Source organism: Stenella coeruleoalba (genome assembly GCF_951394435.1).
Source record: "Stenella coeruleoalba genome assembly, chromosome: 1".
NCBI lineage: Eukaryota > Metazoa > Chordata > Mammalia > Artiodactyla > Delphinidae > Stenella > Stenella coeruleoalba.
In genome coordinates, this window is record NC_137169.1 from 105,453,099 (window position 1) to 105,702,633 (window position 249,535).

At 40.8% G+C, this 249,535-nt stretch overlaps 1 protein-coding gene across 20 annotated transcripts; it reads left to right on the forward strand.

Annotated features, from left to right (window-relative positions):
• The first annotated feature begins 11,573 nt into the window (after positions 1 to 11,573).
• Positions 11,574 to 235,498, forward strand: PDE4DIP (phosphodiesterase 4D interacting protein). Of its 20 annotated transcripts, none has more exons than XM_079925156.1 (48): positions 11,574 to 11,881; positions 63,872 to 63,927; positions 68,934 to 69,079; positions 90,800 to 90,910; positions 119,615 to 119,691; positions 122,257 to 122,380; positions 122,516 to 122,691; positions 126,320 to 126,437; positions 151,697 to 151,828; positions 152,551 to 152,670; positions 152,911 to 153,003; positions 153,139 to 153,351; positions 154,240 to 154,398; positions 155,263 to 155,376; positions 155,566 to 155,703; positions 156,417 to 156,596; positions 157,506 to 157,700; positions 160,102 to 160,269; positions 160,441 to 160,522; positions 164,080 to 164,171; positions 168,393 to 168,509; positions 168,903 to 169,040; positions 170,263 to 170,375; positions 171,513 to 171,640; positions 181,770 to 181,858; positions 187,353 to 187,585; positions 190,226 to 190,661; positions 192,774 to 192,966; positions 193,841 to 193,960; positions 194,800 to 195,328; positions 196,814 to 197,049; positions 198,075 to 198,126; positions 199,246 to 199,469; positions 200,087 to 200,239; positions 202,273 to 202,458; positions 206,251 to 206,502; positions 206,851 to 206,982; positions 207,668 to 207,787; positions 209,241 to 209,430; positions 210,045 to 210,169; positions 227,358 to 227,597; positions 228,957 to 229,073; positions 229,635 to 229,861; positions 231,021 to 231,164; positions 232,262 to 232,400; positions 232,692 to 232,738; positions 233,642 to 233,693; positions 234,368 to 235,498. In XM_079925156.1, the coding sequence occupies exons 1-48, from the start codon at positions 11,649 to 11,651 to the stop codon at positions 234,511 to 234,513; spliced, it is 7,605 nt and encodes a 2,534-aa protein (XP_079781282.1). In that variant the 5' UTR covers positions 11,574 to 11,648; the 3' UTR covers positions 234,514 to 235,498. The 20 variants fall into 20 exon arrangements, with proteins under 20 accessions (XP_079781282.1, XP_079781277.1, XP_079781280.1 ...); XM_079925147.1 differs by having other exon boundaries at positions 11,634 to 11,881; positions 193,844 to 193,960; positions 234,424 to 235,498; XM_079925151.1 differs by lacking the exon at positions 233,642 to 233,693 and having other exon boundaries at positions 234,368 to 234,546.
• Positions 235,499 to 249,535: the final 14,037 nt, after the last annotated feature.

Here is a 249,535-nt window from a genome sequence, read left to right on the forward strand (position 1 = left end):
AAAGAAAACATCCCATGTGCCTGGATCAGAAGATTTAATAGGGTTAAGATGACAATAATCCACAAACTGAACTACATATTCATTGCAATCCCTATCAAATCCCAGCTGGCTTTTTTTTTTTTTTTTGGTAGAAATTGCAAGCTTATCCTAGAATTTACATAGAAATGCAAAGGACCCAGAATAATAAAAACAATCTTGAAAAAGAATAGCAAAGTTAAAGGATTCACACTTCCCAATTTTAAAAATTACTGCAAGCAACAGTAATCAAGACAGTATGATACTAGAATAAGTATGATACTAGACATATAAATCAATGGAACATAACTGAGAGTCCAGAGTAAATTTATATAACTATGGTCAACTGATTTTTTAAAAAAATTTTTAACATCTTTAAATCATCTATACATATACATATATCACCATATCTCTTCCCTCTTGCGTCTCCCTCTCTCCCACCCTCCCTATCCCACCCCTCTAGGTGGTCACAAAGCACCGAGCTGATCTCCCTGTGCTATGCGGCTGCTTCCCACTAGCTATCGATTTTACATTTGATAGTGTATATATGTCCATGCCACTCTCTCACTTTGTCACAGCTTACCCTTCCCCCTCCCCATGTCCTCAAGTCCATTCTCTAGTAGGTCTGCATCTTTATTCCTATCCTGCCCCTAGGTTCTTCATAACCATTTTTTTTTATATTCCATACATGTGAGTTAGCATATGGTATTTGTTTTTCTCTTTCTGACTTAGTTCACTCTGTATGACAGACTCTAGGTCCATCCACCTCACTACAAATAACTCAATTTTGTTTCTTTTCATGGTTGAGTAATATTCCATTGTATATATGTGCCACATCTTCTTTATCCATTCATATGTCGATGGACACTTAGGTTGCTTCCATGTCCTGGCTATTGTAAATAGAGCTGCAGTGAACATTGTGGTACATGACTCGTTTTGAATTATGGTTTTCTCAGGGTATATGCTCAGTAGTGGGATTGCTGGGTTGTATAGCAGTTCTATTTGTAGTTTTTTAAGGAACCTCCATACTGTTCTTCATAGTGGCTATATCAATTTACATTCCCACCAACAGTGCAAGAGGGTTCCCTTTTCTCCACACCCTCTCCAGCATTTATTGTTTGTAGATTTTTTGATGATGGCCATTCTGACTGGTGTGAAGTGATTGTAGTTTTGATTTGCATTTCTCTAATGATTAGTGATGTTGAGCATCCTTTCATGTGTTTGTTGGCAATCTGTATATCTTCTTTGGAGAAATATCTATTTAGGTCTTCTGCCCAATTTTGGATTGGGTTGTTTGCTTTTTTGATATTGAGCTGTATGAGCCGCTTGTAAATTTTGGAGATTAATCCTTTGTCAGTTGCTTCATTTGCAAATATTTTCTCCCATTCTGAGGGTTGTCTTTTGCTTGTTTATGGTTTCTGTTGCTGTGCAAAAGCTTTGCAGTTTCATTAGGTCCCATTTGTTTATTTTTGGTTTTATTTCCATTTCTCTAGGAGGTGGATCAAAAAGGATCTTGCTGTGATTTATGTCATAGAGTGTTCTGCCTAGGTTTTCCTCTAAGAGTTTTATAGTGTCTGGGCTTACATTTAGGTCTTTAATCCATTTTGAGTTTATTTTTATGTATGGTGTTAGGGAGTGTTCTAATCTCACACTTTTGCGTGTACCTGTCCAGTTTTCCCAGCACCACTTATTGAAGAGGCTGTCTTTTCTCCATTGTATATTCTTGCCTCCTTTATCAAAGATAAGATGACCATATGTGCGTGGGTTTATCTCTGGGCTTTCTATCCTGTTCCATTGATCTATATTTCTGTTTTTGTGCCAGTACCATACTGTCTTGATTACTGTAGCTTTGTAGTATAGTCTGAAGTCAGGGAGACTGATTCCTCCAGCTCTGTTTTTCTTTGTCAAGATTGCTTTGGCTATTCGGAGTCTTTTGTGTTTCCATACAAATTGTGAAATTTTTTGTTCTAGTTCTGTGAAAAATGCCAGTGGCAGTTTTATAGGGATTGCACTGAATCTGTAGATTGCTTTGGGTAGTACAGTCATTTTCACAATGTTGATTCTTCCAATCCAAGAACATGGTATATCTCTCCATCTATTTGTATCATCCTTAATTTCTTTCATCAGTGTCTTATAGTTTTCTGCATACAGGTCTTTTGTCTCCTTGGGTAGGTTTATTCCTAGGTATTTTATTCTTTTTGTTGCATTGGTAAATGGGAGTTTTTCCTTAATATCTCTTTCAGATTTTTCATCATTAGTATATAGGAATGCAAGAGATTTCTGTGCATTAATTTTGTATCCTGCTACTTTATCAAATTCATTGATTAGCTCTAGTAGTTTTATGGTAGCATCTTTAGAATTCTCTATGTATAGTATCATGTCATCTGCAATCAACTGATTTTTAACAAGGGTGCCAAGAAAATTCAATGAGAAGGATAATCTCCTCAACAAATAATGTTGATGTAACTAAATATTCACATGCAAAAGAAAGAAGATGGACCACCTACCTCACACCATATATAAAAATTATCTCAAAATTGATATCAACCTAAATATATGACCTAAACTATGTATCTCTTTGGATAAAATATAAGAATGAATCTATGACCTTAGATTTAGCAATAATTTCTTAAGTATGACCTCAAAAGCACAGCCGGGGGAAAAAAATAAGATAAGTTGGACTTCATCAAAAGTAGAAACTGTTTTGCTTCAAAGGACATAATCAAGAAATTGAAAAGACAAACCCCAACATGTGAGAAAATATTTGCTAATCATATATCAGGTAAGGGAATTGTGTGTGTGTGTGTAATGTAAAATCATGCAGCCACTTTTGACAACAGTTTGGCAGTTCCTCGAAAAGTTAAACATAGAGTTACCATATGACCAGCAATTCCACTCCCAGGTATCCACCAAAAAGAGCTGAAAACATATGTCCACTCAAAAGTGTGTACATGGGGGCTTCCCTGGTGGTGCAGTGGTTGAGAGTCTGCCTGCTGATGCAGGGGACACAGGTTCGTGCCCCAGTCGGGGAAGATCCCATGTGCCGTGGAGCGGCTAGGCCTGTGAGCGATGGCCACTGAGCCTGCATGTCTGGAGCCTGTGCTCCCCAACAAGAGAGGCCACAACAGTGAGAGGCCTGCGTACCGCAAAAAAAAAAAAAAAAAAAAAAAAAAAAGTGTGTACATGAACCTTCATGGCAGCGGTTTTCATAATAGTCAAAAAATGCAAACAATCTGAAAGTGTATCAACTGGATAAACAAAATGTGGCATTTCCATACAATATGATATATTTTCAGCAATAAAAATGAATGGAGTCCTATGACATGGTACCTTGAAAATTTTATGCTAAGTGAAAAAAGCCAGACATGAAAGACTATATATTGTATGATTCTATTTATATGAAATGTCCAGGATAAGCACATCTATAAAGACAGAAAGTAGATTAGTGGTTGCCAGGGGCTGGGAGGAGGGAGAGCAGATGATAGGAATGGAAATGGTGAGTGATAATGGCATGGAGTTTCTTTGCGGGGGGGTGATAAAAATGTTCTGAAATTAGATAGCATTGATGGTTGCACAATTCTGGGGATATACTAAAAAAAAAAACTGTGAAATAAAAAAGAACTAAATAAATGGAGAGATATCTCATGTTCATGGATAGGAAGACTCAATATTTTCAAGATGCCATTTCTTCCCAACTTGATCTATAAACTCAATACAATCCCAATCAAAATATTGGCAAGTTATTTTGTAGATATCCACAAACTGATTCTAAAGTTTATATGCAGAGGCAGAAGACCCAGAATAGCCAACACAACATTGGCGGGGAAGAACAAAGTCACAGGATGACATTACCTTAGTAATCAAGACAGTGTAACATTGGTGAAAGAATAGATGAATACATCAATGGAACAGGATAGAGAGCCCAGAAATAGACCAACAAAATATAGTCAACTGACTTTTTACAAAGGAGCAAAGACAAATCATGGAGGAAGGATAGTGTTTTCAACAAAAGGTGCTAGAATGACTGGACATCCACATGCAAAATAATGAATCTAGATATAGGCCTTATACCTTTCACAAAAATTAACTCAAAATGGATCACAGGCCTAAATGCAAATGCAAAATTATAAAACTAGAAGATCACATAAAAGAAAATCTAGACGACCTTAGCTTTGGCAATGATTTTTTTTTTTTTTTTTTTTTTTTTTGCGGTACACGGGCCTCTCACTGCTGTGGCCTCTCCCGTTGCGGAGCACAGGCTCCGGATGCGCAGGCTCAGCGGCCGTGGCTCACAGGCCCAGCCGCTCCTCAGCATGTGGGATCTTCCCGGACTGGGGCATAAACCCATGTCCCCAGCATCAGCAGGCGGACTCTCATCCACTGCACCACCAGGGAAACCGTGCATTTAATTTTAATTAAAAAACTTCTGCTGGGTGAAAAGCACTGTCAAGAGAATGAGAAGACAAACTACAAACTGGGAGAAAGTATTTGCAAAGTACATATCTGATAAAAGATTGTTATCCAAAATATTCAAAGAACACTTAGAATTCAACAATCTTAAAAAACTATTAAAAATAAGAAGAAGATTTGGCCAGGCACAAAAGAAGATATACAGATGGCAAATAAGCATATAAAAAAGATATTCAGCATCATATGTCATTAGACAATTGCAAAATATAACAAAAATGAGATACAACTACACACCTACTAGAACGGCCATCTGCAAGCTGGAGATCCAGGAAAGCCAGTGGTATAGTCCAGTCTGAGATGGTCTGAGAACTGGAGTACTAATGGTGTATATTTCAGCTCAAGCAGTTAGGCAGAGGGAGAGGATTCAGCCTTCTGTCTTTTTGTTCTATTCAAGCTTCCCATTGAGGCCACAGGGTGCCTAGATATGTTTAAACATTTTATCTGGGTGTGTCCATGAGGGTCTTTCCGAAAGAGATTAGCATTTGAATTGGCAAACTGAGTAAAGTAGATTGGTCTCAATGTGAGTGGGTATCATATTGATTTACTACACTTTGTTTATCCATTCGTCCATTGATGGACACTTGGGTTGCTTCCACTTTTTGGCTATTGTGAATAATGCTGCTATGAACATGGGTGCAAAATATCTCTTTGAGACCCTGCTTTCAGTTCTTTTGGGTACTATATACCTGAGGTGGGATTGCTGGATATGGTAATTTTATTTTTAATTTTTTGAGGAACCACCTTACTGTTTTCCATCATGGCTGCACCATTTTACATTCCTACTAACAGTACACAAGTGTTCTGATTTCTCCACATCTTTGCCAACATGATATTTTCTGGGTTGTTTTTGATAGTAGCCATCCTAATGGGTGTGATTTTATGGGCTTTTTTTTTTAATCTCTGTCATTTTAGGGTTTTTAAAAATATACTTGATATCAAATATTGAAGTCTTGTTTTAAAACAAATTTATTACTAAAGCAAGCAAACAAAAAACTAAAACAAGTTCATTATTATTAAAACTTAAAGAAAAAATCATGATTCAGATAAATCACTCCTTCCTGGAGGAATGATAAGTGAAAGGGATGAGAAAGACTAAGGAGCATTCCCCTAAAAAGAGTCTAAATGGAAGTTTCTCTATTATGGAAAGATGAGCACTGTGGCAAAAGAACTTCCTCCTAATATTATTTAGCTTTTTGTTCTCTTAGCCGTTTGGGCTTTGCCATTAAGCCAAACCAGAGGTTGGCTTTCTTCCTTGGGGAGGGGATAGCAGTCTATTAGGACAAGTTCTCCCCCACCTTCATGTGGTCCCACTCTGAAAACCACAGGAGGATAGTTAAATTTTATGCTAAGAAAACTCTGAAATGGGTCAAGTTAGTCCATATTAACTTAATTCCAAAGCCTTACTGTAAGCAAGGCCAAAAAACATAATTCCTACTATTTCCTATTCCATTTGCTAGGTTAAACTACTAACCTGTTATGTTGTCTAATCTAGTACACTAAAAATTATGTAATGAAATAAAATGTCCGGAGAAAGACACTAAGATTGTACATTATCAGAAGATACTTCAAACTTGGATATTAACCTTTTTCATTATAAAATTTCCAGGAAAGAAATAAAGTTGGCAGATTAAATCTCCATCCCTTGTAAATTAAACCCCATAGAAAATCCAGACTCCTTTACTAAGTTCACAGAAATTAAAATGCAAAAAATCATTATTCTCCAATTACTTATGCTACTCAGTCTTTGCTAGCAGTGTTCTTAGACAGGTGCCTGGGTAGAATCAGAGTTGTTTCATCAGGTATAGCCTGAGCTGTTTTCACTGGAAATTTTATTTAGTATCCTAAATTTGAATTGATTCAGTCAAAATTTCTCATGTCTCTTACTTTCAAACAATCCAAAATGTAATAGGATACTTAATACTAAACTACTGAATTATTAAAAATATTAAATTAATATTAATTTAATTAAGCCAAAACATTAAAATAAAAACATCAACTCCAAGGCCATAGAGCCCAAACAAATGGTGTTATCAGAACACAGCATAGTACTTGGTGAGATATGTCAGAACCACATAGCTGTTTCTAAACATCATAGCAGAAACTCAGTGTCAAGAGTAGAGAAAGAAGAGAAAAATCTTTACAGAATTAGCTTCTCTGGCTTACTAATTGTTCTATGACAGTTATCTGCTTTATGCCAGTTATCTATGATTTGTAAACATAGTCTCATTGAGAGAAATGTTTCCCATGAAGCGGTTAATTATGGTATTGTGTTTAAAATGTGGCAGGTAGAGGCGGAACTCACCTACATAAATTCTTTCCTCTTTCAGGGAAGGACACTTGAGATCTTCCTGCCTTGTTATAAAATTTAGAAATTTACAGGTTGGCAGTCTCATTTTCAGGTTACTAACTATGGTATTGTTGATGAAAAAAATTGATCAGCAGTCGATCTAAGAAAGAAATGGAGAATTTTACTTGAGCCAACCTGAGGATTATAAGCTGGGAAACAGTCTTTCAGAAAGCTCTGAGGTCAAAGCACAGTTACACAAGTTTTTGAGACAATGAGGTACACGTCAAATGATGTATTATTGACAGTTTAACACAATCAGATCTACAGGTGCAAAGTGAGTTGTGGGTCATGGGTCATCGCAGCCCCTTACAAGATTAAGAAGGAAGGTTATCTCCTAAGGAATTGTAACCGTTTATAGTTTAAGAAGGAATGTATCTTCCTAAGGAGGTCTGGTTAATGCAGATGAACAAACACTAAGGGGGAGGGTGGAGGCCCAAACGGGCAGAGAAAAATTTTATGTTTAAATTTTTCTTGTCTTGCCATAAAATATGAATTTTATTTCATCAGTCTAATGAGCTTATTGGTTTTGATTTTACACGAGCATAATCAAAATTGATTAATTTTCATTTCTCCTTTTAGCCCCCTTTTCTTGTGGCACCCAAAGGCTGATTTGAATATAGGCTCTGTTTAGTGACATAATTTCCTATACTCTCTTGTGCGTGTTCATTTTCAGCCCTTGCACAATGACTCCTGCCACTGTATAAATGCTATGGAATTGACTAGGTCTGTGAAAACTGCCTCTTGGTCAAGATTTCCCCTTTGTTTTTTTTGTTTTTTGCGGTACGCGGGCCTCTCACTGTTGTGGCCTCTCCCGTTGCGGAGCACAGTCTCTGGACGCGCAGGCTCAGCGGCCATGGCTCACGGGCCCAGCCGCTCCGCGGCATGTGGGATCTTCCCAGACCAGGGCACGAACCCGTGTCCCCTGCATCGGCAGGCAGACTCTCAACCACTGCGCCACCAGGGAAGCCCTCCCCTTTGTTTTAATTGGAGAATTCTCTTTAGCAAATTTCAGAATTTTAGAAACTGCTTCTAATATCCTGAGGGATATTGGTCATTTATTCTACGTGGGGTTTGTGGAACTTCTGGAATCTGAGAAGTCAATGTCTTCTACCAGTTTTAGAAAATTCTTGGTCTTTATCTACTGGAACATTTCTTCTAGCCCTTACTCTTTCTCTTCTTTTTCAAGGACTGTAATTTCACATATATTATACTTTTTTACTGTATTCCACGTGTCTTTGATGCTGTGCTCTTTTTTTTTTTCTTTTTTTCTGTCGCTCATTTTGGAATCACCTATTGACCTATCTTCCGCTTCACTGATTCTGACTTCTGCTGCATTCAGACTGCTGTTACACATACCCAATGGGTTCTCATTTCCATTTATTGTATTTTTCATATTTAGAATGTCCATCTGATTTTTTATAGATGCCAACTCTATATTGAAGTAAATTATCCATCTTATCATCTTTGCCCATCTTTTCCTCTATTTACTTAAACCTACTAGTCATAGTTAATTTAAAGTCCTGTTAGCTCTAATATCTGGGTATGTTTCTGTTAACTTTTAGTGTTTAGTCATTTGAATTTCATTTTTACCATGCCTTATAATTTTATATTGGATCCTATACATTGTAGATGAAAAAATTGTAGAGGCTCTGGATAATGTTATCTAACTTCCGAAGAGTTAAGTTTTGTTCTGGTAGGCAGAAGGAATACTAGTGGATCACTTTGATCCTATAAAGACTGGGTCTTAAGCTTTGTTAGATCTATTCTGTTTCATTACTGTACTACCCTTACTCTAAGGGTATGGCCTTTTAAGGGGTCTTAACTGAAAGCTCTGGCTGTCTTTCTACCTTGGAGAGGCTTGAAGTCCAAATTGTGTTGGATGCTGAAATCTCTACTTAGCTCATTACCCTCCAAACTGCTGTTTCCTGGTATGCTTTTTGGCATCTTGTTTTGCGTATGCTGTGTTTAGAAACTGGCCACTATCTTGAGGGAAATTTGTACTGAGATTATTGAGCTACTACTTCTCTGCCATTCTTCCCCTCCCTGGGAGTCCTCCTTCAAGTCTCAGCCACTTTGGCAGCTCTGAACTTTATTTGAGTCTTCAGCCCAGTAACACTGCATCTTTTATTTGGACTTTATTCTATAGTGACTGATTTGGAAAATTCCCTCAGGAGAAAAATCCCAGGGTGAATATGGAGTTCATTTCATGTGCTTCTCTTCTCAAGGATCATAGATTCAAGTCCTGTCTGCTTAGGTTACTCGTCAGTGCCTTCAAAGAGTTGTTTTTATATTTTTCTATATTTATATATGCAATACTTACATATTTATAAATATTTATATATTCTATTCTATCCCACCCATCCCCACACCCAAGGTGGGGAAGAGTCAGTCTGATACATGCCCCTCCATCTTAACTGGAACTGGAAGTTTCAGCACTTCTTAGCTTTTGAGTTTGCAGTAACTTCACTGAACTGTTTATCTGCCTCAACTAATGAAGACGGCATATTCATTTTAAATTTGGGAACCCCATTTGTTTCAATTTGTGTATTAGATAAAATCTACCGCTAGCCTATGGACAAAGCCAAAGTCTGAGTCTGCTAGGAGAGCAACTTCAACTAATAGGATTAGAAGCCTGATTTCAGAGAATTAGGTGGCAAAGAATGTATGTAAAGTCAGGAAGTATAGACATCAAATGCATACAGTGCATATAAGCAAACTGGTTATGAACGGAAGTGAGAGATATGATGGTGGTTAGAGGGGGAAGGCTTTGTTTTAGTGATGAGGAAACTTGAGCATGTTTATAGCCTGGGCATGGAGCTAATGGAGAAAGGGAGGCCAAAGATACTAAGACAACAAAAGATAATTAAGAATTCCCTAGTAGAGATGAGAGTGATAGAGTAAGTTGCTTCAGTAAGATAGATTGGGGGAAAAAGAGAGGTAAAGATATAGATTAAGTTAGGAGGTTTGAAAGAAAGAATGAGATACCTGATAGTGTCATTTTCTGGAAGCAGTTGGAATCATGATGGGAGAGACTACTTAAAGATAAAGAAATAGTAAAGAAGCAGAATGAAAGACTGGATGAGTTTCACGAGTGAGATACGTCTCTGATGACTCCCAGTTTTGAGGCTTAGGCAACTCAGTGGATGGTAGTGTTGGGGTTAATAAAACAGAACTGAAGAGCAGATTTGGGAGGAAAAAATGAGTTATGAAGAGTTCATCTTTATTCACACTGAGTTGATCAATAATAGTGACTGGGCTTCTCTGGTGGCCCAGTGGTTGAGAGTCCGCCTGCCGATGCAGGGGACGTGGGTTTGTGCCCCGGTCCAGGAAGATCCCACATGCCGCGGAGCGGCTGGGCCCGTGAGCCATGGCCGCTCAGCCTGCGCGTCCGGAGCCTGTGCTCCGCAACGGGAGAGGCCACAGCAGTGAGAGGCCCGCGTACCGCAAAAAAAAAAAAATAATAATAGTGACTATTGCCTATGAACCTTGGGATCCATAGTACCCACTACAAAGATAAACCTTCTCCCTTGCAGGTCTTGCAGGTCACAATGGGGTTACCTCCCTATAAACCCATTGTAAGTTGAAAATACCTTAAGTCAAAATGCATTTTATATACCTAACGTACCAAACATCACAGCTTAGCCTAGCCTACCTTAAATGTGCTCAAAACACTTACATTAGCCTACAGTTAGGCAAAATCATCTAACACAAAGCCTATTTTATAATAAAAAAGTGTTGAATATTTCATGTAATTTATTGAATACTATACAGAAAGTGAAAAACAGACTGGTTGTATGGGTACAGAATGGTTATTAATGTATCTGACTGGGAGCCCAGCATCACCAGGGAGTATTACCCCATATCTCTAGCCCAGGAAAAGATCAAAATTCAAAGCTGTAAATCTGGTTTCTACTGAATGCATATCGCTTTCACACCATGGTAAAGTCGAAAAATTAAGTGGAACCAGTAAGCGGGGGCCTTCTATAGAATAGTGCAGCAGGAGCGTTCTGCTTTCCTGGAGACTCAGCTTCCATTCTTAGAGGACACTTGAATATAAGAAAAGGATTTTCAGAACAAACATTTAGTGGACGATTTATTTGACCTAGGAACTTTTTTTTAACCATGAAAACTCCCTCTGACTTGATGGTGGATACCAAGCTATATATACTTTACTATGAGTTCTTCATGAAAAATGACAATCAGAAAGTCTCAACAGAAAGGAAAATTGAGGTTGTTTAGGAGAAAGGTTTTTACAATAACTAAAAGAAAAATTGAAAGGAAAAGATTTTAAATGAGGGGATAAGAAGGGAAGAGAGAGAAAGGAGGCTAGACAACAACCTGGAGAAGTAATGATTCTGAGGAGAATAATATAAAATATAAGAGGATGACTGATTTGGAGGGTGGAGGACAAAAACCAGGAAAATATGGAGAGAGGGAATGAGAAAAGGCGAAACTTTTTGAGGTTGGAAATTGAGGACGGTGACAATGAAGCAGACAGGAAGAAAAAAGAAAGCAGGTCTGGAAATGAAAAGCTCTCCAGGTTGAGGTGGTGGGTGGAGAGAAAACAGGGAGATGACAGAGGGTTAAGAGGCAGCGGCGGGCGTTTGTGCAAGAGGGACCGAAGCAATCTGGGCGGAGCAGGTGGCCGAGGCAGCCGCGGAGGAGGCCTGGTCTTTCCAGGTCTCCACCACGACAGTGGCAACTGGAGTGGATGGTAATCCACGCCCAGAGGATGCGCCCTGGCAGTGCGGGAAGACCTTAGGAAAACCAAGCAAGGACGGTAACTAGGATTGGGCTGTCCAGGCCCGTGAAATTCATGAAGAGGACTGACAGCGGATCCTGCTGCCGCCGCCGCTGCGACTGCGGCCGCTGCTGCCGCGCGTCCAGCCGGGCGCGCCACGCGCCCTACTGGTCCAGGGACACGGCGCGAACCCCACAGTCCTCACGGCAGTCTCCCGGCCGGGAACGACGGCATCCCGAGCCGTCCGGGAGCTGGGCAGCCGCGGCCGAGGAGGAAGAGGCAGCCGCGGCAGCCGCACCCTGGATGAGGTGAGAGCGGCGCGGGAGACCCGGAGGCTGCAGACCGCACCGGGAGTGGCGGCGCCCTTTGCGCTGGTTAGGAGAACCGCTTTCGGTGCTGGGACCCACGGGCTGCAGCCCCGAGCGCTTGGGAGGGGTTGGCACAGGGTGACATTAGCTTGGAGCAAGTTGGAGGGCACGGCTGGGGACAGGGGGGTGATGGGGCTGGTGGCGGGGACAGGTCGGGGAGAGACAGTAGGGAGTTGCCTAGAAATACAGGTGTGGAGCTGGATTGTACCGGACTAAAGCTTAGGAAACCCAGTCTCTCCCCAAGGTCCTTGCTTAACGTGTAGTCAACGGCTTTGTTGGTAGAGGTGAGATGGAAGGCCATGCCGGTTGGGTCGAGTCAAAGGAGAGATGAACACATGATTCAGAAGGCCATGCCAGGTTGGAAGCGCTAAGAATGGTAAAGAAGATAAAGGACCAGGAAATGTGTGTGGGTGTACAGTTGAAAGAGTACCCACTGCCTTATCTTATCCTTTTTTCCCCTCCCAATCTTAGATGCAGACAGCAGGGTGGGGGTTGGTTCTTTCCTAGGCTACCTCTCTTCTCCTGCAGAGCTGGAGCCTTGCCTGTTGGCTGGATGACGCCCAGCAGGATGAGCCCCACCTAAACCCAGTCACTTCCGTTGCTCTGGCTTGGAAGACCAGACAAATTAGGCCCAAATTTTCTTCATGTAGCAGCAGCAGGATGAACGTCTGCCATACATACTATTTCTTTGGAGAAGAGACAGATTGTGCTGCTGACTTTTGGAAATAAACGTTTCCTTGTCAGAGCATCTTTAGCTTATTCTTTTCTGCGTAACTAGCACTCATAAATCAAACTACAAGGCAATAGTGGTTTCAGTATCTAAGCTGCCATTAACTAATTGGGATCTGAAAAAAGTTTCTTCATTTCTCTAGGCCTGTCTCCTATGCATAAAATCAGGAGTTGTGTCTTCTGAGTATTAATTACAGAACCAAATGTTAATGGGATCTGTATTTTGTGCTCAAGACTATGTTTTATTTGTGAATGAGGAAACTTAATTTATTCACAGGCAATTGTATTTATTCATCACACTGTCCACTGTTTATCTGAGAAAACTGAGTCAGACTATTCAGTTAACAGTACTTAAAGGAATCACATTTCTGTTAAGAAACTCATGATAAATTATTGCTTTTAAGAAGGAATGAAGCAAGAAGTATTCATTATTTGATTTTTTTATAAAGTGGAATTTTAGCCCAAACATAATTGCTTTTTTAAACATGTGTATCTATGGTGTGTTGAATATTTTTCACAGATTACTTTGAAATTTTTTTAAAGGCTGAAACAAAAAAAATTAATCTGAATATATATTTATAAGTTAAAGTTTCTTAACTACTTTATATATACTGGGGTGAACTCTTTTCATCAAAAGAAGCATTACCATTGCAAAATTTTAAATGTATCATGACTCCTTATCCTAAAGATGTGATTTTTCTTATTGTCTTTGGTAACAAAAAGTTTGTAGTGTTAGAATTAGTTCTCTAAATTGTGGTTTAATTGTTAAAATAGAAGGTATATGCTTTCATTATTGCCTTAATAATTATTCATCTGACATGTCTCTACATTCATCTTAGTTGATGTGATGAGGCTTGAAATGTTTTTAAACATTTCAGGAATACTTAAATGAAACAGTGTCAGAAACTTCACTGAGGTTGGTGCTACTCTGACCCTCATTTAAAAATCAGTTCTCTAGGAATGTGCAACATACTTTTACAAACATACCTGTCTTGGACTTCACTGGTGGCGCAGTGGTTAAGAATCTCCCTGCCGGGCTTCCCTGGTGGCGCAGTGGTTGAGAGTCCGCCTGCCGATGCAGGGGACGTGGGTTCGTGCCCCGGTCCGGGAAGATCCCACATGCCGCGGAGCGGCTGGGCCCGTGAGCCATGGCCGCTGAGCCTGCGCGTCTGGAGCCTGTGCTCCGCAACGGGAGAGGCCACAACAGTGAGAGGCCCATGTACCGCAAAAAAAAAAACCAAAAAAACAAAAAAGAATCTCCCTGCCAATGCACGCGACTTGGGTTCAAGCCCTGGTCCGGGAAGATCCCACATGCCGCGGAGCAACTGAGCCCATGTGCCACAAATACTGAGCCTGCGCTCTAGGGCCCGCGTGCTGCAACTACTGAAGCCCACCCACCTAGAGCCCTTGCTCCGCAACAAACAGAAGCCATCGCAATGAGAAGCCCGTGCGCCGCAACTAGAGAAAGCCCACACGCAGCAACGAAGACCCAAAAAACAAAATTAAAAAAAACCCCCAAAACCAAGCAAACAAACAAAAACTACTCCATATTAAAAACAACAACAAAAAACAACAACCTGTCTTAGCTGTAGTACTAGTACTAGAGGTTTATGAGTATTAGAGGCTTGCACTTGGGAAGGAGTGTCTTTGGTATCCAATTTTCTAACCCCTAATAAACTAAAAATGGAAATAAGCAGCTCATTTTAATTCAGTATTTTTTTTGTTTTGTTTTTTTTTTAATCAAGCAATGATGGTGGAGGCCAGTACAAAACTGGATGCAAAACTACCCTCAGGTAGTTGAGAATCTATAGTTCTAAACTCTGCTCACCTAACTACAGTATGGAAAAAGGGCTATAACAGTAAGATGGACTGTGGAAATAAAAAATAAATAAATACAAGACTACTATATAAACCTAGAATGGCAAATTACTAATTTATAATGAGGAGTCATCTTAGGGAACTAGACTCTCATTTTTAATTTAAGTGAGGTCTCTTGGCATACTTGCCACATTTGGAAGCCAAATTATAATCAAAAGGTTGTTTGTGAAACTTGAATTTAGAATAAGGAGAATTAATCAGGGAATTCTAAATTTTAAAAAAAAGTAATAGCTTCAAACAGAGTATCAAAGGATACAGATGGGTTCTTTCTTCCCTGGATGGTGAGTGGCATTAATGATCAACCTCTCTTCTCATGCGCACCTTCTTTTATTTGCTGACATGTTATTTCTTCAGGTAGTGGTCTGTTTGGCTTGGGAATCTTTATGTCTGTTTCAAGTGTCTGCATATTTCTTCTCTGAACCAGTTTGTCTTCATTGTAAAGTTTAAATTCCAAATGGCAAGCTTACTTTCCTTAGGCAAAATTCATGATGGGCGTATAGGGAAGTGGGGCTGGGGGACCTTGTTTTAGCCCCTACATGCTGGTAATATGAACCACGTGGTTAATGGTAACTGGATACGGCACTAAGAGGCAGAGGATCAGAGAGGGCTTCACACACACAGGAGATGAACTTTTTCTGGCCTAACAAGATAATGAAGCCAGGGTTGGATGGGAAGTAAGTTTTATTTTATTTATTTATTTATTTTAACATCTTTATTGGAGTATAATTGCTTTACAATGGCGAGTTAGCTTCTGCTGTATAACAAAGTGAATCAGCTATATATATACATACATCCCTATATCTCCTCCCTCTTGTGTCTCCGTCCCACCCTCCCTATCCCACCCACTAGGGGGTCACAAAGCACCGAGCTGATCTCCCTGTGCTATGTGGCTGCTTCCCACTAGCTATCCATTTTACATTTGGTAGTGTATCTATGTCCATGCCACTCTCTTAGGAAGTAAATTTTAGCAGAGGGATATGAGCAAAATGTATGGCCCTGGGAAAATGCCTTATTGAAATGAGACGCATGCTGTGATAGAACTTTTCTATGAGGATTTCATTCAAAGGTTTTCCTCTTTCAAGTATACAACTATTTAAAAAGAGGAATTAAGTGAGTTGCCAGATTATGGCAATGTGCCTCAATGGGCACTTGTGAAGCCTAGCAGATTGCACATTCCAGGTGGATAGCCTGGAACCAGCAGGCAACTATTGGAGGTTGGGGGTGGTGGGAAATCACGTCAAAGAAGGATCAGTATAGTTCTAACATCAAACTTCAACCATTGTGTCTCTTTAGCCATCTCTCTTTTTGTTATTTACTTTTTTCTTACTGCTTTATTGAGATGTAATTGACATACAGTAAACTGGGCAAATTTAAAATGTACAATTTGAAAAGTCTCAATATGTGTATCAATACATACCTGTGAAATCATCACACGTCCATCATCCTATAAAGTTTCCTTCTGCCCTTTTAAAATCCCTCCCTTCAGTCTCATCTTGCCCCAGTAACACAGGCAACCACTGGTCCTTTTGTCACTACATGATAGTTTGCTTTTTCTAGAATTTTATATAAATGGGATTATACAGCATGAACTCTTTGTTTTTGCCTCGCTTCTTTCACTCAGCTTAGTTATTTTAAGATTTATCCATACTGTTGTGGCTATCAATAGTTCATTTTCTTTCATTGCTGAGTAGTATTACATTGTATGGTTATACTACATTTAGTTTATTCATTCACCAGCTGTTGGGTTGCTTCCAGTTTTATGGCTATTACAGATAAATCTGCTGTGAATATTCGTGTACAGGTCTTTGTGTGTACATATGCTTTCATTTCTCTTGGGTGAATTTCTAGGAGCAGAACAGTAGGCATATGTTTAACTTCTTAGAAAATTGCCAAAATCTTGGTCAAAGGGATTTTACCTTTTACATTCCCAGCAGAGATGTATGAAGGTCCCTATTTCTCCACATCCTTGCTGACATTTGTTACTGTCTTTTTTTATGATAGCCATTCTAGTGAGTGTGAAATGGTATCTTATTATGATTTTGATTTGCAATTCCCATTGACTACATATATTGAACACCTTTTCATGTGCTTTATTAACATCTGTATATTTTTGGTGAAGTGTTTGTTGAAATTTTTGGCCCATTTTTTGTGGAGTTGTTTGCTTTTTTATTGTTAAATCTAAGAGTTCTTTATTCTAAATACAAGTTTTTATTATATATGTACTTTGTAACTATTTTCTCCCAATCTACAGTTTGTCCTTTCATTTTAGTAACAGTATCTTTTGAAGTCCAGAAGTTTTTAAAATTCTGTAAAATAAGTCCAAACTATCAAATTTTTTTTAAAGGATTTTGCTTCTAATGTTACATTTAAGACACTGTTACTTAACCCAAGGTCACAAAAATATTTTCCTATGTTTTCTTTTTCTTTTTTCTTTTTTTTTTTTTTACATCTTTATTCGAGTATAATTGCTTTACAATGCTGTGTTAGTTTCTGCTTTATAACAAACTGAATGAGTTATACATATACATATGTTCCCATATCTCTTCCCTCTTGTGTCTACCTCCCTCCCACCCTCCATATCCCACCCCTCTAGGTGGTCACAAAGCACCGAGCTGATCTCCCTATGCTATGCGGTTGCTTCCCACTAGGTATCTATTTTACGTTTGGTAGTGTATATATGTCCATGCCACTCTCCCACTTTGTCACAGCTTACCCTTCCCCCTCCCAATATCCTCAAGTCCATTCTCTAGTAGGTCTGTGTCTTTATTCCCGTCTTACCCCTACGTTCTTCATGACATTATTGTTTTCTTAAATTCCATATATATGTGTTAGCATATGGTATTTGTCTTTCTCTTTCTGACTTACTTCACTCTGTATGACAGACTCTAGGTCCATCCACCTCATTACAAATAGCTCAATTTCGTTTCTTTTTATGGCTGAGTAATATTCCATTGTATATGTGTGCCACATCTTCTTTATCCATTCATCCGATGATGGACACTTAGGTTGTTTCCATCTCCTGGCTATTGTAAATAGAGCTGCAGTGAATATTTTGGTACATGACTCTTTTTGAATTATGGTTTTCTCAGGGTATATGCCCAGTAGTGGGATTGCTAGGTCGTATGGTGGTTCTATTTGTAGTTTTTTAAGTAACCTCCATACTGTTCTCCATAGTGGCTGTATCAATTAACATTCCCACCAACAGTGCAAGAGGGTTCCCTTTTCTCCACACCCTCTCCAGCATTTGTTGTTTGTAGATTTTTTGATGATGGCCATTCTGAATGCTGTGAGATGATATCTGATGGTAGTTTTGATTTGCATTTCTCTAATTATTAGTGATGTTGAGCATTCTTTCATGTGTTTGTTGGCAGTCTGTATATCTTCTTTGGAGAAATGTCTATTTAGGTCTTCTGCCCATTTTTGGATTGGGTTGTTTGATTTTTTGTTATTGAGCTGCATGAGCTGGTTGTAACTTTTGGAGATTAATCCTTTGTCAGTTGCTTCATTTGCAATTATTTTCTCCCATTCTGAGGGTTGTCTTTTGGTCTTGTTTATAGTTTCCTTTGCTGTGCAAAAGCTTTGCAGTTTCATTAGGTCCCATTTGTTTATTTTTGTTTTTATTGCCATTACTCTAGGAGGTGGGTCAAAAAGGATCTTGCTGTGATTTATGTCATAGAGTGTTCTGCCTATGTTTTCCTCTAAGAGTTTTATAGTGTCTGGGCTTACATTTAGGTCTTTAATCCATTTTGAGTTTATTTTTATGTATGGTGTTAGGGAGTGTTCTAATTTCATTCTTTTACATGTACCTGTCCAGTTTTCCCAGCACCACTTATTGAAGAGGCTTTCTTTTCTCCATTGTATATTCTTGCCTCCTTTATCAAAGATAAGGTGACCATATGTGCGTGGGTTTATCTCTGGGCTTTCTCTCCTGTTCCATTGACCTATATTTCTGTTTTTGTGCCAGTACCATACTGTCTTGATAACTGTAGCTTTGTAGTATAGTTTGAAGTCAGGAGCCCTGATTCCTCCAGCTCTGTTTTTCGTTCTCAAGATTGCTTTGGCTATTCGGGGTCTTTTGTGTTTCCATACAAATTGTGAAATTTTTTGTTCTAGTTCTGTGAAAAATGCCCGTGGTAGTTTGATAGGGATTGCAGTGAATCTGTACATTGCTTTGGGTAGTAGAGTCATTTTCACAATGTTGATTCTTCCAATCCAAGAATATGGTATATCTCTCCATCTATTTGTATCATCCTTAATTTCTATCATCAGTGTCTTATAATTTTCTGCATACAGGTCTTTTGTCTCCTTAGGTAGGTTTATTCCTAGATATTTAATTCTTTTTGTTGCAGTGGTAAATGGGAGTGTTTTCTTGATTTCACTTTCAGATTTTTCATCATTAGTGTATAGGAATGCCAGAGATTTCTGTGCATTAATTTTGTATCCTGCTACTTTACCAAATTCATTGATTAGCTCTAGTAGTTTTCTAGTAGCATCTTTAGGATTCTCTATGTATAGTATCATGTCATCTGCAAACAGTGACAGCTTTACTTCTTCTTTTCCGATTTGGATTCCTTTTATTTCCTTTTCTTCTCTGATTTCTGTGGCTAAAACTTCCAAAACTATGTTGAATAAGAGTGATGAGAGTGGGCAAACTTGTGTTGTTCCTGATCTTAGTGGAAATGCTTTCAGTTTTTCACCATTGAGGACGATGTTGACTGTGGGTTTGTCATATATGGCCTTTATTATGTTGAGGAGAGTTCCCTCTATGCCTACTTTCTGCAGGGTTTTTATCATAAATGGGTGTTGAATTTTGTCAAAAGCTTTCTCTGCATCTATTGAGATGATCATATGGTTTTCTCCTTCAGTTTGTTAATATGGTGTGTCACACTGATCGATTTCTGTATATTGAAGAATCCTTGCATTCCTGGAATAACCCCCATTTGATCATGGTGTATGATCCTTTTAATGTGCTGTTGGATTTTGTTTGCTAGTATTTTGTTGAGGATTTTTGCATCTATGTTCATCAGTGATATTGGCCTGTAGTTTTCTTTCTTTGAGACATCCTTGTCTGGTTTTGGTAACGGGGTGATAGTGGCCTTGTAGAATGAGTTTGGGAGTTTTCCTCCCTCTGCTATATTTTGGAAGAGTTTGAGAAGGATAGGTGTTAGCGCTTCTCTACATGTTTGATAGAATTCGCCTGTGAAGCCATCTGGTCCTGGACTTTTGTTTGTTGGAAGACTTTCATCACAGTTTCAATTTCAGTGCTTGTGATTGGTCTGTTCATATTTTCTGTTTCTTCCTGATTCAGTCTTGGCAGTTGTGCATTTCTAAGAATATGTCCATTTCTTCCAGGTTGTCCATTTTATTGGCATAGAGTTGCTTGTAGTAATCTCTCGTGATCTTTTGTATTTCTGCAGTGTCAGTTGTTACTTCTCCTTTTTCATTTCTAATTCTATTGATTTGAGTCTTCTCCCTTTTTTTCTTGATGAGTCTGGCTAATGGTTTATCAATTTTGTTTATCTTCTCAAAGAACCAGCTTTTAGTTTTATTGATCTTTGCTTTCGTTTCCTTCATTTCTTTTTCATTTATTTCTGATCTGATCTTTATGATTTCTTTCCTTCTGCTAACTTTGGGGTATTTTTGTTCTTCTTTCTCTAATTGCTTTAGGTGCAAGGTTAGGTTGTTTCTTCAAGATGTTTCCTGTTTCTTTAGGTAGGATTGTATTGCTATAAACTTCCCTCTTAGAACTGCTTTAGCTGCATCCCATAGGTTTTTGGTCGTCGTGTCTCCATTGTCATTTGTTTCTAGGTATTTTTTGATTTCCTCTTTGATTTCTTCAGAGATCACTTCGTTATTAAGTAGTGTATTGTTTAGCCTCCATGTGTTTGTATTTTTTACAGATCTTTTCCTGTAATTGATATCTAGTCTCATAGCGTTGTGGTCGGAAAAGATACTTGATAGAATTTCAATTTTCTTAAATTTACCAAGGCTTGATTTGTGACCCAAGATATGATCTATCCTGGAGAATGTTCCAGGAGCACTTGAGAAAAATGTGTATTTTGTTGTTTTTGGATAGAATGTCTTATAAATATCAATTAAGTCCATCTTGTTTAATGTATCATTTAAAGCTTGTGTTTCCTTATTTATTTTCATTTTGGATGATCTGTCCATTGGTGAAAGTGGGGTGTTAAAGTCCCCTACTATGAACATGTTACTGTTGATTTCCCCTTTTATGGCTGTTAGTATTTGCCTTATGTATTGAGGTGCTCCTATGTTGGGTGCCTAAATATTTACAATTGTTATATCTTCTTCTTGGATCAATCCCTTGATCATTATGTAGTGTCCTTCTTTGCTCTTCTTTATTTTAAAGTCTCTTATGTCTGATATGAGAATTGCTACTCCAGCTTTCTTTTGTTTTCCATTTGCATGGAATAACTTTTTCCATCCCCTCACTTTCAGTCTGCATGTGTCTCTATGTTCGAAGTGGGTCTCTTGTAGACAGCATATATATGGGTCTTGTTTTTGTATCTATTCAGCAATCTGTGTCTTTTGGTGGGAGCATTTAATCCATTTACATTTAAGGTAATAATCGATATGTATGTTCCCATTCCCGTTTTCTTAATTGTTTTGTGTTTGTTATTATAGGTCTTTTCCTTCTCTTGTGTTTCTTGCCTAGAGAAGATCCTTTAGCATTTGTTGTAAAGCTGGTTTGGTAGTGCTGAACTCTCTCAACTTTTGCTTGTCTGTAAAGGTTTTAATTTCTCCATCAAATCTGAATGAGATCCTTGCTGGGTAGAGTAATCTTGGTTGTAGGTTTTTCTCCTTCATCACTTTAAATATGTCCTGCCAGTCCCTTCTGGCTTGCAGAGTTTCTGGTGAAAGATCAGCTGTTAACCTTACGGGGATTCCCTTGTGTGTTATTTTTCCCTTGTTGCTTTTAATATGTTTTCTTTGTATTTAATTTTTGACAGTTTGATTAATATGTGTCTTGGCGTGTTTCTCCTTAGATTTATCCTGTATGGGACTCTCTGTGCCTCCTGGACTTGATTAACTATTTCCTTTCCCATATTAGGGAAGTTTTCAAGTATAATGTCTTCAAATATTTTCTCAGTCCCTTTCTTTTTCTCTTCTTCTTCTGGGACCCCTATAATTCGAATGTTGGTGCATTTAATGTTGTCCCAGAGGTCTCTGAGACTGTCCTCAGTTCTTTTCATTCTTTTTTCTTTATTCTGTTCTGCAGTAGTTATTTCCACTATTTTGTCTTCCAGGTCACTTATCCGTTCTTCTGCCTCAGTTATTCTGGTATTGATCCCTTTTAGAGTATTTTAATTTCATTTATTGTGTTGTTCATCATTGCTTGTTTCATCTTTAGTTCTTCTAGGTCTTTGTTAAATGTTCCTTGTATTTTCTCTATTCTTTTTCCAAGATTTTGGATCATCTTTACTATCATTATTCTGAATTCTTTTTCAGGTAGACTGCCTATTTCCTCTTCATTTGTTAGGTCTGGTGGGTTTTTATCTTGCTCCTTCATCTGCTGTGTGTTTTTCTGTCTTCTCATTTTGCTTATCTTTCTGTGTTTGGGGTCTCCTTTTTGCAGGCTGCAGGTTCGCAGTTCCTGTTGTTTTTGGTGTCTTTCTCCAGTGGCTAAAGTTGCTTCAGTGTGTTGTGTAGGCTTCCTGGTGGAGGGGACTAGTGCCTGTGTTCTGGTGTATGAGGCTGGATCTTGTTTTTCTGGTGGGCAGGTCCTCGTCTGGTGGTGTGTTTTTGGGGTGTCTGTGGACTTATTATGATTTTAGGCAGCCTCTCTGCTAATGGGTTGGGTTGTGTTCCTGTCTTGCTAGTTGTTTGGCATAGGGTGTCCAGCACTGTAGCTTGCTGGTCATTTAGTGAAGCTGGGTGTTGGTGTTGAGATGGAGATCTCTGGGAGATTTTCGCCATTTGATATTATGTGGAGCTGGGAGGTCTCTTGTGGACCAGTGTCCTGAAGTTGGCTCTCCCACCTCAGAGGCACAGCACTGACTCCTGGCTGCAGCACCAAGAGCCTTTCATCCACACGGCTCAGAATAAAAGGGAGAAAAAGTAGAAAGAAAGAAAAGGATAAAAGAAAATAAAATAAAGGTAAAATAAAATAAATTTATTAAAATAAAAAAATAGTTATTATGAAAAAAAATTTTTTTAAGTAAAAAAAAAAAAAAAAAATGGACGGATAGAGCCCTAGGACTAATGGTGAAAGCAAAGCTATGCAGACAAAATCTCACACAGAAGCATACACATACACACTCACAAAAAGAGGAAACGGGGAAAAAATAATAAATCTTGCTCTCAAAGTCCACCTCCTCAATTTAGGATGAATCATTGTCTATTCAGGTATTCCACAGATGCAGAGTACATCAAGTTGATTGTGGAGATTTAATCCGCTGCTTCTGTGGCTGCTGGGAGAGATTTCCCTTTCTCTTCTTTGTTCGCACAGCTCCCGGGGTTCAGCTTTGGATTTGGCCCTGCCTCTGCGTGTAGGTCGCAGGAGGGCGTCTGTTCTTCGCTCAGACAGGACGGGGTTAAAGGAGCCGCTGATTTGGGGGCTCTGGCTCAGTCAGGCCGGGGGTAGGGATGGGTGTGGAGTGTGGGGCGAGCCTGCGGTGGCAGAGGCCAGCATGACGTTGCACCAGCCTGAGGCGCACCGTGCGTTCTCCCAGGGAAGTTGTCCCTGGATCCCGGGACCCTGGCAGTGGTGGGCTGCACAGACGCCCAGGAGGGAAGGTGTGGATGGTGACCTGTGCTTGCACACAGGCTTCTTGGTGGCGGCAGCAGCAGCCTTAACGTCTCACGCCCGTCTCTGGGGTCCGCACTGTTAGCCGCGGCTTGCGCCCGCCCGTCTCTGGAGCTCCTTTAAGCAGCGCTCTTAATCCCCTCTCCTCGTGCACCAGGAAACAAAGAGGGAAGAAAAAGTCTCTTGCCTCTTTGCCAGGTCCAGACTTTTCCCCGGACTCCCTCCCGGCTAGCCGTGGCGCACTAATCCCTTCAGGCTGTGTTTACGTCGCCAGTCCTCTCCCTGCGCTCCGACTGAAGCCCGAGCCTCAGCTCCCAGCCCCGCCCGCCCCAGCGGGTGAGCAGACAAGCCTCTCGGGCTGGTTAGTGCTGGTCGGCACCGATCCTCTGTGCGGGGAATCTCTCCGCTTTGCCCTCCACACCCTTGTGGCTGCTCTCTCCTCCGCGGCTCCGAAGCTTCCCGCCTCCGCCACCCGCAGTCTCCGCCCACGAAGGGGCTTCCTAGTGTGTGGAAACCTTTCCTCCTTCACGGCTCCCTCCCACTGGTGCAGGTTCCATCCCTATTCTTTTGTCTCTGTTTATTCTTTTTTCTTTTGCCCTACCCGGGTACGTGGGGAGTTTCTTGCCTTTTGGGAGGTCTGAGGTCTTCTGCCAGCGTTCAGTAGGTGTTCTGTAGGAGTTGTTCCACGTGTAGATGTATTTCTGATGTATCTGTGGGGAGGAAGGTGATCTCCGTGTCTTACTCTTCCGCCATCTTCCCCCTCTCTCCCTCTTATGTTTTCTTCTAGAAGTTTTATAGTTTCATGTTTTACATTTAGGTCTATTATCCATTTTGAGTTAACTTTTGTATCTAGTATATGGTATTGATCAAGGTTCTTTTTTTCGCATGTAGTGTTGTTCCAACACTGTTTGTTGAGAAATCTATCCTTTCTCCATTTAATTGCCTTAGCACTTTTATTGAAATCAATTGACCATATATATGTGAGTCTATGTCTGAATTTTCTATTCTGTTCCATTGATCTATTTGTCTATCTTTAGACCAATATCATACTATCTTGATTACTATAGCGTTGTAAATCTTGAAATAATGTAGTGCAAATCCTCCAATTTCATTCTTCTTATTCAAAATTGTTTGGGCTATACTAGGTTCTTTGCATTTCCATATAGATTTTAGAATCCACTGGTCAACACAGACAAAAGGCCTGCTGGGAATTTGAATGGGATTGTATTTAAGTCTATATATTTAATTTGGAGAGAATTTGATATTTTAACAATATTGAGTCTTCTGATCCATAAACATGGTATATCTCTTCATTTATTTAGGTCAGTGGCTCTCAGCTGGGGACAATTATGCCTCACAAAGGATGTTTGACAGTATCTGGACACATTTTTGATTATCCTAACTCACAGCAAGGGTGATACTGGCATTTAGTAAATAGAAGTCAGGAATACTGTCTAATAATCTACAATACATAGAACAGTTCTAACAATGAAGAACCATCCAGCCCAAAACATCAATAGTGAGTGAGGTTGAGAAACTGTCATTTAGTTCTCCTTTACTTTTTCTCAACACTGTTTTATGGTTTTAGCATATAGAATTTACATATCTTATGAGACACATGCTTAAACTCTTAATAACTTTAATTCTATTATAAATGATAATGTCTTTAAAATGTCAATTTCTGATTATTCATTGCTAGTTTATACAGTTTTTTGTATACTCATCTTATATCCTGTAGCTTTGCTAAATTCACTATTTAGTTCTAGTAGATTTTTTGTAGATTCCATAGAATTTTCTACATAATAATTATGTCATCCACACAAAGAGAGGAAGAGGGAGGGAAGGAAGAAGAGACAGAGAGAGACAGAGAGACAGTTTTACTTCTTTCTTTCCAATCTCTATGTCTTTATTTATTTATTTTGCCTTATTGCACTAGCTAGCACCTCTAGTACAAAGTTGAATTGAAATAGTAAAAGCAAACATACTTTGCCTTGTTACTGATCTTAAGAGGAAGGCATTCATTCTTTTACCATTAAGTTTATACCTGTAGGTTTTTCATAGGTACTTTTCATCAGATTGAGGAAGTTCTCTTCCAGTCATAATTTTCTGTGAGTTTTCATTAGGAATGGATGTTTGATTTTACCTCTGATGAGATGCCTATATCATTTTTCTTTTTTATTCTATTAATATGGTAAATTACATTGATTGACTTAAGAATATTAAAATTAGCATTGAGTTCCTGGAGTAAACCCCACTTAGTCATGATATACTATCCTTTCTATACTGTTGGATTAGAGCTGCTGAAATTTTGTTAAGAATTTTTGCATCTATGTTCAGGAGGGATATTGATTTGTATTCTTCACTTGTAATGTCTTTGTCTGGATTTGGTATAAGGGTAATGTTTTCCTCATAAAATGAGTTGGGAAATATTCCTTCCTCTTCAATTTTTGGGGGAGAGTTTGTGGAGAATTGGCACTATTTCTTCCTTAAATGTTTGATAGAATTCAAAGGAAAATTATTAGCATAATGTCTCCAAGGTTCATCCATGTTGTAACATGTGTCAGCATTCTGTTCTTTTCTAAAGGCTGAATAATATACCATTGTATGTATGTATCACATTCTATTTATCCATTCATTCACTGATGGACGTTTGGGTTGTTGCTGCCTTTTGGCTATTGTGAATCTTCTATGAACACTGGTGTACAAATACCTGCTTTCAATTCTTTTGAGTATTTACCCAGAAGGGGAATTGCTGATTTATGTGGCAATTCTATGTGGAACTCCCATACTATTTCCTATAGTGACTGCACCATTTTACATTACCAATAGTGCACAAAGGTTCTGATTTCTTCACATCCTCACCAACACTTGTTATTTTCTGTTTTTTGGGGCTTTTTTGTTTTAGTAATAGCCATCTTAATGAATGTGAAGTGGAATCTCATTGTGGTTTTGATTTTCATTTTCCGAATGATATTTTCTAAGGTCTCACATTTACTCACATATTTCCCATTTCCAGTTTTCTTTATTAGTTTGCTTAGATCTAGATTTCAATCTTGTATCATTTCCCTTCTGCTTGAAAGAATTTCTTTAACATTTCTTTTTTTTTTTTTTTTTTTTGCGGTACGCGGGCTTCTCACTGTTGTGGCCTCTCCCATTGTGGAGCACAGGCTCCAGACGCGCAGCCTCAGCGGCCATGGCTCACGGGCCCAGCTGCTCCACGGCATGTGGGATCTTCCCAGACCAGGGCACGAACCCATGTCCCCTGCATCGGCAGGTGGATTCTCAACCACTGCGCCACCAGGGAAGCCCTCTTTAACATTTCTTATTCTTATTGTGCAGATAAACTGTTGGGGAATCCTTTCAGATTTTGTGTGTCTGACAAAGTGTTTTTTCCACCTTCATGTTTAAAAGATATTTTTGCTAGTTATCAGGACTGACTACATAATTTGTGGGGCCCAAAGCAAAATGAAAATGTAGAGCCCTCTGTTCAGAATTATTAAGGATTTCAAGCCATCAACATCAGAATATTAGGGGAATTTCCTGGTGGTCCAGTGGTTAGGACTCAGCGCTTTTACTGCCAGGGCCTGGGTTCAATCCCTTGTTGGAGATCTAAGATCCAGAAAAAAACCAAAAAACAAAAAACAGCAGAATATTAAACCAAACACAGTCTTTTTGAGCATAGTACTGTGTGACTATACAAGTTGCACATGCAAGAAGACTACTCTGCTAGTTATAGAATTCTAGGTAACATTTTTTTTCAGTCCTTTAAAGATGTTGTTATTGCTATCTTTTAACCTGAAATTTTTCTGATGAGAATTCTGCTCTCATTCTTATCTTTTTTTCCTCTGTACATAATGGAGGTTTTTTTCCTCCTGAATGTTTTAAAATTTTTCTCCTTTATCACTGATCTTAAGCAATTTGATTACAATGTACCTTGGTGTAGTTATTTTCATGTTTCTTGTGCTTTGGCTTTGTGGAGCTTATAGTTTTCATTAAAATTGGACAATTTTTAGCCATTCTTTCTTTGAAAATTTTTTGTCACTCCTTCTAACATTTTTCCTTTGGGAACTCTAGTTACACATGTATTAGACCACTTGAATTTTTCCCACAGATCACTGATGCTTTGTTCTTTTTTAAAAGTCTTTCTTCTCTTTGTTTTATTTTGGATTATTTTTATTCGTATGTCTTCAAGTTCACTAATCTTTTCTTCTGCAGTGTCTAAATTGCTCTTAATCCCATGCAGTGTATTTTTCATCTCAGATACTATCTTTTCATCTCTAGAAGTTTGATTTGTGTCTTTTAAAAAAATAACTTCCATATATTTTACTTAACTTGGTCAATCTTTATTTTACCTTCTTGAATATATGGAATGTTATAAAAATGGTTTTAATTCTAACATCCATGTCAGCTCCTAGTATGTTTCTAATGATTGACATGATTGATTTTTCTCTTCATTTTGAATAGTGTTTTCCTGCTTCTTTGTATACCTGGTGATATTTGATCAGATGCCACATATTGAGCATTTTATTGTTGGATTCTAGATAATTTTTATTTCTGTAATTATTCTTGAGCTTTATTCTGGGACATAGTTAAGTTGCTTCAAAATAGTTTGACCCTTTTGGGTCTTGTTTTTAAGGTTTGTTAGGTGGAACCAAAGAAACATTTCATAACTTTCCCCTTTACTGGGCTGATACTTCTTTGAGTACACTACCCAATATTCCATGAATTATGGAAATTTTTTCTACGTCTGTTGCTGGAAAAACAAACTCTTCTCATCCTGTATGAGCCAAGAAGATTGTCCCTCTGATTCTCTTATGTGGTTCTTACCCCAGCCTTAGTTTCCTCATACAAATATGCTGATCAGTACACAGCTGAATACTCAAGGGGGTTGCTTTGCAGATCTCTGGAATTTTCTCTCTTTTTTGGTACTCTGCTCTATGAACTCTTGCTACCTTGGCCTTCCCAAGTTCCTAGCTTTATCTCAACCTAGGGAGATAACTAGGCTCTGCCTTGGCTCCCTCTCTTACCACTACCAGCTATAAACTCTCTCCAAGAAGTAAACTAGGGCAGTTGTGTGCCTCACTTTGTTTCTCTTTTCTCTGGGATCACTATCTGTTTTGCCTAATATCCAGTGTCTGAAAATCTTTCTTTCATATATTTTGTCCAGGTTTTTAGTTATTCCTATCAGCGGTGAGTGGTAATAAATATTGACCCTGTTACTTCATGCTGTTTGGAAGTAAATGTGGCTTTCTAGTTATCTTTTAAATTGCATTTTTAAACCCTGGCTATACATTTGAATTACTTAGGGAGAGTTTTAAAAACTTATGTACAGGCTCCACTGCAGACCAATTAAATCATATGCTTTCAGATTGAGGCCCTAGCCTCATGTACAAAAGCACTCATGTACAGCAAGTTTAGAGAACCACTGAATTAAAGAACTGTTGCATTCATAAATAGTTCTGAGAGACTTTTGTGTTCTGTCACTCCAACTAAGACACAAAGGTGGTTAGGTTTTTGTTTTTGATAAGCAGTGTGGAGCTATAGAAGGTTTTAAAGCAGGATAGTGATGTACTTAGATCTTTGTTTTAGAACCATAAGTGTGACAACTGTGTGGGAGATGGAATGAAGTGGGTTGAGTGAAAAGAAGGGATAACTAAGAAGCTGTTACAAGTGGTTTGGGGTCTGAGGTTACGAGGGCCTGAACTTAGGCAGTGGTAGCAGGAATGCTGAAGAAGGGATAGATTTGGGAATTTCTTTTTTTTTTTAATTTTAATTAATTAATTTTTCATTTTTGGCTGCATTGGGTCTTCGTTGCTGTGCACGGGCTTTCTCTAGTTGCAGTGAGTGGGGGCTAGTCTTCATTGTGGTGCTCAGGCTTCTTATTGTGGTGGTTTCTATTGTTGCAGAGCACAGGCTCTAGGCACATGGGCTTCAGTAGTTGTGGCATGTGGGCTCAGTAGTTGCGGCACAATCAGTAATTTCGGCACGCAGGATCTAGGGCATGTGGGCTTCAGTAGTTGTGGCTTGCAGGCTATAGAGTGGAGGCTCAGTAGTTGTGGCGCACGGGCTTAGTTGCTCCATGGCATGTGGGATCTTCCCGGACCAGGGCTCGAACCCATGTCCCCTGCATTGGCAGGCAGATTCTTAACCACTGTGTCACCAGGGAAGCCCCTAGATTTGAGAATTTCTGAGGTAGAATTGGTGGCACTTGTTGATCAATGAAGTATGGGAAATGAAGAAGAGGGAGGAAACAAGAATTACTCTTAAATTTCTAGGTCAACTATGGAATGATTACTAATGTCATCTACTGAGAGAAAATATGGTAGGAGAAGTAGATATCAGGGAAATGAATTACTTTCATGTGGGACATCCAAAAGGAGGTGTCTTGCAGAACTGTATCCTGACCGCTAAATCTTTCTGGGGCATAAAAGAGAGAAAACATTTAAGTGCATATCTTTTGAGTGTGTTGTATGGTTTTGAACAGATGTTCAAAAGATGTATCGTTCTGCTTTTATTTGATTTAGGTTAATATTAAAATCTGTTTGCATTTCTTAGGCATACATCAGTCTACATTAAAGTAAAGTAGATGGCTTCTGGATGACAAGATATTACGTCAGGGATTAGTGCAGACATTTGTTTCTCTGTCTTTTTTTTGGCTTTTTTTTTGGAGGGAGGAGCATTTACTCATTCCTCCTTTCTCTGGACAATAACTCTACATCTCCTTTGGAGAATTACCCTTTTTTTTTTTTTGTCATTGCTTTATAAAAGTCTTATGCGATGGTCTATTAAGGTACCCTGCCCTCTTCTAGATAGATGAGGGTAATGAGACCCACACTAGTATAACCTGACTCTCTGCATGGACATCGCATCTTCATGGAGCAACACAAGAGTAGAAAAAATGGTTGGGACCAATTGGTTTCTTCTTGCTACCTGAGTTCTTATTTCTTCCCCTGCTTCTGTCCCTTCTGAACCCTTTTTTTTTTTTTGAGTTTTCAACTCTTCTGTTGATTCTGTGGGTCTCCCCTTCCAGTATCCTCTTTTTAGAAACTAAATTTAGCCAAATTGAGTTCTGGTGAGGAGATAGACAGTAAACAAGTAAATAAATATACAAATAAAATGATTTCTAATGGTAATAAGGCTTACAAGGAAAATAAAGTAGAGTTATTGGTTAGAAAGGAATGGAGGCAGATGATGGGAGAGCCTCAATTGTAAAACCCTTAAGGTAGGAATAAGCTTGGTATGTTTGAGCAACACAAAGAAGACCAAGGCAGCTGGAACATGCTAAACAAAAGGAGAATGGCAAGAGATAAGGGGGATGAGGTTGGCTGAGCTAGGTCACCTGAGACCTTGTAGGCCATAGTAAAAAGTTGATTTTATTCTAAGGACATTGGGAAACCAAGGAAGGGTTTGAAGCAGGAGCATGATATGATCTGGAAAATGTTTTAAAATATCACCCTGCTATTGTAAAACAAACTTTAGGAGTGAAAGAGTGCTTCTAATAGCAGAAGCAGGGAGGCTGCTTTGAAGACTATTCCAGTAAGTAGTACAGATATAAGAAAATGGTGATTTAAATCTTGGTGCCAGCAGTGGGGCTGGTAAGAAGTGAACAGATTCAGAATGAGTTGGAGGTAGAGCCAACAGGATTCATTGGTGTATTGGATGAGGGGAATGAAGTTTAAAAAGGAGGTATCACAGGCCTTTTATAAAAGAGTAATTTAACTCTAAAATTGCTCTAAAAATTAAGTCTATAAACAGAAAATAATTTTAATGTCAGTTTAAAAAGAAAGAGAGTAATTTTTCCTCACAGTCTCAGGAATTAGTTCAGGGATGGGCACTGACTCAAGTTAGTGCAGACAGGATTCTTCAGGAACCTTCTGAAAGGGCAACGTTTCTTCTAATGGATGTGAACCTGAAGAAGAATGTAAGCCTGGGCCTGCTGGCAGATAACTTGCTACCTTGCAGACACTGAAAATAAAACCAGCACAGAAAATAATTGACAGAGGAAAGAGAAAACTCCATTTTTGGAGTCTCTGTATTAAGCCGTATTTGAAACCTCTGGTTGAGGTTTTTGCTTAACCTTAGTTGAAGTTTTATCCCCACTCAGTATGGGAGTGGTGGTGTTTAGGTGAAGGGACAAAAGAATGACAGTCACACCCATAGAGAAGACCCTGGATAATGTAAAAAATACCTTCACAGAGGGTTGTGTATGTTGACAAGATGGTGGTAGTGTTTATGGTGGGAAGGTATAGCAGGCAGGGAAATGTTTGCCTCAGGACACTGCAACCTCTTCTTCAAGTTACTTGTTCTCTCAGTCTTGTTTGCCAGAACATACTCATAAGTAGAGGGGATTTGTACTAGATCTCACAGGAGTTCCAAACAGAGTTCGTGATTTAGATTTTTGATCACTGACATCCATGGCAGCAACATTAATATTGTTATTACATGTATAATTTACATTATTAATAATATTTATTGAGTACTGGCTACATGCCAGCATTATACATATCTTAAGCAATGTATAAGCATAAGCTCATTTAATCCTCACTACAATTCTGTGAGAAAGATGCTATTATTATCCCTGCTTTTTTAGAAAGCTTAAATGATTTGACAAGATCACATAGTTATGAAGTGGTAGAGGTGGTACTCAATTGGCAGGTACTAAATTTTTGTTTCATGTGCATTGGAGTCATTATTTTTCTTCATCTTGTATGCTTTAAATTCTTTTTCCTTTTAATGGCCCTAGATCTGCTTTTCCTTAAAAAACAAATCAAAACAAACAAAAGCAACAAAAAGCCTTTGATAGAACTTAGACGAAAAATGACTTGGTCTCCAAATTAGCATAACAAGCGTGAAATGTCATCTGTTTTAAAATAATAAACGGCATTACTAAAATCTGACCTTGTGAGGATTTGCTTTCAATTCATATGGCAAAATGCCTGAAGGTCAACACAGAGAAATGAATGACCTGTTTAAAACAAAAGGAAGTGTACCTAGACATGAGTGAGAGTCTATCAAAAAAGCATCAGATAGCTCCATATTCAGGTTAATAAAATTGGGTGAATTGCACATTTCAAAAGAGAATCTGGGACACTGTGCAAATAACAAAGACTTAAAGCAAACTGGGCTCACTGCCCAGAACAGTGGGCACATGTGGGGGTCTTTTCTCCACTGTGTGTGTGCTCATGTACACCCACATTTAACCATACAACACTCGCCAGAGAAAATGGAACCAATAATAGAACTGTCAACATGAACAAGTATACAAACAGAAACAATACCATATTTTGGCATCCTTTTAGTCTCCGTAATATTCCAATCTATAACATCTTTTTGCCTCATTGCTATATAAATCTTGACTTTGGAATCTCCAACTAAATATTGAAACTAAAATGTACAGCTTTATTGTTGTTTCAATAAGAAGGCATTTCATGGATTTCACATATCTTCTAAAAGAAAAAAAAATGTTCTTGGTAGTAATTAAAAGCACATCTGGAAAGAGAATGCTTAGGCAGTATATTCTACAGAATGGTCCTACAAAAGTACTACTTATCATTCCCTTCATTTTCACCATAAATCTACTTTCCAGTTGTGCAGCCTTAAATAAATGCTCTGAATTCCTTGTCCTTCTTTACTGTAAAGAGAATAGCTTCTTTGTGAGTGGGAGGGCTGGATCTCTAACTCTACAGCATGACCTTGCATTGAGGGAAGGTTCAGGAATCTGTGTATCAGTTATCTATTGCTGCATAGAAAATTACCCCAAAACTTAGGGACTATGATGGTTAATTTTATGTGTCAACTTGACTGGATCACAAGGTACCCAGATGTCTGGCTAAACATTATTTCTAAGTGAATCTGTGAGGGTGTTTCCAGATGTAATTAGCATTTGAAATTAGTAGACTGAGTAAAGCAGATTGCCCTCCCCAATGTGGGTAGGCACCATCCAATCCACTGAGGACCTAAATAGAACAAAAAGATGGAGGAAGGGAGAATTTGTTCTCTCTCTCTGCCTAACTACTGAGCTGGGATATTAGTCTTTTGACCTCGGACTGGGACTTATACAGTGGACCCTCTTAGAACAACACCATTGAATTTCTGGGGTTTCCAGCTTCCAAAAGCAGATCATAGGATTTCTTAACCTCCATAATAACATGAGCCAATCACTTATAATAAATCTCTTTCCAATACCAAGAGTGTGATTACCAAGGATTATTGGGGGCCCTCTTAGAGACTGGCTACCACAGTCTGCATCCGTTACCTGAACTCCTAGAAATTAGAGGAACAACAGTATTTATTCCTTCCCTTCCTTCCTTCTAGAATGAGACTATTACAAATCAAGCACAAAAATCAAGGAGGAGTATAACCAGAGCTGAGGCTAAAGATTATGCCAAGCTATGTATGTCCTATTAAAGATTTTTGACCGTATCTTCAGAACAATAAAAACCTCAGACTCTGCTAGCTCAGTCAGCTCTCCAAGCATCCCTGGAAGGTATTGCTGGCAGTGACCGGCTCTGGCTGTCTTCTTGGATGCCTTAGGGTTGAGGGAATTGATTTCTGAGTAGACAGTGTAACTTGTTTGCAGCATAAGAGGGGGACTGGTTGGGGAGCTCTGCCTTAGATAACCTATTGGGAGACCACGCTGTACATGTAGTTTAGTTTCTAATATAAATTAGCAAAGCTGCTTTCAGATTAGTCAGGGCTTGGGAGAGCCAGAAACTGGGGGAATATATGCAGTTTAAATAATTATTAATAGTGATATTAATGTTATTAATAAAAGTAATAACTATTGATTTTTAAATTATTAACTTTCACAATCACTTTTCATTGTTGCATCATTTCACTCTTGAAGTAATAACTAAAATTTTATGTTTGAAGGATTACCAGAATTTCAACATGTAAATCATATAAGGAGATTTTCACTCCAAATAATACCTTGAATACTTACTTGTATCTGAGAGCGATTGTTCAGATATTAACAAAAATCTAGATGGCATACTTTATTTGTACTACCGGCATGTTATGCTGATTAGCTATTATGGGAACCCACATGAGCACAAGTTCAGAGATGTAAGAAACAATATGAAGTTAGCATTCAGTTGTTGGGTTTGCCAAAGCCAAAGCCAAATAGCAGATTTTGGCTCAATGGCAATGCCAAATTTTGATACATCTCTAAATTTCATACCCTCTTTTTACTCTTCTAGTTTGACACAGGGGCTAGTTTTTCTCAGCCTTCAACTTCAGCTCTGCAGTGGCTGCAGCTGTTTTCTCTTTTCCTTGCTTCAGTGAAACCTTAAAAGACTCTCACCTCCCTCCTTTTCAGCTGGCCTTCAAGACTTCCCTTCCCTTTACCCCATCCTCTCAGGACAGTTCCCTACTCGCTCTGTGGATGTCAAGGAGCACCAGAAGCAAGGCCCAATCCCTAAAAATAAAGCTATTGGAAACTGAGCTAAAACGTCAGGCCCTGCCTTCCGTGAAAGAAAACTGGAAGCAGAGTCTGGCCCTCGGTGAAGGAGCTGTCAAGAACCTGGCAAATGGTTCAGCTCTCCAGGTTAATGTTCAGAGCTATGACTCTAACATCCTGTCCAAAGAGTAGGTTTTTTTAAAAAAAATTTGTACAAGGGACCCAAGACTAGCAAGACAGGCTGTCCTTGTGAGGCTGATGTAGGTAGAGAGGAAGAAGGAAGGCCTGAGTGCCTCACCACTAGGAGCCAGGCAAGCCACATGAAGGAACATGCAAATGCCTGGTGCCTACAGAAGGCCTGACAGGTAACAGATGTTGAAGCAAGTCAGGTGTAGGATCATATGTAGGGGGAGTGTTAGTGACTGTGATTACCTGGACCTTTCATGTCCCAGCTAATGGCCAAACAAGATACATTGTAAGGCTGAGTCCGTAAGATAGGTTCTGCCAGCAGGGGCACCTGTAGGTGGTTTCGACTGTCACACCATCAGCTCTGGTACTCACGCGTGAGCAGCTCTTGCCAAAGGAGAGGCTCCAGTTTGATGAAGTTTCCTAAGCAGCTGGAATTCATTACAGCCTTTATGGAGGAGGTAGCGTGGCTACTTTGATTTCCAAAGCCAACTGCAGTTCATGTGACAGAAAGACTAAAGGTGAGGCAGATTTGGTTTTTGAGTTGAGTGAGCAGGTACCTCAAACTGAGAGTAAGGGCTCAGGGTTTTCTTAAAAAGGATAGGTGCTTGAAAATTCCATTCTAGTTATATTAGCAGCAACTCATGAAGTAAACTGTTCTTTTGTCCCTCTTCCACCATCTCCCCTTCTCATCTGTTCTATCATCTCCCTGATGCCCTGTAAAACCCAGAAACGTTCCCTTGAGCCTTAAAACTATTCGGGAAGGAGGTTGGAAGAGCTGGCCTTGGCTCATATAGTCACTTTTGCCCTGTGGTGTCTTAAAGGTACCACCTGATACCTGGCAGTTCATTACACACAGAGAGCTGTTGCCAACAAGGTCAGCAGAACACAGCATTAGAGAGTACCGGTTTGGCTCTTGTCACACCACCTGGGATGAACAACAGGGTGCCGACCAGAGTGGAGCAAGTAAGGCGCTCACTGCCAGGATTATGCACATGCAGATCCTGTCTTTATTTAAGATTTTGACATTTTGTTCATTATGGATTTTTTGCAATAATTTTATTTTTTAAAATATTGCATTTGAATATTGCATTTGTCTTGATTACCGAGCTTCTGACATCTTTTAAAATTTGTACCACAGGTGACTACCTCCCTCCCCTCACCTTAGGTCCAGCCCTGAACTCCTTCACGGTTGAATCAAAAGCTTGAACCAGTTGTCAGCCCATCAGTACCAGGAAACTTCTGGCCTTGATTTTTCCCTCCCTCTATCTCCTGAGAATTTACCAAAGCCAACAAATAGAAGATGCAATAATTCTTTTCTTTATATCACAACCTTTGATTTAGAGTCAGCTAGTATTTCTATACCTATTGGTATATCACAGACCTAGCCTAAAAATGGGAAATACTTTTTGTCTAATTTAAAGATTATTTTAGTTGAAAAGAATCATAGTGGTTAAAGTTGGGTGTGTTTGTCCTTTTACTGAACTGATATGATCTAGAATGGGATTAACTCTTATGGCCACTCTACTCACGTGAACTTTGCAAGGATAAAGGACTGTTGGGGTATGCTCAGTTTTTGTCTAGGATTGCCAGATGTTCGATATTGAACTCCACAGCTCAGTATTTTGGCTTCTTATATGCTAAGATGAAAATGAAAACAAAAGTGCATATACAAATGAGGGATTTTTCTCATTAAAATGTTTTCTTGATTGTATGAGTCTTTCTGAGGCTGTATCTCAATATTTCTGAACCCTTGCCAGCTGGAAGAAAGGACAAACAGCTGTTCTAAACTGCCAAGAAATTTACTTCCAGTAGTGCCAAGTGTAGAAGAGGGAATTTGTCTCTGTTGTATATTTCGCCTTTGTCCTTGGAGTGATTATTTTGATGAGCCCTCTTGGTTGTGCAGATTTAAGCCAAATAGCTACCAGGGAGAGCTCCTGATATTAATTAAGTAACAATGCAAATACATCAATCAGGTTCTGTTTAATAGTGACAAAAGCTGACCTAGGAGAGCTAGTATATTCTTTTACATAATCACAGTAATTTAATAATTTTAGTTATTCTTAGGAGATACACACTGAAATATTTAGGGGTGGAGTGCCTGCATCTTTCATATGGTTCATCAGTAATTGTGTGTGAGGGAGAGAGAGAAAACAAATGTGGCAAAATGTTAACAATTGGTGAATCAAGTGAAGGATTTGTAGAACTTCATTGTACTATTTTTGCAACTCTTCCATATGTTTAAAATTTTTTTAATTTTTCTCAAAATGGAAAGTTTTAAAAACGGATTCACGTTGTAGATAAATACAACTTGAAAATGGAAACAAAAGTGCACATACAAATGAGGGATTTTTCTCGTTAACATTTTTTTCTTGATTGTGTAAGTCTTTCTGAGGCTGTATCTCGATATTTCTGAACCCTTGCCAGCTGGGTCTATATACATGAAAATGTATATATAGATACATCTATATGAAACATAATATATATATAAAAATGTGTATATATATATATATATATATATATATATATACATATATAAAGCCTAATCTATCAAGGACACGGAACACCAGGGATTCTTACTGTCTGCCAGAATTTTAAAGCCAGAAAAATCCACCTTGATCAACTGGGGGACAAGCTAGTAGATCATATGACACGAGAAACAAAGACAGGGACCATAGCTGTATGGCTGCCTTGTCCTTAGCAATATGTTTCCTAATTCAGAATCCAATCTGAGCTCGAAACCAGGATCATCACTGCCTTTAGTTATAATCTCCATGGGTTTTTTAAGCGGCCTAGGTTGCCTGATAACATGCTTCTTAGCCTTGAACTGGAGCTGCTTGTCCTGTCCTGGAAAATGACTCGGGTTTTAGTGATGGTGAAATTGTCATGAATGCCTTGAAAGCTATTTGTTAATTTATTCTAGTATTGTTTCTGGTTCCAGAAATTTATTTATTAACCCTCACATCAGTCCCTTCAATTTTTAAGGCACAATATCTATGTTCAAAGCAAGGAGAATTATCCAGGTAATTCACACAAGTCTTTCTTCAGTGTTCTAACCCCTTTTTCCTAGAAATTTACATACCACATTTCTTGCATGATTCCCCCTCCTCCAACATCAGATACACATAAATAGTGGGTGTTGAAAGGAAGGGGATTGTATGAGTAAATTACCACCAGCTGTCTGAAAGCTTGGTCATAATTTCTTTCCTTGACGCTTTTGTTACAGCTGACAGACAAGGCTCGCTAGTGAAGTGTGAATAAACACACAGACACACACACACAAATACACACAGTCCTCAAGACAGGGGGAGAAGTTTTGAGATAAAGGGAGGAATACAAGACGGAGGAAGTCCACTTTTTTGTCCCTGGAACTCCATCCAGGAAGTGGGAGAACCAGCTTATTCAGCTTCCTTGCCAGTGCCTTGGTCTCATATGATAAATCAGAGAGCTGAGAAATGGAAAATCTGGGTCACTGGCCTAGCCCGAGAGAGCAGTTTGGAGCAGAACTGAAATTAAAATTCACAACTTCTATACAGGGTTGGAATCCTGCCTGGTTTGCGAACATTAACAAAAGAATAGCTATGATTTATTGAATGCTTAAAATGTGCTGGGCAATGAATTAAACACTTTTCTTGTATTATTTCATTTTGTTCTCACAACTACCCTATTAGGTAGTCATTATCATTACACTTATTCTACAAGTGAGGAAACTAAACCAGAGAGTTTAAGTAACTTGTCAAAATCATAAAGCTGCAAATTGACAGGGCTGATCTGAACCCAAGTCTCCCTTAGCCAGTGACATCAGCTTTGCTGCACAGTTCTTCCAAATGAATGGGACCCTAGGCAGTCACTCAGAGGAGACTGGGAACATTTCTCCTTCTACCAATGAAAATTTAAATTTTTAAATAAAACTACTGTCTTTTGAAATCCTAATATATGATAAAGTTTTTTATCCCTGGCATCCTTCAGGACCCTACTCAGACACTACCTTCTTTATGAAACCTTCTCTAATCAGATTCAATTAATCACTCCCTCCTTTATGTTCCTCTTTGTACCTTTATGGTAGCACTTACACAATTTCACTTGTATTTTGGTTTGATGAATACCTGCCTCACTTCCCACATTAGATTTTAAACATGTAGTACAATGCCTAGCACATGCTCTGTAAGCATTTGTTGAACTAATGTTGAATTGAGTGAACTAAGGTAACCAAACTGTCCCTGAGTTTTATCAGCTTGTGGGAATAAATGAAGTCTCATGAGCATTAGCTACCTTTGAACTCCCACCTTTGCATTTAGGAAATAAAGTATTTTACAAAGCCCCCTTCTCCATCACAAGGATTTCTGCTTATCCCAAGGGGTATTTCCCAATCTCTCATAAACTGTTCCTGGTTTTGATTTCTGTTGCTCTGAGGCACAGCTGCCACTTACTTTGTATAGTCCCCAGAGACACATCCCCCCAGCCCCTGCCCCACTCCAGCTACTGAAGGGCAGATCTTTCAATTCATATAGTACTTATAACCTTTTCTCTCCAGGTTACTTGCATGGCCTGGGTAACCAGGTACATCCATCCAAGCCTCAATTCTGCCAATTAGATTCCTCTGTTGCACTAATAATGCAGATAACAGATTTGAATTTATGAACTCTGTTGGACAGTTTTTCACCACACGAAGCTCCAGTTTTACTATACCTGGGAACCTGTTTCTCTTACTGACCTATCATTTAGTCTCTCTAAGGCCCCATTTCCTCATTTATAAAAGAGGGTTGCCTTGCTGGGATGCTCTCTTAACACTGCTGGGTTTCTCTTCATTGCACTTATCACCATCTGGCATATTGTAGTTATTTCTTTGTTTGTTGTCTGTCTATCCCAGTAGACTGTAAACCCCATGAAAACAGGGTCTTTGCTGGTTATTTTTTTAACTGCTGTGTCCCTAGTATATAGAATAGTGCCTGACACATAACTGTCCTCAGTAAGTATTTTTGAATGAATGAATGAAATAATGTATCAGAATTATTGTGTACATTTTAAGGCATTGCTCCAGTTGTCTATTTCTGCATAATGACGTACTTCAAACAACACCATTTTATTATATCATGTGATTTTTGTGGGTCAGGAATTTGGACAGGTCTCAGCTGAGCAATTTGTCTGCTTCATGTGGCATTCACTGGGCCACTCAGTAGTATTCAGCTGAAGGCTGCTCTGGAGGTCCCAAAACAACTTCACTCACATCAGGCATAGAATCCAAGTGATGCCTGGTGCCTTCATGTGGACTGCTGGGTAATATTGACTATTTCACAAGTTGTCTTGGGGCCTCTCCTCAGTGTCTCTACAGCAAGGTAATCAGTCTTCTTTCATGGCAGCTCAGTATATCAAGAGACCTAGGTGGAAGCTGACCCAACCTCAGAATTTATGACCTCACACCACATTCTATGGGTCAAGAAAGTCACTAAAACCAGCCCAGATTCAAAGGGAGGAGAATTAGACCCCATCTCTCAATGGGAGAAGTAGCGAAGAATTTTCAACCATCTTTAATCTATGATATTCTTGCACCTTTTGGCCATAAACATTACTATATGCATTGCTTACTTCCTCCCAAATCCTCCAGAAGTTTCATAACTTTTACTGGGTCGGTTCAAAAGTCCAGAATCTCATCATCTAAATCAAGTTCAGGTGAAGAGGAGGCTTCTGGGGTCTGTCCTCTGGGGTTTTTTCTTTGAGTCATTCTTTTTTCATAGGAAATGATCCTTTTCTGCAGTTGGGTAACTTTCTCAGCCTGCTTTCCCTCAGTAGCTGGTTGAAGGTCCAAAGGTATCTTTTCATGCCGTGTTCTCTTAACCCCTTTCAGTCCTTGCTGGTACAATTTGCTTAAAAACTTTGAGGGCATCTTTTGTACTGATTTATAATCAAGTCTCCTAGACAAAAGACATACCACTTTTTATTCTGAAACAAGGTCTTCTGTACCTTGGGCTGCCTGAGAGGCTGCTGTAAAATAATGGGCCCTTAAAATTTTAGAAGCTCTTTTGTCTAGTGGAAAGGCACACCCTTAAGATTCGTACTGGCCTCTTTGTTTAACTGAAATGGTATATGAGGTGCCACCTTAAACCTTCTTGAGGTCTTAACCATGTGTCTAATAGTTACATCTTGGATTTGATTTTTTTTTTTTCCCTGAGACTACTTATTTTGAAAGTGTTTGCTATTTGGAGAAACTGAAGATGAGAGAAGCAGTTTGATTTTTGAATCTAGCAACTCCTGGTTATATTTACTCTAAATTCTGCTTAAAAACTGAATGGTTCTTTTTTTTTTTTTTTAGCCCATCTTTTTCTATCCCTGTCTTATCATATGTGGTTAAAAGCAACTAGTTAGTACGCTTGAAATTCTGCCTAAAAATTTTCCTTGCCAGATCTACCAATTCATTAGGTGCATTTTCTATTTTCCACATTCCCACGGGGAACGGTTTTGCTAAATTTCTGCCAGTATATAACACAGGTCATTTTTTTTTCAGCCCCCAATAATATTTTCTTCACTGTCCTTCACAGTCTCTCTAGCAGTCTCCTCAGTGTCCTTCCAGCATTCACTAACCCTCTCCTAGAGGTCTTTCCAGCTTCTGCTGCATCCAGGTCCCAAAGACACTGCCACCTGTGTAGGTTTTTGTTATAGCAACAACCCACTTACAGGTACCCAATATGGCTCCGCTATCTATTGCTACTTAGTAAACTACTCCAAAACTTATGGCTCAACGCAAAAAACATTTTATTAAATCTCATGGTTTTAGGGATCAGTAATTCTAGCGTAACCCAGCAGGGCAAATTTACTCCATATAACCACAGCTGGAGCTGCTCGATTACATCCAGCTGATGGCTGAACTGATCTCGAAGGTCCCAGACTGCTTCACTCATATGCCAGACACCTTGGTGGGAACTGCTAGCTGGAGGGCTCAACTAGGCCCCTTCCTGTCTCCATGCAGTGTCAGGGCTTCTCCACATGGTTTCTCTAGCATGGGAGTTTGTTATATGGCAGCTCAGGGCTTCAAAAACAAGTACCTCCAAGAGTCTTGCATGAAGGCGCAAGGATTTTTTTTTTTTTGAATTAGCCCTGGCAGGCCCAGACATCCCTTCTGTTGTTTTCTATAGTCAGTTAAGTCTAAGGCCAACCAAGATTAAAGGGGAGGAGAATTAGATTCCACCTCTCAATGGGAGAAGAAGGAAAGAATTTGTGGCCATCTTTACCACAGACACTCTATTCTTGGCTGCAGAATGATTCCTCTCTGCAAAGGACATTTTTTAAACCCAGAGTTAGAGAGGTAGACATGAAGCTGTGAGGGACAAAGGAGACATCTGCTGACTAACCAAGTCAGCTGAGCCAACTGCAGTGGGCAGTGAAACGACAGACGCTGCAGACGTCGTCCTCCTATCTAAGTCTCAGTGACTGTTAGGGGTCAAAATCGGGGAAGCAGTGCACATAGTGAGTGGTTAAGCATGATGTTATGGAGCTAGACTGGTTTCAGATATCAGCTCTGTATACTTAGGCAACATACTTTACCTCCCTGTGTCCCAAAGTAGTCACTTACAAAACAGAGTTAACTAGAGCCTATCTCATCATGTTATTGTGAGGATGAAAGGAATCAGTACATATAACACTTTTAGAAGAGAATATGGCAAAAATATGTTAGACATGGTTATGTTTATTATTACCTTATAGTTCATGGAGTAATCTATATCAAGAGCAATAGTCCTGAGCTTCCCTGGTGGTGCAGTGGTTAAGAATCTGCCTGCCAATGCAGGGGACACAGGTTTGAGCCCTGGTCCAGGAAGATCCCACATGCTGCAGAGCAACTAAGCCCATGTGCCACAACTACTGAGCCCTCCTGCCACAACTACTGAAGCCCGCATGCCTAGAGCCCGTGCTGCACAACAAGAGAAGCCACCTCAATGAGAAGCCCACGCACTGCAATGAAGAGTAGCCCCCACTCAACACAACTAGAGAAAGTCCGCATGCAGCAGTGAAGACCCAATGCAGCCAAAAAATTAATAAGTACATAAATTTATTTAAAAAAAAGAATCTGCCTGCCAATGCAAGGGACACGGGTTTGAGCCCTGGTCCAGGAAGACCCCACATGCCACAGAGCAACTAAGCCCATATGTCACAACTACTGAGCCTGCGCTCTAGGGCCTGCAAGCCACACCTACTGAGCCCACGCACCACAACTACTGAAGCCCACGTGCCTAGAGCCCGTGCTCTGCAACAAGAGAAGCCACTGCAATGAGAAGCCCATGCACCGCAACAAAGAGTAGCCCCCACTCGCTGCAACTAGAGAAAGCCTGCACACAGCAACGAAGACACAACGCAGCCAAAAATAAATTAATTAAATTAAAAAAAAAAAGAGCAATAGTCCTTTTTACCCAGAGTCCAGCTGGGGAGAAGGAAGGGAAAGGAAATTCAAAAAACTAAATAAGTGGAAGGTAAAAGTACCACTGGAGTATTTGGAGCTGAGTATGAAGACAGAGATACTTTCCTATTTTTTGTCCCTTATCATCAATTTAGACATTTCCTGAAGCACAATCAATTGACCATTGCAAAAGCAGTGTACTCAGGAAAGAATAACGTTAACTGGTTTAATTTAACAACATTATCTATCCAGATTCTTTGAGTTCTAATCCAGAAAACTGGGAAAGATATGCAAAAAGGAAGATGTGTGACTTTTTACCATAATGATCCATGGGATCTATAGTCTTCTCTCTGCCTTGGTCTCAAAATGAGTTAAAAAAATAAAATAAAATGAAAAAAATTTTAAAAAGTGTGTCAGGATAGACCACATTATGCTGCAGTAATAAATAGTCTCCAAATCTCAGTAACTTAATACAACAAATTGTATACATTTTGAAATACAACAAAAATGTATTTCTTGCTCATTCCACATGTTCAGTTTGGGCCAGCAGGAACACTGATCATCAGAGTCACTCAGAGACCCCAGCTGATGAAAACTTCATCTTGACAAATATTGTCTTCAAGTATCAGTACAACAGTGGAAATTGACAGTAACTGGTAGATTTTATTGTTGTTCCAAAATACTCACCCCTTCTGTACTCTGTGGGCAGAGTGTACTTTTCTGCACCAAGGACTCTGGACTTGGCCATGTGACTTACTTTGGGGAATGGAATATGGCAGAAGGGACAATGTATGCATTCTGAGCAGAGATTTTAAGAGACATCACAGTCTCTGCCAACTCTCTTACACTCCTGTACTCTACCATGAGAAGAATATTCCCCAGGTATCCACTGCTTCTTCAGTGGGGGTCCTGGAATGAGAGCTACATGAAGCAGACTTGAACCCATGCCCAACCAAGCCATACCTGAACCACAGATCCTTGAGTCGAGCTGGATGTTTGTTGTGCAATGCTGATATTTGGGAGCTCTTTGTTAAGCAGCACTGTTTCAGCAAAAAGATGACTAATACAGTGACTCAACACAGCAGAATTTCATGACTAGCTACTACAGATAATGGTTTTCAAGTAAGCATATACAAGAGGAATACTACTTACTAGTTAGTATTCTGAGAAATATAAAGTAAAATGAGATGACATTAAATTATTTATATACTATATAGATAGATATAGACAGATATCTAAAATACCTTATTACTATTATTTGTTATCTATTAAATAAGGAAAAATTAAAATGATAAATCCTAGTGCTCTTGAAGCTGTGCAATATGTTAAAATTAGAAGGTCCTTTTATCCTAAAATTCCTATACCTTAAGAAGTTATACTAGGGAAATAATTCAAAAGACTAAAATAATGAAGGTAGGAAAACTTCATTAAGGCATTGTTTATGAGAGTCTAATATTAGAAACAGCATAACTATGCAGTAATAGAATATTATTAAGTAAACTATGGTTACATTGATTTATATAATATACAATCATTAGAATAATAAATATGAACATTCTCTAATAATATGGACAAATATCTAATAAATGAAAAAGAGGATATAAACATGTCTAAGCTGTACGTAATTGTAACTATACAAATAGGTATGTAATATATATGGATAATAATTGTAGGGAATATGGAGAAATTTAAACTGTTGTGCTAGAGGAGTAGATATGTGGGTGAATATTTTCTTTTAAAACATAAGACAAAAAGTTAGTTCTTTTGACAATGCATTTAATTTTAAAAACAAAAAAAATTTCTTTTTTCAATAATATACTCTTATATGTGTAAGAGAGAGTCAGCATTTGGGTTAAATGATATATTTTCAAAAGACTGGAAAGAAATTAAACTTTTAACATTGATTATCTCTGGGTATTATGAGTAATTTACTTTCTATATACTTTTCTGTAATTTTCAAGTCTTTTACAATGAATGTGTTATGAACTTAGTAAACAAGTTATTTTAAAAATGAATAAGCATATTTTCTAGCCTCGCTTCTGGGACTCCACAGTTTGTCTAGTTAGTGCTATAATTTCTTCAATGCAGCACATGTCTGGCTGTAGACAGAGTTCCTCTCCAAACTCAGTAGCCCATAATTTGATTTGAGACAAAACTAAATATAGTACCAACTTTGGTATGGAAGATGGAACTCTGACTCTCCCTGCTCCTCCTTTTTTTTCTTTCTTTCTTTTTTGGCTTCAGAGGCAGCAGGAGATTTTTTTCTAGAGAAGTGACCTGTGAGCCTTGTCAATCTGGACAGGCTTGACCCTGTCAATCAGGTCAATCTGGACCTTAAAACATTTCCTGGAAACGTTCTAAGCTCAGGAGCAGTGTGGTCTTAGGTACTAGTTGTGTTGAGGTTGGGGGGGTTCTAGCCTAGGGGCCTTTCAGACATTTCTTCTGAACTCTCAAATGTTTTAGCGTTACCCTGCCCTCCCAACCCTTATTCTGTACTGATAATTAGGGGAACTAACCCAAGAGATGGGAGGCAGAATAATAGTGTGCCCCAAGAATACAGGCTCCCCACAGTCTCAGCAATACTTAGGCATGCTAGGGTCCTTCCTGAGTTAACCTCTTAGGATACCTGAGAGAATCAATTCATTCTAGAGAAGGCTTGTTGGTCTTTTCTTCAGAGGACATGTCTCCGGAGCCACAGCGTGTAGAAGACGGCCTGTATCAGAGCCTTAACAGAGACCTTCAGCGTTTTTGTTCTCAAATTTATCATCTGTGAAACGAATACAACTATGTCAACATTGCCACATGTGGGCACTATAAAGCTTTCTGCAAATTAAAAAAAAAGGTCAGTGGTAATGCTAATAATAACAGTGATTATGTCACTTAATAAAAAGTTTTTATTTTAGAGCTAAAAAGGAGCTTGAAGGCTGTAAGCGCTTTAATTATAGAATGTCTGACATGTCTAAACTTTGTTACATAAATAGATGATACAGGGTCTCAGGCAGCACCATCCCCAAAGAGCCCTTTTCCATGATCTTAGAACAGTTATAGGGAAGATCCTAGGTCCTGATGGCTACTGTCTTGAAGCTTTTCTTGCATTCTGGGAAGTTCAGGAACCCTCTGCCCTCTTGAAGCTAGTGGAAGAGCCCAGTAGCCTCTGTGCTTGGGAAATTGAAACCCAGGGAGAGAGAATACCATAAAAGCAGGATGTCTGAGATGGAGGCAGCTAATAAGGCTGCAAGGTTTTGTAAGGATGCTTCCCTTACCGAGAAAGGTTCTTGGTCTCCCCATCAGTGGTGACACTAACATATCAGATCTCTAAGAAAATAACATCATGTCCTGTGATCATTTAGTGTCTGCATCTGCATTCACCCACGATTGCACCTAAAACCTTCCTAGACTCCAGCTCTGGCTCTGGGGTTACCTGTGGGTGGGGTGATGCAGGCACACAAAAGGACTTCCTCTCCAAATTTTCCCGACAGTTGGCTGGTTTTTTCCAAAGCCTCTCAGTGGGACAGGCGAGGGACAGAGGGCTGGGTAAGGAGGCCTCTAAGCTCTCTGCTCCTCTGCCAGCATCATCCAGGCAGGGAAGAAGGAAGGGTGTGTTCAGGCGGCGGCGTGCAACCTGGGCCGGCTCGGCCCCAGCACACTGGCTGTGGGGAGCCCCGCCTCCCCTCGCGGTTGACAGCTCAGCTGGTGCAGAGCAACTCGTGCCAGCCAGTCGTGTCTCAGCCTGGGAGTGTGTGCGCACACCGCGGGCTGCCTCTGGCCCCAGCTCCCAAAACAGCTCCGCGCACCGCTCCGCTCTACGTCCAGCTTCCTACTGAGAACAGTCCTTCCCTTGTGTCCGTAGCACCGTTAGCTGGATGTTTGGCCACGTCAAATCGGTTTTCTAAAGAAGCGGGGAGCAGAGCTCTCTCTTCTCCGACACAGAAAGAGGGAGCTGGGGAGGAAAGGTTCCTTGCGCTGGAGAATCGTGGGCCAGGCTTCTCATTTTCCCAGGCTCCTTCCACTCCCGGGTGAGGAGCGCCCCGCGAGTAAGGACAGCGCCTGGAAAATGGAGCAGACGTGGACAAGGTAGGTGAGCTGCTTCTTCCCCCCGACCCCCGCCGCGTTCCGGATTTAGTGTCCCTCCACCCCACCCCTGCCCTTGCGCCCTTTTGGAGAGGTCGCCCCTCGCCACTAGGGGCCTTTGAAAGCTTCTCTTTCGATTGCCTCCCCTCCCTAATTCCCGGCCTGCTTCTCTTGGTCCTGCTGTACATGTTCTGTTCTCTGGTGTTTTCCTGCTTAATGAATCTCCCTTCCACCTAGTCTTGATGTTAAGGATATCCAGTGAGGCTGCCTGGAAGTTTTTGTAGAAATGTTTCTCTGTCTTATAACTGTTCCACAGATGAGAGGGGATTCCCCCAGGTCTTTCTTTAGAGATACCTTTGATGTCAGCTATCTTGAAAAATATCAGATTCCTTCTCACCCTGACACGTTTTCCTACTCAACCTCTACTAGTCACACAAAGGCAATGGACTGAGTGAGCAGAGCCTGCAATGCTCATCTCCAGAGTTTCCAGTTGGAACTGATGCTGGGAGAGGAAAGGAGAAAGAAACAAACCAGGGTGCCCGTCATTGCTCAGGCTTTGTCGAGGTCGGGGTGACAGTTGCTTTTAGGTCAGATTTTGGAGATGCACAGTGGAATTGTGTTTCCTCCATGCCCCGTTGCTTCCCCCCACCCCCAATATACTTTAAAATGGGGCTTATTCAAGGATAAGAGATGATGTCTTGAGACAAAGACTTCATTTTTGTTTTTAAGGGGGAAGGGTGATGGAAAGGCTATTCAGAGGTGTTTCTGTAACAGGTAGGCCTCCATCTCCAAGATTTAGCTTTGGAGAACTGGAGCGGGGCCAGATACGTGTTCTGAGTCCTAACAGAGGGCAGACTGTACTAACACAGAAGGTAAATGTGGGGCTTAACAGTACTTTGGAAAAGACCTGGCGGATCTTAGCTGATTGTTCAACAGGAGAGAACCGTATAATGTGAACTTGGAAGAAAGGACATATTGAAGATTAGAGGGTATTGATAAGAAGTTCACTATCTAGATTTACTTTTTGCTCTTTTCTGCTCTTCACAGGCCTCTCCTAGAGGCTAGTGCTCTGTTCCGAGCATCACTAGATAAAAGGAGTGCAATCAAGAGACACGAGGGGACTGAGAACCGCACTTGAGGGGTGGCCAAAGGACCTGGGGCTTTTTAGTCTGGAGAAGTAAAGACTTGGGGTGGGGACATGGACATGGTAGCTCCCTTCAAATATTTGAAGAGCAGCTGGTGGTAGAGGGAATAGATCAATTAGATCGATTTGGAATCTCTTAGGAGGACAGTGCAACAAACTGGAGCAAGTTGTGAAGATGCAAGTTATGGCTTACTGTAAAGGAAAAGCTTTCTAACAAGTGACCTGCCTGGACAGCAAATAGGTTCCTGACCTTGCCTATAATTATTCAAGCAAACACTAGGTGACCACTTGATGGTAATGAGGGTGAGTGTATCAGGGATTCTTGCTCTCTATCCATGTTTTTCACACTTAAAACAAAGTATTATTTATTAACTTGTTTGAACTTTAGATATAGCCATTTCAGACAAATTCAGAAATAAGTTAGAAAAATCACAAATCATATGTGTATAGTTCAATTAATTTCACAAACTGAGCATACCCATGTAATGAGCACTAAGATCAAGAACCAGCACCCCTGAAGCCCTCATGATGCCAAGGATAACCATTATCCTAACTTTTAACACAATAGATTAGTTTTGTCTGGTTTTGAACTTTATGTAAGTGAAATTATCCACTGTGTACTTTTTCTTATCTGGCTTCTTTCATTCAATCTTATGTTGTGCAAATCTTCCACATTGTGTGTAGTTGTAGTTCATTCATTCTTGCTTCTATATAGGATTCTATCGTGTGTAGATATATCAAATGTATTTATCCATTCTGTTGTTAATGAGCATCTGGGGCTATTATGAATAGTATTGCTATGAACATTCCTGTACATGTCTTTTGGTGACCATATGCACACATTTCTTTTGGGTAAATACACAGAATTTCTAGGTAATAGGAAATGCATGTTCATCTTTTGTAGATACTTTCAAATAATTTTCTAAAGTGGTTATGAAGAGGATATTCAAAGGGCTGAGATAAAGCGTAAAGGTGCTCCACATCACTGGTCATTAGGGAAATGTAGATTAGGACCACAATGCTATTCCACTATGTACTTATCAGAATGGCTGAAATGGGGACCTCCCTGGTGGTGCAGTAGTTAAGAATCCACCTGCCAATGCAGGGGACAGGGTTCGAGCCCTGATCCAGGAGGATCCCACATGCCGTGGAGCAACTAAGCCCGTGTGCCACAACTACTGAGACCATGTGCTACAAGTACTGAAGCCCACGCGCCTAGAGCCCATGCTCCACAGCAAGAGAAGCCACCGCAATGAGAAGCCCGCGCACCTCAACGAAGAGTAGCCCCTGCTCACCGCAACTAGAGAAAGCCTGTACGCAGCAACGAAGACCCAACATGGCTAAAAATAAATTTTTAAAAAAGTGAATGGCTGAAGTGAAAAAGACAGAAAATAACAAATGTTGCTGAAGTAGAAGAGTCATTATGTTCACAATTTTTTTCTATCCCTACCCTCAATAAGAAATGTATTTACATTACAACCAAGTACACTCCCATATGTAACTGAAACAAATGTGTCATGTAACAATAGTTAACCTTACTATGTGTTTTGTACTCTGATCTTTCCCCACCCTATTCTTTTCCTTTAAAAAAAAAATGCTTGTATGACTCAATTATTTCACCACCCAGTGGGTCACAGATGGAAAAATCCTGTAATCATATATCGTAACTGATGTCTCAGATACTTCCTAACTGGAAGCTAAGATCAGTTCATAAACATTTATTTTAAATGTGAGCCCAATACAGGTGAGGCACTGTGCTGAATGCTAAGAGTAAAACAATGAATGAGAGAGATGGTTTCTGCCTTTGAGGGTTTGACTTTGTTGTCTATAATTCTAATAGAGGCTAAGGCAGACATATGCATTGGCAGTTCTGGGAGCACAGTGGAGAAGCACAACCTGGAGGATTCAAAGAATAAAAATTAACTCTAAAGCTACCACTTATATTAAGCTTGCATTTGTTAGCTTTTGTGTTAATCCCTTTGTGTACTTTATTTCACCTAATGCTCACAACCCTATGAGGTCTGAAGTAAATGTTATTATAGTCATTTTTAAGACAAGAAAATTGAAGTTTAGATTTAAAAGTTGACCAGGTAACACACACAGCTGAGGAAGAAAGATAGCCTGGAACTATCTAATTCCAAAACCTATTCTCTTAGCTGCTTCACTTGAATTGAGTCTTGTAGGTGACTTGGTTTCTGAGTTGCTTCTGAACCCAGCTACTTATCCTGACTGTGATTAAGCTTATGAATAAGTTTAAGACTATGATTCTATCCCCAAATTTCATTCTTGGCAGTTCTGGAAATTCCCCTCTCTGAGGGGTTCTTCACATGAGCCTCCATATCCTTTATCTTGCTCAGTCTACCCACAAAGGACAGGGTGCTGAGTATTTGAGTTCTCAAACTTAAATATCTCCTACTCCCAGCTGGATATCATCTGCCCTCTACAAGTCAATGGGAGTATTTTTTCCCAGGGATGTTGCCTGACTGTTGTCAGTCTCTTTGGTTAAATCATTTGGAGAGAGCGTGGTTTTTTCTGGAATAGCAAATTAATGAGCTAGTTTGGTCCTTAACTGAACTGATATCCATGAATCGGGAAAGAGTTGTCCAAGGAATATACTCATGGAGGTGATGAGGAACCTGGTGATGAAGGTGATTTGCTCGCTTCGTTAGTCTAGTATCAACAGGCAAACAGCTTCTGCTGCTCTAAATGTTTAGCATTCATGTATCTGGACTAGCAACTCCCTAGAGCAGTGTGAGTGTTTCAGAATCCCTGTTTGTATTAGTTTCCTTTTGCTGCTATGACAAATTACCACAAATTTAGTGGCTTAAAACAACACAAACTTATTATCTTGCAATGCTGGAGGTCAGAAGTCTGAAAATTGGTCTTCTAGGCAAAAATCAAGGTGTCAGCAGGACTGTGTTTCTCCTGGAGGCTCTAGGGAAGAATCCATTCCTTGCCTTTTTCTAGCTTAAAGAGGCTGTCCACATCCCTTGGTTCATGGTCCCTTTCCAGCAATGGCATCACTCCAGCCTCTGTTCCTTCATCCCACCTCCTCCTCTCTCATTCTGACTCTCCTCTCCATCACAAGGACCCTTGTGATGACATTGGGCCCAATGGGGTACTCCAGGATAATCTCACTGTCTCAAAATCCTTAATCACATCTGAAAGTCCCTTTTGCCATGAAAGTGGCAAAGTCACAGGTTCCAGAGATTAAGACTGTGGACTTCTTTGGAGAGCCCTTATTCAGCCTGCCACACTGTTAAATGCTGGAAAAGGCATTACTAATTCTCCTCCCCTTTTACATGGACATTTTCTTGTTTCTAGCATATAGGAAAGCTGAATAAAAGTCAGATAAATCATATATGAACCTTATACAACTTCCCTGAACAAACAAGTCAAGACAAAGAGAACTTGAACTATTTAGGGGCTACCTTTAAGACTGAAGGTTAGGAAAGGAAAGCAAATTAATTAGTCTGTTTTGTTTTGTTTTCCCTTACCCTGTAATTTGATTTAACAAAATGCAAGCATTGATTGTATTTGCCTGCCATGGCTGTGAACATTTGGAGAAGGGAAGTAGCATCCAAGAAAAATAGTGATTTGGTCTCAAAATTTTAAAATTCTTTATTTTGTTTCTCCTCTCCCACGTGGTTAAAGTGTAGCCTTCAAGTAGGACAAAACGCCCATTTACCCCAGTTATATTGCATTTAAAAGATACCCCTTTAAAGCTTATTTGCAATTATTCTGCTCAGTATTAACTCTCAGCCTAAAGGAAGCAAGGACATTTATTTCTCTTTGAATTTGTGGTGAGTTAGCAGAGAGGCCTGTTTACTAACGCATAGTTACAACCAGAGATGGCATTTCTCCCCATTTTATAGATGTGGGAGCTGAAGCTAGAGAGGTTAAGCAGGCGTTGGAGCATGAAGATCTGGTTGATTCTGGTATCTTTGCTTACAGCGCTTTTTATTAGGAAAATGCTACTTTTCATAATTCTATAATTGAAACATGTTTGGACATTGGATTTCCTATTTAACATTCAGCACTTCTAGCGATTAATTTTCTGCATTTGAGGTAGGAAAATCTCTGGCTTTGCAACTCTGATCTGCTTTTAAATAGGCCTATGCTTGGATTTAGGCTTGAGAAATTTATCTCCATCAGTGCTTTCACTCCCACTTTCTTATTTCCTATACACTAGATCAGACTGGACCCCCTTCTTCTTGCAGCTTACATGCTAAGGCTGGATGTAAAATACCAGAAGTCTGGGAAGTGGTTATTTCTGTCTCTGAAAGGATAAGTTGGCTGACCTTCATCACAGGGCCCTCTGCATTCTGGGTGGCTCAAGGGTAATTTATACAAGGCTGTGTGGAGTATCCATCCATTCAGTAGATGCACTGGGACACTGCTCCTATTGAAATGGGCAGAGAAACTGAAATTTTATTCTATAAATAAAATTCCAAACTGGGCTCAGAACATTCCACAAGTTGTCCCTGGCAAAAATTCAAATAGCATTTAAAGTTAGAAGAAAGTCCAGAATAAAAGAGATGTCATGGTGACCCAAGGTAGCTCTATCCAATTCTATTTTGAAACATTCAGAAGCACTGAGGACTTGTTTTCCTCTGTCTCAGGACATCTTCTGAGCTCTATGATCATCAAGACAAGCACGATCTGAATTTTCTTTTTTTTTCATGGCTGAAGCACTTCACTAGTCATAGACTATTATAACAACAACAACTTGTATTTTTCATAGCATTTTAGTAGTTTCTAATACATTTTCCCTTAATCTGTCTCATTATCTCCATTATCTCATTATCTCCTTTTCTTTCTGTGTGTTCCATTCTGCAGAAACGTCTTTCTCCCTTTGCTTTTCCAAGGCCAACTAGGGAAGAGGTAACCTGCACCTGGTGTCTACTTATCCTGGCCAAGGTAGAAGAGTGTAAAGAAGCAATAACTGCTGATATGTAGAAAGCATTGACTGACAAAGAAAACTGAGTCATTTCTAGCACTTCATACAATTTGAGAATATATTTTCCACTTCATAATGTGGAGCATTATTACTCATAATGTGGAATAACGTCATGTCATATTATAATACTTTACTTAATCAGTACCCTATAGTGAGTCCTTTAGGTTTCCAGTTTTTGACTATTATAAGTAATTCTTGATAAACTCTAGGTGCATAAAGCATCTTCTTCCATGGGATTATTTTTGAATGATAGATGTTCAGAAGTAGAATAACTGTGTCAAACACTTCTAGTTCTTGAAAATACATTGCAAATTGCTCAGGGTTTAGACTCATATAACTCATATTAAAATGAAGGATATTTCATTCCATTTAAATATCTTCTTCAAGACCTGAGTCCCTATATTGCAGAAGGGGAAGTGGAGGCACACTGACATAAAATGGCATATCCTAGGATAATCGCAGGTGAATCAGTAGCAACATTCTCAACTTTTAGCCTCTCCGGGGTAAAATGCTTCACTATTGCTATTAATCTCTGTTACCATCCTAAAGTGTTTCCTGAAATGATAAACAGAAAATTTCAATATAAGAAAGTAAAAGTGGATATAAATTACTTCAAAGTTCTGCAAACACATTAGGATGTCTATTGCAAGGAGAGAAAAAAAATAGTTGCTGTATTTGGTTATGGGATTATGGATAACACCCCTTCTATGCTGCTTTAAAGCTAAGTCAGTATATGTTTTTATAGCAGAAAGAAACTTACATTTATTCTACCAAGTGACAACATGTAAAGTTTGGAACTGAGTTGGTCTTAGAAAAGATTCTTCTGTGCATTATTTATAGATTTCCAGATTATTGGTGCCTTGGGGGGCAGAGTTATTGCCAGAAGACCTAGGGAGCTGGTGTCTCTTTACTCATCCTGAGCTAAAATTATTATGAGTGGGCCTTAATATACCAGTTGTTCCCGCCTACACACCTGGCGTTGCCTTTGCTAGGATAACTTTGTTTATTCTTTAGAGGTTAGTTTCAGCATTATCTCCTTTTGGAATTATTTTTGGAATCTACTTCTGGATGTTCTCTATAGCCAGAGCACACTCTGCCTTCTCTGTTACTGCATGTGGCTAGTTAGTTTACTTGGTATTTTACATACTCTATAAGTTTATTGGAAGAAGGCACTGTCTTTTGTCTCTAAATCTTCAATATCTTACAATATTTCTAGCACATAGCAGGTCCTCAGTTAAGAACTTTCTAGAGAACATTCCCTGCAAGGCTCATGTGAATATCTGTTTGGTAGGTGTCTCTTTACTCTGGAATGGATACAGCAGGTTATCAAATCTTGATGCCATTATACATTCAAATGGTATTTATTCGTTGTTTAAGAAATGTACATCAAATTCCTGTTACGATCTAGACTTCTTAAATGCTGGGTAGCTGACAGTGAATGATATAAAAACCCTGCCTTCAGGGTGCTGACATTCTAGACAGGTCACAATGCACAAGTGTATATTACTGCTGTAACTTGACCTCACAGTTCCTTAACTCTAAATCACTTCAGCACACCATGAACACAGCCATCCTTTGTAGCTCATCCTCACTCCAAGTTCTCTATCCTTAAGATCCTTAACACTGAAATTATATTCCCTGACCACAAGGTCAATTCCTCCATCTCTTCATGCTTTCTGAATATTCAGTTTACCTTATCACTTACTCCTTCATATCTTCCAGGCCATCGGCTCCTCATTCATCTCCCTACTGACCCGAGACCTCAGGGTCAGCTGTTCGAATCATTTTCAGCACTGCTTTAGAATCTCTTACTGCTTTAACAGTCCCCCACCCTTGGTAACCCTCAGTTAATTTTATTATCCTCTGGGATTCTATAAGTTTTGTTCCAGTACATTGTAAAACCACACTGAGAAGGAAGACTCTAGATTCATTCTTTCTAATATTGGGCAGGTTAATGGGCAGCTTTTCTCCTCCTCCCCTGACTCTTCCTCTTCCCCTAAAAGTACAATCCTCAAAACCTCTCATTTCAATAATAGGAATAAAATCAAGATGCTAAATTGCATGTTCGGTGTTATTTCTATTTTGTGGAATTCATACAGGTATATAAACTGAAGAACAGCTATAAAGAAATACATGAAAATCTTTCTCAATGTTGCCTTTAAGTGGTAGCATTTTGTATTTTTTATTTTTCCTGTACACATTTCTCCTTTCCAAAATTTCTGGAAAGAACACATAATTCTTTAAAAATCATTAAAATCAGGCACTATAAAGGAAGGAAAAAGTAAAAGATTATGCAAATAAAAGATCAGGTGAAAACAGAAAAAAAATCATCTATCTCTTGATGTTTGGTCAGGGGCTCTGAGATAGACCGAGCCACAGCCTCGGCATTCCCCAGTGCCTTGTGAACAGTGGTTGTTAATGAAAACTGCATTGCCAGGACCAAGAGTAAAAAGCACAAGCTAAGTTTCAGAAGTAGGTGGAGAGACCATATACCATCCCTGAGTGATGTGGCTGAATTCAGAGAAGATTATTTTCACATCTCTTTTGAAAGCGTGATGTCAGTGTCCTGGCTGATGCAGGGGACAGGGAAGAGAATTTATTAGATATTTGCATGTCTAATAAGCTCATAAGGCAAAGTGAGGAAAATAATTATTTGAACGGCCTTTTATCTGTTTAAGAGGTTTCTCTGAACCTTGAGGAATAGCAGCATGAAAAATGTTAGTTCCTTTTAGGATAAAGACAGTGCAGGAGGAAAATAAGTCATAAAACTCAAGTTGTTGCAGATGCACAGTGATGCACAGTGATGCTTGTAGCTCCTGGTAGCTATTGAGGACTTAGCACTACAGAAAACTGCCTCCCAGAGTTCCATCTGGCCACGGCCACACTCAGTGAATAGATCCTGTTGAGTGAAGGGTGTAATTGCAGCCTGTACTGGAGAAAAGTGGATGGTACTGTACCCATGCCAAGTCAGCTCACACTTAGTCAGCATGCAGAGGGAGACTCACAAGTGATGCTTTCTCTGTTCTGAGGGGCTTTGCCAGTTAAGCATTCTAGCTTGCAGAGGTTATAATGATAGGTCTTGAGATGAGAAAAAAAAATTATAATCTCGCTGTATTTATTATACAACAGTCTTGTGCTCTGCATCTGTGACTTCTACCCTATTTGCATTTGAATGTATGTTTTTGCAATTCTGTTGCCAAATGGGGGATATTGGCAATATTTGGAGCAGAGAAGATATACTCAGTGTCTCTCTTGGCAAGAGAAAAAAAGATCTGAGAAGTCTCAGAGCTTGTTCACTAAGGGCCTTCCCAATTTTGATTGTGTCTATTTCCATCGCCTCTCCTGGCTGTCAGCTTATTCCCTTTGTCTTTTAGGGACAATGCCAAGTGTTATTACAGAAAGGATTCAGGGGAGGCATGAATATTTGGAGGAATGTGGGTAGAGATAGGGAAGTATAAAATAGTGGATGACTCACTTTTCAGGATAGAACCTATGTAAAAAGTCATACTTGCCACTTCCTTTTTAGGATTTTAATTCATTTGTCACATGGCATCTGTTATACCAGTACTCAAATACTCCACTGTGAGCTCTGTATGCATTGGGGATGAGTTGGTGTCCCAAGAAACAAATTTGTGTCAGGATTTGAGTCTAAATTGCATCTCCTCCCCACAGCAGCACTGCCCACACTTCCCTTCACCTCACTTTCTCAAGGGTCATTTCCCTGGAGTCCAGGCGGGTACAAAGGAGGCCTCTGGCAAAAGTGTGGGTAGAAATAGGGCATACTGGACGAGTAAAAGTTTGGAGTCAGACAGATACAGCTTTCAAGTTCAGGCTTACCACAAACTAGCTGGATAATCTTGGGCAAATTACTTCATCATTCTAGGCCTCTTGTTTCCTCATCTGTAAAATAGGGGTAACAGTACCTACTGAATTTTGTGAGAATTGAATGAGATAATGCCCGGAAAGTATCAGTCAGTCAATAAATGGTGGTGGGTGGCAATGGTTGTCCACAATATAATGATAACGGTCGTTTAATTCAAGATTAGTGCTGAGGAAAATTCCAGTGTAAGAAAACACGTTGAACTGTAAAGTTACGCACAGGCAGTCTGAAGACTATTACCTGTAGATGTCTTTGTTTCTAAGTTGGCACTACTTGTGAAACCCTACCATTCAAAAATCCTCAGAGCTGAAGCATCACGTATTAAAGAAAGTAGGCCACAGTTCTCCTCGTCCTCCTGGCCCGTTTATATCTGCAAGGGTTGATTGTGGATATAAATTTAAAACATGAAAAAGAGATGCTTGAACATTAGAAAGATTTCTTTTATTTGAATCAGAATCTAGAAATTCATGTCAAACGAGCTTTAAAAATATGGAATTAGAACAGGGTGTGTGTTTGGGCCCCAGTAAACAGCAAACTTGGGCAATCTTCCTGTCGTACTACACATCCCCCACTATCTGAGACGGCCACACTGAGACTAATCCCTTACATATTTTATCTTTTATCAAGGGCCTTGAAAGAAGACCAGTGTAAATAGATCAGAACATGTTCCTTAACTTTTTAAAGAAGAATTAACCTTTTAGTATAAAAATAGTAAGAAATTTTTAAAAAGGAAGATATTCACTTGTATTTTCTACCGTCGTAACCCCCCAGCCTTTTTACTCCTCTGGATTCGCTGCTACTCTGTATAGCCAGTATCTGTACACATTTTTACTCTAGTATAAATCTTAGTCCTAATCCTTTCTTGCTGATGTTATTTTAAATCACCTTTAGGGATTCCAAGTAGTTAGATGAAGCTGTCGTGTTTCAGGAGGGAAGTGTAGATGAAAAACTGGTTTTCCCTTTGATTCCCCCTAATACTCCTGCCTCAGGGTTAGAGTTTGGGGGAGGAAGGCTTGAGGAGGGGAAAGGTAAAAAGGAAGTTGGAAGGGGTCCTGAGGAGCAGTTAATACTTACTCAGGTTGGGGGAAGCAAAATAAAGCCCTGAACACACCCTTTATTTTCCTATTTGGGGGCCTTTGTCATGTTTCTTTATGTATTCATACCTATCCTCCAAGGCCTGAATTCAGTGTTCTCTGTTTTCTGTAGATTTCCTAGACCCCCCACTTCTCATCGGGACAAAATAATTGCTGTCTCATTTACGTTCTGAGATTTCTGTTTTCAATCTCATCCTTCTACTCATTATCTCTTTGAATCCTGTCCACCTCCCCCAGTAGACAACTCTGGGCACCTTGATTTCAGGGCATTTCTTTTTCACCTTTATGTATGTTTTGAGAAGCAACTTCTCAATAAATGTTTATGAAATGGAACGAAAAACTCTAAAAAGAGCAACCAAGGCCCAGTTTTTTGCTCTAAGTGCTGGTATGGCAGATTGCTTTTCCTCCTCCTGAACTTTTGTTCATAATGAGAAAGGCATATAGGAAGGAGTTTGAGAGACAGAAAGTGCCTCTGGGAGATGGCCTCTGTTCCTCAGCCTCACCGTGAAGGAAGGGTGGTGGTGCTCGATAAAGTGGGGGGTGGGGGGCAGACGGTGTGGTGCCCCGACGGCCTGAGTGTATGTGATTGCCTTGGGGAGGCAGCCTGGAAAAGCAACCGCCACTTTGGGGGTTTGGACACTCTTACGGGAAGAAGTAGCCCTAGGTTAGTCATCTTAATAGGCTGACCAAGGAAAGGAAATTAATGGGGCCTCGACAGACAACAGCTCCTTAGATATAGTTTGGGGTGGTTTTGGTCTGCGATACTAGTATCTCGTAGTGTTGAAAGAATTGTTGCAGACCTGCTTTGTAATGTTGAAGCTGTATGGTTGCCATCTTGCCCTTGTTCATGAATAATATGGTCCATTAACACGATCCATTACTTTTCTCAGTCCACAAATTAAACAGACCAAAATACAAGGCAATAACACCAAATACGCAGTTTGCAAAGGATGGTCAATGGCTGCCTTATAGAAAATATCCCTCTGCAGACTCCATCCTGGTGTTACCCTTTGGTAAGGAAGGACCCAAGTTTCGACCCCTCCTCCCAATGTTATGAGAGACCAGACTAGTGGGACCAGTGAGCTGCTCACATCTTGGAAAGGAGCCATATGAATGGCCATTTTCAAGAAAAGCAAAATTGAGTGCTTGGCTAGTCCTAATGTAACTGAAACTACCATACTTAGAAAACTACTGGAAGAAATCACCAGAGCACAGTTTGACAGCATCAGAGTATCAGAATGTAGCAGACAGCTCTGAGAGGAGCAGTTATTTTCTGATCATCCTCAACCTAATCACCCTGGAAAATAGTAGGAAAAGCTAGTACTGTGGGCTATTGAATGTTGATGTATTGTTTGGGTCCAGTATCTTCAGAGCTCCTTACCAGCAAGTCAGGAAAATGCGGGTAATACACCAGGCAGAAAGTAAGTGGGTGAACAGCTGGTAGGTGGGTTGTACTTGGAAACTGTTTGGTTCTTCAAATTAAGCAGGAGAGTGTCTCAGCAAAAATTAGTAAGTATGGGGAATTCCCTGGCGGTTCAGTGGTTAAGACCCCGAGCTTCTACTACAGGGGGTGCAGGTTCAATCCCTGATTGGGGAACTAAGATCCCGCGTGCCGTGCAGTGCAGCCAAAAAAAAAAAAAATTAGTAAGTATGACTTTAGTGGAATTGGTATCAGTATTGACACATTGGTGAGGTAGCGAGCAAAAAGATAAGGCTCACTGAGGGAGAGTTTAGTTCATTTATACAAGAAAAGCATGTAAGGTAAAACATGCAGGTAACATGTATTGATAAGATAGAAGTATCTTTGGGGAAAGATTATATATGTACATCTATGCAGGAGAGCTGTAAGTGCCCTGGTGAACCACATGCTAGCTGAGCATCAGCCATTCATTGACTCATGTTTTTTTTTTTTTAAAAAAAAAACTAGAAACACTTGAATTTGAGAAACTAGGACAAGGGTATACCATTTTTTTCTGGGCTTGGGTAACAGAGAAAAATTTACCAACATATGTTACCGCTGTGTGTGTGTGTGTGTGTGTGTTTGTGTGTCTGTGTGGCCAGGCTTGGAGTCTGTCTCTAGCATACCCCAATTCTCTTTGCATTTCGGTTTATCAGATATTGTCACAAATTGCAATCCCCTAGACATAGACCCTGTGTTTCTTCACCATATGCCCCTTCTCTGGGGAAGCATCAAATTCCTTACCAACCTTTCGGAAGCAGCTGAGTGAGCCCCACTCTCTGGCAATATGAGAGGGAACTTGAGCTGGTAACAGAGTTAAAGTGATTTTTAAAAAATCTCCTGAGACTACAGAAAGCCCATTAACTCAGTATTCATCCAAAGTGACCTGTCTACCCTTCTGGTATTGCTTCATAGGCAGGCAGCCAGCTCAGGGTGAGTGTGGGGTTGGGGAGAAGGTGAAGTATCTTGTGGCATATGCATCGCCTTGTTGTAACTTGCTCCTGGTCTAGAATATGGACTCTTCGGAGCAAGGAGAATTGAATGAGATCATGTCTGGAAAGTTCCCCCATCCTTGGAAAGTATTAAAATGGGTTTTAATACTGTTCGCATCTAGGAGAATAGAATTGTGTAATTACTGCAAGGAACCTTAGAAATTCATGCATGTCTTTTACACATATTTAAGGAAGCGGAAGCCCAGTGGTAAAAGTGACTTAGTAGCTTAGCATCGCAAATTAATGAATTGTGTACTGAAGCCAATAGGTAACCCAAGACAGTGTCTTAAAGCAGAAATGAAAATTTTGTCTGCATTTGATCTATACCAGGGTGACAGCCTCAGAGACCTATAAGGAGCCAGGCTAGTATCATAAATGAGCGCACGAGCTGGGATTACAAAAAGAGGGAGTGACGGGAACTGTGGCAAACTGGAGAACATGTCTCTTCTGTTTAAAGGCAGCAGGTTATCCCCCTGTGTGGGAAGGCAGGCCCAGTATTGCCAGACCCATTCATTTTGCAAGAGAAGTTAGCAATGGATCAACCTTGTATTGACCAAATCAAGCTTGTTGGATGGGCTGAATTTGGCCTGAGGAATGGCTTTGCTCCTGACAGCAGATACACAGTTACCCAGGTCTGTGGGCTGAGCACAAAGGAATCCATCCAATGCATGAATAGCAGCAGCTAATTATAAGTTTTTTCCCCACAAATTTTTCAAGACATTGTTCTAGCTGATAGTTTCAAAATCCTTGCCCTACTTTTTCTCAACAGAGGGAAATCCATAAGTAGTACATTCATCTCTTTCCTTCTTCACTCTCAGGGAAAGTTTTTAATGAGAAGTGGAGAAGGGGAAGAGACAGAGGGCCTGGAAGAACCCCAAGCTGGTGATCTGCTTTTGAATAATAAAGAATCACCAGGTGGTGGGTATAGTCCAGCGTGCCCTGTCTGGTACTTTCATGTCCATCTGGAACTTAACAAAGTGAAGATTTATGCCAAGATCCAGCCCTGAGGCAGAGAAGAAAGAACACCAACAGTTTCTGAATAAATGCCAGGCTCTCTTCTGCCTCTCTGTGAATGTCTTCTGGATTTTAAAAAGAGAAGCCTTCTAAATCTCTGACAATATAATTATTTTTAGAACAACTAACTGGGAGTATCCAGGGGTTTAAGGAATAAGCTAAATGTTGAAAGCATCTCTCTGTGGGATTATTGCAATAACCTCCCTGTTTTGCAATAACCTCCCTGTTTCTGCCTTCCCCACCCAGAGAGTCTGTTGTCAAAACATTAGCCAGACCTTTCAAACCATTTGTCACTCCGTTCACCTCTTTTTTTTGACTCACAAGACTCCAGTGACTAAATTTCTGTCAATGTCCCAAAGGCTTTATACAATCTGCCCTCTGCCCAACTTTCTTATTATTTCCTTCAGCTCACCTCCTGCTACTCAGTCTGCCCAGCCACACTGGCCTCCTTGTTGTTCCAGAAATGCTCTGGCATGCTCCCTCCTAAGAGCCTTTGCATTTGATGTCCCCTGCTTAGAAGACTCTGCCCAAATACTCATATTATTGCTTCTCAGAGAAACTTTGCCTCCTGAAAATTGCAATCCCCTTCTCCTCCCCATAGCGCCAGGATTCCCTACCTCTATTCCCTACATTAATTTTTTTTTTTTTTTTTTAAGGATTAAGGATACGGTCTTTATTCTCAAAGCCTCTGCAGTTTTTTTTTGTTTTTTTTTTTTGCGGTACGCGGGCCTCTCACTGTTGTGGCCCCTCCCGCTGCAGAGCACAGGCTCTGGACGCGCAGGCCCAGCGGCCATGGCTCACGGGCCCAGCCGCTCCGCGGCATGTGGGATCTTCCCGGACCGGGGCACGAACCCGTGTCCCCTGCATCGGCAGGCGGACTCCCAACCACTGCGCCACCAGGGAAGCCCCCTACATTAATTTTTTATAGTATCTGTCCCCAATTGCTACTGTACGTTTTGCTTTTTTGTTTCCTTTTACTATAATATTAGGTCCATGAGTGCAGGCATTTTGGTCTGTTTTGTTCACTGCTACATTTGTGGAGCTTAAAACTGTTGCCTAAAAACATAGTAGGTGCTTAACAAGTATTTGTTAATACATTTTGAGACTTTTTTCCCCTTCTGTGCTAGGAATGGTGGCCTTCACTGTGCTGGACAGATACACCTCTGGCTACTGCATCATGGTGTTTTTAACATTTCCATTAATGGACTTTGTCTGTTTTCCAAGTTTTCTAGGTCAATTCTACTTCCTAAACACATCTAGATTTTTTTTTTTTTTTTTTTTTTGCTTCTCTCTATTTCTCCTATCCTATCCCTTAGTTAAAACTATCACAACTTCTTGCTTTCCCCAACTACTTTTGTTCCCTCTACACAGTGTCACTCAACAGCCAGAATGATCTAAAGTTTAAATCTGGTCACTTACCATTCATTCCCTCATTTAAAATCCTTCAGTGGTTTCCCATTGACCTGCACAAAAAACTCATATCCTTACTCCATCCCTCAGGGCCCTGCATGGTCTGCTTGCAAGATTGGCTTTCTCTGTTCCTCTAACAGGCCAAGTTCCTCCCTGACTCAGGGTCCTTGCTGTTCCCTCATGATGGAACACTCTTCTGTTCCCATTTTTCATCTGGCTGACATTCTCTTCCTCTCAGTTTAAATGCTCTTTTCTCTGAGTTCCTCTGAGTCTCTCTACTAGTTAAATTACTCTGCATATTCCTTCATAGCACTTGCTACAATAGTAATTCAGTGCTTGTGGAACTGTTTGTCCAATGGCTGTCTCTACAAATACCTATTGAGGATAGAAACCCTTCCTGTGGGGTTTGTCTTTGTCTTTCCAGCACTTAACACTGTCCCTGATACATAGTACTAGCTTAATGATTGTGGAGAAATAAAGAAAAATAGATGTCTTGCCACCCAGGGACTGGACACTGTGTGGGGTGGTGTCTCATTAATTAACGATGTGTTTCTCTCCACAGAGATTATTTTGCAGAAGATGATGGGGAGATGGTACCTAGAACAAGTCATGCAGCAGGTAAGGAGGTTGTGGGACTTGCTTTGCTAAATTCTTGGTCTCCTGCTGATCATAATTCCCTTAAATTATAGACCCTTTAATTTCACCATGGCATGTAGTATATAATTCCCCACCTTCCCAGAACAGTGCAGTAAATCATAACTGAAATACTTATGTGAACTCTTCATACTTTTTTAAAATTAATTTATTTATTTTTCGCTGCTTTGGGTCTTCATTGCTATGCGCAGGTTTTCTCTAGTTGCGTCAGGCGGGGGCTACTCTTTGTTGTGGTGCACGGGCTTCTCATTGCTGTGACTTCTCTTGTGGAGCATGGGCTCTAGGCGGATGAGCTTCAGTAGTTGTGGCTTGCGGGCTTAGTTGCTCCGTGGCATGTGGGATCTTCCCAAACCCGTGTCCCCTGCATTGGCAGGCAGATTCTTAACCACTGCACCACCAGGGAAGTCCCAGCTCTTCATACTTTTAACAGTTCTGTAATTGCAAGTTAAAGTCACTTGTAAAATGATTAAGATAGATTCTTCCACTGAAATGAAATCTCTAATATACCATTAAAATGAGTATAATAACAGTGTCAACCTCATAAATAATATTAGAAAAGCTCTTAGTCCAGAGCTTGTCAGGGAATAAACACCCAGTAAATATTATTATTAATGTATTCATAATAATATATCATTTCTGCACTAACATTAGCTAGGGGTCTACCTAAATTACAAAACCAAAGTGAAAATAACTCTTTCGGGAGCTATTTTTCACAAAAACTTTTAGTCACTTGGTGTTTTACTTACTTTGCTAAGTGAGTTGCCTTTTCACACCAGCCTTGAAGCACAGATTGATCATATGCACAAAGTAGAAAAAAAGTTTTTAATTTGAATGTGTTAAGGACTTTGGAGTCACTTAAAATTAGCCTTTGTAATTGTGTATGTGAAATCTATAAATTCTGTGGGCCTACCATACTCATTTTGAGCATTAAGAGTCTCCATTTTGAGGTAAAAATTGAAGGATTAGGGCAAAATAGAAGGGGAATGAAGAAAATGCCTATTATCAAAAAGATATTAGGTTGGGCACTTTCACTGATTATTTCATTTAATCCATATGAAAGCTCTGTGAGGTAAGCATTATTATACCCATTTTTACAGAGGCAGTGATGCTCAGCAAAATTAAGAGATTTGCCTAAATTCCCACAATTAGCAAGTGGTCAGGATTCATATCCAATTTTTTTTTTCTTTAACATTTTTGTTGTGTCCATATCCAATCTTCAAAGACTCTTACCTTTCTACCATATCCTATGAATCTAACTGTAATGTATGGTTGTTTTATCAAATTTTCTTCCATTTAATTGCCTATTTAATTTCACCTAAATGTGGAAAAAATCATTTTTTTCTAACTTATTTTAATTAAAACATTTGCATTTACTTAGAAATATCAAGTTAGCAACAAAACCATTCCGATTACTACTATTATTATTATTAATTTGCAATCACAGTGTGGTATACAATTAACAGAACAACAATTATTTTGAACAAGCTGAATCAAAGACAATTGAAAATGGGAAAAATCCCAACTCTATCTGTAAGTAATTTGTGCTGTGTACCAATAAAACCTGCTTTAAATTTCTGTGCTAATTTAAACCCCTGTACTCTATCAGGCAAGGTTAGTGGCTATTGAAAATACCATTAAGGATAGGACTATCTAAAGACACACTTGATAGTATGTTATTTTTACAAACATGAAAAGACACTGTACAGTGTCCAGTTTAAAGACAAATCATGTAAATCATATGGCCTTACATTCCCCCCACCGCCTTTTTTTTTCTTTAAAATTGGTTATGTAATGAGTAGTTAAATACTTCTAGACAAGAAAAAACCTGCCCCTGGAACCACACTGTTTATCATCATTATTTTTTTTAATCTTCATCTTCTTCATATTTCTCTTTGTCATCATCTTCTTGACCCTTTTGTCTTTCTTCTTTTTCTTTCTTTCTTTCTTTTTTTTTTTTTGGCTGTGCCCTGTGGCTTGTGGGATCTTACTTCCTTGACCAGGGATTGAACCCCGGCAATGAGCATTTAAAAAAAATTCTGAGAAGTTGATTGAAGCATCTGGGGACTTTTTCTTGCATTCCTTCTGGAAAGTTTGTAGAAAGAAAGAGAAAGAGGGAAGGAGGGAGGGAGGCATATATTCTCCCATCCCATAGGTTGCCCTTTCATTCTATTGATGGTTTCCTTTGCTGAACAGAAGCTTATTAGTTTGATGTAGTCCCACTTGTTTATTTTTGCTTTTGTTGCCTTTGCTTTTGGTGCCCTTGCATATATGGTCCATTAATTTTCGACAAAGGAGATAACAATATACAAGGGAGGAAGGAAGGAAAGAGAAAAGAAAAAGGGGGAAAAAAGAAAAGAAAAGGAAAGGACAGAAAAAGAGCATATTATGGTATTTTTCTTCTTGGCCCTTTCAGATCACCTTTGCCCATGTGTCTATGTCTAGTTAACTTTTCCTCAGTGAGGTACAGAGTCACCTAGAGCCCATTTCACTCTCACTTGCACTGACACTGTCTATGGATCTCAGTGTGTTGCTATGCCTGTCATTCTTTCTGATTTAAAAAAAAAAAATTGTTCAGTGTTCAGTAATAAAGGTGCATTGCTTCTTACTGTCTGCCAAGAAAGATGTATTTTTCTATGTCTTCTGCCTGAGTCTACAACCCCAAGCCCACCTCAATCGGAGGTCATTTGCATACCATGCTTGAAGGAAGCCCTGATTTCTTATTCTTTTACAGTGTAACTTCTCCAAGGCAGGCCTAGTGTGAGTAGCAGCTTAGCCTTCACTAGCTTCTCCCAGGGCAGTGCTTCCTTTAGTTGATGGAAAGACTGTGTCTCTTCCCCTTTGCCTGTTTTTCCCTGACTCTCAGGTCTGTTACAATCCCCTTCCCTACTAAAATAACACAGTATTGGCATACTGCTAGGAAGGTTGAACGGAAGGAATGTGGGATTGGTTCTGCTACTTTTTGCAATGTAACCTTGGGCAAGCAAACTTGCTGAACCTTTATTTACTCATTAGTTAAATGAGTGTACTAATCACATCAGTCTATTTCACTGGTTGCAGTAACTATAAATGAAATTATTCCTATACAATAACCTAAAAGATCCTCTGTAGAGAGATTATGTAGAAATACTTCTTAGCTAGTAGCTTGATTTTTTATTTCAAATAAAGCTATTTCAGTTATCTTTGGTCATGTCGACACACCACTCTAAAACTTAGTGGCTTAAATATGTATAGCTGATTCAGTTTGTTATACAGCACCAACTAACACAACAATATTAAACAATTATACCCCAATAAAGATGTTAAAAATAAATAAATAAATAAAACTTAGTGACTTAAAACAGGGGTCAGCAAACTGCAGCCCATAGGCCCAATTGCCAGTATTTGTAAACAAAGTTTTATAAAAGCACAGTCATGCTCATTCACTAACATATTTTCTGCATCTTCTTTGAGCTATCAGGTCAGAGTTGAGTAGCTGTGACAGAGTTGATGCCCATGAGCCTAAAATATTTACTCTCTGGCCCTTTAAGAAAAAGTTTGCCCACTCAAGGCTTAAAACAACAATGGTTTATTATTTCTCACAATCCTGGATGTTAGCAAACTGGGCATTTCTTCTGTTGGTCTCACTTGGGATCACTCAAATAATCTGACAGCTTTTTTTTTTAATGTCTTTATTGGAGTATAATTGCTTTACAATGGCATGTTAACTTCTGCTGTATAACAAAGTGAATCAGCTATACGTATACATATATCCCCATTTCTCCTCCCTCTTGCGTCTCCCTCCACCCTCCCTATCCCACCCCTCTAGGTCGTCACAAAGCATCGAGCTGATCTCCCTGTGCTATGCAGCAGCTTCCCAGTAGCCATCCATTTTACATTTGGTAGTGTATATATGTCCATGCCACTCTCTCACTTCATCCCAGCTTCCCCTTCCCACCCACCGTGTCCTCAAGTCCATTCTCTACGTCTGCGTCTTTATTCCTGCCCTGCCCCTAACTTCATCAGTACCGTTTTTTTTAGGATATTTGTTTTTCTCTTTCTGACTTACTTCAATCTGTATGACAGATTCTAGGTCCATCCACCTCATTACAAAAAACTCAGTTTTGTTCCTTTTTATGGCTGAGTAATATTCCATTGTATATATGTGCCACATCTTCTTTATCCATTCATCTGTCAATGGACATTTAGGTTGCTTCCATGTGCTGGCTATTGTAAATAGTGCTGCAATGAATATTGTGGTACATGTATCTTTTTGAATTATGGTTTTCTCAGGGTATATGCCCAGTAGTGGGTTTGCTGGGTCATATGGTAGTTCTATTTTTAGTTTTTTAAGGAACCTCCATACTGTTCTCCACAGTGGCTCTATCAATTTACATTCCCACCAACAGTGCAAGAGGGTTCCCTTTTCTCCACACCCTCTCCAAAGTTTATTGTTTCTACAATCTGACAGCTTGACTGGGAATGAGGGTCTGAGACAGCCTTTCTCAAGTGTCTGGCAGTGGTGACTAGCATCTTCATTCCCGCTGTACTTGGCCTTTCCTCCCCATGAAAGGTAGTCTGGGCTTCTTCACAACAAGGTGGTCTTGGGGTTTTAGGAAGGCAAGAACAGAAATGCAAGGCCTCTCAAGGCCTAGTCTCCTGAACGCATCCAACAGCAGCATTTTCATCACATTCTCTAGGTCAAAGCAAGTCACTAAGCCAACCCAGACTCAAGGGGTAGAGAAATAGACCCCACTTTTTGATGGCAGGAGAAGGAACATCACATGACAAAGGCGTGTGGACATAACCTAGTGTGCTGTGCTGGGGACCACTACTAATATGATCTACCACAGGCTATTGTATGTGAACTGCTTCTCTGTGGCCTAGAATTGGTTCATATTTTGCAGAAACCAAATTCTGCTGGAACATGCAGGTTGGGATGATCATAATGCCACTATTTTATAAAATTTTCTGTTGTTCTGTTTCACTGGCAGCTTTTCTTAGTGACACCAAAGATCGAGGCCCTCCAGCGCAGTCACAGACCTGGAGAAGTGGTGAGAAGGTCCCCTTTGGGCATTCCTTGAGAGCATTTGAAAGACCCCTTCAGGTGCAGACCCAAGCTCTTCGAGACTTTGAGAGGGTAAGTCACATGGGTGAATAATTGTTATCCCAGTTAGAAGGAGTATCAGGGGATAGTGGTGTCTTATAAAAGTATGACCCATAATTTAGCTTGGATTATGGGTATTCTTATCAAAATGTTGTCTCTTTCAATAGCATTTATCCCGATAAGCTTATGCACTGTTAGCTATATGCTGAGCACTGTGGTTAATGGGCAGTTGCCTGTACCACTATTTCTGTCTTAACATTTTTACGCCTGGTTTACTTCTCAGATAAATTTAGGAAGTTTAAATGGCACCCCGAGAATCTGTAGGTGGGCCATAGTGAGCCCAGGAGACCTAGTCAGTCGGCTGGCATTATATGCTCTGCTGCTGGCTTGGACCACTCTGGATATCTGGATACCGTCTGCAGCTTGAGGTGGCTCAGCCACAGCCATTTGCTTCTCAACAAGAATCTGGCATTGTTGCTTGAAACTCCTGATTTAACTCTTGAAGTGCTCTGCATCTTGATAGGTTTATCCTTAGATTTGGCCAAAAGCCAAATTACTGACAATGTAATACAGGCCCCCAGCTCCCTGTGCCCTGGTTTGATCCAAGGAGGTCTGCACAATAGAACCTATCTACTGGAACCTATCTACGGGCTGGAAAGAACACCCAGGATTTCTTACATCCCTGTGTGCTAAAAAAGGAAACAGCTCTTTGGTGCCCCCTGGGGGTTGCCCAGGAATCAGGACACACATATATACTGTGTAAAAATGCCCTGAGATGTGTGGGTTTCTTTCATTCTTGAATTGATAGCTTTTGTTATATATAATAAAAATTCCACTTTCAAAAAAAGGTTAATAAAGTAGTGTTGACATGCGTTTACCCTGTCTTCTTTCAATTTGTAAATAGAAATGTTTCACTAGGACCTAATGTACATCCTACCAGACATTCCTGTGGACAAAGAATGTGTTCCATATAATGTGTGCCTGAGAATCTAAACAGCCTACTCTTGGTTTTTGTGCTCAGAGTTGTCATGGCCACCGTTTTTTTTTTTTTTTAAAAAAAGACAGAGTTTGCAGGAATATTAAGTGGTTTTGAAGACTAACCCTCTGAACAGCTGTGGTGCTGGTGGTAGGAGTGGGGGCAGTACCACCCACCCCCTTCCTCTTTTCCGCCTTTTGCATCTACTGCAGTGCAGAAAGGGTGAGCAGAGCTGTGGCACTCCCCAAAGCTGTGAGGGTGCTCTCTGAAAGGCAGTCTGCCTGCGTGTTCCTTTTGGTGGAGAGGTGATTTGGATCATAGAAATGAAGGGTGTCACCTCTACTGATCAGATGAATGCCCAGGTGCTGTGGGAGAGGGAGAATAATGGGCTGAGCTGGGTGATGAGCAGAGGTCAGCTGACTTTCAACTGTGGAGTCCTAAGTCTTTTTCTCTGAGCAATAAGGTCTAATATCGCTGGTTAGTCCTTACTCCTCAATGCTGGGAACCACTGACAGAAACCAAGGTAAGATGCAGAGAAAAGGCCAATAAGAGATATTTTACATGTCTCTCCGCTGTGTCAAGCAATATATAAATAACAATGAGGCTACAGCACATGCATTTTTCAGAATGGTCATTGTCAGTAAACCAAGCTGTGACCTGCTCACAGGTCTGTTCATTCTTACATCCATTCATCCATCCATTCATTCTGTAGGCTTTGAATGATAGCACCTGCTGTATGAAGAATCTCCATGAAAGGATTTGAAAATTAGAGGAAACATTAGTTAGAAAAAAAAATGTAGGAGGGAGAGTGACACATTCCAATGTCCCACCCTAAAAACTGGTAAAACACTAAATAACATGATATTTTCTCTAAAGTTTAAATCATGCATTCAGTAGCCTGGGGATAAAGGATGAGATCTGTACTCGGAAAGGGGAAAGGGACATATTAACGGTTTGTGCCAGAGAAAGGTTAGCTCCTCCAGGGCATGAAGCAGATGTCAAAGAGATACAGGCCTGGCCTGGGCAGCCAGGAGTCCATCTGTCTTAGTCCATTCAGGCTACTATAACTCAGACTGGGTAGCTTATAAACAACAGAAATTTATTTCTGACAGTCTTGGAGGCTGGAAGTCCAAGATCAGGGCACCAGCATGGTTACCTTCTGGTGAAGGCCCTCTTACTGGTTCATAGCTGATGCCTTTTCACTATGTTCTTACATGGCAGAAGGGGCTAGGGATCTTTCTGAAGCTTCTTTTATAAGACATGAAACCCAAAGGCCCATCTCCTAATACAGGACCATCATCTTTGAGGTTTAAGATTTCAGCATACGAATGGGGGCAAGGGGGACACATTCAGACCATGGCACCATCCTTACTTCACTTATCCCTGCAACAAACACTTGATCACTTCAAATAAGATGCTATTCCTATCCTTAGTAATAGTCTATTGGGAAGTACGGACACTGCATTACTTACAATATAAGGTGTCCTTATGGTAAAGATAAGGACAGTGTACGCTGAAATCTTGAGAGAGAATATTTAATTTTATTAAAGGACAGAGAAGGGCCTCCTACAAGAGGACACCTCTCCTGGGGCTGCACATTTAGTGACGTCTTCAAAGTTCAGTTAGATTTTACCAGTTAGAGAAGGAGATTATAATATTCTGGACAAAGGGGAAATTTGGTGAAAGGAAGAGAAGTATGTTCATGTATAGATCTGATAAGAGACTGGGATAGAGGGATGCTATGGTCTGAATGTTTGTGTTCGCTCACAATTCATGTGTTGAGATACTAACCCCTAAAGGTGATGGCATTGGGAGGTGGGGCCTTTGGAAGGTGCTTAAGTCATGAGGGTGGAACCCCCATGGATGAGATTAGTGCCTTATGAAAGAGGATCCAGAGAGATTCCTAGCCCCTTCCACCATGGAGGATACAAGAATTCTGTGACCCAGAAGAGAACGCTCACATGACCAGGCTGGCACCATGATCTTTGACTTCCACCCTCCAGAACTGTGAGAAATAAACTTCAGTTGTTTATAAGCTACCCTGTCTGTGATATTTTCTTAAAGCAGCCTGAACAGACTTAGTCAAGGGAGGTATGGAGGGAGACTTAGAACAAGGAAAGAGGAAGTTTACAGCAATACAATCCTACCTAAAGAAACAGGAAACATCTTGAATAAACAACCTAACCTTGCACCTAAAGCAATTAGAGAAAGAAGAACAAAAAAACCCCAAAGTTAGCAGAAGGAAAGAAATCATAAAGATCAGATCAGAAATAAATGAAAAAGAAATGAAGGAAATGATAGCAAAGATCAATAAAACTAAAAGCTGGTTCTTTGAGAAGATAAACAAAATTGATAAACCATTAGCCAGACTCATCAAGAAAAAAAGGGAGAAGACTCAAATCAATACAATTAGAAATGAAAAAGGAGAAGTAACAACTGACACTGCAGAAATACAAAAGATCATGCAAGATTACTACAAGCAACTCTATGCCAATAAAATGGACAACCTGGAAGAAATGGACAAAGTCTTAGAAATGCACAACCTGCCAAGACTGAATCAGGAAGAAATAGAAAATATGAACAGACCAATCACAAGCACTGATATTGAAACTGTGATTAAAAATCTTCCAACAAACAAAAGTCCAGGACCAGATGGCTTCACAGGCGAATTCTATCAAACATTTAGAGAAGAGCTAACACCTATCCTTCTCAAACTCTTCCAAAATATAGCAGAGGGAGGAGCACTCCCAAACTCATTCTACGAGGCCAAAAACAGACAAGGATGTCACAAAGAAAGAAAGCTACAGGCCAATATCACTGATGAACATAGATGCAAAAATCCTCAACAAAATACTAGCAAACAGAATCCAACAGCACATTAAAAGGATCATACACCATGATCAAGTGGGGTTTATTCCAGGAATGCAAGGATTCTTCAATATATGCAAATCAGTTAACGTGATACACCATATTAACAAATTGAAGGAGAAAAACCATACGATCATCTCAATACATGCAGAGAAAGCTTTTGACAAAATTCAACACCCATTTATCATAAAAACCCTGCAGAAAGTAGGCATAGAGGGAACTTTCCTCAACATAATAAAGGCCATATATGACAAACCCACAGTCAACATCGTCCTCAGTGGTGAAAAACTGAAAGCATTTCCACTAAGATCAGGAACAAGACAAGGTTGCCCACTCTCACCACTCTTATTCAACATAGTTTTGGAAGTTTTAACCACAGCAATCAGAGAAGAAAAGAAATAAAAGGAATCCAAATCAGAAAAGAAGAAGTAAAGCTGTCACTGTTTGCAGATGACACGATACTATACATAGAGAATCCTAAAGATGCTACCAGAAAACTACTAGAGCTAATCAATGAATTTGGTAAAGTAGCAGGATACAAAATTAATGCACAGAAATCTCTGGCATTCCTATACACTAATGATGAAAAATCTGAAAGTGAAATAAAGAAAACACTCCCATTTACCATTGCAACATAAAGGATAAACTATCTAGGAATAAACCTACCTAAGGAGACAAAAGACCTGTATGCAGAAAATTGTAAGACACAGATGAAAGAAATTAAAGATGATACAAATAGATGGAGAGATATACCATGTTCTTGGATTGGAAGAATCAACATTGTGAAAATGACTCTACTCCCCAAAGCAATGTACAGATTCAATGCAATCCCTATCAAACTACCACGGGCATTTTTCACAGAACTAGAACAAAAAATTTCACAATTTGTATGGAAACACAAAAGACCTCGAATAGACAAAGCGATCTTGAGAATGAAAAACGGAGCTGGAGGAATCAGGCTCCCTGACTTCAGACTATATTACAAAGCTACAGTAATCAAGACAGTATGGTACTGGCACAAAAACAGAAATACAGATCAATGGAACAGGATAGAAAGCCCAGAGATAAACCCATGCACATATGGTCACCTTATCTTTGATAAAGGAGGCACGAATATACAGTGGAGAAAGGACAGCCTCTTCAATAAGTGGTGCTGGGAAAACTGGACAGGTACATGTAAAAGTATGAGATTAGCACACTCCCTAACACCATACACAAAAATAAGCAGAAAATGGATTAAAGACCTAAATGTAAGGCCAGAAACTATCAAACTCTTAGAGGAAAACATAGGCAGAACACTCTGTGACATAAATCACAGCAAGATCCTTTTTGACCCACCTCCTAGAGAAATGGAAATAAAAACAAAAATAAACAAATGGGACCTAATGAAACTTCAAAGCTTATGCACAGCAAAGGAAACCATAAGTAAGACCAAAAGACAACCCTCAGAATGGGAGAAAATATTTGCAAATGAAGCAACTGACAAAGGATTAATCTCCAAAATTTACAAGCAGCTCATGCAGCTCAATATCAAAAAAACAAACAACCCAATCCAAAAAATGGGCAGAAGGCCTAAATAGACATTTCTCCAAAGAAGATATACAGACTGCCAACAAACACATGAAAGAATGCTCAACATCATTAATCATTAGAGAAATGCAAATCAAAACTACAATGAGATATCATCTCACACCCATCAGAATGGCCATCATCAAAAAATCTAGAAACAATAAATGCTGGAGAGGGTGTGGAGAAAAGGGAACACTCTTGCACTGCTGGTGGGAATGTGGTACAGCCACTATGGAGAACAGTATGGAGGTTCCTTAAAAAACTACAAATAGAACTACCATGGTACCCAGCAATCCCACTACTGGGCATATACCCTGAGAAAACCGTAATTCAAAAAGAGTCATGTACCAAAACATTCATTGCAGCTCTAATTACAATAGCCAGGAGATGGAAACAACCTAAGTGTCCATCATCAGATGAATAGATAAAGAAGATGTGGCACATATATACAATGGAATATTACTCAGCCATAAAAAGAAACGAAATTGAGTTATTTGTAGTGAGGTGGATGGACCTAGAGTCTGTCATACAGAGTGAAGTAAGTCAGAAAGAGAAAGACAAATACCATATGCTAACACATATATATGGAATCTGAGAAAAAATAAATGTCATGAAGAACCTAGGGGTAAGACGGGAATAATGACACAGACCTACTAGAGAATGGACTTGAGGATATGGGGAGGGGGAAGGTTAAGCTGTGACAAGTGAGAGAGTGGCATGGACATATATACAGTACCAAACGTAAAATAGATAGCTAGTGGGAAGCAGCCGCATAGCACAGGGAGATCAGTTCGGTGCTTTGTGACCACCTGGATGGGTGGGATAGGGAGGGTGGGAGGGAGGGAGACGCAAGAGCGAGGACATATGGTAACATATGTATATGTAAAACTGGTTCACTTTGTTATATAGCAGAAACTAACACACCATTGTAAAGCAATTATACTCCAATAAAGATGTAAAAAAAAACCCAAAGACTTCCAAAAAAAAAGAACAAGGAAAGAAGTAATATTAAATATACTTAATCAGTAAAAATTAATTGATCAGTTAATATGATTATTTCTGAAATATTTGTTGATGGAGGAAATTCTAGGGAAAAGATCCTTTGATTTATGAGTAAGTGATAATAGACTAAAAATGTAAATACTGGCACATTATGGATGATACATCATTGGTCAATTATCAAGTGAAAGTGACAGCATCTTTCTTCACTATATTGGTGCAGGAGGAAGGGGCAAAGGGAACAGAGCTTTGAAGATATAGTTTTCTTTCTTTTCTTTTCTTGCATTCTGTATCCCCGACCCACAGTATGAGTGGGGTTAGAGAAGGATAGGCAGGGGGAAGGGGTCAGAAATAGTGGCACAGATAAGCCTACTCAACTTTACACTGGTAGAAGTAAATTAATAGGTATTGTTTCCCATGATAAAAGAGTTTTGCTTAGTATGTATGCTTCATTTGTACTTTTTGAATGAGTGAATGATTTAATTAATTTTTAAACCTTGTCAGCTTTGTTCTAAAGGCACTTCCCCCCACCACCCAAAGATACATTGATGGAATGATCTCTATTCTTTCCAGAACTATAGACTTGAGAAGTGGGTTAAGTGCTTCTCATAAATTGCCTTATTTTGTCTTTATAAACCTGCATGAAACAAGCGTCACTGTTCCTATTTTCAAGTGAGGGAACCCGAACTTATAGAGATTGTGACTTTTTCAGGATGATGGAGTTTAGGTACCATGATTACAAATCCTGACAGGTTGTTGGGTCATTTTACATAGTCATATGTCAAATGGCCATAGTCATATGTTGAGAAAAATTCTTTCCTATATGTTTTCTCACTGATCACAGCACCCACCCCACCTCCAGCATCTCTGGGGTGAGTGAGACTAGAGCAGCACATAGATAGCACTAGCTAGCGTGTGTTGATCACTTTGTGTGTCAAGTAGTGTGCTAAGTATGTGCAGTATCATCTCATTTAATGCTAATGGAAACCCTGTGAAGAAAGCATGATTATTACACCAGTTTACAAATCAGGAAATAAAGGCACAGAGTAACAAAGGAACTTACCAAGCAGCTCATGATGTGCTGAGAATACTCGTCATTTTTGTGACCTAAAATAGTACTTTCTATGTTGGTGGTAATAAGAGTACTGACTCATATAGGCCTAGAATCATGAGCTCCTCCTATTTAGATGGGCACAGAGTGCAGTTCTATCTTCCCTAGGTAAACTGTAAATCCACTTTTATCTCCCAGTATTCTCCATCACATGCTTTCTATTCCATTAATTCTGAACTGCTTGCAAGTCAAAGTTGTTTCATATTTGCAAGCCTTTTTTCTGGCTGTTCCTGCTGCCTAGAATAATTTTTCTCTCCTCTTCTTTACCTGGTTAAAGCCTACTCATCCTTCAAGTTTCAGTTCAGGTCCAGTTTTTTGTTTATTTGTTTTTCTTTTTAGGATGCCCCCCCTCATTCTCCAGTCTCAAAATGTATACCCAGACTCTAGGCAATTCAGAGGCAGAAAGCCTCTTGTTCACCTTTTTCTAGTCTCTAGAACCTAGCATAATGCTGGTACATAGTAAGTGCTCAGTAGATGTTCATCAGTTAAGCTAAATTTGTTGAAAAGCGTTGAAGATTAGGTGTTATATTGGATTTGTATTCCCCCGGCCTCTACTTCAGTATTCACTGAGTATATTCACAGTAAGTAAAATGATTCTAAAGAGGGTATTGGTATATTAATTAATTGGTTAGGATAGGAAACTGAGAAGTCAGGAAAAATACATTTATTTTTAGAAGTCCAATGTGCTATCCATTGTACTACAGAGGCAGGTGGGAAAAGTACATTTTTTTTTATTTTTTTTTATTTTTTGTGGTACGCAGGCCTCTCACCGCTGCGGCCTCTCCTGTTGCAGAGCACAGGCCCCGGATGCACAGGCTCAGCGGCCATGGCTCACGGGCCCAGCCGCTCCACGGCATGTGGGATCTTCCCGCACCGGGGCACCAACCCGTGTCCCCTGTATCGGCAGGGAGACTCCCAACCACTGCGCCACCAGGGAAGCCCAGCACATTTATTTTTAATGGTGAGGTTAAAGGGAGATAACTGTCTACCTAAACTGGGATCATAAAATTATAAATGTAAAGTAAGAGAAAGAAGCAGAGACCTTTTGAAATATTGGACAGGAGTTATTAAGAAGATCATAATAATAGCTAATAATAATATGTATTGAGTGTTTATTAAACACTAGGCACTTTTTCGACATTTAACACATTTTATTTCAGCTCTTTTTCAGTTCATTTTCCTAACTTATGAGATAGATATTAGATATTCTATTACATCCATTATATGAGTGAAGAGACCAAGACTCAAAGAACTTGATGAAAGCTATTACAGGTATAAAGTGGCAGAGCCAAGATAATTCCAAGAGTCAAGTTTCTTGGGGAAATGAGAGGACCATTCAGAGGAGAGGTTACATTAGTGCAATGTGTGCAATTTGGTTCTATGCAGAGAATCAAAATGGCAGATGCTATATATAGAAAAGCCATGGAAAGGGTAGGGGTCTGTGGCTTTACGGTCTAGAGGAGGCCTCCACTGCCCTCCCCTGTTTACACATTTTCTAATAATGCTGTCTTTAACATGAAAATGCCAACAAGACCAGCTGCAGTGTTTGCTTAATTACAGTCTGAAGCTAGCTTTTCTGGGCAGTCTGAATCCAACCACAGTGAGTCAGCCTGTTGAGGCCCCACCCATCCTGGCAAATTTTCCCACTTGGGTCTTGAAGCCTGGGTGGGGGGTGGGTGCGGGAAGTGAGTCCTAAAAGGGACTTTTCTACCCTTATGGAGATCTGAGTTATCACGGCCTGGGTTTCCTGTTCTAGTTTAGGTGAGTCTGGGTCATGTGACTTCTGCCTTTAGGTCCAGCCATTTCAAGTGCTTCTTGAGTTTCTCTTTAATTACAGCCTTGGCAAATGAAAGCTACTGGTGAAGTACATTTTCTTTCTTTCTTTTTTTTTGAAAATGGCATTTATGTTCCTCAAACCACAGTGCCCCAAGCATACTGGTTTTGGTTTCACTAGTGTCTTGAGACTTTCAAAAAGTTATTAGATGAGAAGGGAAGCGGGGATAAATCTGAAACTTTCTGCAATCATAAGCACAGGATTTTTTCTTTCTTGTTAAACATGACTTTTCAGAGGGATTCCACACAGTCATTCCACAGAACTTCGGCAACGTTTTCATTCCTAAGCAACACTGCCAAAAATAGGCATCAGATCAATCACCTTTTTCTTAAGAACTATGAATAAAAGCAATGATTCTGAGTGCTGTAGAGGATGCAGAGATGTATATGAGTTACCATTCTCGGAGAGCACACACTCTGATTAGGACATAAGAAATTTAAATTACACGAAATTTAATTTAAATAACATCTAAGGCACCAGTGGAAGAGATCACAAGATTAGAGTAATTGCCAATCAAATGTTTATCTTTAAAAACCAGTCGTTAGGGGCTTCCCTGGTGGCGCAGTGGTTGAGAGTCCACCTGCCGATGCGGGGGACACGGGTTCGTGCCCCGGTCCGGGAAGATCCCACAACCCACATGCCACAGAGCGTCTGTGCCCGTGAGCCATGGCCGCTGAGCCTGCGTGTCCGGAGCGGGAGAGGCTACAACAGTGAGAGGCCCACATACCTCGAAAAAAAAAAAAAACCTAGATGTTAGGACAAAACATTTTTTCTAATTTGTATTCATACATATCGGTAAACTTTACAAAGTTATAAATATTGGTTCACATTTGGTTACACAATTAACAAAGTGACTTTATCAAAAAGAATGAAATTACAAAAATTGAACAACCCTGAAAGTTCTGGAAGGTATGGTTACCAACACAGAAAAGAGCAATCACTTCCACAGAGAAAATGGCATTGAATGAGAATAATCCTTCTTATATTTTGTTATCTCCTCTCTGTGTCCTCATTAGAACTTGTTGCCTTCTCCTCTTCACTGTATGAAGAGAAGCTCTGTCTTTCTTCCTATGGACTTGAGGAATTTCCATTCCAATGATAAAATTTTAAAATAACAAAAATAATGTTATCAATTAATATTTATTGAGTACTACAGTGTGCAGACCTCTGTGAATGCACCTGACTTGCATTATCTTATTCAGTTCTGAAAACAGTCTTTTGAGGTTGGTACAACCATTATTTTCATTTGTACAGGGAGGGACACTGAAGCTAGGAAAAGACTAGTGATTGCTAGAAAGTGCTAGAGCTGGGATTTTAACAGAAATGTACCGATTCCAGAACCTGAACGCTTAGCCACAATTTCATTATGCCTCTCTATGTACAGCTGCTCCCTTATTCATTTGTTTGTTCATCTACACAGTATATGGGTACAATCTATGTGCCAGGCCTGTTCTAGTTTTTACATGCACAGTGATCAAGTATGAAAAGGTGTGTGTTGAAGGATGAATGTTTCAGTGTTTTTATACTAATAAAATATTAGAAACAATCTATTATTCATCAAGGCAAGGATTGATTATTTCAGCCATGGTACACATACAACAGAGCATCACAGAGCAATGTACTGACTTGGAAGGATGTGTGTAATAATAATAACAAATTTAAGATTAAACAACAGAACAACAACAACAGTTTGAATATTACATAAAATAAGATCTCTTTAAAAAAATTTTATTTTTACACGATTTTTAAAGGTTACTTTCCATTTCCATTGTTAAAAATATTGACTATTTGTTATACAGCACATCCTTGAGCCTATCTTACACCCAACAGTTTGTACCTTCACTCCCCCACCCCTATACTGCCCCTCCCTCCCCACTGGTAACCACTAGTTTGTTCTCTGTGTCTGTGAGTCTGCTTCTTTTATGTTATATTCACTAGTTTGTTGTATTTTTTAGATTCCACATATAAGTGATATCACAGTATTTATAAGATCTCATTTTTGAGGGAGAAAAACTAGAAATGTCTGGAAGGATATACACCAAAATATTTGAAGTGATTAGGTCTGGGTGATAGGATTAGCCATGATTTTTACCTTCTTTATAACTTTTTGTATTATCTGAATTTTTAATAATGTGCATTCCTTTTATTTATCTAATCATTCAACAAATATTTCTAAAGTGCTTACTGTATACAACATAATGTCTTAAGCACTGCACATACAATAATGGATAGGCAAACATGGTTCCTGCCCTCAGGGAGTTTACAGATTAGCCAATTACAACAGAATGTAATCATTACAATGCTGTGGAGGCACTCAGGAGGGACCCTTACCCAGACTTTAGGGTCAGATGGGCTTCCTTTAGTAGGTAATATCTAATTCAAATCCGTACAGGCTAGTTGGAGATAGTGAAGTCAGAGCTGAATGGAAATTGAAGAGGAATGACTTTCCAGGCTGACACTGCTACCCGTGAAAAGTCCTGGAGGCAGCAGAGCAAGTTCAGCAACAGGAGGCTTTTTGTCATGGCTGGAGCACTAGAGTATAGAATGGGGTTCAAGCTGGTTTTATCTCCTCCTACCACCTGCTACTCTCGGTCAAAGCCTTATTGTTACTGCCATGGTTATTCATGGTATCACTGCGAACTCAGCTCTCATGCCTGGACAAAGTCCTAATTGTGCCTTTGAAATCACCTTCTTTCCTAGAGAAGGGTGGAGAAAGAATTAATGAAAATCTAGAAAAATAGGTGAGGCCATAAATTGACACGTTCCATCTGAATACTAAAAGCTCAGCAAATAATCTTCCTGGGTCGAACCAGTTGTGAACAAACAACACCAAGTCCTGCTCTTGTTGGTCGGGCCAAACCGTAGGAGAATCTAGTTTGGAGCCTAGGAATCCTCGGGAGCTCCCAGCATCAGTGCAGCTCAACTGTCGTTTTGCCATGGAACTCATTTAACTGTCTCTGACAGTGCTATTTCTGGCTGGGCCATTTATTTTTGGTGACCAGGGAAGTTGTTATTTGTTTTGTTTTGTTTTTATATAGTTCGTAGCGCTCCAATATGACGATGACAACACCCTGCTATTCCAGGATCATTGTGGGTAGCGTGGGTGTGTATCTATGGTGGGGGAAGACAGCAGGAACATCACTGGAACCCCTGCCATTTATCTACACAATGATGCTGCCTAAGACAGGGTTTATTTATTGACCTGATATAATAGCTCTGTTGTTAGCTGTCTTGCCATCAGGCCACGTATTTCAAGAAAAGGCTGTGTAGAGGATGGGTATCAGTATGCTTCTGAGTTTAAGGGGAAAAAGTTGAATGGTATTGTTAATATTTTAGCATTTAAAAGACTGAAACTTCAGGGATTATGTTGAAATTTCAAAAACAGAGTTTCAGAAGAAAGATTTGTTTATTGTGCAACCCCAAAGAGAAAAAGCCAGATGTTTGTAGAGTTCTCAGTCTGCTTTGTGAGGCAGGCATCAACAGCTGGCTTCTGGAACACTGGACAGAAACCCTGTGTGGAAGTGAAAGGGTTGATGAGTGGAAGACCAAGTTGATTGACTTCGATTGACATTTTCCTTTTTAGAATGTTCTGCAGAAGTTATGCATATTCTTCAGGGCAGCCAAATGAGTCTGTTTTTCCTGTCAAAATATAGGGTGGATCATGTTTTCTTTCTGTTTTATTTAAGGATTGTAACAAAACTTTAACTTTTGATAGAACATAGTAATCCATGAGTATTTAATATTGAGGGCCACTTAAAGTGTACTTTCTCTAGCCTTTATGTTAGGGCCCCATAATCTAAGTAGGATTAATATACATTTAGAAATGGTCAGTTCTAAACCATTTGCTTTTAACTGAATTGAACTGAATTGAACTTGAATCTTTATCATAGAAAAATCCTTTGTAAAAGGCAAAGGACTGGATATGTTACTTCTCACAGCTTTAGTTTCTTTCTTCTTTTTTAAATAACAGCTTTTTTGAAATGTAATTTATATACCATAAAATTCACCCTTTTAAAGTGTACAATTCCATGTTTTTTGTATATTTAATGAGTTGTGCAACAATTACCACTATCTAGTTCCAGGACATTTTCATCACCCCCCAAAAACCCATCATACCCATTAGTAGTCATTTCCTGTTCCCTCTTCTCCCACGCCCTGGAAACCACTCATCTAATTTCCCTATGGATTTGTCTAGTCTGAAAATTTCATATAAATAGAATCATGTAATATGTGACTTTTTGTGCCTGGCTTATTTCACATTATATAATATTTTCAAGGTTCATTTGTGTTATAGCATGTGTCAGTACTTCATTCCTTTTTATGACAGAGTAGTATTCCATTATATGCATATGCTAAACTTTGTGTATTCAATCTTCTGTTTTTGGATGTTTGCGATGTTCTGCTTTTTGACTATGCAAATGATGCTTCTGTTTTGTGTGGACATATGTATCTCTTCTCTTGGGTGTATACCTAGGAGTGGAATTGCTAGGTCATATAGTAACCCTATGTTTAATCTTTTGAAGACTAGCTTTGGTTTAGTCACCTTGAAAATGGAGAAAACTATGTTTTATATAGGTTCAGGTGGTCAGATCCTCTGAGGTCACAAGCAATATTATTTATAATGAAGGATACTTTTTGAAAATATGCAGGGACCTAAGGTAGAATTGGAAGTACCTTATTAGTCACAGGGGAACCCTAGTTTCACAGGGGTCATCTAGTGTCATGAGTAAGGCCCTGATGAGTATGAAATATGGGTCAGACTGCTGGAAGCTGTAGTCTGTGCTCCTCCACTTTCTAGCTAAGCAAATCGGCTAACTTCCTGATGTCTTACTTTCCTGGAGTATAAAATGGGGATAATAATATCCAATCCACTTACTTCACAGTGTTGTAATGAAGATAAAATGAAATAATACATATATGGAAGTGCTTTGTATATTGTCAAATCCTATACAAGTGATTGTTGTTGTGAAGATAGTGTAATTATATCTAATTAATTTTGTAATACAAGTCAAAGTCATTCAAAACAGCCAGTAACTAAACTTTTGTATTTCTCCAACTTAGATTTTATCATAAAAACATAGGGACTCCCAGACACATACATGTATTACAAATAAAATATTTATGTGTGAAACAAACCATCCTCCTCCTTCTCCTTGCCCCATCCCTTCGTGTCTATCCCTGCCGTCTAATCCAAAACAAGTAGGGTTCCTGGGTGCTAAAGAGCAGGAAGTGCTCTCCAGCCATTGGTGTGACTTTCCCACAGGTCTGTTTTGAAAATGTAACTGTTAGCAAAGTCTGTTGAGAGTCATCCTTAGGTCCCTAGTCGTTGTTGCTGCTTTTGTCTTGGAATAACATGTCCTTTATGCTCACTTATCTCCTCTTCCTCTTCCTGTGCAAGGCAACCAGAGCACTCAGTCTGAACAGGTAGACTCCCACTACCTTTTAGGGCTCTACCATAAGAGAGCTGGTGGGGTGCTCTGAGATCTTTCAAAAAGTGACAGCTCTCTCATTGGTGCTGCCTTTGGTAATATTGTTTCTATGAGAAAATATGTTTCAAACATAGAATCTCAGGATGGCTAAAGACCTTAAAAGTTCTCCAGAACTAACCTAGTGGATGTGTGAAGATTCTTAACAATATCCCTGACAAGTGGTCCTTTAATTTCAGTTGATTCCTTTTTGTGGCAGGAAATTTACTCTCTCTCATAATGTAAGTGCTAAGTAAATATTTGATGTATGAATGTATGGATGCAGTGTGGCAATAAGTTCATTACATCCAGCTCTACTAGAGAATTTATTCTTATATTTAATTGAAAGCTGCCTTCCTGTAATTCCTAGTTTCATTCCATTTAAAATAGTTTTTTTAAAATAATAAACTATTTCACAGACAAGAACATACAAAGAACAATAAAACACTTGTCCATGTATCCAATATCTAAATTTTTTAAAGATTTTTTTATTTGAACCATTTTTTTAAAGTCCTTATTGAATTTGTTACAATATTGCTTCTGTTTTATGTTTTTTTTTGGGTTTTTGGCCACAAGGCATGTGGGATCTTTGCTCTCTGACCAGGAATTGAACCCACACCCCCTGCATTGGAAGGTGAAGTCTTAACCACTGGACGGCCAGGGAAGTCCCCCCAATATCTAAATTTTAACACATATTATTTTTGCTCTATTTGCCTCATATTGAAAACTAAAAGTTCACATTACAGATGCAATTGCAACACTCTTAATAGCCTACCCCAATCCGACCTCCTGACTCCTTTCCTACAGTTAATTACTATTAAGTATTTTTCCGAAAGTCACACAATTAGAAAATAGCAGAGCTGAGATTTGAACCCAGATCTCCTTGGTTCAAAAGCTATTGCCCTTTCCACAATTCTGTGCTATCCCACCTAGATAAATATGTATAATAGTGATAATATTTATTGCCAATTTGTAAGTGGGTAGTAAAATGTCAAGGGTTGCTTAAAACACTATTCTCCTGTTCCTCTGCTTACCATATTAAGTTATTTACGAATATTTTTATTTTCATGAAATGTAAAATTATGAATTATCACAGATATCAAATTGGTGAAGTTGAGTTGCAAAAGTTTGATTATATTTGAAAAGAATGTGTCAATTAAGATGATAATCATTTTTAGTGGAGTGGAACTGTATTTTTAGGAGAGGGATTGGTAAGAGATTAATATGTTTTCAAGCATTTCCATTGTAAGAACTATCTGGGGGGGTCTGAATATGATTAAGCAAATTGAGGCTGAGTTGTTTTTAAAGGCTGACTTGACAGTCGGTTATGTTAATGGGGCATGACATAAAACAGCTGGGTTGTAATCGCCTACTATTGTTGGCATTGATTGAGTTCTTATTAAAGTCTTGTTTCCAGTCTGGACTAATACATTAAGAAGCGGTGGGAAGAAGAAATTAAGCAAGGAGCAGGGGAGAACTGTTAATGTTTGGAAAAAATATTTTCAGAGAAGAGTAAAGATTTTCTATATACTACATTAAAAAGGAAGAACAAAGATAGAAGCACTGCCCCTTGCTCAAGAACCTGCAGTGTTTGTTTCCTAAGCAGTGCAGAGCTTATCCAAAGCTCTGAGAGGCCCTGATTTAGGAGGTCTAGTGAGCAGCCCAGGTTGTGTGTGGTTTTGTTTGATAAAGCTACAAAACACAAACAAATAAAACATAAGTAATAAGCAAATAAAGTAAGTAGTAGGTAGTTCCTCACCCTTTGTTCAAACTGAGAACCAGGATCTGCTAAAGGAACAAACTCAGGCTCCTCATCCTGACTTTCAAGATCTTTCTAAAATGGTTCTTCACTTCCTGTCCTCTCTGTTCACCCACTACAGGACAGCATGTGCCCTTTGTTTCAGTCCACTTGGTCCTCTGCACCTTTGCTTATGTTCTACCTGCCTAGATTGCCTTGCATTCTCCCTCCAGCCTATGCAAACTTGATTCATCCTTTAAGGAGAGCAAAAATGTCACTTCTCTCTGGAACCTTCTCTGGTAGCCTCTCTTTCCTAATTTCTATAGTTTTTATTATTTGTACAGTTCATAATGCCCTTTGATTGTTATTTATCATATATTATTCCCCATTTATTCAGAACTCTTGTACATAGTTCAGATTCTGCATTGTGCATTAAAATTAGTCTGTTAGAAGAATTAATTTCACTTATAAAATTACCTTTAGATATGCTCTTCCTCCTACAAGATCTGCATAATCTTGTATACAGATTGAATTCTATTAGGATTAAATCCAATGAAGTCAAAGTCAGCACGTTAGTTATTCATCCATACTTTTATTAAATATTTCTTGAGCACCTACTATGTGCCAGGCACCATTCTGGGTACAGGTGATATAGCAGTGAACAAAACAGGCCCATATCCTGGCTTTCTCATGGAGTTCACATGCTAGTAGGGAGAGACAGACAAGAAACAAAATAAATAAGTAAATATAATATTTTAGAAGGTGATAGTGCTATGGGATTAAAAAAAAACAATGAAGGGAGACATGGAGGGCTGGGGTGAGGCATAGGGTGAGTAACAGTTTTAAATAGGGTGGTCACCTCATAGAGGAAGTGACATTTGATCAAAGACTTGAAGAGGGTGAGGAGGAGAATGCAGATAACTAAAGAAAGAGCATAGTATTCAAAAGGATCAATAAGCTGAAAGGCCTTGAGGAGGGAGGGTGCTTGGTGTTTCTGAGAAACAGCAAAGAGAAACAGTGTGGCCGGGGCAGAGTACATAGGGGAAGAGTAGTAGGAAAAACGTAGAAGAGAGGGTAGGGGAGAGGCTCCAGATTATGCAGGGCCTTGGGACTTATGGGCTAACAAAACGACTGACTTAGCCTTTCACTCTCAATTAGATGGGAAGCCATTGGGGGTTTCCAGCAGAGGAGCAATCTGACATTTTGTAACCCTCATAGTGATATGGCTGCCACGCTAAGAATCGACTATAGGGGAGCAAGGGTGGGAGTGGGGAGACCAGTTAAGGGGCTATTCAAATAACTCAGAGGAGAGATCACAGTATCTTGGGCCAGAGTGGCAAAGGTACGAGTGGCAGTGGTGGTAGCTAGCTTCTCTATATGTGTTGAAAATAGAAATCTTGATAGACAGATTTACAGACAGATGAGACGATGTGCATGAGAAAGAAGGGTCAAGAATAATTCAAAAGTTTTGGCCCAAACAACTGCAAATATTGGTGGTTACAAACTGAAATGGGGTCCAAAGAGGAAGGAACATATGTCCTGGGAAAAATTAGGAATCCAGTTTTATGTATCACAAGTATGAGCTGTCCATATTCAAGTAGAGATTTCTACTAGGAAGTTAGGTGTAGATTGGAGTTCAGGAGAAAAGTCAAGATGGGCATATAAACTTAGAAATTTAAGTGAACAAAACATTATTTTTCTAGTCACCATTCTAGCAGATGTAGTTTCTTTGGAATCATTAAAACAAACTTTTCTATATCATTGGAAAGTTATGAGAATAATATTGGGTTGGCCAAAAAGTTTGTTTGGGTTTTTTCGTAAGATCCTAGCCGAACGAACTTTTTGGCCAACCTAACATAAGCAACCTAGCCCATATTTAACAGATCAAATCAGCAAAAAATGAAATATATATGCAATCATTATCTATTCATTAATTTAACACATATTTAGGGAGTGCGTCCTAAATATTCTGCAACGAGAATACAAAGACACAAAATATGCCTTGCCAGCCCTCAAAACACTCTAGTCTGACTGAGGTGATTGTATACCGCACAGCGGGAAGAATTAACTGGGGAGGTCTTCTTGGCAATTGTGGGAACTGAAGGAATATAGAGAGACAGATAAGTCATCGACCCTTGGGCAGCTTACAGACTAGTCGGAGAGGTAGACACATGAAAAAGTGAAAAGCTCTAAAATGTGTAAATAACCCTGCAGGACAACAGAAAAGCATTACCACGAGGCAGCGTACGAGCACTTGCCAAACGTTAGGAGTTGCCTTAGGAGCTCAAGAGGAAAGAGTTTTTCCAGTCTGGCGTAGCAGGGAAAGCTTTGTTTGGGTGGAATTCAAACTTGAGAAAGTGGCTTGAAAAAAGAGGCAGGGTGTCTTGAGAGGGTGTGATTTTTTTTTTTCTTTTATACTAAGAGAGATGAGATGCCTGTGAAGGATTTTTAAGTAAGGGAGATGACAGGATAAGATTTGAGTTTTGAAAATAATGCTTTGAAAATAATCGGTTTTCTTAGCTTTAATAAGGAGAAGAACTAGCTGGATGAATTCTGGCAGACATGACAGACACTGTTGCAAAAGTGTTTGCCATGAGGTTTGTCGTGAGAATGGCACATGCAAGTTGAACTATTTAGCCAACAGCTGGATATGTAGGGCTAGATCTTGGGTGAGACAACTCAGTTGGAGGTTTGGGGACTGTTTGGGAGGCAAAAGTCAAAGCCCTAAAAGTGGATAAAATCTCTAAGGGAGAAAGTGTGAAGAGAAAAAAATCAGAAGGCTAATGGCTAATCATCATTTAAGTAGTAGCTTTAAAGAGCCAGGAAAAAAGAAAAAAAAAAACAACACAGAGAAGAGGCTAGAGAGATAGGAAAAGAACAAGGGATCACAGGGCATAAGAGAAAATAGGCTTAATGTGAAGAAAGAAATATATAGGTTGGATAAGAGCACCTGCATTCATAGGCAATTTTACTTTCCATAAAGCTTCTATTAAATTATCTTACATGATGAAAGAATCCAAGTAGACATCAAAAGCATGATTAAACACCAATCTAGAATCTGGCACCTGGTTCCCCCTGTGCAAAATGGAGGTAATAATAATCAGGTTATTCCTCTAGGAGCTTAGACCAGGAACGGGCCTTAAAATCACCGTTTCCAACCACTTCATTTTATAAATGAGGACAGTTAGGCCCCTGGAGACGTGTACTCCCAAGGTCATACGTCTATTTAGTAACAAAGCTGGGACCAGAAAAGGATCGTCTTGAGTCTTACCTCAGACTTTTCTCTTCCTCACTGTCTCTAATTAAGCCTAGGTGAAATTCATTTATTCTAAGAGCACAGATTTAATGAAATTAGCTAAATGCATTTTAAATGTGTGCTTTTTTTAAAAAAATGAAGAATATATTGTCTTAAGTTACCAGTGGTCTCGGTAAGAAATGTGTTGCCTACTTATAATCCAGCTCTATTTGAGAGAATGCTCAGTTCTAATTATGCCCTCCTGAGGCCACTTTATTCACTCAAATTTTTTCTGTCTTTCAAAGCAAAGTGCAAGTGCAACTCCTAGTCAAAGCTTTCTTTCTCTCACCATCCTAATGAGAATGAATCACTCTTTCTTCTGGGTTCCCACAGATTCAGTATTTTTCAAACTTTAGGACAAAACATATTAGTGGGTCATGGAATCAATTCAGTGGGTCACTCCCAAAAAGAGAAACGGAATAGGAAATATCAGAGTGCATCCTACATAGTGATGGTTAACATTACTTTGGGGAACTTTTACTTCAGTTGTGTGTGTGTGTGCATGCACTGGATTGCAGTGTGAAATGTACAATGTTTGAATAACACAGGCCTGGAGGATTATAGTGTAAAACGTACGCACCTACATCTCTACGGCCACCTATCTCTTGGAGGGCTGGGACTGTCTTCATCTTTGTATTCCTCATGCCCAACATACTACCTGCAGTGTACAAAAAAGGGAGGTTGATTGGAATTATTATGAAGAGTGAAGAAAGAATTAGAAGAATGAAGAGCAGGTAGGTTGGGGAGGAAGCTTCTACGTGAATTAAGTATAAAGTTCTTGTTTCCTTTACTTTGGATGTTAATGTTAATTTGTTTTCAAGCTAGTATTACTGCAACCAAGAACCTGTGTGTGGTATCTGTGCTGTGGCGTTGTCTCCCAGTCACCTTCAATGTCCCGTGTGGTGTGGTATAAATAATACTTCCTGCCAGCGTTGCAGCTGTCATTCAAGGATCTTAGATTGCTTTAGGAGCAGGATCTGGTAATGAGTGCCTAGCTCCACTTGGCAGGTGCCGGAGTTAAGAACTAGTGACTGGGTAAAGTCTCTGGGCTCCAGCCTGACACCTCCCTCCATCGCCTCCCACCCTCTTTTCGCCCTCATCCCTTAGAGGGAGGAACCTTTGACCCTGCCTCTTGGAGCTTGTGTAACTGGTAAACAGATTTTTGCAAAGATTCCACTGAACTAGAAGATTGGCCCTTTCTTGGGAGGTGGCTCAGGTGTGTATGGGGGGAGGGGCACGGTAATAAAGGCTATTTCTTTAACTGCCTCAGGGCTGGAAAGGCCCAGGGAATAAAACTGGGAAGGAACTGTTGAGAGGTGAGCTTCTGGATCATTCAAGGAAATTAGAAACCCCTCTGATGAGTCGTTCTTTAAGATTTGCACCTGACAGAAGGGGGATATTTGATACGTGGTCACCATTTTGTGGGCCATTCTGTGTCCTTGCAACCCAACCATCACCTTGAATTACTCCCATTCCCCATTTCCTGGAAGCTTCTGAGGGTCAGCCCCCTCTCTTTTCTGAGAAACTGTTAACTGCCTACAGTTGGGCCTGAGAGGCTGAGGGAGGGTGAGAGCCGAGTCCTAGCTTGGAGTCGGGTTACACCACTTGTGTCTGAGTTCACGCAGCATGTTCCTCTGTCAGGGATTCCGCAAATATCTCCCGAGGTAAAAAAGGAAAGCGCGCTGCGCTCCGGCACCCAGAGCAGCGAGCCCAGGCCCAAGTGCGGGAGAGAGCGCCAGCCATCAGGGGCATGTCGCCGTAGCCTCGCAGCGTCGCCGCCGGCTCGCTTCATGCCGCGGTGCAGCTGCACCACGTTCCTGGGCTGAGGGGGCGATTGGGCATGTGCTCCTCCCCATGGGTTGCCCACCATGTCTAATGGATATCGCACTCTGTCCCAGCACCTCAATGACCTGAAGAAGGAGAACTTCAGCCTCAAGCTGCGCATCTACTTCCTGGAGGAGCGCATGCAGCAGAAGTATGAGGCCAGCAGGGAGGACATCTACAAGAGGGTGAGTGCGGGGGCCTGCGGCTCGTGGGGGGCAGGGGCTGGTGGTGGACACATCCAGATTCCGAGCTCTTCCTAGCTGGTGCTGTGCGAATCAGTGGGGTAGGCGGTCTCCCGGCCTGGCCTGGCCTGGTCACCTTAACGCCAGTGTGACCTTGGACAAGCCCATTTCACCTCATCGGTGCCTGTTTCCTACTTTCCTACTCTGTAAAGAGAGCGAGCTGGATTAAATCAGAGGCTCTCGACCTGTGGTTTGGAACTGTGTAGAACGATCACCTTGGGGGCTGGTTTAAAGTGTCGATTACTGCCTTACCCCCAGGGATTCTGATTTAGGAAGGGAGGGGGAGCTTAGAAATCTGCATTTTTAAACAAGCCCCGGAGGTGACTGAAGCTGGTAGTTTTCAAGTCACACGCTCTGCTTAGAGAAGGGACCCTTCTAGCTCTGGCACATGGGGGCAGGGAATGATGCCATGGGGAACGGGGCAGGGGCTGAGGACGTTTCTGTTCCTTGAGAAATTCGTGTTTGTCTTTGAAGATGATTATGCAGATGAGCTTTTAGGACGGGGTCTTAGGCATTTTCATCTTTAGGAATAGTTCACCTTAGAATGAAGAAAGGGTATTGATGGAATGAACAGCCGTTGGCCTTGGGTGGGGTGGGAGCGGGAATGGCGGCTTCCCTGAAAGGGAGGGCTGTCTTGATTGATGGGGGAGTGGGGCTGGGAAGGAAGACAGAGGGGATTGGCTGAGTTGAGGGTGAGATGAGACGGCACCTTGGTAAGAGGACATTAGGCTATGGTTTACAAGGATTAAGCTTCCTAACCGGTTGCCACAATGTTGGTTTCCTTAGCTTTCTTAGTGTCTGGGCTAGCAGGACCTGAAGCGGCCTGAGCGACCTGGAGCTGGTGGCCTCTGACTTTATCAGTTTCTAAATCTCCAGCTGTTTGCACCAGAGGACTCTACCAATATTATCATTATCTATGTGTGCCCTGTCCTGTCGAGAAGGAGTTTGGGAAGCATTACAGGCTGCTAGATAATACTCTAGATCAGAGGAATAACTGGTGTTTCAGACCCAAACCACTGTTTGGTGAATTCAACTAAGATGAACAGCTAAATCTGAGGGATTTAGCCCTATTTTCTGACTTTTCTGGATTTCCATGTTTTAATCTGAATTTTCCTGAAATTGATCCAGACTCATCTTTTGTCTTTTATGTGACTATATAGTGAATGTGCTTCAATGGAGCTGCCAGGGGTCGAGAGGGATATTGCCAAGTGAGGGTTGGTAACTCAGAGAGAGGGAGAAGGGGAGCGTGAGTGCAGTATTTGCCTCGGAGTAGGAATAGTGAATGAATTTGTTCACTGTGCAGAGGGAGGGACATTTTCCCATTAACTGTCTCCAAAGCAAGACAGAAGAAAGGGGCAATTTCGTAGATAATTTGAGGGAAAGGATTTTTTTAGCTTGAATCAAATGACCGCTTGAGTCAGTTGGTCTCACCCTCTGCTCTGCACTGGCTAAGGGGACACTCTGGGTGGGTGTGAGAGGGCACCGTCGCTGTCCTGGAGAAGTGTGACTGAGAGGATTATAGGAGCTGCACCGAGGTATGGTGGGGGTAAGTGGGCCACAGGACATTGTCACATGCAGAGGTGACAACCCTTTGTTAGACTCCTGTATTGCCACTAGTCCCACTCAGGAAGTAGAAATGGCCCTGTCTCTTCCTGGTCTAAGAGCAGAGTAGTCAGGCAGCTACAGGCATCCTATAATATGGGGAATCTCAAACTATTGTGTCCCCTCCTTTCCCTTCTCACCATACCTTTGTTCCATTCGCCTGTCACATTACTCATCCTGTTTGGCTGTGATTATTTGGGAAGCACCAACAGCCTAGGTTAAAATGCCCTTATTTGGGAAGCAGAATACATAAAGCCGTTATCAGTCATGAACATCGTAGTTGAAGTTAGTTTATCACACTATGTAGTGATGAGGAATTGATAGAAATCAGGACAGTTGCATTTTGATGGAAGGACAAGGGATTAGAAAACCACAGATCAAGAGCCTTGGACAATCAGAGACCTGGGCGAGTTACTTAGCATCTCTGAGCCTGTTCCAGTCCCTGTAGAACTGGCATTAAGAATAACGCACAGGGGCTTCCCTGGTGGCACAGTAGTTGAGCATCCGCCTGCCGATGCAGGGGACGCGGGTTCGTGCCCCGGTCCGGGAAGATCCCACGTGCCGCGGAGCGGCTGGGCCCGTGAGCCATGGCCGCTGAGCCTGCGCGTCCGGAGCCTGTGCTCCGCAACGGGAGAGGCCACAAGAGTGAGAGGCCCGCATACCGCAAAAAAAAAAAAAAAAAAAAAAAAAAAAAAGAATTATGCACAGCACCATAGGCCCTGAAAATTATTTGTTGAGAGTATGAATAAATAGCAGCCATAAAGATTAAATAAGAAGACATAATCAAAGCACTTTGTAAACTTCATAGCATCCTACAGGTATGAGAGGGTAGTAGTTGTATGCCTACTAGTAGTAATAGTTATTATGATATTTAAAAATGGTAAAGCAATTTGGTTCCTTTAATCTCACCCTCAGACGTTCCCATGAATGGGTTTTACGTTCATCCATGTTAGTCCCTTTGTGACTCGGCAAGGTTAGGACAATTAATTAGCAGCCATGTTGGCAGAGACAGGGAGAGTGATGTGCAGTGCATCACATGGTAAGTCAGGTAGTTCAGATAAGAATTTAGAGCCCTGTTCTGTGACTAAACTTAGCTTGATTTTTTTTTAGTGTTGGAAGGACTCTTTAAATATAGTAAAAGCATTAAATCATGCCCAACTAAGTGAGAATCTGCAATAATTTGGGTGCTGTATGCATGGATTCTCTTAAAGAAAACCAGTATTTGTGAAACATATGTAATAAAATTCTATTATGAATAGTAACTATTTTATCATTTCACATATTTTTACTACTGCAGACTTTTGTTGAGATATTTGTACTGAAGAGTAAAAAGTTACTGTCTTAGTGAGAGGCAGTCAAGCATTTCACCATAGTGACTACAGGGAAGGGAAATATGAGAAACTGCAGGAGAAAAGGACTGGAGAGTGGGTTCTGTCTTTTTCTTTCCAAGTGGCAAGTCCTCCTTTATGTAGTTGATTGAGGGAGAGACTAAAGTAGATATACATAATTCTTCATTGTAAAGGAAGCTACAAGGCTGTTTAATTGTAAGAGAAGTTGTAAGAGTTAGAGAGTTACATAAAAGCCTAAAAGTATCAACTTCAGAGCGAGTAAATAAAAAAGGAGTTAAGGGTTTCTCTCTTTCAAGATACTCAGAGAATTCAGAAATAAAATAATATTAAATTATACATAAGAGTTGTTTCTGCGAGACTGGCTATTTTTGGTTGAATGTTTAAGTTAAACTACCCTTTAAGCTTCAGCTTCTGTAAATATTTAAACACACAGGAGGAGGCTGCTTACCCTCAGCACAGAACAACTAGGGTATATACCTACATGATTAGGTACCACTGCCCCCTCTTGATAGCAAATATTAATTGTAGGTTCAGTTTTGGGGGAAGACAATATATAAAGCAAGGAAGGGAGAAACTGTTGCAGTACACAGAGCTCCTGATTCTGGAGCAAAGTAAAGTGAGAAAACACTGTGAGTGGTTTACAGCTGAGCATGGCCCACTCCCAGGAAGACTGGCTTGTTAGCATTTCTGAACAGCAGCTGCTCTGGTAAATAATTTCTGGGCGGCAACTTGGCTGACTTCCTCGTTGTTGTTGATTATCTAATCCTGCATCTTCTCATGATAGCTGAACGTGCCCCCACTAGAAATATGCCCAACCCTGGAATTTGTGAAATCCACTGCTGTGTGATAAACACCCAATCCCCAAACAGCATACAAAACCACCATCCACTGTGTTTTGCCACACGATGACTACTTACTTGCTAAGCTTGTGTGAATTTATTATTATATAAGGTTGCTTTGAAAAAGATTTAAGGTTGCATTCTAAGAATGGAATTTAAAATCTGACAGGGTCAGATCCAATAACAAAAGCGACAGGAGAAACTGAATGTTGTCCTCCTGGACCAGGTAGAGTCAATGTTTAAATATGACACAATTGGTGTTGGACGGTTAAAGTCGATTTGGCCTTTAGACAGGAGTTGAAAGAGTTGTGTTCCATTGTTTTGTGGTCTTTAAACTGCCTGACTTCTCTGAGCTGTGGTTTCTCATCTTTGAGTCTAGATATTTTTCCTGAGCAAACTTTGAAGTTTATATGTAGCTTATTTCTGCAGCTAGGTTTGTTTGGTTTTTGGTTTTATTCACACCTAGGTTTTTAAAATCATGATAAACAGCCCACTGACTTTACTTGCCTACCAAATTTTTATCATTTCTACTGTTCTGCTATCACTGGGCATAGTAGTTAAGAGTTAGGAATAAGACAGGCTTGAGATGGAATCTTGGTTCTACTACTTGCTACCTGGGTTAACTTGGGCAAATACTATAATTTCCCTGAGCTGAAGTAGGTCTTGTAATAATTTCTATCTTACAGGGTCTGGAGCAAAATCAAGTGAGCCAATCCATTGAAACCAGCACAATGCCTCTCACATGGTAGTAAGCCCTCAAACAATATTTGCCCCTGTTGTGACAAACTGGGAGATGGCAGAATTATCCAGATAAGTCCAGTTACTGGACACATCCAATTTGGGCCACTTTTGAATTCCAGATCAGTTTCTTCTTCTTCAGTAGTGGATTTGGGACAATTTGCCCTATTTGTCTCAATTCTCCATTTTAGTTTGCCCATGTGTAAATAACATAATATAATCGAAGTGTCCCTATTTCAGCACAATTACTGTCACCCTCACATACAAATGTTTCTTCAAAAAAAAAATAAACAAGAAAGGCTAGATTTGTTACATTTTTTAATAAAATATTTTATTTAGTAATAATACAAAGTCCTTTGCTTTCACAAAAATTATTATGACTATGCTTGGTTATGATTCAAAATTTTTTATCATCTTGGTTTAATACTTTGTAGCTTGGCCTGGTTCTATATTATTTAATTTTTAAGAACTAGCTTTCTTTTTAATGGAGATATAATTAACATATTGTACTAATTTCAGGTGTACAACATAATGACTCTATATGTATATGTCACAAGATGATCACCACAGTAAGTCTAGTTCACATCCATCACCACACATGGTTACAATTTTTTTTCCTTGTATGAGAACTTTCAAGATCTGCTCTCTTCATTGAATTTCTTTTTGTCTCAATGACTGATTTTCTTTAGTCCTAATCTGATTTCTTTAGGCTCTGGGAAATACGATGAGTAAGAGTATACGTGCAGACTTACAGTGCTAAGTACCCAAAAGTTCAGTGACGCCCCAAGGAACTCCATCAGGCCATATAATTTAGGAACCTTGACTTGAACCAATGGAGGCAATTACAGAAAAACAAGTATCTTTGAGGGATATCAAAATGTAGGGACACAAGTTTTGAACTCAGTCAGAAAACTTGAATTCTGTGTTCCTTTTTTTAAAAATATTTTGGCTGTGCCACATGGCTTGCGGGATCTTAGTTCTCCGACCAGGGATTGAACCTGGGCCACCGCGGTGAAAGCGTCAAGTCTTAACCACTGGACTGCCAGGGAATTCCCAGAAAACTTGAATTCTGAATTTACCTTTCCCTACTATATACCCTTGGCCTGGTCCTTAACTTCTTTGAACCTTAGTTTCCCGAAATGGAGGCATGAATTCCCACCCTGCCCTCCTCCCTATATGTAAACATGTTTAATGTGTTAGATGTTAAATAAATGTAAAGGATTATGACCATCCTGCATACCTGGAGACACATACTAGAGAGTGTGCACCTTCTCAGATTACTGTCTAAAGTAACTTGCAGCTGCTGTTGCAGAATAAGTGGTTTTCTTATATTTAACAGAGTTGACTGTTTTCTTTTTATAGTTGGATACCTTGTTTAGTCAGCTGCTAAGTTTTTTTCCCCTATGTTTTACTTATGTGAACTTTAAGAAATGTGTACAGTAAGGAAGGGGGAAATGTAAATAAAGAGAAAGGAATAAGGGTGAATTTGGCCAAACTATTTTTAAACATTTCTGTGGAACTCACAGAGTCTCTTGTGTCCATGTCTGTACATAGTGTGTGTGCTGACGCCTCATTCTCTGCTTTCTGAGGTTCTTGAGGCTTGCTTGTGCATTTCCTCTTCTTTGGGGGAGTAGAAGTAGGAAGAAAGTAGGGGGACTTCATTCATTAAATAGTTGTAACCAATAGTTGTGTTTTTGGTTAAAAAATTTTTTTTAAACTTCACACCCATTTGGATGGCTATGATAAAAACAAAACAAAAACAGAAAATAACATACGTTGGCCAGGATGTGGAGAAAGTGGGAACCCTGTGTATAGCTGGTTGAGAATGTAAAATGGTGTTGCCACTGTGGAAAACAGTATGACAATTCTTCAAAAAATTGAACATAGAATTATTATATGATCCAGCAATTCAAATTCTAGGTATATACCCCAAATAAGTGAAAGCAGGAACTCGAACAGATATTTGTACACCCACATTCACAGCAGTATTATTCACTTAGCCAAAAGGTAGAAGCAAACTAAGTGTCCACTGACAGATAAATGGATAAACAAAATGTGGTGTATACATACAATGGAATATTATTAAGCCTTAAAAAGGAAGGAAATTCTGACACATGTTACAGCATGGATGAACTTTAAGGATGTTATACTAAGTGAAATAAACCAGTCACAAAAGGACAAATATTATATGATTCCACTTACAGGAAGTACCTAGAGCAATCAAATTCATAAAGACAGAGAGTAGAATGGTGGTTGCCAGGGGCTGTGGGGAGGTAGGGAATGGGGAGTTATTGTTTAATGGATATAGACTCAATTGGGGAAAAAGTTCTGCAGGTGGATGGTTGCACAATGTTAATGTACTTAATGCCGCTGACCTGTATACTTAAAAATGGTTAAAATGGTAAACTTTATATTATGTATATTTTACCACTAAAATTTTTTTAAAGCAACTTTCCCATAACTGTCATAGTTACTTTAAAATTTTGTGAAATCCTTAACAAATACAACTTTTCGCTTTGTTTTGTTTTTGCCTAACACAACTCTTCTCATTTTTAAGAGCTCTTAATTAGATGTCATAATACTTACCTGTTCGGAAGAGGAAATTTTTTTCCTTTGAATACTTAAGACCTTTTCTTTCAATCACTAGGAAACAAATCTAAAACTAAATCCTGGAGCCTGATTTAATTTTAAACCACTTTCAACTATCTCCTTAACTATGTCTACATAATTTGTACTTCTGCATGGACTTATCAGAAAGCCACTTCTTCCTATTATGTACATCCAGGTTTACACACTGATAAAAGGAGCGTAATATAGTCGAAAGACTAGGCATCGTAAGTCCCTGTCTCAAGTGTTTACCTTATTTACATTATCACCTTGGCCATTCATTTACTCATGTCTCTACACATGCATTCGTTAATTCAAGCATCTGTTGACTACTGTATGCCAGCTACTGTTCTAGATGCTGGTGGAGAAAGTTATCAACAAATAAATAAAAATGGTGTAATAAGGGCTACTATAGAGGTATGTACAGATTGCTCTATAGTACTAAGGAGAACAGTAAAATGCACCAGAAAAGGCCTTGTCAAGCATGTGAAGTTTGAATTGAATCAAAAAAAAATAATAGAATAAGGAACAGGGTAAAGCATTTCAGGCAGAAGAAATAGTATTTACAAGGGCATAGAAACAGGCAAAAGCATTGCATGCTTGACACACTTCAAATCTTTCAGTATGACTGGAACACATGATATTGAGGACTTGTGGTGGTGGTTGGAAAGGTAAGCAGGGGACAAATCATGGAGAACTTTAGATTTCGCCATTCATGCATTAATAAACATTAATTGGGCACCTACTATATTCCAAGTACTATGCTGGGAAGTTGAGGCTTCAAAGATGCATGAGACACAAGTGATAGAGAGTATGGTAGGAGTCAGTAATAGAGATCGTATGAAGTATAAGGGAACTCAAATGAGGCATCTCTAACCCAACTGAATAGAGGAGATGGAAGGAAAATCCACGAAGGAGTCTTTGAGGAGATGACCCCTGAGCTTTGTCTTCAAAGGAGAGTAAGCATTGGTTAGTCAATGGTGCGGGTGGCGGGGGGGAGGGTTAAAAGAAAGAAGCAAAAGCTTAGAGACAGAAACCACATGGTATGTGTGGAGAATTGTAAGTGGTTTTGTGTTGCTAAATTTAAGTTCTAGGCATAGAATGAGGCTGAAGGGTCTGCAGGGCGTAATCCTTTGTGCCATTTTAAAGAGTGTAGACTTTATCCTAAGGAGGATAGGAAGCCACTGGTGGGCTTTAAGGAGCAGGGAACATGCCAGATCCTTCTGATGGGTGGGGAAGATGGATTCAAGGAAGATAAGACAGGAAGTCAGGAGAACAGATAGGCCAACCAAGAGATGATGAGGGCCTAAATGAGGCCCATGGCAATAGGAGTGGAGGAGAGGGAGCTGACTTGCGAAATATTTGGGAGGTCAACTATCTGTAGGACTTGGTGATTGATGGGATGGGAGGGTTGACGGAAAGGAATCAAGAAGACTGCCAGGATCCTGGCTAAGACAAGTCGCTTCTTCTGGGTCTCTGGTTCTTTAGGTATAAAACGTGTGGGCTGAACTGGGATTGACACTAACATCTCTCCCAGCTCTGAAGTTCCGTGATTCTGAGCAGCCTCTTTGGATACCCTCACCTTAACTAAGGTAGTCGCTTCCCTTCTCCCAGTCTCACAGCTCCTCTGATGCCTTCTCAGGAAGGCACGTGCCAGCAGAGCTGAGATGGCTTTAAAACTGCCAGTCAATGTTAGGAAACTCTAGTGCTGTTACCAGGTAGCTGGAGTTATAATTAGCCCAGTTGCTAGGGAAAAACTGAGATTCTGTGAGCATGGGCTGCCAGAAACAGCTTTTCCCAACTGGATGAATTTATTTGTTTACAAGAACAAAGAGGATATGGAGGGAATGATTTTAATGTGTTTTTGGAGAATGCAGCTTTTGCCCAGGGTATAGGCTATGTTAAAAGCAAAAAATAGGTTTGTTGCTTGGGCTACTCAACATCTCGTCTGCGGTAGGAGGAGTGGATCTGAAAATTCTGCTTTGATATATATTTGGATAGCTGGAAAATGACTTACTTTCACTTGAAAGGAGATAAATAAGAACACAGAATCAGTTTAGAGTTACAAAAGATCCTGGAGATAGTCTGTATGCCCCCTTCACTTTTTTAAAAAATAAATACATTTATTTATTTATTTTATTTTTGGCTGTGTTGGGTCTTCATTGCTGCGCGCAGGTTTTCTCTAGTTGCGGTGAGCAGGGGCTACTCTTCGTTGTAGTGCATGGGCTTCTCATTGCGGTGGCTTCTCTTGTTGCGGAGCACGGGCTCTAGGCGCGTGGGCTTCAGTAGTTGTGGCATGTGGGCTCAGTAGTTGTGGCTCGCGGGCTCAGTAGTTGCAGCACACGGGATTAGTTGCTCCAGGGCATGTGGGATCTTCCCAGACCAGGGCTTGAACCCGTGTCCCCTGCATTGGCAGGCAGATTCTTAACCACTGTGCCACCAGGGAAGTTCCCCTCACTTCACTTCTTAAGAAAGCTTTTTATTTTAAAGGAACTTTAGATATACAGAATAGTTGCAAAAATAGAGAGTTCCTATATACCATTCACTCAGCTTTCCCTAATGAGTAAAACATTTATTTTAAAGACAGAGACGGAGACCCAGAGTGGTAAAGTAACTCGCCTAAGGTCACATTGCAAATTAATGGTCATGTTGAAACTAGAATCCAGAAGGCCTTGCTTCCTGTCCAGGCACTTGCAGTGACTTCCTGGGTCTTCAAAAAAAGTTCAAGGAATTTATATGCTTGTCAGAAGTTTAGACTTTCTTCTTCTTTGTATTGATAATCCTGGGCTAAAATAGAGTATACACAGCAGAAGCTAGAGTACTTCACAGATAAATGATTCTGTACCCTGTGCCTGCTGCCAAGTATTTAGTTCCTCAGCCTACGTACCCCTTCCCTAGGAGTTTCTTCATTATATGTTTCCAAAAGCCATGGGGATATTTTTTTTGTGGGGAGGAGGCTGGGGGGTTTCTTCCTCCTCTGGCCTTTGCCATCTCATCTAAGCAAGTTCGACTTCCCAGAGAAATGAGGCTGTGTTATACATGGAGAAGGTACAGAGCAGGGGGCTGGTGCAAACTGGAAAGGGGCCCACCCTATCATGTTAAGTAGCAGCTAATCCACCCACACACCAAAAGACAGTGATCTGACTTGGTACATGCTGTTCTGTGGAGGGCTAAGTAATAGTCAGGTGGCTTTTTGCCAAGCAACTTTAGAACAGACTTTGGGCCGCACTGGGCAGTTATCATCCCTGTTATTTGGAAACTTGGCTCAAAGAGGTTGGGAGTGAATGAAAGGCACCGACTGCCTTGTCATGCCAGCTTTTTACCTCCCAACCTCACATACGGCCCCACTGGCGTGTCGGGCAGGAAGCCACCTCTTTATACACACAGAGCCTTAGCCCACATGGAGGCTTGAGGAGGAAGCCCTCCTCTGAGGCCCCTGGGTGGACAGAGGCTGCCAGCATGAAGGCCATGACCTAGAGCTGCAAAAGGAGAGTCTGGGCCCTGGCTGAGGGCCAGAAGTAAGCAAGTCCTTCCAGGTCACTTTTCCTTGGTAGGTTTCAGAGCTTCCTTCTGAGGCCACAGAGGTGGCTGCCCCTCCTAGAAATACTCCATCAGACCCCCCCCCCATCCAGATTCTCTCTAGTCAAGCGGAGCGTATGCTCAGTACAAACATAAACCTTGTCCTGCCCACCTAACACAACTCAGTTGATGACATGGTGTGTTGTCATCACTCTGCTGCAAAGTCAGGAGCTCCTGAGTCCAGAGCTGGATCCTAGGGTCTTCCTGGCACAGAAATCAGATGAAGGTAGTGGACCTCTGGGTCTCAGAGGAGGAGGTCCTTTAGAGGTGGGGAGCAGTCTCCATTTGAAGTCGTGTTCTTTCTCTCCGATCCCTTCCAGGCTTGTGGGATTATGGAGAAGCCCAGGTTGCTGCCAAACCATTTGAAGCCTCAGAGAACTCAGAGTCAGAATGGTCGTAACTGGTCCCTGCCAGTCTCTACAAAGCTGGGGGTGAGAGCAGAGAGGTCCCTTCAGCTGTGGAAAGCTTCAGGGGGCTTGCCTGAATTGCTGCAGGTGGAGGGTGGTGATGTCAGTTAGAACCGGAACTCTGCCTCAGGCTTTCTCTACCCTCCTTTGGCCCTCAATGCTAACTTCCTAATTTCTCTCTCCCCTCTTTCCTCTCCTATTCTCCCTACTTCTTCGAGGTGTCAAAGTATGTCACCAGTGCCTAAGGGTCTTGATATAAGATGGAGGGCAATTAACGGTCATGAGGAAAATAGCCTGAGGACTCCTTCTCTATCTATTTCTAGGCTACTTATCTCCAGGAGAGGTTTCTAGGCCCAGGTCTTGTCCCACCTTTTGGTATCAGTATCCTGTCCTTCTTTGTCTTGTATCCTCTCTCCTCTATTCCCAAATCTGTGCATACACATGGAAAATATATGCTAAATGCTTCACATTTAGACCCTATGGAGGAGGGGATCCATTTGGTGTTTACTACGTGCCAGGCACTATGCTATGCAGTTTACATATATTTAATCCCAACCACATAATAACCCTATGAAGTTGGTTGTCCCCATTTTTCACAGGACCAGATTTGCCATTAATAGCCTCAGGGTGTATACCTGGTATCCTAGCAGCTACATGGCCTAATTCTTCAGTTAATAAGCAAGGTCTTGGCACATTTCTTTAGAAACTAAAGTTAGTCACTGTTCAAATGCAAATGATGTTTTTTAGTGAATAACTCTACATTGTGTTAAGGTCAGACTAAAAAGAAAAGAAGGAGCTCTAGTAAAATGATATCCATTTTCATGGTGGTTTTTACCAAGATTGTGGCAGGAAGAGGTGGCATTGTCTCATTGATGTATCTGCCCTAAAAGGTGGCATTGACCTTATTTTTACTTGTGAAACAGGTGCAATTGCCTTGTGGAATGTAATAGAAACCAGGCTATCCTTATCCCCGTACATTGCCCTGTCAGACTAGTGCTGTCTGGTGTAGAACTCCAGAAATTCAGAGGAAATTGAGAAATATTCAGACTCAAAAATTAGAACTTAAAAATTAGAAAATGAGGCAAATGAGAAAAGGGCAATGGAATTGGGATTTTTAATTTGGGGAAGAACAAACTCAGAGGTGGCCTAATAGAAAATTTTAGAAGTCTCAGTATGTGACAGACAGTGATTAGCTATGCTCTGTCCCTGCAAGAATAAAATTAGGTTGATCCTAGTTGAAATCTAAGCATTAGGCCTCGTTCATTTAAAAATATTTATTGAATATTCAATAACACCTACTATGTTATATTCGTAGCACCTACTATATTCATTCACCTATATTGATAGTACCTACTATGTTCCAGGTGCTATTGGAGGTGATTATAATAATAATATAAATGAGCAAAACAGATGAACATTCCTACCCTCATGAAATTTATATTCTATTATGAGGGGGCAGACAATAAATAAATATTAAATAACATATTTAGAATGTTGGCAAGTGGTAAGTCCTAATGGGGAAAAAAATAGTAGAGTAGGGTAAGGGGGTCAAAAAGTATAAGAATGGAGGGCAGTTTGCAGCATTCAAGAGTGGTCAGGAGAGGCTACATTTAGAAAGTGGTTTTTAAAACACATTATCTCACAGTTTACATGAGTCAGCAGTCCAGGCACAGCTTAGCTGAGTTCTCTGCTTAGGGTTTTACTAGGCTACAACCAAAGTAATGGCCAGGCTGAATCCTTATCTGGAGGCTTGACTGGGGATGAATCTGCTTCTGAGCTCACTTGAGTTGTTGGCAGACTTTATTTCCTTGTAGGACTCAGGGCCCACACTTCTTGCTGAATGTTGGCTAGAGACTGCCCATAGTTCTCTGAAGCCACCTACTGTTGCTTGCCATGTGGACTTTCCCCACACATTCACATCATCAAGGCAGCAAGGAGAAGCTCTAGAGCAAGTCAGCTAGTAAGATATTCTTAATACTTAACGTAGTCACAGGAGTGACAGTATGTCGCCTTTGCCATAGACTATTGGTTGGAAGCAAGTTACACATCCTGCTGTACTCAAGGTGGGGATTACACAAAGACATGAACCCTGGAAGGCAGGGATCATGGGGAGCCCTGTTAGAGACTGTCCACCACATGATTTTCCTGTATCTTTTTGTAACTTTATTATACAGATATGAGATGGGAAGGGAAGTCAATAAACATGAGAATGACCAGTGGATGGAGGAAGATTTATTCATGGGTTTACCGTCACAACATTTATAGCCCCCATAAGGCTGACCTGAGGCAATGAAGCCAGCCCAGATTGGTGGTCTCTATGCTGAGCTCCTTACTCGCCCTTTGTACTTGGCTGTGTTGCCATTTCTGTTTTCCTCTCTCTCTCTTTTTTTTGTTTAAATTGACTGTATTAAGTGTACAGTTTGATGAATTTTAACAAATATATATATATCTACCTATGAAATAGCCACCCCACAACTGAGATATAAAACACTTCCATCGCCTCAAAAAATTGCTGTGTCCTACTGGTGCCAGTCCTTTTACATCTCTGACTGCTGGAAACCATTGATCTGCTTTCAGTCTATAGTTTAGTTCTGTCTATTCTAGAATTTCATATAAATGGAATCAGGGAGTATAGATTCTGGTGTTAGGCTTCTTTCACTTAGCACAATGATTTTGAGGTCATCTATGTTGTTTGTATCAGTAGTTTACTCTTTTTTCATTGCTGAGTAGTATTCCATTGTATGAATATAATGCAATTTGTTTATCCATTCACCTGTTGATGAACATATGGATTGTGTCCTGTGATTGGCTATTACGACTAAAGGTGCTGTGCATATTCATGTACAAGTCTTTGTTGTATTTCTCTTGGATAAATACCTAGTAGTAGAATTGTTAGATCATATAATAATCATGTATTTCAATTTATAAGATACTACCAAACTGTTTTCCAGAGTGGCTATGCAATAGAAAATAGTTTTTAAGCAATGACCTAAAGGAGATGAAGAAGTTAGCCAAACAGATAACTGGGAGGAGACCATTCCAGGTAGAGAAAGAGCAGGAGAGCCATGGAGACTGAAACAGCATAAGAATGGGCAAGGATGTTGGGAGATGAGGTCCCAGAGGTAATGGAGATTGTACACATCAGATAGGCCCTAGTAGATAATTTTAAAGACTTCAGCTTTTACTCTGAGTGACAAGATGACACTCAGCCAGTGACAGTCCTATCTGACGTTTGAAAGATCGTTGTAGTTACAGTACTGAGAATAGCCCATAGGAAGGCAAGGGTAGAAGCCAGAAGGGCTATTAGGAAGTCATTGTAGTTGTCCACATAAGAGATGGTGATCAGGCTAAGATAATAGCAGTTAATGTGGAGAGAAGTGGTGAAGGTAACACCAGCAAGATTGCTGATGGATTGGATATGGAATGTGAGAGAAAGAAAGGAATCAATGATGACATCAGGGGTTTTGGCCTAAGCAACTGGAAGGATGGAGTTGCCATAATTGAGATAGGGAAGATAGAGCAGGTTTGAGGGTAGAGAGTAGGAGTTCCGTTTTGGACATTTATGTTTGAGATATTTGTTGGACATTTCCAGTGGCAATATGTAAGTAGTTGAGTGTATAAATCTGAAATTTTGGAGAAAAGGTTGGGCTGGAGATATAAATTTGAGAGTCATCAGCATATAGATGGTATTTAAAGTCATGAGACGGGACTTCCCTGGTGGCGCAGTAGTTAAGAATCCGCCTGCCAAATAGAGACACAGATGTAGAGAACAAACGTATGGACACCAAGGGGGGAAGCAGCGGGGCAGGTGGTGGTGGGATGAATTGGGAGATTGGGATTGACATGTATACACTGATATGTATAAAATGGATGACTAATAAGAACCTGCTGTATAAAAAAATAGATAAAATTCAAAAAGTAAATTAAAACAACAAAAAAAAGAAGAATCCGCCTGCCAATGCAGGGGACACGGGTTCGAGCCCTGGTCTGGGAAGATCCCACATGCTGTGAAGCAACTAAGCCCGTGCACCACAAATACTGAGCCTGTGCTCTAGAGCCTGCAAGCCACAACTACTGAGTCCGTGCTCCACAACTACTGAAGCCCAGGCACATAGAGCCCATGCTCTGCTACAAGAGAAGCCATCACAATGAGAAGCCCGCACACCACAATGAAGAGTAGTCTCTGCTCGCTGCAACTAGAGAAAGCCCATGCACAGCAACGAAGACCCAATGCAGCCAAAAAAAAAAAAAAAAGCCATGAGACTGTACAGATCACCAAGGGAGTTAGTCCTACCAAGGTGGAAGATAAAAGGACCAAAGACTAAGCCCTGGGTCACTCTAACGTTAACAGTTTGGGGAAAGGAGGAAGAACCAGCAGAGGAGATGGAGAAAATGTAACCAGTGAAGTGGGAAGAAAACCAAGAGAATCTGGATTCTGGAAGCCAAGTAAAGAAAACATACAATGGAAGAGAGAGATCAACCTTTTGAAATGCTGCTGATTGCTCAAGTATATGATGACTAAGAATTGACCTTTGGATTTGACAACATGAATGTCATTAGTGATCTTGATTAGAGTAGTTTTGGTAGTGGTAGAGGCAAAAGTCTGATTGCAGTAGGTTTAACAAAAAATGGGAGGAGAGGAATTGGACTGATTACGTTGAGTTTTGTTGCAAAGGAGAGCAAAGAAATGGAACAGTAACTGGTAAAGGTAAGGAGTCCATAGAAGATTTTTTAAAAGGTAGATGAATAATAGTATGCTTGTGTACCAGTAGAATTTTCCAGTAGAAAATGAAATATTGATTAAGGAGACTTTCTGGTTGCTACTTTTGAGAAGTAGAGAGAATGGGACCTAATGCCTAAGTGGAAGGTTTGGCTTTAGATGGGAGCATGGGTAGTTATCTGTGGTCACACACGGAAAGACAGTTTGTGAGCACAGATGCTAGTAGATGATGGATAGATATGGTGATAGGAGACTGTAGGGGTTTTCTTCTAGTTACTTCAGTATTCTCCATGAAGTAGGAAGCAAGCTTTATTCTCTCACTATGTATTTTCAAATATATTCCTAAAGTGAGTCAGTCTCCCTCATGTGTGTTAATTCCTGCTGACACATCCTTGTTCACGCCTGGAATACCTGTATCCTTTATCTCTGCTTATTCCAAACCCTACTTAGGTGTCAAAGTCCAACTTAGATTCTACCTGCTCAGGTGGGCCTTTCATCATAATCAATCCCTGAAACCATCTTTTACTCTCTGGGCTCTTCCAGCAGTTATAGTTCAGATATATGATTTGGCACGTGTTTAATCCCTGGCTGGCAATTATCTTTCCAATGTGTACCTTGCTTATTTCTTCTTCTAGATTATAAGTACTTTGTGGGTTGGATTGATCTCAAACTTACTCTATTGCCTTCAACATTCTCTTCAACATTGTTGAGCCCATAATAGAAACTCAGAAAGTTGGTGTTGATTGATTGCAAACACCCTGGAAGTTGCAGGTGAGGCTCATCTGTACATGGGAAACAGGAGGCCACCTTTCCATCCTTTGATGTCTCCTCCACCTGAGAGCCCACAAGCTGGCTTTGGAGCATTCCAGGTGAACCTCCAACTCTTCCTGGAACTAAGAAGTCTCTCCATGAGAAGGGTTAGCAGAAGTAGGAAGCAAACAACTTGAGAAAAGAAACAGCATAGGAAGAGGAAATTCTTGACAGTGAGAATGGTTTAAGAGAGGGCTGTGTTTTTATTTTTAACAACACCCATTCATTGGATAAATAATCATCTTCCATGTGTGGGCACTTCTGTGTATGAGCACTGTGCTAGCAATAGGGATGCAAGGGTAAGGAGATAGAGGGGGTCCCTGCCCTCCTGACACTTGCAGTTTAGTGTCTGAACATAGTTTGAGTAGTACTGTGACCTGACTTCTTCAGTGTGGTGCCTATCACCCCCTAGATAATTTTGCTTCACTTATAATTAGCTGGAGTCACTTCTGTATTTTGTTGGTTGATGAATACCATAACCCCATAAAACTCTTACAGGTGCTCTTAGACCATGGGATTAATTGTGATGCAGGTCAGGACATGTCTTCATGTAGTGTACTTAAAACTAGTACATCTTTTTTCTAACATTTTGTAGAACAGCACTGTCCAGCAGAAATTTAATGTAAGCCACAGATGTAATCTATCTATCTATCTACCTACACGGGGTCTTAGTTGAGGCACGTGGGATCTTAGCTGTGGCATGCGGGGTCTGGTTCCCTGGAGCAAGGAGTCTTAATTGCTGGACCATCAGGGAAGTCCCCACAGATGTAATTTAAAATTTTCTAGTGGCCACATTAAAAGAAAAGTAAATTAATGTTAATAACGTATTTAAAATATCATTTCAACACGAAATCAGCATTAAAAAAATCATTAGGATTTTATGTTCTTTTGTTGTGGCTAGTCTTTTCAATCCAGTGTGTATTAAGTCTTTGAAATCCTTACAGCACATCTCATTTTGGACTAGTCATAGCTTAAGGGTTCAATAGCTTCGTGTGGCTCGTGGCTGCCATCCTGAATGATACAACTTAGAGTCTACAGTCTAAGTGCTGCCCCTGGTCTCAAGCACAGGTATTATTTCAGAGGAGTTGCCTGATCATAGGACCTGGCTTCAGGTCACGGATAGGCTTCCAAGGGAGGAGTGACTGCCGGGTGTTGGAACTTAGATTCCATTTTGTAGTGAAAGTTTCAATGCAAGAAAAACTGTCCTGGACTTTGCAGAATACCAATGAGTGGCTTTATTCTTTTTGGAGAGTAGATCAAAGCAAGTGCCGATCCAGAATGGAGAGCTGAATTTGGGGATAAATGTCAGATCATGTTAGATGCCACAGATAATTTAAAACTGTTTAGGGCTTCCCTGGTGGTGCAGTGGTTGAGAATCTGCCTGCTAATGCAGGGGACACGGGTTAGAGCCCTGGTCTGGGAGGATCCCACATGCCGCGGAGCAACTAGGCCCGTGAGCCACAACTACTTAGCCTGCGCATCTGAAGCCTGTGCTCCGCAATGAGAGGCCACGATAGTGAGAGGCCCGCGCGCCGCGATGAAGAGTGGCCCCCGCTTGCTGCAACTAGAGAAAGCCCTCGCACAGAAACAAAGACCCAACACAGAAAAAGTAAATAAATAAAATAATAATTACATCTGCAAACATCCTTTAAAAAAAATGTTTAGACAGGCTCAGGTTTCCTGTGTACTAATTTATCTGTAGAAAAATTAATATATATATATATATTTTTTTTTTTTTTTTTTTTGCGGTACATGGGCCTCTCACTGTTGTGGCCTCTCCCGTTGCGGAGCACAGACTCCGGACGCGCAGGCTCAGCGGCCATGGCTCACGGGCCCAGCCGCTCTGCAGCATGTGGGATCCTCCCGGACCGGGGCACGAACCTGCATCCCCTGCATCGGCAGGTGGACTCTCAACCGCTGCGCCACCAGGGAAGCCCCTAAAATTAATATAATTTTTATACTTTATAACTCCCAATTCTATCCCTGCTACCCAAAGGGAAGTTAAGGAAAGCACAGGATGGTTCCCCTGAACTCCAGTTTCTAAATAGCTGAGGAAAATAAATCATTCTGAGAGTCCCTTTTATAGTCCCTTCAGTGGGGCCGGGTTCCTGTCTCCACACAAGGTGTCCTGGGATTGTAGGGGCTCCAGCCTCACCCCTGACTTTCATAAGAGGCCTGCACTTTTCTAAATTAAGCCCAGCCAGTCCTATTTATGAACAGAGAGGCTCCAGCCAAGTGAGAGAGATTCGTCCTGCTAAGGAATGTGCTGGGGACAGGGAGAGAATCACTGAGATCACTGGTATTTATATGGATGTTTTCTCACTTGCCAGCTCAGTTGGGCCAGATCAACAGAGGCTTTTGGGACTCGACCAAGATTTTAACAGAGTGACTAAGAAGGGTTTAAGTTGATCATTGTGAACACCAAGGCAGTGCGTATATTGGGACCTCTGAGCTCAGAGTGTAAATAAAAAATGCCCAAGACAACTCATATTTTTCCCCATGTTTTTAAATGGACTTTATTTTTTAGTGCAGTTTTAGGTTTGCAGCAAAATTGAACAGAAGGTACAGAAAATTCTCGTATGTCCCCTTCCTCTGTCCCAAATCACAGCCTCCCACACCGTCAAAACCCAAAGCTTTTAGTTAATCGTTTTATCATTTAACCTCATTTTAATCTATCTTTCTTGGGTTCCTAAACTCAAGGTTGACCAGAAATACTGATCTCTGCTTGTGATTCATACATCTTACTACCTTTGGGGAAACTAATGTTTATTGAACGCCTACTACTATATGTCAGGTATTTTCATTTACATCCTTTCATTTAATTTTCACAGTATCCTTGAAAGGTAGTGATTATCAGCACCTGAAGGAACTACAACTTAGGTTAAGTGACTGACTTCTAGAATATAGAGGATGAATTATGTGGAACTGTGAAAAATGGTTGAATATCTGCACTTTCATATGATTCAGCCTAACAGAATGTGATAGTAAGTATTTGAACCCAGCCCAGTTTTGTTCTAAAGTCTATACTCTTCACCATATTGCTGCCCTAAGTACAAGATTCTTTGTTTTCCCTTGGCAGCTCTGTAATTTCAGATTTATATTCCTCCTCCCTTAAAAGATTAGAACCAGGGAGCTGAGAGGAAGGGCGACCCAAGGTATAACACATGTGGAGTTGGGTCTAGGAATGTTTCTTTGGAGGCTAAAGCCAGGAGTTATAGGGTGGACTTGCATTGATTTATGTATCTGCTACTATTTATATCTACCACCTGTGTGTATTTCCATGCAGCTATTTGATTCTGGGTCTCTTTTGTTTATCACATTCTACTATAATTATCTGTTTAATTGCCCCCATAGTCTGTAAATTCCCTGAGGACTGTGATTGTGTCTGCCTTGCTCTTTTTAATACTTATTCGAGTGCCTTACATATCCAAAGGAGATGCTCAATAAATATTTGATTTTAAAAAAGTGAATAAATAAATGCTGTCATTTCACAAGTTAGCTACCTGTCTTCTGCCCAGTGAGTACCCTTTCTGTCTGTCTGTCTGTCTGTCTGTCTCTCTCTCTCTCTCTCACACACACACACACACACACACACACACACACACACACACACACACGTGAGCCCTGGCTGTGTCTGTCCAAATACCTGGCCACCTTAGAACTCATCCACAGCCTCAGTGCTTACTCAGAGGTGGGTGTCTGTGTTTGTCTAATCAAGGTAAACTGCGCTGGGAAGGAATTGGTATTGTTTTCAGGCCTCTACTAAGAACTAACGTGGTTTGAAAGAGTGGCCTGAACAGAGGAGTTCTGCCATCCGGATGTAGATCCTTGTACTTGGTATTGTATAAACGGAAACTTTCCACTTGGTTTTTTTCCACTTCTTTGGGGAACTGGACACTAAAGCAGTCTCTGGCAGGAGAGTGCCTGGCCTTGTAGTCTTCTGCTTACGGAGGCTGGGGACACTGCCCTGCTATCCTTTCCCTGGCAATGAACTCTTCTTGTCACATGTTGGGGCAACCTATGTGTCTAATTTGGGGCTTGATTGTACTAGTGGATGACAGTGAACCTGGAATCTGTGGAAAGGCAGGGGCTGCACCTCTGAATAAGGTCTTTCCTCGACCTGAGGGTCTGAGGACTTTTATGATTTGCATTTGAACACCTTCTGGCTAGGTGTCTTACATCAACAGAGAAGATGAACAATGCAGGTGGTTTTATAATTCTTATGGGCAAGAGAGAGAGGCTCTGATTCAAATTAATTGACTGTATAAAAACATAAAGCTCTGGGAGTGACTAGTCTAAGGTCACACAGTTAATGACAGAGCCCAATAGTTAGACCCTCTAGGGTCTTAGTTTTGCTTTAAAACTAGGTGAATGAAAAGAAATCTCATCTACAAAACAACTCACTTGGAAGCTACTAAAATGTGTTTCCAGGGATTGTATAGTGACCAAACCCTTGCCCCCTGTTCAGGACAGATAGAAGAACCCCTTATGAAAATATTCAGTACTTTGCCCTGTTTTATAGAGCTAATGCTTTGCCCCAGTGGTTTCAGAGAAGTCTGGAAAAGAAATTCACTGTGAACAAAAGTATTTCTGAACTACACTTTTCCTAGAAAGGATATGGTTCTAAAAAGAAAAGAAAACATTTTAAAATAAAATCCATCCACTAGAGTGACTTTTCATTTTGGGTTAATAATCAGGAATTATAAGAGGATCTCCTCACAAGAGTTTGAGACTCTTCCTCCTATTAAACTATTTCTTTTTGAATTCCTTTGGTCTACAGAACTGATTCAGAGTAAGATCTGGCCATATTTATTTTTGTCCCAAGTAAAAACTCTTCCATGATAACCAACAGGGACCTACTCTATAGCACAGAGAACTCTGCTCAATGTTATATGGCAGCCTGGATGGGAGGGGAGTTTGGGGGAGAGTGGAGACATATATATGTATGACTGAGTCTCTTTGATATGCATCTGATACTATTACAACCTTGTTAATCAGCTATACTCCAATATAAAAAGAAAAGTTAAAAAAAAAAGAAAAACTCTTCCATGGAAGGCCTGCTTTTCTCTGGCTTGTTTCGTACTGTCTGACAAAGGTGCAGTACCCACTTCCTTCACTCACTGACCCTAATTCACGTCTTATCACACCGACAAGCGCTTTGGTTCTGGCAAGCTTTAATCTCCAGTGCATAGTTACTTGCTGATGTTATCAATGAATGTATGCTGGTATGCTGTCAAGGTTTTTTTTTTTTTGAGTACTCTTCCTCCAGCAGCAAACTATGAGATATAAAGTAAGACATAATCCTTGTCGTCAAAAGTGCTTGAAGATCAGTTGAAACACACACACACACACACACACACACACACACACACACACACGAAGTTAAATACCAAAACAAAAAAGTAAGTTAGCAATTCAAGACAAATGGTAAAGTGTTTATTCCATAAACATATATGGAGAGCTAATGAGGGCAAAGTACTTTTCCAGATATTAAAACCTAGAAGGGAAGCCAGACATTTTAAATAACTAATCGAAGCAGAGTGAGTCGAGTGCTATACTAGAGATAGGTGTCAGATGACCGAATCCTGGGTTTACTCAGGACAGTCCTGGTATAATTGTGATAGTGCCTCTTTTCACTTTCAGAAGAGTCCCAATATGGATGCTAAATTATAGTCATCTTAGTGATAAACAGTAGAAGTGAAGAGAAATGGATTATTAAGTTCTGACTAGGGGATTAGGGAAGGTTTCCTGGAAGGGGGAGTGGGGGGTGTTTGAACTGAACCCTAATGAAGAACAGTTTTAGAAAGAAAAGAGGGACTTCCCTGGTAGCGTAGTGGTTAAGAATCCGCCTGCCATTGCAGGGGACCCGGGTTCGATCTCTTGTCCGGGAGGATCCCACATACTGCAGAGCAACTAAGCCCGTGCGCCACAACTACTGAGCCTATGCTCTAGAGCCCGCGAGCCACAACTACTGAGCCCTCGTGCCACAACTACTGAAGCCAACTAGAGAAAACCTGCGCACAGCAACAAAGACCCAACGCAGCCAAAAAATAATAATGATAATAATAATAAAAAGAAAGAAGAGAGAAGACCTCACAGGCTAAGAGCAACTCAGGCAAAGCCTTGGTGGCATCCAAGGGTACTTACATGATTGATTTCTCAATCAGCAGTAGCCCTTAGTTTAGAGGTGAAGAGGGTGGCCCCACCAAAGGCCAGCGGTGTCTTGGAAACTGTCTTGCCATAAACTACTATCACTCAGAACTCTGGTTTTCAGAAAAGATAGCCATTGGATAATGACTGATGTCATCGCGGTGCAGTGTCAGACCAGAAGTGTGCAGTTCCAGCTGGGTAAAGTGAGGGGGGAGGGGAGGAAGAAGAAGAGGGAGTGTGAGGCAATGTGAGAGTTGAAGGAGACTGCAAGAGGGTAGGAGGTGAAGTGAGAGACTTGTGATTTTATTAGCTCCGACTGCCCAGTTAAAGAAATCGCAGATTCCTCTCTAAAAGAATCTTGTTTGTTGTTTATTTCTGCAGATCTTCCTTCCTCCCTATGACCCAGTTGTATTCTGAGTCCCCCAGGTTTAAGAGGCAGGTTTATTTTCTTTATCCCTCAGTATTGGGAAATGGACTCAGCACCACTGTTTTATGTAAGTCTGGTGGCTGAAAGGAGCTGCTGTAGGGAGCCAAACATTCTTTGCTATCTGTGACCATAGTTTAGGGAATTCCAGAGATGAAAAGGAAAAAATTAAAAAAGAATGTGGATATCTACCTTTTTGTGATGAAAATGCCCTTTCTAACTTTTCATTAGGAAATTTTTCAAAAGTAGACAAAGATAAAGAGAACAGTGCCTCCCATGTACCTGTCCCGAGTACTGGGGACCTGTGTACCTGTCACCCAGCTTCAACAGTTACCAACATTCTGCTGCCTCTGTCCTCCCTTCTCCTCACAGCAACTCTCAGACACCACAGACCTGCATCTGGACAGACATCAGAACGCACCTCTAACCAATAAGGTCTTTGTTTTTAACCATAACCATAATACCATTATTGTACCCAAAAACTTAAAGATAATTTATTTTTTTTAATGTAATAATAGTCTTTTTTTATTTAAAAAAATTTATATTTCATATTGGAGTATAGTTAATTTACAATGTTGTGTTAGTTTCAGGTGTACAGCAAAGTTATTTAGTCATACATATACATATACTTTTCCCATATAGGTTATTACAGAGTATTGAGTAGAGTTTCCTGTGCTATACAGTAGGTCCTTGTTGATTATCTATTTTATATATAGTAGTGTGTATATGTTAATCCCATTTCTATCATTTTTTATATTCCACATATAAGTGATATCATATCATATTTGTCTTTGTCTGACTACTTCACTTAGTATGATAATCTCTAGGTGCATCCATGTTGCTGCAAATGGCATTATTTCATTCTTTTTAATGGCTAAATAACATTCCATTGTATATAAGTACCACATCTTTATCCAATCCTCTGTTGATGGACATTTAGGTTGCTTCCATGTCTTGGTTATTGTAAATAGTGCTGCTGTGAACAATGGGGTGCGTGTTTCTTTTTGAAGTCTGGTTTTCTCCAGATATATGCCCAGGAGTGGGATTGCTGGGTCATATGGTAGCTCTATTTTTTGTTTTTTAAGGAACCTCCACACTGTTCTCCATAGTGGCTGTACCAATTTAAGATAATTTCTTAATACCATCTAATGCTTGGTCCGTGCTCACCTTTCTCTCTAAAATGTCCATTTTAAGGTCTGGAGATCTTAATTAGTAACTCTGAGTCTCAGAGTAGACTAGGCCCAAGAGTAGAATGGCCCTTTTATGGGGGAGGATGAAAGGTAGAAGAGGAGGCTGGAATTCTAAGCAGTGTTTGGAATTCTACTAGTGACTTGAGTTGTCCTGCGGCAAGTTATTTTTCCTTTTCCTGCCTCAGTTTCAGCGACCTTTTATCTTCAACGGGTTAATAATATACCTCTTAGGGATATTCACGATTTAAAACAGAGAAGGTCTTTTAAAGGCTTCAGATAAAAAGTTTTTCTGTATAATCACACAGCATTAGCCAATCCCTTTTTTCTTCAACAAACATATTGTCATTCCACTTCTGCCTGGGTGTATCTGTTCCTGTCGGTTGGTTGGTTCACTCATTCAGTGCATTTGCTACACACGAAGTTGCAAAACACTGAGGGCCTCAAGTTAGTCACAGCTGCTAGATATTTGAGGCAGGCATTATGCTGGGTACTCAGGTGATTTCATTTACCCCTCACTATACCGCTCAAGGTAATTTTTGTAACCCCTTTTTATTGATGAGGAAGTTATGTTCTAAGAGGTTAAATAACTTACACCAAAAAGGTCACCCAGTTAGTAAGTGGCAGAAGTGGATTTCTGCCTTTCTAGGTCTGCTGTCCTGAAACCCATGTCGCAACATCGCAAAGCCAAAAGGCACAAGCTGGCAACCAGCACACCTGGCTAGTTCCACCACACCGTCATTTTTCTCTGTCCCAAGGGAGTCTGTAATTCAAAAGTGTAAAAGGGCAGGTAGAAAGACATAGCATTATTTGTGTGTCAATATTGAAGTACAAAAAGAATGATAGTTATGAAAAATCAGAGGCATAAGAAATGACTTTTAGTGGGGGAGATTGGTGGAGTGTGATGGCAGATAAGGCCGGATAGGTAAGTTGAGGTCAAATTTTGAGTAGACTCCATTTTCAAGCTGAGTAGTGTAAAATTTAATTGCTGTGCAATTAAAAACCATGAAAAGCTTTCTGAGTAAACTAATCAGAAATATGCTTTAGGAAAAATTTAAATGGTGGAGAGACTGAGGTTGGGGAGATCAGTTTTGAGACTATTCACTCTGATCCCAGTGATAAGGAAGGACTACCTCATAGGGTGGTAACCATGCGGGCTGGAGAGGGGGGGCAAGATTGGAAAGAGATTTTGAAATACCCAGTGCTAACTTCTGTTAGAGATGCTTGAAGGCAATGTATAGTTTTGCTCTTTAGTTCAGATATAATAATGATGTTCCCTAGGTGCTGGACACTGTTCTAACTGCCTGTGTGATATGCAATATGTAATCATTGTTATCATTTAATTATAACCACTATAACTTCCTAGGGCTTTTAAAAACATTTTTTATAATTTAATTGAAATAAAATTCACATACCAATACAAACTCACTCATTTAAAGTGTACAATGTACACATCAGTGTTTCTAGAATATTCACAGAGTTGTGCAAATATCATAGCAATCAGTTTTAGAACGTTTTCATCACTCCACAAAGAAACCCCCAACCCAACCCATTAACCATCACTTCCCAATTCCCCTATCCCCCCAGCCCTAGTCAGCCACCTATCTACTTTGTTTCTCTGGCTTTGCCTATTCTGGCATATAAATGGCATCATACAATGTGTGGTTTCTGTGACTGACTTCTTTTACTTATCATAATGTTTTCAAGGTTCAGCCATGTTGTAGCATCTATCATTCCTTTTGATGGCCAAATAACATTCCATTTTGTTTATCTGTTTATCAATCCATGGATAAAATTTTAAAAATTATTCTAGAATTTTGCTGTATCAGATATCTGTGCTTGAAATAAGTGAGCTCCTGAATGCACTGTAGAGAAATTTCTAGCTTAATACCATATTTCCTTATCTACAGTGACCTTCTCTACCCTTGTATATCTCACACATTAAACCTTCCCTGGGTTAGGCTATATCCTAAACTTCCTCATCAGGGATCCCCTTTAGCATTTTAAATCCATACCTCAGAATTTTGCTCCTCTCAACTGGACTGCAGGCATACTGAGTATAAGAAACAAGTGTCAGACCTCTTCATTATTCCTCACAAGACCTGATAAGTCCCTTTCCACATTAAGAGTGCTGTTAACAGTGGAGGAGAGGGGTCTGCAAGAGTCAGAGCAGACCCTTTAACATTCCCTGGCTGTGACCACACTTCTTTAATTTAAACTTCTCCCTCTCCCATTCCTAGAAGTGTCTTGTGGAATACTGGTGGGACACAGTATGCAAACTATTGATCTAGTCAATATAATGGGTAATAATGCTTCTAATCTAATGATGAAAGGGCTGATACATTTTGCATTAAGATCTTTTTTTTTTCTTAAGGTGGTCAGGCAAAACCGTTTCTCTTTTGATTTTTTAAAAAAGCAGTTTTGTTTTGTTTCTTTTTTTATGATTCCCATTGTCGCAGCTTCTGCTGGGACAAAATTTTGAAAATCTCTATTTTTAAAAGGGATAGGCACATTGTGGATTATATGAGCAGTAGATCAATTTACAGAGTTACAATCGAAGACTTGGAAAAAAAATTTTTTTCTATTTCCTTCATGTTGTATTCATATGGGATGATGGATGTTCACTAAACTTATTATGGTAATCATTTCATGGTGTACATAAGTCAAATCATTATGCTGAACACTTTAAACTTATACAGTGCTGTGTGTCAGTTATATCCCAATAAAACTGGAAGGGAGGAAAGAAGTTATGGCATGTTAAATAAAAGGATAGAGTCTTAAAAAAAAAAGATGAATCCTTGGAAAGGAATCAGGTAATTGGTTACTGGTTTCTTTTAACCCAATTCTATATTGAACTTTGCAGTACACACCAGGGTGGAAATCAATTCAGGAGAATCCTGTGTTTAACATGGATTGGCGTTAAGACTGTTCAAGTGATGTGTCCTGAAACAAAACAAGCTACCAACACAGAGAAAATCTGATTAAACACAGTTAATCTATAACTCATTGTTAGCCCAGTCCTCTAGTTCTAGGTACTAGAATCATAATGAAAATTTATTGTATTGCTTATCATTTAAGTTCAGCTTCATCATTGGAACTTTTCCTTGGGTTGGGTGGGTGGATATTCTTCTGGAGAGTAAAAGGAGAGAAAGGTGCTCTCGCCCCGCCAGCCACCCTCTCTTGAGTACATGCATTTCCTTGGATATCTTGACAAAGAGCTGATAAGATAAGCAACTGCAGTTAATTTTGGATCCGCTTCAGCTATTCTTGGAATTTAACAATTTATATATTTACTAACAGAGAATGGAGAAACGTGATTAACTATGCGGTGATTTTTCTGCAGAAAGAGGGTAGAGAGGGTTAGAATTTAATGCTGTAAATTGGAATGTACTTGCATTTCCATGTGGTAGATTTTGTAATGCCCATGAAATTACCTTGATCCACCAGAATCACTGATCATAAGATTTAGGATCTAACCTTGTGGGATGAAACTGTTTTAGCAGTTCTGTGTGAGACTTGTAAACTTTATTGTCTATTTGCTTGAATAGACGTAGTGCCAAAGCCTAGAGAAGTAACTATATTTTTTCTCTTTTTTTTTCTTTCCGTCCTTTTCATTTCTCTTTTCTACTTATGTAGAAGAATAAAGCTAGCGTGAAGAATGTTCAGATCAGATTGCCTAGGATATCCCACCTTTGGTGTAATAATTTTCTTTCCTTTCTATGACATAGGATTAATGTAATATGTGATTATGACTGAGAACTTCAGCTATCCTAGTCAGGGAGGAAAAACTGTTGTTTTTATAAGTAATAACAGTGAACACTTAAAAAAATTGAACTGTTGATTTACAATATTGCATAAGTTTCAGGTATAAAGTGATTCAGGTGTGTATATATATATATAATATATATATTCTTTTTCAGATTCCTTTCCATTACAGGTTATTACAAGATATTGAATATAGTTCCCTGTGCTCTGCAGTAAATCCTTGTTGTTTATTTTATATACAGTGGTGTGTATTTGTTAATCCCATACTCATTTTTTCTCTCCCCGCCCCACCCCCCGCCTTTCCCCTTTGGTAACCATAAGTTTTCTACGTCTGTGAGTCTGCTTCTGTTTTGTAAATGATTTCATTTGTATCATATTTTAGAGTCTACATAAAAGTTATATCATATTTGTCTTTCTCTGATAGAGGGTCTGTGGCAGTTAATGACGATTAATGCCTGTGTACTTTTCAGAACATCGAGTTGAAGGTTGAAGTAGAGAGCCTGAAACGAGAACTCCAGGACAAGAAACAGCATCTGGATAAAACATGGTGAGTTGCAGTTTGAACTAGTTGAGCTCTTGGTCCTTTCCAGTCTGGCTCATTAACTGAGAGCAATAGATTTGGAACCAAATTCCTTAACTCTGGCGTTTGAATGCTGCATCCAGTTAAGAAACTGAAACAATGTGCTTTTCTTTCCTTGGGCTCCAATAAGTCTGAGAGATGTTGACATAGATTGGTAAATTCATCAGACCTAAGCTTATAACCTTCCCAGTCAGTAATCTACTAATAACATCCAGGGCTGACATAGAGTTTGGCGGAAATGGGCACTCTCATATAGTGCTGGTGAGAGTGTGAATTGTGATAACATTTTTGGAATGTGGTACTAACTATCAAAATAAAAAATTAGCACTTCCCTTGATCAAATAATTCCTAAAAGGAATCTATTCCTTATAAATAAAAGCAAGAGTATGAAAGGATAAATGTATAAGGATATTAACTGCATCATTATTTGCAATGGCAAAAAAAGAAACTAGGAACAACTATACATCAATAGGGCAATGGTTGAAAACATTTTGATATAAACATACTGTGGAATATTATGTAGTCATTAAAAGGAATGAGTTAGCTCTATATTATTATCCTGGTGGGAAGTCCCTGATAGACTAAGTAAGGGGGAAAAGTGCTGCATGATATTTAGCATATAAGCCCCTTTGGGTAAAGACAATCTATGTGTACATGTGTTTGCTTGAATATGAATAGAAAAAAACTGCAGGGTTACATACCAAGCTCTTTAACATTGCCTGTATCATGGGAGTGAGAGTGGAGTTTTTGATGGGGAGAAGACTTCAATTTTTTTTCTCTCTATACCTTCTGTATTGTTAAGATGGTTACTTTTATAATTTACAGTTTTTATAATTAAAAAACCCTTAGTTTTAAATGACAAGTACTATTGAAATCGTTACTAAAAATAATTTTCAGATTATATCCTAGAATCAGTATACATCCAATCTGATCTGGCGTTCCTTCTATCTCCACAGTATTTCTTGATGCTTAGAATGATAGTCCAGCAACATCAGAATACTCAAACCAGACTCAACCATATGCAGTATGCTGGAATTACTCAATACTTACTAAGGCATTAAGTGAACTAATAGATTTTAGGAAAATTTATAATAACAATTGAGCTACAAGTTTTGAGATTTGTGTAGTGCTTTTTAAAAAAATGATGTCGTTTCAGTTTTTAATTAGGAGGCATTATCCTATTTTTAGCAATGAGAAAACTAAGGTACAGAGTGTTAAAGTCTTCTCAAATGAGTGGCAAAGCCCACATCTTCTGGCATCATGTCCAAGGCTCTTCTGCCTTCACAACAGCTGTAGCCTATTAAATCAGGCATTCCTGGCTGACTTACTCAGAAAATGTATAACTTCCAATCTCAAGACATTGTAGTTAGCTGTTGTCTATTGCATTTATCAAAGAATATGGTGTCAAAGTTGATGATTCCTGAGGTCTATTTAAGGGTCTTAGGTTATTCTCTTGACTTGTGTCCCTTGTACAACAAAGACCCTTCTACCACCAAAAGGCTGCATAATGACATGGGAACTCAAGATAAATATAGTCTCTGGGACAGTGCTGAGTAGTGTCCAGTATCGAGCAAGGAATTCTATAATCTTTAGGGAAGTTCCATTTGGTCACCATGGGCACAACCTTCTGGGCCAAGTATTAAAATACTACTGGACTTGGATAGAGCAGTAGTATTTGATTTATCATGAGCCTATGAAGGCTCAATATCGTTCTCTGCCCTGAGAAAAAGAAGATTGTCCATGGTTCTTAACAAACGGCTTAAAACAAGAATAAAAACAAACCGGAATTAAGATCATTCAGCACCTGATACTGCCCCCAAATTTCTAATCCTCAGACATCCAAAGGCAGCTGTTGTTAGCTATAAATAAGCTGGTGACACCTTACCCGCTTCATGCTAGCGCCTGGGCATTCATTCCTAAGGACATTAGAGAAACAAAGCTGGGCCAGAACCCTGAGCTTCCATAGTTTAAACGTCTGCTTTCTGCATGGGACTGTGGGAAAACTGGATACAACTCTGGGTAGGTAGCCCAGATTCACGACAGTCTATGGGTTCCTGGCTGTAAAGGAGAAAAGCATTTCTGTGGCTATCCAAATAGATATTCTATTCCAGCAACCTAAATGGAAGGGACACTCTAAATTCAAATAGCAAGACAAGCAGGGAACTAGCAAAGCACTCTGGGAGAGCAGTCTTAATGGGAAAGTCCGGGGACAGATGATGGTGAACATGGATGCTGAGTTCTAAACCATTTGATGACCACCTGCCTTTCATGTGCAAGATTCTTCTCTTGAAGCTATAGCAGTAATGAAACCTCTAGGGAGTCAGGTATATTCTGATTGACAAGCAACACAAATCAGAGTTCCTAAAAGATTACCTGAAAAGTTGGAAAGAGAAGTTCCACAAATAATTGCAGAGAAAAAAAATACTTCATTTTTATTCTCATCAATGGGACTCTGAATTACTGAAACAGCCTTAATGGGTCCACTTGCTAAATTATATGACTGGCTCTGACTGGCCAATGCTCTGGTTTTAGCACTGATGTGGAGAATCTCAACAGCCATAATGAAGCTGAGCTCCGGCGCCAGTTTGAGGAGAGACAGCAGGAGACGGAGCATGTTTACGAGCTCCTGGAGAATAAGATCCAGCTTCTGCAGGAGGTGAGTATCCACGGCTAGGGGTCCCCTTTTCCCTCTTTTCCGACTGCTCTGCCTCCTGGCATTCACCTTTTCCCTCCCTAAAGTACCCATGTTTGTAGCCTTTCAGGTTTTGTTCTTTTCTCGCTCTTTTTGCAGGAATCCAGGCTAGCAAAAAATGAAGCCGCACGGATGGCGGCTCTGGTGGAAGCAGAGAAAGAGTGTAACCTGGAGCTCTCAGAGAAACTGAAGGGAGTCACCAAGGACAGGGAAGATGTACCAGGAAACCGGGTCAAGCCCAACCAATACACTGAGGCCCTGGCCCAAAGGGACAAGTAGGTGCTTTTGGTGCTCTATTTGCCATTTGTCTTTTGCCTGTTCTCGAGCCTGTGTGAGTATATAGCAGCTGCACTGTTCCCTTTGAATGCCTTACGGTGGACCTTCACCATTACCAAGACTTTATGGTTCCCGCAAGTAAAGAAATCTCTTTTTAGGGCTGTGTCTTTAGTGGTATCCATTAACAGAACTGACTAGTTGGCAATCAGGAGACTTAAGTAGGTATAAGTAGAACAGTGGTCAAATGGTAGCAAACAAGAGACATGGATTCACTTATTCACATTTACTGAGCACCAGCTATATGCCAGACACTGGGCTAAGCACTCAGGTTACAGAGATGAAAGACCCACTTCCTGTCATCAAGACACACGTTACACAATTTTAATAATTTCTCTGATAGAAGTAACATGGGATGCTCTGGGGCGTATAGAATTGTCATCTATTCCAGGCTAAAAGAGCAAGGTGCCATTGAAAGTGTCCTGAAGGAGGTGAAATCTGAGGTGAGTTTTGATGAGTGAATAGGAGTTAGAAGAAAGAGTGTAGGAGGTGAGTGGCGTGGGGGAATCTCCTGTACAGGAGGAGACACCACTGAGGGGAGATACAGGGAAGGGCATATTTCAAGACGTGTAATTAGTGCTATGTAACCAGAGCAGAGGGTCTGGGGAAGACTAATGAGAGATAAGCTGTATTGGGAATAGGGGGTCTGATGGTGCTGGCTTTGTATATAGTAAGGAACTTGAATTTTCTCATAAAGTAAGCGGGCATTTGTTGAGGCCACCACTGTGTCTTGGTTACTGCAGCAACTTCCTAACTGTTCCCTTTACTTCCGGTTCTACCCTCTGCATTCCATCCCAATCTAACAATTCAGAGCAGCTTTGAAGTGGGAAATTCAACAATATGAAACTGACAAATAATTTAGCCTCTTCAATGCATGATACTATGGTGGCATAAAAAGCCTTAAGCCGTTTTTAACTGAATGGGTGAAAAACACACAAGGTACGCACAGTGACCAATGTGATCTTTTTGAGACACAAATCTGATCATATTATTGCAGAGCAATTTAGAAAGTTCTCCAAAATCTTTAGGAGATAAAATCTGTTCTTAGTGTGGCCATCAAAGCCTGTTATGATTTTTTTTTTTTTTCGGTACACGGGCCTCTCACTGTTGTGGCCTCTCCCGTTGAGGAGCACAGGTTCTGGACGCACAGGCTCAGTGGCCATGGCTCATGGGCTCAGCCGCTCTGCGGCATGTGGGATCTTTCCAGACCAGGGCACGAACCCGTGTCCCCTGCATCGGCAGGCGGACTCTCAACCACTGCGCCACCAGGGAAGCCCATAAAGCCTGTTATGATTTGACCCCTGATTTCCCCCAGACTCATCCCCTACCATGACCCCTTCATATATCACTGATGCCAGACTAGTAATAATAATGACAACTAAGGTTTGTTGGGCTCTTGCTGTACAGCTGAGCTGAGTACTTTACATTCTTGTTTAATTCTCCCATAAAGTTTAATTCTCTCATAAAGTTAACAGTCCCATGAGATAGGGATTATTATACTTTATAAATGAAGAAATTGGCATTTAGAGAGTTATGTAACATGGCTTCAGGCATTGCTGGAATCAAAACCCTAAAGGCACAGCGCCTCCAGAAGCATACTGTGCTATGTCAGGTCCCCAGAATTTTGCTCATGCTCTTCCTTCTGTGGGAAACGTGTGTTTTCCCTTCCTGGTGAGCTCCTAATTCATTCTTCAGAACTCACTAAGGCATCAATGGTTACTTCTGTGAAGGCTTTTGTGACAGCAGAATTAAGTCTTTATATTGTTTTTTCTTTTTTTTTAAGGAATTTTGCCTTTTTTTTTTTTTTTTTATGGCTGTGTTGGCTCTTCATTTCTGTGCAAGGGCTTTCTCAGTTGTGGCAAGCGGGGGCCACTCCTCATCGCGATACGCGGGCCTCTCACTATCGCAGCGTCTCTTGTTGCGGAGCACAGGCTCCAGACGCGCAGGCTCAGAAATTGTGGCTCACGGGGCTAGTTGCTCCGCGGCATGTGGGATCTTCCCAGACCAGGGCTCGAACCCATGTCCCCTGCATTGGCAGGCAGATTCTCAACCACTGCACCACTGGGGAAGCCCTATTGTTTTGTTTTATATGCACATCCATTAGTGTACAGTTCTCTGTGTGGTGTTGTATTTTCTTCAGATCTTCCCTGCTAGGCTCCCTGAGACTGTCTCAGTCCAATAAATGCTTGTCAAACCAAAAACAGAAAAAAGAAACAAATGCATACTTGACAAGTAAATTGAGGGAGTTCATATCAGATGGCCTTGAATAGCTTTGTAAAGTAGGAGACTAGATTATCTGTAGAGACTGAGGGTCAAAGGGATGAATGAGATATGAACTTGAGAAAAGTAGAGACATTCTAGCACAGATACTGTGGGGAAGTTGATACGGAGTCCACATTCATCATCATAATTATCATTATAGCTTGCATTTGTATAAAGTTTTTAAAGTTCTTTCTGATCCCTACATCTTAGCTAATCCTTATACCTTAATTTAAGAGATTCCTACTTGACTTTCTGATACCCTTCACCTTCTGCCAAACTATTTTCCTGCCAAGGTGCTATCACTATCTTACATACACAGGAATCATAAGCACAATCGGAAACATTTCATCTAGTACCAGCACATTTCCTAGGACAGGTATCTCTAGTACTCAAAGACTTATACACAGAGAAACAGCAAGATAATGCCCTGCACGTAGTAGGTGATGAATGACTGTCGAGTTGAACCTGTGGTTTATAGACATCAGCACAGCATGCGTAGTCTTTGACAACTGAATTCTAGTCTGAATTTCCAGCCTCTTCTCCAGCCATTGTCTCTTCCCACCAGCCTTTCCCCCTTTTCCCTTCCAGTGACGCTTCCCCATATGTCTCATATCTTCATGCCTTCATTCCTTCATTTAAGCTCCTCCTTCTGAGCCTGGAAAGTAACCCAGTCTTCACAATCTCTTCTCCTGAGCTTCCCCACAGTCTCCTCCAAGTCAAATGAATTACTTCTTTATCTTTCCTCCTGTAGCTCCATGGCAACACTCAGTGTACTATTTGGTATATACCCCTGGTGTGGTAGCACTTATTATATTGTATCTGTTGATGTAGCTGTGCCTCCCCATTTCCCAAACTCTTGGCACATACACCAAAAGAACTTAAGTTTCTATACAGCAGAGGTTGTGTGTTTTCCAACTTTATATTCCCAGTACTTGGTAGTGTGCATTGAGTTATATACATAACAGTTACCTAATAATTGGGTTTTGAATGGAACAACAATAACAATTTAAAAAACTCTACAACTTATGGCCCCTATTCCAAGAATTTTATATCTATGGTCTATAGAACCATGGATTGGCTTCAAGAGGTCTCTGAACCTGTGACAATGTAAGCAAAAAATCGTTTGTGTATATATTTGGGGACGGGGGCAGAGAATACATGGCTTACTGAAGAAAAGTTTCAAAGAGTTCAATGACTCAAAAGGTAAAAACTTACTGTACTGGACCATGCTATCTTTGGAGTGGGCTGAAAAATAAAGGTAGCAATAGTACCATGGCTATAATTGTTCTTACTTTTTCTTTGCTCCAGAAGAATTGAAGAACTGAGTCAGAGCCTGGCTGCACAGGAGAAACTTGCAGAACAGCTATCTCAAGAGAAGCAACAACTGCTACATCTGTTGGAAGAGCCAGCTGACATGGAAGTACAGGTGAGATTTGGGCTGTACTTCCTGAGGCACAAAGCTTCATGCTTTCAGGAGCCCTACTTTACATTTATATGTATTAGTTTTCTATTGCTGTGTAAGAAATTACTACAAACTCAGTGGTTCAAAACAGCATGCATTTATTATTCCAGTTTCTGTGGGTCAAGAGTCCAGGCATGGTTTAGTTGGGTTTTCTGCTCAGGGTCTCACAAGTCTGAAATCAAGTTGTCAGCTGGACTGCTTTCTCAGCTAGAGGCTCGCTTAGGGAAGGTTCCACTTCTAAGCTCCCTCAGGTTGTTGGAAGAATATGTCTGTGTGACTGTAGAAGTTATGGCAGCTTGCTTCTTCACAGCCAGCCATGGAGAGAGACAGTCTCTTGCTTATCTCCCTTCTAGACACTCTTTTAAGAGGTTCACCTGATCAAGTTAAGCCCCTCAGTGTACTATCCCTTTTTGTTAACTTAAAGTCAACTGAGTAGGGACCTTAGTTACATCTGTTACTTAGTTACAACTTAGTTACAACTGAGTAGGGACCTTAGTTACTCTCAGCCTCCATATGTGTAAAATGGGAAAATTAGCCCAAACGATCTCCAAAGTGTCGTACAATTTTGACATTCTGTTCTAATGAGTCCAGCATCATTGGGGAAAGTGTATAGTCCCCAAGGTAAGGACTTCGAAAGAAAAATACGTAAATTCTGAAATAAAATCATTCTCATTGTTCTAGTTTTATATTTACAGACATATAGAAACATATTTAGGTACACATACTTATTTTCATTAGTATCTTTGGTAAGCACTGAAATGGGTATATGTAGTTCAATATTTGCAATGCTAATAAGGGGAAGTGGGTTGGTATCAGCTTTTTTTTTTTAACATCTTTATTGGAGTCTAATTGCTTTACAATGGTGTGTTAGTTTCTGCTTTATAACAAAGTGAATCAGTTATACATATACATATGTTCCCATATCTCTTCCCTCTTGCGTCTCCCTCCCTCCCACCCTCCCTGTCCCACCCCTCTAGGTGGTCACAAAGCACCAAGCTGATCTCCCTGTGCCATGCGGCTGCTTCCCACTAGCAATCTATTTTACGTTTGGTAGTGTATATATGTCCATGCCACTCTCTCACTTGGTATCAGTTTTTAAAACAGACTTGAAGAACAGAAAAATTATAATTTCAAAGAGACTAAATTATTTACAATCTATCCTAAAGGAAAGCTTAGAACAAGGTTAAGTACAGCGTCTAGAGGATAATAACATTGGGTGAGCAGAAGAAAGAAATACATCGCCACATAAATTGTGCTAAATTGATACGCTTCTTTAATGTTGCCGGTACCTATAAAAATTTATTATTCTTGTTATTGCCCAACTCTTTGTACATTTATAAACCTGATTACATCATGCTGTGAATTCTGTCAATCAGTGTTTCCCAACATTTTTCAGAGAAAGTTCCGTTTCATAGGAGCTGATTATGTGTCTATGTTACTCTGAAGTAAAGTGGCTGAGGCTGGTTGGAGGTGATTACCTGTGTCCACCTTCAGAGCCTCCACCACCTGAGAGCTGAGGGGCTGGCATCTCAGCACAGTGGTGGGCCATTTTGAGGCACACTGGCCAGAATACCCAAGCTGGAGAGCTCTGCCACAGGGGGCCTCTGACAGTAGGTCCTCTCAAATGTGGAGGACAGAAAGCCTCCCGCAGCTCATTTTCTAGTTTCTCCCTTTGGGTCTGTGCCTTATGAAGAAAAAAAACAAAAAACTAGGCACCAAGTACTGCTCAGTGTGCATAGAATTATTTTATATTATCATTTCTAAAACAGCCCAAAGAAGCCAGGCCAGAGAGTCAGCCTTCTAGTGAGTGTTCAGATAATCCTCTGAAAACTTCCTTCTCTCAATGTGTGTCCAGATTCCAAAAGAAAGGAAATGGTTTTGGTCACTGTGCGTCTATCTTATATTCTATGGCCTAGACAGAAAGAAAGATTGAAATGATTTCTGTAATACCGTGGGAATATTGAGCCATGCTCAAGTGGTTCAGATTGACTTAACGGAAGGAAACATTCAAGTCCCAGTTTAGCGAAAGGATCTTGGTCCTTCAATAACGGATTCTAGTATGAAGTCTCCTGGATTTTATCTGGGGAAGCAGAGTGGTATGAAAGAATGAGCTCAGGTTTTGGAATTTGATCTCAGTCAGCATCAACACTTTTTACATGTATGGCCTTGGACAAGTTATATAACCCTTCCAAGTACAATTTCCTCCTCTGTAATGTTCATCTATTTGTAAGGGTTAGAAATAATATATGTGAAGTGCCTAGCACAGTGCTCAAAACACGGTAACTACTGTTGTCCTCCTAACTACTGTTGTCCACGGTAAATACTGTTAACAACCTGAAAGAGAGTAAGGCTGTTCTGGGGTTTTTTTGGGGGTTTTTTTTGTTTTTTTTTTTGTTTTTTTTTTGTTTTTGCGGTACGCGGGCCTCTCACTGTTGTGGCCTCTCCCGTTGTGGAGCACAGGCTCCGGACGCGCAGGCTCAGCGGCCATGGCTCACAGGCCTAGCCGCTCTGCGGCATGTGGGATCTTCCCAGACCGGGGCACAAACCCGTGTCCCCTGCATCAGCAGGAGGACTCTCAACCACTGCGCCACCAGGGAAGCCCCTAAGGCTGTTCTTAAAATAAGTAGTGGCTAAAACAGACATAGTTAATGAGTCAGATATTGTAAACTTCATGCACATTGTAACTATCTTTGTCTTACAAAAGACAATGACAAAATTATTCAGTATAGCAGTATTAGTGAGATTAATGGTCACAGTTCTCCCTCCGGACCTGTTAGCCTTGCACATAGAAAAGCTGTTTTATAGGCAAAGACCAAACTCAAAGTTGTCTATTTGTGTTATTGCTCCCCAGGAAGACCACAACAGAGTGTGAATCATTCAGGGCAAATTGATCACAAAGAGAATTATATCTCACTTTAGTCCCCTAGACAAAAAGAAATATTGAAGCACATTCTATAACATCTTGGGATCATGTAGTCACACTCAAATGGTTCAGATTATTATAATATAAAACCTAGAAGTAAAGTCACAGGATTTCTTAAATACATATTCCAAATATAATTTAAAATATTTATCAATGAATATTCAACAACTTTTCTGTAATAATAACGTCAGCACAATATGGTAGCATTTTCTATGTACCAGGTGCTGCTCTACATACCTTATATAATTAACTCAAATTAGTTTAAGCCTCAAAGCAATCCAGTGAAGTAGATACTGAACTACATGAAACATAAAAAGAGATTCATTTATAATAAACGAATGTTTATTTTAATATGTAAATTCTTGGGCACAACTATATTAAAGGATATAAAGAAATAGGCAGGTGCTTGTATGGGAAGTCACAGCTTCAAATGCAGTCTGGTGCAGGCATGTTATATTGGCAATTCCAAAATGGCAAGGGGGCTTCCCTGGTGGCACAGTGGTTGAGAGTCCGCCTGCCGATGCAGGGGACACGGGTTCGTGCCCCGGTCCGGGAAGATCCCACATGCTGCGGAGCGGCTGGGCCCGTGAGCCATGGCCACTGAGCCTGCGCGTCCAGAGCCTGTGGTCCGCAATGGGAGAGGCCACAACAGTGAGAGGCCCGCGTGCCACCAAAAAAAAAAAAAAAAAAATGGCAAGGGACAGTGCCGTTAGTTATGATCCAGTGGCAGTGCCAAAGTGAAAAACTCTTGGTAAATTTCCAAATAAACAAATAAATTAAATAATATTCCTTTAATTTACGTAGCAGTTTAACTCATAGAAACGTCAGAGTATATTAACATTGTGTTCATATATACAACAGAATTAAGTCCTAGGTCCAGATGATTACATAAACAGTTTGATTACCTGCATCACTGCCCAGTGGAACATTTGAAAGTCATTCACATTTTGGAATAATGCTTTGTCCTGCCCATTGCAAGTTATGTAGCCCCCCTAGCCCCACTCATCACTGAAACAAGAAATGCCCCCGCAAACTTCCAAAATGCACTCTAGGATATGGCTGCTCGATAAGAACCACTGGTCTAGGGAGACCTGGCCTTCAAAGCGTTTAAAGCCCAATAAGAGATTGGCATGTAAACAAAGAACTAAAATGCAGTGTGATAAATGAAGAGAGAGAAGTATACTCATAGTGCTAAGAGGACCCAGAGATGAGAGGGATTAACCCTATCTTTGGAAGTCAGAGAAAGCCTCACTTGGAAGTCAGCCTTGACCTGGGGCCTTAAAGGCTGAGTACACCAGGCAGAAAGTAGGAGAAGGGCATTCTAGGTTAGGGGAACAATATATACAGTGGTGTGGAACACACTTAAGGAATTGGAAGTAATTGGTGTTTTCAAATATATGACAAGTGTTGGAGAATGCTGGAATACATAGCTGGAAAGTCCCATAAATGTCAAGCTAAGGACTTCATGTTGTAGGCAATGAAGAACTAAAAATTTAAAAATTAAGCAAAGGTAATAAAAGCTTATGAGTTGCACTATACAAAGGCAATCCTGATGGTTGTTTAGACAGAAGACTGAGCAGATAATTGATGTCACCTTTTGAGATAGCAAATCATGGTTTGATGCAGCTAGTAATTGTTTCAACTAGCCCATTCTGTGAATTAGATAAAGGTAAAGAATATTGTAAAGCCAATTATAAAGCACTTTGTCTAAACAGTGATGTGTGACAACTTACTATTTGTGACACCTGAAGTCCTTGCTGTGGGTGTTATCTTTGCTAACAGTAGCAGCATCTTAGTTCTACTGTATTATACTCAAACCTTAGTCTGCCATGCCACTTCTCACCACAGGCGCCATACCTCTACAATGCGGAAGGCACAGGTTCAATTTCTAAGCCCTGGGCCTGCTCCATAGAGGCTGAAGAATTCTCTCATCGCCAGCAAAGCCATCCCTGGAACCCCTTACAGATGTTAGGGAACAGAGGAGCTTGAGTTCTGAGGCCTGAACTCCACCCCCCCCCCAACCCCTCACAATTGGGGACACCACAGTTGGGCTTTAGAAGAAAGAGAGCCCACAAGTCATACGCTTCTAGGTGTGAGTTGTCCAGATGAAAAACACTCATCTTACTCCACCTCCCAGAGATAAATACTTCTCACGTGACGCCAGTATGAAAGTCTGGACTGGGAAATAGTCTCTGAGTACAGGAAGTTTTACTTCAGAGCCTTTCTTCCTCCAATGAGAGAGACAGTTTTGATAAAGATTATTTGGTTTAATTGATTTTATTATCCCTCTAGTTGTTTGCCTTTTCCATTCTACCAAAACGTTGTTCAGCATCCATTTTAGCTGGAGTGTACCTGTAGAATGCTCATGAACTTCTTTTATATAATTAATTTCATAGAACAACAAAAAGTGCCACAGGCTTGACATGCCGCGGATTGACAACACTCCGTGTATGCTCTCAGTCCTCCATGGCCGTTCGGATCGACGGCGTGTGGTGACCAGAGTGCTCAGCTTTGTGATGGCGCTGTCACGCTGCGGCAACTCAGGGAGTCAGAAAATCTAATAAAGTGCAGTTTACAAAGCGTTTTTCTCTTCCTTACTGAAGGTATCCACAGAATTGCAGGGAAAAGCTGGGAATCATTCCAGTTATTGATATTATTCCCTTCTACAGTATGGTGGAAGCTTTATCTCAAAGAACTTTTTAAATGAAACCAGACCTGGAGGGTAGGAAGGCGGGGGCGGGGCGGGGGGGATGGCGTGGGGGGCGGTGGCGTGGCGCGGAGGTAATGTACTTGCAAAGGAAATGTCTGGAGGAATTCTTGTTTTGTTTCCTCTTTTTTCTCTCCATCTTTCCCCCCAGTATTATATAAGCACTATTTATTAATGTGTAATTACACTGTGGTTGGCCTAAAAAATGAAACAGGGCAACAGAATTAGGGAGAAGCATCCATTAAGCCATCAGGACCTTCCTACTCACACAAAGCAGCAGACCGTCAGCCATTGCATTTATGCCTCGTCTGGAACCTAATGTAAATAGCACTGCATGCAGTGAGGCAGATTTCCTAAAATAGCAAACATTCCAGTGTTACCGTGGAGAGATCTGACGTAGAGGTTAAGGCAAGAATGCGCTCTAAATGCTCAAGGCAGAGACTGAAAACCTGGCAGGGATTAGCAGCTCAGGCAGCTTCAGCCAACGTCATGTAAGGAGAATGTTTTTTTAGAGCAGCTTTTCAATATCCCTTTCTTAAGCTGATGAATATTGAAGCTGGAGACTCCTTTACAAATCCTCATTCAACGTCACGGTCTCCCAGGCAAACCTTCATTGGTAACATGTCTCCGAAACAGACTTTATCAGATGGAGAAAAGAGGGGCTTCTTCATAGCTTTATTTATTGAGCATTTACAGTTGCACAGGTACTGTAAGGTGAAGGAAGAGGAAGACAAAGACATAAGGCTTAGTCTCTGACTTCTAGGGATTACAATCTAATTGGAAGGTAAGAAAGTCTCTGATGGAAACAAAATACAAGGCAGGAGAGAAAGGGAAAAATCAGGGGCTGGGGTGGGCCATGAAGACTCTGGTCTGTAAGGAATGAGTAGGATTTTAATAAGACATAAAAATATTAGGCATCAATTTATTTACTCATTCAATGATTATTTACTTAGATCTAGGAACATACTGATAAAAGTACCTCAGAAGATAACAAGATGAGTAAAGTGTGGTTCCTCTTCTTAAGGAGCTTACCAGCCCTTTAGGGAAGAAGGCAATATGGAAAAATGACACACATATTACTATAGGAATAAAAAGTGCTTTGGAAGGTCAAAGAAGAGAAAGATGTCTTTTGAGGGGATTAAGAGAGGCAGTTTAAAGAAAATACTTGAAGGTTGGTTAGGATTTTGACAAGAGGAGATGGTAGTAATGGGAAAGAACATTACAAGAAGATAAGAGAGCGGTAGGGAAGTTCCAGGTAAGGCAGCAGTAGTTGGAATAGTGAGGATATGCAGGGGGACAATGAGTTTAGGCTAGAAAGATAGGGTGATACTAGAGTCAGAGGGCCTTGGATGGCAGGTCAAGAAGTTTATGATTGTGGGTAAGTCATTAGGTCTCCAGGTTACTATGCCAGAAAGTGATATATCTGAGATCTGTTTTAGGAAGATTAGTCTGGAAGGAGGAGTGAGTAGAGGAGACAGAAGGTGAGAGGACTAACTATTATGGAACTCTATTAAGATATGAGGTCACTAGAGGGTAACCAAGAATGGAAGTTTTGTGCTAAGGCAAAAGAACGAAATAAAATTTTAAGATATAATAAGTCATTCATTCATTCATCCGTTCATGTAATCCAGTCCATGACTGTTTATTGAGTGCCTACCATGGCCAGACAGTGGTGAAATTAAGTGCTGGAGAAACAGTAAGAATAAGCATGGCAGAGTCTTTCCCCTCAGGGAGCTTACATTCTAATAAGGGAGCTAGTTAAATAACCACGTGATCAAACAAATAATTGCAAACTGTGATAAATACATTGGAAAAAAAAAAAGAGCAAGGATCAGCAAACTTTTTCTATAAAAGGCCAGAGAGTAAATAATTTAGACTTTGCAGGCCATAAGATTTCTGCTGTTGCAGCACAAAAACAACCACAGACAATACATGAAGGACTCGGCATGGCTGTGTTCCAATAAGGTTTATTTACAAAAATAGATGGGAGGCGGGTTGAGCCCACAATCCATAGTTCCCTGATCCTTAATAGAGAATTAGGAGGAAGGAGGGGGAGGCACTATAGTTAAGGGGAAGACGTCAATCAATCTTTCCTGGGGTAATTTTGAGATGTCCCTAACACGTACAGGTGCAGATACAAATAGGTAGTTGGCCATTTGAGAGTTGAACTCAGAGGAGAATTCTGGAATAAAGATATTCTTTTACTGGTTCTGAACACCAATTCCAACACATGTATTGAGAGCAGGGACACTTCCCACACAGCACCGAGCAATTCTTAGACACAGAGTGTCCAAGAATTCAACTCAATTCTGACACTGTCTACCTGGAGATAGCATCAGAGGCCACAGGTTAAGGATTCAGTCTTATAAGACTGCCTCCACACCCCTCCCACTGCTCCCTCCCTCCCCCTCCTCCCCACCCCTGGGCTTCAGACAACAGTTGCAATCCCAGTTTATCACCTGTGCTTCTGACCAGCAATAGGTTAGAGGTTCCAACAACCCCTCCTTGGACTTCAGACACCAGTCACAAGTCCAGATGTTACATGTACTACCGACTGTCTATAAATTTAGAGGTTCACATGACCCCTTCCTCGGGTTAGATTAGTTTGCTAGAGCAGGTCACAGAACTAAAAGAAACATTTTACTTACTGGATCACTGGTTTATTGTATCAGGATATAACCCAGGAACAGAGATGGGAGATATGCATACGGCAAGGTAATATGAGAAGGAGTGAGGAGCTCCCAAGCCCTCACCAGGCACCTCCCTGAATTTCCCCATGTTCACCAACCCAGAAGCTCTCTGAACCCAGTCCTCTTGGGATTTTATGGAGGCTTCATTACAAAAGCATGATTGACTCATTGGCCATTGTCGACTGACTCAGCCTCCAGCCCCTTTCCCTTCCCTGGAGATTGGGGTGTGGGACTGAAAGTTCCAACCCTCTAATCACATGGTTGGTTCCTCTGGCCACTACCGCCAAGCCCCGCCCCCCCCACTCCCCCAGTGTCCTAGTGACATTCCAAAAGTCACCTCATTAACAAAAGACCTTTATCACTCTCATCATTTAAGAAATTCCAAGGACTAGAGAATGGACTTGAGGATATGGGGAGGGGAAGGGTAAGCTGTGACAAAGCGAGAGAGGCATGAACATGTATACACGACCAGATGTAAGGTAGATAGCTAGTGGGAAGCAGCCGCATAGCACAGGGAGATCAGCTCGGTGCTTTGTGACCGCCTGGAGGGTGGGAGGGAGGGAGACGCAAGAGGGAAGAGATATGGGAACATATGTATATGTATAACTGATTCACTTTGTTATACAGCAGAAACTAACACACCATTGTAAAGCAATTATACTCTAATAAAGATGTAAAAAAAAAAAAAAAAAGGAAGAAATTCCAAGGGTTTTAGGATTCTATGCCAGAAAGGGGGACAAACCAAATATATATTATAAATCACAATATCACAAATACATATTGGAAGTTACTCATATAAAGGTGGAAAAGGATGAGATGATATTGAAAGAGAATAGAGGTGAAAAAGGCCTAGGACTGACCCTCATTGAACACCTACAAAAAGTTCATAGTGGGTATGACTTACTCTGAATTCACAAATTTAGTTTTGCAGGAAATATCACAGTTACTTTCTTTAAATCAATTTAATGTTACCCTGAGTCCCTATCCTAATCAGGCTGGTGGGAAATTAAATTCCGTTCATTCGGTTATTCCTCCTCCCCACTCTCTCAGTTATGTGAAGGTGAAGGTCCCTGGGCTTTATCAGGTGTCAAAGCATCAAGGAGACTACTCTGATCATTGGTCCACCACTGAAGCACCCCGCCCCAGCACATACAGTTCTACTAATCCTAACTGCTTGCTACATTGGACTCTTTATGGAGCCCCTTGACCTCGAGTCTAGCCTCTCCAAGTCACCCAGTGCCTTCTCCCTCACAGGTCCTGCTTCTTTTGCAGGGCACTGATAATGGAGGTGGGTCCTTGTTACTCATTCACCCCCTCCCCAGTCTCTTCCCATCTGGGGTGAAATCTCACCCTCTCCTCTCTTGTTGACCTCAAAGACACTACTCTCTTCTCTTTCCCACTGGGATACCTGGCTTAATCTTCAAAGTGCGTTTAGAATTTTATCCAAGTCAGGAAATGCATTTGACTTCAGGCGATCTCCGTTCTTTGCTCTGCAAAAACTCCCAAGTCAAGGGAATGCTGAGGGCCTTACCATCAGACTAGGAAAGAGGTAGGTAGGGGTACACAAGTAACATATCTATATCCAAAAATTTACCCTGTCACCATTTGGTTAGAGAAGAAATGTGAGGTGAGCTGACAGAGAAGTAGATTAGGATCTTTTTGTACAGATATCGAAATACCAAACTAAGAGTTTTGGACCTCGTGCTATAGGTAGTGGACAATTATGGATCTTTACTATGAATGTTCTAGAAATAGTATACAGGATGATTAGAGGGGTAAGCTTCTAAAGCTGTGTGACATGGTTCAGGTTTCAGGTTTTAAGAACCTGAAAAGGACAGTGTAGGGAAAATGCAAAACAACATTTCTGAACACAGTAGAGATGTTTGGAAATAGAGTCAAAAAGAATTTAGCATTTGTCTTGACAGGGAAGGATTCTGAGGAGTTAAAGGTAACAGCTCCTTAGTTTACAAGTTTACCCTATTGTAGAAAATGGCATGCCTGACCTCATCTCTCCTGATCTTTCTCTAGATGTTGACAATGTTAACTACCCCTCTCATTCCTGAAACTCTGTCCCCCTCTCACCTGTGTTTTGATTGTGGAAGAGTTCAACTTAGTTTTTTTCACTTAGTTTTTTCCTCAGTCCCCTAAATACAGCATGTCCCAAGTCAAATTTTGTATTATCGTTTTGCAAATGGACTCAACTCCCACATTTCTGTTTGTTTAGGCAATTTTTTTCTACCAGTCTTCCAGGCCAAAAACTTTATCTCTATTTTTAACCTTTTTTTCCCTTCATCCTCTCTGCATATATGTCATCAAGTCCTGCTGCTCATTCCTTCAAAATGACTCTCATATTTACCAGTTCCTTTCCATTTTTATACCAGACCTTTATTATCTCACATGTGAATAATGGCAATGGATTTTTTTTAAACTTTATTTTTGGCTGCGATGGGTCTTTGTTGCTGCGCGTGGGCTTTCTCTAGTTGCAGTGAGCAGGGGTTATTCTTCGATGAGGTGTGCAGGCTTCTCATTGTGGTGGCTTGTTGGGAAGCATGGTCTCTAGGCAATGGATTTTTTTTTTTTTTTTTTTTTTTTTTTTTTTTTTTGCGGTACGCGGGCCTCTCACTTTTGTGGCCTCTCCCGTTGCGGAGCACAGGCTCCGGATGCGCGGCCATGGCTCACGGGCCCAGCCGCTCCGCGGCATGTGGGATCTTCCCGGACCGGGGAACGAACCCGTGTCCCCTGCATCGGCAGGCGGACTCTCAACCACTGTGCCACCAGGGAAGCCCTAGGCAATGGATTTTTAACAGGTCTTCCTGTAACCATCCCAAAACCTGTCCCTGAAACTCCAAGCCATCCTGTTGTCTGACTAATTTTCCTAAAACAAACTTTTCATCATGCCATTCTTAGCTTAACTTCATAACAGAAAGTCCAAATTCTTTTGCCTGCAAATTCTAGTTGCCAGTTCCCTCCATAGCATAGTGTCTGGCTTTCAGTTGGCCCTTCATATATTTTCTTTGAATGAGTAATTATTGAGATGTACAGAGTGTATGTATAGATGTATAGAGTAGGATGCACCTGGCCACTCAGATATCCCACAAAATCTTTCCCTTTACTGACAGGCTAGCATCATATTTAACCCAACTTCCAAGACTTTTGAGGATGCTGTTTTCTTTTTCTGGAGTCCTTTCCTTGGCTTCCTCCATTCTAAGATCCATCTCAAGTCCCACTCTTGCCCCCTTCACCTGTATCAGCTCATACTTAACTTCTTCTGCACTTACATTGAAGTTGTCGGTACCATTTAGTTTACCAATCAGTTATTCTGATTGTAGCATGCACATTCTCTCCCCTTCAACTAAACTGAAAGCTCTCTGAAGACAGAGAAAAAAAACAAAACAAAAACTGAGTTTGCATAAATTCTTGCTCATCAGTTGATTAACAAATATTTTGAAGTTCACTTAAACAGCTGTGGATATTTAATAACTTGAAAGACTGCAGTGTTTACTATTTTAAAATCAATTCTGCTGATAACCATATTATACCAATCTGTAGTTGAACTGGAAATCTCCCAGTTTTAAAACAAGTGTTTTGAAACGCTGTGCTATTAATTAATGCAAAGCATGATTGTTTCTGGCTTCTTAAAGATTTCCAACCAACAGAGGGAAATCATGAACATGCTTGTGGTGTTACCATAAAGCCTAACTGGCTTTACTTTGATATTCTTGCATTTCCTCATCTGCTTTTGCTTCTCTGCCAGAATCACTCCCCCCACCCCCTGTGGCATAGTTTTTAGTAATTAGAACAGCTATTTCCAACATCATAACTAGGATAATGAAAGCTAATACAACTGGTTTGGGACATAGGGATTTTTCACCTCTTGGAAACTCCCTCCCAGCCCAGAATTAGGTCTTAGAAACACTACGACACAGGGAGTACAAAAGTACGGTTCGAAGAGAATCTTCCTGGGCCCTCAAATCTAGAGATCGAAATAGAGATAGTGCAAAAGATCCCTACCATAATAATACTTAGGAATCTTGTTCCAAATGGGCATATAGTTCTCTAAGTTCAACAATTTTGTACGTAGTTCTTCATTAATGGGTTTTTCCATTTATCTGCAGACCTTCTGATCGTTTGGCTGACATTTGTCTGAATACACTTTAAGAGAGTTCTAATTCAGTAGTTTTCAAAGTGTGGTTCTCAGCAGCATCTGCATGCTCTGGGAATTTCTTAGGAATGCAAATTCTTGGGCCCCTTCTCAGACCAACTGAATTAGAAACTTGTTAAATCTACCATTTAACAAGCCATCCAGGTGATTCTGATGCATGCCAAAGGTTGAAAACCACTGTTTAATTCAACATGTTTATTTTGTAGCTTAGGAAATTAAGGGCCAGATATAAGTGATTTGACTTAGGATAGACAGCAAATATGTGCTTGTGAATGCATTTATCAATCCATTTTGAGGGCAAACTGCTGATATATAAAATGAATCATTTGTTTAACTCATTATCGCTTATCATAATATGAAACCTGTTCTCAGTAAGATTTTCCTTTATTATGTAACTTTTGATAAGTTTTAGAAGTAATCATCCTATTCTAAATCATCACAAAAGCCCTAGGTCCCACCTTAACAACATGCTTTGCTTCAATCGTAAATGTATGGTGCGTAAATGTATATAAAATAATATTTTCCAACACTCATATGGATAGGAACTATGATGTTTTGAAGTTGCAGTTGGGCCTTTTATAGAATTTCTTCTGAGCTATATTTTCCCAATTTTCAAGCTGTTCCTATGATAAAGTTATAGGGGTTACTTTCCACGAAAGAAATCCCTCAGATTAAAACTTTATGGGTAATACATATTTTTATACTAATTTACTCCTTATCTTTTTTAATTGAACTATACTAACATATAAAATCTACAGATAAGCAGTCAGTTCAATGAGCTTTAAAACTGTACACATCCATATAATCATCACCCCAAACAAGATATAGAACATTTTCATCACCCCAGAAAATTCCTTTGTGCTCCCTTGCAATTAATCCTCACCCCCCATAAACACTTTCTGAATTTCTATCATTATAGAAATGGTTAGACTTTAAGTTGTTAGACAAAATAAATGAAATCACACAGGATATAGTTAAATGGCTTGTTTCACTTAACATGCTTTGGAGATTCATTCATATTGTGGGTATCAGAGTTCATTTTTTTTTTTTTTTTTTTGCGGTACGCGGGCCTCTCGCTGCTGTGGCTTCTCCCCTTGCGGAGCACAGGCTCCGGACGCGCAGGCTCAGCGGCCATGGCTCACGGGCCCAGCCGCTCCGCGGCATGTGGGATCTTCCCGCACCGGGGCACGAACCCGTGTCCCCTGCATCAGCAGGCGGACTCTCAACCACTGCGCCACCAGGGAAGCCCCCCATTCTTTTTTATTGATGGTTAATATTATATTATATGAACATATCAAAATGTGTTTATCCTATCTTCTTCTTAGTAACACATTTTTTTCTTATCACAAAATCAATACATGCTTATAGAAAATTTTAGAATACAAATGAGGAAAGAAGAAAATAAGTATCCATAGTTCTACTCTCCAGACATAATCACTAATAACTTGTATATCCCCTTGAACCTCTGTTTATATAAGTTGTCCACATATATATATTTATCACATATTATAAAAGTTTTCATTTTTTAGGGTTCAGGTTTTACCACTCAGACTCTGATATAAGTGCCTTAAATTGGCACAATTCTTAGTTTTAACTATAGAATATTTCCTAATTTTAAAACATTTTAAAAATAATATATGAATATACATTCATTGCCCCAAATTCAAATGATACATGGTATATAGAATAAAAGTAAATGTTGCAGGCTTCCCTGGTGGCGCAGTGGTTGGGAGTCTGTCTGCCGATGCAGGGGATGCGGGTTCGTGCCCCGGTCTGGGAGGATCCCACGTGCCGCGGAGTGGCTGGGCCCGTGAGCCATGGCTACTGAGCCTGCGCGTCCGGAGCCTGTGCTCCGCAACGGGAGAGGCCACAGCAGTGAGAGGCACACATACCGCAAAAAAAAAAAAAAAAAAGTAAATGTTGCTGTTTAGCTCCCCATTTTCTTGCCTTCCCATAGATAGCCAGTGTTGACTAAATACAAAATCTTGACCAAGGTGATATTGATAAACCATGAAGTGCTGAATTTATTATCACATAATTTTCCTTGTTTCACTTTTTAATTTTTATTTTCAATTGATCTGTACAAAAGTGATCTTTTAGTTTTATAATACCAAATGATCATGTTTAGGAGTGGTTCTAGTACTCTAGTTTACTATCTGTTTTGAGATACTGTCTTTAAATATGTTCTCTGGGAGTGAAGAGTGCTGTCTTCAAATTTTCTTTGATTGTTGAGTGATCTATTTCTATCTGTTGGAAGCCTAGATATGTATGTATAGCTCTTTCAGTATGTTGATCTTTACTTACATATTCTTTACAAACGTATTCTTCAATAGTAAGTTGCCTTTTCTCCATTTGTACTGACTTGCTCTTGTATACCAACTACCCATATGTTGTCATTAAAGTTTAGAGACTACAGTTCAGGTGCAAAATCTTACTAAGGAATACAGAATAATGCAAAGTATTATTTAGAGTTTGCTCCCCAGGAGCACTTTGTTTCATTAATTACTTTGTTTCATTAGCATTTTCCCCAATAGGAAAACGTGGCTCCCATCCACATTCAAAGATGAGGCCTTGATTAATGTCTTAATTTGCACTTTTTGCACTTTTGAGTCCTTGCTGTTCTTTAGGGTAGTGTCCTGGCAGGCCAGAAACTACTTGCCTCTCTATAGATCACTATGGATTCCAAAGATTGTTACGATTGTTACTTAATTTCTTCTAACTCTGAAGCTCATATACCTAGAGATAATACCTAGAGATAGGCAAAAATGCACCTGTAGTGAGTTGTTTTTTTTTTTTTCTTGCGGTTTGTGGGCCTCTCACTGCTGTGGCCTCTCCCCTTGCGGAGCACAGGCTCCGGACGCGCAGGCTCAGCGGCCATGGCTCACGGGCCCAGCCGCTCCGCGGCTTGTGGGATCTTCCCGGACCAGGGCACGAACCCATGTCCCCTGCATCGGCAGGCGGACTCCCAACCACTGCGCCACCAGGGAAGCCCTTGGAACTCTATTTTACATTCTTGGTTTTGGGACCAGAACATGCCTCTTTAGGTGAAATCACAGATGCAAAGTTCTGTAGCCTACTAAAGCCAAAGCTCTAAGGGCTGTTCTAATCTCTCACGATGGAGCTACTAAGATTTTGTTTTGATGATTAAATAAGAGAGTGATACAATTTTATGTGTGCAGAGCCCTGTAAAGCTTTAAAATTACTTTAAAATATTGCATTATATTAAAATAATAATATTAGCTATTATTATTGACATGATATGAGCCAAAATCTGTTAAAGCACTTCCCCCAAATCATCTCATTTAATGCTCAATAAGAAGTTGGGGGTTAATTATGGGCTTTCATCGAAGGCATCTGAATGTCTCCAGGTTCAGGAGTATGGGCTGTGCCCTGGAGATGAGGGTCAGAAATACTTTGACTGTTGCTGGCCTTATTATCTCACAAAGTCAAGTTAGTGAAATCTGGCATTATTGTAATTGGGAAACGTCCTGCTCTGGGAAAACTCCAGATGATTGTGTGGGACTGTTTTTCCTCCCATCTGGAGTTTGCATATCTCTCAAGCCAGGGAGAGAACTGTTTATTATAAACGGACGTTGACACCTCGATTCCACCTAGAGAGAGCTCCAGCTTCCCTCCACTCTTTGTGTGCAATCTAAGTTCTGTACCCAAGGCTGGGTGACTTACTACTAGATGATGCTGAATAAGACAAGATACTCACTGAAGTCAGTGAAATTCCCAGCTCCACTTCTGCAGACAGCAGCACTCTGATACTCTGGACTCTTGCTCAGATAAATAAGGCCTTTTGTTCTCGTGTTTGTCTTCCCTCCCCACCCCCAAAATAAGGCCTACAGTCTACCTGAACCTGAAAGAGGATTCGGTGATGGCAATCTACTCTCAGGTGTCTATATTCTTGAAAAAGCTCATTTTCTCTGTTATCATCAAAATCTTGGTTAACCAGCTGCATTCATGTGGCTTTTGTTGGACTCCTTCTCAGGTGACTGCTTTGTGCCCTCTCTCGATTTCTTTTCTAAAAAAGGGCAAATCATCCAGGACTGCTAAACTCAACCGCAACATCACGAGGAGAGAAACACTTGTCCTCTTTTCTAGGTGCTCCCAACAGTCGAGGGGGAGGTTGAACTGAGCCTCCTAAAATCCGCCCTACCTGCCACCTCCGGTTTATCAACCCATTCTCCCCGGCCGCTTGTGAAGACCCGGGGCCTTTTAATCCAGGCACCGGACTGGGTAGGGAGAGGAAGGGGGGTGCTGCAGGAGGGAGGGAGGCGGCGCGCAGCGGTACCTAGTGGCGCTGCCAGGCTGCTCCATCCAGAGTACGTGGCACTACCCGTGGAGAGAGGGGGAGGAGATTCGGCTTTCTCCTCCCCAAGCAGAGCCTTGGGACATCCCGCAAGGGCGGAAGGGAGGATCCGTGAGGGAACTAGTGCGCTTTGGGGGTGAAATTTTAGCAGATAAAAGTGGCCTAGCAGAGGTCGGCATCCGTCCTGCTCTCCACTCCGGTACTCACTGCTAGCCAGGTCTGTGCTCTACCGCGAGCAGCACTAAGTCGTTTGGGGGCGAGGGGACGCGCTCGCCACCCCGCATGCGCAGAACGAGGAGCCGGCCTCCTGGACTACGGCTCCCAGAGGAGTTTGCCGGAGGCCGCAGGCGCCGAGCCTCTGGCGCCATCTTGAAATCTGATCCTCAATCTCTGAGTTTTTGCGTCAGCCGCGGGCGGCCGCTTGTGGACCGCGAACCCAGCCAGCTGAAAGGGAGGACATTGAGGACACCACGGCTGGTGGGAGAGACAGCTGGAGGAGACATGGCAGGTTCTCAGCGCGGCCTGCGCTGATGTCACTCAGCATCCCGCCCCCGAAGTGTTTCCTCGCCCGCCCCCTCCCCGAGGGGCGGGGCTGACCACTCTGGTACCCAGAGCCCGCGCGCGGGTGGCAGCGAAGCGCCTCTGCAGAGTGGGGACCCCATCGGGCTGTGCCATGCCGATCGGAGGCCACCGGGGCGGGAGACGGAACGCAACCAAGCGCTAGTGAGTGATCAACGAGCAGCAGCCGCATCAGGGAAGCTCGGCAACCGCAGGAGGGAAGATGAAGGAGATTTGCAGGATCTGTGCCCGGGAGCTGTGCGGAAACCAGCGGCGCTGGATCTTCCACACGGCATCCAAGCTCAACCTCCAGGTTCTGCTGTCGCACGTCCTGGGCAAGGATGTCTCCCGGGATGGCAAAGCTGAGTTTGCTTGCAGCAAGTGTGCTTTCATGCTTGATCGGATCTATAGATTCGACACCGTCATTGCCCGGATCGAAGCCCTTTCTATCGAGCGCTTGCAGAAGCTGCTGCTGGAGAAGGACCGCCTCAAGTTCTGCATCGCTAGCATGTATCGGAAGAATAACGATGACACTGGCGCGGAGACCAAGGCAGGGAATGGAACGGTTGACATTTCCGGCTTACCCGATGTAAGATACTCTGCACTGCTCCAAGAGGATTTTGCCTATTCAGGGTTTGAGTGCTGGGTAGAAAATGAGGATCAGACTCAGGAGCTACACAGCTGTCATGCTTCGGAAGGCCCCGGAAACCGACCCAGGAGATGCCGTGGTTGTGCAGCTTTGCGGGTTGCTGATTCAGACTATGAAGCCATTTGTAAGGTGCCTCGAAAAGTGGCAAAAAGTATCTCGTATGGCCCTTCTACCAGGTGGTCCACCAGCATTTGCACTGAAGAACCAGCATTGTCTGAGGTTGGGCCACCGGATTTACCAAGTGTGAAGGTACCCCCAGATGGAGAAAGCATGGAAGAAGGGACACCGGGATCCTCTGTGGAATCTTTGGATGCAAGTGTCCAGGCTAGTCCTCCACAGCAAAAGGAAGAGGAACCTGAGAGAAGTGCAAAGGAACTTGTAAAATGTGACTGTTGTTCAGATGAACAGGCCCCACAGCATATGTGTAACCACAAGCTGGAGCTAGCTCTTAGCATGATTAAAGGTCTTGATTATAAGCCCATCCAGAGCCCCCGAGGGAGCAAGCTTCCTATTCCAGTGAAATCCAGCCCACCTGGAACCAGGCCTGGCCATATCATGACAGATGGAGTTAGTTCTGGTTTCCTTAACAGGTCTTTGAAACCCCTTTACAAGACATCCGTGAGTTATCCCTTGGAGATTTCAGACCTCCAGGAGCTGTGGGATGATCTCTGTGAAGATTATTTGCCACTTCGGGTCCAGGTATACAAAATGGCTGCATAGTGCCTTTCTGATTGAAGTTAGCTGGCCTCAGGCTTCACATGATTTCTGTCTAGGTGAAGGTTAATAATATTCTAGACTTGAGGAAATTAATCATTGAGCCCATTTGTGTCCCCTTTAGTAAATGTGATTCATTCAAATAATTTGTTTTTCACAATCCTCTTTATAAGATTATCTGTTGGCTGTCCCATTAATTATCAAAATTGCACACCTTTTAAGACAAAAAGAGAAAGATTTCTAATTCACCTTTACCCTATAAAAAGCATTTAATCTTATTTCTGGCACTAGAACTCTTTCCTCTTACTTCCTTGTTCTATCCCCTACCCCCTTCTTTTTTTATTTTCATTTTTAGATTTATGAATGTTTTTCCTATTCTGTAAGGGAGTTAGTTCTGCTACTTAGCCCTCCCTAGAGCATTAAGCCTTTCATCGCACGTGTGCCTCAAACTGATTAGAGCTTAGGGTAAAGGTTTGGGGAAAAACCTATTAATCCACCAAAGTATTGTAACATCTGGGCAATATTTAAAATAAATTAAGAGGTCATTTGAGGACTAACGATGACTCGCTCATAAAACAGACTTGGGCAGTCAAGTATCGTCATTTAAAATGTTAAGGCAAAAACTCTACAGCCAGTTTGTATACTGAGCTCTGTTTGAAGAAGTTTGATATTAAGTAGGGATTCATCCATTATCGGATGATAGGAGAGTTTTATCCATTGTACTCATGAATTTCTTAATGACTGGAAGATGACAGTTGATCTTAATCTGAGCTGTTCATGTCTGCCCAGTTGATTTCATACCAACCTTTTAAATTCAGCTACTAGTACAGGGACCTGACAGATGCTATTTTGTTTCTACAGCAACAGTAAATGCTAGGTTCAATTAATTTTGTGAAACATCTGGCATGTTCTACTTGGTACGGATTCTCTAGTGATACCATTACAAAGGTGGACAATCTAGAAGGCATTTTTGGAAAGCTTGCTACCAGTCAGCATCATCCGGGAAACTTAGAGTTTCTAAATGAAATTGTTGATTGTCACTCGAAATTTTTAAAAAATAGTTCTATTATGTATAATAGTTGCATCTCAATTAGAAAGAGGAAATGGGAGAAATATTTTTGAATTTGCACAAAATTGTCAGAAGTAGCATATATTAAAGTGTTACATAAAAATATGACTATCCAAAAGTTTAAAACGTGTTTTCGTTTGTATAAAATGTTTAGTATGCCTAACGCTTGTGTACTTTTCTTTTGCTTCCTTTTCTTTCATTGAGCTTCACAGCTAAATTTGGGCTTTACAATACAGTATTTCTGTGAGCAGACATAGATGTCACAAATTAAACATAGTGTTTTCATATTAGGATCTAAAAATAGTTTGGACAGGCTGGATGGGAAATAACCTTTTTTCCCCCCTTTCAAATATGGCCAATATTGTAGAAAGGTGAAGACTTAGAAAATTACAGGTAAAACAAGAGGAGTTTTTTCTCCATATTAAATTAAAAATACTCTCTTGGTGCCTGGGCTCAAAAAATTTTGGAGCTGGGAAGGAGCTTAAAGATCATCTCACGCAGTCTCTCAATTTAGAGGTATGGAAAGCTCATGGTTTAAATAACTTAGCCCAGGCAGAGCCAAAGATTGCTAACCATTCTCAGCCAAGACCTTTTTATTCTGTATATTAAACCACATTGTCTTATGTACATTGAATTAAATAAATACTTGTTTTAAGTGCAGGACCTTCTTTCTATACCCTAAGGATTGCAGGAGGATTCTTTAGGAATTCTGTGAAGAAATCTGGCATCCTAATGAGCATATTTAAAATATGGTAACTGTACCTTTAGGTCAAGTCCCTTTTCTTCACTAAATTTAGAATCAGAAAAATACAGACCTTTAACACAGCAGTGTTTGACCTTTCTGCTGTAACCTGGCTTACCGCCTTTACTGTTTGTAGAATAATAAAACATTGAGAGGAGGAAGAAAACATTCAGCTTGAAGAATCATGGCATTTGATTGTTGTGCTGTTTTCTCCAATAATTAAGAATGTGGAAGGAAATAGATTAATTGGGCTCAAAGTGTTTGTAGATAAAATGTATGTTTTGGATTCTGGATCTACTGTTTAAGTCTTGACTTTTAAGCACCTTAAGGCCTGTTGTGCTTTATGGCAAACGCAGATCTAAGTGGGACAAAGGCAGACTGATTTTTGTCTGTTTCTGAACAAATGTGGATAGAATAGAAATAAGTGTAAATTGTTTTTGATAGTTCTCTTTTTAGTTTGTAGAAAGAAAAAATTGAAAGAAAAAACAATTTCCTTTAGCTAAATTCTGCTACAAATGTGAAGAAAAGCTCTTATCCTAAGAGCGAGATTGTTCTGTAAGGTCATTTTGATTCCTTTGTTTAATCTGGTTACTGTTAAATATCACCATCAGAATGCCTCCTGGTTGCTTTTCTTCTTTTTCTTTCTCTCTTTCCTTCTTTCTTTCTTATATTAAAGAAAAACTGCAACAGTGTAGTTCTCCTGCTTACTAATTTTCTGACTTTATGCAAACTGATTTATTTGCCTCCTACAGAATTTATGTCTGAAGACCCAAGGTTGTCAAATATCTAAAGAAAGGTTTGAAGCTTTATTCTAGCTGATAATTTCCTTCTTTATTGTCTGGCCCTGAACTACAATAGAAAAGCTGTCATAGAAGGGGTGTGGTCCCTTGGTAAACATTAATTCAGCTCTGGTTCACGTGCAGTTTTCTTTTCTATCTAAATTCAGAGAGTAAGAGACCTTTGCTTCAAGCCTTGCAATGCCAGAGTCTGCTCTTGTATGGCTATGATAAATTTATCCCTCTCTATAGCTTAGCTATGTAACCCAGATCAGGCCCTTTGGAAGGGGTAAGCATTAGATGCTGGTGAAAGATTAGGCCTTTAATTTTATGCTAGTTGATAGTTCTTGTGTATCCCCTGTTGCTAACAATAGGATAGAAAATTATAGTAGTTTGAGCCCTGTGACTTTCTATTATGACTATGAAAGTGTCAAGAAAACTGCTGTTAATCCAGAAGATCTAAATAACTGCCTTTTAGCCTAAAGGTCTTATTTTATGCAACCTTAGGCCTGGAAGCAATTCTCTTTTCTGATGCTGAAAAGCATTTGTCCTGAGTCAAAAGCAACTGAATTTAAGATTATATTATGATTACAACATGATTTTAGTAACTGATAGCATGGAGATTAACACTGATTCAACCAAATCAAGTATTACTGATTTCAGGCTCTACAAAATCTTCATAGGAGTGGTTGGTTTATGTACTTGATATTTCACAAGATTCATTATGAGCTGTTTACTCAGTGGGACTTTGCTAGGTACTCTTTTGGCAGACTTATCTGAAAGGAAATTTTTTTTCCTGAGATTTAAAATAATAAAATATTATGAATAAAGAAGAAACAAACATCTTCTAGCCTTTAGGTCAATACATTACATTTACCAAATTAGGGGTTTCCTGTGATGATTCGTGCCAGGATGGGTTCAGATGAGATCCAGACTCATTATGTACTTTTCTGTGGCATCCTTTGGATTTAAAGTTGATGTTGAAATGCGTAAATTAAACATCTACCTTTTTATCTATTTATCTGGTCTTTTTCTAAGAGAACCACTGAGAGATTAGAGCAATGGTCTGGGAATTAGGAGACAGGCCTATTTTTGTTAATTTGCTTTTGTTTTTATTGTTCTGTTTACTTTATTAAACAAAAACTTTTGGTCCGTACAATATTCCAGGCATTATGGTAGGCAATGGGTTTATAAAGATGAAAAGGAAGTTACCAACTTAACTGCATTTGGTTTAATTGGATCCTTTTCCTGATTTCCAGTGTAACTTTGGACAAATTACTTATCTAAGTCTCCATTTCCTCAAATGTAAGATAGGATTGGACCAGATGGCTAATTTATAAAGTGTCCTTCACAGCTCTAAGATTCTTTGGTTTAAAGTGATTAAATATGACCATTTAAAACTTGAAGCTATTTAATTCTGCTTGTTACAGTTTAAATTTGAAAAATATCTTGTAATAGATGTTGTTGGAAATTTGTTTTACACCGAGGAAGTAAGAAGGCAAGTTTGGTAGAGAATGTTTTATCGTTAAATAAATGATAAAATTATTTATCAGTCAGAATTGTTGTAAATATCTATTAAAATAGTTACCTCTCCCATGGTGTGACATAATTCACATCGCTTCAGTGCAAGGCTCCCTGTTATACCCACAACAACAAATATCTCAATTTTTTCTAGGAGTCATTATCCTTGCTACTTTTCTCTTTCTCCCTGTCTCACCATCCAGTCCTGTTGACTCTACCTTCAAAACATATCCAAATCTATCCATTTCTCTCTCCCTCCATTACTACCACTATAATCCAAGCCACTATTATCTCTCCCCTGCAGCAGCCTCCTAGCTGGTCTTCCCATTCCTATTGGTGCTCCCAACAATCTATTCATCACAGAGCAGCTATTTAAAATTTAAATATGATTGATTACTTTTCCGTTAAAAACCCTGCAGTCCATTCTCATTTCAATGAGAATGAAATCCAGCTTCATTACCTCCGATGTAGGTTCTGTACACCAGATCTGGCCCCTCCCTGCCTTTCCACCTCATCGTGTATTACCATCCACTTTGCCCAGTATGCTCTAGCCCTGTGCTTTCCAGAAAGGCCGCCACTAGCCCTGTGTGCCTACTGAGCACTTGAAATGTGGCTAGTCCGAAATGAGATATGCTGTGAGTGTGAAGTATAACCTTAATTTTAAAGACTTCTTATGGAAAGAATGTAAAGTATCTTGATAATTTCTATATTGAATACATGCTTATGATAATATTTTAGGTATAATATATTGGGTCAAAGAAAATGTTTTATTAAAATTAAGTTTACCTATTTATTTTTACTTTAGTCAGTGAAGATACTAGAAAATTTTAAATTACATATGTGGCTCATATTATATTTCTCTTGGAAAGTGCTCCTCTAACCACGTAGGCTTTTCTCTTTCCCAGGGGCATATCTACCCGAGGTCTTTTCCGTTAGTTGATCCTCTGCCTGGATTATTCTTCTCAATAAGATTATTCTTATTTTGCAGAGCTGGTTCTTTGTCATGTAGATCTTAATTTAAACGCTGCCTGATAGAGACCTTCCACTCATCAACCACTTTAAAGTAACTTAACAACTTTGTCATGCTTTCCTATTTTATAGCATAGGGCTTGTCACTAGCTTATATTTAGTGTATTTCCTTGTTCTTTTATCATTTAGCTCCCCACTCCAAATCCCACAGTGCTTTGCATATTAGGGGGTACTTCATAGATGTTTTAAAAAATGATGAACAGCCCTGGAAGAATAGAAAAGATTTTTCTTCTGAAATCTTTATACTTCCAGTCAGTTGCTGTCAGGAAGGGGTTTAAGGTAAGCTGAAACCCCACTGCCTAGAAGGTGGTAATCAGAGCTTAAACATGTGAGGTAAAGAAAAAATGAATATAGCTGCCTTTTTTCTCTTCCTAATGGATTTGTATTTTCCCTAATGGGAGTGCAGGAGAAAGGGAGGGGGGATAGGCAGGGAGAGAAGAGATGGAATTTAATGCCATAGTGAATTGCTAAAGTTTTATTTTTGTATCTTAGCTCATAATGAATATTAGGTACAGTTCAGTAAGTTTATCTTAGTCTGATCATCCCAAATATAAATAGATTTTTTTTCACCTGAATCTTTTGGGTGAATCGATATTCCTATAAAACATACCTCCTTCCCAGACCCTATGGATTTTAAAATTTATTTTAATTTTTGTTACTTTTTATTTTGAAATAATTTCAAAGTTAGAGAAGTCATAAGAGAAGTACAAAGAACTCACAGATTCACCAGTTGCTATATGTTGCTACGTTTGCTTTATCACTCTCACTGTTTATAGACACATTTTTTTTTATTCCTGAGTTATTTGAGAATTAGTTGCAGATATTATGCATCTTTACGCTCAATAAGCATGTATTTCCTAAAGACAAGGACATCTCTTACATAACTACAGTACAATTACCAAAGTTAGGAAATTTAGTATTGATTAAATACTATTATCTAATATATGGTCCATATTTGAAATCTACCCATTTTTCCAATAATGTGAATAGGCATGTTGTAAGAAAGATAGTTGAACTATAACTTTTTCTCCCTTAGGGATGGTGTGAGTTTGACCTTTTGAATTCCCTGATTGAAAATAGGATAAAGCAAATATTTGGTCATCATAAGCATTTAAAAAAATCCTCTCTTCTTTTTAATCTCTGAATTACTTGCTTTAACTGAATAGAGAAAGAGAAAGGTGGGGAGGGGAGCTAGAGAGGAAGTGAATCAGTACTCAGAATGCGGAACAGGACTGGCTTCAGGAATTACTGATAAGCCATTCAGCAAGGCTGGTTTTCTAAGTCTCTGGCAAAAGATGCCAAAGACATTTGAAGATAAACTTTATTGTTGGCTACGCTTAACTTAATCGTCTCACTGCTTCTTCCTAGCCCACGACCGAAGAGTTACTCAGACAACCAAAGCTGGATTCAGGTGAGACCGGTACAACTCAGCAGGCTGTATCTGATTCCCATTTGACAGAACTCCAGGAAAAAATCCAGCAAACAGAGGCCACCAACAAGGTATCGGAGATCACAGGGTTTTTTGAGAACGTGACCGGCTCTAGCTGGGTCTGCGTTAACCTCTCCGAGTAGGACCTGGGAGATGGGTACTGTGTATGCCTGGTGCTCTGTGGAATATGTTCTTAAAAGTGTAGTTCTTTCCTGTATCTCTCATCAAGATTTTAGCCTGTTCTGCACAGATCAGAATTTCTGGTGCCTTTTAGGTCTGATAATAAAACATGAGTGCAGTTTTCAACTGTATAAGGCACTGAGACAAGAGGTTCATGCTTTTGATTTTGGTTTAACTTCTTACCCCTGTAGAGCCCATGGGTTTTAACATCTGCTTAGAAGAAAATTCCCACAATTTGGGATGCTGTGCTCCTGGCTTTGTGTACCCTTGTGTCCTGTCCTGTAGTAGATAGCAGAAGCTCCTTGGTCTTCGTGTAAAAGGTCCACAGTGACTCATGTGGACCAGTACCCCCAGTATGGCTGCCGTCATAGAGGAAGCACAGTGCATGAGAATTGAAGCAATTGAGTATTAAAAGAAGTATTTCACATGTCCTGCTACTTTCTCTTGCTGATTGACTTAGGACTTTAATGGTTATGCTATGTGGGGAAAAATTAATAAGGTAATATTCCCTAAGAAATCCTTTAAACCTAGATTTGAGGAAGGACTTCATGGTTGCATTTGAGGTTAAAAGAAATCATTGACCTACCAAACTGTTTTTCTTTGCTGAATTCAGATTCTTCAAGAAAAACTGAATGAAATGAGCTGTGAACTAAAGTCCGCCCAGGAGTCGTCTCAGAAGCAAGATGGTACAATTCAAAACCTCAAGGAAACTCTGAAAAGCAGGGAAAATGAGGTAAAATGTTTGGCAGTCAAGGACCCATGAGGAAACAATTTTTCCCATCAAAGTAGACAAGTATTCTATAATTTATTGAATTGGATATTGTCAGACTAACAGATCTTAGCCTAGAGAAACTGTAGTGTCATCTAAATTGGAATTTTGGAACAGTCCTGCTTCTAAAATCTGTACAGGCGAGATAACGGAATTTATATTTAGCTCGCTAACATTTTTGGTACTCCCTGTCTTTGTTTTCAGACCGAGGAGTTGTACCAGGTGATCGAAGGTCAAAACGACACAATGGTAAAGCTTCGAGAAATGCTGCACCAAAGTCAGCTTGGACAACTTCATGTATGTGAGGGTCACCTGGGACAGGAGGCATCACTTGAGCATGTGCCACTCGCAGCCACAGTGTTGATCTTGTTGTTCTTGTCAGCTGCTCAGTGCTTGCCCTCCTTGTGATGATGATTCTCACTCTGCTTTCAGAACTCAGAGGGTACTTCCCCAGCTCAGCAACAGGTGGCTCTGCTTGACCTTCAGAGCGCTTTATTCTGCAGCCAGCTTGAAATACAGAAGCTCCAGAGGGTGGTACGACAAAAAGAACGGCAGCTGGCTGATGCCAGACGATGTGTGCAATTTGTAGAGGCTGCAGCACAGGAGAGAGAACAGCAGAAAGAGGCTTCTTGGAAACATAACCAAGTAAATCATTAATCATTTTGTGGCACTGTGTAAATGCAGACTTTGCCCTGATAGTAACTTTTTATAAGGATAGCTTGTGTTGAACCCTTGAGTCACTTACTTAATCTAAGTAATTCAGCTCAACATTTGTTGCCCTTATACCATGTGCCAGGTATTGGGGCTGTGTTCTGGAAATACAAGGGTGAATATCACAGGCTCTATTCCTCTTAAGTTACTTGTAATATCGTATGAAAGACAGTCACGTAAACAGTATTTCAATGTGGTAAATACTGTAGAAGAGGCATATAGGGGTCCTGTAGGAATATATACAAGGGACCGGGGAAGGGAATCAGGAAAGCTTCACAAAGGAGGAGATATGTGAGATTATTCTTGAAGGGTGGGTAAGAGTCAGCGAGACAGAAAAGTGGGAAGAACAACCAAGTCAGAGGAATGGCGTGCACAATTAGTCATGTATGTTTTTTAAAATTAAAACACATAATTCTTAAATGGTTTCTTGTTCGCTTAGAGCAAATGCCATCTTTTTTTTTTTTTTTAAGATTTAAAAGGATAGGTAGGAATGTTGTATCCTTGAGCTTACTGTAAAGTAAAGGATCCAGGTTTATGGTAGAACAGAGTCTCACTTAGTACTTATATAGATGTATCATTTTTAAGCCAAAAATAAGTATTGAACTGTAATATCAAATTTACATCCTACGCCCATCCACGGTTCCCATGATTTCCGACATCATATCTGACTCATGTGTAGTAGTATCTCTAGAGTAATTTTAAGAATGGCACTTTTTGCTACTTTATTTTTTGTTCTCTGTGCTTTGAAAGTTTTAAGGCCTCCATATCTAATGACCATGTGAAAATTTTAGATTGTTTGAAAAGGGAATCTGTTTAATTCAGGAATTGCGAAAAGCCTTGCAGCAGCTACAAGGAGAATTGCAGAGTAAGGGCCAACAGCTTCATACCCTGGAGGCTGAAAAATACAATGAGATTCGCACCCAAGAGCAACACATCCAGCAGCTCAACCACAGTCTGAGTCACAAAGAGCAGCTGCTTCAGGTGAGTCCACAGAATGATTTCAAGTAAAACTGGGTTCCTAGAGCTCGGGAATTGATGTTCATATCATCTCAAAACATTAGTCCACCTGTGTTGAGTACCTGCTACATGTAGAACATTAAGAGGTGGGAATCAGGAGGATTCAGAAGAAATAGAAAGCACAATCAGTCAACCAAGATGCTAACCAGCAAGTGTAGGAAACAAGAAATATAGACCTGAAACAGTTAAGCAATAAATATTCAGCAAATAGTTATTAAGCACCTCTGTGAATTAGGTACTAGGCTAGGTATGAGGAAAATGAAGAGAAGATATGTCCACTGCTCCCACTGAAGACCTCTGTACAGAAATTTCCAGAGTTATATAGACGATAAAATGAAAGTTATAGGAAAAAATGGAGCACCAAAGAAGAGACTGATCAGTTCTACCACCTACTCTAAGCTTTAGTCACACCGGATCCCTTATATTTCGCTGAGCATACGATTTTTTCATGGTATACATATGTTGTGCCAGTTTTTTTCTCTGATAGAGATACCCCACAGCCTCTTGGGAAACTCCTAGTCCTTTAAGACTCAGAGCAAATGCAACCTCTTTTGTGAGAACTTTAGTGACACCTTCAGGCAGAGTTAGGCAATGCAGCCCATGTTCCCCTAGTAGCTTGCTGCATGCGTATATGTATACACCTGCGTATATGTGATGCAGAATAGTCGACATTCTGTATGTCTGTCATCTCTGCTAAACTGTGTTCCCCTTGAAAGTGATCACATTTTGTTTTTTATCCCGAATCACTAACAAATTCCTTGACAAAGTGTGGAAATTCAGTTAATACTGAATAAATGAATAAAGGAAAATATTTTTTGGTCTCATTAGGAATTTCGGGAGCTCCTGCAGTATCGAAATAACTCGGACAAAACCCTTGAAGCAAATGAAATGTTGCTTGAGAAGCTTCGGCAAAGAATACAAGATAGAGATGTTGCTCTAGAGGTATGTACCATAATTTTGCTTATGATGCTGTGGATTATTTCATCCACAGGGGGACTTCAGAAATGTATTTACTTAATTTGCTGCTTTTGGGAGTTGGTTTTCCATTCCTTTATATTTGGAATCTTATTGAATAAGAGTGATCAGAATAGTGACTCTTGTGGAGCTTTGGGATGCTGACTTTGCTTGCAGCGGGCTATAGACGAAAAGTTCTCCAGTCTAGAAGAAAAAGAAAAAGAACTGCGTCAACTTTGTCTTGCCGTGAGAGAGCGAGATCATGACTTAGAGAGATTGCGCGGTATCCTCTCCTCCAATGAAGCTACCATGCAGGTAAGAGCAAAAGCTGTCACGACTTGGTATCCCTCTCCCACTTGGATTCTAAACCTGAAATATCACCCCTTCCATCATTTTCTGAAAACCAGGATATTTGCTTTATTAAAAATATATATATACAAAAGCAAACAAAAGTAGCAGTCATTAGTTCTGTCGTTATACATAAGGGAGTGAGAAGTTTTAGCACTTCTACTGTGAACTTTGTGGGAGAGGGCAGTGAATATGGATTTTTATACATAGTTCTAATTTAGTTCTAATCCTTGCTAATATTTATATACTTTTATATAAATGTTGCTCAGATGCAGCTATTATATTGTATTTTTCTCATTAATATTATGTACATGTCTGTGTACAGCCACAATCAGAACACTTGTTTCTCTTATTAATATTTACTCTGGGCTATTTTTGTATATTTATTTTAGAGCTTAAATATCTAACCATCTGACACTTCTTGAAGTTCTTCACTTCCTCCAAAGTACTTCATTTAACACATACATTATACTTATCTCTCTACAGACTAGATGAGAGTTTCTAAAAGCAACAAATAGACTAGTATGGCATTGTTAGATTAGATACTACGTTTTTTCCTTTTGCAAAAGAAATTGATAGATAACTTAGGAGATAATGTAAAGGTGGATCAGGTTTCCTGTTTATGCTGAGGAGTGTGGGGTGGCCCTTTGACTTAGTGGCTGCTTTCTTTGTGACTGTAGTGTATGGAGAGTCTCCTGAGGGCCAAAGGCCTGGAAGTGGAACAGTTGTCTGCCAGCTGTCAAAACCTCCAATGGCTGAAAGAAGAAATGGAAACGAAATTTAGCCATTGGCAGAAGGAGCAAGAAAGTATCATTCAGCAGCTACAGACATCTCTGCATGACAGGAACAAAGAAGTGGAGGCAAGAATTTAGTTAACTTAAGGGCAGCTGGTTTAGTGATGACATAATCTCAGTCTTGCATTAGGACTCTTGAGGTCTGAGAGGCCGGCGACCCAAGTCTTTAATTCCATCCTGTCTCTGGGCAGGTCACTGGCTTTCACTGGGACTTCTTTTTCCTATACCTATAAACTCAAGGGGACAATTATCTTTCTCAAAGAAGTTATGTGAGAATTAATGAGATCTAGAAAATGTACCTACAGTACAATAGCTAACCTTTGTTATGGTGCTCATGCTGCGTCATGCACTTTCTTAAGAGCTTAATGGACGTCAATTCATTGAATCCTCGCAAATCTATGAGGTACATACTATTATTCCTCTTTGACAGACAAGGAAACAGACTTCTGAAGTGAAGCAACTTGTCCAAAGTGACATAGCTAATAAGTGGCAGAGCCAGTGTGCACCCCAGGCGATCTGGCTCCACAGTTTTAACCCCCATGTATTACCTCCAGTGTAGAACTAGCAGCTTCATCACCATGCTAATAAATACAGTGCTTGTTATTTTTTTCAGCTGATCATTTCGTGTTCCCCCATAAAGTCAAACGGGAGTAGATAAATGAGATAAATGAACCGAGTGCCCATTTATCCGCACCTAACGTTATTATGTGCCCAGAGCATTATAGGGCAAGGACTTATTTTAGAAAACAATATGTAAGTTGCCATTCTAAGTATTTTTTTCTGTATTGTTAGTGTTCATTCACTGAGCATGTATTGACAGTCTTTTATGTGCCAGGCCTATGCTGGATCTGCGGGAACAAAAATGAATAAAACATCATACTTGCTCTCTCTTCTATGATAGATTCTTTTAAGCCCTTTGATATACAGTAGATGGAATTCTTTCCTCCAAAACTTACACTGTCTCTCCTGTATTAGGATCTTAGTGCAACATTGCTCTGCAAACTTGGACCAGGACAGAGTGAGATAGCTGAGGAGCTGTGCCAGCGTCTACAGCGAAAGGAAAGGATGCTGCAGGACCTTCTAAGTGATCGAAACAAACAAGTGGTGGAATATGAAATGGAGATTCAGGGCCTGCTTCAGTCCATGAGCAGCAGGGAGCAGGAGAGCCAAGTAAGGACTAATGCCCAGTCCAGAAGAGTACCACTTAGTGCGTTTATAGTCTGCACTATAGGAAGCATTAGAACTTTATAAAGTGTAAAATTTACGTCATTTTACAGTCCATTCTGTTAGTTCTTCTCCTTCAGCCTATTAACTAGACTACAGTTTTACATCAGTCATCAGAGTATGAAATATTTCTAGAACACTTTGCATTTGGAGGGTACCTAAATAATACATGTCCCCACTCATTAAATTCATTATGTACATTTTCTTTTCCTTAATGTTCTGATAATTTTGACAGAAAGGAATATAGGGTTCTGGAGTGTTTTGATTTTGATTCTAACTGATCAAGACTTGAGTGATATTTTGTTTCTAGCCAGGGTATGGGAAAACTTATACTTTCCGTATTTTCTCTTAATTCATGTAAAATCTGAGTTATTTTAAGAGAGAAAAAAAAGTTTGTGTTTTTTCAAAGGCCATGATGAGAATAAACAATCTCATAGTAATACGGCATATAGTAATTTCAAAATAATGGTACACAAATATTTCAAAAGTAAATTCTTAACTTACCCTCCTTTTCACGTATCTTTCTCCTAAAGGCTAGAGAAAGTCTGGTATAGTTGACTTGTGCTGCATTTCAGGGACCAGTCACTCCGAATTCTCCCTAGTCAGTTCTCAGAGGGAACTAGATTCTTATCATTTGCCTATGTTATTTGACAATAATATTCTCTAATGCTTCCTTATATTATGGGATGGTTATATTCCACTCATCCAATTCTTAGGCCCACTGCAGTAAATACACATTTTGTTAGATACATGCTGCCATGTGCTGCAGAAATTGCTTCTGGAATAGACCTAACAAGATCATTGTGAATTATTTAAGTCTTTGGCAAGAGGCTAACAAGTCTTTGAGTTTTCTTTTTCACCCCTTTGTAATTTGAAAGAATTAGCCTTATAACACTTAATATACTGCTGGTAGTAAAATAATGGAATCTAGGAGATGCCTGAGATCACAAAAGATTTTCAACGCAAGAAAAAGTGTAATGATTGTATTCTTCTAAATCTGCTTCTCGAATTTTATATGCAGAAAAATCCCTTGAATAGCTTTTTAAAAGCGTAGCCTCAAGAATTTGCATTTCTTATAAGCTTCCAGGTGATGGTGATGCCGCTGGTCCATGAGCCACACTTGGAGGAGCAGCGCTAAAAGCAGCACTGCTAGAAAAAGAGTACCAAGCCAGATAGATCATATATAGGGCACAAGATGTCTTGTGTATTATTCACTCTGTTTCTTCTCATAACTTCACAGAGATTTTTATTAGGGCAAATTAATAATGTACTGTTACCTCTAAGATGGTTATGTCCAAATCCCTGAAGAGTCTGAATTTTACATACTAAAACTGGAAGGTTATTCTTTTATTTCCCTTAGAAGTTATGACAAGAGCTCAGCTTCTTATTTAAAATAGTAGTAATTCTCCCAGAGACAGTCGATGCTATAATATAGCTAATATATTCATCATCTTATACCCTCTTTTAGTCTTAGTTTATTATTTCTAGATTTTCTGATTAAATGCAGACTTTGGTAGCATTTGTTTGTTCTAAATTTTTTCCTTATTGTACCATCATGTGTCTTAGAAAACTGTGGGATTTGAAATGAAATAAACTGGGTTTGGTGATTCTGAGGTTCAGATTCTCCTGATCATGTGGTCTGATAAAAATGTTTCTGTGTAATTGATTCATTCAATAAATAGGTCTCGAGTACCTGTGAATTGAGTGCCTACCATGTGCCAGACATTGTTCTGGGTGCTTGGGATTCAGCACTGAACAAAACATAGTACTTGCCCTCAGAAAACTTACATCCAGTTGGGGCAGGGCGGGGGGCTGGGGAGAGAGAGAGAGACAATAAATAGATATATTGATTACTGGTAAGTGCATTGTAAAAAGAATTTAGCATGACGGGAGAATTAGGAGTAGAGATGAGATTGCTGTTTTAGATAGGAAACGCAGACTAGGCCAATCTGATAAAGTTGACATTTGGCAAAGACCTTAAGGGAGTGTACCAAACAAATGTTTGGGCAAAGACCATTCAGGCCAAAGGCACATGAGTAAAGAAAGACATATGTTACCCAATTCAAACCAGAATCTTAATACCTTAGCCTGATAGTTCTAGCAGAACAAGTTTAGATTATTTTATCTGTGACAGATGTGTTATATTCCGTTTTTCCAATATTGTGCCTACGAGAGACTTTCTTTCCGCTCATTGACTATGGTTTTTCCTATAAAATAAAAGCAAGGAAACTATTTCTTAGGGCCCCACTGGCTTTTCTTAAATGGTTGGCTTTTAACAATGACATCAGAACACAAATTTTTTTTTATTAGAATATCTCTCTAATGTTATGTGTGTTTTCCTTACTAGGCTGCTGCAGAAAAGATGGTACAGGCCCTAATGGAAAGAAATTCAGAATTACAGGCCCTGCGCCAGTATTTAGGAGGGAAAGATTTCATGACGTCCCAGGCACTCATCTCTAACCAACCAGCTGAAGTTACCTCTGTCAGTCCCCATCTTGCAGAGCAGACTGATCAAGTAAGAACCATAGACTTGTATAGATGTTTATGCCAACTGCATTTTCTTTTTATATCTGAGGCATAAGTGTGATAATTTTAATATCAAGTTGTGCAAGAATGTTCCAAGTCCTTGTCATTGTGATCATGGTTCCTGTATCTTCCTAAATCCCCCGACTCTTCCAATTTTTAGGGTTCAGTGCCTATACCCTCCAGAGATGATAGCACCTCACTGACTGACAAAGGGGATACTAGCATACCCAGGTCTGCGTTAGGTAAGTATCAAATTTCATTTCACTCAGGAACCTCTGTCTTTCCTTCCTGTAACTCTCTGTTAATAGGTTTGGCCAAGACTCTCTTTCTCTTCCTACCATAATGGAAAAAATAAGTTTGGATTCCACCGAAAGGCTGAAGACATGTGTCTTCTAGGGAGAACTACCCTTGCCTTATTTTGAATTAAAAGTATTGCTCTGGCCACACGATTTGACTCAGAGAAACTGCATCCTAATTCTCTTTTTCAGTTAGCTTTGCAGGGATTCAGGAAGGCAGGAGGCAGGGTTTCCAAACCTGCACAGCAGGACCACAGGGCTGACGCTGTCTCCTGGGTACCTTAAGCAGGCTGAGGCTGCTCACTGTAAATTGACATAACCCACATTACAGTGTTGGGAGGGGTAGGCAGTGCCAAGCTCCCCTCCATCCAAGGGATGGTTATAGGCTTTGAACTCCCTAAAAACAGCTGAGCAAAACTCAAATGGGTGCCTTAAAGTCTCTGACTTTCACAGACCAAAAGTTTGGGATCTAGGGAAGCATCAAAGAAACTATTATCCAGTGAGTTCCAAACATAGGGGCTCACCATGGTTAGTGACTTGGTGATTCTAGTGCTATGATAAGAAATGTGGACTTGGAGAATTAACTTACGATTTTTTTTAATGATTTTAAGAATGCATAAACTTTGTGTTATAGTGTAGGGTATTATGGAATTCATAGATAAGTTGTGCAAGTAGTCATTTTTTAGTGAGAAACTTTATGCTAGTTAAAGAGTAAAGGATGCTGGATTTGTTTAATTTACTCCGTAGTTACCTTTTTTTAAAAGCATCTTTCCCCAATTTTTTATTTTGCAAATTTCAAGCCTATAGAAAAGTGGCAAAAATAGTACAATGAATACCCATATACAGTTTTATTGAGATTCACCAATTGTTAACATTTTGCTACTTTTGCATTATTTCTTGCATGCACGCACACACAGATATAATGTTTTTTTCTGAACCATTTAAAAATTACAGAAATCATTGACACTTTATCCCTAAATACTTCATTATGTACTTCCTAAGAACAAGGGCATTCTCTTCCATAACTACAATATAATTATCACGCTCAGGAAATTTAGCTTTAATACAGTCCTAGTATCTAATGTACAGTCTATATTCAGAGTTCCCATTGTCCCAATAATATTCTTGATAGCTGGTTGTTCTCTTCCCTCAGGGATCATGCATTGCACCTACTTGTCATGGTTCTTTAGTCTCTTTTAATCTAGAACAGTTTTCTAGGCTTTTTTGTGTTTTTTGACATGGGCTTTCTTTGTCAATTGAAGTATAGTTGATTTACAATGTTGTGTTAATTTCTGATGTACAGCAAATTGATTCAGTTTTTTATATATATGTATATATTCTTTACCATATTCTTTTACATTATGGGTTATTACAGGATATTGAATATAGTTCCCTGTGCTGTACAGTGGGACCTTGTTGTTTATCCCTTCTATATATAATAGTTTGCATCTGCTAACCCCAGCCTCCCAATCCAACCCTTCCCCCCACCCCCCCACCCCCCAGCAACCACAAGTCTGTTCTCTGACATTGGCATTTTTTAAAACTCTGGGCCAGCTAATGGCCCTCAATTTGGCTCTGATTGTTTCCTCATGGTTAGATTCAAGTTAAACATCTTTGGCAAGAATACTACATGGATGATGTCTTTCTCAGTGCATCACATCAGGAGCACATGGTATCAGTTTGTGTTATGCTCGGTGATATTAAGTTTAGTTGTTTGGTTAAGGTTGTATCTGCCAGATGTCTCCACTCTGAAGGCTCATTTTCCCCTTTGTAATTAATAAATGATCTGCCAGCAAATGCCTTGAGATGTTGGTAGTTCTGCTTTCCCACAGTCATTCACCCAGTGGTTTTAGCATCCTTTGAGCTTGTTGGAACTCACTATTTGGTAGTTTAAAAAAGAGATTTTCTATTTCTAAAATTCCTTCTTTGTTTAGTAGTGTGTATTCTTTTATAAAGAAGAGATGCCCTTTCCCTATTCTTCCTACTCCGTTTGTTTATATCAGTATGGAGTAATGGGTTCTTTTTTTTAAAAAAATCATTGTATTATCCATTTCTGTCATTATTCCATTTGATAACCAAATTATCCCGGATTTGGCCAATTGGAGCCCCTTCAAGCTGTTCCTCTGTCCTTTCAGTATTTCCCCATCTGTTTTTGAGCACTTCCATACTTTCTGGCACAATAAGGTGTTCTGTGATTTTCTTTTACTTTGCCTACCTCCGCCCTGAAATTATCCATTACTTCAAGGAGCTCTGGTTCCTTTTAGTGGGTAATGGCATTTATATACTAGTATCTGGATATAAGATAGGTTCATAGCTGCAGGTATGTCATTTGCTTCTAGGCCCTTTTAAGTGAACAGAGCTAAGGATGTTTATATGTATATGTGTGAGCGTATGTGTGTGTGTGTGTGCGTGTGCACGCGTGTGTGTGTATATACACATATATATGTATGTGTATATACGTACACACACGCACACGCGCGCACACACACACGCACACACACACACACACACACATATATATCTCCATTTGATACTGATTCCTCTAATTCCAGTTAAACAATACAAGTTCTTTCTTTCCGTTATTTTGTATTTGTATCTGCCTTCTCCCAACATTGAGAAACCTGGTTACCTGTAACACCACTATATTTATACATTTGCACAGTACACAAAAATAGTTTCAGAATGGCTACATGAATACCACTATCAACACTAAATCTATTAAATAATGTTTAAAATTTCTTTATAATTCTTTTTATCCTTAGAATATTTCCCACCAAGGGTGTACAGTTAGAATACTGAGTGCAAAAATTATTTGGATTAATTTTTTTTATTATCTTCTGGGTGGTTATCTTATCAATTTGCTATTTAGTTTCATTTATTTATGTTAGTATTCAGTGTTTGGCTTTTGCTTCCTCATTGTGGAACTAACTTTACACGTTAATAATAAAACATTAACGTGCTTCAAAGCTCAAAAATATAGAAAAGTGTACTCCGAAGTCCCATCTACTTCCCTGTCCTTTCTCTCCTATTTTTACTCATCCCCTGAAGACAACCAGTTTCATTTCTGAGGTACCCTTCCTGTGTTTCTTTTTGCAAAAATAAGCAGATCAATTCTATGTGTATATGTGATGTGTATGTGTATGTTCTTATTTCCCGTTTTCCTAATATAAAACATACTTCACTAGATGTATTCTTCTGTGCTCAGCTTGTTGTACTTAATATCTTGGATATCACTCCATATAAGTTCATTAAAGATATTCCTCATTCTTTTTTACGGCTATATATAGTATTTCACTGTGTGGATATACTATGCTTTATTCATTCTTTTATAGGCTTGTAGGTTGATTGCAGTATTTTGCTATTACAAATAATGCTGCAAAGAACAACCTGTGCATATGTGTTTTGTTGTTGTTGGGTTGTATCTTAAATTCCTTAGAAACAAGGCAGCAAAGATCACATTATGTTGATACTGATTATAACTAGCATTATGTATTCATTTTTAGGAGACTTGGATACAGTTGCAGGGCTGGAAAAGGAACTGAGTAATGCCAAAGAGGAACTTGAGCTCATGGCTAAAAAAGAAAGAGAAAGTCGGGTGAGTTTTCTTGTTAAGCCTAATTTCTTAATTCCTGTTTTTTTCAAAATACTTCATATTTAAAAGAGTAAAATTCTCCAAGTATAATATCTGGGTCCAAATGCAGGTTGAGCCCTTTTGCTTTCTGGAGAAAAATAGAAATCCCTTTATATACACATTTCTCACCAAGATGCTCTTGTTATTTATAATGAGGATCATTAAAACTTTTTAAGTGCTGAAAAAACACAGCTTTCTCTGCCCATTGCTAACTGGAATAAAATAATTACAAAGGACTTGTGAAAAAATGAAGTGCTACATAATTGCTCCTTAGAATTATGACATTAGAGCCATGAAATTAGTTTTAGAAACATGAAACAGGAGAAATTTGAGAAGGACCCACTTTTATTGTGTACTTGCTATATGCAGTGCACTGTACTGGATACTTAAATTAGCACTAATACTTACAGCTCTGCTAAGTAAGTCATATTGGCCCTGTTTTATAGATGAAGAAGCTGAAACACTGTTTTAAAACCTGGAGGTGGGGAAGAGTTATATGGCTATAAAATGCTAAAGCTAAGATTTAAACTCAAGTCTTTTGTGACTCAGAACACTTCCTAAGAAGTCATTTCCTGGAGCAGATAATTTTTCCCATTCATATGTTCTATTTCTAGCATAGAGGTTTCATCAATTTTCTTAGAAGAGGCCTCTCAGCCTTACAGGATCCCTTCCACTTCTTCTTCCCTATACAGCTAGTTGTTTGTACTATGATGTAGAAGAAGCATTAGGTCCACAGTATAGAGTTATAGACTAAAACTGAAAGCCTTTATGTTACTATGACCTCTATTTTAGATCGGCCAGTGTCATGGGTTCCTAAATTAAGTTTACCTGGCTAGTCTGTATAGCTCCTCAGTTTTGTTCTACCTCTTTGTCATAGTTACATCTATAATATAAAACCTGCATTCATATTTGTGATGAAATTATCTTATTGTACCTCTAATTTCTCTTTTCATTACCATATTTCTCCTTACGGAGTTATATGAATCAAGTTTTGAGGATGTGAAATTGTGTGGCATTTAAAAAATACTAGTTTAAAAAATCCCCTAGTTCCCCTCCTTTTTCTTGGTTCTGCCCTAGCCACTATCATGTCAGATAATTTAGTTTCCACATGCTGTTCCTATTTATCTCACATATACTCAATTAAGAGTAATATTACTTTTGGTTTTGTCCTGTTTTCAGGATCATAAAATTATAATTACTATAAATGAGTATTTTGAAGAAAAATATTTAAAAGAAAAAAATCGGTATTTTGAGTGAGTTATATTTAGCTCTGTTGCTTACGTCTGTATGTTCTTAATCAACTACAACTTCTCAATTCAATGCTATGTATTTTCATTATCATATTTCCTCTAATATTAGGTATTTACCAAAGCCATATAGATTTTCCCAGATTTTTCAACATTCCCCCTACCCCCCTGAGATAATAGTAGTGGTGGTAATAATAGTTATCATTCACTGATTGCCTGCTATATGCCAAGCACTTTAATACATTTTCTCTATTCTCACATAACCCTGAAAAGTAGATATTATTCCCATTTTACAGTTGAAGAATCTGAAGCTCAGTTTAAATTGCCTTGTTCGGGAGATTATGCCAAGATGTAAGACCCGTGTCTATCTGACCGCAGACCTTTAGCTTGCTGCAATAATGTTTTTTCTTCATGTTTTCATGTTTCTTCAGTGGTGCAACTACCTCGGTATAAAATGGCAGAGCTCTCTGAAGAGAGCCTAATAATTAAGAGCACCCCTTTTTCCATACCCAAGATCTGAACAAAATGAGAAATGAAATAAAATAGTGGCAGGTAGTTTGGTACTTTATCAACTGTATTACTGATAAAGGTTTACCTAGAGAATTTAATGCAAGAACCAAGTGGGCCTGCTGGCCAATCCCCAGAATTAGGTAGACTTATCTGCCCAGACAGGCAACGCTGGGCCTCAGCAGACCATTCTGCATGGTGGGGAAGAGCTTACCTTTGGAGAAGCAGTGGCTTCCTACAGGCAGCTGTCTCCCAAGAAGAGGAAAGGTGGAACTAGGTCAAGCTTGCTTGGTTTATTCTTCCCCAGTCTACTGTTAAGTCCCTTTGCCTGCCCAGGGTTGAGTGAGTAAAGGGGTGGAGAGAGGTCAGGAGTTACAGTAACTGAGCTCCTTCAACAAGGAAGGAAATGTGAGGAGAAGCATTTCCTCCTAATCTGCTGCAGTAGCCCAGAATCATCAAATACCCTTGTATAGTTATAAACCATCATAAGCCCACACAGTGATTCTATAAGCATTGATGGAGTTAGAAGATACACAAGTAGGACTTCCCTGGTGGCGCAGTGGTTAAGAATCCATCTGCCAATGCAGGGGACACGGGTTCAAGCCCTGGTCCAGGAAGATCCCACATGCCGCAGAGCAACTAAGTCCGTGTGCCACAACTACTGAGCCTGTGCTCTAGAGCGCACGAGCCCAACTACTGAGCCCTCATGCCACAACTACTGAAGCCTGCGCACCTAGAGCCCATGCTCTGCAGCATGAGAAACCACCACAATGAGAAGCCTGCGCACCTCAGTGAAGAGTAGCCCCTGCTCACCACAACTAGAGAAAGTGCGCACGCAGCACTGAAGACCCAATGCAGCCAAAAATAAAATAAATAAGTAAATTTATTAAAGAAAAAAAAAGAAGATACACAAGTAAAATTTTTGTTGCTTATAACTTACGTTTTATATTACTTAAGGAAAAAGGTGCTGCTTCCTTTAGGAAGCTTGATTACACCTTAAACTAGCTGTGTGTCATCCATCTTCACTTGTCACAACTACTTTAAAAAAATTATCTCAAAATATTTCCTTGAAATGTTTACTTACAAATAACTTGCCATTACCATGAAGCATATAGGACATAGTCTGGTGGCTTTGACTCTACTTCCTTGAGTTTACATTCTGGATCTACCACTTACTGGCTTTTGAACAAGTTCCTTAATTTCTCTCAGCCTCAGTCACCTCATCTGTAAATTGAGGAGTAGAAGAGTAGTTATTCTGTAGGGTTGTTGGGAGGATTCACTCATTCTTTCATTCATCAGCTATATCGGCACCTTCTCTAAGCCAGGGCAAGTGGTGGGGATGAATAGGGAACAAAATCAACAAAGTCTCTGACCCTATGTAATTAATTCCTACTGGGGAGATTCAGACAACAAATAATACAATTACAGATAGTCATAAGCGATATGAGGGAAATAATAGAAAGTAACATGTATGGGACCGTTGGAGATAGAATGCTAGAGAATGCTTCTCTGAGCAGATGCCGTGTAAGCTGGGACTCGAGGATGAGAAGGAGGCAACTCAGGAAGATATTTCAAGCAGAGGGAATAGTAGGTGCAAAGGCTCTGAGTCAAGAGAAAGTCTGGCATTCCTAGAACAGAAAAAGTCCAGTGTGCCTAGAAAACCATGAATGAGGTAGAAAATGGTTCACACTGAGGTTGAAAACGTGGGCAGAAGCCAAGTCATTAGGTTTGTTAAAAGGATTAAATATCTACAAAGTATTTTTTATAAGGCCTGGAACACAGTAATAAGCACCTAGTAAATGTTAGCAGCTGTGGAAATTATCATGATTTTTAGTGAAATTTGTCATAATCGAATATTTGGCTGTCATTTTCTGGTGAGGAGAGATGAAAGATACAACATTAAACGTTTAGGGCCTACAGTGTTAACTTTTGGTAGGACTTCTTCATAGGTGGTGGTGTGTTCTTCCATCAGGAGGTGTGTAATGTTTGGTGATCTCTTGTGATATTGATGATCGATGCCTCTATTAATTCATTAAGGCTTGCAAAAATGGAGATATTCTGTCTTTTTTTAATCTTTTAGCTGAAATACTTATGTAAAGAAAAACATCTATTCTTGCATCTGCTAATGGTAACCCATTTTTTAAAGTAGTATAATAAACTCATTAATTAAACAAATTTGGTATGTTTTGTAGTGCTAATAACAAAGATGGAGGATATCATTAAAACCACATTACAACTTCCCATGAAACACCTTTTAGTACTGCACAGTGCAGTTTATTGATCTGATCCAGTAGCGCACTATTCACGTTCTAGTTTCTATTTGCACTACTGGCTGATAAGATATGGAAAAGCATTTGCTTCAACGTTGAAATGAAATTGTGACACGTATTGTTTCCTCTACCCACTGACTTCAGGATTTCTTTCTCCACAGATGGAACTCTCCGCCCTGCAGTCCATGATGGCTGTGCAGGAGGAAGAGCTGCAGGTGCAGGCCGCTGATATGGAGTCCCTGACCAGGACAATACAGATTAAAGAAGACCTCATAAAGGTCTCTCAAAGCTTTTTAAAGACTATTGGAAATGATTACAGCTCAGAATACCTGTAGGGCATCTTCAGACAACACTTGGATACATTGAGTCTTCTTATGCACTGTTAGTTTGAGCCTCTTGATATTGACATATTCTCTCTGGTTTATGTCAGAGTTGCTAAGATTTCATAAAGAAGCTATTGTTACCGTCATACGGCTTATTAATATCCCACTTAAAGTATAGCAGACTATTTCAAGAGATTTGTTACTTTGTTCCTGTGCTGAATAGTGTTTTTATGACTTATGGGGTTGGCCAAAAAGTTCGTTTGGGTTTTTCCATAAGATCTTATGGAAAAACCCAAACTTTTTGGGCAACCCAATATTTTTATTACTATACTTGTTTTTGACTTTTAGGACCTGCAAATGCAGCTGGTTGATCCTGAAGACATACCAGCTATGGAACGCCTGACCCAAGAAGTCTTACTTCTTCGGGAAAAAGTTGCTTCAGTAGAATCACAGGGTCAGGAAACTTCCGGAAACCGAAGACAACAAGTAAGTTATTGAATTACAAACCTTATTTTTTACTGTGAGATAAACAATGAACAAGCCGTCAATCTCAATTACTTATGAAGGTGTCTGTTGATGGAATTTCATAGAAAATCTGTGCTCTAAAGTTCCCTGCCTTGGTCAGTAGCAGCCACAGATGCTGTTTTCTCATACGTGTAGTTCCTTTGTAACTGCTGCCCCATATGTGACCTCTCTTTAATGCCAAGCTTCTTAAAATGACCTGTTTGCCTGTACTCCTCCCTGTCTTCACTATCATCTCTCTCACTAACTACTCATCTCATTCCAAGCTAGCTTTTAAACTCTACCAGTTCACTTAAATAGATCTCTGCGGTTATGCACTATCGTAGCTCATCTTTGCACTTACTGTAGCTCACAATGACATGTGTCTGTGACTCATGAATGTCTTTTCCCCCCACTAGATAGTAAGCTTCTCCTTAGAACAGAGTCTGGCACATAGAAGGTGCCCAATAAATGTTTAATGAATGAATGAAGAGTACTAGTAAGTCCTGTTGTATGTTTCCCTCTTGCCCTTCCTTGCTTTCTCTCCCACTCCTTCTTCTTGGCCTCTTGCCTGTCCTTCTGGCTTTGCTCTCCTCTTTCTTCTTCTTACTCCCATATTTGAATTCTGCCTGATAGAGGTTTTTTTTTTTAATTAATTTATTTTATTTTATTTATTTTTGGCTGCGTTGGGTCTTCATTGCTGCGCACGGGCTTTCCCTAGTTGTGGCGAGCGAGGGCTACTCTTTGTTGTGGTGTGCAGGCTTCTCATTGTGGTGGTTTCTCTTGTTGTGGAGCACGGGCTCTGGGCGTGCGGGCTTCAGTAGTTGTGGCACGTGGGCTCAGTAGTTGTGGCCCACGGGTTCTAGAGCGCAGGCTCAGTAGTTGTGGCTCACGGGCTTAGTTGCTCCACGGCAAGTGGGATCTTCCTGGACCAGGGCTTGAACCCGTGTCCCCTCCATTGGCAGGCGGATTCTTAACCACTGCACCCACCAGGGAAGCCCCCGATAGAGTTTTAAAGGTAAAAAAGGATAATATGGCATTGACTTGAAAACTGTAACATACTATATATAGAAAGGTTAAGTCAGTAATGAGATAGTGAGCTTTTTGAGTCATAGTTCATGCTAATACATTCTTTTGGTCTCTTTCTCAGGATTAACTGTGACTTCCTGTCTCTATTTGCATGTTGCTTCTATTCTTTTTCCCTCAGTTGCTGCTGATGCTAGAAGGACTGGTAGATGAACGGAGTCGGCTCAATGAGGCCTTACAAGCAGAGAGACAGCTCTACAGCAGTCTCGTGAGGTTCCATGCCCATCCAGAGAGGTAAGAGAGTGACTGCACTGTTTTTCCTTTTATTCCTCATTAAGTGCAGATGCTTACAGTATACAAGGAGGGAGAAAAAGAAAATCATAACTGGGACTACCCGACTTGTCACTAGTTGTAGGGATTGCTCTGAGCCTCAGTGTCTACATCTTAAGTCAGGAGTAGCATCCATTTCATGTAGCTATTGCAAAGATCCAATGAGGAGACGTGTCAGGTGTCTAAAATAATGCTTGCATATAGTAAGCACTCATTGTGTGCTTCTTTCCTCTCTCTAATCCATGTCCTATTAAAGGCTGCTTCATTATAAGACTATAAAGGGCACTGATAGTCACTGAATATAACTGAAGAAGATATAATTGTTGTTGTGGCTAATATTACCCCAGGATTTTACTCATAGCCATCATGATGAATCTATTTTCCTGTACCTCTTGATTTTTGGTCATGTATATTATATCCTTCTGGTTCATTTTATAGTCCCTTATTTTTTTTTTCTTATTCTGCCTTCCCTCCTAGCCCCTTTCTCTCTTTCCTAATTTTTATTCTTTTACTATTCAGTTTTTTCTAATTTATTTTTGAGTTAAAAATTTTTTTTTTCTTTCTCCTTCAAGAAAATGAAGGCAGAGGAAAGGTAAAATAGGACCATGTGTGTTACTTTATAAAGAATCTCTGCATCTTTGTGAACTGGATTCTTTTTCAGAGCACTGTCAGTTTTCGGTAACAAATGAGAAAACGAATATCTTCAGTAGCGACCCTACTTGGCTCGATATCGATTCAGTTTGCATTTAGTTTTTACTGGGTTTTGGCTTTTCAGAAACTCACGCTTTTAGTTAAAAAATGAAATTTCTCTTAGTGGGCTATAAGGGTGTGAGATAAATATTAGGAACTATAATTTTATGTCAAATTGGCCCAGAATCTAGGATAAAGGGACAAACTTTACAGAAAACAGGCCTTGCTAATCTACCAGCATTGAACACAAGGGCCACAACAAAGACCACATTCATTTACTGTGTCCTAGAGAACAATTACTCCAAAAGTCTCATGGCTCAGAGTGGCACTGATGGCTCTTTGGAAGCATCTATGGACTCATTACATTGATGGCTAATCCATTTTCCTTCCATGTATGGCATGTTTAATCAGCTCTGAGAGAGACCGAACTCTGCAGGTGGAACTAGAAGGGGCCCAGGTGATACGCAGTCGGCTAGAAGAAGTTCTTGGAAGAAGCCTGGAGCGCTTAAGCAGGCTGGAGACCCTGGCCGCCATTGGAGGTGGGGAACTGGAAAGTGTGCGAGTTCATCACGAGCATGCCTTCTGAGCACTGGCGGGTCAGACTGCAGCCCGGGATGGAGACCCTTGTTTGCACTAACCAGAGAGCCTTGTCTGACTTTGGCAGAATTAAACAGTGACTTACTAATGATAGAACTGGTACAAGTAGCATCAACTACAAAGTGAAACTCACTTTAGTCTACCTGTATTTCACTGTACATAGCTGTCTCCAAGTTGAATCGTGGAGGTTACAAAGTATATTTGCACACTATTAATCATTCCATTTTAGTTTTCCCACCTGTTTTCATTCTTTTCCCCAGCCCTTCCTTCTTTTCCCTCATCCCTTCTACAGGCCAATAAAGTTTATTCCTCCCCCACTTTCACAGTCCATTTCATATGTTCCATATCATGTCATAAATGCATGCGTGTGTATTATTTTTGCCATTCAATCAACTCCTGCTCTTTGAGTGAGAGCAATTTTTTAATCAAAGTTTCAAGATAAGAGAGAGAGAAGAGATTGAGACCCTATAAGAATGACTTTGCGAAAGTGGTATAATCCTTATCAGAAGGTAACCAAACCCAAGTCTTGCAATAGAAGACTGAAAGTATTCGGAAGGCCAAGTTAAAGAGCAGAGGCAAAGACTGTTAAAGTGTTTATAGTAAACCTTTACCTCTAATATTGTTTCAGAGTTGATTATTGAATAAAAGCGAAATTAGATGAGATGCAGATTAGAGTCCATTAAAATTTTTTTCTTTAAACTAAGGGTATAGTATTTAGTCAGAACACAACTTTAAGAAAGCTCCCAGGTCTTCGAGAGTCAGAATTCTCTATATAAAAAGATAATTTCAAACGTAATGTCCCCTTTTAAATTCAGTATTTCACCAAATAACTCATTATGACTAGAAGAAAATATTTCTTGTATTTTTTTCATTTGGTAATGGCACTAGATGGAGTCCTGTATTTTTTACTTTTTAGTGCTTTTGCATTTCTCCATATTACAATAAGTAATAGGCTTCTGGCTTTGACGTGTTTGAATAGTTTAGAAAGAAATGTCGCAGATCTTTCTAGGTTTTGGTCATTGTCTCAATGCTTTCTTATTTCAACATGACAGATGTAAGGAAGGGGGCCCTTGAGATTATACTTCTGGTATCTTAAATGTCAAGAGTATAAAAAGTAACCAAGGTTACTTTGTAACCTTGCTAACCCATGAGGTTTGTTATTTCTGCTGGAATTAATTTCCTAGATTAGAAGCTCAGGTTTCAGTTTTTAAACATGGAATTTGGTGAATAGGGATTGAGGCTCTTCAGCCCCATAGATATGACCGAGTACCCTTTCTAAACGAGGTGGAGCACAATGGTTTTTCTTTTTTCCCTCCATTTTTCATATGACACTTTTATTTCTTTTACATTCATGTGTTGACATGGCTTGCTTACCTTATAAATTCTGTCCAAGTTTCTGTAACCGTAGCCATGCCTGTAACAGAGCATCTGTCACTCTAAAATGGACAGGGAAGAAAATATTCTACTGGAGAAACACCATGGAATCCTCTGATTAAGAACTGATAGTTTGTAAAAGATGGGTAGCCATAAGCTTTCCTCTTAATGGAAAGCTTTTCAGTTTTAATAGGCTTTGGGTGGTACAGGGGTCATTTAAGAAAGGAGATTGGAAGTATAAGCAGAATCATCCATTTCTTCTTAGTCTTCCAATGTTTAGTGACCCTTCCCTGCATAAAGCTCTGTAACATTGTAGAAGTAAAGAGGAGGGTAATTGAGCTGTAGAAATATCACCCCACCAAAGGCTAGCCTGTCATATGATTACAAGGCATTTAAGAAATGCCTTTCCTTATTTTTACTAATAGACCAATGACACTTTCTACGTTTCCTATGAAGATTCAACCACGGGTGATATTTGGGTTCTAATGGCTCATAGTGATTACAGTAATTTATGTAAACTACTACTTCTGTCATTCTCCAACGAGAATAGGAATTTCCCTTGTTATCTTGAACAGTTGCTAAGTGTTAGAAATATTAAGGTAGTGGGGTGAATAATGAGAAACTCAACTTCCTACTGGACAATGAACAAAATACATAGATTGGGGGAGAAAGTGAGTGAATTGTAGTCCTGATTTGGATCTTGAAAAGATAGAGTAACTTGTGCTATAGCTACTTACCTTTGATATTGGTCCTTGGGAAACATTTTAGAAAATTAGGTGATTTAGTGGCACAAGAGAAATTAAAAGTTTGGTCTTGATAACGTAGATGTGACTAAAATCTGGTACTGACTTTCTGGTCTGTATAGCTGGAATGGGGCTTGCAAACAGTGCTAACTGGAGAGAGCTTGCTGGTCTAACAATTTTGTGTGGTAACTTGGCATCTTATTAGAGAACATGATTCTAATGAATTTTGTTCTGTATCCCACAGATAGATGATGCTTTGGCCACATCATTCATATAATCATATTTAGCATGCTATAATATGATTCCATTCTCTCTTCAGGGGCACAGACATTTTCTCTTACTGAATTATTCTACTTTTGCCAAGCATTTTTCAACCTTACAATAATTTTAGATAAAGCATTGTGTGCTTATAGAACCTTGTGCTTGAATAAAAAGCGTGAAAGAAAATGAAATGAAATTCTCACTCAGGCTATGCTTAATTGGAAGCATAGACCTTAAATTGAAAAAAATGCATATTGATGGATTTGGTCTTTCTCACATTTCCTTTTTGGTTGTAATGGTTGTAAGAGGTCAGGGTAGTTGAAGTCTATAGTTTTTAGAGCTAGAGAGTTGAAAAGGACCTCCAAAAAGATTTATTTAATGAGTGAAATGGAGTCCTTTTGACAGATATTTCCCCTGAACTCTTTTCTATTACAGGTTTAAACTATATCATTGAAGTCTGGTGATGGTTAGTGCCTAGTATAAATCGACATTTTTCTGGTGTTCTCTTTTTAGCTATTTAGCCAAGTTATAAGTTTTTCTGAAAAGGCCTGATGGGACTATTTTAACATTGTCAACCTCTTACTTTGATGGGGTGTACTTCTATCCTTATCCCCCCTGACCCAACCCTCTCCCACACCCACCTCTCTTCATTCAGTTGTGGATGGTAGCAACATTCTTGGTTCCTCCTTCATATTTTTAAAAGATTTGTCTTGGTCATTATGTATAGTGAGAGATCTGTTAAAGATCAAGAAAATCTTGCCCTGGATAGGATATTAGATCCAAGCCACGAGTTTCCTTAGGAGGTTCTTTCGTTTATTCTACTTGCACAGATTATACATAAATGGCAGATATATATATAAAAGACCTATCAGTTTTATGCTTACTTAGGCTTCTAATTCAGTGTCTGGTTGAGCGGTTTGGTTCATAGCTTCAAAACAGTTCAAGAAAGTTGATTTCAGTTCTCTCTGCTTCAGTCTTCTCGTTGGATCTAGAGTCTTCTGATTAGGGAAAGAAGGAATAGATCAGATTACACCCCAAATTGCTCCTTTCATTGAGGAATAAAGGTTGACTGACCTACCTAAAGTCACTTCCCTTTGGACTGTAAGCCCTAGAGGAAACTATAATTTAATACCTTTGCTTTCCTTGAGCTAGTATTGGAAAACTCTAGTTCCTGTTGTTAGGATAAATTACTGTTTTCTGGTTTCTTGGTCTTTTTATTTGAAAAAGTCACAGAGTCTTCATGTCCCTGAAAAACTCAAGTTGCCTCTTCAGCTAGGGTCTCAGTAGTAATTCTAGAGGCCTGCAGGCAGTGTGCAGGGATATATGACAAACTTCCTAGGGAGTCAGGAAGGAATACAGTGACCCACACACTTTAAAGTCCATTTTCCATCCTGCCTTACAGAAATGGCACTAGAGGTGGGATAAATGAAGTTAGCTTTCTTTTTCAGATACTAACATCCTCTGAGATACAATCATATAGAGTATTTTCTCATTTCTCTTTGGGGTAGAGCTCAGAGAGCTTTTCTTCTCCCTTTGGTAGTATAGAACCATTTGTACTGTAGAAAGAATAGCTGGGAATATGGAGCCGCATATAAGGCAACCCAATTAAAAAACAGAAGGAATGAGTCAGTGGGACAGTACATCAGAGTGATTTCTGTGGGGTAATAGTTTCTGCATCTTAATGCTTTTTGGACTATGGATTTAAGCCACCCTCCCACTAGACTTTTGGAGCAATAACTTTTTTAAGCCTTTTTTATTATGATTGAAAGACTACCATGTTGCTTTTAAGTAGTTTGAGTATTGACAGAAGGTAAGTTCTCAACTTCTTTCTATGTAATCACTGAGCCAGGATGAATTTCCCAAAGAAATTTCCCAAATAAGGCAAATTTATAATTTGCTTCCAGCAAAGGATGGGAAGTGGAAGGGACACATAAAACTGTAGAGCTGACAATACTAATTTTATCAGATTTCAAATAAGAATAATTAAACTTATAAAGTGACATACTAATTCTTTTTGCATTACTTTCCCTTTTTGTTGTTTAAAGTCAAATTCCAGAAATAAAAATCTTTATCATACTGTTTTCTTCTTGCTAAAGCTGGAAGGATAAAATAGAAAGTTCATCAACATCAGAAAATGTTTGATCTAAAGTAATATGAAGAGTAGAGTTGTTAATTAAGTACATGAACCAAATGGACTTCCTTGTTCCCTTTGAGAACTCATGGTTGTCTAGGAAATGCATGTAGGTTTGTTTTTGGTATATTACATGAGTATACAGTGCTTCCTTTTGCAATTATCAAAATCACTGCTCTGAAATACCAACCTGTCTCTCAATCTGTGAACTTTAGAGGCATGTATATATACAAGTATGTTTTATAAACCATGAATTTCTGTCTGTTTCCATGAAGTACTATCAGTTTGATAATAAAAGCAGGTTTACTTTTACCACTTAAAGTTTTGGCCTTAGGGCTGTTGAGAAAAATTAGAGTGATTCATAACAATTTAAATGAAGAAGGAAGTGATGTGTTAAATAATCCAGTAACGTGGTGGTGCTAGATTATTTCTAGGACTATTTCCCCACCAAAACAAGCTGTAAATAATTCATTTCTTCATGGCACTGTGTTGTGTTAAATTGTGTTAACATTTGTGCTGAAATGGAGCGTGTACTTTTTTATATATAAGTGTTAGAATTTCAGCTATAGTTGAGACACAGAAAATTGTCACTGATCCAATAAAATTATCAAAGGCCAAACAGTAACTATTTGGTTTCATTCTTAAAAGATTTATGAGAAAAGTAGAGAAAGCTCATATCTTTTTTTTTTCTTATAGGAGAATCAGTCTATTGATTATTGTACTAAAATTCCAAGTCAAATAAGGCTCAGGAAATTTAACTAAAGGATGAGGAAGAAACCTGAATTTTTCTACTCTCAAGGAAGTGAGACTAAAGAAACAGCGTTGTGCTTCCCCCAGAAATGTGAAATGGACTACTTTACCTTCAAAAAACATTTCTTGCTCTCCTTGCTGAAGGAGAGTAGTAGAAAGTGGGATGAAAATTTGAGGAGTCCATTGTTTTGGTGGGTGGTGCTGTCCCTGTGTATATTCCTGGAAAGGCCTGTTTCTTGTGTTCTTTGAGGAAAAAAGAGATCATAAGCAGGAAGAATTCCTTGACATTACAGACTTTTAAGTCACTGAAAACAGTTGCCTTCTGAATTGTAAGCTTGTAAGCTGGAAGGGTACCTAAGAGATATTGCAATTTAAAGACAAAGATATACCATGAAGGGGCTTGACTGCAGACAACAGATTTCTAGCTACTTCAGTTCCAATATCAGAATCTGTCTAGTTAAAGAATTTTATTTCTTGGCAGAAGCTTATGGAAGATTATATGAAATCTTAAAGTTTTCTTATGGTCCAGAAGGGAATGGATGCAGGTAATACTGCAGTTTGATAGGAGACCTTTTTTCTTTGATCCTCTCAGGTAGCATCATAATATTTAAGTCGTCAATAGTTGGTTCATGACGTGAACAGGTGAGAGTTCTTGTAATGAGCACATGGCAAAGTGCCTAGGAGTGAAAGTGAGGTGAGCCCAGGGGACATAAGAGCCTGGCACTGAGGGAAAAACAGCCGGGCGCTCGTCACTGCAAACTTGTTCGTGCTGTAAAGTTTAGCTCTTTGAATCCTCTTTCAAAATTAGTCAAATAGGACTCCTATGTTCTGAGTAACTTTATGGGAAAATATTACTCCTTTTCTGTTGGTTGCATATAAATGGCTTAAAAAGGAAACAATAATGATGGTAGAGTAGAATTTGGAGAATATGGTCTTGTTGCAGCCCAGTTGGGACTCATTACTGAGGATTAAAATAACACTTCATGACTTTCCCTCAAGGCTTATTTGTGCATGATGGAGTTTTAAGGCAGTTATGATTTAATGATGATGAATCCTATTTGTAAAACCTATTCAAAAGAGTTCATCTTAATCTACTGATAGATCTGTGTTTTTTCAACTGTCCTGCAAAGTAGGGAGAACATAAGAGTGTTACTTCAAACCTCCTGTTGGGGAAACATATTCAGCAGTGAAGAAGTACAGATAGACTCAGTTAAGATCATCCAGTAAAAACATTAGGTATAGAATTTTCTTCTGCTGAGTACTTTTAGGTTCTACGGTCTTTTTCTACCCTCAACTTTTCAGCCCATAGACCAGTTTACCAACAATAATTTAAAACAATAATAATAATGCAATATACTGAGTACACAGTATATGCCAACCACTATTCTAAGCCCTTCAAAAGCACCAAACCCTTGAAAGTTGACAGGTGTATGGAGTGGATATTACTATTAACCCTAATGAATAAGTGATGGAACTGAGTTACAGAAAGGTGGTGATTTGTCTAAAGTCACGTATCTAATGATGGGAGCAAAAATCTAACCTAGACAGTCTGGCTCCAGAGTCCATGTTCTCAATAATTATGCCATCCTCAATTTAGAAAGCACAGAAGTATGAATTTTTGCCTCAATGATGAAAAAAAAAGACCTTGTTTTTACATACCACTTAAATTTTTGCCCAAGGATTTTATAGTATTATAGAAGTTTATTTCTATACACTTTATAAAGTCAGGTAGTTGGTAGAAAATAATTTTCTAAATCTTAAGAAAGGGAAGTTTTGGTACCATCTCCATTATGTGTAGTTCAGAGCCTAGAAACTTGGAAGAACCACAACTTGAGAAACTACCATCAAAGCCTCAAATAAAAGGTTTTAATAAAATTTCCAGTCTAACATGTAAAACTTAATCCTGGAGATAAAACCTGGAGAAGCAAGTTAAATTTGAATAAACAGATTCTTAGCTTTCAGAAATTCTAAAGGTGGCAGACCATTTTATTTATTTATCAAACATAAGCACTCCATCAATATATAGTATCTTTAAATTAGAAATTTAAAGTACTATTCCAACTTAGTTCTGGAGACAGTGTTTTGTTGCTTTGTGAAAGCATAGAAAAGGGTATCCTCCACAAAAGAGAAGTCCTTTATTGTCATTTAAAAAAAAAACAGAAATGGTAAAAACAGAAAGAGGAACGGCTAATATAAACTTATAGATAGAACCTTGTGTGGGATAACTTATTCCAATGTTTTCTGTAATTTTTTTTTAACTTTACCCCTCAAACAAACACACACAAAAAAGGCTTTAGCATTTTAATTCAGATTGGTAAAGGGCTGAGCAACCCTTAAAGCTGCCCTGAAGGAAGTATGGCAGACTAAGCTAGATGAAAAAATGAATGAGGAAAACAAAACCCCTAGTAGTAGAATGTCAGGATGAAATGGGCATTTTTGCTTTGTCTCCACTTAACTCCTGATGAAGTCAAAATCATGGTATCCTGCCCCAGAGTGAATTAAAGAGAGAACATTATGTAGAGATGGAGATGTGGCATCAGAAAGGTTGACAAAGGTAAGTGGAGGGTAGAAAGGGTTAGCCAAAAGCCTTCAAGGCCAGGGACAATCACTCTTTCTAATCCCCACTTACCCTACTTCTGGAACCTAGTACAGGAATCATCATGGGATGTGGGCCCAGAGTGGTATGGGGGTGAGGATCCTGACCTCATAGAGCTGAACCTTCTTCAACCACAGGATCATTCTCTAGTCCAACACTCAGAAGGGAAACAATGTGAAAAGTGTGTTTTCTTAATCTATCACTGAGTGGGACAATTCATTTTCTTTGCAGGGAGAGAAAAACGTTCTGATCTCTATTGCTGTACAGGGAAAGATTTTCCAAAATGAGCGTAATATGATAGGGATGTCCTCAAGTGAATTAGCATCCTGGGTTCAGTGAGTTTCCAAAACAGCCACAGCTTAGGAAGTGTGTTCATTCACCTCTACACAACCAGTGTTCTGAATAAGATGGTTCTAGGGCTGGTTTGAAAAAGTAAGTATTGGAAATCGCTACTATACACAGCCTGCCAAGGATCTCTAAAGATGCTGAATGGTAAAGGTGCCTCCTTGTGAGTAGGGCTTTATTGAATAGGGTACTGCCTTAGTCCAAAGTTAACACAACATTCACAGTAAAGACCAGGGAATAAGTCAAAAGATTAAGCTGTTAGGACTTTAATGAGATTGGCCTGGGCCCTTGCAAATCCCTGGTATAAACTTGCAGATGCCAAGAGATGGAACGTAAGTGTGAACTGGCCCTGTTCACCTTACCTGTTGAGGGTAGTGAATGCTCATTATTCATGCAGAGCCTTTCATTCACAGACGTCTGAGTTCAGGAGCAGGTTCTTTGCTCTTGGAGGAAGAGACAAAGATCTGATTTGTCACCAGAGGGAACAGTGAGTTGCCTCTGCCTGAAAGCCCAGAGACATGCCATCTCCGCACAGCTCTTACCCAGAAGTAGCTACGTAACCTAGGTCAAGCCACCTAATCTCTTTGAGGCTCAGGTTTCCCAGCGGTCATAAGAGGAGTTTTAACAGGTTGGTTGCTGAGTCCAGGGTCAGAACTAGATCTCAAAATTCTCTAACTTGGGCAGATTCTGTAAGACCCGGGGAGTGTCACGGTAGATTTTCTTTGGTTTCCAAATGAATTAACCACTATAAATTCCTACACTTTCAGAAGAAATCAGTAATGTGGGCCACAGGTGTCAATCTAAAATTTGATGAATGGCCTTATTTTAACAGATGTGGAGAAGAAGAAATGCCCTAGATTTGTGCTGTCTGATATGGTAGCCACCAGCCATGTGTGGCTATTTGAATTAAATTAATTTAAATTAAATTAAAAAATCAGTTCCTCAGTCATGCTAGCCACATTTCAAGTCCTCAGTAGTCACATGTGACTACTGCCTACTGAATTCAACAGCAGAGACATAAAATCACAGAAAGTTCTATTGGTCAGCACTGCCCTAGACCTTTACCTGGACCATAAACTGCAACTACTTGTTCCTTAGTGCAGGGCATAGATGTTTGCACCCCAGGGTGACTGTGTTCATCTTTGGGGAATGGAAGAACGGATTAAATTCCATTTGGACAAAGCAGTGCAGGAAACCCTTCAGGCACAGGATGTTGGCATTGGACAAGAGTTTGAGGGAGGTGGGAGGAGGGGAGGTTAGAGGAAGGGGTTAGGAAACAGCTGAACTGTTCTCTGCCACGGGGCTGGACTAGACCTGAGCTTCTGTAGGACACAGGACCCTTAGAGGAGGGTTCCTCAGCGAGATTATCACCCCACTCATGACTGATCCCAGCAATGGAAAAGTGTGAGAGGAGCCGGGCTGTCCTAATCCCAAGGAAATCAGGAACCCTTTTAGCACTCGATGGTGGGAAAAAGTTGTCACGTTGGGCCCATGTCACAACAGGGAAAGTTATTACATAGACAGTCAGTGGCTGGAGGAGAATAATTCTGGCTTTCTGGAAATAAGTGAGGGGGGTAACCACTCTATCTAACAGTCTGCTTCTTAAGTACAGGTCTGTGCAGTGAAGCCAGCTTATGTTTTGAGGTTTAAGCTTGAGTGTTAGCAAGAAGGTATCAGTGATATGGTGAAGAAGCTTTTCTACAGAGTTGGTACCTCGGTGCTGCTTTGTGTGTCAGCCCTGCTGGCTAGGGGGCCATCCATGTGGGGAAGGGAAGAAATCAGAGGCGGATGGCAAAAAGAGTGTAATTTTAGCTGCTGTCTGGAAGGCATGTGTGAAGGGAGTCACCTTTGTCTTCTGGACCTACTTCTAGGTGCAGCTGCAGGGGACGACACAGAGGATGCGAGCACGGAGTTCACCGACAGTATCGAGGAGGAGGCTGCACACAATAGCCACCAGCAAGTAAGTCCAAGTCAGGTACTGGGGCCCCAGGGTGCAGAGCTCGTAGCCCTTTGCGGACTGGTGGTCTCCTGCAGCCCTTGTGGGCCTGGAGTGAGAAGCTATCTTTTTAGATAAACCACTTCCCAGTCTTCTTCCTGCCCTCCCATCCACCTTGCCAACCCTTATCCTCACTCCATTTTTCTTTCCAATCCACCCTTTTTACTCCTTGTATCTTGTGTTCCTGCTCCCTGCCCCCTCCTACCCTCCTTTGCTCCTATGTACCGTCTATAGCTATAGCTTCAGAAGAATTTTTACTTACAACAAGACCTGAACACTTACCCTCTTGGGCTTTTGTAACTGAAACACATCACAGAAGACAGGGAGTCATCGAAGGGCTGCTTGGGGAGGTGGCAGGCCTAGGACCTGCTTCAGGAGAGTGTTTTCTGAGGAACTCCAAGAGGAACGGAATGCTTCCAAAGCAGGGATCATTCTCAGTGAAGTCTCACTATATAAAAGAGAACCTTGTTGGGCAACCTGACAATCTACCCAGGTTGTGACACGTCAATGACCAGCAGATGACACTTCAAGAGCAAGCCCCTGTCAAACCTCAGAACTTGGTACCCAAGGCTAAAACATTGTTCCCACCAACCAGCATTGGAAGGTGTAACCAGCATTTTCTCAAGCTCAAGAGCAGAATGTCCTAGACCTCAGAGATTAAGTCACCAATAGTGATCCCATAGCACCCACTGGAACGCCTATGTGTCTTCACCTTGCCCAGTGACATTTAGCAATCACATGTCCTGGATGGACCAGGCCTGCGACTCTCTGAGGTTTTTTTTGTTTGTTTCGTTTTGTTTTGCCGTACGCGGGCCTCTCACTGTTGTGGCCTCTCCCGTTGCGGAGCACAGGCTCTGGACGCGCAGGCTCAGCGGCCATGGCTCACGGGCCCAGCCGCTCCGCGGCATGTGGGATCTTCCCGGACCGGGGCACGAACCCGTGTCCCCTGCATCGGCAGGGGGACTCTCAACCACTGCGCCACCAAGGAAGCCCGACTCTCTGAGTTTTTAAGGGGAAAGTGGATCATTGGTATCTGTCCTTCTGCAGAAGCAGCTGGCTGGGCTTTTCCAGTGATAGGCTCCTTGGAGCTATTAGGGAAACTATAGAGGACATGAGGCTTTCTGGGTCTGCCTCTTCATCTCCTGCATAAGAAAAAGAGGCGACGTCTAATAAACCAACAGAAAGACCCAAGTGAGCAGTCCCCAAATCTCACAGGATTTGGCACAGTCTTTGACTCTTGAGGACACAAGCAATTGTCTGGAATACCTCACATCCTCAGCACAGTTTCTTTACCTTCTACCAAGATTCCCTTTTTGCTGCTCTAGACACACCTGACCCTAACTTCTCCCTTGAGTTCCTGCATGAACTCCACTTCTCCTTTTGCTTGGACAGCTTATTCTGAGTCCTCCTAACCGGTGCTTGTAACTTTAATTATGTACACCACTGCCCCTCTGGACAGATCCCTTACCTCTCACTCCCTGATTTCACTGAGGATCTTGGGTGAGAGAGAAGGATCTGCAGGATGAGAAAATATCCACTCTAACACAGAGCTAGATTGAGATGTCAGCAGGTCACTGATGGTTATTGCTACTCTGGGTCAGGGTTAACTTCAGAATAAGTGAACAGGAGACACGGATATGGAGAGAGCCAGATTCCGACTGATGTGGTCCAAACTATGCCTGATAGCACGAGTTCTTCACTCTGCTTCTCAGTTATAGGGAAACTGGTGTGTAAAGTCACTTCTTCCTCAACCTTCTTTTCTATAGCCGAGCGTGGAGAAAATGATCAGACAACATTTTGAGGTCAGTCCAAGCCTGGAATAAACCTTTACATTGGGGCATTTGTACTTCCCTTGCAATGTCTTCCCTATCACCTGGCATAGGAGATACTTAATAAGTTAGACAAGTATTTACCTGTTGGATGAAAAATATCTTGGGTAAGCACTGTTTTTCTCTGTATCCCCTTTCCTTGAAAAATCAATCTTCAGTTTTGGGGAAGGAGGTGTGTGAAATCATTGTAAACTTACTTCAACTTTTCTGAGGTTTGTTGGTGTGACTCTCCTGCTACCAATTAAATAAAGCTTGTTTTGTCATAACTGTTTTGTGTCCAGATTCTCAAAAATGTGTTTGCTTGTTTCCCGGGAACTGGTCCCTTAAGATTGAGCTCTGAGCTTCTCCTAGTTGTGTCCTTGGGAGGTAGACCTTATCCTCAACACCAAGCTCCCTTCCCACTTCAAGCATACGCACACTTCCCCTAACAAACACATCCAACTTTGCCTCTTAAGACAAGAACCACCCTTTGGCCAAAGCAGATTGCTTCATCTTTAATTTTGGACTCACCCTCCTCAGGAAGTGCCAGGCCTGGCCGTGATGGTAATTGTCCTCAGATAACCTCTCACACAATTCCATTCCCAATCAAATGTAAGATCTGTAACAAATACCTAGGAAGTTAGTTCCTGTGAAAGAAACTAGAGTAATCAATCATTGCCTTTCTTCGTTCGAATTTTTGCAATGGAGAAAAGTTAATCAACAAGCAAAACCGCAAAGGAGCGTCAGTGATGAACTTGAAAAAAGATCATTTTTAATACCCTAACGCTGTCTGAGAAATGAATTACACCGTGGGAGGTATGAAGGAATAGGGCTAAAACAAAACCACTCTATTCAAATAAGAGATCAGATCTGCACATTGATCTCCATGGGGCAAATGAAAAACCAGCACACATGAAAGTTGAATTATACCATGGAAGCAATAGAATAGATGAATTAGGAAATGTGAAGAATAACAACAGCAACAACTACCTATAAGAGACGTAGTTAACAATAGAACTAAAGGATTCATACTACCACCGCATACACTGGAAGCCCTGGGGTTTTACTTCAGGAAAAACAATAGAAATACTAGCTTTCCATAGATGTTAAAGAAAAAAATAAAAAGGTTAGATCCTGAGTCACTTTTCATGCATTTACATTTAAATTTTACAGACAAGGCAGCTAAAGTAAACTCCCTTGGACATGGAAATATGAAAAGGCAAATTAGCCTGGGAACAAATCAGACCTCTATTTTCTCATTTAAAAGTAAGAAATCAGACCAGATGAACCTTAAGGTCCCTTCTGGTATTAACATTCCATGGGTCTTATTTTTTCTTTTTAAAGAAAGTAGGTATATTTAAATCAATAGAAGATAACATACATCTAGAAGGCACTTTAAAAATAGATGGTATCATTAAAGTTAGACATTTTTAAGCAGAAGGAACCCTGAAGGTTTAGAAAAGAATAAATGTGTCCATATTCAAAGCTGATGACATTGTTTACTTAGTTGCAAAGAGTTTATTTAGAAAGGTAATGTCACATAATTTAAATGAAGGGTGAGGTCATAAACTTTCAAAAGTGGTTTTATCCAGTCCCCCTTCCTTTATTTTGACCCAAGTGCTTCGTGGCACATGTGGGGATGGCCACCAGTCCAACTAAGCCTGTCAGTAGAACCATAGAAACACATTCCCAGGAGCCTCTCAGTCTCAGGCTTACAACCCCAGGTGGGATTTGATGCCTAGGAAATGAGCACCTGTGGGAGGCATCTCTTTCTTCTTTGACGTGGGTGCGTATCTCTCACATCTCTTTACAACCTCAACTGCTATGCTACTAAATGCTTTTACACATCCGTGCCATATGAATCAACCCCAGGACATACCTGAAACCTAGACTTTATCATGCTGTTACGAGGTCCAAGGCAACAGTCAATGGCTTTGTGCCAAGCCAAGCAGCTGTTGATCACTGATCCATTTAAGCTCCTCTGAACCCTGTTCTGTCCAATATATCAATATTTCTGACCTAACTGAAGCAATAAAGCACATAATTAATTCTACAAATCATCCCTAGTCAAGTGGCCGCTACATGATTTATGGAGATGCACATAAATATTTTGATGACTTTGATGATTGTGAAATGATTCTGTATAGCCGGAATGAATTTGTGACAGGTACAAGTCATTATATTTATAGAGATAAAAGAAAACAATATGACCCAGAAATAGCTGTGGGGAGAGTTGGAAAATTGGGAGGTCAAAATTGACCTGAAGTTAAGTAAAACCCAAAAATGCTGCCACTGAAAGGAAAAATAAGCCAATATGACATTGGGATATAAGATTAATATTCAACAGACAGGCAAGAAATTCACATACTAAAATGATTAGTCATACACTAAGTAGATTATCATACTCATGTTTTGGTTTCTACACTTTTAAAAGCATGGGAAAAGCTGGAGAGGAGCCCAAGACGAACAATAAAATTTTAAAGTTAAAAAATTAATTTAAAAAATTATTTATTTTTATTTTTGGCTGCATTGAGTCTTCGTTGCTGTGCGCGGGCTTCTCATTGCGGTGGCTTCTCTTGTTGCAGAGTGTGGGCTCTAGGTGTGCGGGCTTCAGTAGTTGTGGCACACGGGCTCAGTAGTTGTGGCTCACGGGCTCTAGAGCGCAGGCTCAGTAGCTCTGGCACATGGGCTTAGCTGCTCTGTGACATGTGGGATCTTCCCAGACCAGGGCTTCAACCCATGTCCCCTGCATTGGCAGGCAGATTCTTAACCACTGTGCCACCAGGGAGGCCCTAAAATATTATCTGAGGAAAAACTATACAATCTGCTCTAGTTGAACATTAAGGAGTAACTTCAAGAGTATCCTCAAAAAACAAAGGTGATGGGAAATTGCTTCTGCTTGTTTTCTTCTCACGCGCTTAGATTTGCAGAGAGAGTTTGGCTGGCAACATCAGCATAGGGTGATCACCAACAAGGGAAATTGGTTGCTAGGCAGGTGGCCTCTCTTTAACTTCTCAGCAATTGTAGAGTGTGATTCTCCTGTTGCCAATGAAATTAAGGTTGCTTTGTCTTAACTGTAGCTCCGCCTATACCCTAATTCTCTGACTCTGACTCCTGATTCCTGAGTGCCCAGATCCTTCCTCGTAATCATCCTTTTTGGAGTCTGAGTTACAGCCTCAGGCTTTGAGCTTTGGTATCTTAGCCATGATCTTTGCAGTCAAGGACTCAGGTGTTGAGCTGATGAAGCTTCCTGACTGTGAGAAGACTCCTGGAGAACTCTGTCCCCTCAGAAAGAGAAGGATCACAGCATCCACACTCTCCAGTCCTGTTTAAACCTCATTTGTTTGCTTTTGTTTTAAGTTTGTTGTGTGCTTGTGTTTTTTTCCTCACCCACCTCTGCCCATGGCAACAATTCTCCCTGCTTGTGGGGTATGTCCTCTCACCCAAACCAGTCTCCAGGGCCCTTATGGCTGAGGAGTCCTAGAGGGGGAGCTCCCTCTAGGAGCTCCTGTTTTGGTCCCCTAGAAGCTCCTTCCCCTAGAAGGAGCTCCTGCCTGTTTTGATCCCCTAGAAGGCTGCCTTTGTGATCTGATGTTCCTCATAGATCCTCTTCAATGCACTAACTTCTTTAAACCATGATTTTCTTTCAGCTCATCAAGGTAGCTTTGGAGAAAAGCCTGGCAGCTGTGGAGACCCAGAACGTATCTCTTGCCCCTCCATCCACGACAGGAGAGGACAGTGACAGGGGTCTTCAGGAGGAGATGCTCCACCTGAGGGCTGAGATTCATCAGCTCTTAGAGGAGAAGAGGAAAGCTGAGGGGGAACTGAAGGAGCTAAAGGCTCAAATCGAGGAAGCAGGATTCTCCTCTGTGGCCCACATCAGGTAGGATGTGCACCAGAGAAGGGGAGCCTGCTGACGGAGAGGCTACCATAGCCAAGGGACTCACCTTGCTGCTGCCAAGGCATTTGTGCTGCCGTGGGGCTTTTTGATCCACATCCCGTGCTCCGTGCATTAATTGTTCCACAGATTCTTAGAAGAGTTAATCATATTGGATAATGGGGATTATCAATAATTACCATTCAAACTATTCAAATAAATCTGGTCTTAATTCAGTATAATAATGTCCATTATTAGCTATACATATATGACTGTCATGAGTGGAAATCTCCTAGCTGTATGACTCGTATTGCTCTTTTGAATTGACTGTGACATGTGAGGAATCTTCTGCTACCCAAGATGCTTCACTGCTATATGCAGAACCAGAATAGTCCATGAGGAGAAGGATTTATACAGAGGCCCTTCCACCTCCACTCAGCTCTCTCTCAGTAGCACAAATCCTTAAATCACAGAATAGCAATTTTAATAATCTCTGCTGTTTTATTTACTTTGCAAAAGTGGTAAGTAGCTTATTCATTGGCTAGATTGACCACTCTGTCTTTAATGGCTTTTTTTCAAAAGATGCTTGGGGAACATGCTGGTAACATAGGGCTAATCCACTTATTCATTCATCCCTGAGGGTCATAATCATAATGACCTGCTGTTTAGAACACAGCTGTGCAGATGTACAACTTCTAACTCATGCCCTATTGTTTCCCTACCTATTATGTGCCACTTAAATGTCCCTGAATCATAGAATGATATTAGTACAGAAGAGGATCTTGACATCCAGCATAATGTCTTATTTCATAGTTGAGGAAACTCTGGCCTAAAAAGTTCTGGTAACTTGCTCAAGGTTGCATAATAGTCCGTGGCTAGACCCCTGGCTCCCAATTATTAAATTATAAACCTTTTTCTTCTATACTGTATACTTTGTCAAACAATTTTTGAAATAGTCTTGTGATCATCCTTAATGTTGGTTCTTTTACTCTGAATTATCATGATATTTCTTTTCTTAAATTCTACTTAAGTTAAAGCTTAAGTTTGACTTAAACTTCGTTATGTGTCAACTTTGTTGTGCTATCATGGGTGAGAACAATACATCTCTTTTGATCCTATAGTTGAATATACAATCCAACCAAAGGTAGCACCTTCATGAATTATTTTCCTTTTTCCTCAGAGTTACTAACCTAAAACTGATTGAACTCTTCCTCCAACCTGAAGCACCACTGATACTGTAGAAGATAGAATCTATGTAATTCGTAGTCCCTCTTTTGAGATTTTGTTGAACATTGCTGTTGTTAGTTTGTATTGTGAACACAGCAAATATAAAGTTATGACATAATATTAAATATTCTTCTTTATACCACACGTGTGCCCCTTTCTTTCCCTTTTACACATCAGTTTTGGTAAAATACCTGTCCCACTTTTCTCCATTGAAACTCTCGTAGACGATCTCTCTGATTCCTGTGTCCTAAGGCATTTTCATCCTTCATTGAAAGCTAGACAAGCTGTGCTCTATTCCAAAACTTCAGGATCTGAGAAACCCAGTCTAGGGGCATAGCCAACTGCTGGTCCTTCAGGCTATGAATTATTACTTCCTTTGCCTCTTCTGGTCAGCAGTTCTCAATTTAGCGTGTTTAAGAAGCACCTGTGGAACTTAAGTAAAGCGTCGATTTTTAGGCCTTAGCTCTAAAGCTTTTTAAACAGGCACCTCCTAGGATTCCGCTGTCAGTATTCCTCAGGTCTGCAGCTAGTATGAGCAGGATTAAATGACTTCTCTGTTGCAGACACCGAGCCAGCCATACCACGTATGTAATTTCATGTAAGCATCCAGTAACTCCACTAGGTCAGCGTTAGAGGTTAAGTGAACTGCCTTTTTAAGTAAATTGCCTTTTTAAAGCCATATTTTTTATTGCTTCCACCCAATCCTAGTGAAATATTCGGTGGGAGGAAAGGCTGCGTCTAGAGTGTCTTGGTGAAAATTAGTTATTTAGTCCATTTTATTTCCTCAACAAATTGAATATTTTATGCGCAGCTGGCACTGTGGAGGTTCTGGAGGTACAGGGTGAACGGGACACGCAGAATCCCTGTTCTTATGAAGATGATCTCCTATCACAGGAGCCAGACGTAAAGCAAATAATTAACATAAGTACATTTGATGATAGTTGTGATTAGTGTTATTTATTTCTTCTGTGTTCCTAGGTCCAAATTTCTCATCCAGTAGTTGAAAAGTGACTGATGATAATTAATAGAACTGTAGAATCCATAATAATAAATTTGTCCCAATGTCCTTTTTATTTTTTTCTTAACAGTGTAGTTACCCTTGTTTATTCCGGAGGCCACTGAAAATTAGAACATGAGGCTGCAAGCATGAGTAAAGACAACTAGACTGGGTGTCTTGAGTCCTAGATTTTTAGTGATGATGCTGCCACCAAGTAGCTATGGGAGTGCGGGTAATCTCTTGCTCTTTCTGAGTCTTGGTTTCCTCGTGTATAAAATAAGGGAGTTGTTGTAGGTCTCTGAGGTCTCTTCATGCTCTGGGGTGTCTCTGAGTCTCTGATGGCCTGCGGTGTGGGTAAACGGGGCTATTAGGAACCGAGGCCAAGACCAGACCTGGCCCCTGATTATGTATGTTTCCTGTAGGAACACCATGCTGAGCCTTTGCCTTGAGAATGCAGAGCTGAAAGAGCAGATGGGAGAAGCAATGTCTGATGGATGGGAGATTGAGGAAGACAAGGAGAAGGGCGAGGTGATGGTGGAGACTGTGGTTGCCAAAGGGGGTCCGAATGAGAATAGCCTTCAGGCTGAATTCAGAAAGCTCCAGGGGAAACTGAAGAATGCCCACAATATCATCAACCTCCTCAAAGAACAGCTGGTGCTGAGCACCAGAGAAGGGAATAGTAAACTTAATCCTGAGCTCCTTGGGCACCTGGCCAGGGAGATCGACAGAATGAACACAGAGCTGGTTCGCTCTTCTGGAAAGCACCAATGCCAAGAAGAGGAGGGTGTGACCATGAGGCCTTACCCCAGACCCCAGAGCCTTGACCTTGGGACTGCCTTCACAGCGGATACCCACCAAGTAAGTGTGGGATTAGATGGAATGCAAGACCTTTGGAGAAGGGTTGGAAATGTCAGTTTCTACCTTAAACAGTTCTGCCCTGTGGGTCAGGAGGTACCAAGGGAAGGGCACCTTTGCACCACAAGTAGTGGTGATAATATTCCTCACACATCAACCTTTAGAAAGGTTTTTTACAACATTATCTTATAAATATTACATGAATAATTAATTTTCCATAAATATTTGAGTGCCTAATTTTCCAGATAAGAGACTAGACATTGCAAGCAGGCAATAAGGCTTTGTCTCTGTCCTTCAGGTATTCAGTATGGTGGGAAAAGATGGCACAAAACCAGATCATTTCAATAGGATGCAATATAGGGATACATGGGGTTTTAAGGCAGCCAGACAAGTGGTATGTAATGACATCTCTTCCTTATCACTGCCATTTTCATCACAGCTCATCACAGGTGTCTGTCCCTGAGCCTCAGAAGGAGTTATCGGGATCCTCTAAAGGGAGGCAGCTGAGCTGAGGATTAAGTAAAATGGAGACTACAGAGGATTCTTTTTTCTTTTAAATTGGGGTATAGTTGTTTTACAATGTTGTGTTAGTTTCTACTGTACAGCAAAATGAAGAGAGTTCCCTGTGCTATACAGCAGGTTCTCATTAGCTATCTATTTTATACATATTAGTGTATATATGTCAATCCCAGTCTTCCAGTTCATCCCACCACCCTCCCCCTTTCCCCCATTGGTGTCCATACGTTTGTTCCCTACATCTATGTCTCTATTTCTGCCTTGCAGCCCGGTTCATCTGTACCATTTTTCTAGATTCCACATGTATGTGTTAATATATGATATTTATTTTTCTGACTTACTTCATTCTGTATGACAGTCTCTAGGTTCATCCACGTCTCTACAGATGACCCAATTTCATTCCTTTTTATGGCTGAGTAATATTCCATTGTATATATGTACCACATCTTTATCCATTCATCTGTCGATGGACGCTTAGGTTGCTTCCATGTCCTGGCTATTGTAAATAGAGCTGCAATGAACATTGTGTTACATGACTCTTTTTGAATTATGGTTTTCTCTGGGTATATGCCCTGTAATGGGATTGCTGGGTCATATGGTAGTTCTATTTGTAGTTTTTTAAGGAACCTCCATACTGTTCTCCATAGTGGCTGTATCAATTTACATTCCCACCAGCAGAGCAAGAGGGTTCCCTTTTCTCCACACCCTCTCCAGCATTTATTGTTTGTAGATTTTCTGATGATGCCCATTCTAATGGGTATGAGGTGATACCTCATTGTACTTTTGATTTGCATTTCTCTAATGATTAGTGATGTTGAGCACCTTTTCATGGGCCTCTTGGCCATCTGTATGTCTTCTTTGAAGAAATGTCTATTTAGGTCTTCTGCCCATTTTTGGATTGGGTTGTTAGTTTTTTGATATTGAGCTGCATGAGCTGTGTATATATTTGGAGATTAATCCTTTGTCCACTGATTCGTTTGCAAATATTTTCTCCCATTCTGAGGGTTGTCTTTTTGTCTTGTTTATGGTTTCCTTTGCTGTGCAAAAGCTTTTAGGTTTCATTAGGTCCCATTTGTTGGTTTTGTTTTTATTTCCATTACTCTAGGAGGTGGGTCAAAAAAGATATCGCTGTGATGTATGTCAAAGAGTGTTCTTCCTATGTTTTCCTCTAAGAGTTTCATAGCGTCTGGTCTTACATTTAAGTCTTTAATCCATTTTGAGTTTATTTTTGTGTATGATGTTAGGGAGTGTTCCACTTTCTGCAGAGGATTCTGAGAGGGCAACTGGGCAGGAATGCAGGGAGGGATGAGTGGAGGTTTCCACCCCTTCTCTCTTCAATCATTGAACAAACATTTACTGAGAGCTCCTCCTCGTTAGATTCAATTGGCACCATGCTATGTGTTGTAGATACAGAGATGAATAAAACATTACCCCAGCTCTCCAGGAGCTCGTTCCGGAAAGCAAGTAAGTGCCAAATGGGATGAGGAGCGCTGTGACAGACACATGAATAAAGTCCACAGGGTTCGCAAGGGGTAGCAGCCATCACTGCCTGCGGGATGAGCTCAGACTGCCCTGACCCTGTGCTGGTTCTTTTCACAGCTGGTCAACCAGCCCCAGGCCCGTAACTCTGGACCTCAGTCAGAATTTAGCCTCCCAGGATCCACCAAGCACCTGCGCTCCCAGTTGGCACAGTGCAGACAACGCTATCAAGATCTCCAGGAGAAGCTGCTGATATCAGAAGCCACTGTCTTTGCCCAGGCCAACCAGCTGGAGAAATACAGAGTCATGTTTAGTAAGTCTTAAGTTCACGTCACCAAAGTGTCTGTCTTCTCCCTGAGAAGCCACATGCTTTGCAGACTTCACTTTTCTTCCCCAAATTTAATCCTGACCACAACCCTAGGATTGTGGAAGTGGATACTTCAATTTGCAGATGGCAGAGAAGAGTAAATGAATAAATCAAGTTTGCAGTGACAGTATAGGGAGGAAATGGACTAACACCTAGATTTGCTGATTTCTGGTACAGTCAACAAACTGCCTTACCTCTCTCAATGTATGCTAACTGCTTCTCTTCTGCTCCTCTTTGCACCACATCAGATTCTTAAAAAATATACCATCATTGTTGGTCTAGAATCAGCTCTTTCTAATAGAACTTCTGCGGTGACAGAAATGTTCTATACCTACGTCATATGTGGTCATGGAGAACATGAAATGTAGCTAATTCAACTTGGGAATTTTAAGCTTAATTTTAATCAGTTTAACCTAAAATAGTCCCACGTGGCTAGTAGCTACCTTACGGAACAGTACAGATCTAGATGTCTTTGAAACTCTGAATGAGTTCAGCTCCGTTCAAACATTTACTGAGCCCCTGTGAACAAAGCATTTACTCGTTTCCCTGGGACTTCTAGAGATGACTTAAAAATGTCTGGTCCCAGCGAAGCCCCGTTATCTGTAGATGGGATCATCAATGGCAAACAGGCTCATCGTGGCAGAGGGAAGTCCTGCTGTCTGGAGCAGGTGGTCTCTTCTCCCACCTAAGTCCAAAGAAGCATCTATTCCACTGTGAACCTAACCTCCCTGCACCCTAAGGGCCAGAGTATGTGCCACTGAGGGTGAGGGTGTATGTGGGTAATTCAGATACTCTGTAACACCCCCTGTCTCTTCCTAAGCAGGTGAATCCTTAGTGAAGCAGGACAGCAAGCAGGTGCAGGTGGACCTCCAGGACCTGGGCTATGAGACTTGTGGCCGAAGCGAGAATGAGGCTGAGCGGGAGGAGAGCACCAGTCCCGGTAAGAGCACAAGTATGGGGTTCACCTTCCCTCCCTAGAGGCAGCCTTCACATTTGGGTGCCGTTGGCAAGTCCCACATGCAACGAGGAGTAGGGATGAGGGGGCATGGTAGACTGAAGAGGACACAAGACCAGAGAGGGACAGGAAGTTTGGAGGAGAACTCTTGCCCAGAATGAGGCTGTGTGAGTTTGAATTTCTACAATTAGTTTTCAGCATACTGCTGTTAATTTAAAAAAATGTTCTATCCAACTGTTTATTATAGAAAAAATACTAAGGTCTATTTATTAATGAGAAGACCAGATGAGCTTTGGGGGAATAGGCAAACCATAAGTTTAAAAATATATATTCTTCTATTATAAAAGTACTGTGGGGCTTCCCTGGTGGCGCAGTGGTTGAGAGTCCGCCTGCCGATGCAGGGGACACGGGTTCGTGCCCCGGTCCGGGAAGATCCCACATGCCGCGGAGCAGCTGGGCCCGTGAGCCATGGCCGCTGAGCCTGCGCGTCCGGAGCCTGTGCTCCTCAACGGGAGAGGCCACAACAGTGAGAGGCCCGCGTACCGCAAAAAAAAAAAAAAAAAAAGTACTGTGACTATAGGGACATCCACCAAATTGAAATCAAGGAGGAAAACACTTGAGTAAAATACAAGGTGACCACACCTGACTTGCTGGGCTCTTGGGAGGGTAAGAAATACTGCATTTGAATGTTAGTACAGTGCCAGCGCTGAATAAAGTACTGCTTCAACTTTTGCTCTAGTAATTATTGTCCTCAAGACCTTGAAGGGAGTGGCCTCAGCAGCACGTCCAGCTTTACTCAGGAAGATGTCTTTGTCTTTTCTCAGAGTGTGAGGAGCATGACAGCCTCAGGGAAACTGTCCTAATGGAGGGGCTATGCTCTGAGCAGGGACATCTGAGCTCCACACTGGCCAGCCCCCCTGGAAAGAAGCCCTTGGAGAGCCAGCTAGGGAAGCAGGAAGAGTTCCAGGCATATGGAAAGTCAGAAGACATCTCTGTCCTATGTAAGGACATCAAAGATCTGAAGGCCCAGCTGCAGAACGCCAACAAGGTCATTCAAAACCTCAAGAGCCGGGTCCGGTCCCTCTCAGTTACAAGCGATTATTCATCTAGTCTGGAGAGACCCCAAAAGCTGAAAGCTGTTGGTACCCTCGAGGGATCTTCACCTCATAGTGTCACTGATGAGGACGAGGGGTGGCTGTCTGATGGCACTGGGGCTTTCTACCCCCCAGGGCTTCAGGCTAAAAAGGATCTGGAGAGTCTGATCCAGAGGGTGTCCCAGCTGGAAGCCCAGCTCCCAAAAACTGGAACAGAAGGGAAGCTGGCCGAGGAGCTGAGATCAGCCTCGTGGCCTGGGTAAGGAGGGTACTCTTTGGACCATTACTTGATTGATGATGTCTAAGTTTATGTTTGAAGGAGGGTAGCCCGGGCAGGTAGAAGAGAGAACCCATCAGGGCAATCAGAGGAGCACCTATTTAAACGGTAGCCCTAGGTCTGAAGAAAAGACACGTGACCCCTGCTGGGAGATACCAGGTCCCTGGGATTTCCTCCTTAGGAATGTATTCTTAAAGTGACAGGATATATGATATAAGTGGTAAGACTGGAGTCAGACTTCCTGGGTTCGAATCCTAGCTCTGGGACTTACAGGCTATGCAACCTACTCAGTCTTTCTGAGCCTATTTCTTTACCTATTAAATGAGGATAATAAGAAAACCTATCTCAAAGGGTGGTTATTAGGTTTAAATGAATTAATACAAGTGCTTATAATGATGCCTAGCATATATTAAAGCTCTCAACAGTATTTGCCATAATTATTATTGTTATTGATACTTTGTGGTTGAAAAACACCAGGGTAGATAGTCCTCTCAGTATCTGGGTCATCTATGCTGAGTAACAAACCACCCCAAAGCTCAGGGGATTGAAGCAATAATTTATGTGGATTGGCTGGGCTGAGCAGTGTAGCTCTCACTTGGGGTCTCTCATGCGGCTGCCATCAGATGGAGGTTGGGGCTGGAGTCACTGAAATGTCTGCCTGGACACAGCTTCTTCATTCATGTGTCTGGTGACGTGGTGCTCCTTGGCTTCTCTCTTTCTCCATGTGGCTCCTTGTCTTCCGGGGCCTCTCCTCCTGGCCTGGGCCTCTCATAGTACGGTGGTCTCGGGGTAGTTTCACTTCAGCATGGCAGCTGGCTTCCAAGTGGAAGTTGCCAGGCCAGTTAAGAGCGACTCCTGGACTCGGTGCAGTGTTACCTCCACTATGTTACCTTGGTCATGGTGGTCACAGAACCCACCCAGAGTTAAGGAGGTGGAGAATAACTTCTGCCCAATGATGAAAGAGGGGCACAGCCACATTATAGAGGAGCACATGGAACGGGAGCTTGAGTAATGGCCAACTTTGCAAAATACAGTCTGCCATAATAGAGATGGTCTTCGAAGTAGAAGACATGAAAGGACCTATCTGGATTTTTAGTATTTATTGAGCATCTACCCAATAACTATATTTAGTATTTATTGAGTATCAACTGTAAGTCTACACTATATTGGTGCTGTAAGGGATGTAAACTATGGCACTGTATTTACCCCCACAGAACTTATTTTTCATTTTTGGACACATGACTAACACATATAAAACAGTGGAAGAATGGTGGCATACCATGTTGTTTGATGCAAGTTTGTCAGAACAGAATTTACTCTTAAATACATCCTTTGGTTTTTGTGCCAGAATTCAGCTTAAACGGAGGAACTCTTAGAGATGTTCTCACAGAAATGACTACAGAAGCCCCCATAACTTAATTTTCACTCTTTTCCATTCCTACCCTTTCCTCTTCTTTCCTACATTAGGAAATATGATTCCCTGATTCAGGACCAGGCCCGAGAGCTATCCTACCTACGCCAGAAAATACGAGAAGGGAGAGGTATCTGTTATCTTCTCACCCAGCATGCGAAAGATACAGTAAAGTCTTTCGAGGACCTCCTAAGGAGCAATGACATTGACTACTACTTGGGGCAGAGCTTCCGGGAGCAACTCGCTCAGGGAAGCCAGCTGACAGAGAGGCTCACCAGCAAACTCAGCACCAGTAAGTTGGCCACAGGGCTTTTGGACACTCTCAGTCCCTCCCAGAGCCCAGCCCCAGGTGACCGCCACACCTCCACCACAGCCTTTTAACCCAGGTTCTGCTTCATTTAACCCAGGGGTCATTACAGAATCAGGACTGGCCAGTGGGAAGCACCGAGGAGGAACCACAGGGTCAGAGAGGCCGTGATTACAGCATCATTTATGGAATGTGACCTTTAGGGAAGGAGGCTGAGTCCATCTAGTGCTAAGGGGGAGAAAGGGAGAAGAGATCAGAGGACTTCACTGTAGTTAAAGGAGCCCTGAACCGAGACTTGCAATACGCAAGCTCTAGCCTGGATGCTGCCACTAAGTTTCTTTGGGCAAATGACTTAAACTTTTGGTATCTCTGTTTCTTCATCTATTGCCTGGTATTGCACATGAATGTAATTCAAATACAGATGAAGCACTATGCCCTTTTGAACATGGTTTGGGCACTGAATGTCATAGTACAAGGGCTAGGAATATTGGTAATTATTGAAGCCCTTGACTTAGAATTTCCTGAGAGCACCCGAGGGAGAACAGCAGGATCAGTCTTGGGGGCCAACCATCCCACATCCTAGCGGCAGGTGCAGAGGTGGGACAGGGCTGTTTATCATCTCCTCAAAGCAAGAGTAGGTTCTACATGAAAGCTGTGATGGGTCACAGAGCTGGTCCGTCTGGGAGTCAGTCTGTGGCAGGCTTGGAGGCTGGAATGTTCCAGAGGGAAGTTAGCCAAGTGCCTTTTAAACTTTGTTTGCGTTGATTTAGGGTAGAGGAAGTCATGATGGTGATTACCAGGTCAGGGAAGGTCTGCCTGGTGAGCTCAGGAGAACCTGCAGGTCTGTTCTCTAAAGATACAATCTGAGGTCTCCCAGAGCAATTCTCCCACATATCCTGGACATACATAGAGTAGTCACTATTCTGGACCCAAATCGGCTCCTGCATTTATAATGTGTGAAGTGAGACCTGTTTAATTTCTTACTGTTTCTTTCTGAATTTGGTTTGCAGAGGATCATAAAAGTGAGAAAGATCAAGCTGGACTTGAGCCGCTGGCCCTGAGGTAATTCAAATAGGATCTGGTAAAGGAATCAGGAACAAGGCCTAAGGGGTCAAGGGTGGGTGCAGTTTCACAAATCAGGGGGAAAAAAGGAAAACGCTGATTGTAATGAATTCATTTATTCATGGAACACATTACTGTTCTTTTTAGCCTTACTCTCTTTTGATATAGTTCTATTGATTTCTGTTTGTATAGTTATTCAAATTAGTAACCTAGATTTATTATTATATTATTAGCTAAGTAACCTAGAGTCAGTCTGACTTAAAAGTAAACTAACCAGGTTTTAAGGGTCCTTGGCACCCCAAGGATCTCCTCTGCTTCCCCACTGTGTGTTTAAAGACCAAGGTGTGCTTTTTGCCAAGTTGGCTTACCCCAAGTTGAGTTGGCAGCGAGTTTAATGGCCACACAATTTCCTTGGGAAAAAAAGAATTGTATTACAGTTCCTAATTTTAAAAAAAAGTGCTTGACGTTGCAGATCCCGGGAGGCTACAGCGTCTTAGGAGCCAGTTTTCACTGAGTCACTGAATGTTATCTCACTACGTGCAATAAAATACAGGCTCAGAGTCCTTTGTAGTCACTAGTTCACGCCCTTTGTGTCGTGAGTGTGCTTTAGACCACTCAGTGCTTCTCAAAATATCTGCAGTGAAGGACAAAGTATTTTTTTTGTTTGTTTTCCTTTCTAATCCATCACAGACACACACATTGTCTCTGTCTCAGTCAACCAGATGATTCTACTTATCATACTCCTAGATGTTGTGGGAATGCCACCCTGCTATGTTTCTCAAGGCTTACCTTGCATTTCTGTACTCACTGGAGACTGGGAACCAACAGTTCTCGGACTCCAGCTGTACTGGGGGTCATACGTTAAGCAGCAGTGCCTTGGAGCACTAGCTGAGCCTCTGCTAGTCCTCAGTGTGTTGTGTGGCCAGTGCACTGGGTAGCTCTTGCTCTCCTTCCCTCTGCACCTGACCTACTTTCCACTCCTAATCAGAGATGGGTGATTTCGTTTACCCTTTGCAGGAATGGTCCCCTTGACTTATGTGGCTTTTCCCATGTGCCCTAGTCAGGACTAGCTAGTCCAGTGACTTTGGGTTCAGCTGTTGTCCTCCTTCGCCCCACTAGGCTCAGCAGGGAGCTGCAGGAGAAGGAGAAAGTGATTGAAGTCCTGCAGGCCACGTTGGACGCGCGGTCCCTAACGCCCTCCAGCAGCCGTGCCTTGTCTGACTCCCACCGGTCTCCCAGCAGCTCTTCCTTCTCGTCTGATGAGCCAGAAGCCTGCTCTGACATGGACATAGCCAGCGAGTACACACACTATGAAGAGAAGAAGGCTTCACCCGGTCACTCAGGTAGCCTCCACTTTGAGTGGAACCACCTCTATCTAGGCTGAGAGGAGACCTCCACATCCAGGCCTTATAGAGGCACCTTGGTGTGTATCAGGCCGAACCGTGCCAAGCACAGGCCCCAGTGGGTCAGGATCTTTGCTATGCTCCTGACTCTGCAAGTTACCCCTGTCGCTGGGTCTCCACCAGCATACGGATACTGCTGTTGGACACGGCGAACGACAGTGGGGAGGGTGAGGTTACGGAGACTTCTCTTCCCCACTGCCTCATGAGCATACCATCTGTCTGACTGACCTCCTTTTTTAAGACGGGATATCTTATCCCTCCAGCTAGCTGCAGTTCCTGAACCCCGGAGTTTCCGTGGGTGTCCACAGATGCTGCTGGACTTGCCTGGTATTTTTGGAGGTGCCATTTTCATGGTTTCAGGCTCTGAGCCCCACTCTCACCTCTAAGGTGGCTTTCCTCACTGAAGGAGCTGTCTGCCAGTAAGGAATGAACACCGCTCCCAGCGCTTGTGCTTGACGCTCTCCCTGAAAACCAGGCTCTGCCCTGGTTAAATATAAGGCCAGATTCCAGTTCTTTGTAGAACATCAAACATGTTCTTTCATTCATGGGTTTTGTAGATTCCATCCATCATTCGAGTCTTTCTGCTGTACTGTCTTCTAAACCATCAGCAACCAGTGCATCTCAGGGGGTTAAGGCCGAACCCAGCAGCAGCCCCAGCAGCTTGCCAGCTCCCCAGAATCCCCCCAAGGAGGCCAGCCCGGCCCATCCAGGTATGCAACAGCCAGTGGGGCAGGGTCTTCATCTCCTCTTCCTCAGCTGCCTGTTTGACTTTTCTTCAGGGACAAGAAAAGCATCATTAGGAGCTTATATATCAATACATCAAATCCTAGACAAAATCAAGAGACCATCCAGATTAGCGAATAGTGTCTGACTCCTCTTTGTTTTAAATATTTTAGAAAAGTAAATAATACACAATAGACTTTGATCTACATATCAATTTTGACCAATAGTTGGCTAATCATTCTAGAAGAAGCATCTTCATTTCTTTCTCTCATTTCACCCTGAGGATCAGAGGCAAAATGCTTCTCCTAGGATTACTGCAGCCAAAGAACAAAGGGAAATTTACATCCGCTGCTCCCTTATATGTGTTCCCCATTTTATCCGCAGAGGAGCCTCTACAGTAGGCAGGGCAGCTTACTTCATAGCTAAGGATGCTTCAGTATCCTTAGACAAGATTCTGTTCATATTACATTATCGTTCATGGGTTTCTGAATGGGTTGGTAGTCCTTGATGTGTATAGGGTGTGTATCTTGGACCAGTAGTTGTACATTTCATTTACCTGCCTCAGCTTAGTTACCAGGGGGTGCATTGTTCCATCACAGCTCCACACCGGTAATGGCAGAGAAAGGGCAAACCTTGTTCTCACCTCCTACCACCCAACAAGATGGGCTGGTTGGCCGCCTTCAGTGCGGTTGTGGTGAGGTCGGACTCGTGTAGAGGTGCCCCCAGAAGAACAGCACTTTCCTTCTGCCGCCCTTGTCTCTCTTGAGGACAAGTCAACCAACATCTTAAAAATAATGTGTTCAACTCTTTCTGAGCCTGGGCTCAAAGTTTCTGGGCCAGAGTGGGCAGCAGCTAAACCAGGAAATCATGGGGAAAAGCTATTCACCTAAGCACTGTAGACATCTGTGTAAATGCTTTGGGATCAGAAAGAGCAGAAGGTCAGGGGTTTTAAAATCAGAATGCCTCCCTGAAGGAGGCCTGGTCTGTGTCACTTGGTAATTCAGGGGTCTTTGCTGTACTGCTCTGATACTATGTCAGTATCCTGGGGTAAGGGATGTTTTTCAGAATGTGATCATTGTCTTTCATGTGAGACATTCTCCACAGGTCTGTCTTGGTTTCTTCTCCCTCTGTGGGCCATCTGCCCGATAACTCTTTTTAGGAAGAGGAGACAGATTCAAACATGAGAACTTCCCAGGGTTCCTAAAGACCTGTCTATAGATGGACTGCCTAATGATGACCTGTGAAGATTTTTTTAGAAAGAAATTTCTAAGCCCTACTGCCAGAGTTTATGATTCAGTAGATTGCAGTAAGGATGAAAGAACCCGTATATTTTAAGAATCTTTCTTAAATTATTTGAATGTCCAGAAAGATTTGCAAGCCATTGTGTGTAGGTCAGTATGCCAAGGCTTTTATTTTTCCTTTGGTGAATGAACACATTGATTTGGGATTCTGAAGTTTGTTTCCATCAGTGTTGAATTACATGCATTAGTCATGCAAACTTCCCCACTATCCTAGTCTACTTCTGCCCTCCTCAGGATGAGTCCTGTTGCTTTCAGAAGAGGACTTCTAGGTGTAGGGAGAGTCTTGTCACAAGGGCCAGGACTAGCACATGCTGGTAGCAGCACCGCAGGGGCTCTTGAGAGCATCCAGGCACAGCCATCCTCACCTATCCGTGTCCAGATGGCTATGATGGGGCTTTCATGGCTGCCTGGGTTATGGTAGTGCCACCTTGCCTTTTGTAGCCAACTGTTTTCAAGATGAGCGTAGAATGTGTATGCAAGATACATGTACAGGATACATCCCTGGCAGGGAAGGAGGAGGAGGGGGTCAGCTAGGCCAGCATCCTGGGTAACAGTGCTTCCCCTTGGCCATCTCAGTCATCACCACATTGAATGATAGACACTCCCCAAGGAGATGTTTGGTCAGGGAATAGTTTCACCTTCTCAGTCTTTCACCCATTCTTTTCTCTGACTTTCTCTCTAATGGTTTATCTCCTTTCTCCCTAACTTTCTGTTTCTAGGCCTTCATTTTCAATCCATACCCACGCTGGTTAGCCTTCCCCAGGCACCACTGCCCTCAGCTCCACCCAGCTTCCTGCCTTTCAGCTCTGCTGGCCCTCCCCTCCTTGGCTGCTGTGAGACACGCATGGTCTCCTTGGTTGAGGCTCAGCAGGAGCTGCAGATGCTGCAGAAGCAGTTGGGAGAAAGTGAGCACTTCCTGCTGCATTTGTGTTCTTGCGAATGATGGACCCACACTGTGTTTCTCTGCATGGCTTTGGCTGGATAGCAGAGTTTTAAAAAATAACATAGGGGTACACGTTATCAGTGGACAATTGAGGGAGGGCTGTGCTTGCTGCTTTGGGAACTATATTTACTGTTATCTTTCTCATGTGTGTGCCTCATCAGTTAACAGGTATATATGTTCATCAGGCCCTAGACCTGGTGCTCTCCCACTGCTGACAGTGTGGGGTACCTTCCGCCAAGCGTATTGAAGCCCTGACACATTGGCAACATGTTCACTGGCAGGACATGGGAGAGAGGTTTTTTGCCTGCCAACGCAGGATGAAGTGGCCAGAAAACGATGGCCACCTTCAATGGGATCATTTCCACGGCAATTATACCCTCCTCTGTGAAATGTTTTTAGTCAAGTTCAAATTCTGACATCATCAGGTTCGGGGCTAAAAGGATGGTGGAGGAGGGATTAAGAAGGGGTGCCAGGGCTTCCCTGGTGGTGCGGTGGTTGAGAGTCCGCCTGCCGATGCAGGGGACATGGGTTCGTGCCCCGGTCCGGGAAGATCCCACATGCCGCGGAGCGGCTGGGCCCGTGAGCCATGGCCGCTGAGCCTGTGCGTCCGGAGCCTGTGCTCCGCAACGGGAGAGGCCACAACAGTGAGAGGCCCGCGTATCGTAAAAAAAACAAAAAAACAAAAAAAAGAAGGGGTGCCAAACCTCTCTTCCCCTTACACGAGGTTAATTTCTGTTTCTGCACAGGCGACACAAGGACAGCTAGAAACAGAAGCACAGGCTGTGATGCCTGATTGTGAATTCTGTCAACTCCCAGATATAATTGATGTTATGTAGTCACAGAATTCATAGAATATGTGGTCATCTTTTAGAGAAAGGTTTGATGTAAATATGGGTTGGATGCCACAGCATAAAACATTTTGTTTTATTTTAAGCTATAAGCTATCACTTATAGCTTAAAATAAGAAAAGAACCTCACGTGATGAATTTGCTCTCTAGTAGTGCTTAAAAAAACTAGAAAGCAATTTGAAATTACCTTAAAACCACACTCTGTGCCTATAAAGAAGAGCTTGGATGAGGCAGAAATTAAGGGTAGGGTCACTGTACAAAGGGTGTCCAACGACCTAAGACCACAGCTAGGAATCTGCCTATCTGAAGCCCCAAAGGTCATTCGGATTGGCTTATTTATCAGCTCTGAAAATGGATACACTGTCTACTCTGACCTCAGTTTGACTTCCAGAACGAGCTAGACTGAGTCTGTTTTTAGAAGAGTTTGTACATCTTCCTTTCTGCAGGAAGTGAAGTCTTAGAGGCTACCTTCTTATCAGCATCACACAGGGACAGCAGCCTAGGTTTGCCTACCAATGTGAACATGGTTTTACCCTGTTCCCTGCCAGAGCAGTAACTAAAACTCAGGGAAGTGAGGTTACTTGTTCAAGATCACTAGTAACTGGGAGAAATGGGCTTAAATTCAGATCCTCTGCTCCCAGTTCCATATTTCCATTATACCTTCTCTACCTAGAATGGTTTTGTTACAATCCTGCTCAGAGCACAGAGCTGAGCTCGGCTGAACGACTCTGGAGGCCCCTTGCAACAATCTTTTCTCTCTTTAGAGATGAGGGGAAGGTGCTGTTCTCTCTGATCTAGAACTTGCTACTGTAGCACACCTGGAAGCAACAACTGATGGATAACAAATTTGTTCCATGCCGAAAGGCAAAGCTGTTCTCTAGATTACCTTTCTTTTCCTTGACACCTTTTCCTTCATCTTTCCACACTGTCCATTTGTCTTTGCCCAAAGGGAAAGGTGGAGGAAGGAGAGCACTGTGCATGAAAGGGTCTGTGATGTGGGTTGAATTGGAGTCATATCCAGTCTGTGCCACTGGCCAGAGTTTGCGTGGTCCCAGCCTTGGTGAGGAAGGCTGTAGCCCTTTCTTTTGCCTTGTCAAGCACAGTCCTCACCAGCTCTCCTCCTTTGCTTTGAAACAAGCTTCCAAGTGGACAGTGGTGCATGGCGGCTTCTCAGGCCACTGTGGGGCTAAAATTTCCTTGTGCAAGAGTCTGTCTGGCGTCTTTGCATGGTTTAGGGCATGTGCTCTGTATCGTGTGACCGGAAAGACTGGAACATGAGAATACTGATCACTGTTACCGATAGACTTGGCACCTCCTATGACCTTGGTGAGATAGTAAGCTGACTGTCGACAATCACTGATTTCCCCCTCTGCCTGTGTGGGGCTGGGGTTGAAGGAGGTGTGAGAGAGGCAGGAAGTCACATTCTTTAAAATACTGACTACAGGGCTTCCCTGGTGGCGCAGTGGTTGAGAGTCCGCCTGCCAATGCAGGGGACGTGGGTTCGTGCCCCAGTCTGGGAAGATCCCACATCCCACATGCCGTGGAGCAGCTGGGCCCGTGAGCCATGGCCGCTGAGCCTGCGCGTCCGGAGCCTGTGCTCCGCAACGGGAGGGTCCACAACAGTGAGAGGCCCGCGTACCTCAAAAAAAAAAATAATTACTGACTACAGTTTAGATACTTACGTGTTTCATCTCCCTCTTTAACTTCCTGTGATCCTAATGAATATCTAGTATTTTTCAAATTGGGGAAGGGGAGACCCATGACAATACTTCTCAAACTTTCCTGCCTCCTAGAATCAGCTGGGATGATTTTAAAACATCCAGTGCCCAAGCTGCACTGCATACCAATTAAGGTAAAACCTCTGGGGGTCCAGGCACCAGTACATGCTTCTACATTGTCTCAGATGATTCCAGTATGTGGCCAAATTTGAGAAACAGTTATAAATGAGGATCAAAGTTGGCAACTGCCAATTGCATTAATCCCTCAAAGGGGGCTGGCTTGGTTGGAGGGAACCATGACCTCACTCCTCACTCCTATTTCTTACGTGGAGCTACCTGTTTACTCTGCTGCCCATATTGATAATCCCTGGAAGAAAGTAGTCTTCTGAATGTGAATATCCTAAACTATGGCCCTGTTCACCTCTTTCCCTCTCTCCACCAAGTTGGGCTTCTTTTTACACAGAAGCAGAGATAATGGGAAGGCCCATGATTTCATAGGCTCTATGAAAGCACCAGCCTATGAAATGAAAGGTCCTCCCGCCCCCATGGAAGAGTGTTCATGACTCTTTAGACATGAGTGATGACATATTTCAGTTCCTGGAACCATGTTGGGTAAGAATGAAATCACCTCTTGCCTTACCTAGAACCTCCCCCAGCCTCAGCAAAGAAGTTCCTCACTCTGGAGTAACTGGGGCCACCATGTCTAGCTGGATTTATACCCCCTTCCTCTTCTGACAACCCCAAAAGCTGGCAGGTTAGCTTCTGGGTACAGCAAGTACTCATAGGGACACAAATGTTCCCGTTCACAGGTGTGCTCAGTGCTACGGCCCATCACACTCTTAACCTCTGATTTTCCCAGTGAGTTCTACTTCTGGAACTTCCCTGGATTCTGTCATGAGGAATTATCACAGGAGCCAGGATTAGGGCCACTGGACTTCCCTTTTGTGTACACTAGTGACTTTCTGATACGTTATTCATCCCCTACCTCTTGGTGTCTCATGCTAGCAAATACAAGGGGTGAAAAGTTATAGCCTCTAGGATGGGAATCCTCATCTAATTGGAATTTCCCAGCAGACTGGGACCTCTGATAGCCATGTCCCCTTTAGTGTCTGTTCTTAGCAATCACATGCTTCCTTGCCGATCCTTCTGTTCTGATACTGGTTCTCATGCATGTTTCATTCTGCCCAGGTGTCAGCAATGTTCATCCTGCTTCCCCAGCCACATTGCCAACCAACCATTTAGAAGCCAGCTCTTCCCACTACCTCAACCCTGCCCAGCCCCTCTCTCCTCTGAGGGGCACCATAGAACTGGGCAGAATCCTCGAGCCTGGGTACTTGGGCAGCAGAGGCCAGTGGGACATGATGAGGCCTCAGAAAGGAAGCTTATCTGGGGAACCATCTTCAGGCTCCTCCATGTACCAGCTTAACTCCAAACCCACAGGTAAAGCACAAAGCCGAGCAGGTCAATTATTTTTCTAAACCGTGTGAAACCCCTTACACTTACCAGTTACCCTGGTAGCTGTACATGTACAATTACAACTCCCTTACACGAACCCCTGCATGGGAGGAGGCCCATGGGGCTTGGTTAGCACCAGCTGTCCTGTGTTTGAAGCCAATTTACTCTTTAAACAAAGTCACCTGAGCTCCTGGATGCCCGTGAGAGAGACCGGTGATGTTTAGGGATCTTGCTGAGAGGCCACTGGCCAAACCCCACACCCCCCATGTGGGCCCCACTAGTGACCAGGATTCTCCATCTCCCACCTCCTCCTGTCCTGCTGGGTGACTGCAGGGACTGACCTGCTAGAGGAGCACCTTGGTGAAATCCGGAACCTGCGCCAGCGCCTGGAGGAGTCCATCTGCATTAACGACCGCCTGCGGGAGCAGCTGGAACACAGGCTCAGCTCCACTGCCCGCGGAAGCGGTAGGAGAGGCCCAGGCCTTCCTGTTTCTGGTTGTAATTAGGGAGCTGCTGAAGGTCAACCCCTAGGCAGAGCTTCGCAGATTTCAAAGCACCGAGGTCTGCTTTTCTGTGTTTGCTCCTTACACCAGCAAGGCAGGGGGCAAGTACTGTGCTCCCGTTGCAGCTGTATCTGAGCTCAGAGAGTAACTTTCCTCGCGGCAGATCTAACCAGGTCTGGTCCCCAGAATCCTCTGACTTCTCTTCCATCCGAATCTGCTCATATCTGCCTGCTGACTTCTGTGTCCTGGTCCTGTGATTGGCAAGTGGTAGAGCCAGGTCTGCAGGGCCTCCTCCAGCCGCTTACCGAGGTGGCCTTCCTCCCCACTCCCCCACCCCCAGGCTGCTGACACTTGGAAGCCGTCCCTTCCATACGCCCTTGTCCTGCCCACAGCTCAGCAGCAGCTATTTAGGGGAAAGGGCCTCCTGAACAGCTACAGCCAGGGCACGTGGTAATGCACGCACAGAACCCACTCAGAGGAGCCACAGGAAAGCCAGGCATTCAGCCCATCAGGCTTTAGGCCCGGGATGTGAGTTCTCTGGGTTTTCTGCTGGGTTGGGATAGTGTCTTTGGAGATACAGAATGAGCAACACAGAGAGCGTCTATTACCCAAATGTGTAACTTGCCTGCTTGCACTTCCTGGGACAGGACCCACCTCTAACTTCTACAGTCCGGGCCTGGAGTCCACACCTCAGCTCTGCAATGAGAACAGAGTCCTTAGGGAAGAAAACCAGAGGCTTCAGGCTCAGCTCAGTCATGCTTCCAGAGGTGAGTGGTCAAGAGCCGCAAACTGTGGTTACTCCCTTTCCTCCCTGCCCGTACCAGTCACCAACTGGAGAAGCAAAGAGACGAGGTGGAGAGAACAGAGCTACCCAGACCCAGCAACCCCAAACTCCCATAGCTATTCTCAGTCTAGAAAGGGCTACTTCCTGACAGTTCCCAACCACGGGCCCTTAGACTCCTAGGCTCCAAGGACAAGGCACTCTAGGAAATCCACCACCTCTGTGCAACCCTCCTGCAGATATTCAGTCATTAGCTCTCAAACTGCAACCTTAGTGCCTGTTCTACCTGCCCACAGTTCACAGCTAGTTTGGACCCAGGACAGGGAGCAACATGAGGCCGATACACTCTCTCAGGTTTCTCCAGACGTGGCAGCTGTTCTGTGTATCCCTCCCATGCTGATCTGCTATCCCCGTATCTCCTCACCACCTCCTCCTCATACACTCAGGGCTCCTCTTTGGTCACCAGTCCTCATGACTCTGTGTCTGAAGATGCTAGCAAAATGTCCTCCAGAGCTTTCCCGACACTATTCAGTGGGCATCCACGTGTGGGCATCATTTCCTGTGCGGCCTGGTGGGGCAGCTGACCTTAGTGTTAATTGACTAAATGGAATCAATATACTTTCAATTACAAATTATTTTTATTTACAAATATTTATTGAATAGCCATAACAGAGAATAGTGGCTAAGAGGATTAAGCCCAGAAGGAAAGAATGCTTGTGGGAAAGGAAAAAGACATCAAGAGATATTTCTAACTTAGCCTCCTCAGAGCAAGAAGATGTGAGAGGAGTGATCTCTGCTTGGGAAGATAACAAAAATGATAAGATAAGGGAGAAGGCAGAACTACTAAACTACCATTGCATGCCTGGAAAGAGCAGAACAGACCTCACAGGTGAGAAGATAGTAAGATTTAAAAGAGCTCAGTCTGCCAGGCCCAGGTGATTCTGCCCCAGCCGACTGACAGCACCGGAGCCTTATTCTCAGAGTCCCTGTCAATAGTCTTTGAGAAATCATGAAGATCAGAGAGATGCTGCAAGACCAGGAAAGAACAGATAGCTCTATTTGCAATATGATGAAAACAATATATACTAAAAACTGTAGACAAGAAATTTTGATGTGGATCTGTGGCAAAATTCAAGAATGGATTACTGCACAGAAGGTATGTGAAGACTTAAAAAACAGTGAGCGTCAGGAAGCAGAGTGTTTTCTCTAAAAGCAAGGTGGGACGTATTAAATGAGGATCAAAGGGCATTGCCGAGAAAGAGGTTCCCATCCCTCTGAGTGTGTGGATATAATAGCATACCCTCACTTTGTCTCTCCCGGCAGCATACGCTGGCCCTCCTTTTGCTTTAGTTCTGTTTGTCAGGATGGATGTGCTTGGGCTCATCTTGCTGCTGACCTTTGGCCCTACAATATATGTACTCCTGTGTTCTGCCCACCAGAGCACTCCCAGGAAACAGAATGCCTGAGGGAGGCTCTGCTGACCTCTCGATCCCGGCTTCAAGAACTGGAAGTGGAGCGGGAGCGCCAAAAGGTGGAACGTCAGCAGCTTCTGGAAGACTTGAAGGAGAAGCAGCAGGAGATCTTGCATTTCGAGGAGGAACGACTATCTCTCCAGGAGAAAGACTCCAGGTTAGAGGGAGCCCACTGATAAGGAAGGTGGCCCATTTTCAGATTTAGCAAAAGGGATATTGGCAAGACGGTTAATGGTCTTGCCATTGAGGTTTTTGGAAACCTCACTATCCCCTCCGCTATACCGGATTTATGGGTAACTTTGAACAGAAGGAAGGACTTCTCTGGGAATGTCTTTTTCACTCCAGAGTTGAAAGAGTAAAACCCTGTTATGGAAGGCTTCAGCATATCAGATTCTGGAGAAAGTACATTCTCGTGCTTCCAGTTAGTTTTAAGATATTAGTCCCACCATAACCTAGGAAGCTTCTACACCAGCCATGATGCTGGTCCCCAGCGTAAACCCTGTAACTGCTTGACAACATGAAAAGAGCAATGTGGGGCGGTAAGAATACCAGGTAGTGTGTCCTAGGTATGGTAGCTAATGGCATGACTCCAAGCACAGTTACTTTACCTTCCAAGCCTCTGTTGCCACATCTGTAAAATAAAAGCGATGGTCTTCATGACCCCTGAGTTGACATCTAGGGCTAGAATTCTATGATGCAGAAGTTGGCTCACAGCCTCTTGCCCTGGTGGGGCCTCACCAGCTCAGCAGACCCTTGCTTCTCCCCTGACAGGCTGCAGCATAAGCTGGCCCTCTTGCAGCATCAGTGTGAGGAGAAACAGCAGCTTTTCCAGTCCCTCCAGTCAGAGCTACAGATCTACGAGGGACTTTATGGCAATTCCAAGAAGGGGCTGAAAGGTATGTTTTCCCTTCTTCCCCACCCTATGAGCTTCTTGCTCTTGCTAAGAGTCCTGGTGAAGTCTCTACCTTGGGAGTTGTGGAGATCTTGGAAACCTATCTTGCTCTGTCTCAGAAAAAAACCTCAGTCATTGAGGATCCCAATAAGAAGAGAGGGGAGCTCTCACACACAAAGCCCAGAGGTTGGTGACATGAACAAGATCCAGCCTCGACATCCTTAAAAATAGGCCACAAGAGTCGACCTATACCCACCTGCATGGTCTGAGACAAGTTAATCAAAGTCCAGATTATACAGTAATTCAAAAACAAATACACAGAACTGTCCTGGTGATATCATCATTTGAAAATGTCTTGAATGTTGTGAATTCTGACCACCCATGCAGCCAATGTTGCAGAAAACCTGCTCTTACCCCAGTGAGAAAATTAAAAGTTTTTTTAAAGAAATTTTTATTCTGGAATTTTTGTCAGAAAAATAATTTGCAGATATATTCTCCAAGTCTTTTTAGTGTCATTGAAAGACAAAACTTTTAAATTTTGTTGAAGGTCAATTAATCAAATTTTTTGTTTTATTATTTATGCTTTTCTTTATGTCCTAGCTAAGAAATCTTTGTCTATCTCAAGATCATAAAGATTTCCTTGTATTTTTCTTCTTGCAGTTTTATAGCTTTTGCTCTTATGTTTAGGACTGCATTTCACTTTGAGTTAATTTTGTATGTGAAGTGAGAAAAAGGTTAAAGTTTTTCCAGCACCATCTGTTACAAAGACTGCCATTTCCCATTGAATTACCTTGGCAGCTTTGTTGACAATGAAGTGACCATAACTTCTGTTAATAATATTTTGTAATTTTTAGTATATTCATCTTTCATATTTTAACTTATACATAAATATTTCTCATGTGTGTGGGATAACATTTTTATTTCAATTGCCAAATAATTGGGTTTTTTGCTAAGATATAGAAACACAATTGACTTTTCATCACCATGACTATCTTCTAATTGCTTGGCAATCTATTGAAAAACAATTGCCAAGGCAAAAAAAAAAAATCACTTCTCAATATATGTGTGAGTCTATTTCTGAATTCTCCATTCTGTTCCATTAATCAATATGCCTATTCTTACACCAATACCAAACTGTCTACATTGTTAGAGTTTTATAGTAAATTTTGAAATCAGGTTGGGTAAGTCTTCATACTTTGCTCCCTTTTTATTTTTTTTCTCTTTTAAAAAAATGTTTAAAATTTATTTTTTATATTGGAGTATATTTGGCTTACAATGTTGTGTTAGTTTCAGGTGTACAGAAAAGTGATTTAGTTATACATATATCAATTCTTTTTCAGAATCTTTTCCCATATAGGTTATTGCAGAGTATTGAGTTCCCTGTGCTACACAGTAGGTCCTTGTTGATTATCTATTTTATATTAAAGTGTGTTTATGTTAATCCCAACCTCTTAATTTATCCCTCCCCCTCAACCCTTTCCGCTTTGGTAACTATAACTTTCTAAGTCTGTGAGTCAGTTTGTTTTGTAAATAAGTTCATTTGTATCATTTTTAAAGATGCTACATATAAGTGATATCATATGATACTTGTTTCTCTGTCTGACATACTTCATTTAGTATGATAATCTCTAGGTCCATCCATGTTGCTACAAATAACATTATTTCATTCTTTTTTATGGCTGAGTAATATTGCATTGTATATATGTACCATATCTTCTTTTTTTTTCTTTTTATTCTTTTGAGACATTTATTTTTAACATCTTTATTGGAGTATAATTGCTTTACAGTGTTGTGTTAGCTTCTGCTGTATAACAAAGTGAATCAGCGATATGTATACATATATCCCATATCCACCCTCTCTTGCATCTCCCTCCCACCCTCCTTATCCCACCCTTCTAGGTGGTCACAAAGCACAGAGCTGATCTCCCTGTGGGATGCAGCTGCTTCCCACTAGCTATCTATTTTACATTTGGTAGTGTATATATGTCAGTGCTACTCTCTCACTTCATCCCAGCTTACCCTTCCCCCTCCAAGGGGGAAGTCCCTCTTGAGCGTCCTCAAGTCCATTCTCCACGTCTGCATCTTTATTCCTGTCCTGCCCCTAGGTTCATCAGAACCTTTTTTTTATTTTATTTTTTAGATTCTATATATATGTGTTAGCATATGGTATTTCTTTTTCTCTTTCTGACTTACTTCACTCTGTATGACGGAGTCTAGATCTATCCACCTCACTACAAATAACTCAATTTCGTTTCTTTTTTATTTTATTTTATTAGTGTCTTTATTGGAGTATAATTGCTTTACAATGGTGTGTTAGTTTCTGCTTTATAACAAAGTGAATCAGCTATACATATACATATATCCCCATATCTCCTCCCTCTTGTGTCTCCCTCCCACCCTCTCCGACCCCTCTAGGTGGTCACAAAGCACAGAGCTGATCTCCCTGTGCTATGTGGCAGCTTCCCACTAGCTATCTATTTTGGTAGTATATATAAGTCCATGCCCCTCTCTCACTTCATCCCATCTTACCCTTCCCCCTCCCTGTGTCCCCAGGTCCATTCTCTACATCTGCGTCTTTATTTCTGTCCTGCCCCTAGGTTCTTCATAACCATTTTTTTTCTTTAGATTCCACATATGTGTGTTAACATACGGTATTTGTTTTTCTCTTCCTGACTTACTTCAATCTGTATGACAGACTCTAGGTCCATCCACCTCACTACAAAGAATTCAATTTTGTTTCTTTTTATGGCTGAGTTAATATTCCATTGGATATAGGTGCCACTTCTTCTTTATCCATTCATCTGTCGATGGACACTTAGGTTGCTTCCATGTCCTAGCTATTGTAAATAGAGCTTCAATGAACATTGTGATACACGACTCTTTTTAAATTATGGTTTTCTCAGGGTATATGCCCAGAAATGGGATTTCTGGGTCATATGGTAGTCCTATTTTTAGTTTAGTTTTTTTTTTTTGAATTTTTGTATTTCATTTAATTTATTTTTTTATACAGAAGGTTCTTGTTAGTCATCAATTTTATACACATCAGTGTATACATGTCAATCCCAATCACCCAGTTCATCATATTTTTAGTTTTTTAAGGAACCTCCGTGCTGTTCTCCATAGTGGCTGTATCAATTTACATTCACACCAAGAGTGCAAGAGGGTTCCCTTTTCTCCACACCCTCTCCAGCATTTATTGTTTGTAGATGTTTTGATGATGGCCATTCTGACCGGTGTGAGGTCATACCTCATTGTAGTTTTGATTTACATTTCTCTAATGATTGGTGATGTTGAGCATTCTTTCATGTGTTTGTTGGCAATCTGCATATCTTCTTTGGAAAAATGTCTGTTTAGGTCTTCTGCCCATTTTTGGATTGGGTTGTTTGTTTTTTTGACATTGAGCTGCATGAACTGCTTGTATATTTTGGAGATTAATCCTTTTTCAGTTGCTTCGTTTGCAAATATTTTCTCCCATTCTGAGGGTTGTCTTTTCATCTTGTCTATGGTTTCCTTTGCTGTGCAAAAGGTTTTATGTTTCATTAGGTCCCATTTGTTTATTTTTGTTTTCATTTCCATTTCTCTAGGAGGTGGGTCAAAAAGGATCTTGCTGTGATTTATGTCAAAGAATGTTCTTCCTATGTTTTCCTCTAAGACTTTTATAGTGTCTGGCATTACATTTAGGTCTTTGATCCATTTTGAGTTTATTTTTGTGTATGGTGTTAGGAAGTGTTCTAATTTCATTCTTTTCAATGTCGCTGTCCAGTTTTCCCAGCACCACTTACTGAAGAGGCTGTGTTTTCTCCGTTGTGTATTTTTGCCTCCTTTAACAAAGATAAGGTGACCGTATGTGCATGGGTTTATCTCTGGGCTTTCTATCCTGTTCCATTTATCTATATTTCTGTTTTTGTGCCAGTACCATACTGTCTTGATTACTGTAGCTTTGTAGTATAGTCTGGAGTCAGGGAGCCTGATTCCTCATGTTCCGTTTTTCTTTCTCCAGTTTTGCTTTGGCTATTTCAGGTCTTTCATGTTTCCATACAAATTGTGAATTTTTTTGTTCTAGTTCTGTGAAAAATGCCTTGGTAGTTTAATAGTGATTGCATTGAATCTGTAGATTGCTTTGGGTAGTAGAGTCATTTTCACAACGTTGAGTCTTCCAATCTAAGAACATTGTATATCTCTCCATCTGTTGGTATCATCTTTAATTTCTTTCATCAGTGTCTTATAGTTTTCTGTGTACAGACCTTTTGTCTCCTTAGGTAGGTTTATTCCTAGATATTTTATTCTTTTGTTGCAAGGGTAAATGGGAGTGTTTCCTTAATTATTCTTTCAGATTTTTCATCATTAGTGTACAGGGATGCACGAGATTTCTGTGCATTAATTTTGTATCCTGCTACTCCACCAAATACATTGATTAGCTCTAGTAGTCTTCTGGTAGCATCTTTAGGATTCTCTATGTATAGTATCATGTCATCTGCAAACAGTGACAGTTTTACTTCTTCTTTTCTGATTTGGATTCCTTTTATTTCTTTTTCTTCTCTCATTGCTGTGGCTAAAACTTCCAAAACTATGTTGAATAATAATGGTGGGAATGGGCAACCTTGCCTTGTTCCTGATCTTAGAGGAAGTAGTTTCAGTTTTTCACCATTGAGAACAATGTTGGCTCTGGGTTTGTCATATATGGCCTTTATGATGTTGAGGTAGGTTTCCTCTGTACCCACTTTCTGGAAAGTTTTTATTGTAAATGTGTGCTGAATTTTGTTGAAAGCTTTTTCTGCATCTGTTGGGATTATCATATGGTTTTTATCCTTCAGTTTGTTAATATGGTATATCACACTGATTGATTTGTGTATATCGAAGAATCCTTGCATTCCTGGGATAAACCCCACTTGATCATGGTGTATGATCCTTTAATGTGCTGTTGGATTCTGTTTGCTAGTATTTTGTTGAGGATTTTTGCATCTATGTTCATCAGTGATATTGGCCTGTAGTTTTCTTTTTTGTGACATCTTTGTCTGGTTTTGGTATTAGGGTGATGGTGGCCTCGTAGAATGAGTGGGAGTGTTCCTCCCTCTGCTATATTTTGAAAGGGTTTGAGAAGGATAGGTGTTAGCTCTTCTCTAAATGTTTGATAGAATTCGCCTGTGAAGCCATCTGGTCCTGGGCTTTTGTTTATTGGAAGATTTTTAATCACAGTTTCAATTTCATTACTTGTGATTGGTCTGTTCATATTTTCTATTTCTTCCTGGTTCAATCTCAGCAGGTTGTGCATTTCTAAGAATTTGTCCATTTCTTCCTGGTTGTCCATTTTATTGACATATAGTTGCTTGTAGTAATCTTTCATGATCCTTTGTATTTCTGCAGTGTCAGTTGTTACTTCTTTTTCATTTCTAATTCTGTTGATTTGAGTCTTCTCCTCTTTTTTCTTGATGAGCCTGGCTAGTGGTTTATCAATTTTGTTTATCTTCTCAGAGAACTAGCTTTTAGTTTTATTGATCTTTGCTATTGTTCCCTTTATTTATTTTTCATTTATTTCTGATCTGATCTTTATAATTTCTTTCCTTCTGCTAACTTTGGGGGGTTTTTTGTTCTTCTTTCTCTAATTACTTTAGGTGTAAGGTTAGTTTGTTTATTTGAGATGTTTCTTGTTTCTTGAGGTAAGATTGTATTGCTATAAACTTCCCTTTTAGAACTGCTTTTGCTACATCCCATAGGTTTTGGGTCATCGTGTTTTCATTGTCACTTGTTTCTAGGTATTTTTTGATTTCCTCTTTGATTTCTTCAGTGATCTCTTGATTATTTAGTAGTGTATTGTTTAGCCTCCATGTGTTTGTATTTTTTACAGTTTTTTTCCCTGTAATTGATATCTAGTCTCATAGCATTGTGGTCAGAAAAGATGATTGATGTGATTTCAGTTTTCTTAAATTTACCAAGGCTTGATTTGTGACCCAAGATATGATCTATCCTGGAGAATATTCCATGAGCACTTGAGAAGAAAGTGTATTCTGTTATTTTTGGATGGAATGTCCTATAAATATCAATTAAGTCTATCTTGCTTAATGTGTCATTTTTTTAACATCTTTATTGGGGTATAATTGCTTTACAATGGTGTGTTAGTTTCTGCTTTATAACAAAGTGAATCAGTTATACATATACATATGTTCCCTTATCTCTTTAATGTGTCATTTTTGTTTCCTTATTTATTTTCATTTTGGATCATTTCATTTGTTTCCTTATTTATTTTCATTTTGGATGATCTGTCCATTGGTGAAAGTGGGGTGTAAAAGTCCCCTACTATTACTGTGTTACTGTTGATTTCCCCTTTTATGGCTGTTAGCCTTTGCCTTATGTATTGAGGTACTCCTATGTTGTGTGCATAAATATTTACAATTGTTATATCTTCTTCTTGGATTGATCCCTTGATCATTATGTATTGTCCTTCTTTGTCTCTTTTAATAGTCTTTATTTTAAAGTCTATTTTTTCTGAAATGAGAATTGCTACTCCAGCGCTCTTTTGATTTCCATTTGCATGGAATATCTTTTTCCATCCCTTCACTTTCAGATTGGATGTGTCCCTAGGTCTGAAGTGGGTCTCTTGTAGACAGCATATATACGAGTCTTGTTTTTGTATCCATTCAGACAGTATGTGTCTTTTGGTTGGAGCATTTAGTCTATTTACATTTAAGGTAATTATTGATATGTATGTTCATATTACCATTTTATTAATTGTTTTGGGTTTGTTTTTGTAGGGCTTTTCCTTCTCTTGTGTTTCCTTCCTAGAGAAGTTCCTTTAGAATTTGTTGTAAAGCTGGTTTGGTGGTGCTGAATTCTCTTAGCTTGTGCTTGTCTGTAAAGGTTTTAATTTCTCCATCAAATCTGAATGAGATCCTTGCTGGGTAGAGTAATCTTGGTTGTAGGTTTTTCTCTTTCATCACTTTAAATATGTCCTGCCACTCCCTTCTGGCTTGCAGAGTTTCTGCTGAAAGATCAGCTGTTAACCTTATGGGGGTTCCCTTGTATGTTATTTGTTGCTTTTCCCCTGCTGCTTTTAATATTTTTCTTTGTATTTAATTTTTCATAGTTTGATTAATATGTGTCTTGACATGTTTCTCCTTGGATTTATCCTGCCTGGGACTCTCTGCACTCCCTGGACTTGATTGACTACTTCCTTTCCCATGTTATGGAAGTTTTCAGCTATAATCTCTTCTAATATTTTCTCAGACCCTTTCTTTTTCTCTTCTTCTTTGGGACCCCTATAATTTGAATGTTGGTGCATTTGATGTTGTCCCAGAGTCTTTGAGACTGTACTCAATTGTTTCATTCTTTTTTCTTTTTTCTGCTCTGCAGTAGTTATTTCCAGTATTTTATCTTCCAGGTCACTTATCCGTTCTTCTACCTCAGTTATTCTGCTATAGATTCCTTCTAGAGAACTTTTAATTTCATTTATTGTGTTGTTCATCATTGTTTGTTTGCTCTTTAGTTCTTCTAGGTCCTTGTTAAACATTTCTTGTATTTTCTCCATTCTGTTTCCAAGATTTTGGATCATCTTTACTATCATTACTCTGAATTCTTTTTCAGGTAGACTGCCTATTTCCTCTACATTTGTTTGGTATGGTAGGTTTTTACATTGCTCCTTCACCTGCTGCATATTTCTCTGTCTTCTCATTTTGTTTAACTTTCTGTGTTTGGGGTCTCCTTTTCTCAGGCTGCATGTTCGTAGTTCCCACTGTTTTTGGTGTCTGCCCCCAGTGGGTAAGGTTGGTTCAGTGGCTTGTGTAGGCTTCCTGATGGAGGGGACTGGTGCCTGTGTTCTGGTGGGTGGGGCTGGATCTTGTCTTTCTGGTGGGCAGGTCCACGTCTGGTGGTGTGTTTTGTGTTGTCTGGGAACTTACTATGATTTTAGGCAGCCTCTCTGTTAATGGGTGGGTTTGTGTTCCTGTCTTGCTAGTTGTTTGCCATGGGGTGTCCAGCATTGGAGCCTGCTGGCTGTTAGGTGGAGCTGGGTCTTAGTGTTGAGATGGAGATTTCTAGGAGACCTCTTGCCAATTGATATTACATGGGGCCAGGAGGTCTCTGGTGGGCCAATGTCCTGAACTCGGCTCTACCACCTCAGAGGCTCAGGCCTGACACCAGGCCAGAGCACCAAGACCCTGCCAGCCACACAGCTCAGAAGATAAGGGAGAAGAAAAGAAAGAATAATAAAAAATTATTAAGATAAAAAAATTTTTAAAGTAATAATAATTAAAAAAAGAAGAGAGCAGCCAAACCAATAAACAAATCCACCAATGATAACAAGCGCTGAACACTATACTAAGATAAACATAAAAACGAGAAAAAAGTCAGTTGCAGGCAGTAAACCCCAAGTCTACAGTTGCTCCCAAAGTCTACCTCCTCAATTTTGGGATGATTCGTTGTCTATTCAGGTATTCCACAGATGCAGGGTACATCAAGTTGATTGTGGGGATTTAATCTGCTGCTCCTGAGGCTGGTGGGAGAGATTTCCCTTTCTCTTCTTTGTTCACACAGCTGCTGGGGTTCAGCTTTGGTTTTGGCCCCATGTCTGTGTGTAAGTCACCCTCAGGCATCTGTTCCTGCCCAGACAGGACAGGGTTAAAGCAGTGGCTGATTAGGGGACTCTGCTCACTCATGTCAGGGGGAGGGAGTGGTACGGTAGTCATAATTGGAATGCAGGGTAAGCCTGCAGTGGCAGAGGCCGGCATGATGTTGCAACAGCCTGAGGCACACCATGTATTCTCCCGGGAAAGTTGTCCATGGATCATGGGACCCTGGCAGTGGCAAGCAGAACAGGCTCCTGGGGGGATGTGTGGATAGTGACCTGTGCTTGCACACAGGATTATCAGTGGCTGCAGCAGCAGTGTTAGAGTTTCATGCCTGTCTCTGGTGTCCAAGCTGATAGCCATGGCTCGCGCCCATCTCTGGAGCTTGTTTAGGCAGTGCTCTGCCTTCTGTGGGCAAACGCGGAAGGAATCCCCTCTCCTTGGACAGTCCGAAACAATGGTCTCTTGCCTCTTAGGAAGGTCCAGAGTTTTTCCTGGACTCCCTCCCCGCTAGCTTTGGTGCACTAGCCCCGTTAAAGCTGTGTTCACACAGCCAACCTCAGTCCTCTCCCTGGGGTCTGACCTCTGAAACCCAAGCCTCAGCTCCCAGCCCCCACCTGCCCTGGAGGGTGAGCAGACAGGCCTCTCAGGCTGGTGAGTCCTGGTCGGCACCGATCCTCTGTGTGGGAATCTCTCCACTTTGCCCTCTGCACCCCTGTTGCTGCGCTCTCCTCTGTGGCTCCAAAGCTTTCCCTACTCCCACCCCGACTCTCCACCAGTGAAGTGTCTTCCTAACGTGTGGAAACTTTTCCTCCTTCACAGCTCCCTCCCAGAGGTGCAGGTCCCATCCCTATTCTTTTGTGTTTGTTTTTTCTTTTTTTCTTTTGCCCTACCCAGGTATGTGGGGATTTCCTTGCCTTTTGGGAAGTCTGAGGTCTTCTGCCAGCATTCAGTAGGTGTTCTGTAGGAGTTGTTCCACATATAGATGTATTTTTTTTTTAGATGTATTTTTGATGTATTTGTGGGGAGGAAGGTGATCTCCACGTTTTACTTCTCTGCTATCTTGAAGGTCCCCCACCTACAGTATCTTTTTTTTTAACATCTCTATTGTAGTATAGTTGCTTTAAAATGTTGTGTTAGTTTCTGCTGTATAACAAAGTGAATCAGGTATACGTATACATATATCCCCATATCCCCTCTCTTTTGTGTCTCCCTCCCACCCTCCCTATCCCACCCCTCTAGGTGGTCACAAAGCACAGAGCTGATCTCCCTGTGCTATGTGGCTGCTTCCCACTAGCTATCTATTTTACATTTGGTAGTGTATATATGTCAGTGCCACTCTCTCACTTCGTTCCAGCTTCCCCTTCCCCCTCCCCATGTCCTCAAGTCCGTTCTTTATGTCTGCGTCTTTATTCCTGTCCTGCCCCTAGGTTCGTCAGAACCTTTTTATTTTTATTTTTTAGATGCCATATATATGTGTTAGCATAAGGTATTTGTTTTTCTCTTTCTGACTTACTTCACTCTGTATAACAGACTCTAGGACCATCCACCTCACTACAAATAACTCAATTTCGTTCCTTTTTATGGCTGAGTAATATTCCATTGTATATATGTGCCACATCTTCTTTATCCATTCATCTGTTGATGGACACTTAGGTTGCTTCCATGTCCTGGCTATCATAAATAGTGCTGCAATGAACATTGTGGTACATAACTCTTTTTTTCTTTTTAAACTAATTATTTATTTTTGGCTGTGCTGGGTCTTCACTGCTGCGTGTGGGCTCTCTCTAGTTGCGGCTAGCAGGGGCCACTTCTCCCTGCGGTGCGTGGGCCTCTCATTGAGGTGGCCTCTCCTGCTGTGGAGCACAGGCTCTAGGCACGCAGGCCTCAGCAGCTGCAGCACTTAGGCTCAGTAGCTGTGGCTCACAGGCTCAGAGCGCAGGCTCAGCAGTTGTGGCACACGGGCTTAGTTGTTCCGCAGCGTGGGGGATCCTCCCGGACCAGGGATCGAACCTGCGTCCCCTGCATCAGCAGGCAGACTCCCAACCACTGCGCCACAAGTAAAGCCCCATAACTCTTTTTGAATTATGGTTTTCTCAGGGTATATGCTCAGGAGTGGGATTGGTGGATCATATGGTAGCTCTGTTTTTAGTTTTTTAAGGAACCTCCATACTGTTCTCCATAGTGGCTGTACCAATTTACATTACCACCGACAGTGTAGGAGGGTTCCCTTTTCTCCACACCATCTCCAGCATTTATTGTTTGTAGATTTTTTGATGATAGACATTCTGACCAGTGTGAGGGGATACCTCATTGTAGTTTGGACTTGTATTTTTCTAATATTAGCAACGTTGAGCATCTTTTCGTGTGCTCTTTGGCCATCTGTATGTCTTCTTTGGAGAAATATCTATTTAGATCTTTTGCCCATTTTTTGCTCGGGTGGTTTTGTTTTTTGATATTGAATTGTATCAGCTGTTTGTATATTTTGGAGATTAATCCCTTGTTAGTCACAGTGATTGCAAATATTTTTTTCCCATTCTGTGGGGTGTCTTTTCAGTTTGTTTATGGTCTCCTTTGCTGTGCAAAAGCTTTTAATTTTAATTAGGCCCAATATCTTTATTTTGGGTTTTATTTCATTAGTCTAGGAGGTGGATCCAAAAAGATATTGCTGCGATTTATGTCAAAGAGTGTTCTGCCTATGTTTTCCTCTAAGAGTTTTATAGTATCTGGTCTTACATTTAGATCTTCAATCCATTTTGAGTTTATTTTTGTGTATGGTGTTAGGGGATGTTCTAATTTCATTCATTTACACGTAACTGTCCAGTTTTCCTAGCACCACTTATTGAAGAAACTACCTTTTATCCATGTGTAGGCTTACCTCCTTTGTTGTTAATTGACAATAGGTGCATAGGTTTATATCTGGGATTTCTATCCTGTTCCATTGATCTATAAGTCTGTGTTTGTGCCAGTACCATACTGTTTTGATTACTGTAGCTTTGTATTATAGTCTCAAGTCAGGGAGCCTGATTCCTCCAGCTTTGTTTTTCTTTCTCAAGATTGCTTTGGCTATTTGGGGTGTTTTGTGTTTCCATACAAATTTTAAGACTTTTTGTTCTAGATCTGCAAAAAATTCCATTGGTAATTTGATAGGGATTGCACCGAATCTGTAGATTGCCTTGGGTAGTGTAGTCATTTTGACAATATTGACTCCTCCAATCCAAGAACATGGTGTATCTTTTGATCTGTTTGTGTCATCTTTGATTTCTTTCATCAGCATCATAGATTTCAGAGTACAGGTCTTTTGCCTCCTTAGGTAGGTTTATACCTAGGTATTTTATTCTTCTTGATGTGATGGTAAATGGGATTGTTGCCTTAATTTCTCTTTCTGATCTTTTGTTGTTAGTGTATAGAAACACAAGAGATTTCTGTGTATTAATTTTGTATCCTGCAACTTTACCAAATACATTGAGGAGTTTTCTGGTAGCATCTTTAGGATTTTTCTATGTGTAGAATCATGTCATCTGCAAAAAGTGACAGTTTTACTTTTTCTTTTCCAATTTGGCTTCCTTTTATTTCTTTTTTCTCTCTGATTGCCATGGCTAGGACTTCCAAAACTGTGTTGACTAAAAGTGGCAAGAGTGGACATCCTTGTCTTGCTCCTGATTTTAGAGGAAATGGTTTCAGCTTCACACCATTGAGTATAATGTTAGCTGTGGGTTTGTCATGTATGGCCTTTGTTATGTTGAGGTAAGTTCCCTCTGTGCCCACTTTCTGGAGAGTTTTTATCATAAATGGGTGTTGGATTTTGTCAAAAGCCTTTTCTGCCTCTATTGAGATGATCATATGGTTTTTATTCTTCAATTTGTTAATGTAGTTTATCACACCAATTGATTCACGGATATTGAAAAATCCTTGCAGCCCTTGGTTAAATCCCACTTGATTGTGGTGTATGATCCTTTCAATGTTTTGTTGGATTCGGTTTGCTAGTATTTTTTTTTTGAGGATTTTTGTGTCTATGTTCATCAGTGATATTGGCCTGTAATTTTTTTTGTGTGTGTGGTATCTTTGTCTGGTTTTGGTATCAGGATGGTGGTGGCCTCATAGAATGAGTTTGGGAGTGTTCCTTCCTCTGCAATATTTTGCAATAGTTTCAGAAGGATAGGTGTTAACTCTTCTCTAAAGATTTGATAGAATTTGCCTCTGAAGCCATCTGGTCCTAGACTTTTGTTTGTTGGAAGTGTTTTATCAGTTTCAATTTCAGTAATTGTGATTGGTCTATTCATATTTTCTATTTCTTTCTGGTTCAGTTTTGGGAGATTGTACCTTTCTAAGAATTTGTCCATTTCTTCTAGGTTGTCCATTTTATTGGCATATAGTTGCTTGTAGTAGTCTCTTATGATCCTTTATATATCTGTGGTGTCCATTGTAACTTCTTCTTTTTCATTTCTAATTTTATTGATTTGAGCCTTCTCCCTTTTCTTCTTGGTGAGTCTGGCTAAAGGTTTATCAATATTGTTTATCTTTTCAAACAACCAGCTTTTGGTTTAATTGATCTTTTCTATTGTTTTCTTTGTCTCTATTTCATTTATTTCTGCTCTGATCTTTATGATTTTTTTCCTTCTGCTATCTTTGGGTTTTGTTTGATCTTCTTTCTCTCGTTGCTTTAGGTGTAAGGTTAGGTCGTTTATTTGATATTTTTGTTTCCTGAGGTAAGATTGTACCGCTGTAAACTTCCCTCTTAGAACTGCTTTTGCTGCATCCCATAGGTTTTCGATCATCATGTTTTCATTTTATTCCTAGGTATTTTTTTTTAACTTCCTCTTTGATTTCTCCAATGATCCATTGGTTGTTTAGAAGCATATTGTTTTGCCTCCACATGTTTGTGTTTTTTTAGTTTATTTTTCTCTTGTAGTTGATTTCTAATATCATAGTGTTGTGATTGGAAAAGATGCTTAATATGATTTCAATTTTCTTAAATTTATCAAGGCATGCTTTCTGGCTCAGTGTATGGTCAATCCTGGAGAATGTTGCATGTGCAATTGAGAAGAATGTGTATTCTGCTGCTTTTAGATGGAATGCTCTATAAATATCAATTCCATTTGGTCTAATGTGTCATTGAAGGCCTATGTTTCCTTATTGATTTTCTGTCTGGATGATCTGTCCATTGATGTAAGTGGGGTGTTAAAGTCCCCCACTATTGTGTTACTGTTGATTTTTCCTTTTATGGCTGTTAGCATTTGCCTTATATATTGAGGTGCTCCTATGTAGGGTGCATATATATGTACAATTGTTATATCTTCTTGGATTGATCTTTTGGTCATTATTCAGTGTCCTTCTTTTAGTCTTTGTTTTAAAGTCTATTTTGTCTGATACGAATATTGCTACTCCAGCTTTCTTTTGATTCCATTTGCATGGAATATCTTTTTCCATTCCCTCATTTTTAGTCAGTATATGTCCCTAGATCTGAAGTGGGCCTCTTGTAGACAGCATATATATGGGTCTTGTTTTTGTATCCATTCAGCCAGTCTATGTCTTTTAGTTGGAGTATTTAATCCATTTACATTTAAGGTAATTACTGATATGTATGTTCTTATTGTGGTTTGTTAATTGTTTTGGATTTGTTTTTGCAGGTCTTTTTTCATCCCTTCCTCTTTTGTTCTCATCTCTTGTGATTTGATGATTATCTTTAGTGTTGTGTTTGGATTGATTTTTGTGTGTGTGTGCATGTATCAATTGTAGATTTTTGGTTTGTGGTTACCATGAGATTTTGAGATAGCAGTCTATATATATACACAAGATTTTTTAAAGTTTTAAGTTGCTAGTCTCTTACTTTCAAATGCATTTCCAATACCCTGCATCTGTACTCTCCTCTTCTCACAATTGCTGGTTTTGATATCACATTAGAGTATGGATGATTTCCTACCTTTACAATATGTTTGCCTTACCAGTGAGCTTTCCCATTCATAATTTTCTTGTTTCTCATTGTGGCCTTTTCTTTTTGGCCTAGAGAAATTCCTTTAGCATTTGTTGTAAAGCTGGTTTGGTGGTGCTAAATTCTCTTAGCTTTTGCTTGTCTGTAAAGCTTTTGATTTCTCCATCAAATCTGAATGAGAGCCTTGCTGGGTAGAGTATTCTTGGTTGTATGTTTTCTCCTTTCATCATTTTAAATATATTGTGCCACTCCATTCTGGCCTGCAGAGTTTCTGCTCAAAAGTCAGCTGATAACCTTATGGTGATTCTGTTGTATGTTATTTGTTGCTCTTCCCTTGTTGCTTTTAATATTTTTTCTTTGTCTTTAATTTTTGTCAGTTTGATTAATATGTGTCTCGGCATGTTCCTCCTTGGGTTTATCCTCTATGGGACTCTCTGCTTTTCCTGGATTTGACTGACTGTTTTCTTTCCCATGTTAGGGAATTTTCAGCTATTATCTCTTCAAGTATTTTCTCAGGCCCTTTCTCTCTCTCTCTTTTCCTTCTGGGACCCCTATAATGTGAATGTTGGTGCATTTAATGTTGTCCCAGAGGTCTCTTAAAGTGTCCTCATTTCTTTTCATTCATTTTTCTTTATCCTGTTCCAAAGCAGTGATTTCCACGATTCTGTTCTTCTGCTTCATTTATTCTGCTATTGATTCCTTCTAGTGTATTTTTCATTTCAGTTATTGTATTGTTCAACTCTGTTTGTTTGTTCTTTAGTTCTTCTACGTCTTTGTTAAATATTTCTATCTTCTCAATCTGTGCCTGCATTCTTTTCCTGTGATTTTGAATCATCTTTACTTCATTACTCTGAATTCTTTTTCAGGTAGATTGCCTGTCTCCACTTCACTTAGTTGTTCCTCTGGGACTTTATCTTGTTCCTTCATGTGGAACATATTTCTCTGCTTTCTCATTTTGTCTAACTTTCTGTGTTTGTCGTCTCCTTTCCACAGGCTGCAGGATTGTAGTTCTTCTTGCTTCTGATGTCTGCCCCCTTGTGGATGAGGTTGGTCCAGGGGCTTGTGCAGGCTTCCTGGTGGGAGTGACTGGTGCCTGCCCACTTGTGAGTGGAGTTGGGTCTTGTCTGTCTGGTGGGCAGGGCCAAGTCATGTGGTATGTTTAGAGGCAGCAGTGGACTCTGGACGACTTTATGCAGCCTGTCTGCTGATGGGTGGTGCTGTGTTCCCACCCTGTTGGTTGTTTGGCCTGAGGCATCCCAGCACTGGAGCCTGCAGGCTGTTGGACGGGGCCAGGTCTCAGTGCCAAAATGGCGACCTCTAGGAGAGCTCATGCTGTTGAATATTCCCTGGGGCCTCCACCACCAGTGTTCTTGTCCCCACTGTGAGCCACAGCTGACTCCTGCCTCCTCAGGAGACCCTCCAAGACCTGCAGGTAGGTCTGGCCCAGGTTTCTATGCAGTCATTGCTTTGCCCTGGGTCCCAGTGCTCATGAAACCATTTTGCACTCTCTAAGACTGGATTCTCTGTTTCTCACAGTCCTGTGGAGATCCTACACTCAAGCCCCACTGGCCTTCAAAACCAAATGCTCTGGTAGCTCATCCTCCCTTTTACAGTACCCCAGGCTGGGGAGCCTGACATGGGGCTCAGAACTCTCACTCCTGTGGGAGGACCTCTGCAATATAATTATTTTCCAGTCTGTAGAAGTGGGTATGAGATTTGATTATATCATGAAAGCACCCCTCCTACCATCTCGTTGTGGCTTCTTCTTTGTCTTTGGATGCAGAATATCTTTTTGGTAGGTTCCAGTGTTTTTTGTTGATGGTTGTTCAGCAGTTAGTTGTGATTTTGGTGTTTTCATGAGAGGAGGTGAGCTCAGGTCCTTCTACTCTGCCATCTTGTCGTGCACTCCTCTTCATTTATCCCATTTAGTGAGAATATTCATATAGCTCATTGCAGAAATATTAATGTGTTTGGTTAAGGCCTGTGGCCCTGATGCAACTGGGTGCATGTATTATATGGTATATGCATCCTATAGCCTTGCTAAAAACCAAAACAAGTTCTATCTTTTTAACTACATTTGGCTTCAACATTTTTAGATGAGCAATTGTGGTCTTGTAGAATATTTCTTAGATCTCTTCTTCCCCCAGTACATAGAAACAGGCTATGAGTGGTGAGTGGAGGTAAAAAAAAACTAGAAGAAATTGAGACGTCCAGTTAGTTATGATCCCTGGTCTGTGGTACCCCACTCCCATTCTTACATGCTGCCCAAAGCCCTGATGCCTTCCTCCTCCTCTCCCTTTGATTCCCGAATGTGGAGTTCATCACATCTCCTTCTCCCTCAGCCCCTCCCCTTCTCTAGTTCAGTATTGATCTTCTGCCCTGGAAGACCCTGCTGTCTAGCCTGCAGGACTGACGTTAATAAGGTGAAATAATAGGCTTGACTTATCTGCCAATCAAATGCCCTCTAGATGGAGGAGGGTCATTTGAGCCTCCAAGGAAACTCCATGCTGGAGTGTATGCCATCTCAGTGTGCACCAGGCCCTGCATAGGAAAAGTGACATATCCATCGCAGGTGTGTTCCTGGGACCCTGAAATTACAGTGGGGTCCTTGGCAGAAAGGAATGTCAGAGGAGTGTTCTGACAAATGCTTGGAAATACTTGGTTCGGTGCCACCAGACCCTCCATCCTCTCTCTACTTTCAGCTTACACCTGGGACGCCTGTCACCAAGTCCCTTTGAGCAGTGACTTGAGCCACCTGGTGGCAGAGATCCGAGCTTTGAGAGGGCAGCTGGAGCACAGCATTCAGGGGAACAACTGTCTGCGACTACAGCTCGAGCAGCAGTTGGATGGTGGTGCCAGCAAAACCAGCCTCAGCCCCTCCTCTGTTAACCAGAAATTCCCCACCAACACTGACCCTGGAAACAAGCAGCTGCTCTTCCAAGGTAGGAAGGAAAAGGGAATCAGGAAGCCCTCAGCCAGTGGGGAGGTCCCCAAGATGTCTACGGTGGAAGGGACAATCTCGCCTCTTCCACGCTCCTTAAGGTCAGGGTGCAATCGAAGGTGCTTCAATACAGTGCCTTGAGAGCATGGGATTTAGGGTCAGATCTGGCTCCAGATTCTGAGTTTGACACTTACGTGTTGTTTGCCTTGTGTTTAAACTCCTCAGGTACTTAAGCCTTAGTTTCCTCATCTTTAACATGAGGATAATAATAATATACACTGTGCATAGTTATATGGAGCATTAAGTGAAATAATTTACCAGTGCCTGATGCAATAAGTGCTCAGCAGTTAACAGCTGTATGTATTAATACCTATTCTTTATATTTGCGGAGGGCTTTAAAATCTACCACGTTTTCAAACAAATTTTCAAATAATGTCATCAGAGCTAGGGTAGATTTTACTATCTCTGTATTTTACATGAGAAAACGTAGGCACTGGGACAATTAACTGACATGCTAAGGTTTACAGGAGTTAAGAGGCCAATCGAAGATTCAAAGTAGAAGTTTTGATCTGCTCTCTGTGTTCCTCCCACCTCACTATGCTCTGTCTCGGTGTTGCTTCTCTTTCCTCTCATGCTTTCCCCTCTCAGAGCCTCCCCACAGCACCAGCCAGGACTCATCTGAACTGGCTCAGTCACTCCTCCTCATCATCATACAGCACAGAGGCCTGAGGTGGAAAGCAGGTTCTAAGCCACATTTGCCTGAGCAGGGTCATTTCTGTCTCTTCGTGATATTTTCCAATACCTCCCCTGGAGGATTGCTGCCTGGTCTCCAATAGGGCATCTCAAACTCACCAAGGCTTATGTCTCCTACTCTTCTTATACTACTACATGCTTTCTAGTATGTCTCTTTCTTATACTACTACATATTTTCCAGCACTGACTCATCAGAATGGTGATTAGAGTGCTGAGTTTAATCGCCCATAAATCCATTCGTTCTTTGATCAAATATTTTTAACATATATACTACATATATTTATACGTATTTCTATTTAGTTAGAAAGCATTGTATTAGACACACTGCATACAATATTATATTCAAATCAGGGGTTAGAAAAATATATCTAATAATTTTTCAAACTAGAAGTTGCTTTCTCATGGAACAGCGTTCAATTACAGGAACATCTTGCTCCAAATTAAGTGGTTTGTTTTCCACTGGTTTTGACTGTGGTACATGGGTGATGATTATGTAAGAGGAGAGTCATGTTGCCTTAGATCTCCAGTAGTGAAGATAGGCTGTGCATGTGTTTCAGGAGCAGTATATTCCAGGGTTCCTAAAGTTGTGGTTATCTTTACTCCCTAGACTCAGTTGCCTCCCCTCCAGTTCGGGATGTGGGCATGAATTCTCCAATTCTGGTCTTCCCCAGCTCTTCTCCCGCTGCTCATGGCTCAGAGACCACAACCTTCAATAGGACAAATGGTAAATAGGGCAACTACAGGACTCAGGGTCTAATGATGGAAAATGACTAAAGCAAGTAACCTTTGGTTCTCTATATGCACATTATCTGAATTTAGAGATTTTTCTCTGCATGTCCCATGGCCTTTAGCCCTACTCATTCCACCTCCTGTGGCTGCCTTTTTTGTCATTATTCTTCCTCCTGTGTGTGGTTTTCCTATTGCTCTGGTATTTCTTCATTGCACTATAATCTCTTCCTTCTTGAAAGTGCTCTCTGTATCCAGCTTAATTTCCTTGTCTGTGTCTTCTCAACCCCCAAATTTAAAATTTTTTAAAATTTGTCCTGAATATTTCATTTGTCAATAAGGATAAAATTTGCCTCCTGGCAATTTTATCATTATGAGATGATGTAAGAAAGATTATAAAAATATAGAACCCAGAATATCTATGGACTTCACACTTGTACTTTCCAAGACTGTCATTCTTGTTTCTGGCCTCTTTCACTATTTGATGTCCATTTTGGATTGAATTGAGGATGATTATGTATAACAGTGGATTCTGTGTTATTGTGGTTTTATTCTTCAGAGCTGGGTTTGGATGCTTCTCCAGTAATGAAGAACCCTCCCAAGCTGGAGGGTGATGCTACTGATGGCTCCTTTGCCAATAAGCATGGCCGCCATGTCATTGGCCACATTGATGACTACAGTGCCCTAAGACAGCAGATTGGGGAGGGCAGACTGCTGGTCAAGAAGATAGCGTCGCTCATGAGATCAACCTGCAACTTCCCTGGCCTTGAAGCTCCAGGCACAGAGGTAATCACGTTTTAGCTTTTAGGTGCACCTTTTCCTTAGGCCCTTTCTTCTTCTGATTTTAGCTTCTTCTCCCTCTATTTTTTTTTTTCCTGCTCATCTCCCATCAGCTGAGGATACATCTTCCATTGATATCCAGCTAGGCCTTTTATCTTCATCTGCTAATTTCACTACAAGCTCTGCTCTGTTCCAGATGTAGCTGACTTGCTATTTCCCCTCAGAACCACAGAAAAGCATGTGCAGCATTGCCGTCCTCATCAGTAGAGCACATTAAGCGTCAACATACACACAATGCTGTACTGAGTACCCTTTGGTAGCTTAGTATCTGCTAAAGTCATGCTGGCATATGACCATCTGTGGGCAGAATAAAATCACTTAATCAATTGGCTGGAAAATGAGAATCTGCGTCCATATGGGCCAAATATGTGGAAGGGGTGAGGAGGGTGGCAGCCATGGAATTTCTCTGCTCACACTGAGCAAGGCGGGAGAGCAAGCAGCAAGGCTTCTCAGAGCCCTTCCCCAGGGAGAGATCCAGGTACTAGCTGCTGTGCTGTCTGAGACACTGGAGATGCACAGGCATGCAGGGACAGCCCTGCCCTCAGGGGCCCCCACGATAGAGAGGGATGCCCACACCTGAGTAAATAAATATAACCAGGGGCTCCAGGCACAAGGTTACAAGGGCTCTGGGTGTGAGGGCATGAACCCGGAATCAGCTGTTATCCCAGGCAAGGAAAGTAACAGGTTCATGGGGGCGTGCCAACAGGGGATATGTAAGTTCTCGGGGGAGAACATGCCAGGTAAAGGGAGCGGCACCTCAGTCCTTCGAGCTACAAGTGGTGCAGTCCATTTGAAGCATAAGGTGTGATTTACGGAAGGACAAGGGGGGCCAGTGCAAAAATAGGGACCTTAGACTCTGGAGCATGAAGCAGGACTAGAAGCTAAAGAATGTGGGGAAAGCTGGAATCAAATGCATTCTTGCAAATCGAGAGGTCCCTGATGAGGTCAGAGAACCTTGGCTTCCAGGTTAGAAAAGGATTTCACAGGTTTAAGCAGGCCTGTGTCTACGCCTCACCCACAAGGAAGCTGAGGCCAATGCTCAGCAAAAAAAAAAAGTGATCTCTCAGCCCCGGGGATGCCCATGGCTACCTCCCCCTTTTCCCAGGTGATGGGCAGTGAAGGCATCCACGAGCTCAGGAGCAGCGCCAACGCCCTTCACCACCGACTGGAGGAGGCGGCCTCCCTCCTCACCATGTTCTGGAGAGCAGCCTTGCCAAGTTCCCACGGCCCTGCGCTGGACAGCAAAGCGGTAAGAAGCCAGCATCCCCTACTGGTTCTGCCCCCAAATATCCTTCTGCCTCCTTGGTCAGCAGATCCTGAAGGTCAGGAGCCGAATGGGCAGCTGGGACCAAGGGGACCTGAGGGGGCGTCCCTGGAGGGAGACCTCTCCTCCGCGGTGGCTGCTTTCAGTGCAGCTCTGACTCCAGCCCCTCTCCCCCCAGCCCTGACCCCCCAGGATAAGTAATCAAAGAGCAGAAGGAAAGGACATGGAGGAGGCAGAGACACGAGAGCCCTGGTAACCCCTAAATGTTCCGTTTCTTTAACTTTCTGAAGTTTGGCTGCGCTGAAGTTCAGGACCATGTTAAAACATCAACATCTCCTTTCCCTTCCTAGCCCACCCCCACCTCCAGGTCCACATAGGCAAGATCACAGAATGTCACCAGGAGTCACCCAGCCTCTTGTAGCCACCCCCTGGAATTCCAGAAAATCACTTACATCTGCGTCACAGGGTCAGGCCTGGGGAGAGTCAGCCTCCCCATGGTGCTCTCAGATCTCAGACTGCTTTCTGGTTGGTGACCTTGGATAGGCGGGTTTCAGGATCCCACCCAGGGGTTCCAACTCCAGACTAAGATCACTGACACTTTAGCGGCCCCAATTATGTTAATTCCAAGGAGGGAGCATTTTGCCATCTTGTGGTTGGCAGATATATTTACAAACTTACTGTCTCAGGCCAGCCCCGTCTCCCCAGGCGTGATATCCAGGCGTAATATTCCCAACGACCAAGTCTTTCTTGTGATGCCCAAGTGATATAACTATGTCAGCATGAAATCTGAGCTCTTGTTCACAGCTGGGAGCTTCAGTGTGGCCTGGAGTCAGGTTCTCTGCAGCAACAGGAGTGTAGCCTCTGCTAATCTGCCCGGGGGCTTCCAGGTCCTCAGTGTTCCCACCTCATGGCGCATCCTGAGCCACCACCACCTGCTGGAGGGATTGAAGACTTTAATGAGGGAAATCTGCTCCAAAACTACTTGAGAAGATTGTAGAATCCTATCTGGAGCTGTAAAGAGCCACCGAACACAGGGTGCTTTAGGCCTTCTGACCGTTGACAGAGCCTGTTTTTCTTCCCAGGGAGAGTCCATGAAAAGGGAGCTTCTGGAACTGAGAACCAAACTATCCAAACAGGAGAGTCTCCTTCAGAGCACAGCTGAGCATCTGAAGACCGCCAACCAGCAGAAGGAGAGCATGGAACAGTTTATCTTCAGCCAGTGTGGGTGCCCCCAGCCAGGGAATGGGACAGGAAATGGGGGTCCTTCCAGGTCCACCACCTGTGCTGTGAATGGACAGAGACCAGAGAGGTTAGGGGATGGGGGAGACTGATGTGACGTCTCTAAACCTCCTGTGCCATCAGTAATCGTGGAGGCAGAGGAGGGGACACGGGGTGGGGGGCAGCAAGAGACCCCGAGCTGAGTGTCCAGAAAGACAAGCTTTAGAACACAAATCCAACACAAGCGTGGGCCCACTGGTAATTTCTGCCTTGGGGGCTGCTTTCTCGTTTCAGTGACCAGGACACACGATGTTTTGAAGAAGGCAAGGACGAATTTGGAGGTAAGGAAACTACTGCACCAGTCGGAGCCATAGAGCCCGCCCCAAACTTATCACTGTCATCAGAGTGTGCAGGGGATCCTTGACCTGCTCTGACCTTCCAGGAGCAGATGTCTGGTCCATCTGTGGGAGCTCGGGTCCTCATGGGCATCCCTCTAGATTCCATCCTCATCAGCCCTCCACCCTAATCAGCAACCTCCCTTGACCTCTCGGTTGACCCTTACTTTGTCATCATCTTCCCTCCTTATTCCAATTCTGTCTCCTTTATGCCAGGTCAGGAGTGGGGAGAAATGCAGTTCAGTTGATTCTCGAGGTCAGAGGACATATGGGGTCTGCCTCTGAAGCAGCTTTCAGTAAAGGGATCCTGAGGCCAGTCAGGTGTTCGGGGGTTTCCTATACCATTATATGGAAAAATAATGGAAAGATGCAACCTAATAAGTTGATTTCACTGCACACTATTGGGCTGAAAACAGCAATTTGATTTTGATATCTCTTTTTCTTTAAGCAACAACACAAAAGAAAATCCTTGGGTCTTATTGATCTGAAAGAGCATTTGGTAATAAGTAAAAACTGAAACATAAAGGGCAAGATATTATCTCTATGGCAGACCTTCTCTACTTTTATTTAAAACACTAACACATTCTCTAGCAACCGCTTTGATGAAAAACTTGAGGTCTTAGAAATGGCCTAAAAATCAAAAACTAAACCTTTTACCTTGGACTTTAAAGCTTTGCCATAAGCAATTAAGCACATTCCTAGGAATGTTCCTAAATTGTAACCTAAGAGAATGTTGACCCCACAGTATGAAAATGGGTTGGGCCATAATTTAACTCTGTGTTGTTTGTCTGTTTTGCTAATTTCTTCTGTTTTTCTCTGATGATTCCTCTCTTTCCTGAGCCTTTTTAGAAGAACACTTACAAGATTGCCTCTGTAAAACCTTATTCCTGCCTCAGCAAAGGTAACCCAACAGCCTCTCATACCTCCTGGCTTTCCCAGTTTGGAAGTATCCTTCCCACTTCCCCTAGGCCACTGGAAAGGCCCCAAGCCTGGGATCTAATCCCAGGCTTGTCGCTAAGTGGCTGTGTGGCTTTGGCTGGGCCCAGTCTCTGTGAGCCTGCTGACCCTCATCTGTAAGAGGGGGCACTAGCGTTAGATGATCTCTGAGGTCCCTGCTGACCTGGCCCCTCCCCCTCCTCATCAAGTAAACAGAACATAAACTTTAATAGGAGGATGTCCCTGCAAAATGTCCTCTCCTTCCTACAACAGGCTGCTTCTATATATGCCTGTTTCATACTAAGCATTTCCTTTCCTGGGAGATTGCAAAAGCCATCCTTTTGCTCCAAAGTGAATTGGAGAGTGAACTGGCCCCTGAAGAGGGAGTGGTAGGGTCCGGCCACCTGGTGTGCAGTGGCTTTGAGCAGAGATATGACCACAGGAGGTGGTGGGAAGCTTTTCCTCTAACCTGGTGGCCCCAGTTGCTCCTCCAGACCTCAGCACGTCCCCTCAGCTCATCCTCGTGACAGGTTCTCACCGTGCTCCTGGCTTGTTACCACTCAGATCTCTCTCCAGCCTCAGTTAGCCACCAGCAGTGCCTGATAATGGACTCCTACTTTGTGTTATTTTCGCCTGCAGGTGAAATCCCTAAGGGCTCTGCCGTGCACTCCAGTCCTGTGACCCTTGCCTTCCAGGAGCCAAGCAAGAAGCGAAGCCACCAGAGGTCCTTAAAACTGCAGGAAGGGTGGGCCTGCCCCCCTGCTTTGCAGCTCCCTGTCTGCTGAGGAGGATCTGGGCCCCACTCCTCCACACCTGCTGGAAGGTCTGAAAGGAGTCAGAGATGTGGCCTGATGGGGCAGGGCGAAAGGCAGAGGGCGTCTCCTGCAGTTGAGGAATAACCAGCCAAGGTCCACTGGACCCAGCACTAAGCAAAACAGGCATAGTTTGTAGAAGACCTTGTGACACTGCTTTTGAATGCCACAGGGGGATGGGAACCAGCAACAGCACATTTCTCACCTCATCCTCTGAGGGTCAACTCAGGGGAAATAGGACCTGCTTCCTAGCAATGGAGCCCCACACTGGAGCTCCACAGCAGATCTAAAAGCACAGGACTGAGCTGCGGTGCCCTGCAGGACAGTGTTGGCAGACCTAACCTGGGCCAGCGAGCTGGGTCACAGTCAGGCTGGGGATTGGTCTACACTGCAGCACCTGAGTTATTTGAATCCACGTGGTGAGAGCAGTGATTCCCAGATGCCATCTCATGCTTAGCCTAGACCTCCTATTTCTGTTCTATTATGATCTCCAAAAAGTGTACTGACCTTACTCTAAATATGCTGTCCCATTTTGTCATCCCAACTTCTCTCTGGGAACTAGGGACTAATGGCCACACCAAGCCCATTGAAAGTCTTGTGTAAAGCAAATCAGTGATCATTTTTAAGTGACATGTGAGGAACCCCCAGTTGCTAAAGCCTAGTCTGTGTCTTCACAGTGCTTTAGAATGTGTGTATGTGTGTATAAATGTATGATATATATTTATATATGTTGCTATAGCGATATGTTGAAGGCTAAGATAACTGGTGGATAGGGTCAGTGGGAGGAAATGAAACAGTCTTTTTGGTGGCTATTAAAGCAAAATATGTATAAAGAAATAAAGTTTTCTTCACCTGCTTAGTTTCTAATTTCTATACCAGTCCTCAGGGTGAGTGTGTAAAAACAGGAAAGACAGACCGTCATTAAAAAGCTAACTGTCTGAAGCAGAATCAAAATGGTGGAGTAGGTGGATATGGAGCTCCTCTCCCCAACAGACATATCAAAAATACATCTACATATGGAGCACTCCTCCTTGAAAAGGGGCAGAACTAGAAACCAAAGCTGCAGGAAAGATCTACGTGTAATTAATTGGGTAGGAAGGGGAAAAAGAAGAAGACCTGGGTCAGCTCCTGGGCTCCTTGGTGGGATCTGCAAGGAGAAGGTCCACAAGGGTAGACCCTTGCCCTGGGGAGTGAGCAGGTCGAGTCACAATATGGGCATCCCAGTCCTGGGGTCCTGCATGGAGTGGCCAGGCCCCCTTGCCTCTTGGGAAATCTGTTGAGACAGAAGGGTTGGAGAAGACTAGACTCTACTCACCAGCAGTGCATGCTGGCTTGCTGACAATCAGGGTAGAGAGTGTTGCACTGGGAGCAGCCCCCTTGCTGTATTTCCCAGTCCAAAGGGGCAAATGCCCTGGCCCCACTCACTCCACACCACAAGCTGGCACAAAATCTTGCCAGAGACTAGATCTAGTCGTGCAGAGACAGACCAGGATATCTGGGGTGTGATCTAGGAGTAGCCTCAGATGCCATAGTCAGCAAGGGCTCAGGGCAACAGGTGTAAATGCAGCAAACATTAGTGTGTGTCCACGGTGGCACAACAGGAGTGTGCAAGGGCCAAGCAATGAATCTTGAGCAGACAGGCCATGGGAGAGGATATGATCTAGCTAGGCAGAAACAGCCCAGAGGGCCTGGGGTGTGGTCCAGTTGGGGCTGCGACAGCCACTGTGAACATGCGCAGGAGTACACAGTGGTTTGTCTTCCAGCTCAGCACTAGAGCTGGGGCAGAGAGGCCCTGGGTGAGGTCTGCCACAGAGGCAGCCCAGATCTCAGGTGGCAGCATAGCCACCTCAGTCCCTGCAGCCACAACCCCCCAACCTCGAGGCCCAGCCCACGCCATGCCACACTCTTACACTAGATCTGGGATAAACACAATGGGGACACAATCTTGGGCTGCCTCTGAGTGGAGCTGTAGATGCCTACACAGGTGGAACATAGGTCCTCTGTAACCACACAGGCCTCACTTTCTTCAACACTCACTTCCTTTGGGGCAGGGCATGTACTCAAGGACAACAGAGGCTGATCAAACCCAACCCTCAAGGCTTCTACTCCAACTGGGGAGCACACCCTGCCCCTGACAGGGCCATGACATGGAGCAGAGACAGACCCCCACCTCACATCCAGCACAGGCTCTAGATACTACACCACCATCCACACCCTGCTGTCAAGGGGATAATGGCCAGCACACACTGAGAAAAAGCATGGCTGGCATTCATCCTGAAACTAGCCTTCACACCAAAAATATTAGACTCATGGAAGCTACACAGGGACACTCCCAAATAAACACAGCCATTCAAGATCACAGTAGATAACTGTTTCTCCTAAAATCATAGAGACAGAGAAATTTAAGTAAAATGAAAAGGAAGAGGACCTACTCCCAATTAAAAGAACAAGAGAATTCTCCTGAAAGAACAAATAATGAAACAGACCTCACCAGTCTACTAGACCTGGAATTCAAAAAGGAGGTAATAAACTCAAGATAAGAAAAGTTATTTATGACAAACCCACAGCCAATATAATAGTCAATGGTGAAAAGCTGAAAGCCTTCCCACTAAAATCTGGAACAAGACAAGGATGCCCACTAACCTCTTCTATTCAACATAGTATTAGAAGCCCTAGCCACAGCAACCAGACAAGAAAAAGAAATAAAAGGTATTCAATTGGAAGGGAAGATGTAAAATTGTCATTATATGCAGATGATATGATACTATATATAGAAAACCCTAAAGACGCCACACAAAAACTACTAGAACTGATAAACATATTCAGCAAGTTAGCAGGATACAAGATTAACATACAGAAATTGGTTGCATTTCTTTATACCAACAATGAAATATCAGAAAGGGAATACATAAACAACTATACCTTTTAAAATCACAACCCAAAAAACAAACTACTTAGGAATAAACCTCACCAAGGAGGTGAAAGACTTCTACTCTGAGAACTATAAAACATTAATAAAGTAAATTGAAGATGATTCAAAGAAATGGAAAGATATCCCATGCTCTCTGATTGGAAGAATTAATATTGTTGAAATGGCCATATTACCCAAGCAATCTACAGATTTAATGCGATCCCTATCAAATTACCCATGACATTTTTCACATAATTAGGACAAATAATCCTAATATTTAGATGGAACCACAAAAGACCCAGAATTGCCAAAGCAACTCTGAGGAAAAAGAACAAAGCTGGAAGCATAACCCTCCCAGACTTCAGACAATACTACAAACTGACAGTAATCAAAACTGCATGGTATTGGCACAAAAACAGACACATGGATCAATGGAACAAAATAGAGAGCCCAGAAGTAAACCCATACACCCATGGTCAATTAATCTTTGACAAAGGAAGCAGGAATATACAATGGGAAAAAGACAGTCTCTTCAGCAAGTGGTGCTGGAAAAGTTGGACAGCTGCATGTAAATCAATGAAGTTAGAACACACCCTCTTACCATACACAAAAATAAACTCAAAATGCCTTAAAAATTTAAACATAAGACATAACACCATAACACTCCTAGAATAGAACATAAGCAAAACATTCTCTGACATAAATCGTACCAATGTTTTCTTAGGTCAGTCTCCCAATAGAACTAAAAACAAAAATAAACAAATGGGACCTAATCAAACTTACAAGGTTTTGCACAGCAAAGGAAACCATATACAAAATGAAAGGACAACTTACAGAATGGGAGAAAATATTTGCAAACAATGCAACCGACATGGGCTTAATTTCCAAAATATACAAACAGCTCCTATAATTCAATAATGAAAAAACAAATAACCCAATCAAAAAATGGGCATAAGACCTTAATAGACATTTCTCCTAAGAAGACATACAGATGGCCAAAAAGCACATGAAAAAATACTCAACATTGCTGCTTATTAGAGAAATACAAATCAAAACTACAATGTGGTGCCACCTCACACCAATCAGAATGGCTGGCCATCATTAAAAAGTCTACCAATAACAAATGCTGGAGAGGGTGTGGAGAAAAGGGAACCCTCTTACACTGTTGGTGGAAATGTAAGTTGGTGCAGCCACTATGGAGAACAGTATGGAGGTTCCTTAGAAAACTAAAAATAGGATTACCATATGATCCAGCAACTCCACTCCTGGGCATATATCTGGACAAAATTACAACTCAAAAAGATACAGGCACCCCTATGTTCATAGCAGCACTATTCTCAATAGCCAAGATATGGAAACAACCTAAATGTCCATCGACAGATGAATGGATAAAGAAGATGTGATGTACACACACACACACACACACACACACACACACACACACACACACAATGGAATACTACTCAGCCATAAAAAAGAACAAAATAATATCATTTCCAGCAACATGGATGCAACTAGAGATGATCATACTAAGTGAAGTAAGTCAGGAAGAAAAAGACAAATACCATATGATACCACTTATATGTGGAATCTAAAATATGACACAGATGAACCTATCTATGGAACAGACTCATGGACATAGAGAACAAACTGGTGGTTGCCAAGGGGGAGGGGGTTGGTGGAGGTATGGAGTGGAAGGTTGAGGTTAGAGATGTAAGCTTTTACATGTAGAATGGATAAACAACAAAGTCCTACTGTATAGCCCAGAGAACTATATTCAATATCCTATTATAAACCATAATGGAAAAGAATATATAAGAAAGAATGTATATCTATGTATAACAATCACTGCTGTACAGCAGTAATTAACACAACATTGTAAATCAACTATACTTCAATAAAAAAGGAGGCAATAAAAATGCTAACTGAATTTTAAAAAATTATCGACAGAAATGCAGGTCACTGTAAAAAGGACCTAGAAACTATAAAGATAAACCAATCAAAAATAGACAATTCAATTGCCAGGATAAAAATCCAATCTAGAAGCAGTGAATAGCAGACTAAATGACATAGAAGAATGAATAAGTGATCTGGAAGATAGAATAATGGAAATCAACCAATCAGAAGAGGAGACAGAAAGGCAAATGAAAAAAAAGAAGTGAAGGCAACATACAAGATCTATGGGACAATAGGAAACGTGCCAACTTTCACATAATAGGGATTCCAGAAGGAGAAGAAAGAGAAAAGGGGATTGAAAATGTATTTGAAGAAACTGTGGCTTAAAATTTTCCAAACCTAAGAAGGAAACAGAAATCCAGATACAGAAAGTACTGAGGATCCCAAACAAGATGAACCCAAACAGATTCACATCAAGACATATCATACCTAAAATGGCAAAAGTTAAAGAGAGGATTCTAAATGCAGCAAGAGAAAAACAAAGAGTCAATTACAAGGGAAACTCCATAAGGCTGTCAGATGATTTCTCTATAGAAACTTGGCAGGCCAGAAGGAGTGGCATAATATATTCAAAGTCCAGAAAGGGAAAAACCTTCAACCTAGGATACTATAGCCAGCAAAATTATCATTTAGTATAGACGGAGAGATAAAGAGTTTCTCAGGCAAGTAAAAACTAAAAGAATTCAGCAATATTGAACGTACTCCAAAAGGAATACTGAAGGGTCTTCTCTAAATAGAAAAGAAGCAAGAATCTATAGAAAAGGAAAATCACAATAGGAAAGGTATATATAAAAGGACTGAAGATCACTTAAATAAGCCAGTAGAGATTTAAATTTTTTAAAATTATAAATACAAATCACAGTAAGAAGATAAGCACAAAGATGTAAAATAGGACAAAGTCATAAAATGTCGGGAGGGGATTATAAAAATGTAGATCTTTTAGAATGTACTTGAACTAGTATGATTTCCAGTTTAAAGCAAGTAGATATAGTTATGGGTCAACATACTTGAAAACCAGGGTAACCACAAATAAAAAATATACAATAGATTCACAAAAATTAGTAAGAAAGGAACTCAAGCATACTATAAAAGAAAATAATCAAACCACAAAGGAAAAATCAAAAGAAGAAATGAACAAAGAACTATGAAAACAACTGAAAAACATGGATTAAAATGGCAATGAGAACATACCTATTAATAATAACTTTGTCAATGGACTAAAAGCTCCAATGAAAAGACAGAGTGGCAGATTGGATTTAAAAAAAAAAGAACTACAATATTCTGCCTATGAAAGACACTTGAGGGTGAAAGACATGTAGACTAAAAGTAAGGGAATGGAAAAAGATATTTCCATGCAAATAGAAACAACAAGAAAGTGGGGGTAGCAAAACTCATATGAGACACAATAAACTTTAAAACAAAGTCCATAAAAAATGACAAAGAAGGGTACTATATGATGATAATGGGATCAATACTAGAAGATATTTCACTCATTAACATATATGCACCCAATATAGGAGCACCTAAATACATAAAACAAATACTAACAGACATAAAGGGAGAAATTGACAGGAATACAATAACAGTAGAAACTTTTAACACTCCACTGACATCAATGAACAGATCTTCCAGACAAAATCAATCAGGCAACAGAGGTCCTAAATGACACAATAGACCAGTTGGAGTTAACTGATACCTACAGGACACTACATCCAAAAACCCCAGAATACACATTCTTTTCAATTGTGCGAGGAATGTTCTCTGGGATACATCACATACTAGGTCACAAAACAAGCCTCGACAAATTTAAGAGAAATTATTTCAAGCAACTTTTCTGACAAGGTTATGAAACTAGAAATCAATCACAGAAAGAAAAATGGGAAAAGGATAAACACATGGAGACTAAACAACACACTACTAAAAACCAATGGGTGAAAGATGAAATCAAAAGAAGAAATCAAAAAATATCTTGAAACAAATGAAAATGAAAACAAAACCTTTCAACAATCTATGGGATGCAGCAAAAGCAGTTCTAAGAGGGAAATTCATAATGATACAGGCCTCACTCAAGAAACATAAAAAAATCTCAAACAACCTAACCTAAACTCCTAAAAGAATTAGAACAAGAAGAACAAATAAAACCCAAAGTCAGCAGAAGGAAGGAAATAATAAAGGTCAGAGAGGAAATAGAGATTAAAAACAAAATGAATAAAACCAAGAGCTGGTTCTTTGAAAAGGTAAACAAAATCAACAAATCTCTAGCCAGGCTTACCAAGAAGAAAAGAGAAAGGACTCAAATAAAAAATAAGGAAAGAAAGATGAGAAATAATAACTGATAACACATAAAAACAAAAAATCATAAGAGAATACTATGAACAGTTGTATGCTAAAAAATTGGACAACCTAGAAGAAATGGACAAGATTATAGAAGTGAACGGCATGCCAAAACTGAGTCAAGAACAAACATAATTTGAAGAGACAAATCACTAGAAGTGAAATGGAATCTGTAATTTAACAAAAATCCCTGCAAACAGAAGTCCAGGACTGAACAGCTTTACTGAGAATTCTTCCAAACATACAAAGAAAAACTTATAATATCCTTGTGAAATTACACCAAAAGATTGAAGATGAGGGAACACTCCCAAATTCATTCTACGAAGGCACTATCACCCTGATACAAAAACCAGATAAAGACACTACAAAAATTGAATTACTCAGATATTTGGTTAAGATGGCGGAAGAGTAAGACGCGGAGATCACCTTCCTCCCCACAGGTACATCAGAAGTACATCTACACGTGGAACAACTCCTACAGAACACCTACTGGGCGGTGGCAGAAGACCTCAGACTGCCCAAAAGGCAAGAAACTCCCCACGTACCTGCGTAGGGCAAAAGAAACAAGAATAAACAGAGACAAAAGGATAGGGACGGGACCTGCACAAGTGGGAGGGAGCTGTGAAGGAGGAAAGGTTTCCACACACTAAGAAGCCCCTTCATGGGCGGAGACTGTGGGTGGTGGATGGGGAAGCTTCAGAGCTGCGGAGGAGAGCACAGCACCAGGGGTGCAGAGGGCAAAGCGGAGAGATTCTGGCACAGAGGATTGGTGCCAACCAGCACTCACCAGCCCGAGAGGCTTGTCTGCTCACCCGCCGGGGTGGGTGGGGCTGGGAGCTGAGGGTCCGTCTTCGGTCGGGGCGCAGGGAGAGGACTGGGATTGGTGGCGTGAACACAGCCTGCAGGGGGTTAGTGCACCACGGCTAGCCGGGAGAGAGTCCGGGGAATAGTCTGGACCTGCCAAAGAGGCAAGAGACTTTTCCTTCCCTCTTTGTTTCCTGGTGCGCGAGGAGAGGGGATTAAGAGCGCTGCTTAAAGGAGCTCCAGAGACGGGCGCAAGCCGTGGCTAAAACCACGGACTCCAGAGACGGGCATGAGACGCTAAGGCTGCTGCTGCCGTCACCAAAAAGCCTGTGTGTGAGCACAGGTCACTATCCACAGTCCCCTTCCAGGGAGCCTGTGCAGCCCGCCACTGCCAGGGTCCCGGGATCCAGGGACAACTTCCCCGGGAGAATGCTCGGTGCGACTCAGGCTGGTGCAACGTCACGCCGGCCTCTGCCGCCACAGGCTCACCCCGCACTCCGTGAGTCTCCCTACCCCTGGCCTGAGTGAGCCAGAGCCCCCGAATCAGTAGCTCCTTTAACCCCGTCCTGTCTGAGCAAACAACAGATGCCCTCCCGTGACCTACACGAACAGGCGGGGCCAAATCCAAAGCTGAGCCCCTGGGAGCTGTGAGAACAAAGAATAGAAAGGGAAATCTCTCCCAGCAGCCTCAGGAGCAGCGGATTAAAGCTCCACAATCAACTTGATATACCCTGCATCTGTGGAATACATGAATAGACAACGAATCATCCCAAATTGAGGAGGTGGACGTTGAGAGCAAGATTTATGATTTTTTCCCCTTTTCCTCTTTTTGTGAGTGTGTATGTGTATGCTTCTCTGTGAGATTTTGTCTGTATAGCTTTGCTTCCACCATTTTTCCTAGGGTTCTATCCGTCCATTTTTTTTCAACTTTTTTTCTTAATAATTATTTTTAAAACTTTATTTTATTTTATCTTATTTTATTTTACTTTTATCTTCTTTCTTTCTTTCCTTCCTTCCCTCCTTCCTCCCTCCCTCCTTTCTTTCTTTCCTTCTTCCTTTCTTTCTTTCTTTCTACTTCTACTAATTCTTTCTTTCTACATTTTCTCCCTTTTATTCTGAGCTGTGTGAATGAAAGGCTCTTTGTGCTGCAGCCAGGAGTCAGTGCTGTGCCTCTGAGGTGGGAGAGCCAACTTCAGGACACTGGTCCACAAAACACCTCCCAGCTCCACATAATATCAAATGGCGAAAATCTCCCAGAGATCTACATCTCAATAACAGCAGCCAACTTCACTCAAGGACTAGCAAGCTAAGTGCTGGACACCCTATGCCAAACAACTAGCAAGACAGGAACACAGCCCCATCCATTAACAGGGAGGCTGCCTAAAATCATAATAAGTCCACAGACACCCCAAAACACAGCAACAGATGTGGACCTGCCCACCAGAAAGACAAGATCCAGCCTCATCCACCAGAACACAGGCACTAGTCCCCTCCACCAGGAAGCCTACACAGCCCACTGAACCAACCTTAGCCACTGGGGACAGACACCAAAAACAACGGGAACTACGAACCTGCAGCCTGCAAAAAGGAGACCCTAAACGCAGTAAGATAAGCAAAATGAGAAGACAGAAAAACACAGAGCAGTTGAAGGAGCAAGATAAAAACCCATCAGACTTAACAAATGAAGAGGAAATAGGCAGTCTACCTGAAAAAGAATGCAGAATAATGATAGTAAAGATGATCCAAAATCTTGGAAATAGAATAGACAAAATGCAAGAAACATTTAACAAGGACCTAGAAGAACTAAAGATGAATCAAGCAACGATGAACAACACAATAAATGAAATTAAAAATACTCTAGGGCTTCCCTGGTGGCGCAGTGGTTGAGAGTCCGCCTGCCGAGGCAGGGGACACGGGTTCATGCCCCGGTCCGGGAAGATCCCACATGCCGCGGAGTGGCTGGGCCCGTGAGCCATGACCACTGAGCCTGTGCATCCGGAGCCTCTGCTCTGCAACGGGAGAGGCCATGACAGTGAGAGGCCCGTGTACCGTAAAAAAAAAAAAAAATACTCTAGATGGGATCAATAGCAGAATAACTGAGGCAGAAGAATGGATAAGTGACCTGGAAGATAAAATAGTGGAAATAACTACTGCAGAGCAGAATAAAGAAAAAAGAATGAAAACAACTGAGGACAGTCTCAGAGAACTCTGGAACAACATTAAATGCACCAACATTCGAATTATACGGGTCCCAGAAGAAGAAGAGAAAAAGAAAGGGATTGAGAAAATATTTGAAGAGATTATAGTTGAAAACTTCCCTAATATGGGAAAGGAAATAGTTAATCAAGTCCAGGAGGCACAGAGAGTCCCATACAGGATAAATACAAGGAGAAATATGCCAAGACACATATTAATCAAACTGTCAAAAATTAAATACAAAGAAAACATAGTAAAAGCAGCAAGGGAAAAACAACAAATAACACACAAGGGAATCCCTATAAGGTTAACCGCTGATCTTTCAGCACAAACTCTGCAAGCCAGAAGGGACTGCCACGACTTATTTAAAGTGATGAAGGAGAAAAACCTGGAACCAAGATTACTCTACCCAGCAAGAATCTCATTCAGATTTGATGGAGAAATTATAACCTTTACAGACAAGCAAAAGCTGAGAGAGTTCAGCACCACCAAAGCACCTTTACAACAAATGCTAAACGAACTTTTATAGGCAAGAAACACTAGAGAAGGAAAAGAACTACAATAACAAACCCAAAACAATTAAGAAAATGGGAATAGGAACATACATATCGATAATAACCTTAAATGTAAATGGACTAAATGCTCCCACCAAAAGACACAGATTGGCTGAATGGATACAAAAACAAGACCCATATATATGCTGTCTACAAGAGACCCACTTCAGACCTAGAGACTCATACAGACTGAAAGTAAGGGGATGGAAAAAGATATTCCATGCAAATGGAAACCATAAGAAAGCTGGAGTAGGAATTCTCATATCAGACAAAATAGACTTTAAAATAAAGACTATTACAAGAGACAAAGAAGGACACTACATAATGATCAAGGGATCAATCCAAGAAGAAGATATAACAATTGTAAATATTTATGCACCCAACATAGGAGCACCTCAATACATAAGGCAAATACTAACAGCCATAAAAGGGGAAATCGACAGTAACACGTTCATAGTAGGGGACTTTAACACCCCACTTTCACCCATGGACAGATCATCCAAAATGAAAATAAATAAGGAAACACAAGCTTTAAATGATACATTAAACAAGATGGACTTAATTCATATTTATAGGACATTCCACCCAGAAACATTAGAATACACATTTTTCTCAAGTGCTCATGGAACATTCTCCAGGATAGATCATATCTTGAGTCCCAAATCAAGCCTCGGTAAATTTAAGAAAATTGAAATTGTATCAAGTATCTTTTCTGACCACAATGCTTTGGGAATAGATATCAATTACAGGAAAATATCTGTAAAAATTACAAACACATGGAGGCTAAATAATACACTACTTAATAACGAAGTGATTACTGAAGAAATCAAAGAGGAAATTTAAAAATACCTAGAAACAAATGAAAATGGAGACAGGATGACCCAAAACCTATGGGATGCAGCAAAAGCAGTTCTAAGAGGGACGTTTTTAGCAATACAATCCTACCTTAAGAAACAGGAAACATCTCGAATAAACAACCTAACCTTGCGCCTAAAGCAATTAGAGAAAGAAGAAGAAATAAACCCCAAAGTTAGCAGAAGGAAAGAAATCATAAAAATCAGATCACAAATAAATGAAAAAGAAATGAAAGAAACAATAGCAAAGATCAATAAAACTAAAAGCTGGTTCTTTGAGAAGACAAACAAAATTGATAAACCATTAGCCAGACTCATCAAGAAAAACAGGGAGAAGACTCAAATCAATAGAATTAGAAATGAAAAAGGAGAAGTAACAACTGACACTGCAGAAATACAAAAGATCATGAGAGATTACTACAAGTAACTCTATGTCAATAAAATGGACAACCTGGAAGAAATGGACATATTCTTAGTAATGCACAACCTGCCAAGACTGAATCAGGAAGAAATAGAAAATATGAACAGACCAATCACAAGCACTGATATTGAAACTGTGATTAAAAATCTTCCAACGAACAATAGCTCTGGACCAGATGGCTTCACAGGCGAATTCTATCAAAATTTAGAGAAGAGCTAACACCTATCCTTCTCAAACTCTTCCAAAATATAGCAGAGCGAGGAACACTCCGAAACTCATTCTACGAGGCCACCATAACCTTGATACCAAAACCAGACAAGGATGTCACAAAGAAAGAAAACTACAGGCCAATATCACGGATGAACATAGATGCAAAAATCCTCAACAAAATACTAGCAAACAGAATCCAACAGCACATTAAAAGGATCATACACCATGATCAAGTGGGGTTTATTCCAGGAATGCAAGGATTCTTCAATATATGCAAATCACTCAACGTGATACACCATATTAACAAACTGAAGAAGAAAAACCATATGATCATCTCAATAGATGCAGAGAAAGATTTTGACAAAATTCAACACCCATTTATGATAAAAACCCTGCAGAAAGTAGGCATAAAGGGAACTTTCCTCAACATAATAAAGGCCATATATGACAAACCCACAGCCAACATCTCCTCAATGGTGAAAAACTGAAAGCATTTCCACTAAGATGAGGAAAAAGACAAGGTTGCCCACTCTCACCACTCTTATTTAACATTGTTTTGGAAGTTTTAGCCACAGCAATCAGAATAGAAAAGGAAATAAAAGGAATCCAAATCAGAAAAGAAGAAGTAAAGCTGTCACTGTTTGCAGATGACATGATACTATACATAGAGAATCCTAAAGATGCTACCAGAAAACTACTAGAGTTAATCAATGAATTTGGTAAAGTAGAAGGATACAAAATTAATGCACAGAAATCTCTGGCAATCCTATACACTAATGAAGAAAAATCTGAAAGTGAAATCAAGAAAACACTCCTGTTTACCATTGCAACAAAAAGAATAAACTATCTAGGAATAAACCTACCTAAGGAGACAAAAGACCTGTATGCAGAAAATTGTAAGACACTCATGAAAGAAATTAAAGATGATAGAAATAGATGGAGAGATATACCATGTTCTTGGATTGGAAGAATCAACATTGTGAAAATGACTCTACTACCCAAAGCAATCTACAGATTCAATGCAATCCCTATCAAACTACCACTGGCATTTTTCACAGAACTAGAACAAAAAATTTCACAATTTGTATGGAAACACAAAAGACCCCGAATAGCCAAAGCAATCTTGAGAATGAAAAATGGAGCTGGAGGAATCAGGCTCCCTGACTTCAGACTATACTACAAAACTACAGTAATCAAGACAGTATGGTACTGGCACAAAAACAGAAATATAGATCAATGGAACAGGAGAGAAAGCCCAGAGATAAACCCACGCACATATGGTCACCTTATCTTTGATAAAGGAGGCAGGAATGTACAGTGGAGAAAGGACAGCCTCTTCAATAAGTGGTGCTGGGAAAACTGGACAGGTACATGTAAAAGTATGAGATTAGATCACTCCCTAACACCATATACAAAAATAAGCTCAAAATGTATTAAAGACCTAAATGTAAGGCCAGAAACTATCAAACTCTTAGAGGGAAACATAGGCAGAACACTCTATGACATAAATCACAGCAAGATCCTTCCTGACTCACCTTCTAGAGAGATGGAAATAAAACCAAAAATAAACAAATGGGACCTAATGAAACTTCAAAGCTTATGCACAGCAAAGGAAACCATAAACAAGACAAAAGACAACCCTCAGAATGGGAGAAAATATTTGTAAATGAAGCAACTGACAAAGGATTAATCTCCAAAATTTACAAACAGCTCATGCAACTCAATATCAAAAAAGCAAACAACCAAATCCAAAAATAGGCAGAAGACCTAAATAGACATTTCTCCAAAGAAGATATACAGACTGCCAACAAACACATGAAAGAATGCTCAACATCATTAATCATTAGAGAAATGCAAATCAAAACTACAATGAGATTCATCTCACACCAGTCAGAATGGCCATCATCAAAAAATATAGAAACAATAAATGCTGGAGGGGGTGTTGAGAAAAAGGAACCCTCTTGCACTTCTGGTGGGAATGTGAATTGGTACAGCCACTATGGAGAACAGTATGGAGGTTCCTTAAAAAACTACAAATAGAACTACCATATGACCCAGCAATCCCACTACTGGGCATATACCCTGAGAAAACCATAATTCAGAAAGAGTCATGTACTAAAATATTCATTGCAGCTCTATTTACAATAGCCTGGAGATGGAAACAACCTAAGTGTCCATCATCAGATGAATGGATAAAGAAGATATGGCACATATATACAATGGAATATTACTCAGCCATAAAAAGAAACAAAATTTAGCTATTTGTAATGAGGTGGATAGACCTAGTGTCTGTCATACAGAGTGAAGTAAGTCAGAAAGAAAAAGACAAATGCCATATACTAACACATATATATGGAATTTAAGAAAAAAATGTCATGAAGAACCTAGGGGTAAGACAGGAATAAAGACACAGACCTACTAGAGAATGGACTTGAGGATATGGGGAGCGGGAGGGGGAAGCTGCGACAAAGCGAGACAGAGGCATGGACATATATACACTAGCAAACGTAAGGTAGATAGCTAGTGGGAAGCAGCCGTATAGCACAGGGAGATCAGCTCGGTGCTTTGTGACCGCCTGGAGGGGTGGGATAGGGAGGGTGGGAGGGAGGGAGATGCAAGAGGGAAGAGATATGGGAACATATGTATATGTATAACTGATTCACTTTGTTATAAAGCAGAAACTAACACACCATTGTAAAGCAATTATACTCCAATAAAGATGTAAAAAAATAAATAAATAAAATAACTCAGAATT

Excerpts from the sequence above, each read along its gene's own strand:
- PDE4DIP (XM_079925148.1), top strand. The coding sequence starts at position 144,052 with ATGAAGGAGATTTGCAGGATCTGTGCCCGGGAGCTGTGCGGAAACCAG. Across the intron at positions 192,967-193,840 it reads GAAATACAGAGTCATGTTTA|CAGGTGAATCCTTAGTGAAG; the intron begins GTAAGTCTTAAG and ends TCTCTTCCTAAG. Across the intron at positions 206,983-207,667 it reads CTCCACTGCCCGCGGAAGCG|GACCCACCTCTAACTTCTAC; the intron begins GTAGGAGAGGCC and ends TTCCTGGGACAG.